Below are 288,358 nucleotides of genomic sequence, written 5' to 3' on the forward strand. Positions count from 1 at the left end.
ATGCCATTAGTATACATGATGGCTGGCCTTTTTAGGTCTTCATTGAGCGCATGCAGTTGTTGAAACTAGGGACACTGCGCACTGATGATATGGTTTGGTTTATGGTATTACAGATAATTTTGTTTACCAATTCTTCGTCACCCACCATTTTTGCATTCTAGTTGATTTGCTTTGACAGCCACACTTTTTCCGGTCACATTTTCATAGATTCACTTGATTGCTTCTTTTTTGCATGTTTCACTTCTTATGTGACTTCTTTGGTCTTGCCATGTGTACGCACATATAGGTGGCTTTGGCTCCTTTGGCCTTTTCTGAAAGTTACTGTGCTTGTACTATTATTCATTTAAGCAATAGTAATGTACTACATGATGGTTTGTTCGTCTTTTTATAGTGGCCCCTGAAGAAGGGATGAATCTAATCCCGAAATACATTGGGCTGGGCTGGGCATTTCTGCCGAAAATGTATTAGATTATCTTGTTATTTGCATGCAGCAAAGTACTTTGTATAAATATTGATGTTTGATTTATTGTTTACCAATTTTTTTGTGATGCAAATTCAATAGCAGAACAGATTCTGTTATACATTTGATTATATTGCCGTTGGTTGCAATATACATGTTCTTGTTAAAGAAATTTTTTGAAGAGCAAGGAACAAAGATGGCCGCCTGGTAGGAGCTCCTGTGAAGAGCTCCCAGTGCTTGGGATCCCATTTGGGCAATATCCCTGTTAGCACCCACCAGCACCCACCAGCACGACGGAACGAAAGTATAAAGAGTAACTGGATTGCCTACTGACCCGATTAACGGAGGCTGGAGCCTGAAGAGCGATGGGACCTTCGCCTCAGACACCGGGAGCCTGCTGAGCCGACACTACGGACCATCCTGCCACCAGCCCATCATTGGATTCAAGGCGGCATAAGAGGGCACCCCCGTCGCGTCGCAGGGGCGGCTGAAGCTCCGGGCTGAAGCTCCTGTTCCCGACAGCTACAAGACATCGGAGGGCTGGGAGAGGTCCCCCCCCCCCGCCCGATACACGGCGGAGAAAGTTTCAGGAGCTCGGTTGCGGAACGATCATCCCCAAAGGCATACACGGCAGCATAGGAGGGCACCCCCGGCAGCATAGGCGGGCACCCCCGTGCAGAGGCATCTAAAGCTCCGTGAGCCTGCTGAGCCGGCACCGCCCGCCCGCTCCACCGCAGTGAGTCCCGGAGGCGACGGAGGGCTGAGCAAAGCCGGTCGCGCCACAGCAAAGGAGCTACAGCGTCGCCGGAGGATTGAAAGCGGCCCCCCTCCCGTCCGCTCCACGGTGGAGGACGCCTGCTGCTTCGGGCTTGCAAAGGGACGTGGCAGTCCACCCCCCCTCCCCCCGCACTGCAGCACCGGAGACAGGACACGGGCTCAGGAGATGATGCGACAAAAGGTTATAGCGCAGACGCTACCCAGAGGAGCGACTGAAGAGAGCCCTGAGACCAACAACAAGAGCAGTAGTTGCGACAGAAGACTGGAACCTGCCCCCATCGGCTCCGTTGGATACCGGGTAATTACCTACGCTGCTTCTCACGGTAACACAGGCTTGGAGCCATGACCTAATCTATGAAGATCAAGTACACACAATTCACATATTTTTGCATATCGGAAGGGACGGAGACACTTTGTGGATTAAATCATTGCTTCTGAAAAAACTCTGCGGACAGACTCAAAAAGGCACACAGAGGCTTAAGGTATTTATTTCTCCTACCCGCCCAAAACTACCTCATTTGTTCAAAATGGCTGAGCCATAAACCTGTAACAATAAATCCCCTCCGGTACCTCTGTCCACGAGGCTCCTCAGTTCAACTCCCCCACATAGAGATAAGCATTCCTCCCAGCTAGCTGGAGCATTGCTGGCTCAGATAGAAGGTGAAATTCCTTCCCCTATGCTCAAAGCAATAGCAGCAGACAGAGGACTAATATCTCCACCCCCCCCTCGGCTTGCATGAAGGGGAAGGGAAACTGCTCTTTCATGCTAGCTAGGCAACAGCAACAAACAGAGGACTAATGTCTCTATCTCACCTATTTGGCGGCCATTTTAGACCAGTCTCTCTCGTGGGCGGCCACCCTGGACTAGTCATTGTCATCATTATCTGAACACACACTAAGAGCTCTGTCATTTTAGAGCAAAGTATTATATTCCTACCTATATTTTGAACATCTGTAGTGCACAGATTGCTACCTCATTTATGAAAGAATGTCTGCCTATTATTGTAGTGTTATACCTCTACCTGTTTTTTTTTAACATTTGTAATGCACAGATTGCTACCTCATATACCTTTTAACGCAGTATTATATTTCTACCTGTATTTTGAACACTGGTAATGCACAGGCTGCTACCTCAGATACCTTGGATGCTAACTAATGTCATTTCTGATTTTTGATCTTTTGATTCATGTACACTACTGTCTTCATCTGTGTTCTGCTCTTATATTCGATCAGCAGTATACTTGAACTTGCATTCTGCACTATTCTGCACATTTCCGCAACCTGCACCCATACCCGCTTTCCTCCCCTGTTATGCACCGATTGCTATCTCATATATCGCATACTTCTGTATTCTGCACTATTCTACACAGTTCTGCCACAATTCTACCTTAATCTATTCTCACTCCTCTCTCCTGTAATGCACCGATTGCTACCTCATATATGTCTGACTGCTCTCTAGGGTCACTTCTACCTGTATTTTGAACATTTGTAATGCACAGATTGTTACCTCATATATTTTGGTTGCTCTCTAGTGTCACTCCTACCTGTATTCTGAACATTGGTAATGCACAGCTTGCTACCTCATATTTCTTAGTTGCTAATGATTGTCACTTTGATTTGTGATTTCTGATTCATGTAAACTGCGGTTTGCATTTGTATCCTGCCCTTATATACTATCAGTATTATACCTACCCTTACACCTGGTACTTTGGTTGCTAAATAATGTCACTTTGATATGTGATTTTTGATTCATGAAAATTGTTGTTTGCATTCGTATCCTGCCCTTATATACTATCAGCATTATACCTACACTCACACCTTGTACTTTGTAATTTACCGTATGTATTTGCTCTACTGCACACTCTTATATCCTGGTTATGCTGGTTGATCACTAGTGCCACTTTTGTAATTTACAACTTATTACTGTGTAACCTATTGTATGCATTTGTTTTTCTGCACATGTGCACCACTATAGTGCATTATTAGTGCATTCCCCCATACCCACCTAATCCATCACAGCAACATGGATCCTATCGGCAATCACACATATAAAATCAACTACCCACCATCACTCACCAAAAAAGCCGCCAAGCGCTTTAAACACAACTTCCTTAGGTCACACCCTGAAACCCCCTTTGCTGATACCTACTTCTCACCGGTCAATGGATCCCTGAACACTGATATCATCTTCCACACCACACGCAGAGCTCAATGGAGAAAAGCGTTCCTCACCCTACTCACCGTCTCCTCCACCAGAAAATCCGCTCACAGCCTAACTCTCTCCATCACACCATCCCGAGTCTTTCCAGGCAGAGCCACCATCACTATTTACAATAACGGGATTGTCCTATCACAAGCCACAGACAGGAACCTGGAACTGCTAGACAACTTGTTTCCCACTTTCAAAGAACACCTCTCCAATACACGAACCAACACTCATATCTCCTCCAGTCCCACCAACCATGACCTCACAGCTACATACTCCTCAATCAGGGGCACACCTACCACCCCTGACCTCCCACCCCCCACCCACAACCCCACTAACCCAATTCAGCACTCAAGCACAGACACAGATCGCTCCCCTTCATACACCACTCACACCCCGCCCCTTCTACCAACTCGCGGACCACCACACATACCTTCAACACTCCTATCACACCTACAGCGGGCATTAACACCCCGCTCACCGCTGACAGCACAGCTCCCACCCTTAACACACCTAACTTAGTCCAGCACCAGAATAACACGCACTCCGACAACCCCCCCCTTTATCCCCCCCATTCTCAGTCCCCATTACCCTCTAACCAACTACGCAGAACATACCTCCTCTCTTAATTTAACTCCCCCTCCCCTCAACAGGATCATCTCCAATGCCGCTTCCCCTCCTACTCTCAGCCCCCACTATCCTCCCTTCACCCCCACCACGGCTATCAGTCTCCCAGACTACACCTTGACCCCCCGCCTACCACCAATGCCCTCACTCACACCACCAACGTCCTCCCTACCTCATCCACACCCCTCCCACCCAAAAGCTATTGCCTCCCTAACTCCATCCCGCACACCAACACAACGCAGACCTGCTCGAACACCATCCCTCTCCCCCACCTGGACACGAATTCCCTTGTCTGCCAATCACCCCTGACTGCCACCTCCACCCCCACCACCTCCCTCACGATGGACTACATCATGGCCACCCTCACTCAGATCAAAGAAGACATACACACCATCAAAGAACTACTCTCTACACACCCTATACACCCCTCACCCACCTCACCCACCTCAACCTTCCCTCCCAACTTGTCCCCTACTCCACCGGCTGACTCCCTCACTCAACACGCCCCACACCGGGCGTCAATCCCTGCTCATAGGCGCAGCAACTGCCCTCGGCCCCCGCATCACCCCTGCAACATCTCACGCAACTACACCTCCCCGCCCAACTTGGCCCCCACCCTTCCGACTAACTCTCTCACTCTGCTATCCCCCAATCTGACCTCAATCCCAGGTCGTAATCGCAACAACCGCCCTCATCGCACCCACAACTCTTCTTCTGACCTCGACACACTCACCCTTCTCCGCTCCTATGACCCAGCCCCCCAAAATAACACATCCACCCCACACCTCAACATTCCCACGATACACTCAAATCCCCTTAGACCGCCCACACTAAACAGCAGATTCTCCATCTCCAATAACCTTAGAAAAGTCCCTCTCTCTCTAGAACCATCTACCACCCTCAACACACCCCGTCTCAAATGCACTCTTCTCAACTGCAGATCAGCCAAGAAACATTCCGCCGCCATTGCTGACCTCCTCTTATCGCGGGACCTTGACCTAATCATCTTGACTGAAACCTGGCTAACTGAATCTTCGACACCTATAATGGACATCCTGGTTCCTCCCGACTACCACATTATCAGGCTCGACAGAACAGGCAAAATAGGTGGTGGAATCGCATGCATCTACAGGAACAACCTCTCTGTTCAGAAAGTCAATTCCACCTCCCTACCATCCCCAACAACCTGGGAATACATCTGCCTTGACATTATTAGTGAGGGCAAACCGATATGCTCGCTTCACAGCATTTACCACCCACCCAGGGACAACTTCACCTTTTCCCAAGAAATAATGGAGTTGATCTCAACCAATTCCGGACGGCAACTCACCCAAATATACCTTGGTGACTTCAACCTCCACTGGAACGATCGCAACGACGCAGTGGTAAATAGTCTTAAAAATGTCCTCGATGCACTTAACCTCACCCAAATATGCAACAGCCAGACCCACGAGAAAGGTTCTACCCTCGACCTGATCATCTCCAAAGAGGACTCTATCCAACTCGAGTCCATCCAACCCTGTGACTGGTCAGATCATCATATTGTCACATTTGTTATCAATGAAAAAGTCAAAGTTAACCCGGCTCAACTCTCCAAGCCCAAAGTCTGGAAAAGAGACTCGAAAAAGCTCAACCCAGGCTCTTTGCCCCCTAATAGTTGCAACCTCCTACTGCCACCGACAGGCGCTACAGACGTCCAAACTCTAACTGACCACTATCTCAACGCTATGACCTCTATAATTAATGAGGCTGCACCTATGGAGCTGAAAAGAGTCTCTACTAAAATCTCCAAACCATTGTACGACGGGAGTCTCAATGAGGATAGACGAGACATGCGAATGGCAGAGCGTACCTGGAGATCAGCTCCCTCTGCAATGCACCTAAAAGAGCTGAAGAAAAAGAGAAACGCCTACTTCAGGAAAATAAAACGCTCAAAATCAGACTTCTTCAGCCTCCAACTCGACCAAGCAAAAAACCGCCCGAGAAAGCTGTTTGAGCTAATCAGAACACAATCCAAGGAACAGCCCCAACCGCTCAACACTAGGCGTGAGGCACCCTCCTGTGAAGACTTCGCTGCTTTCTTTATCCAAAAAACGGACAAAATAAAAAGCGATCTCCTCATTGACGCAAGCCTCTACTCCAAACCCCAATGCCTAGCACCCACTGAACCAAAAAACAATGCTACATGGTCAACCTTCGGCACATACTCGGAAGAAGAAATTGGCAAACTGCTCAGCACCCTGAAACCATCCAATCACCTCACGGACCCCCTCCCTGCCACTGCAGTAAAAGACTTTACCCCTTTGCTTCTCCCTCTCTGGACTAAAATTATCAACAGCTCTCTCCAACAAGGAAGCATACCTGACTCCCTCAAAGTTGGTCAGGTCACACCTCTACTAAAGAAACCTACAGCCGACCCCTCTGATCTCAACAATTATCGTCCCATCACCAATATTCCTACTCTCGCCAAACTGTTGGAAAAATGCGCACAACTACAATTGACTAAACACATTGAGCAATTTGATCTCCTCAACACCCACCAGTCAGGCTTCCGAGCAGGACACAGCACAGAAACTGCTATGACTCACATAATTGACGACGCACTTCAAATGCTAGACCAAAGCGACACCTGCCTCCTCATCCTTCTAGATCTCTCTTCAGCATTCGACACCGTTAAACATGAGAATCTACTAGAACTACTAAACACAAGAATGGGCTTATCTGGTACTGTTCTCAAGTGGTTCACTTCCTTTCTTCACAACAGGTCGCAGAAATTTAAGAGCAACAACCTGATGTCCTCGCCAATACCTGTAACGCTAGGCGTCCCCCAAGGATCCTCTCTATCCCCAACTTTGTTCAACCTAGTCATGGAACCTCTCACCTCCTTGCTACAATCATCCAACGTAAACTTTCACATGTACGCCGATGACACTCAGCTATATCTCAAGCTACAATCCCCCAAAGACATCTTGCGTCTGAACTCAACGATCAGAAGCACCCAATCTTGGCTGGCTGATAACCACCTCAAACTCAACGCTATGAAGACTGAGTTCCTTCTGATCTCACCTCCCACGAAAATATCTACCACACAAACATGGCTTAAGCACCTAACAGCACTCAATGTCCAACCGACCATAGTGGATTCAGCAAAATCTTTAGGCATAACACTTGACACCAACCTCAACATGCAGCAACATATCAGCAAGGCAACAAAGGGAGCGAACTTCCAGATCAATACCCTGAGGAAACTTAAACCCTACCTCCCAGCCAAAGACTTCCAAACAGCAGTACAAGCGCTAGTCATCCCACATATTGAATACGGCAGCACCGCCCTCTGCGGACTCCCCCTAACTACTACCGCACCACTAAGAGCTTCTCTGAATGCTGCAGCGAGACTCATCACTGGGTCAAAAAAGCACTCCCATATTACCCCTGACTTGAAATCCCTGAATTGGCTGCCTTTTGAAGCAAGAATACATCTGAAAATCGCCTGCATGACACACAAGGCGGTACACCTAAACTCACCCGGCTACCTCGCTCATAAACTGACAATCTCTGGGGGAATTAGAAACACGAGAGGCACAAACAATCTTCTGCTGAAACCTCGAAGATTCCGGAAGGAAAAAACATACAAGCGCTCCTTCTCAGGATTGGCGCCTAGGATTTGGAACTCACTCCCTCCCGAAACCAGGCTTATCTCTTCCACTACACTCTTTAAAAAAGAAGTAAAAGCTATCCTCATGGCTAAATACACTTGATCTATTATCTCGAACTCTGTTAACACCCTGCACCGATCTGTACTACATGCTTGACCCATTTACTTATTTGTATGAGTTATCTTATTACTCACGTGATGGGCTTTGCAGCCACCTATTTGTACTGTGTGATCTATTGATTTATTGTTGGACTATGTTCCCTCATGTACCCCTCTATGTAAAGCGCTCTGATATCTGTGAAGATCATGTCTTATTACTTACGTGATGGGCTTTGCAGCCACCTATTTGTACTGTGTGATCTATTGATTCATTGTTTGACTATGTTCCCACATGTACCCCTCTATGTAAAGCGCTCTGATATCTGTGAAGATCTTGTTCGCGCTATATAAAACTTTGAAGATAAATAAATAAATAAGAGTCTGCTTTTTTGACCAATTTTGTGAAGAGTCTGATTCTATTCATTACGCTGTGCACCCAGTACACCGGTGAACACTCACCTGCTGGGAATCACAAACTGGGATACATCTGTGTTAAACGTTTTAGAAATCTCATCCAAACAGATGATTTAAACGAGAACAACTAGTCCGCAGATGCATAAAAGGCTGAACGGGCCAACAAAGAATCTTTAAAGATGCCAACTACAATTCCTTTCTGGGCCAAAAACAAAACAAGCAATAAGACAACTGACAATCTACACTCATGGTGGTGTATATTGTGCAGGGCTGAGTGCAGAACCCTGCCCTGCTGCTGCGACAGAAGATCTTCCCGAAGCAGACGCTTGATCGGGGGACAGATGTGCATGCCAGAAATCCGAGTACTACACTCTCCTAGCCCAATCTGGAGCAACCAGGGTGACTTGTATCTTGGGCCCCTAGCAGCCTTCTGATCTCCTTTAGAACTCAGCTTAGGAGAAGGAGAGGCAGACAGGTGTATAGGAGCCCCATGTTTCACTCTTGCTGGAATCCGTCTCCCATACTTATTGGGAGCTCTAACCTATGCCACCCAGCTTGTTGCAGTGCCACATGGTGGTGATGGTGTACGTGAGGACCTTTACCAGCCTCCCTTTGATGGGCAGTAGGTAGGCCTTCAGTGGAAGGCAAAGGGCCTGCTACTCTAACAGGTTGATGTAAAAATGATGTTCTGCAGAAGACAAGAGTTATCTGATCGCCACCTCTCCCAGATGCCCTTCCCATTCCAGCAGCGACGCTTCCGTCAACACTTCAGGGGAAGGGAGAGGGCCCTGCCACTAGTCAAGCAGCCACCACTGTTGATTTGTTGCAGTCTCCTCTGAAACCTGGATGGAAACACACAGGTTCCCTTAATTTTAGACCCCTTTAGACTTCAGGTTCCAGGGAAAAGATTGCACATGCCACCTGGCACAGTCAAGAAGCAGGATACAGGTTACCAAGAGGCAGGAGGCCAAGCAGCCCCAAAGTCACTCTCACTGAGACGCCAAACAGAGGCTGAAACATCGGGTTCATAGCCTGAATGTCCTGGACTTGTGATAGAGGGATTGCCTCGAACTTCACCGCTCCAAAATGGCTCCAATGAAAGGGAGCCTCTGTGAAAGAGTTAGGGGTGACTGCAGCACGTTGATTGTGAATCCCCACCAATTACAGGAGGTTTGCCAATGTCCGGAGGTGGTCTACGACTGGCTGTGGTGAGCTTGGCTTTAACAGCCAGTCATCAAGTTATGGGAAGACTGGTATCCTGGACTTCTGAAGGTGTGCCATGACCACCACCATCACTTTTGTGAACACCAGAGGGGCACAGGTGTGGCTAAATGGGAGCACAGCAAATTTAAAATACTCCTGTCCTACCTTGAACAGCAGGCAATGTCTGTGGGACTGCTGGATGGGTATATGAAAATATGCGCCCTGCAGGTCAAAGGCTACCATCCAACCAACCGGATCCCGGGCAGACAGAACTTGAGCCAGTGTGAACATCTGGAATCTCTTCATCTTCAGGAAGGCGTTCAGAGAGCAGTGATCTAAATAGGACGAAGGCCTCCATCTTTCTTCGGCACAAGGAACTAGCAGGAGGAACAGCCAGCCCCCAAGTCAGAGCTTCAAATTGTCTATATGGGCTTCTGTACAAGAGAGACTGCACCTCTTGCAACAAAGTGGCCAAGTGCTCCTCTGGAAGCCACTGTGATGTGAGTGGAAGATGCGGCGGGTCAGAAAGAAATGGAAGGGCATAGCCCAGCTGAATGATCTGGAAGACCCATCAGTCGGACATGATCCTTTGTAACCCTTGGAGAAAGTATTGCATCCTGCCTCCTTCAGAATGGCCATGTGCCACTGAGTGGAAGCTACAGTAGCTAGGAGTCTGACGGTTCCAGGATGGGGGATTGATATGATTGCCATTCCTAGTCTGCCCAGTCCATACCCGACCCCGAGAGGACTGGGTTGACTGTTGCGGAAAAGAGGGGCCTGGCTCTGCCTGTATGCCAGTCCACTGGAGTTACCCTCAAAGGGATGAAATTGCTAGGGAAGCTGCCAAGCAGGTATCAAAAGGCCCAAAGAACGTGGTGTAGCTCAGCTCTCCTTAAAGTGTTCCAGGAACGAATTTGCCTTCTCGCCAAATGGGTTAGATCTTTCAAAAGGCATATCATAAGAGATGCCAGGACATCTTCAGAGAAGCCAGTAGATCTTAACCAAGCTAGGCAACGAAGAACTACACTGGTGCAGACTGCCTGACCCAAGCAATTGGTAGTATACAGGCCAGACCTAATAACGGATTTGGCTGCATCTTGACCATACTTAATGGTATGAGCCAGGAAGGCCAACAACTTCAGGGGCTGCCGGCAAGATCCCGCTGACAATGTCCCAGAGGGCATGAGTATATTGGCCAATTGGGCAACTGGGCAAGGCTAGGCAATAGGATGAGCACCCTCTGTTTCCCTGAATGCCTCAAATCTCTTTGACTCACTGTTGCCTTGGTAGTGGTGTTGTGTAGCTCCTATAAATCTATATAGGATCTGCGTGTTTAGACAACATAAACTGTGGGAGTGTTGTCCACACTGATTCCAGACACCCCAACCGGATATATTTGCCTGTATACCAGCTAGCTTACAGTGCTACTATGAACCCCTCTTCCCAAGGAGAGAATAGTTTCTGGCGACTCTCGAACATGAAAACCCAGTCCCCTCAGGGATCGTGGAAACAGTACAGTACTTTTCGCTCAGTTCCTCGTGCTCACTGTCTCAGAGAGATACACAGAATAAACGGTGGGGACATTTTCAATAAGCATTTGTTAAACCAGCATCATTCTAGTGTAAAATACGTGTGCTCCAACAACCATAAGGCAGAAACAGATATATGCTGTTATAAGTAAAAATAGAGTAAATAGATGGTAGAGTTCTACCATTGTGCTAACACAATGTATATTTGCAGGCATATGGATGCATGACAGTAATAATGCATACTCCTACGATGCTAGCCCTAACTAGATGTACCTAAATGTACCTACCATGTATGTAGGTGTAGAGCCAAGAATCCCCCTAGGAAAAACCAACCCCATAACCTGATAAGAGAACCTGAAGAGGAATAATGTCCAAGGCAATTTGGACATCAGACCAGGCAAAGCGACCTGAGTGTTATCACTTGCAAAACAAAACCTACACTGCAACACAAACTGTTAAACTTCTTTGTCCATACCTGGCCACCAAAACAACTCTCTTACCCTTCTCTTTATTGCTCAAATGCCAAAATGTCCCTCATGGGCAATTTCACTACCTTTAATCTCAAGGAAACTGGAATGACTAAGAGGTCAGACTTGCAAAGCAAACCATCAATAACAGAAAATTCAAACTCAATCTTACGAAAAGAATCCACCAAATAATCACCAAGTATGCCTTTCGGCTAACCTTCATTAGTATACTTCATTACTTTGGTCAAAGTTAGATCTTGATTCAGAGCTGCTAACCATTCTAACTCTGAAATGGCATTGCTAGTGGCACATTACAATTCACTTACTACAATGTCTTCTTCTTCCGTAATACTTATTTCCTGATTCTCATCTTTGGGAACCAAAAGCAACCTCGATAATCAATCCGCCATGGCGTTTTTTATACCTGGAATATACGCAGTATGGTAACAGAACTCCTGTAACCTATCTTACCACTTGGCTATTCTAGGTGTTGGTGTTTCAACACCTTTAGTGGTGGACATAGTCAATCAAAGGCTTATGATCCACCCTAACCACAAACTCAATACCCCATAAATAATGATGAAAATAATTGACATCCCACCAGCAATCTAAAGCCTCACGTTTTACAACAGAATATGATACCTTTGCCCCTTTAAGACTACAACTGGCAAACATCACTCCCATTCCTCCTTTGCATCAACACAGCACCCAAACCATATTGACTGGCATCAGTAATCACAATACCAGGATCCCTAGTATAAAAAAGGTTTGAGGATAATCGTTTTGGCTATACTTTTTTATTGTCTTCAAACTCTTGCGCAAATGCATCACTCCACACAAAAACCTCTTTTTTTTCTTTAATAACTGGCGCATAGCATACGATCTTTCTGCACAGCGTGGCATAAAACTGGAATAAAATCCCATCAGTCCCATAAATGATTGCAACTCATCTCTACCTTGTGGAACAGTTGCTTCAACAATAGCTTTGACCAAACTTTCCTTTGGTTCCACACCACACTCAGACAATTTATGGCCCAAATAATCAACTATAGATACACTAAACTCGCATTTATCCACCTTAAGAACAACTCCTTTTTTTCTAAAACAGTTATGTACTGGATGGACTTTGTTAGGATTGAACTGTTATTTTGCTCTAAATATGGATATTAATATAACGTCCCCAGTGATTATTTTGGTAGCGCTCCCTATTGCAAATTTCTTTTAAAGTACAAGTCTTTTGAGCAGTTGGGCCTTTTTTGGGTGCAGTGTTTAATAGGAACATTTGAATATTAACACTGGTGCGATCATAGACTGCCCATAACCACTGTTCTTGGTTTGTGTAGTTAATACATGTGCTAATCTCCTGCCATGTCAAGTTTTGTCATTCCCATACACCAACAAATCGTCCTGAAAACAAATGACACCCGCCACATCCTTGAATAACAATTCCATGAGCAGTTGGAACACCGCCAATGCAGAAGCGAATCCAAAGGCATAACTTTGAAATGAAAAACTGACCAACAAGGTCAAATGACTGAAATCCTCATGCAAAACTATTTGGTGGTATGCAGTTACCATATCGAGTGTGGTAAACTTTGCACCCTTATTCAAAGACAACGTTTCTGTTATATCAGGAAGGAGTGGCAGCCCACCCAAATTCTTGCCGTAGGTTTGCGTGCCAAAACAATGGGAGAAAACCATTCTGAGCTCTCTATGGGTTCAATATCTTGTCATTGTAATTTGTTTAGTTGCTTCTGTAACTCTGCTCTCACTTAAAGCGCTACCTTTCTCATTTTATGGATTACAGGTCGTGCCCCTGACTTGAGCTGAATTTTGTGTGTAAGTTCTAGTTTCCCAGGCTCCTCAGTAAAAACTTTTGGGAATTTCTCCCACTCAGCAAAGTTGCATCGCCCATGCACCCAAAAATTATTTTTCAAGCAAAACGTTCTCATGATTATTCGGATACAAGATAATCTCCAGATTCTGTTGTTCCAACAATCTCAACAGTGATGAACCATGTTTTGCCACATACACCACAGAAGGTGTGGAATTACCTTTAAAGGATACAACAGTATTAAATTCTTCAGGTACCTCAATGGGTTTTTCTCCATACGCTACTGTCTAATTACTGATTTCCTCAATTCAATACTGAAAAACGTTTCAAGTTCTCTACACCAATAAGAGTGAAGAGAAACACGGAATCCGCCATCATGCTGACATCACAAACCAGTATTTGACAGTATGGCCTCTTGATGGTGGTAATGTCCATTTGCACTATTTTAACTTTGTCAACATGTGAATTCTCAACACGCCAAACAACAATTTCATCACTTGACTCTGAACACTTTTGTTCAACTTCTTGTTCACCGACACTAAATACCATTTTGGATTTGCCTTTTTTTTTATTTTTTAGACTTGCATACTTTTACAAAATGTCCTTTCTTCCTACAACCCACACATATTTTATCAAATGCAGGGCAATCTATGAATTTCCCAAATGATTACAAATTCCACACCTATAACACAGTTACTTTGTACCCTTATTTTCAACTTTCTTCTTTTTAGGTCGAGCGTCAGCGAAAGACCTATTGCTTTCACTTTCCTGGGAATCTGAGACAGCATTCGGCCACGCGCCTCTGCTGTCTCAGATTTGTCCTCGAGGGCGCGCACACGGCGCCGTGCACATCCCCTGCCTCCCATTCATAGCCTCTCTCAATCACACACAGCCACACTCACGCATGCGCACATACACAGCCACACGCATACACAGGCACACACACACTGCATACACACACGCACCCCCCTTAAACAGACCCACGCGCACACAGACACACGCGCGTACACCCCCCCTCCCCCTCCACTCACCGGGCTCTTTCCGCGTTTCCCTCGGCAGCCAGCATTCAGCGTGCAGGGTTCCAGGACGTTCTCCCGGCAGTTCCTTCCTGTTTCTTTGCAGGCCCCGGCCACGTCCCAACGAAGGCTGCCTGACTTCCGCTAGTTGTAGTGTGGTTTTACATCGGAAGTCGGAATGACGTGGTAAAGGCAAGAAGGAATGCATCAAATATCTAGTCCTTGTCTTCCTGACAGGCCGAATGCTACCCTGTTTGTTCTACCAACGAGACACCAATTAGCCTATCTTTTTCACCGAGAGACAGATGAATAAATATTGAAATAGTTTGAGTTTCATCGAAATCTTCCCTGTGAAAAAGTGACGCTTTCCTACATATGTAAATTAGCTCTTCCGGTATAATTGGTCTGAGCGGCGTGTTTTCGTTAATTGCAGTGCTTTAAATGAATAGGTGAATTTAGGTAACCGCATTTCTTTCATTTGAGAGGGGTGCACGCGCACTTATAAGCAGGGGTGCAGCACTTTCAGCGGGAGAGTTGTCCGCACGTCATTAGCAGACAGGTGCTCTGGGATGGTGAGTACCCGGGCTACTATTTGTGCGTTTCAAGCATTGGGTGATAAATACTTCGGAAGAACAGAAGAGGGAAACGAAAGGGGTCCTAAGTGACACGCACCTGTCAAAAGCGAACCCCCCTTTCTGCGTCTTGGCAGTGTCTGCTATCTTTGGCAGCCGTGTTCCTTTGTCCCCAAGAACCACGGTACCTACTATTTCGATGTGTCCCTAGATTCACGGCTGAGCTTGGGTTCGTCAGAATCTAGGTACTCAGATAAGGGCGTGAGCTCACTATGGAAAGGAGTACGTCCACGCTGATCAAGGGCCGATCTGCCTTTTCTTGTACCCGCTCTTTGAGGACTGAACCACCTGTATAGATGCAATTAGAGAATGGATTTCCATACCCAGAACATTGCAGCATGTAAGTCCTCCACACCACAGAAGTACATTACCTCCTCCAGGGCCGGACTGGGAACTTAAAACAGCCCTGGCACAAAAATAATTCAGCCCCCATTTGCACCGAGTGAGTGACCCCGACACATTGCTCGGTATGATTTTCCCAGGATAATTTTGGGAAAATAAAACTGAAAGGTGCATGCTAACTGCTCAATTCTTCAATAATATACGCTAGTTTTGTTGGTTGTTCAGAAGGGGATTTAATTAAATATTCAACTACATAAGAGTTTAGCTCAGTATCTCGTAGCAATATTTCTACACAGTTTCACACGCAGTAATGTATGTACAACTCTTACATATACACTTTCTTATACACTCTTTCTCTCTCTCACACACACACTCTCTGTCACACACACACACTCTCTCTCACACACACTCTCTCTCACACACACACACTCTCTCTCTCACACACAGTACAGCCTTCTACCACCAACATTCTACCACTCTATCCGCCACCACCCTATCCACCACTCTATGCACCACCACTCTAGTGCACACACTCTAGCGCAAACACTCCAGCGCCACCACTCGATCCGTCCACCGCTCGATCCACCCACCGCTCGATACGCCCACCACTCGATCCAACTCCACCCTCCAACTCCAAAACTACCCTCCAACACCACCCTACAACTCCACCATCCAAACCCACCCTCCAAACCCACCCTCCAAACCCACCCTCCTAATCCACCCTCCTAATCCACCCTCCGAAACGACCCTCCAACTCCACACTCCAACTCCACCCTTCAAATCCACCCTCCAAATCCACCCTCGAAATCCAACTCCACCCTCCAAATCCAAAACCACCCTTCAACTCCACCTTACAACTCCAAATCCACCTTCCAACTCCACCCTACAACTCCACCCTCAAAATCCACCCTCTAACTCCACCCTCTAACTCCACCCTCTAAATCCACCCTCCAAATCCAAACTCCAACTCCACCCTCCAAATCCACCCTCTAACTCCACCCTCTAACTCCACCCTTCAAATCCACCCACCAAATCCACCCTCCAAATCCATCCTCCAAATCCAACTCCACCCTCCAAATCCAACTCCACCCTCCAAAACCAACTCCACCCTCCAAATCCAAATCCACCCTCAAAATCCACCCTCCAACTCCACTCTCCAACTCCACCCTCCAACTCCACCCTCCAACTCCACCCTCCAACTCCACCCTCCAACTCCACCCTCCAACTCCACCCTCCAACTCCACCCTCCAACTCCAACTCCAACCTCCAAATCAAACTCCACCCTCCAAATCCAACTCCACCCTCCAAATCTAACTCCACCCTCCAAATCTAACTCCACCCTCCAAATCTAACTCCACCCTCCAAATCCAAATCCACCCTCCAACTCAGTATGAATTATTTTTTTTAAAAAACATTGTTATTTGTAAAATCAATACTTCTAAGTCACGTAAATACAAAACATGTTGCATTAAAAATGCTATAGGTGTCACATTGTCAAAAAATAAAAGTATTACCATTGTAAATGACAAAGCTATTAATTTCACAATTTTCAAAAATAATACATAAAGAACAAATTTGCCATGTACAGGACAAATAACTCCAAATTTCCTAATGCAAGACCTATTGCATTGCAAATGCTTGTTTTTATTAGTGCATACATCAACAATATATTATTTGGCTAATGTTGATTCTCAAACAATAGACATCTGAGCCATGAAAGATGCAGCACTTTCAATGCCTGAAGCTAATTCCACAGCTTTGTTCAAAGTAATATCGGGAGCAGTCAGTTAAACCTCTTGAATTTTTTTGGTACTGGTATATTCTAGTGTTTGGTCTCGAATTAACTCATCCTGAAATTCGTTGTATTCAAAAGTGTAAGCTAAAGTTCTTAATGCACACTCAAAACTCTCTATTTGTTCTCCAGGGAGTTAATGTTGTCTATAAAATGTATGCCTTGCCAATACAACATTTTTGTGCAGTTTAATCAGTGTGTCTAATATCCTTACTGCACAGACATACTCACCTACTACATCATTTTCACCTAAGATAGACTGTTGGAGTAAATGTTTTACAATGTTTCTCCCTTCAGAACCTACACAGTGTCTTAACACATACTTTTTCTTGTGGGTGAAATCTTCACCATTTATAGCATCCAAAAACTCCTCAAAACTCTCTTTCTACTGTTCCCAATCAATACTGGGAATACCACTTCTTGGCAACAATGACACTGGCAGTACTATGGTTTGATGCATTTTGTGATATGAATAAATGTACTTGCTCGTGTGTCCCTGCTTACCACCCCTAACATATTTATCACAATAAACAAAAACAGACATCAATGAAGTAATATTTCTAGACATGTGAAGTACAAGGTGTGTGTGTCACTGCTTCCTGAGACACTTAAATTGCAAAAGTGTATGTATGTACAATGGTATGAAGTCGAAATGACACACAGATGTCACCAGGTGTGTGTATCCACCTGTTTGAAGTGAAGAAGTACGTGCCACCAAACACAAACCAAAAGCAGACTCTAATAAGGCAAATTTACCAAATATGTAAAGTACAAGATGTGATTGTCACCTCTCATAGACACAATAAGATACAGAGGTCGCAAAGGTCTGTGTGTCACCACTCCTTGACACACAAGAAACACAAAACAATGTAGCTACTTTATCCCAAACAAAGATGGCAGCTGAAAAGGTGGGAATTAATGTACAAGGTCTACAAGGACAAAGTTGAAGCCTTCTCAATTAAATGATGGTTGCTGAGGAACAATGCAATGCGAGCAGCATCTATAATTATTGCAAACCGTCTTAAAGTGGGCGCCAAGGCACTGGCATGTATGCAGAGACATACTGCCCTGTGCCACCTGACGTGCATCTGAAGGTCATAAGGGAAACCGTGGCGCACATAATACAAACATGCAGCCTGCTTGAGAAAAAAATGCCTGAGCAGGCAGCATTAACGTGATAAACGTGCTTGAGCTAGACATTAACTGTTTGCCGCAAAATATTCCAGCCCAGGAAAGGTGACGGGTCCAGTGTAGAAATCACACCATACCAGCAGCAATAACCAGGTGCCCCGTGGTCTCCAAAACCCACAAAAGTTGGAGAAAGGAGAATCATTTTCTTTCCCATTATGTTCAGCTGTGGGGATTTAAAGATGCACACTGGCTCTAATGGTCAGCACTAGTCATCTCATCACCAATGAAAGGATGTCAAAATGCAGGTAAGGTATGATCCAGGTTAGGTTTAATGAGCACCTAAGTATATGACAGGCAGTAGTGGCAGGAACACAGCAACTGCTTCCAATCAAGAAGAAACATTCCACCCACTTCTACATTTCAATTCCACTGCAAGCACAGAAATGTCCATAAAGGAAACCAAACAGTGCGTACACTAGTTTAGCCGAAGTCAGCTACAGGCAGGTGAAAGATGGTGGGTGGCAGCTGGGACATAGGCCAACTAGGTGACTGGGAATTCTCCCTGACAATGGTCCAGGCTACATATTTTAAGGTTAGAAAACCATCCCTTATGTTTGCATACCCTCAATAGTACTTTCACACGGTTATCACATATACTTTTTAAAATGGCTTTTCCTGCTATAGAAGTCTATTGTCATGATTCGGTAGCCCACATTTTTTAGATCCCAACTCCAAGCACTTCATGACTTCCTGTGCAAGCTCTATGATTCATAAAAACAAAACAAAAAATTAAACAATGTATTTCATATTTCTATTCTATTGTTCCATAAATTATAATTCCTTCCTTTAATGGTACTGTTATCTAAAGTGACCTTGGCATTAGGCCTAGAGATAGATATTCTTTATTAGCATTTGATGTAGAGGACATTTTCGCATATACATACATAGCATATCTCCAGTGCGCCTGCTCGGTGCGGGCAGCAACCTCATGGTACATATCAATTCACCCAAAGGTCTGTGCATAGGTGTTATACAATTTACATGTTAACAGCGATAATCTCAACCTTAAATCATCAAGTAGTTCTCTGTAGGCACTTATCCAGTGAACAGTGCTTCATTTCAGGTGTAGCGTGTTAACTCATGGTTCTATGCCTATTTTTGATACAAACAAAATAATATAGAACTTTCCGCAGTCTTTGGCAGTAGAGGCACAATACAGTGTAATCTCTTTTTTAAATTTTTTATAAAACATTTAGACAGGCTCATATATATGCGAGCAGCTCTCCTCTCCCCCAAGATGTGACCCCGCAAGGTCTGGGCAGAGGGGTACAACGCTGTGAGGGTCTACATTAAATAATCAGAGCCAGGCAACCGAGAGCCAATTCAGTCAATATAAGCAGGCATGGGATCCACAGCTACCTCAGTTGTGCCCCACCGAGGACCCACCCCCACTCTGCCAATCCGTCTGATCATCTATGACCATGGTCATTATCTGACAGAGGGGGGAGTTTCTGGCAGCAGCCCCCGCTGTAAGGGGGGTCGCCATATGGGGCATGCCTGACGTGTTCCCACTTTGGTTGATCCGTCGCCTGACCTACAGATATATATTACATAAATATGTACAATAAAATGAAATGAGGAATAAATAGATGTATTGAAAATGAATGGGCTTCCTTTGTACGTCAATCATGGAGATTGGTCTAATTTCACACAGGTCTAATACAGGTCAACAAAAAACATAACCGGTAAAAATATTAAGAGTATAACTTTTTCTTTATTTTTGCTACATACATTGGACCCCATGGCTTATCTCTAGTGGGAACCACCAAGAGTCCATGCTGCATACCTGCAGCAAAAGAAAACTCGTGTGAAACTGCACCGGCAATTTCACTCAGATCAACAGGCAAAATGCTGCTGAAGGTGCTCAGAAGTTCTGCAATAACATCACAGTTTTCAGCCCTTGAAAGAGTGCACGTCGAATAGACCAGTGACCCTCCTGGTCGCAATGCCTCAATAGCTGAGCTGTAAAAAAAAAAAGACAAAATAAATTATTAGATATATTTAAACAAATACCAAGGTTGAAGACAATGTTACCAAATGCTAGATAGCGATGGTTTAAAGTTGAACATGTACAAGGAAAGAAAGGAAATGAATGACAACAACTGAGACGTGAGTACACTCACTTACCTGTAAGTTAAAATGTTAACGAGGCAACACTAGAAAAAAACTCAAATGATTTTCAGTTTACAATAAAAGAGGTCCTTAGAAGTTTGTGGTAACTTTAGTACATTAAATAAAAATGTAGACAGCAATGTAAAGAAAACTACTAGAAATTACCAGACTGACATACTTCTTGGGCAGAACCAAATGTAGAAGTAATCTGATACTAATCCAGAACATCTGCATAGAATTAAAAAACAAAAATCAGAGTTCTAGACTGTAACGCCGAGAAGCTATGCATCCACAGGACTTGCAACTCAAAATGGAAAATGCAAACCACAATGAAATTCACACAATTTTCTGATGCTGTACCCTTTCCAATATAAGGGAATTACAAGTTAGTCAAAAAATTAGGAAATTGCCACACACTAAGACTATTTTTATTTTATTGGAATTATTGTCTTTTTTTAGGCTATCAGCCCTCTTGGACTATCCAGTGATTCCAATGTTTCAATCCATTGTTTCAATCTATTGTAGACTGATTTATAGGGATGACAAACTAGATGAGGATCTGATGGATTGGTAGATGTGTTCACATGACCAATACCTACTATGAGTGGTCAGCGTCATAAATCTGAAAGTGACCTTCAATAGGTAATGTTTGTAGAAGGAGCATACAAGAGGTGGGGATGATGGGATTAATAGCTGCTGTTTATAGTTTGGTCTATTTAAAAATCATATTAAAGTGAGGTAAAAGGGAAGCCATATGACATGTGGTAGACTGGTTTGATAGACACAACACATGAATGGAATGTCATTTTGCAGTTAGCTATTGTTTAATATGTGAAAAACAATACGGATTGATCACAACAAAAAAGACTTGTAGGAGGAGTGGATTGAGACTGAAAATAGATGCTGAGACCGAAAAACAAACCACACACTTTCCAAAATCCTTTTATAGTGTATGTCAAGCGTTGTCTATTGGCCGACACCACGGCAAGGCTACAGAAATATGGGAGCTTGGGGAAAATAATAATTTTTGATACAGAATGTTAATTATGTTTGTATGTAATACATATAAATCCAATAAAATGTTTTATAAAAGTGAATCCACTGTTACCATGCAAATGCATTTTTATTCCCAAAATATTTCATACCTTAAAATGGAAACGCCCTGCTCATTTTTCAGTACGCTTCATGCGAACAAAACAATGGGTACACCTCCAATTTTTTTCCAGATTGATAAAGTTAGATAGGGTCTGGAATCTTTTTTACAGGAATCAAATAATGCCACTTTGCATAGGAAATAAGTATACAGAGTGCTCGAAAATATTTATGACACAAAGTAGAAAATGAAATAATAAGACAACTTCTGGAGCTGATCTATGATTGGGAGGGTCTCAGAAAAAACAAATGTTACAATATTTATTAAAGAAAAATCATTGTCATGGTTTGGTCATGTCGGGTCTAGGTACCCGACATGACCACACCATGACAATGGTTTTACATTAATAAAATGTATATCATTTGTTTTTCTGAGAGACCATCCCAATCATGGATCAGCTCCAGAAGTTGACTCCCAAAAAGTGGAGGATTTGAATTGTAGGTCTAGATACAATTCAAACCCTCCATTATTTGGGAGCCTTTTTGTCTCAATAAAGTATGTAATTGTTCGAAAATAAGACGCATTGATGTGTGGGGCTCAAACTAACTAGAGCTTCAAACTCTAGCCTTGAAGAAAGCTAAACGTCGTATGTCCTTCCTCTCTTTGAAATAAGCTCTAGATCGTGCAAAAACAATAATCCATTACCAAGGTGAGGTTGGAGGTGTTTAAACACAACAGAGCTGCTCCCAGTGAGGGGGATCTAGGTGCAAATGTTTCCTAGTTCGTGAGTGCAGGCATCTCACAAAAAGTGAAGGGCTGGTCTCACACACCACCTGGTGTCATCATGCTTCATCATAGACCAGTCCTTGCCCTCTAAAGACTTGGTTTGATAGAGGGCGGGCATACACCTGACGACAGGTTGGAGGTGTGGCATGATCTTCAAACAGATTCGCACTGGGAGGAAAGTAAACCTCAGAATTCTAACAAAATTATTAATGCCCTGGACAGATTTGTTATGGTGAGCAGGTTTTGGAGGCAAATGCGGTTCCACTTGATGGTGACAACTCTTGGCGTCTATTAAACTGGCAATACTGTCTAGTTAAGCCTGACCTTATTCATATACCTACATAGACTTTACTTCACACATGAGCACCTCTGGAAAATTGGGAAATGATCCTCCCTGAACTGTTTCAGATGCCAGATCATAGGGAAAATATCTTTGTGATATGGAAAAGCAGGGTTATCTATAAATATTGGAAATAAATGAACCAATTCTTTCAGGTCTATGTTGATTTGTACCCCAGATTAGCACTGCCGTAAATCGTAGAAGAGACTGGATTCCTCCACCGTGCCCGAATGTTTCTATGCTTAGGTTTTCACTTAGCTAAGAGGGAGATTGCTAAACGCGGGAATTCTAATAATTCCCCAATGACTGCAGGAGCTAGACGTATGTGTTGTATTGAAATTAAACTATTTATCAGGCTGGGGAGGGTCTACGGAAACCACTGGTGTAACGAAAATTGAGGGGGCCTCCCTGCAAGGTATGTAGAGGGGCCCCCTCCGGGTTCAATTAGGAGCTCTCCGGACAGAGTGCAGTGCCGAGGGGGCCCCCTGGAGCTTCGGGCCCCCCGCACTGCGTGGGCTGCGGGGGCCTGTGTTACGCCCCTGTCGGAAACATGTTGAGCTTTGCGAACCTTACCTGACACACTTTGGAATTTTTTTTATTTGATTACTGAGATTCGTATTTCCTCCAGCTGTCTTAACTTTCCCATGGCAAACGTCGACCATTTAGTCACTTGGTACTTGATAATGTGTCTCCGATTAATTTTAAGGATGTCAATTAAGAAACACCCAAAAAAAAAAGACTTATTTGAAAAAAGTCTATTGAAAACAATATAGATAAATAACACACATAAATAGTTTCCTAAGGACTTTTAATGTACCACACAACTCCCTACCATTAGGTTTCTGTGGAGATTCCCAGGATAACTCCTCACTTTGTAAACTCCCACTGTCTACCTCCTTTGTGTTACTGTATGAAGGAGTCTGTGAAGCCTGTAGGGCATAGCCTAGCACAGCATTCATTGTAACTTGCTGCAAGCCATTACGCACTCCCAGCCCCTAAGCAGGCTTTCAGGAGCCTAAGACAAGAATGCACAGATCAGACAAGGACCCTGCTTCCCTACAAACACAACCATAGTGAGGCTACAGGAATGAATAGCTCTTGTATGTAAGGGTTTTGGGGACTCACAGAGGAGCAAATCAAGAGGGGACACTCGGGCAATATGGACACAAGTCCTTAATCATTGTATAGATTCAACTTTAGCAGTATACCACATGAATATATTCAAGAATTATTCCAGCAGTAATATGTGCTTATTTGTACTAGACCTTGGGGCTGCAAGTTCAAGAGGAAGCAGATTGGTCAGGAGATTTAAGGATAGTAGCTGAAAAACATTGTAGTTGTTATTCTAACAGTAAAAACTCCTATATAAAGGGATGCCAAGAAGGGAAATGGAAAACAACTGTGAAGGTGTTCACGCTGGTAGAGAGAGCCGAGTACAACCTAAAAGACATCCGAATGGTCAACAAGACAGGGCCATGCCAGGTAACACCCCTAAGACAGAACTCACATTAAACAGGGCTGTGCCAGAATGCTCCTGCAACGAAAATCATCCAGGGGCAAATCAGGGCCCGCAGATTGTGGATGCGATCTTACATTGGGAAACATGCTGCTCCCTACCATCTTTAAATGGGTAAGATACCTCCCCCAGAACACCTCAATCCAGACATATGTTTCTGTGGCGCTGGAACCTTCTAGTCCATATAGATAGCCAGATGGAAAATGGCGCCAACTTTATGACAAATCGTGATATAGGGCATGCTGGCTTCTTTGTGGGCTATACAATTGTTACTCGATTGTGGGATTGACAGCATCCTTTTGATGAATTTATCTTCTTGTACTTGAAGAAGTGTTATGTCACTGATACCCCAGATTACTGCCCCGTATGTGGCCATTGGAACCGTTTTTACCAAATAAATTTTAAACATTTCAGGTATTGGCTTTTGGCCTAATTTTTTAGCACATCTAAATACGACAGCAATACTTTGAATCATTAGATTGGCTCTGCTTTGCAGCATCTCCTTCCAAGTTTGCTTATTATCAAAGACAACCTATTGATAGGTACAAAAGGTACTTACTCTATTGTTTCCCCATCTAGTTTCATGATCATTATCTGCTTTTTGTCACTGCCCATTGCCATGACACATGATTTAGCTTTGTTTACTTGCAGGTCTAAATTATGCATAAAATCTGAGTAACGTGATCAGATTTTGTAATGCCATGGGTTTCCTTGCCAATAAGACGGCATTGTCTGCGTAGAGGAGAATAGGAAGGGGGGAGGAGTTGATGAGACTAACAGGGTATATTTCGCAGTCTCAGTCAGGACATTGTTTAGCTCATTTGTGTAGAGGGCAAATAGGAAGGGGGCCAGGATGCAACCCTGCCTGCTACCCCTTTCGATATTAAACGGTTTAGTTCATTCACTTTTTCGCCCATAGTGTACTGTAGCAGTAGCATCTAAGTATAGCGCTGTGATAAAGTTAATAACTGCATCGTCTACCCCCATCTCCTTTAACGTGATCAATAATTTACTATGGACCATGCGTCGAAGGTCTTAGATAAATCCCTAAAGGCCAGATGGATTTGAGCGTTTTTCGCTCTGGTGTATTTCCCAATTATGAGAGTCAAATTGAGACACTGGTCTAGGGTTCCCCTGTCCAGTCTGAACCTGTATTGAACTTCCGTAAGGATGTCCCTTTCATCAGCCCATATTTCCAGTTTATTTAACAATAATCACACCATTAGTTTGGCTGAACTATTGAGCAAAGAAATGGGATGATAACGGGCAGGGGTAGAAGCATCCCCTTTCTTACATATCGGAATGATTACTGGCTATTTCCAGGAGGGAGGAAGACGAGTCTCTGCAATAGAGTTAACGACCACAATTAAAAGAGGGGACCAGAAAGAGATGTCAGCTAGAAAGACATCCATAGGAACCCCATCAGGCCCTGGTTTCTTCCCTGAGGGTGATTGGGTCATTGCAAGTTTGATTTCGTCGAGTTCAAAGGAAAGGCGTATAGAGGGGTCAGTATTGAAACTTACATTTGCATCCGTGGGATCCCCTACCTTATGGAAAATGTCCTGTAAGTGTGCTACCCAAGAATCTTCATCGATATGGGTCCTACTGATGGGCCATTGTTGTCTTTCGGGAAGGGGGTATTAATAACTTTCCAGAAAGCACTCTATCACAGAGGGATGACGTTTTCTTTAGTTTGTCCCATGCTTCTGATTTCAGCTGGCTTAATCTAAGTGCCCTGGCTAGTTTACAGGTTTTCCTCGGCGTGCAAACCTGCTCTATATTTCTAGGTACTAATTTAAGCGCCTTGCGCAGGTTTAGTGAGGCAGTGGAGCAATTCTTATCAAACCACCGATGTGGGGTAGGATCGCTTGCGGGGAACGGGCTTATCAGCTGTAATTTTAGATACATTAGTAGTTTGTTAAAAGCCTCGCAAATGCAGAGCTGATCTAGGTATGGGTCCAAGCAAATTTCTATACCATTCTGGGCAGCCAAAACAAAGCTCTTAAATAGTGTGTCCACCACTACCTTCTCCCATTTAAAAAAAGCTGTTATTTCTGGCTAAGATTGTTTTGGGTAGTTTGGGGCCATTGTGGGGTTTTGATGCCTGCCATGATAGGGCGCTAAACAGCGTGGCATGATCGCTGAATTCACTGAAGGTAATCTTTGGCTTTGAAAGCAATGAACTAAGCGTCACTGGAAGAGATAATGTAATCTAAAGTAGATAGGTATTCCCCTCTTTGAAAAGTTGGAAGTAATGCCCCTGTATGTAGATCTGTAGCATTAAGAACCACAAGTTGCCACTTCATCAAGATGGTATTGAGGGCATTCCCCTGGATAATATGATGAAGATGGTGGATGCAAGCATTCCTGTGGTCAAATATTCCACATGACTCAGCAGAATTTTGAGAGCATGGTTTCAGATTGTCACCCATCCAGATTACATAGAGGGGTTTTGGACTCTATGTAATCTGGATGGGTGACAATCTGAAACCAAGACTAGTCCCAATAAGTCTTCTAGCAAAAATGTCCAGAGACTGGCATACCACCACAGGGTCCAGAAAGTTGCTATTGTAATAATTTAGCAATAGTAGATCCCAAGCATCAAGCCCTTTTATAACCAAGATATGAAAATAGGGGGATATATTTATAAAGGACAAGACTTTTAAAGTAACCACGTTGGAAACCAGTGTTAGCAAGCCCCCCCTAGGCCTACCGCCTGTGGATGGCAAGGCCAGAGATTGAAAGGAGGAACTGTACTCATCAATATATATTGGGTCAATCTCCCAAGTTTCCTGAAAGAGGATAACCTGATAGTTGTTCAAAATGGATAAACATTCCTCATTTTTGTGCTAGTTACTGTAGCCAGTTATATTCCAACTCACAAGGGGGTACACTAGGTTCTGGGGCATCCCGGGTGAGAACTGTGTTAACCTGTTGGGCATGGACTAAAGATTGTGAGTCAATACAGCTCTGGTGTACAATTTCCCCTCGAGAGAGCTGACTAGCATCCTTTACCTCCGACCCTTCAATCTGTGTTTGGGGGGGAGTCATCTGAGTGTAGACCGTATGTCAATCGCATGAATCCAGGCCTGACAATGGTGTAAATCTATTGGTAGTGACATTATACGCCAGGATATTCATCAGTGACCTGTTTGTCTGTGGAAAGCGATCTGGGTGTATGAGTGGGGCCCCTCCCAGGTGCAATGTATGTGGTTTATAAAAGAAACCCAGAGATACTGACAGAATCTTAGTTGATATATTAGGGTTAAGTACGGGTTGTGAGAGTAGGTCTCTTACCAATTGGGGGTTATCGAAGTTAAAAACAACTAAATCACCCTCTTGAGTTTTTGGGAACAGACCAACCAAAGGGGTTCTCTGCGCCCTTAGCAGATGATTATATATTAGGGGCCCTGGCCTTGTATGACTGGTTAACCAGTGGCGCGCTTTTGCCATGAGTTGGGTGGTGGACTCTTTTTGTAAGGGTCTGAGTACAGGGACACTTATCAAAGCAAAAACAAATAGGCAAGCAGCGGGTGGGAGAACAAGATTTTGAAGTCTGGGACCCCTGTGGCTCTGCATGGATTCGGACTTAAATAGATTGCCATGAGTTTCGGTAGTGTCTCTGTAGCCTTCAGTGGGCTTAAAGATAGCTATTCTTATTCTTAGGTGTTGGGAGGGGGAATATTAAAGGCGATGGGACAGCAGACAGTAGTTATGATCGGGTTTTCCGACAGTATCTGAGTGCCCCCACCTGATTGTGGCCCAGATGTCGGGACAATACCGTCATTACTCATAAATGGAGACCGACCTAACTAGGGTGTACTAGCAGTGATGGGATTGTTGACAGCGATGAATGATTGTTAAGTAACATTGAGTGAGTAGGAGCTCTACTTAGACTAATTCAATATTGTCCAAATGTGATAATAGCGGAGTGATCATAAGAGAATGCTTTGCACAAAAGTCTTCCAGAGGGGCCAGCGGCCACGACAGTTCGGGGACAACAGCACCAGACTCAGCTCTGGGTTGGGAATGGGAATGGGACGATTTCCTGAGTTTCTTTGCTTTGATAGGGGGGGCAATCCTTATTGTGACCCTTCTTCCGTTTGCCATTTGTCGTCAGTGAGGAAGGGGTCTTAGCTGCAATGGGATTATTGAGAAGAGGAGGAATATCAAGGGTAGATGTGGTAGCGATTGATGAGCAAAGTTCAATACCCTGAGTGGTAGAGCATGCGTTGGGCTCTGCGGATACGGGTGCGATGTTAGGGAGCTTATTAGGGAGATCACTGGACCCATTGTTAGTGTCATGTGCCCCGTCCCCCACTGAAAGTCTGCGCTCCATCAGGGCAATCTACCTAAAAATTGCATTAGCCACTTTGGTTAAAAAAGAGTCAATAGTGGACATGGTTAGTCCAGGGGTAGAAATAATAGCTTGCTTTATCTTACCCATTCTGATGCCTGCTCCAGGCCGTGAAAAGGTCAAAAGTTAGTGGGGTGGCCCAGCCCAGCCACCTCCTGGCTCCGACGGGCGCGTCCGGTGCCGCGCTTTTAGCATCAGAGAGGCGGAAACAGGAACCGGTGGCTTGCGGAGATGGGAGTTGTAGTCCACTCCTCGGCAGAGCTCCGCGATGCACAGCTCTTCCCACAGCTTCCGTGGGCACAGCAGGTAATGCGGGTAAAGCGCAACTCTGCCCGCGGGCCCCCTCAACACAGCAGCAGATGACTGAACAAGCTAGCACAGGGACTCGGTGCGTGACGCGCTTTTAGCATCAGAAAGGAGGAAACAGGAAACCGGAACCGGTGGCTGGGCGAGATGAGAGTTGTAGTCCACTCCCCGATGGTGCTCCGCGAGGCACTGTGGGTAATGCGCAGCTCTCCCCGTAGGTCCCCTCAGCACAGCAGCAGATGACTGGACAGGCCAGTAGAAAAGCTCAAACCTTTCCATTTAATTTTTAAGTGTCTTTCTGAATTAAATTAAATATTTCATAATCTGTGTATTAGTTTGATGGATGCTGGTTTCAGCATTTTTTGTACGCTGATTTGCGGTTAAAATCACCGTAAACGCTTAGGCCAGGAAGCCCTGACCCTGGCTCTCCTGCCCTTGGTAATTTCCCGCATTGACTATGCCAACTCACTTTATGTTGGCATCCCCGCCTACCAGCTCCGTCGTCTGCAACTGTTTCAAAACCAGGCAGCGAGGTTCATCTTACATCAACCCAGACACCACCATGTTCGCCCTCTGATGAAGAGCCTTTATGGCTCCCAGTGGCCAAACGCTGTGAATTTAAACTGGGCTGTATTATCTTTAAAGCCTTGGCCGGTCTTAGTCCAGCTTTCATCTCCTCCCTGATCCATCGCTACCTCCCCTCTCGTGATCTCCTCTCCTCTCACTTGTTCTTGCGTACCACCCCCAGCTTCAAATGAAAGAAAACACAGTGGTCTCAGATTCTCTGTTCTTGCGCCTCACTTGTGGAATTCTCTCCCCTTGGAACTCAGATTAACAACATCTTACACCCATTTCAGATCCCTTCTGAAAACTCTGTTGTTCTCTCAGGCATATGAGTAAGGCTCTGCCCACCATTCATTCATTCATTCACCTGCTGCCCCTCCGTTCACAGCGCCATGAAAGCGTCTGGTGAAAGTGCGCTCTATAAATAATTTTAACATAACATAACAGGATCACAGTCTTCCAGTAATTATTCAGTGGGGGGTCCATAGATTCCAATAATGATTCCCTAGGGGTCCCCAGTTTCCAATAATGATTAAGTGGGGGTCCACAGAAGTCAAAAGGTTAAGAACCACTGGCCTAGAAGATGGCAGATGTGGCTTGTGTTTCCTCAGTTAGGGATTCTCTTGCACCCAACCCCTGAGCCACAATTAGAGCAAAGAAGCCCGTTGTAGGTTTTGTGTATGTCTGCACTTTAGTCTGTTGTTATGAACCTGTATGCTTGGGCTTCACCATGTCTTCAGCAACTAGAACAGGAGGAGGCCCTGTGACTTGTTTGGGTGACTCTTCCCAATTATACAGCTATAATCAGCATATTTATCTCTGGCCAACCCCACTGCCTCATTTATCATTCAGGACCCCATATCACATCCTGCTCGATATACAAATACAAAGCCTGAAACCTCTCTACAGCTCCTCAGGAATGGAGAAAATAACTTCTAAAATGAAAATTCCACTTACAGACCATGTTAGAGTTGCCCTGCTTTTTAACATTAAAGAATCCTTATTAAATGCTTCAAATAATATATTAATTACTCATATGTACATATAGGGGAAAGTGTGTATAAAAAAAGTGCAATGAAAATTATATAGACTTGTTTTTGTACCTGACTAGCATTCTTGAATGTGCCCCTTTAGTTAGACCTAAAAGACTTTTTTCTTTTGACTCTGGCTCACTGCTTAACAGACGCTTCTTTAGAACATTTTGCCTAGCACCAGCAACTTGCTAAAGAATGTGCTGACTTCGAGCTTGTGTTTCTTTAGCCTCATCACATCATATTAGATCACCAACCTTAATACAATGAGCTTTGTTGTGACTGCTTGAATAAATAATGATTTAGATATATTTTATGAATGCTTCAAAGAATATTATTGCTAGTTTGCCCCATCATATCCGACTTGCTTTGTATTCACAATGGACATTGAACACATTGTTTAGCTTAGGTAAGAAAGCTCTCATGAGAACTTTCCTTCATGTAACAAATTCCTGAAACAATGTATTACACTATATCAGTGTGAATGTTTACCTTGGGAATCAGGAGAAGAAGCATTGGAAGTTGACAACGCCATCGGATGAGCGTTTTCCATTGGATGACAGGAGCTAACGTCTCACTAGTTTCGATACATTTTAGTGTGATTTTATATTAATGAGTGTTCCTAGCTAGTTAGGAAGGGAACTCTCAGACTCTAATCCAGATCTCTCTTCCCTTCCTTGCGACTCTTCTACCGGACAGTTGATCCTTTTGCTTCTGTTGCCGACAGCTACTGCTAAAGGTGACTTTATTCTTTCTTTATCCAAAGACCCTTTTCTGAGCAGTGCTACTGCAAAAATCATTCTATTATTGACGGTTGCAACTGCAGCTTTAAGGAACTCGGCTGAGTTTCCAGACTGACTCTTTAAGGGAAGTTCTACTTATATTCTGAATCTTGCTCTTTTCCAAAAAGAACTCTTCATGGGTTCGATTTAGGGTAGATTAGGTTCCTCAACTAGCTTAGTGACAATTTTCCTTTATGGAACACCTTATAATGATTTATGCTTTCACTAATCAATCTTTTATTGATATTTCTGTAAACTGACTAATCTGAATAAAGACAATCAAAAATAAATTTCCTTTAAGATAAATAAACGTGTTGAAAACTTCAACAACCTCTCATTATTGACTGAACCTCTCATCATTGACTGAGCATTAATTATTTGACTGTTGCTGTTTCTGTTCTAGTTACATTCTAAAACAGTGGCAAAGGTCTATTGTCCTTTCAAGAGCCATCAGGATTTCCCAAAGGAAGAAATCTGTAAGTTGGGTGTTTTGTCTTAAATACCATACTTGGCTAATGCTCAGGCTCCCGCAGGAACATTTGGAGCAGCAGCTCCCTCTGCAGCCATCTCAGCTTAAGGCTCCAGAATACCTTTGGGTTCCACTTGCTGCTTTGTCTGCCTGATTTTCTCTCCTTCTGACCAGTATTACAGTCAAGATCTTTGGTTCCTGTGGATCCAGCCCCTGGGAAACAACTAGGTGGCAAGCGTGCATATGGCTACCTCACTATTGATGGGGTGTACCTTCTTACTCATGCAGTGCAGGTGCCATCAACTTGTGCTGCCCCGCCTCTAACCTCAAGCAACCACCACCCGGTGGGCCCTTCCGTTATCAGGAAGACACAGAGGACACGACCATCCGATTCAAAGAAACAGTGTAGATCAGCCAGTCAGGGGCGTTATCAATGGAGTGGGGGGTGGGTGGGGTGGTGGGTGGTAGCTCATGCTCAGGCTGTGGGAGGGTCCCCCTTCCAACCCACCATGGTGCCTCCCAGCAACTTCCAGTCAGTCAATGTGGCAGCTGAGAACAGTCTTCTCAACTCTCCAATTAGGCCTACCAGTGACTTTCGCTGGTGATGAAGTGATGTCTCGGGCTTAGGCCGCACTTTGTGGCTATCCTCAGCGGGCCTGCATCTCCTGTGCTTTCTCTAGGCAGTGGTGGCCCAAACCCCTTGGCATCTGCAGTCCTCTCAAACACTACTGCAACACTAAGCACAAGCAGTCAAGGTGGCAGCCAGGTAAGTTCTCGCGGTCCCTGGGAACAGAGGATGCAGAAATAGCTGATTCCAATGCTGCTCAGCTTCGAGTCACACTATGCTGAAGGATTTATAGGGGGAGAGGCCGAAACTCCTTAGATCACACCCGCCATGTTTGCTCGCTTAGCGCTACCCTCTTCTATGGACTTATCACACCATTGGTCGTATGTCATATATTTCTACTTTCACTGTATTGAATTATTTGCTATATGTGGAATATATGTTAAGTGACCATAGGTCGTTAATAAAACAACTTTTATACAGTATCCATGTAGAAACCAATGCTTTTTGTGGCTCCTAATCCAGTTTATTCGGGATGAAAAAGGGTATGGAACGAAAATAGCAGTGAAAACAAACTTCTATGTAATTACCCACATCCCACAGGATTCAACTGGGGCAGACACGCTTGATAACATCAGTGAAGTGTTCAGTATACGGACTCCTATAACAACACCAGCATGTAAACTTCATGAGCAATATTATCACTTGATGCTTATAAGCTGAACACGTTGACTAATGCTGTCTTTCTAAGGGTTTGAATCATTTAGGGGTCGGGTGTAACATGAAAAAGTGAATTCTAGTTATCAGGGAAGGAGATTTTTGCCCAAATAAAATGTGCTAGGGCTACCCCTTACTCCTAATAATGTTCGCCCAGGCCGCGGTACCGGTGTTCTCGAGGAATAATAACGTGAACGCAGAATGAGCTAAGCAAACCCTCTCGGAATGTTTTATTTGTGGGCCGGAGGAGTTGGATGCTATACACCTTGTAGAAGGTTTTAAAATAAAAGTGACAAATATTCTACCCTTAAAATGTTATACAAAAATCGTCCAAGTACCTTTTAATTTAAGATATCTGGTGGTATTTATCATGAAAATGCATCACTCCCTGTACCAACACAAGACCTAAGTGCCAGTTCTCGATAGGAATGAAGAAGTCTCGCTATTTAAAAGAAATATTACTATAAAAGATAATGTTATGGCGTTTCCTTTGGTAAACAGCGTTTACAACGCAACTTTTACCACTCACTACCTTTACCACGACTTGCGCTGGGGGGTGCTGTAGGATAGGGAACAGTTTAATTTACTATCCAAAACCTTCCCTACTATCCACGGGGACTGGAGTTGGAATAGTAAATTAAATTATTCACTAACCAGTGCCCCCCAACGCAAGTCGTTGTAACGACTTGCGTTGTAAAAGTTGCGTGGTAAAGGCATGCGTTGTAAAAGCATGCTTAGTAACTACATACATCCGTTTCCTTTATGCTGTCAGGGCTGTGCCAATTAATATAAATACATCCATTCTTTCCCATTTCAGGACAGCATAGACTTGCAAACACACAGCAGTGACCTACCAGCACCAAATGCCGATCATTATGTGGCAGCATCACAGATCGCCCCAGCATTAGACAGAATTTCAAGTAAAACAGAGAAGGCTTGGTGCCTACTTGAGTGTAAAATAGCAAAGATTGTGCCTGACCAGCTGTTATGGCTTTTATTATTTAGACTGTATTATGAAAATAGCCAAGGTCACAGCATATCCATTTTCCCTTCTACCCATACCAACATTGCCAAGAATAAAACAATACTGGGAAGGTTCAAGGGGCAACAGCACATCAAATTCGGTGTTAACTTGCATTTGGCCAAACATCAGAACCTCTGGTTGTATCACACAACAAGCGATTACAATGTACAGTAAATGAGAAAAGGAAAAGCATATACTGCCTCATACGTACTGCACCATATGAAAATACGGCCATAATATAGCTAGCATAAACAACACAATGTTTATACATGTTGCTATAGGTACTAACATACCCCCCTTTTAGTTCCTCGTCAAATTTAATTTTATGAAGTAGTGAGAAAATTTTCTATATTTGGAGAACTTTTTTGGAAGGAGATTTTGGCAATAATACAAGCTATTGCTTACCTTATTGCCTCTCTGGACCCATAAGTGATTCTTTTGACAGTCTAAAACGAAAGGTTCAGGATTTTATGTAACTCAACCATAGGATAGTTGATTATACATACATGTGCTGATGCAAGGTTATCCCCAGTGTTGAAATCGAAGTTTCTGCATGTAACTTTTGGGGAACAGAATAGTTAATACTTCAGTGACAAGGCAAAGTAGGTACAGCAACTTTCTCATCATCTGAAAACCGCAATACGGCCCAGCTGAGAGGAGTAACAATGGTTTTCCAAAGATGCCCACACAAACTGGGAACATTTATTTTTAATCTTGAGATTGGCGTTTTCGTGTTATAACCGAAAACACGATACACTGTCAGACTATGATAACGTGATAGCTTCCCTGACACAATCAGACCATATTTAAATACACTTCAACTTAAGTGTATCTTGAAAGGAAATGTGCCTCTGATGGAACAGCCCAAATTCCACGCCATGTTCTAAATGTCTGGAGACGTTTTTATCATGGTTTGAGTCCCAAACACTCAAACAGATGCTCTTTTTCTTGCTATAGATTTAAAAGAGCATGAACTGTGGAGACTGTGGAACATGGTTAAAAATATAAAACCCTTAAAAAGATCCCTGAGACCAGCTATCTCCAAGAACCAAATCTGTTTTTTTAATGTTTACAAATTTCATTTAATGAAGATAAGTAACCACAAAAAACAACATATAGAATTAGAAGCAAGGTAGCAGGTAATGCAAAAGTTTCATGTTAACATGGCTAACGGTATCTTAAGTAGCATTAATGCTAAGAAAAGTGCACGCTGCTCTGGATACAGCTAGCAGTGGGTTCTTCATGTAAATGAAAAAAAATGCAGAAATGGTATAACTAGATAACCATTCCTACAACGAAAATACTCTGTAATAATGGGTTAAGAATTAACCCTAGGCGTAGTTCGCGAAGTAGCGCTACGCGAAGTGGACTTCGCACTACGTGAGCTACGCGTAGTACTACGCAAACTGCGTAGTGCGCTGTTCGCGATGATTGCACAGTGCCGGATGCTTGTCCGCACTGTGCAATCATTGAAAACGGCATCTTGCACAGTGCGAGCTGTCGTTTTCTACCGTTCAAGTAGATTTTTACTCGAGCAGCAGCTTTCTCAACGCGGACTGGTAGTTTCTCATGGCGAGCATACGTGACCACTCACAATGAGAAACCTGACCGTACCGCGTTGAGAATCTCGCCGGGAGGTTTATTTTCCACGCTCGCGATCGGCAACTTGATTTGCTGATCGCGAACGAGGAAAAAGTCTCGCCAGGATGGCATTTTGCTTGCTTGCAGTCGACAACTTGACGTTGAGGACCGCGAGCAAGCAAAAAATTTGCGCTACTCTACATGTGTTAGCACTGTGCTATGTGAAATTCGCGTAGTGCGAAGTAGCGCAAACTTTGCGAACTACGGGAGCATAGTGTAGTGCTTTGCCCAGGCTTATTAAGAATGTGAAATTCCAGATGCAGGATATTACAATGCAACTGGAGCTCTTGAAATAAAAAATACGTCATACCACACATAACGTAAAGTTAGATGGGTCCCTAGTGAAGCTGCTTACACATTTCTACTCCAGGTCATCAGACATAGATGGATAGACAGTGCTCCTATCCAGTTCCATTCCTAGCTCTCCTGGAGCTAAGCCACCATACCATTGGGAATAAAGACCTCTGCATGGCTTTATGAAAGCTGTGCCACCCTTAGCTTCCACAATCCTGAGCCCAAGGGAGGGTTTTTCCATAATGCTATTTATGTTAATAACACGTTTCCCGAGCATATAGTTAATGTTATTCAGTACATCAGTTAATATGTCACATGTTTCTTGTATTTTTCTTGATCTTTAATTTTCTTTCTTTCGATTTGCCAAGCCAGCCAACGTGTGTTTCGTTGCCTAGGTTGTTCCTCACAACTTCCTCTGGGCTGTGTCTCGAAACTGAAATACTCATACCCATAATTTGTGAGCACCAGAGCAACCCGGTATATCATCACCCATCATAGTAGGACCAAATCTATTAATATTGACATCAGAACCCCGCGTGTGTTGCACACTACTGATCCGGTCCTCACCACACGGCCCGCTGTAAAGGAAAGCTAATGGTCCAACCTCAGGGCTGAAAAGAAATACAGTCCACGCTGCTTATCTGTGCTGTTTCGTGAGCAGCGCATCCTGTGTTGGTGACGCAGGCCTGACTGTAGAGGGTTGCTCGGACCAACGCTCACATTGACTCTCCCTCACCAGGTCTACCGGGTGTTTTTGCCGCTTACTGCTCCTGCTGCCGTTTCCCCCCGCCGCCGCCGCCATCAGACATCAGGCGCGGCCGCCGAGAGGGGGAAACAGAAAACTACACTACCCAGGAGCCCTTACCTCACCCACGCCCATAACGCGCCCGGAGGCGCTTGAAAAAGACGTTTCAACTGCGGCGGAGCGGGTTGCTCGGACCAACGCTCACATTGACTCTCCCTCACCAGGTCTACCGGGTGTTTTTGCCGCTTGCTGCTCCTGCTGCCGTTTCCCCCCGCCGCCGCTGCCATCAGACATCAGGCGCGGCCGCCGAGAGGGGAAACAGAAAACTACACTACCCAGGAGCCCTTACCTCGCCCACGCCCATAACGCGCCCGGAGGCGCTTGAAAAAGACGTTTCAACTCCCGCCTCGCGGGACGAGCCGGGCGAAGCCCGGGCAAAGGGCGGGCCGTCTGTGGCCATCCGGGCTGGCCTAGACTGGGCTGGGCTGGGCCACCCCTCTTGTATTGGCTATCCGGGACACTGGATATTATAGTAAGAGCATACATCTATTGTCCACTATATGCGTTACCACACTTTACAATATGAATACCCGGCTTAGTACAGGCAGAAAGTCCCTGGTGGGTGGGTCTGTCGAAGGGACCTTTAGACCAGTTTATTACAAGGGCTGCCTCAGGGCTAGAACGCGAAATCGCATTCACTGAGTGGCGCCTATCTTCCGAATTGCAGAATAAATGCTCTTCCCTGGGGCGCATCCAGTTAGCGATTACACCATCCCATCATGGTACTGGTATAGAACAACTAAGCGATATTGGTATTCCCCCCGCAGCTTCAAGACCTATCAGAATCACCAGCGAGAAGTAGGGAACCTAACCCTATAGATATTAGCATAGGATCACAAACTGAAATTTCTTCTGAGGAACAAATATTAGTGATATCTAGTAAGTCTCCCACTAAGAAGATTACTCCAACTAAAATACCAGGGTTAGGATCGCCAATTAAAAGAAAGCGAGGGAGGAATAGACAAAAAGGAAGACGAGCAAAAACATCTAAATTGGTAATGAGCCCCTCGAATAATAAAGGTCCCGCAGAAAGTAAACTTGACCAAGAGCACTTGTGCATACACTCTCAGTGTTATCAAGAGCTTATGAGAAATATAGAGCAATTGGTTAAATCCTTATTATTACCACTTGTAGGGAGGGTAAAGAGAATGGCAGAGCAAGTGGGGTCCATTTAAGAATCAAGTATTGTTAACACAGCCCTACTCAAGGAACTGTCAGTTAACAGATGTGATCCAATCCGCCCTGTGCCAGTGACAGTGCCGAAATCAACTAATCTTGCGATGAGCGCCGATCCGTTACCCCTTGTCGGTGATAACACTACGGCCACCTTAACCACAAACATAGTTCCTGAGCCTACGAAAACCAGGGAAGTAAGAGAGAGAGGGCAAGCAAGTAAGCAAGGTTATGAGCATGGAAATACTGTAAGTAGATCTCATCTGGATAAAAATCTAAAAGGAGAAGCTCAGCAAATAGATCTCCCTCCGGAGGCGGTACCTTACGTTATAGTACTTACTGGGGTACCAGAGCTGATAGCGGGGAAATTTGAAGTATACCAGGATCTTAAGAATAAGGTAGTGTACTGGCTGAGAAAGAACAGGCCATTACCTCCCAACATAGATGGTGAAATTTTACACATCAGAAGACTAGGTTGGGTGGGAAAAAGACCGAAGGACGTGCAGGGGGATATCATCATTATCAACTTCAGGGATCGTAGGGCGACTAATCACATCAGAGACTGGTACCCTGAGAGCTATGGGGGAGGTATATCTACCCGCGATCTAAGTTATTTTTATCCACAGGCTCTGGTAAGAAACCACTCCAGACCACGGTACCTGAATAACCGGTCTATGGCGGGTCCTATTTTTAACGTTTCCACCTTCAATCGATTCGCCTCTCTTTCTGGAATGGAGGGGGTAGACTGACTCCTAAGCGGGACTGTAGAGATTGTGAGGGAACACGAGCCACCTGCATATATTGCTGATGATGTAACAAATAGGGAAGATGGCTCACCTGATATAATATCTAAGATGAGAAGGGTTGACACTATTGATAAGAATATCCTTAAAGGTCATGCTCTCTGGAATGATAGTATCCCAGCTGAAAAGCCATTGTTAGGGGTCAATCTGGAGCCTAAGTGTACCCTGGATACATTGGTTAGTCAAATGAATAAGGAAACATGGTATTTTGTGAGCTGGGACATCGCAGGTTTACGATCAAAATTGGGAAATGAAAATTGGGTAAACCTTGTGAATAATTATGATGTTGTTAGCCTCCAAGAAACCTGGACTACGGCCCCTGATCATGTCACTGGTTTTAAAACGTATTTCTCCCCAGCTATTAGCTCAGTCCAAGGTAGAGCTAAGGGGGGTTTATGCACTTACGTGTCCAATATGTTATTATGCACTAAAGTAGAAATTGTTTTTAACAATATGTATTATCATATTCTCAGGATTGTTATTGATAACGTGTTTTCTTTGGTTTTGGTGAATTTTTATAATAACGTCCCGCGTGAGGACGTGGATAACATTTTTAAGTCATTAGGGGGTAATATAAAATCTATGATGGAAGGAAGATCTAGAGAGGTCTGTGTTATATGGGCAGGAGATTTAATTGTTCCTTGTGTGTAAGAGCAGAGAGAGGAACATGTGGTGTTATGCTTGATAAAGACACTAGTTTGAGCCATTTTAATCTCACCAAGACTGGGGACTATCTAAATGAGGTCATCTTCGGATGTGACATGGGTTTTGCGAATAGACTGGTCAGCCCTGAATGTCCATTTCTTCCCACCTTTAGTGGTAGAGGGGTTACTTCAACTATTGATTTTATAATCATGACTGCGAGACATGGGGGTATGATCCAGATATTTAACACCCTTGATAATTCATTAAGTGATCACTTTCCCCTTAGTTTAGTTCTTCAAGGCAGACCTAGGGCATTACGTGGAAGAGATATGACTAAAACACGAATAAATAACATCTCTTTGGCGAGGAAAAATGGTTACTCTTTAAAGTGGACAAAAATAGTCCCAGAAGATTTTCTTCAAAAACTAGTAAGGAGCACCATGCCCCAGTTTTATGCCTGCACGGATGCGAACACCGAAGATACCAATATTATAAAAAACTTCTTATTAATTATCTCACAAATTAAGAAGCTACTATGGGTCGAAACAAAAGGTGTTAAGAAGACTCAAAAGAGATGGTTTGATACGGCCTGTACCAAGGCATATTCAAACCTAAAACATGCTTTTCAATGCCCCTGTCAAAGATAGTACCTTAATTAAGGAGCGTAGTAATATCTATAAGCAGACCCTAAAAAAGAGAAAAGACATCTTAAAAAAGGATTCATGGGTTACTCTGTGCGAAGCATTATTAAGTCGAGATACAGCAGCTTTTTGGAAAGTTGTTAACGCCCCTTTTTTGAATTATAATGCCTCAGCCACAATAGAAGTAGCAATAGCTGAAATAGAGTGGGTGAAGCACTTTTCAGAATTATATTCTAATGAAAGACAAGTGGGAGATTGTTTAATCCAGGAAAAAATAATTGGAGATTCTTGCAATTTAAAGAACAATTTGGTATTTGATATCTCTGTAGCAGAAGTGAATGCTAGCATTGATGCAAGCCTGGGGGGCAAGGCACCTGGCCCTGATGGGGTCCCGGTGGATCTTTATAAAGATAACATAGATCTCTCGGCCCGATCCTGACCCAACTTTTCAATGCTACGCTCCGAAATGGCCTTCTATCTTCCTGGTGCGAATCGCTGATAGTTCCTATATTTAAAAAAGGGGACAGAGCTAGCTGTCATTGCTATCACCCGATATCACTTCTCGACTCCACTATCAAAGTTTTTGGGCGGGTGATTATAAATAGGCTTCAGACTTGGGCTGATGAAAATATGATAATCAGTGATTTACAATATGGTTTCAGGAAAGGGCTTAGTACAATTGACCAGTGTTTAAACCTGCATATTTTAATAGAAAAATACACAACAGCCAAGAAGGGTCGAATGTTCTTAACTTTTATAGATTTAACTTCGGCATTCGACTGTGTTTCACACAGTAAACTCTGGCTGGTTATGGATAAACTGGGGGTAGATACATCAATTATTAATTTCCTGTGGGAACTTTACTTAGGTGCATCCGCTAGAGTTAGATTTGGAAAAAATGGTGAATGTACAGAATCCTTTGGCATTGCTAGGGGTGTACGACAAGGCTGCGTCCTGGCCCCATTCCTTTTCACACTTTATATCAACGATGTGAAGAATACACTTGTGAAGGAGTGTAGGGATATGCCAATGGTGGGGGAAAGATCAATCCCAGCATTGTTGTATCACGATGACGCAGTCTTGATGTCCAGAACTCCACTGGCCATGCAGAGCTTAGTTACCTCCTTTGTAGACTTTATGTCAGGTTTAGACCTAAAGATAAATTGTTCAAAGAATTTCACCATGACCTGTGGCTTGGGTGCACACAAAAAGAGAAAGGTAGTTTTTATTGGTTCTTCCCCAGTTGATTTTACCTTAACTTTTTCTTACTTAGGTGTTCTCTTCGATCGCACTGGTCTATGGAACACCACAATTAAGACAAGAAAGTTATTATACTGCAAATCCATAACGGCCTTAAAAAATTTTAGTCAAAAAATTGGCAGGAAACCTATCGGGGAAATGTTAACAGTGTATAAAGCTACTTGCAATTGTGACTTATGGTGCAGGATTGCGGGGACACGCAAATGTATCATCATTACAGGTAGTGGAAAACCTTTTTATGAAATATATTTTAGCCGTTCCAAAAGGTGTTTCCACATATGTCTGCCATGCAGAACTTGGGGAACCATATTTGGAAGACATTATAAAGACAGCCCCGGTACTGCTATGGCATAGAGTTTTGACGACTAATGAATGTGGGTTAAACCGCTTGATTATGAATAACGTGGTAGGCCTAGAAAAGAGTGGCAACATTGGATGGCTGTCCTACGTGAAGAGGTTCTTCACGGATCTGGGCATTGCAAATTATTTTAATGAACCATCCTCTCTGTGCAACATTTCTAGGAAAGTTTTGAAGGAAAAGTGTATGACCTACCTGTATGAGTGCAGAACATCAACAGAAATGAAAACAATTACGGTGGTCGCCCATGAGCAAATTGTGATCTCTAGGAAAATGCAGCCATATGTTAAATTACAATTGAGTGACTATGAGAGGTTCTTATTAACCTGTTTTAGATTTAATTTATTGTTTAGGTCACTTAGTTTCCCCGCTATGAATGACTGGTCGAAAGCTTTGATTAAGTGTCCTTGTGACGATGTGTCAGAACAAACACATATGCACATTCTTTTCTTTTGCAAATTTTACACAAAACCTAGGCGAATGTGGGTTGTTCCTTTACTGAAGACCATGGAAATAAATCGCTGTCGCTCTGCCTTTTTAGCTGTACAGAAACTTGATAATATTTTAACTATTGTATTTATTTCTTAATTTTTAAAAAATGTTTTTAAATCACATAAATCGATTGTAGCCTGAAATATGATGAACTGACTTTGGTGCTTTGGATGAATTTGTTAATTGTGATTTTATTTGAACTTTTATGGTTATTTTGTTTCAATAACCGAATAAAGAATTGATGATGATGATGACATCAGAACTTTTCTAGGATGTCAGAGGGCCACCCAAAGTGTACCCCCTTTTGGGAGAGTCTACAGCCCAGCTAGTTGCAGAGTGATGGGGTAAAGTGCTTTTTACTTGCTACCCCTATAGGGGACTGCCTACTTGCACCCTCTGTAAAAGATCCACTGAAATCCCCATAACTGAGGTCCTTTGCCTTCAACATGTCAGGGACTTATTGAAGACCAATGAGGATGTATGGAGGATAGAGTATAACACATGCAGTCTGTGGATGCGTGTGGGTGCCTCTGACCCATGAGTGCACGGATAACATAATATCTTAACAAAGACTGGTGGGTTTTAAGATCTCAACCCCCTTTACAAAACCTAATTTCTCCTTTTACTCCTTAAAATCCAAATCTTTTTTTGATAACCAAATGATTTATTACTTTCGTAGTAATAACAGTAAACAACAAGGCCAACAACTTCATATCAAAACAATAGGTACAGTGGAAAAGTGCAAGGATTACATTTTCACACCCAGTCTATGATAGCCCCACCACCTGACCCGGATCTTAAAATGTTTGCGGGGGTAGTCCCTACCTAGATAGGTCACTTCAACTGATCACACCAATCCACCCCCTTCTCCACTCTGTTATTTATGGGGGATCTGGGGCCTTCCAACTGCAAGGTATATCACGCTTGTCCACCACTGTTACCACTCCAACAAAGGTGCGCTCCATCCTAGGTCCTCCTATCTCCTCCAAAAGTCTCAACAGAGCAACCCTGGGGGAGAGGTCAGTCCAACAACCTTGAACCTCAGAGATCTTCTCTTCAATCTCCATCCAAAAGGCAATTTGTTGTGGAGATGCCCAAACCATATGAAAAAAATTCACCTCAGCTGCGGGCTCAGTGGAGATGCTGCAGAGTCATATACGGGAATTGTAAGTAATTAGGTTGAACCATAACGCAAGCTCGCAGAAATGGGCAGTTCCCTGGGGGCCAGTCTGGCCTCAACCCAGATGTCATCATAGAGTTTGCCCGCCCAGGCCTCCCACAGTTTGTGCAAACCAGAGAAGAATTCTGAAGTATTCATAATGAGGGACTGGTAAATTCAAGAAACAGCATCCATGCCCAGCTTCCCCATCAAGAGTTTGGGCTCAAGGGAATTGAATTCCAGAACTTGTGTAGCTAGCCAGCAGGGTGTAGCACAATTGCAGGTATTGGTGGAACTGCTTGCAAGAAACCTTTTATTGCTCATACACTTTCTGGAATTAATGTAAACCGTCACTGTGCCACACATCTCGTAGATGAATTTTTCCTTTTCTGTCTCATCTCAAAAATCCCTGAATCCCTGAGGTATGATGTAGCCAAGTCCCATGTCACAGTTGGGTCAACCTGGTGAGCATTAGCTCCCAGCTAATGAATCAGAGTGCTGCCCTCCAACACAGCAGCATTACCTGAGTACAGTCAGGGAGGGTCTGTGGTATCGGGGTCCCGTAAGCAAGCCCTGCAGCTCATCAAGGCTCAGCAAGGTCAGTACTACCCGAAAAGCCGGGTCATCCCATTCCCCACTGAACCAGTTGTTGATCATAGGCAGCTGCACAGCTACATAACAGCCATAAAGATATGCTATTTCCATTAACCCATCATATGTGGACTGACCAGCATTAACAGAGGCCACACGCAAGAGGCCTCGCACCCAAAGATTTCTTGCGATCCAACAGTACAGCAGCGGCATACAGAACTGCAAGGCGGTCTGTCTTGGGTCATTATATTGCCAATTAAGGGTGCCGACGTGCTGATAGCTCATTTGAAATATTGCTTTATCCACCTACACAAGACCTTGTGTCTTCTGAAGAGAGCCTAATGTAGATGCTTCTCACCCTTGAAGGGCCTCAGAAGGAGACTGTAGCCCCAAATTATTTTATCTCAGATATTCATCGTTCAAGAATAACTATTCTTGCTACATCTTAGTGGTTCCTTCCCCCCTACAGATCGGGCCTCAACTACCTCAGCCAAACCCAGGCAATTTCAGTCCTGATGAGACCCTTTTATTCTTCCAAGGGTCGAAACACCATCAACATATGTACACAGACAGACTGATTCTTACCATTGTGATACAATGATTAATTCCCTGTGTCTCTAACTTTATTGAATATAAAACTGCTGTATTTTTATGTAAAGCAACCAATATATTGTGCTTGTTCACATTGTACTTCACTTTCTCGTCTTCAAATTCGGTTTTGGTTTGTCTTTTCAACTGGGGTACACTCCGTCTTCCGTTTTCCTTTGAGAAACACTCACATCTGTTTAATTAAAAAAAAATCTTTGTCCAATATATTCGGTTCACATGGACATACGGGGTGCTCTTGTTCTTGTCTAAAAATAAAATTTCATCCAAAGGGAGGTGGCAACTTTCGAAGCTAGCATCTGAAACCATTCCCTGGGGATCGGGTGTGGGAAATTTGAAAAGAAATTAAGGATGTGTGGCAGTACCTTCATTTTAAACAGGGCTACTGGCCCTAGGGTATTAAGTGGCAGAGTACCCCACAATTGCAGATCTCTATTCATTCTGGCAACCAACGGGGTCAAGTTTAAGCTCCAGGCCAAGTCTTGGAGTTGGGAAACATAGATACATACATATTTAAAGGACAGATAGTGTATTGGGATAGTGGCTCGCGAGGAGCAGCAACTCACATCTCCACCTATAGGCAAAAATAGGGATTTGGGTTCACTAACCTAGGGTCCTGAGGTCTCCCTGTATGAACGTAGGATTTCCAAACAGCACGGTCCTGATGTTTGCGGGTTTCTCAGAAACACCAGAATGACCTCAGCATACAGTTCTATGTGCTCCTCCTGTCCCCCATTCCAGGACCAACCCTGTATCCGCGTGTCGCATCGAATAACAGGGTGGAGAGGGGTCAGTCGTGGGGCATGCCTCTACGAATCTGGAAGGGGTAAAAGGCCCCCTCAATTCGGACCTAGGCAGATGGGTTGGCGTAAGGGAGACCAACAAACTTACAAAAGTGAGGTCTTAGTCCCGCCCTTCACAGCACCGCCTCTAAGAAGGGCCAGTCAACAGTTTCGAAGGCCTTCTCAAAATCAATTAGCAGCCAGATCCGTAGAGCTCGAAGGCTGTGGGCTTGAGAGATGGCCACCTGGACTCTCCAGATACAATGCTAAGTGCTCCTGTGTGGCATAAATCTACACTGGTCTGGGTGAATTTAGTAGGGCAGGGCATGACTAAGCAGAGCAGTCAAGATCTTTGCGAATACCTTAACGTCTGCGTTAATGAGGGAGATGGGCCTGTGTGAGGAACATCGGTCCAGTGGCTAACCCGGTTTGGGCATTACAACAATAGCTGTCATGTCTAACTATGGTGGAAACGCCCCCCGCTTTGCCACCTCTGCATAGAGCGCCAGGAGATGGGGAGTAGGAGAGGGCAAAATCGCTTAAGGAACTCAATCGCAAATCCCTCAGGACCTGGGGTTTTCCCGGAGCTCATGGCAAACAATGCCTCTCCGATCTCCTCAACTCCAATCGGTCAATCAAGCTCCCCTGCCATGGGCTGGGGGGTCAAGGGCAAAAGGTTATCCTGCAGAACTGGTATGCGATATCCCAGGGGGGCCTGAGTTGCACCTGCATAAGTACCCAATAGTAGTCCACAAAGACTTGTGCACCCTCCGAAGCCCGCTCATGGAGGCAGACCCTGGCATCTCGAATCAAGGGCACTACACTAGAAGCAGCATCCCTTGTGGCCAGCCAGTACAGGAGTTTCCCGGATTTGTGCCCTCGCACATGTTGCGTCAATGCCCTCCAACACCGTCTGGCCTCTTCCAGCGAAATCTGATGCAGATTAGATCTCGTCAATGCCAATTTACGGTCTAGGTTAGCTGCGGGCCACCAGCTTATCTGCTGTTCCAGGGAAAGAATCTGGTCTCTACGTAAGTCATGTGCAAAAGTTTATGTGCCTCTGCACCCCGGCCATACCCCTAAACCAGTCCTCAGAGTAGGTTTACTGGCTGTCCAGAGAGTCTCACCGAGGCCATTGTATCTCGATTTAATTTCAAAATACAAGCACATTTCAGTTTCCACAAAGTCAGAACAATCCAGGTCAGTGAAGTACCAGGCATTGTTATCTCACATGAGTCGCTGGGGCCCCTGTGGGGGATCAAAACTTAAGCAGCAGGGGGGCATGATCTGATATTCTCCTAGGAAGGATTCCAATATCTGTGATCTGAAGGATATCTGATGCCAGGAGCCAGACCTGATCAATGCGCTACTGGGTCTTGTGGGCCGCCGATGTGTGTGTATTCATGCTCATCGGGGGCGCCATGCATCGCAATGTCCCATCAAGTCTGCCTAGAGGGTAAGCTGCCCAGTGTGCTTGTTTGCCGCCCCAGTAGGTGTTGGTCAGCGGGTCATAGGCCGGGTTCTGAACAGCATTTAAATCACCCTCCTGTGCGAGCCGCCCTGAGGATGGGTCAGCAGAAGGGCTCGTAGTGTCTGCAGAGTGGATTGGAGCTGCTGCTGGGGGATATAGACTGATAGGAAATTATATCTACTTTGTAGTCGACCTTCAATACCCACATATCGACCCTGCAGATCTTCATGAGAGGCCCCAACTACCAATGGGAACCCCTTGTGTAGTAGGATGGCAACTCCTCTGGAGCCCCGGGGAAACCCAGCGTGGAACACTCTATTGTAGCCGCAGTGACCCAGGAGGGGACAGTGGGTACCCTCAAGTGTTTTTTTTTAAGTATAAGCACCTCAGGACAAACTCTTTTCAAATATCTAAGAACGGCCGATCGCTTAAAGCGGTCCAGTAGGCCGTAAACTTTCCAAGAAATAACTTTAACCACCATTGGCAGGGGGAAAAGACAATGAGGGTGTCAACCTCACATGGAGCCACCTAGGGGTCCAGTGAGGATCAACAATAGTACAAGCGTATGAGACCGTGTACATAGACTCGTGTGTGTGGTGTGTAAGAGACTTGTTGGCGAGAGTAGTGGTCAAACCTAAAGGAAAAAAGAAAACACCAAAACAGTTTCAACCCCCATAACTACCCCCACCCCATACTTCCACCTTTGAAGCATCTGTTGCCCTACCGCCAGACGTGTTATGTTATATGGTTTGTAAAGTGTGCTGATGCCCTAAGGGGTCTTGGCGCTAGTATCAACAATCAACATGTTCTAAAGCAGCCCAAAAGCTTCTAGTAGCATCCTCAATAAGGATTCTACCGCCTGACAGCACAAATTTACACATCATGACTGTATGTCAATAACAAAATAGCCAGAACAAAACTGAAACATATACAAAGAACAAATAAGGAAAAGGGAAGATCAGTCATGGGTCAATTCCGTTCCCTATCGCGAGAGTAGCAATTCTCAGGGTAGCGCTTGCAGTGTCAGGAAGACCTAGTGGCGCCCTCCTCTCTGGATCTGAAAAAGTCTGGTGTGTCTGAGAGTGGAGTATCTGGGACAGCGGTGACAGTGACAATTTTGCTTCGGTCCGGCCTCAACGAGGTTTGTCTCATCCGTGGGCAGAAGCGACTCTTCTGGGAGCGAGTGAGCTTCCTCCTGGGCATTTAGGGGGCGGGGGAGTTCTCCCTCGAGTTGGGAGATGACCCCTGAGGAGGTTCCAGGCCGTCACGGTGCCTGCTGCTCTGTTGCTCACTTCCAGGCTTGCTCTGAAGTGGCAAAGATATAGGTATGGGGGGGTCAGCTGCCCTAAGGGCGCAAGCAACGGGTTTGGTGTATTGATCAGTCTTTGTCTGCACCGGAATTGGTAGGGAAGGCTTGTCCTGTCACATCTCTAACTGGCAATCTATTGACGGGTCCAGGGTGGTAACGGAGACCACTCCTCTTTGGCTTGATTACCCCAGTGGGCCCACATGAGCAACCAGGACAGCTGAGAGTCGGTAGAGTGAGGAGAATACTTGGGCAAGGCCTGGCACCAACAGTGTAGTTCCTCTTCAATGCATCCACCCCAATGGCAGGCAGGGCCCCCAACAAGGCATAGGTGGCACAATGTGGCACAATGGGCAGCTTTAGGCCCCCCCCAACACCAGACAGGAGGGGAGCGACAAATAGTGCTGTCACAGGGCCCAATATGGACAATGTTTTTTGTCCAGAAGAGGGCAAGAACATCCAGTGCAGCCCTTCATTCCACAAGCCCAGCAATAATGAGGAGGGGCAGCCCCAATCCTCAAACATCTCCCTCCTCCACCAGCCCGCATGGAGACCGCAATATATGCCCGGCATCCACCAAATGGAATGCAGGGAGGAGCTAGGGTGTAAGGCCCAACCCAGTCATAAGTGGCAGCTCCAGTGGGCAATGCGACCCCCAGCCAGCTCCAGGGGGGCAATGGTGTAGTCACGTGGGAGAGGGGCCCCAGCAGAGGGCCAAAGGCCAGGACCTCCCATAGTGCCAAGCACAGGCAAGGGGAGAGGAAAGGGAGGGCTCCCAAAACTCTGCAGAGCCGGCAGTCTTATGTCGCAGCTTGTCCACCGCTAGTCTGGGTGTGACACCCTCTGGGGGGGGGGCTGCTTCGGCCCCCCCATGCACTCCTCACACCGCAACAGCTGCCACTGCCAGCACTACACATCAGCGGGCCTGGGTCTCCTTCTGGACCTGGAACAGGCCAGCGCACAGTGGCTGCAAGGTCGCCTCTCCCCGCAGGTACACCGCTCAGCTGTGGTCTGCCATCTTGTGCGTGGCTCGGAGCGGTCGGCGCATCTTGGTCGCAGAGAGCATCTCCGCAGCTCCCGGTGACTGAAATCCAGTCCTCCAACCTCCCCCCCCCACCAAGCTTGGCAGGAGGGGCACAAACTTCGCTGTCGGGGGGCAATGGCAAAGGATAGTCAGGGAGTTTGCCGGAGCAGCTCTAGATTGCAGCCGCTATTTTGGCGGACAACACTCAAATATTACACAATCTAGCATCTGTCATATTGGTAGCAGTTCAACAGCGATTCTTGGCCCTATCCATTCATCCTTGAAGCAATATTAAACCCATTAGTGCAGGTGAAATGATGTAGACGTCCCCTGCACTACCTTTGTGGTGCAGAGAACATGAACATTGTGCACGGACACACCCATATGTAAAACTAAAAGCAGAAGGAGGCTAACAATCTTCCAATTCTCAATAGTTTTGCAACATGAGGTCTTTCATTTTTCTTATTATACAGCGTGCATATGAATCCCAATATAATAATCCTTCTACTGTCACACACACACAGGCCAACCATCAGATTCTGCATGGGTACCTTATTAAATTAATGGTATAGTCGTCTCCGGACAGACGAGTATCAAACTTGCCAACTTCTTCTTTGAAAGAGCATTTATCTATGTTAGAGGTCAATATCTGAAATATGTAACTCTGATCTTAGCTTAATTCATGCCTTCCACCTACTGAACTACATTAAGAACCAAACCAAGAATTGGTGGCTGGGCAGACGGAGCTGAGATGCCCTTGTTTACGACAAATCACCACTGTGAAAGAGATATATGAGCCATCTTTTGATTCCTTTGAGTACCTCCTATCCACATTTGTCACTTCACTAACCAATTCACATTGGTGATGTAACACCTGGGAGGGGGACTTTTGCAGTTCATACATCCTAAATATTGAAGATATGGCACACTATTGTGCACCTAACACGACAATGTCACATATTCAACACAAGCAGAAGGATGCTCTATATGTCCTGAAAACTATCTTAATGATTCCAAACACTAACCTGATATGAGCATAGTTACACCAACTTCTTCACTGAAAGTGAGCTGTGTAAAAACATACACGCTCCTCCAAACTAGGTGAAGGCATTCTGAGTGAAATTTAAATTGTCTTTAGCATGAAGACTTTGCTCAATTCCGTCTTGATCCACCGAACCTTCTTTCCGACACCACTGAGAAAAAGCCTGAACATTTTCATAAAATGTTGACCATAGTGTGAGATATACTTGACTCCTTTCCCACCTACAATTTAAATGAAATGAAGAGAATAAAATGCTCACAGCTCTCCTCAGCCAATTAAAATGGCACATCAGAGCACATGAAAGACACAAGAATAGATGAAAACTGTCATCTGATTTTACTGCATACTGAGTTTATTCTTGAGGTTACAAATTAGCTTGTAGTGCAGGCAAAAGAGGCATACTTCTAGAACTTCATCAAAGAGTCCACTAATTCAATCAAATAACTATTTTGTATCTATAGGGCGATTGTGACCCAAGCCTAGCATCAAGCCTTCTGGTGGCCTAAAATAATCTTTGAAATAATCTCTGATCCTTCTTCATCAACAAAAGTGCATCTTTCACAGACTGCAAGCTTTTTTCAACCTGCTTGTGAAAGAATAGTTTCTCAGACCAACAGCTCTTTAGGCAGAGGGCTAAAGACGCCTTGTCCCAAAGGCATATATTTGAGAACATTCCACAAGAGTCACTGTTTCTGTTTTCAGCAATGTCATCCAAAATGGACTTCCTTTTCTTTTTGTTAAGTAAAATGTGTATAATTCTATATAAAAAAGGCTGTCTGACCAGCGTGTCAAAAACCAGTTCACAGTGGGTATGTAACTTGCTTGATGTGAAAACTGAAATTCAGGATAAAAACGTCTTCTGCCATGTCCGTCAACTTGTTAGGTAAATTAAAAAGCTTGAAACACTATGGCAAACTGAAAAACTGACTACATTCATAATGCTGTGAAACTGTTAAAACAAGGTGCTCGGCAAGAATGTTGAGATAATTTTTTAAACATGCCCACCAGAAAACACTTAGGAATAATATACCACAAAGCCAGATTGTTTCTGTTTTATAACAAGAAAAACAAAAATTCCCTCAACAAAATACATGATCTACTGGGATATCAAACTCAAATAGGCTGCTTAGCCTTCAAATCCTCATCAGAGAGAAAAACTTTAGTGACCCATTGACATTTTTGCACCCAAACTCTTGCTTTGTCTCAGATTTAATATTCAAGGCAAAATACCTGGCCGAGGCATCAGGGTAAGAGTTGTAATGTTTAGATAAAAGCTAGTGTACAAAAACGTCATACTAGCCAGTCCAAATGCGCTATTGTTGAACTTAAGACAAACTATACTTTGAAAGGACTTCTTGTAGAAAAAAAAAGTAAAAAAAAGAAAAAAGCGCCCAAGTCATGAGAAATCTCAAAATAAAATTCAAAACATAAAATCCAATTAAGAAGCAAGTAGAAAGAAAAACAGCTGCAAATAATGGAAAATAAATGAAGAAAGAACACGAGGAGAGGTTTAATATAGATGATCAAAAACGTGAACGGGGGCAAAAATGTCAAATGTAAAATAAAATCTTCCGTTTCTGGGATCCTCCTTTCATGAGAGAAGAAGTGAGAGGAAGGTGGCAATGGAGAACCTCCCGTTACACAGACTCGACATTGAAAAAACACAACAATTATGACAATCCTTAATTATGTTGATGGGTTTTTGAATATCTGAAGGTGATTTTTCTAAAAGGTTTTGAGGCGGCTGTTATACACGTGACAGCTCTATTAAAGTCCGTTCAAGAATAACTGTTTGAAAAGATGGGATTTGAATGTTTCACCAACAACCTTGATTGCATGCCTCACCTGAGCAGCTGTATTTGGACAACTGGAAGAGCCTTCCTTCCAGCTATTCGAAGTGCAGCTTGCTGGACGTCAGAGGAAAATAACCAGCTTCTATCATTTGAACATGGTGCATCCACTAACACCTATGAAAAAAACAAAGAAGGGCATTAGATTTTTAACTGATTCGCATCACTGACAGGAATTTCAATAATAGTTATATAACTGGTATACACTTTTTCTAAAAATAATGTGATAATCATACTTAGGGTCTTTGGTCCACAATGATGAATAAGATGTTATAGAAATTCAAACGTTTTTTATCATGGCATATATTTTACAGAATGATACAGAAAGGATACAAAGCACATCAGAAATAAATCAACACATGTTTTTTAATTTGCACCTCTAGTGGTTATACGTTTTGTAAATGGTATTGTCATGCAGGCATGCATTGCATATCATCAAATAGCATTTTGTAGGTTGTTTGTCTTTGTGTCTTTAATATGTATATATATCTACATACAAATAAATATATATACGTGTGTGTGTGTGTGTGTAGAGAGAGGGAAAGTGATGAATAAAGTACAATAAAGTATAATAAAAAACAAAATAAATTTGCAAGATGTTAAGGAAGGTCAATACTTAAATACAAAAAGAAGTTGTATAGGTTTTATTAAAATAATTAATTACATAGAAAAAATATGTTAATATGTCAATGTAAAAGATGTTCTGGAAAAGTTATTTCAACAAAGGATGTTTTGAAAAACATGGAACCCAAAAGCCCAGTCTGGTATACCTTACGAAGAATGGGAAGCACTAGCATATAAAGGCGAATGCAACGAATCCAGAAACAAAGTGCCAGAGGTCAAAAATAGACAGAGGAAACTTGTCAGTAGGTAGAATGATTAAGACCACCATGCCCTATCCCTGTCACATGAAAATAGCCTAAGTCAGATGTCTACTTGCATTCTCAAAATTCAGAGCCAACCATTCTGTAAATAGAGTAGAAAATGTAACTGGAAGGACAATAACTCAAGGTAAATCTTCAGCTGACCAACCAAGCCCCCACAAATTGACAAATACAAAAATACTTAGAGCCTGATTTAGATCTTGGCGGATCGGTTACTCCGTCATAACAGTGACGGATATCCCATCCACCGGAATATAAATCCCATTATATCACATGGGATTTACATTTTGGTGGATAGGATATCCTTCACCGTTGTAAAGGAGTAACCTATCCGCCAAGATCTAAATCAGGCCCTTAGTGTTATGGCCCCCATTTTAATCAAATCCTAAATCCAAACTAAATACTATTCAAAATTGCAATGCTTAATTTAGGTTTTTCCCTTCATTACAGGAATGGAGAATGCAGATTCATTCTGAAGCATAATTTCTCCACTCTGGATTTATACACGATTTCCACAGAACCACCACCCTTGTATTGTAAATAGTTACATGCCTGTTTCTTGTCCTTTTGTCTTTTCTGTATTCTACTTTTTGTTTTATATATTACTGTCATAATGGCTGAATTGTGTGGCATAAAAACTAAAAACAATGGAGCTGGAAGTCAGAGATGTCTTGACAACAAGCATGGTCTTGCTTGTCAGCAAATACTAAAGTGGAACACTGCTTCCCTGAAGAAGGATATCCTTTCCAGAGAGGGAAAGATTTGACTTATCTTTGTAACTAATGTTACCCATTGAAGGAGACCCTCTCGGATTAGTTCACTGAGCAATATCAAAGTCTGGGTATACGTGTCCTCACTGGCATTGAAGTAAGGCCCAATTCAGCACTTAGGAAAGCATCTTGTACTGGATGTAACTTTCTCCTACCACAACCACCAGCACAAAGGTATTAAATATTGTCCAGTAACTACTTGTGATATTTTAAAACATTTCCATTTTATCTGTGCTTATCCAGTGAGTGTCATCTGTAGCAACCTCTCTATTTGCCGTTTGATAATTATGTGATCTTATGGCAGTCATTGTTACTGAAAGTGATGTAAATTGACGTACCTTAACATTTGCAAGACTGCCCTCCGGTATCACATTATATCTGTGTGACCATAGTTACACAGAATATATGTATTTCATTGACCATGCATAAGGCATGTGGCAAACTGTCTACTCTTTGGGCAGTTACACAGCCCACTCTAAGATGTTAAATGGTATGATTTGTTTAATTCTCCATACAAATTTGTTCCAGATCTATAAAGGAATATGTGTTCAATAATGTAGGATAGCTGTGGGTATCAGGCTTGCTACTCCTTATGCAACATATTCATGAGTTTGTATAGGAATGACCAAGCCTGGTCAGAAGTAGCCAATAGATGCATACAACAGACATTTATTTATTTATTTATTTATAAAGTTTTCTATAGTGGAGAAGTGTGGCTCACTGGTTAGAGCAGGCAGACCCTGAAGCAGAGGTCAGACCCGGGACCAGGGTTCAATTCCCGACGCGGCAGGGTCTCGAGCTCAAATGTCCACGGACCTGATAATTCTCGCTTCGGCACCTGACCTAATCATGGGTTCACACTCTGCAACTCTGGGCATTAAGCTTGCTTAATCTCCACAACGGCCCCCCGCGGCGGGATGCCTGGCTTTCACCTTGGGGATGCCCTGTAGGGGCTATCTCACAGGGAAAAGCCAGGACGGGTTCCCAAGGCAAAGCGCTTAGAGACCCCTGGGTTATAAGCGCTATATAAATCCAAACATACATACATACATACATACATAGCGCAAACTTGACCCGAGTGGGTATCAGAGCACTTTACATTTAGGATCGTTCCGTTACAAGTTACATCAGATACACGAGCATAGTAAGGTACAGTACACAAAAACAATGTTTCAATAAATCGTAGAAGGGAGGAAGGAGTAATAGCGGGGAGACGAGGAGGAACTATGCCCATAGTCTGGCTGGGTAGGTGATGGTCAAGGGGTAAACCAGGGCCAATCTCCTCATTAGCTGTCAAGCAGCTCCACCGGTCATCAGCCATGTTGCTCAGGTCTCAGCGTTCAGGAAAAAACAGTTTTTAGTTTATTTGATTTGCAATGGTTATATAGCGCTATCTAGACCCGGAGGTATCAGAGCACTTAACCAGGGGAATGTTGCATTAGAAGGTACATCAAAATGATTAGAAGGCGCTGGCTAGACCTGTAGGTATCAGAGCGCTATAACAGAGGAACATTACGTTACAAATTGCATCAGTTGCAATAGCGTAATAATGTACAGTAAACAAACGACGAGGTTGAGAGGAATTATAGGAAGGGTGGGGAGGAAGGAGCCGTAGCAAGGAGACGAGGAAGAACTGTGTCCAATGTCCGACTGGGTAGGTGATGGTCGGTTCCAAGAAGGCCAGGCTCCCTAGAGGGGCCGGGAGGGAGATCCAGGCTCTTTGGAGGGCAAATCCAGTAAGGATTCGGCTGACTTACCGAGGGACACCCCAAGACAGAATCGGCTGTCTCTTAGGGTGATCAGAATTTTAAAGTAAAAAACCGGGACATTTCACGAAAATAGAAGAAGGACTACAATTTTACTTCAAGCGATGAGAGCGCTCCTCAGCAGAAAATTACAGAACAGGCAGTAAGAACATACATAAAATGCAATTTTTAAGCCCAGTAGCTTGCCTGTTAGTTAAATTGCTTTCTTGAAACAACTGCTAACTATCCCTGCTTTGTAGAACATTATAAACACCTCCCACCGTTTTCAGTCGACCCTCTCCAAAAACGGGGACATGAGCTAAATTTCTTGAAATTTGCTGGGACAGCTGGTTAAAAACAGGGACCGTCCTGGCAAAACGGGGACACCTGGTCACCCTACAGTGTCTCTTCATGCAGTCTCGAAGGGGCCTTAGAGGAAAAGGACGCCTCAGGTCTGTGCCGGCAAGAACAGCGGAATATTCAGACGGCCGGACCCTGTGCGCGCTCGATGGGTCTTCGGAGGTCACAGAAACAGTAAGAAATTATATCCGTTGTTAATAAGTCACATGCAGTTACATTGGGGTCAGATGGCAGGGTAAACCAAGGGATAATTACCGATTTGGTAATCCCCAACCCAGAAGCTCTTGGGGAGAGCTCCTATTCAGCGGCCATCTTCGGGTGTGAATTCAAGCTAGCCTGGCTGATGAGGGCTGTGGATGAGAATCTTTGATGATGCTTTAATGATATGGGAAGTCATTAATCAAAGAATATTTTGAATACTTGTAAAACAACTATCTCAATATCTGCTCCATCACAGGAAATGACACGGTGAGGTAGCTTTCCTGGATATTGAGGTTTCCATTATTTACATAAACAAATTGCATACTCCATGAAGAAAGTTGTCAACCTGGGCATCAGACACACATAACCAGAAGTGTGATATTATATTCATCAAATGCATCTGGTATTGTTCAATTAATTGTGAAGAAGAAGCTCAGACAAGCACTCAATTGCAACTACACTTTATAAATAGGGCTCCCGGTTTTCCGTTTAAACGGATTTTTACATATAAATACAGACGGAAAACAAGTTTTCCTTTATCTGTATTTATATATAAAAACGGGAAAATACAAGTATATTTTGTCATTGACTTCACATCCCCCAACCATCTGGTGTCTCCCCCTCCTTAGAGGGTTAAGAGGTGTCAGCCCGGTTGAGACAGCTTCCCGGCGCTCGCACACACAGCCGCACCCAAGTACTTCACAGGTCTTTGAAAGACCATTAATGAGGCTTTATTGTTCACCCCCCAGCCCCTGCCTCTTCACTCCGTCGATTGCTCCAGCACCCGTCTTTTCCTTGCAGACTGGGTTTTACAAGAGCAGATTCTGTGTTAGAGTGCCCGGTTTGCACCTAACTTGTAAATGTGTGTAGGATTCTGTATAAGTAGGAATTGTGAGGATTGTGGTGTATAACGAGGGAGAAACAGTAAGGCAGTGCCTTGCAATCACCACAACGAACATATATAGCCCTGGCGGGAACAGCATACCACATGTCCTGTTTGTCAAAAAAGTTGGACAGAACACAGCCACAAACACATATGCAGTAAAAGTGTTTCTTCTTTTTTTGGATCCATTTCATTGTGGTGCTTCAACCTCTTGTCTCATCTCTCAGTTCACGCACAATAAAGCGACCTGTATGTTTCTCGTTTTTAAAAAAAATCTTATGTTGAAAACTTCTCTTAATCCCCTGCATTCCTGGGGGTAGGGGGCTTTTCACCCCTTTTGGGCTACAAAAGAGCTGCCCCTCCATGTTCCGGCCGGGAACGTGAGACCCAGCGTACTGGTTGTACTGTGCTGATCTCAATAAATACTTTATTACAATATTAAAGCGTCGACTTTACACAAAGTCCTTTGCACTCTGCTTGGTTAAGGCTTCTTGAGTTTGGCTGAAATTATATTTTTGACAAGCTCAAGTGAGCCAGTTTAAATTGCTCTAGTCTCTCCCCTGCACCTTTACACTTCACAATACCCAGCAATGCAAGGAGGGATGCTGGTTCAGGGGTTCCCACATTTAAAGCTTTTAAATCTGAAGAGATGGACTTTAAGGACTCTTTCAGAGGAAATTTGAATTGAATTGCTTTCAGGTATTTATAGCGGGGCACAATTGGGTTGCAGCTGAAGGCAGTGTGAGTTTCTCTCAGTGGGGCAGTAAGGTGTTCAGTGGGGGAGAGGATGTGGCACTCTGCCGATGGCAGAAACTGCAAGACTCTGAGACAAATGGCTTGTGATAGCACTTTTAAGCATATCTGGGACATTATGCAAATGGCAACGTTTTCAGATAAATGTATAGTGTTGACCAATAACAACCGAGCGCATGTGTGCATTCACAATTTAAATGAATGTGGAAAAATACTAGCTGTAGCGTCGTCTTTTGCTTGTGACAAAAATAAATGTGGATAAATACAGAAAAAATGCCCCAAAAATAAATATGGATAAATACAGACGGAAATGGCAAAAAAATAAATACCATAAAACCGGGAGCCCTATTTATAAATAAATAAGGGAGCAGGACTACTTTTGAGAATGCCACTTTTAAAGAGGTATCCGAATAAGGATTACCATTAAAAACAATGGAGGAAACAGACAGATCAGTCAAATACAAGAAGGTAACGTGTGATTAATTAACACAATACTCAGCTAAGTAACACAAGATTTATGAAACAGTGTATATGCATTGATGCACATTTGGAAATATGATCTATCTAAAAAATTAGACAAACCAAGCCTTACTTTCTAAGTAGCTCATCTACTACATCCTAGTTTGAACGCAACATCAACATCTAGTTGCCGTTGCACCACAAAAGTTTTTGATTTATAACATTGATTCAGTATGTAACTCAGAAGAAGCAATTTGAGGAAGTAACATATCTTCTAACATTTGATGACTTGTAATACAATTTTATGTTGGCAGTATTATTCATCCACTTCGAGAACAAAAATGTGTGGGACATCAAAATAGGGATTCTAGATTCATCCTAGCTTGTTAAAAATAGCAGTGTCATTAGAAAATATTTGGTTTCAAAATCACCTGAACTGATATGTGTTAGTGACTAAACAGGAGATAGCAGAGTTTTCAGATTAAGATAAATGCTGCTGGAGCATATACCTTCAAGCAGTGGAAAGAAATTCAAGAATCTCTAAAAATGATCAGTTTTTATAAAAAAAATATATTTATTGTTTACTAACAGCCACAATCGTAAATATAACATATATATATATATATATATATATATATATATATATATATATATATATATATATATATATATATTACCTACTGGCGGCGCCAGTAGGTAGTTATAGTTAGGATTGTTTTCCATAGGGAAATCGCAACATTCTATTGGGAATAACTTTGGTGCCGGTTGAGGAATCTGCCTGACATTTTCCTCAAATTTGCCTCGCAGCTCTCCGCCCCGTCCCTGAAAGTTTGGGGGGGGATTCGTCAATCGGGGGCCGAGATAAAAGGGAAGTCCCAAAACGTGTTTTCCCCATGTTAATTTCCATAGGGCGGTCAGACTCACTTTTAGCTCGAACGGCTGAATGGATTTTCACCAAACTTGGCAAAATTGTAGGGACTGGTAGCCCGATGTGCCTTTGCTATGTCTCAAGATATGTGCTCCAGAGGATTTTGAGTAATTTGGGTTTAAACAAAAATATATATCTATAAGCGCGCCCCTGTACGCGCACCGGGGAGCGCACCGGGCTAACTACGCGACTTGCGCACGGAAAGCTGATTGGCTCTCGGGTGTCTGTAAACATTCGAAACAGTCCGCAGCGGCCGCCATCTTGTGTGTCGGTAGGATCGAGACACTAGAGGTGGCAAAAAACAAAAGGGAAAATGACCAAAAGGGGGCAGGGTTCACCCCCCCCCCCCCCTGACCCCTTAGGTTTGATGTGGGGGCCATAAAAGGGTCCCGCGGGACAAAAAAAATTATATCTTTTTTTCGATTTTCGCGGGGGGAGCGCCCGTTACGCGCACCGGGGAACGTACCACAGGGAAAACCCAGTGAAACAGTAAAATAATAATTTAAAGTGCTTAGAGGTAGGGTAGCTCTGAATAGAGTTGTTATGTTGTTTGGGTGTTTTAAGTACCAACATGTAGGTACCAATGCCGAGTCTTAAATTTAATGTACACCGTTTCCTCTGTAGATATCTTGCATGTTGTTACAGAAGTTATTGTGGTATATGGAATCCATATCATAGTCTGTCAGGAAAGCAGAAACAACATGGAGGCAGGAGATGAAAAAGAGATGTGAAATACACATTGGAGATAATAAAGTGGGAGAAAGGAAGTAACTATGAGCAAAATTACTATGTAACACAAATAAGTTGCACAGTATACTATAAGTCTGACTATATATTATAATCAATTTGGTACTAGTTTATGAATTACATATAAAAATGAATAATGTCTCGAACAATTTTTGATTATTAAATATAAATTTATTTTTGTGATTGTTTTTCAAAATTTAATAGAACTTCTAATAACACATTGTCGGAAATGTCCTCATTTTCAATCAGTGAATCTACTGCTTCTACACACTGAACTAATTCATGGTTCAGTGATTCATCCATAAAATCAAAGTCATCATTGTCTTCAATAATTTCTTCAGCGGGAGGAGCCAAGCTCGCGAGCGTAATGGTCGCCTTTTAGCTCGGCTCCCGCAGCCCTCCGGCCTGATTGCCTATCCTGTCTTCTATCCTGTCCGGAGACGACACATTATCGGGGAATTGGAAACAGAACACTTTGTTTGTACTTACCATTTGGCCCAGAGATCTCAATGTGCAGCGGCTCCGAAGTTGTGCCCTCCGCAGGATCGGGGCCTCCGGTGAACCTAGACCGGGACCTAGCCTGTGGGATCCGACGGCTCTCGGCCCCGGCCGAGAGCGTGAACCAATAATGAGAGCCGTTGTGCGAAAATCCCGGCGATCCTGATCCGGGCCTGCCCTGGTGACCGCGCGGCTGATGTGGGTGAGATGCACCGGGGACTGACTCTGTGAAGGGGTCCTCCCCCCGCCGCTGCTTTGTCCGGTGGCCCTGGTCCTCTGCGCCCGGACTCTGCTTGTTGGGGGCGCCGGTGCTGGTGTAGGCGGGGACCCGTATTGGGCGGACATCCTTTCGGCACCAAGGCTGCCATTGCTGGGACCCCCGGAGCTCTGTGAAGTCCTACATTTTTGAACTGTTTTTCCGGGGGTCGTGGAGGGCGGCGACTGGGCTGACTTCACGAAATGGCGGCCGACCCTCTGGAACAAGAATCACCCTGTGGCGGCGGGCTTGGGTTGCCTAATTGCGCGGGGATCTGGTCTGGTGAGCGTGAGCTTACGGTCAGAGATATCCTGGAAGCTCTGAGATCCCTGCGCGCATCCCTGGACCCCGATGTCCCTGTGGGTCCGCCACGATCTGCCGCCATTTTGGGCAGCCGTTTCTTCTTGCCGCCCTCTTGTTTCAGTGACTCCATTGCCTCGCCCCCCTCGATTGCTGCAAGTGTTGCTGCCGCTGATCGAAGATCGTTTTGTGTGCCGGTGACTTTGGAGCTCCCTGTTTTTCTAGGTTCTGACCCTGGGGACTTGGACATTGTGCCGCGGCCCTGTCCGACATGGAACTATTGGTGGACTGCCGCCTGCACCTGCTCCGATGGCTTTGCCTTTGTCTATCATAGAGACCCCCTCGCCCTCCCCAGCGGCGAAACTGAACTCCTGTTTTTCATCATCCGTGCTGCGATTGCTGATACATCTAAACTCTCTGTTTGGACTTCTGCTCCCTTGCGGACCGATTTACCCCCCATGTTGTTATGGTAGTCGCCATTTTTCTCGATTGTATGCTTTTCTTGTATTTAGTATCTCATTTTACACTGTCATGTGGTGGGTGGGATTTGTGGTTCGGAAGGGATGGGGGTGATATGCACGACTCTTGGTTGATTCTTGGTATACGACTTAGTGGCGCAATTGTTTCTATCCGTGGAGAGGTGGGAGGTCCCCTTCTCTGTACGTTTTATGGCGCTTGATGGGGTGTCGTCCTGGTCTGTTTTTGCTGTGATTGTTTGGTTGGGCGGAGGGCGGCGGCCGGCCATTTTGATTGCTGTTCTTATGCTCCTCCCTCCTGTTTTCTTCTTTCCGTTTTTGTTCCCTTTTTGTCTCGTTCTTCTCTCTTCTTTCTCGCTATATTTCGGGTTCTGGTTTAGGGCGACAGGCACGCTGTTTGAAGGGTAGGCCATAGCCTTCTACAGGGGTGCAGGGTGGGATGGGTGGGTTGGGTTCTATCTGTTGTTTGTTTTCTGGTTCTATGGCCCTTTTGTATCTCTTTTTCGTAAAGCCGCGTCTGTCCCGGCCTCCCGTGGTGTGTTCGGGGTGGGGTGTGTGGCGTCGTTAACCCTCCTTTTATGATTCGGTTGCTTTTCTTCTCGATCGCTGTACCCTCACTGGTGCTGATACTCCTGTTGTCTCCTGTATTCCCGCCACGGGACGCCTGTGTCGACGTGTCTTCTTCCTTTCGTTTTTATATTTCATTTTTTTTTATTTTTTCATTGTTCCACCTTGTCCTCCTCCCCTCCCCCTCCTTCCCCCCCTCTTCCCCCTCTTTTCCTCGTCCCCGCGCCCCTCCCTCCTTTTTCCTAGAGGTCACTATGACGGGCTGGTTTTGATGTGCTGTTTCTCCGATCCCTCTGTCCTGGCTTAGCTGTGGTTTGGGTGGTGGGCATGTGACGATGATAATGCTCAGGTGTCGATTATGTCTTAATTATCCTGATCTTTTTGTGTGCTTTGTGTTGTCTCTCCTGTACTGCGGCCCCTTACCCCCTTATTGACGCTGAGGCTGGTTCTGGGACATCGGACGTCTCTATATTGACAGTGAGCCTGTCGTACGCCTCATCCCCATATTATAAAATTAACCTTTTTTGCTCCTGTGTTTTGGCCCTCTGGTTCCTAAGTCTCTTCTCCCCTTTTAACGATTGTACTGCCTCTGCTTCGTGCTGATTGATTCTGTAATGTTTGCCTTGGAACCTCTGATTGCTTTACACATTGCGGCCGGCCGGTTTGGTTGTAGGCCTAGACTTGTATATCCTTTTGATGCCAATAAAGGTTTAAAAAAAAAAAAAAAAAAGAATTTCTTCAGCGTTGTTCTCCAGAACAATTTTGAAGGAAATATTCTGCTCTCCTTCCATTTTCTTGCTGTAAATTGCATAAAAAATAAATATATCAGTAGAGATAGGGCACTGTTGGGTTTAAGTTCAGACAGGTAGTTTTGACTTTTTAACAGTGAAGTTATCTTTGGGCAGTGTATGGTATCAGGCTGGAAGTAGAAATATAAAAAAGTGTATGTCATAAAGCCTAAGTAAATTCATAAATATACAAGACAAGCCTAACTCCATCCATAACTATAACAGAGAAGCCTATCTCAATCTATAACTATTACAGAGGGATAGTATATAACTATCAGAAAATGTTTTCCAAATTAATTTAAAGTGCACAACATACTTCAGTTTCCAAAATAACATCTTACCTTTGAAAAAGCAGTTTAAGTTCTCAGTGAAAATCCTTTTGAAATGTACTTCAGGAAGTAGTAGTCAAAATGGCTGTGTTTCCCTCTCTTTCTTTATATATTTATGTACATAAACCAATCAAATGTCATGGATTAATAGTAGAAAATGAAAGTAACATTTTAATTGGTTGTAAATTCTAACACTTCAGATGTGTTTTTGTCATGTAATTTACCGCAGGATATTTAGAGAGGGCTAAATGGCTCAATGTAATTCAACCAAATTTTGGAAAATGGTAAGGAACGGTATGTAGTATGGCCTATTCTATATTTGGTGAAAGTGTCTCCAGTAGTTTTTTATGTAAATTAACTTTTAAAAAATTTTGGGAGCGCTTCCCGGTGCGCGCCCCGGTACGCGTACTGGCAGCGCTACGGGAGTCCTCCATCTTGTGTTTCGGTAGATTTGAGACACAAGATGGAGGACAAACAACGTTGGGAATGTGTATAAGGGGGCACAGTAGGCACCCCCTGACCCCCTAGGTTTTCTGAGGGGAGTTTAAGAGGTACATATATGCCAAAGAAAAAAGAACATTTTTAATTTTTCGCGGGGTGAGCCCCCGGTACGCGCATCGGGGAGCGTACCGGGGAGCGTACTTTGGTGAAAAATAGTGAAAAAAGTTAGAAAAAGATAATCCAATTCCAATTCCAAAAATTCTTTATTTCGGCCACATGGGCCATAAAAGATGCAGTAAAAATACATATAGATAAAACACAATATATACAATAAAAACCAACTGGACCTGCAATGTTAGAAAATACAAGGTAATATGAATTAACCAGACATTTTCTTCCTTATTATCCATGCTGCCATTAAAAATTTGGAAACCGCAAACACAATGTGGCCCAGGGTATTAGTTTTCATAACCCTGTAGGCCTGTAAATAGTTCCTGAAGCCCAGGTTCCGACATAGAGGAGCTAACCAGCGCCTCCTCGGGCTCCGATAGGCATGGCAACAGAACAATATGTGCAAATCGTCTTCATCATTAGCTTTACAGCAAGAGCAGAGCTTGTCACCCCCTAACGACCATTTATAGGTAAAAACTTTAGTAGGGAGCGTGCCAAACCTCCATTGCAGGAACAATTTCCTCGCCAAAAGAGGATAGATAAAATCCATAAAAGGTTCAAAGACATAAGAATTTTTGGATACTATAAAACGTCCCGTCAAGGTGCCACTATCATAAGCATTGTCCATATCAGCAAGACTTTTGTTCTTGTAGAGCTGTGCGAGGGTTTTACGCGAAATCTTTCTACAGCCCTGAGCTGGATCATCCCATAGATCTGGCAATTTCAGGCTAGACAGTTCCGACTTGATGAATGCCAGCCAAGGGATCTTGCCATTAACATCCAGCCTCATGACGTGTATAAGGTCCTGCCTGTAGTGATACAGTTCCTCGGTGGTCCATATCCGGTGCCAGAACTTCACAGGTTTCGACCGTAGGTCCTCTACAATTGACGGAAGGCCCAGGTCGAGTCTTAGGGGGAGGAGTGGTGTGCCTTGCGGGAGAGCAAGTAAGCGTCTGAGGAAACAATTTTCCACCCCTACCATGACCTTCCCAGCTTTATGTCCCCACAGCTCACTGCCGTAGGAGGCAGCTGCCTTCGCCTGGGTCCTGTACGTTTCCAGGGCCGGACTAACAGGCTTGAAGGTGGACTTGTTGGACACCCTCAAGAGTGCGCCCGAAAGCTGGGAAAGTTTCAACCTAGATCTTGCTACCTGGGAGTCCCATGTCAGATTTTCTTGGAGTGATACCCCCAGATATATAAAGGTCGAGACCCTTTCAAGGTTAGTTTCCCCCAGTTTTGGATTGGGTCTGGTTTTGGTGGGGGGGTTGAAGATCATGAACTTGGTTTTTTCCGTGTTCACCTCCAACCCATGTTGTTGACAGAAATGGCCAAAACCGTCCACAATCCTCTGGATCCCCATAGGGGATTTGGAAAGAAGGAGGGTATCATCGGCAAACATTATTGCCGGAACCCTCCTTCCTGCCAAAACCGGGGCGTCATTGTCCCCAACAGCGTCAAGATGTTGAATGACGCTGTTAATGTACAGACAGAACAGTGTCGGAGCCAAAACACAGCCCTGTCTGACCCCTCGGCGGACCGGGAATTTGCCCGAGGGCTTACCATCCCTCCCACACCTCACTTGCGCAAAGTTGTTCTCATGCAGGCTAATGATGATTCTGAGGAGGTGGGGGGGAACTCCTAGCTTCTGCAGAACCTCCCATAACTTCCCCCTCGGGACCAGGTCAAAGGCTGACCTCAGGTCCACGAAGACCATGTACAATCGACCTCCCTCTAGCGTGACCGTCTTCCAATACAGGAGAAGGAGGCGAAAAATTTGGTCCATGGTCGACGTGTTCTTCCTGAAGCCAGCCTGGAGGGGGCTCATGATGTCATTGTCCTCGACCCAGTCTAGGAGGTGGTCCAAGATGAGGCGCGCAAAGAGCTTTTGGGGCACATCTATAAGGCTTATAGGCCTGTAATTGGAGGGGAGCAGAGTAGAACCCTTCTTATGGATGGGTACAATCTCTGCCCCCAACCACGACCCAGGGATCGCCATACCTCCAAGAATGGCATTGAAGAGAATGAGAAGGTATGGACCCCAGATATCCGGGTGGTGCCTAAATAGATCCCCGGGTAACCTATCCAGGCCTGGTGCCTTCCCCACTGCTAAGCGTTCTAGGGCAAGCTCCACTTCCCCCAGGGATAGTTCCATTCCAAACTCCTGAGTACCCAAGGGCAGTTGCAGCTCTGCGTCCGGGCAGGAACTAGAATCTTGGTAAAGAGCCCCAAAGTGGGCCTCCCAGACCGCGGGGGCTATATTGGGCTCGATCGCTTTACTGAATTCCCCTGACCCATTGTTTACTAGGGCCCAGAATTTCCGGGAGTCCCTGACTTTTAGGGCATCATGAAGATCCTGCCAGTGATTCCAGTCCCACTCGGTCCTTGCAGTCGCCAGCACTGATTTATAGTGCTTCCTAAGGTCACGTACATTGGCCTTATCTGACCCCTCTTTTATTGCTGCAATGAGCTCAGATTTTGCTGCCCTGCAGTCTGAGGTGTACCAGGAGGGAACAAGGGTCCTTTTCTTTCGGATTGGGACCTCCGGATGGAATACCTCGGCCAAATCCCTCACTAAATCCTGGTGAATATTTCCCAGTTTCTCATAGTAATCTGGGGTTCTTGGTTCATTCAGGAGAGCATCCACCTCCATGAAGCTGGGGAGTGCCAGCTCATATAATTTCTTGATGGACTCTTCCGAGCTCACCAACTTTCCCCACTTGACCCGGCGCCTGTTTGTGGTGAGGGACAAAACCCCCAGATCTTCCCCTTGGCCAACTGGGGATGGGTCCGTCATGGGCAGGGGGCACAGGATATTTAGGCAAAGGGCATTATGATCGCTGTCTGACCTCTTAATTACCCTGAAGTCAAGCACTTTAGGCCAGAGTGTAATGTCCACCATGATGTAATCTAGCCTCGACTCATGGCCCCTCCTGTTGAAAGTACACACTGAGGGGGTATCGGAAGGGGTACGACCATTACACGCCCTCAGTGCGCAATTCAGGGTAAGGGACATGAGTTGTAACGCTAGAGGGGACCAGGCTTTAGGGTGAGGAGAAGATGAGGGTGGAACCCCCCAGTGGTCATCCTCAGCCGCAAGGACACCATCCAGTAGACCTTCCAGAGGTTCAAAGTGGCAATTGAAGTCTCCTCCAAGCACCACCTTGAGGTCACCCGGAAGTTGGCCCAAGAAGGAGGCCAAGTCATTTAAGGTTGATGATTCGTTTGGCGAGGCCACTGGACGCGAGTAGACGTTGACAATGGCCCACGGAGTTTTGCCAGGCCATGTGAGCCGCACACACTGGATGTCCTGCGAACACGTGTAAACCTGCTCCGCCTGGCACCCAGTGTGACTCGCAATCCAGATTGCCAAGCCACCTGATGGCCTCCCCCTCCCAGCCCATTTGGCAGGGATTTCGAATACTTCAAACCCTCTCCTGGACTGAGTGGCCCTCGCCCAAGTCTCCTGAAAGAGGAGTATATCACATCCACCTACCAGGCAATCCCATTCAGGAGAGCCTTCCTTGTTCGCGATTCCTGCCACATTCCAGGAGAGGATTCTCAAACCTGGATCAGGTGGCAGGGTGCCCTGGGCTCCAGTAGGAGGTTGCGGGGTGACCATGGGTGAACCAGCGTCTAGGGAACCATTTCCGCTGACCGCGATGGCGGCAGGCCCGGCCCGCTCCGCTGCCCCTGTTTGCAGAATATGGGCAGACCCGATGTTAGGTGAGGGTCCCAGTTGGCACAGATTGTCGTCCGTGTCAGCCCCTCGCTCATTAGCGGTGTGCAGCCGGGTTAGTTCCAACATAGGGGCTATACCCGGTCCCGCACATCTTTGCACGTCAACCACCATCTTCCCAGGACCAGACAGGACTGCCCTGGTTTGTGGTCAATCGACCTGATCCAAACAGGAAAACCTGTTGTGATGGATGAAGTTTGGCTGGGCAGTTAGTAGGGAGTGCCTCGGTCTGTAGCGGGAGCCATCTACAGCAAAGCCCACCCTAGTCCACCCCTTCTCACTCCCTCCCACCGTGTTACTATAAAAGATAATCATTTGGAGTGATCAGAGGTAGGGTAGCCCTGAAAAGAGCTTTTGGGTTCTGTGGCTGATTTAGGTACCTACAAGTAGGTTCCAATGCACAGTCTTAAATTCAGGAGGTATATTCTATTCCCCTCATCTGAAAAGTGCACACCATCTCCTCTGTAGATATCTTGCATGTTGTAACGCAAGTTATTATTGTATATTGAACCCATTCCATAGTCTCTCATGTAAGCAGAAACAGATTTATTCACATGTTTCCGTGCTTTCTCAAATTGTGGACAAAATTGGTTGGACCACTTCCATTTCTGTCTTTGGCATATATTGGAATATACCAAGTCAGTTTGAGTAAAAAGTGCTATCAATTGATCAAAGGTGTCCTTTAAAAGCATTTCCAGACCTACCCCAGTCAAAGTGCCCAAGTCATTTCCTCCACAGTGCACAATTAAGAGGTCAGGGTGTGGCAAATGCAAAAAGGTTTTCACCAATGGTATCAATTGGTGACATCTCAATCCTCTCTGGCCAATCCATTTAATGTTCACATTTGGTAAATCAAGGTTGTGAAAATTTCTGGTAGCTGCATACCTTTGAGCCCAGTGGATGTAGCTATGTCCAATAATCCAGACAGAATACATGGTGAGAGGAGGTTCTGGTGCAGTCAGATGAAGTGTGGGAATGAAATGGCAGTTGGAACAATAGGAGTTTGCAAAAAAAAACTGTGGACTTTCAGTGCTCTTGAATCACAAGCAATGATTGGTAGATTGAGATAGTTGAAAACTGTAAGTTAGGGTGCATGGTTGTGTTCTGTGTAAGAAGTAATTTGAATGGTTAAAAAAAAGTAATTTAAAGAAACATTGCACCAGATAAGCTGGTGTATTCACAGGTCAAACATCCTTGCTGAGGTGATTTGCAACATTCTAGAATAAACTTTTAAACCTGAGAGCTCAGTGAGGAGGGAGTTGCTATGGTAACAGGTAGAAAGGGCTGAGGGGGGGAAGGGTGTTGGTTTGAAAATACAGAGGGAAGAGTTTTGATTGGTTACCATGAGCAATATGTGTGTAGAATTAGAGGTTTTCTGTGCCATTAATGGTTGCAGTGCCTGGAGAACATACCTTTTGCTCTGCTAAAGAAATATTGGTGTGTGTATCTGACACTGTTCTCAATCTCCCAAAGCATTTGTAAAGGTGAGTTATGATTCATTTGATATAGATAGAAAGTTCAGATTAGGAAGCACATTGATTTTCTTTGCTGTTGGTTTGTGTGATGGTTTTTGAAAATGCATGGTTTCAATATTTGCAAGATAGAGGATTTGTATTTTGTAAAATAGTGAGGTTTCAGTAGTGCAGTTGAATGGTTGTACATAGGACCTGCGCTGTGTATCTAAAATGTTAATTAAAAAACGATTTTAGGGCAAATCAATGGGTTTCAGTAGTGAAAATGAATGCTTGTACATAGGACCTGTGTTCTGTTCGTAAAATGGTAATTGAAAAACGATTTAAGTGCCAATCAATGGGTTTCAGTAGTGAAAATGAATGCTTATACATAGGACCTATGCTCTGTTCCGAAAATGTTAATTGAAAAACGATTTTAGTGCAAATCAATGGGTTTCAGTAGTGAAAAAGAATGCTTGTACATAGGATCTGTGCTCTGTTCCTAAAATGGAAATTGAAAAACGATTTTGGGGCAAATGAATGGCTTTTACATTTTTAAGAAGGAATAAACAGTGTGTGCATGATTACATAAAAATATTTGAATCTTTTACAAACATGTTACCTGTGTTACCTCAGATTGGGAAGTAGACTGAGTTTCTTTGCTGTTGGTTTGTGTCATTTTTTGGGTAATGCTTGGTAGGAATGTTTGCAAGAGAGAGGAAATGTATTTTGTAAAATAGTGAGTTTTCAGTACTGAAATGGAATGCTTGTACATAGGATCTAAACACTGTTTGTAAAATGTTATTCAAAAAACAATTTTGGGGCAAAGCAATTGGTTTTAGATTTTTGAGAAGGAATAAATAGTGTGTGCCTGATTACAAAAAAATATTTGAACCTTTCTCAATCATGTCACCTGTGTTACTTCAGATTAGGAAGCAGACTGAGTTTCTTTGCTGTTGGTTTGTTTCATTTTTTGGGTAATGCTTGGTAGGAATGTTTGCAAGAGATAGGAAATGTATTTTGTAAAATAGTGACTTTTTAGTTCTGAAATGGAATGCTTGTACATAGGACCTGCACTGTGTTTCTAAAATGTTATTGAAAAATCGATTTTGGGGCAAATTAATAGCTTTTACATTTTTGAGAAAGAATAAATAGTGTGTGCATGATTACATAAAAAGATTTGAACCTTTCACAATCATGTCACCTGTGTTACTTCAGATTAGGAAGCACACTGAGGGCCTAATTTATGAAAACTGCGATGAGTCACTTTTCACTGTGCACTCCTTGTGACACCAATGATGCGTTATATTTAATGTATGACGCATCATGTTTCTAGGACTTACAGATAAGTCAGTATTTCTGATGTATCTGTAAGCGCAAAAGTGACGAATTGCTGGAGTGTGTCACAAAACGGACACAACTCCAGCAATGCATCCTTTCACATGGGGAAAGCCCCATGTGAAAGCGTTTGCCTCAGTCTTACGCCTGCTGTGAGGCAGGCGCAAGATTTTGACGTAACAGTGTCCTAAAAGTGACGCAGTGAAATCTCATAGATTTCACTGCGTCACTTTTACGAGGCTTTTTGCGGGGGAATGCCCCCTCTGTGTACATTACACCTGACAGAGGTATAATGTGGCGCAGAGGTTTAAAAAGTGACGCATCTACCTACATGCGTCACTTTTTAAACATGGCGCAACAAGGCACATGTTTTATGCCGCCGATGCGTCACAAAAAGTGACGCATCAGCAGTGCAAAACTGACGCAGGGCCTCATAAATGAGGCTCATCTTTTTTTGCACACTACTCCAGTTTAGTGCTGTCCACTGCACTCTTGGACACAAGCCTCACCTTTTGTGCTCCCCTGGACAGGCTTCATCTCATCTGCACTCCTGCTTAGGCCTCAGAATCTTTTTTTAGAATAACATTTGAAAAACAGAGAAAAGGTCATATGTATAAGCTTTTCATTACACTACTAAAACATTTTTGGCGCAAATCCATGACTTTCACATTTCTCTGTTCATAAAATATTAATTAAAAAACGATTTTAGGGCAAATTAATGGCTTTCAGTAGTAAAAATGAATGCTTGTACATAGGAGTTGTGTTCTGTTCCTAAAATGCTAATTGAAAAACTATTTTAGTGCAAATCAATGGCTTTTACATTTTTAAGAAGGAATAAATAGTGTGTGCATAATTACATAAAAATATTTGAATCTTTTACAAACATGTTACCTGTGTTACCTCAGATTGGGAAGTAGATTGAGTTTCTTTGCTGTTGGTTTGTGTCATTTTTTGGGTAATGCTTGGTAGGAATATTTGCAAGAGAGAGTAAATGTATTTTGTAAAATAGTGAGTTTTCAGTACTGAAATGGAATGCTTGTATATAGGATCTGCACTCTGTTTGTAAAATGTTATTCAAAAAACAATTTTGGGGCAAAGCAATTAGTTTTAGATTTTTGAGAAGGAATAAATAGTGTGTGCCTGATTACAAAAAAAAATTGAACCTTTCTCAATCATGTCACCTGTGTTACCTCAGATTAGGAAGCAGACTGAGTTTCTTTGCTGTTGGTTTGTTTCATTTTTTGGGTAATGCTTGGTAGGAATGTTTGCAAGAGATAGGAAATGTATTTTGTAAAATAGTGACTTTTCAGTACTGAAATGGAATGCTTGTATATAGGACCTGCCTTGTGTTTCTAAAATGTTATTGAAAAATCGATTTTGGAGCAAATTAATAGCTTTTACATTTTTGAGAAAGAATAAATAGTGTGTGCATGATTACATAAAAAGAATTTAAGCTTTCACAATCATGTCACCTGTGTTACCTCAGATTAGGAAGCACACTGAGGACCTTATTTATGAAAACAGCGATGCGTCACTTTTCACTGTGCACTCCTTGTAACACCAATGATGCGTTATATTTAATGTATGACGCATCATTTTTCTAGGACTTACAGATATGTCAGTATTTCTGATGTATCTGTAAACGCAAAAGTGACGAATTGCTGGAGTGTGTCACAAAAATGACACAACTCCAGCAATGCATCCTTTCACATGGGGAAAGCCCCATGTGAAAGCGTTTGCCTCAGTCTTACGCCTGCTGTGAGGCAGGTGCAAGATTTTGACGTAACAGTGTCCTAAAAGTGACGCAGAGAAATCTCATAGATTTCACTGCGTCACTATTACGAGGCTTTTTGCGGGGGAATGCCCCATCTGTGTACATTACACCTGTCAGAGGTATAATGTGGCGCAGAGGTTTAAAAAGTGATGCATCTACCTACATGCGTCACTTTTTAAATATGGCGCAACAAGGCACATGTTTTAAGCCGCCGATGCGTCACAAAAAGTGACGCATCAGCAATGCAAAACTGACGCAGGGCCTCATAAATGAGTCTCATCTTTTTTTGCACACTACTCCAGTTCAGTCCTGTCCACTGCACTCTTGGATACAAGCCTCACCTTTTGTGCTCCCCTGGACAGGCTAAATCTCATCTGCACTCTTGCTTAGGCCTCAGAATCTTTTTTTAGAATAACATTTGAAAAACAGAGAAAAGGTCATATGCATTTCAACCTTTCACAATAATGTCACCTGTGTTACCTCAGATTAGGAAGTAGATTGTGCAGTTGAGATAAGGCATGTCCAGAGGGACAGAGGAGGTGAGGCCTGTGTTCAAGACTGTAGTGGGAGAGAGGCCTTTCCTGGAGAGCGTAGGTGGTGAAGCCTGTGTGTAAGAGTGCAGTGGACTAGACTTCATGAAGCCTATCCCCTACTGCACTCTTAGACACAGGTCTCATCTTCTTTGTACCTGTGGACAGAGCTCTCTTCCACTAGACTGCTCAATACAGGCCTCACCTCTTCTGCACCCCTGGAGAATCCTCACCTGATCTGTAACCCTGAATAGACCGTTTGCTTTTTGTCATTGCTTTGTTGTTTGGTAATAGTGGTCTATAATGTGCTATTTTTTTCTTTAACACAGATTGAAATCAAGATTTCAAGAGTAAGGAAAGATGCCCTCAAGGCAAAGGAGAAGAAAACATGATAACTGCAAAAAAACAAAAACAGCAACGGAATTACAGCACTCTTCCACAACAAATACTTCAAAAAAGAGGAACAAAGCTCCTGGTAAGACAACTAAGTCTTTCTTACGGAACATATGTAGATCAAAAACAAATGTTGGACAGCATGTAGAAAAAGAGAATGAGAGAGTAAATTTGAAAAGGAAGGAGAGACCCTCAAAAAATCTTACAACTGGAGCAGGAGAGAATAATATGTATAGGAATAGAAGGCAGAATCAGTTTAGAGACATTCGTAAACGAATGTTTCGCAATAGGGTGGTTTTAAATTTGTTAAAAAACATTAAGAAAGGTAAACAGAGAGCTGATTTTTATAAGAAAAAGAAAAGTGTAGAGAAGATTGTTGATCAGGCTTTTGAAGTTAAGAAAAATGTATTTATTTTAATAATCAATCGAATTATGACACTTAAGACAATTGATGTTTTCAAATCAAACTGTAGATGGAAAAGAGTAATTAATCGGACTAATTTTTGTAAAGTTTTTTCAGGAGAATGGATGCACAGTTCAAGTTGTGAGCCATTTTTTAATGAGGAGAGTTACTTCCAGGAGAATGATTTAGTGCATGCAGTTGACACCAGTGGTCGAGCATATGAACTGAAAGACGGTTGTCCGATTGAAAAAGAGAAACTTGTGCCTAGAGAACCAGAAGAGGTGTTAACTGATGAGGTTTTAGGGAGACGTACTAAGGGTCCAGTGTACACTTGGAAGTGTAGTCGTATTTGTAGTGTGCAACAGGAATCAATTGATTTGTTTTGTAATTTCTTACGTACATATAGTAAGAAAAGTCTAAAGCAGAAAGTGAAGTTGTTGCAAGACTTAGATCCTTGCAGAGTGAGAGAAAACACAGGTTTGCAAGGGCATTCACTGGCTTGTCTTTCTAGAAAAGTCTGTCAGAGTGTTTTTCATCATTTTAGGATGTTAGCAGTGCATCATACCAAAATGAGGAAATTAGTGAGAATGTTGTATTATGCAAAAAGTCCAGCACTTAAGCTTAAACAATTAAACAGTGCTCTTTTGCATGGAACTGAATTAGATGTGAAGAAGATTTGTGAAGAAATTGAGATTTGTTATTTTGGTGAAAAAGAGGACAGTGTAGAAATTGACACAGCAATTCAAGGTAAAGTGGAAGACAATGTACAGATTTCAAGTACAGAAAAGTTTGACCAGGAAATTACCAGGTTTAAGGTGAAATCAAGTGAAAGGCCGAATTCTACTTGTGTGTGTTGTCGACAAAGTCATTATAAGCATCAAACTAGATTAGTTGATTTATACGTAAAAAGTGAAAAGATAAATAATTATGAGTGGAAGGATTTTGCAACTTGGAGAATTGTTTTGATTTGAGTTCTGATCAGCGTATTTGTAAATATTGTTATGATAAATTAAATCAAAACAGAATGCCTGCTAGAGCTGTTCATAATAATATGGAGTTGGTAGACATTTCCCGTGAATTGATGATTTAAATACATATGAGTCTATTTTGATTCAATGTGTCCATCCTTTTCAGGCAATTGTTCGCATGGAGCCTAAGATAGGGAAATTGCCTCCTACAGATTTGCAGAGAGGATTAAAGGGAAGAGTTGTTTATTTGCCACTAGATTAAAAAAAAAATATTGATACAATTGGTATAGAAAAAGTAGAAGAGGAACCTTTAGTTATTCTAGTTAATGGGGTTCCGACAAAGAGTCTGGCAAGATTTAGTGGATGTTAGGAAAGTCAAAAAGGCAACGTTGTATTTAGTCAAAAACAATGAGTTTTACAAAGATGTATGTGTTGCAGCAGAGGAAACAGCTGCAGATGAAGACAGTGATTGTTCAGGCGGCCAAATTGAAAAAGTTGATGTGTCTAGAAGTGAAGAAATATATGAACATTATACTGTTCATCCTTTGCATTCCAAAGAAGTAATGGGGAATGCAATTGAATTGTTTCAAATGAAAGCAGCAAAAGGAAGTCCCATTAGTGTATGGGGAGAAAGTTTGGAAGCTCGTTGTTTTCCACAGCTATTTCCAACAGGTCGAGGTGGACGATATGACGATCGACCACTTCAAATTCCTGCATCTGAATATCGAACTGTAAGATTATATGCTGAAGAACCATGGTTTCGTCAATGCATTCCCTATTTGTTTCATTTACTGTATGAAAGTGACTTGTCTGGGCTTTCTTATGTAAACCATATACTGAAAAGTGGAGCACATCTGCAAAATGTTTCGGCGAGGGACTTTATGGAGAAAGTGAATCTGCAAGATAATATTTTGGAATCTCATTTAATCAATCTCATGGCATGTCAGCGTGGTACAAATGAGTATTGGTACCGTCGTCATGGGGAATTGAAACTTAGGAACTCCTACATGGTTCCTCACTCTTAGCTGTGCCGAGTATGCATGGGAAGACTTACTTCAATTTCTACGAGAGGCAAATGCAAATATACAAAATATAGAATTCAAAACACCTGGAGAACTGTGTTCTTTGGATCCAGTGAATGTATGCAGATATTTCAATCATTGATTTGAAGCTATGATGTCTTTTATTACCAACAAAAAAAATCCTCCCCTTGGAGAGGTTTTGGATTTCTTTTGGAGAAAGGAGTATCAAGCGAGAGGTGCTCCTCACATACATATGTTGTTGTGGATTAAAGATGCACCCAAATTTGGAACAGATTCGGATGAGATAGTGATGAGCTTCATTGAAGAGTATTCAACATGTGCTGTTCCGAAAACTACTGAAGAAAACAGTTTAAGGCAACAAGTTTTACGCTTTCAATCCCATCGTTGTGGAAAGTACTGTCGTCGAAAATTCAGAAACAAGGACAAGTTCTACACAAAATGTCGTTTCGGCTTTCCACGACCAGTGATTTCTAAAGGAAGAGTAAATAATTTGATGTCTTCTCTGCGACATACTGTGACAAGGAAATCACCAAAAATACATACAATTTAAAAAGAAACGAAGAGTCCAAGTACATCAACGACTACAACCCAGTGATTTTGTCCATGTGGAATGCTAACATGGATATTCAATTCGTTGCTGACAACTCTATTGCTGTGGCTCGATATGTGACGTCTTACATCACAAAAAAAGAAAAGACAGAACTGAAGGAAATGTGGGAGGACATTTCACATGAAAAGAGTCTAAGCAAGAAATTATACAGTTACAGTCTGAAGATGTTGTCGCATCGAGAAATTGGAGCATATGAATGTTCTGATCGATTTTCATCAGCAAGTCTCTATGCCAAATCTAGAACCATCATTTGGGTGAGTCTAGGTCTTGCTGCAACACGAAATCGAGTTTTGAAATCTGTACAAGAAATAGAGTATTTGGCGGAGAAAGAACCAGAAAGTACAGATATTTTGAAGACAAACATGTTGGATACATACTATCCAAATAGAAGTAGTCATCTTGAGAACAGTTGTTTGTATGAAGTTCTGCAAAACTATATTTATAAGAGAACCATCAGAGAAGATATCAACAATGGAATATATGCTATCATTGGGTGTGGAGGATGTCTAGTGAGACAGAGAAAAGGCCATTTGATTAATCATCGAAAATTGAGTTGCGAAAATCCAGAGAAAAGGGAATTTTACTATTTAGCTCTTTTGCAACTCTTTAAGCCATGGCGTACAGAAGAGGAACTACTTGGAGATTTTCTCTGTTACGAAGATTCTTTTAATGCAACCAAGGATACCATAGAATGTCCTGTTTTCCCAAATTATCTGCAAATGTTGAACGAAGAAATAGAGCAAGAAGCCACAATTGCTGCAGAGATTGCTAGAGACAGTTCTCAAGACAGTCAGAGTTCTGCTTCATTGAGTCAAGATCCACTTGGAGGACCAATTATTCAAAATGAAGCTGCCACTGCCATGGATGAGGTGGAAAGAGCTATGGAACAAGCTCAAGATGATGTAGTTAACTTAGAAGATTTGGTGAAACAACTAAACCTTGAGCAGAAGCAGATATATGACGAAGTCACAGAACAGATTGAACATGGATTCACTCATGAGAAAAAAGAGTGCTCATGTACATCATTTAAACCAGCCCAACTGTACGTGAGTGGAGAAGCGGGAACTGGAAAAAGTTTTCTGATTAAAGCAATTGCAACTTATCTGCAGAAAAGGACTGAATCACCGCTATCTTGTGTTGTTACCGCTCCAACTGGGCTGGCAGCACATAATATTAAAGGGATTACTTTACATCGTTTACTGATGCTGCCAGTGGAGCATGATAACAAATTGCAATATCACAAGCTATCTGGAGATGCATGTTCCGAAGTTTCGAGAGTCCTGAAGAAAATGAAACTTCTTATCATTGATGAAGTAAGCATGGTGTCAAATATAATGCTTGCTTTTGTGCATTTGAGAATGCAAGAAATTCTTAGAACAGACTATGATGTCTTATTTGGAGGAAAACATATTATTGTTTTTGGAGATCTACTGCAGTTGACTCCAGTGAAAGGACAACCTGTGTTCAAAATGCTCACGCATGAAGATACCAGGAAATGCCTAGGAAACATTTGAAACGTTAATATATGGTTAAACTTCAAATATGCAGAACTGCTTCAAAATATGCGGCAGGCAAAGGATGAAGATTATAAAAATATTCTACAAGATGTAAGAATCGGAAAACTAAGTCAGCATGGGAAAGAAGCTTTACATGGACGATTAATTTCAAATTTGTACCCAAATGAAAACATTCTTCCAGAGAATATTTTTAAGAAAATTAACGAGAAGAAATCTGGCATATGTTTGATGCCAACTCTGAAAGAATGTTCCATGTTCAACAACAAAATGTTAAAGTTAGAAAATGAAGAGATAGTGAAACTGGAAGCTATAGATAAAATAGAACATATGGGAGCAACAATTATTTTGTCTGAAAATTTGAAATCAAAATTGGGTTCATTATAGAAGACTATATCTAAAACTGCTGGTTTTGAAAAGACTCTGAATGTGTGTTTAAATTGTCGTATCATTTTGAGAAGGAATTTAAATGTTGAAAGAGGTCTGGTAAATGGAGCAATGGGTCATGTTGTTGGTTTTGTGAATTACAAAAGTAGAGATGGAATTGAAATTTTAAAAATTTAATTTGATGGCATTGACGAAATAGAACAAATTTGTCGTTGTTCAGATTTTTGCTTGTGAAAGACTTATATGTTCGCCGAAAACAGTTTCCTATTTGTTTGGCATATGCGGTGACAATTCGTAAATCTCAAGGTTTAAGTGTAGATAGCGCTTTGGTGAACATTGGAAGTTCTGTGTTTAAAGAGGGTATGGCATATGTGGCATTATCACGAGTCAGAACTTTATCAGGATTGTACTTGATTGAGTGAGATGAAACAAAGATTTGTGCAAATCTAGATTGTGTTAAAGAATACAATAGGTTAAGAAGAGAGTATGCTCCACATTTGCCTCAATATCCTCTGTTTGAAAAACGTGTGATAGGCCGAAAAAGAAGAAATGAGAATAATTGCAGTGAGGTAGTAGCAAAAAGACAAAAAGTAGATGAAACTGTAATTGTAAGGAGAAAGAAAAAGGATTCTGTTGAAGATGTTGTTGGATTTCAATTTGAAAACAGTTCTGGTGTCAACTGCTATGCTAATGTAGTGGTTAATGTTGTTTTTTTCTTCAAAATATACAAGAACAGATTGTTGAAAATCGGGATCAAAGATTCTGTTTGTTGAATTCCGTGTTTGAGAAATGTAGCAGTGATAGAGCAAAAATAGAAAGTGTTTCAGAAATTCGAAATCTTCTAGACATATTTTCTGGTCAAAATCAATTTTCACAGAATATTCAGCAGGATTGTCAGGAATTTTTAATGTATATGTTTGATGTATTGGAAGATGAAGGTGTAGATATAAAAAATCTTTTTAGCCTTTCTTATCAATGGCAGCATGACTGCGACAACTGTACTTTATCAAGTACAACTAGAATAGACACTGAAAGATTTATATATTTGACATTACCAGACTGCAAATCAGTGTCTTTTAATAATCTAGTTAAAGTAGCGGATCACAATATGGTGTGTACCCAATGTAAGTCTGCAATGTTGTCCACATTATTTATACAAAATTATGGTCAGTATGTCATTTTAATGTTCCAACGATGTAGACCTGATGGAACTAAATTGACAACTTCTATTAAAAAATTTGTGGCTTCTCAGTTATCAATATCAGGAAAAACCTTTGCAACTGTAGCTATTATTTATCATGACGGTCCTTCTACAACATCAGGGCATTACACATGCTATTTAAAAAGTTGTAAAGGTTGGACCCTCTGTAACGACACTCATTTGACTTTCAAACAACGTTTGCCTTTTGGCTTAAAAAATTCATACCTAGTGTTTTTGGAACCAAAATTTAAGTAAAGGTAATTGGCCTATGAAGACGGGAGCAGTTAATAAAGGTTATTTTGCTGTTTAAAAATATATTGTGAGTAAAAGTGATCCAGGTAATATAAAAAATTGACTTGTCATATAGGTACTGTAAGTGGATCTCATACTAAGTGATATTAGTATTATACAAAATGATGAACATGAGTGAGTCAGAGATGGTTTTACAAATACTTAAATATTGTGAAAATGTTGTATGAGCCTTTCTTTCAGAACGTCGGAAAAAAGGTAATTTCAGAGTTTCTTAGAATTAATTTGAAAATATACTCATACATCTGACACTATTTGGCCAAAAGGAAAGGTACAGGAATGAGTAAAGAGTCATGACTGAAAAAAAGGAGTATATGAAAATAATGATAATATTTCATATGTTATTGGAGCTTTTCTTCTAGAAAGTCGATTAAATGGATTTTTTAGTGAACAGCAGAGTACTTTGCAACGAGAAAAGGACCTCCATGATATACTATTTGGCCTCAAGGAAAAGTAAGTCAATCAAAGATTAGTGTACATTTTTCATTTGTCAGTATCTAAGTTTTTTTTTAAAACGCAATCTTTTAGATTGTGGTTTTTTTCCCGCTGTCATATGATGAGTAATTTGATCTCACTGTTTTAAGTGAAATTCAATATATTCTAAGAACAGCAAAAATAAACTATGTAACATGTTGTACAAGTTATTCTATACTTTGGATTGTGTAAATTAAATTGTATTCCAATTGTCTGACACTCACTTTCCTTTTTCCATCCTCTTTCAGCTCTTTTTACTCACTTATAATGTCTTTCTCTCACTCTCTGTAACCCCCGTTCCTTTACTCCACTTCTTTGACAACCCCTCATTCTCATTTCAACTGTCTGCATCCCCTCTCTCCCTTGCATAACCTTTCAGCTTTCATTCTCTCTGCTTTACTTCCCTTTTCCGTATTTTCCTCCTTTGCTCTTTTAGTAATTCCTGTTTATTCACTCAGCAGTATTGTCGCACTCTATCACTATAAATCACCCACTCTCCCTTGCTTATCTTTGTTTGCTCCTTTCTTTTGACCTTTTCTCTCTATTTTTCGTTCACTACCTCTATGTCCTCAGTGCCTCACTCTCCTTGTGTTATGTTCACTTGTGTTTATCTACCTTCTATCATTTCTTTTACAACAACTTCACAGCTCCTCTCTCATCGTTCTTCATTTCATTTCTTTTACTCTGGTTCCATTACTATCCCTCATTTCCTTTCTTTCAATGTCCTTCTCTTTACTTTTATCACCAAATTATTTTCTCTCAGTACCACTGTTTTAGTCGTCTTCTCCTCTCTTTCCTTTTTTTGCTCCCTTACTCATTTCCTTTGCTCACTCATTGTACTCCACCTCACTTAGTTTTTCTCTTATTCTCTTAGTGTGTCTGTCTACTAACTTCCTCACTCCATTTCCCTCAATCGTTGTATATTATCCTCTCTCCCTTCATCCCTTCACTCTATGACTGTTCTTCACTTACTCTCAGTTATCTTTTATTCCTCATTCTTCTAAATGCATCCTTAATTAGACTCTTTTCTGTCTCAGTCATTATCTTTTTACTTACTACTGTTTCCTGATTTAGTTTTGCTAACTCACATTGTTTTAGTATCTTTCTTACCTTCAGTTCATTTCTCTGTTCTTCTCTTCCTCTCTGTCAGTTAATCTATATGCCTTACTCTTAGTAATTTGCTCTCCTTCTATTTCATTTTCTCTCTTTTTGTCCTTCTACCTTACTTTATTTCCCTTTCTGTGTCCTTCACTCTTACTTTATTTCTAAATACACTGTTATGATTTTTAACCTCTTCATTTGTATCTTTTAATTTAAAATACATATTTTACTAATTATAACTTATTTTTTCTTCTCTCTTTCACAAATACAAAGTGTAGTAAAAACATGTAATTAAGTTTACATTAATTATATGGTAAGTGTGACTAAAAAAATGTAGTTTGTCATCACCCTTTGCTTTAACCTCACTAATATTTTCTCAACGAACCTCACTCCTGTTTCTTTACTCTGCTTCCCTCACTTATTCTCCATGTTTACTCCCCTTTCCCTATTTCCCCTCTCATATTCAACTTCTTTCAGTTCCCATTCTTTACTTCACTTACCCTCTCTTCCCTTCCTTTACTTCTTCACTCATTCTCTTTTTCTTAATTATTTACTTCACTCCTACACATACACCTCATCCCCCTCCCAACACATACACACACCTCTGACATACACCCCACACACACACCACACACACACCTCATACACCCCCCCACACACTCTCTTCACACACATACACATTCCATACACACACATACATCCCACACACATACCCCCCACACCCACATACCCCTCACACATATCTCACACACCCTCACCTCCACCCACACCGAAACACCCCACACACCCACACCCACAGACACACCTTACACACCCACACCCCGACCTACACCCACTGACTCCCTATAAGTCACAAACACTGCATTACTTACGTTTCTTTGCTGTTTCACTCAAACCCATTCAGGCACTGTTTCCTTTACTCTCTTTGTCCTTTCTTTTTGTCACTCCCCATGTCTTATCCTAATTCAATTTTTCACCCTCTTTCACCCCTCTTTACTTACACTAACTGGTCTTTTCTCACCCTCCTTCACCGTTCTTCATTTATCCCGGTTCCGCCACTACCCTTCATTCCCCATTTTTTACTGTCCTTTCTTTTTCTTTCAACACCCACTCACATTCTCCCACTATCTCTACTTTAGTCTTCTTCCTCTCTCTTCCTTTCTTTCGCTCCTTTAGTCATTTTACTTTTCTCACTTTCACCCTATTACACCTTCTCTGTTTTTTACTATGTAATAAACAATCCCTCTGTGTTTCTCCCTGTAGCTCTCTTTCTCTTAACATTACTCTCGTTGTGTTCTTCCCTCATGCTAACTCCTTCATTAATTTTTTTTTCTTTTTTGGGGGTGCGCGCCCCGGTGCGCGTACCCTGAGGAAAAAAAATTAACAGAGATTCTTTAAAAATATAGGTTTATTTTGATAAATTAAAGGTAGTTCTAAAAAGAACAGTTTTTTTCTTCTTTTTGTTGTTTTATATTTTTTTATTTTTTTTAACATTTTGTACTTTTTTTGGCTTTTCTGAACAGTTTTATATTTTTTTGTAATTTTTATGGGGAGAAACAAAAAACAGGGAATTGAAAATGGCTCAACTGGAGCAAAAAAAAAAAACAGTAAAAATTAGGGTTTTCTCAGACACTTATGGTTATCACCAGCAACGATGATAAGTTCTATACTTTGCTCACCATAGCAAAGTGTCTTGTTACAATATTTGCACACGATTTTGTAATCGCCAAACTTAGGTTGAATAGTAGCCATTGTGTCTCTTGCCCCCGGACCCGATGGAGTGGGTTGTTTGGATGTTGAGGGTCTAGATGTTGATGGGGGTAGCTTACTGCAGAGGTCCCTTAACTCTGCATTAGAATAATTGTTTGGATGCAAACGCATCATGTGGCGAATCATGGTATGATTCCCGAAGGAATATTTTTTGTTAGGGTTCCCCCTGGACAGCTCAGCACCACAAATCAAGCAAGTCACCTTTGCAGCGTTTACTTTTTTAAAAACCCTTGGGATTTTGTAGAACTCCCATATAAAGTGCTCTTTTGGTTTGTAGGGCTGTTTATGTTCAGGCAGGAAATGCCTTGTCTGTTCCTCCTCTTCATCATCCTCCTCCTCTTCCTCTTGACCACCAATGTAATCTTCTGGTGGTCTTTTTGATGGTGGTGGTGGTGGTGGTGGGGCAGATGCTCCAGCTGCTGCTGCTAATGTAGCCATTTTATACTAGTAAAGAGTAGAGATAGAACTCCAAACAGGTCTTCCTCAGTCAAAGGACAAAGTCAGAATAAGGAAAAAAGGTGGGGGCTTTCATCATTTGGAAAACAAAACTGTTCTGGACCAATGAAAAGTGTTATTTTCAAGTCACATGATCCAGGCTTTCATCATTTGGAAACCAAAACTGATCTGCACCAATGAAAAGTGTTATTTTCAGATCACATGACCCGACGCGCTTACGCTACGCGCCCCGGGGCGCGCCCCGGGCGCGTAGCATAAGCGCGTCGAGACGTTGCGCGATCGTATGCGCTGGCGTGCTTCCGGGTGCGCTTACGCAGTGCGTCATAAGATGCATCACGCGGTTACGCAAAACATCACAATGTTGTTTTCGTTTGCGAGTACGCCCGGGTGCGCGCCCTAACATTGCGCTTACCCGTGCGTTCACCGGTACACGTCCCGGGAGCGCCCCAGGGCAAAAAATAAAAAAAATAAAAATAAAAAAGAATGTACATAATTATACAATATAAAATTCGTTATAAAATTTTTTACTTTTTATACCTATAGAGATTTGCTATTAAAAAACCATTTAAATTCACTGAAAAAACCATAGGTTTCACACCAGTTATAGTTAGCTGGAAATTTTACTCGCATAAAACCATTGAAATTCCCACGTTATAGTTAGTTGGACTCACTATAACTTGCGCGTGCAATGCACTGCTGATGACGTCACATATTACATCACTCATGACATGGTCAGTGACATCACTCATGACATCACTGATGACACCATCCTTGTGATACAGTGACAGACCTCCTTTCACTGTAATGTAACCCTTAAGCCTCCAAGTCTGAGAACCGGTTGTAATTGGAACCGGTCCCCTATTGCGTCCTATGTATATGACCTTAACTTTAACTGTAAATAACACTGAATGATTCCTAAACAATTTCATTGAGACTTTTCTTCCCGGCTGGTATTCACAAGGAGCAGCGCCCACAACTCGCGGTACCCGCTGCGCGGGTCCCGCTTCGTTAGGAGTGGGAGTTTGGAAGGCTTGATCCCCGCTGGGTGTGTGACAGGGCTGCGAGTGCTGACCGGGACTCGCTCTCCCAGGAGCCCCGGTCTTAAGGCCGAGTCAGCTGGCCCGCTCTCCCTGACCGCCCCGCCCAACCTGCTCATAAGGACGTCTCCTCTTTTTTCAACGTGGGACTTTCATTGAGACTTTTCTTCCCGGCTGGTATTCACAAGGAGCAGCGCCCACAACTCGCGGTACCCGCTGCGCGGGTCCCGCTTCGTTAGGAGTGGGAGTTTGGCAGGCTTGATCCCCGCTGGGTGTGTGACAGGGCTGCGAATGCTGACCGGGACTCGCTCTCCCAGGAGCCCCGGTCTTAAGGCCGAGTCAGCTGGCCCGCTCTCCCTGACCGCCCCGCCCAACCTGCTCATAAGGACGTCTCCTCTTTTTTCAACGTGGGACTTTCATTGAGACTTTTCTTCCCGGCTGGTATTCACAAGGAGCAGCTCCCACAACTCGCGGTACCCGCTGCGCGGGTCCCGCTTCGTTAGGAGTGGGAGTTTGGAAGGCTTGATCCCCGCTGGGTGTGTGACAGGGCTGCGAGTGCTGACCGGGACTCGCTCTCCCAGGAGCCCCGGTCTTAAGGCCGAGTCAGCTGGCCCGCTCTCCCTGACCGCCCCGCCCAACCTGCTCATAAGGACGTCTCCTCTTTTTTCAACGTGGGACTTTCATTGAGACTTTTCTTCCCGGCTGGTATTCACAAGGAGCAGCGCCCACAACTCGCGGTACCCGCTGCGCGGGTCCCGCTTCGTTAGGAGTGGGAGTTTGGAAGGCTTGATCCCCGCTGGGTGTGTGACAGGGCTGCGAGTGCTGACCGGGACTCGCTCTCCCAGGAGCCCCGGTCTTAAGGCCGAGTCAGCTGGCCCGCTCTCCCTGACCGCCCCGCCCAACCTGCTCATAAGGACGTCTCCTCTTTTTTCAACGTGGGACTTTCATTGAGACTTTTCTTCCCGGCTGGTATTCACAAGGAGCAGCGCCCACAACTCGCGGGTCCCGCTTCGTTAGGAGTGGGAGTTTGGAAGGCTTGATCCCCGCTGGGTGTGTGACAGGGCTGCGAGTGCTGACCGGGACTCGCTCTCCCAGGAGCCCCGGTCTTAAGGCCGAGTCAGCTGGCCCGCTCTCCCTGACCGCCCCGCCCAACTTGCTCTAGGCGTCCATAAGAAGTAGCGTAATACGCTGCGCGGGAGCGCCCGGGGCTAAGCCCGGGCAAAGGGCGGGCCCTCTGTGGCCCTCAGAGGCCTGAGGAGCCTGGGCTGGGCCCACTCTCTTACTGCCGCTGTCGGACTTACATCCTGACTTTGCTATTCTGCGTATCTGGGACTGTACATACTGGGAACATCCGAAATGCCTTCACCTGCGCTGGATGGGCCTACCCCTAGGGTGGGAGGTACAAAAAACAGGACATTGGATACTTACTTCGCACGAACACCAGGTGGTGGGGAAGGGGAGAAAGAGTCTACCTTAGCTGAGCGTAGGGCCGAGCGACGCCGCTCGATTGAATCATTAAAAAATAGGCCCCTGCCAGAAATGCTATTTTCTCAAGAGGGTGAGTCACTCGGTATTAGTGAGGGGCCCTCTTTAGATGAGGGCGTCCCGCTTCTGCTGAGGGATTGCATTACACCCCCTTGTCCATCTACAGACCTATTCCCTAGCGTTAACGATCTAATTACCCCTAGTAAGGCGCCCATTGACTTAACCTCCCAAATAACCACAGCGAACAAAGAACCCAAAGTTGTGAAAGGCAAGATAAAAACAGGTGTTGATGTAAAGGTTCATGCCCCCCCCCCTAATAAACGGAGAAGGAAAACTAGGGGAGGCCATGCCAAAACAAAAATCACCTTTTCTGATTTCGGCCAAGGGTGTAAATCTGCTTCAAATCGCGATAGATCGACGGTGGAAGCGCATAGTCCACCTCTTGATGGAGGCGCCAATCCCCCTATTCCTGAGGAAGTCCTCACGATTAATCCACCTAATGCTGTACCCACTGTTGCTCCTTTGAGTAATCTGGAATTTTTGCTTAGATCGCTACTTTTACCTATTAGTGAGAGTATAAAAAAAGTGGAGATCAGGCTCACCATTTTAGAAGCCACATTGACTAGTCTTAAAACCTCAGCTACTATACGAGATAGACCTCCTGAGTCCAAAACCCTCCCCAATCCACATCCCACCCCATCACTCCCAAAACGGAATGTAGAGCCCTCCTTGACAATCACCGACACCTCCCTTTCACACCCTTCCGCCCCTACCGCACTTCTTCCCACACTTAATAAAACTACAAATCCACCATTACAAATTCCACCTCCAGTCCCTCCCGCCATAATTAACCAAACACAACCCAATCCTCCTCTACCAATAACAAAATCTAATCCGTCTAGAAATTTTATACCAACTAGAGATTCAACTGAATATCTCAAAAGATTAAGACGCAGAACCGTTGATTTACCCCCGGTCTCAGCCCCATATACAATCGTTCTGACAGGAGTCCCAGAGCTAGCAGATGGAGCTAGAGAGAACTACCATGCTCTAAAAAATAAAACCATTTACTGGCTAAAGCAGAATAGACCTCTCCCAGCACATGTAAATGGAGAAATTCTGTCAGTAAGACGAGCGGTGTGGGTGGGCTCAAGGCCAAAAGATAAACGGGGAGACGTGATTATCATCAATTTTAAAGATCACAGGGTGGTGAGAACCTTAGGTGATTGGTATGAGGCCATAGGTGGAGATACCATCTCCACACACTACATTAGCTACTTCTACCCACGAGAACTGATGAACAATCCCGGACGCCTTCCTACAAGAGGGTATTGCCCGGAGTGGAGAGAAGCGGCTTATCAAACAATTCAGAACCCATTCCTCAATCAACCTCCCCGAAAATCACATCCTCAGACACAATGGGGCAACCTGAGTAATAATTACCAAATACCATTCCCAGAATTTAATATCCCAACCTTTAATCATTTCTCAACTCTCTACAACCTAGAAGGTGTGGATTGACTCAATAGTAACCCTTCCCTAATTCAAGATTCTAAAATGGCAAAGGAACCCACCCTAGCTGGTGATATCAACACAGACATCATGGGTGATACTTGCAGTAACGAAGTATGTACCGAGTCAATACAATTGGACCAACCATCTGACAGGGAGTGGGAAGACCCAATCAGGGGGAATAATATCATCATTAATTCTACTCTAGTTTATGGGGCACACAATAGCGACTTGGAAGTACCTGCTATAAACATCCCAAATAGGAATACCCTTAACAGGAAAAACGGAACACAGATCTCCGAAATTAGTGGAGATAAAGTCCACTTCATGTATTGGAACTGCGCAGGTCTTAGAGACAAAATTTTGGACGGAAGCCTCTTAGAGTTTGTCAAAGATTCCCATGTCCTAGCCCTACAGGAAACTTGGCTCATAAAGGAAATGCATCTGATAGGGTACAAAACATATTTCTCAGCAGCAATCTCAAGCGCCCACGGGAGACCTAAAGGCGGGTTGACAATTTATATATCAAACACCATACCCGGCCTGGTAGTCACCCCAGTTAGCTTAGAAACGCACTATCAGATCTTGAGATTGACCTTTAAGAAAAAGAGGTCTTTTCTCCTTGTCAACCTTTACGATAACGCACCAGAAAAAGAGAGAATAAAAATTTTGGGGGCTTTATGCAGGAAATTAACCAGCAACATGAAACTATCATTGGGGGGGAACCACCGAGTATAGTCTGGGGAGGGGACTTTAATCTTCACCCCTGTGAGAACCAAAACAGTAGTATTTGTGGCATGGGTAATGGGATGGAGGACCAAATAACCCACTTTGGTCATTCTGCGGTGGGAGATTTCCTAAACGAATCCCTGTCCAGTTTGGACCTAATAATATCGAACCAAATAAATCCTCTACTAGGGAAGCTGGATCCCACTTATCTTGGAAGGGGAAGTGAAACGACAATTGATTACATCCTCACTACAACGACCCTAGCAAATAAGATCTTGAATTTCAGAGTGAAAATTAATACACTAAGCGACCACTCAGCTTTGACTTTCGATTTAATTGTGGACCAATCTCTGTCATCACCCCATATGCTAATGTCTACCCTTTCCCAGAACAATATTCAGCTAACAAAAATAAATGGCTTTACTCTTGGCTGGGGCAAGATTGATCCAAATGATTTGACAAATAAGGTCGTAATTGAAACCCAAATAGAAATCCTGAAGTGTCTAGATATGGAGGTTTCTGACGAGGAAGTTCTGTCCAATTTCAAGACGATCCTATGCAAAGTAAATGAACATCTTACAGTGAAACAGAAAGGGAATCTGAAAAAAAGTAAAGGATGGTTTAATCACGATTGTTCAGTAGCCCATAAAAACTTAAAAAGAGCACTATCACAAACCATAAGAGATAAAGAGAAGGTTAAGACCTTGAGAATAGCATACAAGCTGGCCTGCAAAGCAAGGAAAAAAGAACTAAAAAAGGCATTGTGGGAACTGCTGCATGGAAGCTCTTTAAGCAAAGATAGTGAACTATTTTGGAAGGTGGTTAAAGCACCCTTTTTATCGGATCCTAAAGACCAGCCAAGCCTCGATGTAGCGATCGAGGGGCAAACTTGGATAGATCATTTCGCTAGGATCTTTTGTAAAACAACAGTGGCAGCTCCTGGCGAAATGACTTCTCCTAGAAATGATGATAAAACATTCCCAATTCCATTGACACTAGAATTATACGAGGTAACAGATGCACTGAAGGCAAGCAAGAGCGGAAAAGCCCCAGGCCCAGATGGGGTGCCAGTTGACTTTTTTAAATTTAGAATGGATCTCTGGGCCCCAATAATAAAACGGGTCTTTGATGCAGCTATGGCCTGCGGATTACCCACATCCTGGAGACAATCAACAATAGTACCCATCTTCAAAAAGGGAAACAGAGAGGAGGTGACCTGCTATCGTCCAATCTCCCTCCTGGACTCACTGGGGAAAGTACTGGGCAGAGTGGTTCTCCAGCGTTTACAGGAGTGGGTGGACGATACCGGGACCCTCTCGGATATTCAGTACGGTTTCCGAGAGGGCCATGGAACAACGGAACAGGCCCTGAATTTGGCCCTATTTATGGGAAAGTACGTCTCGGCAAAACGTGAGAGGTTATACATGGTATATGTTGACCTCTCCGCTGCCTTTGATTGTGTTAGCCACGCAAAACTTTGGTCAGTGTTGATTAAAATGGGCATGGACGAGGTTCTTGTGACCTTCCTCAGAGAACTTTACTCTAATGCATCCGCGAGGGTCCGTTTTGGAGTACAGGGTGAACTATCAAATTCCTTTCCTGTAGAGCGTGGTGTTAGGCAGGGATGCGTCCTCGCCCCTTTCCTCTTCTTCCTCTACACTAATGGCCTTGAGGTAGAGATGCTACAGGGGGGGTTAGACCTACCCCGGGTAAAAGAGCGATTGGTCCCTGCGCTCCTGTATGCAGACGATGCGGTGATTATAGCACGTACCCCTCGACAGCTACAAAAATCCTTGGACAACTATGCAAAGTTTATGAGTGATTTAGATCTCCTCATAAACGTAAAGAAAACCTTTGTCATGGTAGCTGGAAGGGTTAAGAGAAATGCAAACGTAATTTTTCTAAATAATGAAAAGCTAGAATCCACTCCCCAATATCCCTATTTGGGAATCACGATAGATGAGAAGCTCAATTGGAGAGCGGCCATAGAAGCTCGCAAGCACCAACTTCTGCGATCCATCGCCGCTCTTATGAAATTTGCACAGAAATTAGGTAAAAAATCCCCAGTTGAGCTACTCCGAATCTATAAAGCAAAGTGCCATTCAATCGCACTTTATGGGGCGGGCTTATGGGGCCACAAACACACAAAAAGCCTACAGGTAGCAGAGAATACCTTTATAAGATTTTTACTGTCAGTCCCTAAAAGAGCATCGACTTTTGCCTCCCATGTAGAACTGGGATTACCACATATTGAGGATCTGGCTAAAATTGAACCCGTACTCCTATGGCGCAGAATCTGGGTCTCAACAAAGAACTGCCTCACTAAAACTATTGTCGCAGATTGTATGACCTTAGATCATGCAGACAACATAGAGTGGCTAAGATATGTAAAGAACGTGCTCACTGATCTTGGAATGGCTGAGTTCTATTACCACCCAGAATCTATCAATGGAATTTCTAAGAAAGATCTTAAGGCGCTGAGTCACTTTGAGGAACTACGCATAACCGCGGAGGTTAAGAAACCGTCTGTACAGCATTCCCTGGCGGTTACAACAACAATGCAAATGGAACCATACTTAACCTATGTTGACTCGCAGTTCGAACGATTCTTACTGGTAAGATTCAGGTTGAATATTTTCCACAGGGTTGTAGCATTCCCCAATAGAAACAGCTGGGAAGAGACCTTAACTCCCTGCCCCTGTGATGAACTATCAGTGCAGTCAACGATGCACACTGTACTGTTTTGTAAATATTATTCCGCCCATCGAAGACTCTGGCTAACTCCATTATTGAGAACGTGCGGTGAGGAGGAAGGAACGAGCATGGCGGAAGGAGTATGACGCCACTGCCAAGAAAGAATATATTTCTTCCTTGTCGACGTATAAATTAGCCATCCAATCTAGGAAGGCTGTTTTCTTTGAGGAAAGAATAGTTGCGGCTAGAAATCCGCAGAAGGAAATCTTTCGGGTCCTTGCTGAGCTCAGGACAAACAAAGAGCAAAGCACTGAGTTCGCCCAGGTGGACTGTCAGAGGTTCCAGGACTTTTTTGTGAATAAGATCTCCAATATTCTGGGAGAAATTGCCGCAACTACACCCCTCGATTGTCCATGCCCACCCGATCTTTCCATCTCATCGGACACTATACCGCTGGTTGAGTTCATCCCAATGGCAAAACAGGAGCTATGCACGATCATGGATCGAGCTAAATCTGGCTCTAAGGTCGATCTTTGCCCTCCGGATGTGTTCAAACTGGCACTGCCAGGTATTGAGAATGAAGTTTTACATCTGCTGAACGCTTCTCTTCTCACAGGACAGGTGCCTCTAGCTTTTAAAGAGGCTCGCCTGATCCCTTTAATAAAGAAACCTGGATCAGACACGAAGTGTCTAAAGAATTTTCGACCCATCTCCCAGCTGCCTTTTCTGGCTAAAGTTATTGAGCAGCATGTGCTGGCGCTGCTCTCGGGACATCTGGAGAGCAATAACCTGCTGGAGCCCAATCAGGCAGGGTTCCGTGCTAATCATAGCACGGAACTTGTTATGCTCTCTATTCTGGATGAACTGAGGAGTCGCGCCGATATAAAAACACCAAGCGCCCTGGTACTATTGGATCTCTCCGCGGCATTTGATACCGTGTGTCATGAACAACTACTGTCGCGGTTGAGATCCTTTGGTATCAGGGGTACAGCGCATGCATGGCTCACATCATTCCTGCAGGGCAGGACACAGAGGGTACAGTTGGGGGATCTGCTTTCCACTTCCTCCCCTATTACCTGTGGGGTTCCACAGGGATCTGCCCTGTCATCCCTACTCTTTAATGTATATTTGCAGCCTCCAATTGCACTCCTGAACAGGATGGACTGCTTAGTGTACAACTACGCTGATGACACCCAGATAATCATCCGGCTGGATGATGGTCCGGGAGCGTCCACCAGGTTGCAGGATATACTTAAAGCCACCACTAACTGGATGTCTGAGAATTCTTTAAAAATTAACCCGGACAAGACGGAAGTGCTGCCTATCTCCATCACGGGCAACCCTTGGAGTGAGAGATTTTGGCCTGTGGAGCTGGGTGCGTCGCCGGAGCCGGCGTCTGCAGTAAAAAGCCTGGGTCTATACGTGGACGATAAACTCTCCATGAAGAAACAAGTCACCACGGTAGTGGGCACTTGTATAGGCCTGCTGCGACAATTGAGAAAGATCTCTCCTTTACTCTCTTTTTCCACCATGAGACACGTGGTCTCAGCCACAATTCTGGCTAGGCTAGACTACGGTAACTCCCTGTATATCGGCCTACCTCAACGGCTGTTGGATATGCTACAGGGGGTTATGAACGATGCAGCCCGGCTGATCTATAAAAAACCTAGAACTGCCCACTCTTCCCCACTGATGCGGGAGCTACATTGGCTCCCGATTCGGCAGAGGGTTGTTTTTAAAGGTTTGTGCATCGTACACAAGGTGTTGTATGGCAATGCACCGAGATACCTGAAATCTCGCCTGTCCCCTTATACACCGAGCAGGACTTTGCGTTCGTCGGATGCGACCCTCTTGTCCCAATCCCGTTTCAAACTGGCCACGGTGGGAGGACGTGCTTTCTCCAACACGCTTCCTGCACTATGGAATAAATTGGCCCCAGAACTAAGGAAGGAATGTAACCTGTTATCCTTTAGGAAAAAAATAAAAACCACTCTGTTTAGGCAAGCATGGTGTAGCCTGTAGGCGCTGTGGTAATATCAAGTAAAGGCCGAACCCCACTACGTAATTCTGGACAAACAGCGCTTAGAGACCCCGGTGGTTATAACGCGCTATACAAATTAAATAAATAAATAAATAAAAATAAACCCTAGGCCTCAGAAAATGTCGTCCAGCCATGTTGTGGTTACAATTTTTAACGTCAGAACACGTTTGTAAAGTCGTCAGTAACTTTTTAAAATGTATTTTTAAACTAAGGATAAATCTTTAGAATAATAATTTTTTTAATTAATGTGTACAAATCATCATACTATAAATTTTTAAATAGGTTGATAATGTGTTAGTAATGTTAAATCTTTTGCAAATGTATTGTACAAATGCTTTTATGGTAATTCATGGAAATTGAATACCGAATAAAGATTTTACTACTACTAACTCCTTCATTAATTTTTTTTTCTTTTTTGGGGGTGCGCGCCCCGGTGCGTGTACCCTGAGGAAAAAAAATTAACAGAGATTCTTTAAAAATATAGGTTTATTTTTATAAATTAAAGGTAGTTCTAAAAAGAACTGGTTTTTTTCTTCTTTTTGTTGTTTTATATATATATATTTTTTTTAACATTTTGTACTTTTTTTGGCTTTTCTGAACAGTTTTATATTTTTTTTGTAATTTTTATGGGGAGAAACAAAAAACAGGGAATTGAAAATGGCTCAACTGGAGCAAAAAAAAAAAACAGTAAAAATTAGGGTTTTCTCAGACACTTATGGTTATCACCAGCAACGATGATAAGTTCTATACTTTGCTCACCATAGCAAAGTGTCTTGTTACAATATTTGCACACGATTTTGTAATCGCCAAACTTAGGTTGAATAGTAGCCATTGTGTCTCTTGCCCCCGGACCCGATGGAGTGGGTTGTTTGGATGTTGAGGGTCTAGATGTTGATGGGGGTAGCTTACTGCAGAGGTCCCTTAACTCTGCATTAGAATAATTGTTTGGATGCAAACGCATCATGTGGCGAATCATGGTATGATTCCCGAAGGAATATTTTTTGTTAGGGTTCCCCCTGGACAGCTCAGCACCACAAATCAAGCAAGTCACCTTTGCAGCGTTTACTTTTTTTAAAACCCTTGGGATTTTGTAGAACTCCCATATAAAGTGCTCTTTTGGTTTGTAGGGCTGTTTATGTTCAGGCAGGAAATGCCTTGTCTGTTCCTCCTCTTCATCATCCTCCTCCTCTTCCTCTTGACCACCAATGTAATCTTCTGGTGGTCTTTTTGATGGTGGTGGTGGTGGTGGTGGTGGGGCAGATGCTCCAGCTGCTGCTGCTAATGTAGCCATTTTATACTAGTAAAGAGTAGAGATAGAACTCCAAACAGGTCTTCCTCAGTCAAAGGACAAAGTCAGAATAAGGAAAAAAGGTGGGGGCTTTCATCATTTGGAAAACAAAACTGTTCTGGACCAATGAAAAGTGTTATTTTCAAGTCACATGATCCAGGCTTTCATCATTTGGAAACCAAAACTGATCTGCACCAATGAAAAGTGTTATTTTCAGATCACATGACCCGACGCGCTTACGCTACGCGCCCCGGGCGCGTAGCATAAGCGCGTCGAGACGTTGCGCGATCGTATGCGCTGGCGTGCTTCCGGGTGCGCTTACGCAGTGCGTCATAAGACGCATCACGCGGTTACGCAAAATGTCACAATGTTGTTTTCGTTCGCGAGTACGCCCGGGTGCGCGCCCTAACATTGCGCTTACCCGTGCGTTCACCGGTACACGCCCCAGGGCAAAAAATAAAAAAAATTAAAATAAAAAAAATGTACATAATTATACAATATAAAATTCGTTATAACATTTTTTACTTTTTATACCTATAGAGATTTGCTATTAAAAAAACATTGAAATTCACTGAAAAAACCATAGGTTTCACACCAGTTATAGTTAGGAATTAGCATTTAAAAAACCTATTAAATTCACTGAAAAAACCATAGGTTTCACACCAGTTATAGTTAGCTGGAAATTTTACTCGCATAAAACCATTGAAATTCCCACGTTACAGTTAGTTGGACTCACTATAACTTGCGCGTGCAATGCACTGCTGATGACGTCACATATTACATCACTCATGACATGGTCAGTGACATCACTCATGACATCACTGATGACACCATCCTTGTGATACAGTGACAGACCTCCTTTCACTGTAATGTAACCCTTAAGACACATATTCAAAAACAGAAACTAAAATTTTCAAAAAAATGGAGATACCCATACCAGTTACAACAACCAATTCAATAATTCCACCATCTATATACACATCCACTCATTCACCAACAGTTCTATATAGTCACTCATACATATACTCACTCATCATATGTAGTGATACACCTATACATCCTCTTACACACCGACAGTCATCTAAAAGATACTCTGACACATACTCACACATACAAATAAACTATTAAACATCCATGTATTTGCATATACAGCTATACACACACTACCACCTTACTTCTAAGGAAACTTACACATACTTACTCTCTTAAACAATCACTTATAGAAACACATACTTATTTAAACAAGAACTCTTTCGATCTCTCACTCTCACATATACTCACTTATATACATCAATACTCACATATACTAGATTAAAACATATGTAGTTACTGATAAAGACACTAGTGAGACAGTCATTCACTCACTAACACACCCATACACACACTCATTCACCCATACAGTCCTGCACATATGCTGTCTTCAAAACACATACAAAGAGAGAGTCAGTCATTCATGCATCTATGTGCTAGGTAATACCCCCACCAAACCATACAGACACTCATACTGATACTAAAAAAAACATCTAATAACCCATATACACACACACTCACCAACCCATGCAGCCACTTATACACAAAGTGAAACACTAATACATATATTTGAATATTTAAACATTACTCTCTAATATATGTATTCACTAAGATACACTTAATAAACCAGTTAACCAATCAATTTTTTTTTTTTTAAAACATCCATGTAAACACTTATTTAAACATTTATTCTTCCATCAACTTTTACATATACATATATAACACATATTTATTTTTCAGAAAGACACACATTCACTGGATGGTGTCATCAGTGATGTCATGAGTGATGTCACTGACCATGTCATGAGTGATGTAATATGTGACGTCGTCAGCAGTGCATTGCACGCGCAAGTTATAGTGAGTCCAACTAACTATAACGTGGGAATTTCAATGGTTTTATGCGAGTAAAATGTCCAGCTAACTATAACTGGTGTGAAACCTATGGTTTTTTCAGTGAATTTAATAGGTTTTTTAAATGCTAATTCCTAACTATAACTGGTGTGAAACCTATGTTTTTTTCAGTGAATATATATATATATATATATATATATACAAAAAATTCCAAATTCCTCCACAGTCGGGATCCCCCATCCCTGCAGGGCGGCTTCGTGAAGACAGGTGTGGAGCTTCCTACCATACAAAATTCCACACAACAAGAAATATAAAAGCCCCAATCTGAGGAACACCAGCGTTTATTTAATGCAAACTGGCAACATAGATTTCTCTTCCTTGCGCGTTTCAGCTGTCCCAGCAGCCTTGATCACAGGTGAGCCAAATTGTACTGCGCAGCCCTGAAGGCCTTAAATCCAAATTAACACGTGGCGTGTAGTGCAAACATCAACTCCCAGAATGCACTTCTAGTGTAAGTACACTGTGTATAATTTATTATTCATAATCATCTTGCTTATCAGTGTCAAAAACATCACATTGAAGCATAGTCCAAGTGCACATATTTTCAATGGAAAATAGTCACGTTTAAAAACAAGGCTTCATTTCATTTATCCAGTCTTGGCTCAATAAGATGCTGCCAGTGTCACATCAACTTAAAAAACACAGTTTCTCCAGAAAGTGCCAGAGGAGACATTTCTCCTCCTGCTCTCTTTCTCCCCTCTGTGCTCGTATTACCGGAAATCCTTCATGGTGTCAGCAAGAGGAGGTGAGCGGGACATGCTCCCAAATTAGAATTCATAAAATTCCTCCACAGTCGGGAGCCCCCATCCCTGCAGGGCGGCTTCGTGAAGACAGGTGTGGGTCTTCCTGCCGTTGTATTACACGTCTCGCAGCCCTATCTCACTTCAGCCATATCATTTGGGGTAGCACGTCCGGGATGTTTCTTCCCTCAATCAGGAGCTCGCCCAACTGGTGGCTCCCCCAGTTATCCTCACCGTCCAGCCAGTGGAAAGCATGCTGGAGGTGGGCAGCCAAATAATAGAGATACCAGTCAGGGACCTGAATACCACCCATGTCCCATTCTCTCTTAAGAGAAGCTAAACCAATCCTGCACTGCTTCCCAGCCCACAAGAGATGCACTAAAAGCCTATCCAATTCACTAAAGGTCAGACGGGATCTCATACATGGCGCCTTGCAGGACGGATAAACATCTGGTCAACACCACCATTTTAATAAGGGTTATCTTACCCATTAAGAACAGCTGCAGGAAATTGACACATGATGAGTGACAATAATAAGATAATTTTTTTTTTTTAACTCTTTATTGACGACTGCAGCCAGATATTGCATTGTACATACAGGTTCTGCACATCTTATACAGTCTTTTCTGTTTTTCTCCCCCTGTCAACTTTAAACATCTGGCTCATTATCCCTCATGGTACTTAGTCTATACAAACCATCTACATCAGCGTGGACAGCTCTACATTAAGGTGTTATTTTCTTACAAGTAAATGCAAACTGTCAATGCTCGATCAGTAATCAGCGTGTATACATCAGTGGCTTCATAACTGAAGGCGTCGCCAGTCTCTATCCCTCCCAACCTCCCACCCCGTTCCGTACGTCTCCTGACATCTCTGCACAGGCTATGTTATCTCCCCGGGCCTAGTAATCGCGTAGGGCTAATAAGATACATTGTTGTTGCTCAATATTTGTCAAATCAAATAATGTTGTGTGATGGCCGCAATTGTTAACATTGCAATGAAACCTTTTTTAAAGATCCTGTTCAGGGAGTTTTTCAATCACTTCTTCTTGCATCAGGACCACTGCCGTTATACCTATGGGACAGGTCCCATTGAAGAACATCCCTTTGCTTCGGCAACAGACATTGATTCCATGCCACATTTGCTGCTGATCTCATTGATTTCAATAACTGGTTACCCAGTGAGAGAAGTTACACCACTTTTTACTCTGCAACAGCTAACGCTACGGAGGTACTATCTATCCCCTACTGATTTTACCAATCAATAAAATAAATACACTCAAATTGTTATTTTTGCTTATTGAAAGAATATTTAGACAAAGAGATTAGTTATCATATTGAACATACTGTACTGTTTGTGATATATTCTACTATTCTAACCCGTTACTGGAGTAAAAACCGTGATGCTTTAAAATAAACAACTGTCTTTGTTTATGCATAGGGGCACTGGTGAAAAACCACAGCACATACCTTGTCAAACCTTTCCGGCTGGAGCGGGCCTATTTGTCTCCCATCTAGTTGTGTGGTTGTCACGGAGTCCATCACATGCGGTGGGATGAACGATTCTAGCGTTTGCTTCAACCATCGATACCTCAGATGATCATACTCATTGCAGTGAAGGTGAGCTAAACACGCACAGCCAAAAGAAAATGTATAATAAACAGCAAATGAAAAAGGCAGGGAAGGCTAGTCAAGAAGCATGCGTTTGGGATTTAAGATAACGTGAAGAATGTTGTTACAAAATAACCAGTAACACGTCGGCAGTTTGCAGCTATTGGCACAACACTAAGGGCCAGATGTACTATTGTTCGGGTCGCAAACAGCAGTCGCAATTTGTGCCCATAAACTTTTTTTTGCGACCCGACCTAAGTACTGATAGGTTGGATTGGAAAATAAGGTGAGTCATAATCCGACGTACCCAATTAATATTCATTGGGCCAGATGTACGACCCTATTTTGCATGCGCAAACGGGTTTGCGACCCATTTGCGCGTGCAAAATACACTAGGGCCCTGTACAACCCCTATTTAGCGAGTTGCAATTTGTTTGTGACTCGTTAAAAAGGATTTGCGACTCGCTATTAGGATGGAGCGTTCCAAGGGCGTCCCTTCCTAATACCGTCTCGCTACCCTATATAAGAATGTTTTGCAACCGCAATTGCGGTCGCAAACACTCTTAATTTACCATCCTCTACAAGAGGCTGGTAACCAATTTGCAAATGGGAGGGGGTCCCCAGGGGACCCCTTCCCCTTTGTGAATGCAGGGAAAAATATTTTTTAGAGGCAGGCAGTGGCCCCAGGGACCACTACCTGCCCTTAAAAAATTAAACGAAAACGTTTCATTTTTCTTTTTTTAAATGCATCTCGTTTTCCTTTAAAGAAAACGAGCTGCATTTTTTTTTAAACTGCTTTATTTAAAAGCAGTCCCAGACATCGAGGTCTGCTGAGCCCAGCAGGCTCCCATACCCAGGAGGGCCAGTCATTCCCAATGAGGTCGCAAATTGTGGGTGCCTCATGAATATTGATGAGGCATGCAATTTGCGACCCCATTGGGAATCGCAAAAAGTGTCTCTGACACTGTTGTACATGGCATTTTGCGACTCGCAATTGAGCGCAATTTGCAAGTTGCAAAATACTATGGTCGTACATCTGGCCCATTATGTTGGTTGAAAATTGCGACTCACTCTGATTGGTCCAAATCACTGGGGTGGTGGCCTGCAAGAGTAAGTAGACCACCATGTCTGTGACTGATTTCAAAGAGAGTAAACTCTTATTTTTCAAAGAAGCCTAGTTTCTCTGACTGCTTTAAAAAAATGTTTTTTTTGTTAGCTGCCGCAAAGGTTGTCCGTGGTCTCCTAAACTTTTACCCCATTTGCCTTTGGGCCCTTTCCATTTTGAGAATAGTGATTTCACCAAATTAAGAGTCAGTAACTTTTCAATGGTTTGCGACTGAAATTCCAGTCTCAAATCATTGATGCATATAGTAGCGATTCACAAGGGGGGGTTTCAGGGGCAGCCGAGCCGCGAGGTCCGCCCCCCGGGCAGATTTGGGAGGGGGAAGGGGGAAGAGTAAATGAGCGGCCATTTTGCCGTGTTGGGCTGCCTGGGGACATCCCAAAGGCAGCCCAAAATGAAGTTTAGCAGCCCAAGGGTTTAAATAGGGAGCCCGCATTTTCCCAGCCACCATTTTGGTACTGAGACCTGGTGGCTGGGAGCGAGTTAGGCAGGAGCTTTTTTGTCTAGCGTTTAAGGTTATTGCAGCGTCTTACCTGCGTGATGGAGTCCCACGGCGATGTGCGTGTCCTTGAGGCCATCCGCCTGCTGAGCGAGGCAGGGCGGATGGACCTCCTGGTGGGCCCGCGGGAGGCGGCGTGCCCGGCGCGAGGCGCGTCCGCGGGCGTGGCGGCAGCGGTCATCGCCTGCTCGCCGCCACGGAAGACGGCGCGACTCCAGGTGGGTTTTCAGGGCCGCGACGATGCCAGGAGCGCGCCCTGGTTGTGGCAGGCGGTGCGGGGGAGGCGGAGCAGGGGGCGCGGCCGAGGCGCACTGCCAGTGGCGCCTCGGCGCGCCTTGTAATGGCATCTGCGGGTCGGGCTGGGGGCGGGGCGGTAGGCGGAGGAGGCCGAGGGCAGAGAGCGCTCCGGAAGGATCATCGCGGCCGCGCAGGTAGGTGCGCGGCCGCCCCAGCACGTCTGCGGAGGTCGGGGAGGCCCGGCCCGTGAGCAGGGCCTCTGTGGGGGCATTGAAGCGGACGGGAAAGGGGACGAGAGGTCAGGGGATGGGAGGGGCGGGGGAGAAGGCCTCGGGGGGGGGGTCATGCGGGAGGGGCCCGGAGAGAGACTGAGGTGGGAGTTGGTGAGAGTGAAGGGAGGGGGCGAAGAGGCCAGGCCTATACCAAGAGGGGATGTGGCCCGAAGCTGAGAGGGAGACCGGAGAGCCCCTCACCTGCCAGGCAGGGGGCCGCGGGTGAGGTTGGGAGGGGCAGGATAGCTGGCAGGAGGGAGGCAAAGGGGGGGCTGCAAGGGGGCGTGGGGCACGGTGGCCAGGGGGTGGGAGAGGAGGAGCTGGCCACAGGCGAGCAGGAGGGGGGGTAGGGTAGGGTGTCCCCATTATTGATAGAATCCAAGGAGAGTGAGAGGGAGTGGGAGGGGTTGGATGTGTTCGAGTCATGGGAGGAGGGGGTGCAGGAGGCGCGGAACGCGGAGGGGGGCAGGGCGGGGCGTGGGGAGGAGGAGGCAGGTCCGTCGGGGAGGGGAGGTGGAGCGTGCAGGTCAGTGTGGGGAAAGGTTTTCGGGGGGGATGGGCGAGGGGGGAGCTCGTCAGATGAGGGGGGAGCGGGCGTAGGGGGGTTAATCTGGAGTGAGGATGAGGAGGTTGAGGGTGTGGGAGGTGGGTGTGGGAGGTAGGTGGGGGGGTAGGGTGGAGGGGGCACGCAGATACGGGGGCCCAGCACACCGCAGTACCTTTTCTCTTGCAGGGGGACGGCCGGCGCGGGGCTGCGGATTTGGTAAGGCTGGGGGTGGCCCAGCGACACCAAGGAGAAGGGAGGGCGGAGCTTCCTGCGGCAAGCCCGGAGTCAGCGAGGGATCACGTCGCGGCTGGCTCATGAAGGCCCCAGGCGGCCTCGCCGGCCCCTCCACCCACAGGGCCCCAGTGGCTTGGGGATCATCGGCGGACATGGAGCACCGGCACGGAGGACTGTTATGTTTTGAGCGGGGGGAGAGAAGGGGTGTGGCCCTCCGGCAAGGTGCAGTTGGCACCGCCGCCAGCTCGCCAGAGTTATATCTGGGGTGGAGCAGTTTGGAGGATGGGGAATTGAGGGATGGCGAGGGCGGCCGGGGGTCCAGTAATGGTGTTAGTAATTTCTTGCAGGTGTCACGGGGCCTGGGTGCTGCGGTGGCCCGGACACAGTCGGGGGACAGGTCGGTGATGGATCGGAGAGGCGAAGAGCGGCGAGGGGATGCTTTGGTTCCAGGTAAAAGCAAGGCCGCGGTGCGCATGGTGTCGGTGGGGGTGGGGGGGAGGGGGAGGTGCGGGGTGATCGGCTATGCAAAGGAAAGTATGTGGTGGATCGGGGTGTGGGGCCGGATGAGGCCGCGCTGGCGCCCGGGGCGACGGGATTGGAGGGGGATCACAAGGGAGGGGAAGGAGGAATGGTGGTCCCGGGGACGCAGGGCACTGGTGGCGCGAGTTTGGAAGGACATTCGGCGGCGGGCGCTGTGGCAAAGCCGGAGAGCAAGGACGGTTGGAGCGATGCGGCCGCTGGGGGATCGCAGGAGGGGGCGGGCGGCGCGGCAAAACCAGAGAGCAAGGAGCTGAAGATTAAGCAGCTCCCGTATATGGGGGTCACGAAGCCGCTGGGGGCGCACTTAATGGCGTCTACTAAAGAGAAGATATGGAAGGGGGAGTATGTGGAATTGTTAAAGTTATTGCACCGCGCGGTCCGGTTGAAGGAGTGTACGAAGGAGGAAGAGTATGAGCTGCAGAAGAGGCCGAGAGTGCCTTTGACGATCGAAAATTGGACGACGGCGTTTTTGATATTCACAAGTGTTTTTTGTGAAAAGTTCCCAGAGCGATCGGTGTCCTTGTTTAAATACATGGACGTCATTCGGAAGGCGCAGATCATGGGGGGTGGTTATGCGTAGGCACAGTACGACGAGGAGTTCCAGGCGCGGATGGCGTGGGACCCGGAGGCAAAGCGGGGTGAGTTGGATTGCGATCTCTGGCAGCATACGATGGGGCTGGCGGGGTCGGGCAAGACCATCTTTACCGCCAGTGGCCTCACGATTATATATCAGCCCTTTCAGGGCCGCCCCACCCGAGGGGGTGTGGGGGCCGGTTTCAAGAGCCAGTCCGGAGCAGTGGGCACCTGCTGGGACTTCAATAAAGGGGCGTGTGCCCGGGAGCATTGCCATTTTCAGCATGAGTGCTCCGGTTGCGGTAAGAACGGACACCCCGTGGTCCGTTGTTGGGCCCCCACCGGGCAGCAGCACGGGGGTTCGCAGGCTTCGGTCGGGAGTGCGCGCGCCGGCACCGCTCAGCCGTCTGGCAGCGTCCGAGGCGGTAAGGGGTCTGGGCCAAAGGGCTCGTACTTCGGTTAGTTTGGAACGTTTGACAGCGGCCCTGCGTAATTACCCGGATAAAGGGGCCGCGGATCGGTTGCGGACGGGGTTTCAGGAAGGACAAGACAGTGGGGTCAGGCACGGCGCTGTCATTTTTGTGTATTGAACTGGACTCAGTGTTGATGGAGGCACGGTCGCCAGGGGACAAGCAGCAGCAGATGTTGGGGCTGCTCGAGGTGATGGTGGCAAAGCACAAGGTGACAGTGTTGGAAATTCAGGTGCTTTTTGGACACCTCAACTTCGCGTGCAGAGTGGTACGCGTTGGGCGGACGTTCTGTAGGAGGTTGGGCCGGGCCCTGGCTGGACAGACGCCTCCGCACCACCACGTGCGTTTGTCGGCGGGCGTTCGGATTTGTGGATGTGGCGGTTTTTCCTGACACAGTTCAATGGGGTGCCCATGCGGAGGGATGAGGACATGGTGTGGGACGTGCAGATTTTCTCGGACGCGGCGGGCAGCGACGGGTTTGGGCTCTACTGGAACGGGAAGTGGTGTGCGGAGCGGTGGCCCCCTGAGTGGCTGGGGGGTGGGAGGAGCATTGCCTTCCTGGATTTTTTCCCCTTGGTGGTGGCAGTATGGCTGTGGGTTGAGGTGCTGGCCCACTGACGGGTGACTTTCAACGTGGACAAATGGCTGTGGTCCAGGTGGTGAATCGCCAGTCCGCCAGGGATGAGCAGGTGTTGAAGCTGTTGCAAGTGTTTGTGTTGGGTTGCTTGCACCATGACATTGCTTTTCGCGCGGTGCATGTCCCAGGGATTGACAATGACATTGCGGATGCTTTGTCTCGTTCGCAGTGGGGGAGATTCCGTGGGTTAGCCGAGGACGCGGAGCGGGACTCGACGCCAATGCCGCAGCGGATGTGGCAACTGGTTCTAGGATCCTTAGCGGAGTCGACCAGGACAACGTATGTGGCTGCATGGGGTGGACGGGTTGGTGTTTCAACACGCGAATGGTAGAGGGGCGACGGGGTCACAGTTGTTGGCAGTGCTGCGGAAGGCTTTGGCTACGGTGGGGGTTGATGGCAGACGGTATGGCACGCACTTGTTTCGGATTGTGGCGGCGTCGGAAGCACATAGACGAGGGTGCGGGCAGGGGGACATTATGCGCCTTGGGAGATGGTCCTCTAATTGTTATCGGCGTTATGTGCGCAGCAAGGAGTTGTTTTGAACGTGCAATGGGATGTTGGGGGGACATATTTACTGACATTTGTTTCTCGTTTCAGGTTCGGTGGCGGGTCCCATGGCCCGGGACATGTTGATTTGGATTGTGGGCCATTCCTTTGTGAAGAGGGCCAAGTTGCAAGCGCAGGATAGCTATTTTGGCGATAACCTGGGTTTCAATCCTGCAATGTTTCAGGTTGTTTGGTCAGGGAGGGGGAATGAGATGGAAAGAGTTGATCCCTACGCTGAATGGTCTGGTGCAGGCGGGGGCGGTGTCCGGACGTCTTGGTTCGCCACCTAGGGGAGAATGATATGGTGCAGGAGACAGGTTTGGTGTTGATGCGAGCGATGAGGAAGGATTAAGCGGAGCTTGGGAGGACTTGGTCAGGGTGTACGGTCGTGTGGACAGAGCTGATACCGCGAAGGGTGTGGCGAGGTGCGGTGAAGACGCAGGCGGTAGACAAGGCGCGTCGGAAGCTTAATGTGGAGATGGTGCGTTTTTGTCGGCATCTGGCATAGGGACATAAAGTACGACGCGCCCAAATTGTTCAGGGGTGATGGGGTTCACCTTTCCCGTATGGGGATGGATTTGTACCTGTTGGAGCTCCGCGAAGTTTTGGCCCGTTTGTTGGGGGTGCACCGAGAGTAGGGGCCTGCACTGGTGTTTCTTTCTGCATAAAAAAGGGGGCGGGGCAGGGAAAGGGGGAGGTGGTGTAATCACCTAACCTCCACCTTTCGCTGGGTGGCGGAGTTGTTTTTGATGTTGGCCAAGTTTGGCTGGAGTTCGGTACTTTATCGTTAAGTTTGGGGAGTTGGGGAACGGGAGCGGGGAAAGGGTAACCAGTTTGGGAGTTACATTAGAGGGTAGTTAGTTACAGTGCAAGAAGGCAAATAGGACTGTAGGTCTTGGGAGGTTTTGGAGTTAGGATGTAGGGGATAAAATTGTATAGTATTATGATGTAATTGAGTTATATGTTTGTATATTGCAGGGTGGGGGATTTTATCATGTGGGGATCGTAGGGGTGGGGGAGAAAAACAACAGTGGTCAGCTAACTCGATGTTTAGAGAGGTTTTAGTTTTGTAAGGCGGTTTGCCAGTTTTTAATAAAATGTGATGTGCACCTGTTTCAATAGGGCGGCCTTTTACACACACAAAATGGTAGTCGGTGTGCTAGCCTCCCTTCTTCCCTCCCAAGGGGGGCTTGGGGGGCAGCCGAGCCGCGAGGTCTGCCCCCCGGGGAGATTTGGGAGGGGGAAGGGGGGAGAGTAAATGAGCGGCCATTTTGCCTTGTTGGGCAGCCTAGGGATAGCCCAAAGGCAGCCCAAAATGAAGTTTAGCAGCCCAAGGGTTTAAATAGGGAGCCCGCGTTTTCCCAGCCACCATTTTAGGTACTGAGACCTGGTGGCTGGGAGCGAGTTAGGCAGGAGCTTTTTTGTCACCGCCCTCCCTCCCTGGGCTTTGGGTTTTTGTGGGAGGTGTTTTAGGCCAGGTTTTGGTTTTGTTTAGGGGGGCTGTGTTGGGACAGGTTCACAGGGGGGGTTTATATGTAAGTTGTCGCTTGGAACAGGTGCTGGCGGAGTTGTTTTTGATGTTGGCCAAGTTTGGCTGGAGTTCGGTACTTTATCGTTAAGTTTGGGGAGTTGGGGAACGGGAGCGGGGAAAGGGTAACCAGTTTGGGAGTTACATTAGAGGGTAGTTAGTTACAGTTGCAAGAAGGCAAATAGGACTGTAGGTCTTGGGAGGTTTTGGAGTTAGGATGTAGGGGATACAATTGGATAGTATTATGATGTAATTGAGTTATATGTTTGTATATTGCAGGGTGGGGGATTTTATCATGTGGGGATCGTAGGGGTGGGGGGAGAAAAACAAAAGGGGCCAGGTAACTCGATGTTTAGAGAGGTTTTAGTTTTGTAAGGCGGTTTGCCAGTTTTTAATAAAATGTGATGAACACCTGTTTCAATAAAGCGGCCTTTTACACACACAAAATGGTAGTCGGTGTGCTTTCCCCCCTTCTTCCCTCCAAATCTGCATGGGGTGACCACAACATGCCCCTTCTAAATTGCGAAATATTAACTATTGGGAAACCCATTTCAGAAGTTGCTAAAAGTTTACCCTTGCTATTTCTGAACAGAAGCAGCTCAGATGCCATAAACAAATCAGCATTCATGGACTGGATAGAGCAAAACAAGAGAAAGTTACAAGGGGCGAGGTGTTTTTCTTAAGCAGCAGCAGATAAGGCCTGTCTGTCGCTGTCTGTATGTGCGGTGTCAAGCTTAACCGCATGCGTGCGGCCGTTTTTCCCGCGGTATGCGGCATTTTTTAAATTACCGCGTTACATGACGAGCTCAGCTCGTCATCAGCACACGGTAGGTAACGCTGATGACAAGCTCAGCTCGTCGTCAGCATGGAAGGGGTTAAAATAAGTCATGGGATACTGCTCTGAATAAATAGCTGTAGTTAAGAATGATTCATGCTTTGCCATCTATCACTCTTTGCTGTTGCTGCGAACAGGCGTTGTACAGTGGTTGGCGCTTAAGCCGCTTAAGTGCTCAAGCAGCACTGCCCTGTTGCGGCACAATAAGGGTACAACAACGTGAAAGGGAGTATTATTATGTTTTCATGTAGACAGCATGCAGGCTGCACTGTGGCTTTTGGTGTGCGGCAAAGTCTGATTTATATATAGTTGGCCTCTATTTGTAATGGCACAGACAGGGAAGGGACAATAAAATAGAGAGCAGCCCAGAGTAAGCACAAGTGTCCAAAACCGAGTCACTCATTTTCATCCAATGCTTTTGTTGCTAATTGTGGTATGAGTTGTTATGATTGCTTCAAGCATTTCCACACTTCACTTTCTGCTGTCTACCAAGTCTCACTTAGAGAAAGGGCTGTGCTCATTTGTGCGCCTGGACCTAGGCCAATGCCCCAAAGGTAGTTATAGTTGCATGTGTTTGCTTACAGAAGTGATGTTGCCTGCACCTGCTGTAGAGGGCCTAATTCTAATTTTGGAATTGCTGGTACAAGTCTGTAATAGTGTAAACAAGATTTTTTTTTAAACTAAGGAGTGAATGATTCTCTCGAATAAAAATAAGAATTATGCAGAAATGTAAAACCATGTTTTTTGTGTTGTCTTGGGCAACCAGTTGCTGGCTCATCATGCAAAATATTTGTTTGAGGGAAAAATGAACTACATTTAATATATATTAATTTTATGGTGAAACACCACACAATGTCTCTTGACTTGGGCAAGGCCCAGGGGTCAAATGTGACTTGTTCAGCTTGAATTTGGTTACATATGTTTGTGCATCTATTGTTAATGAATTTGTGCCTCCCGGATACATTTATCAAGCTCAAAAGGCTTTCTGGCACTGTGGGAGAAGAAGGAATACAATGTACAGGGCATTGTGTCTACGTTTTTATCTATTATTAACACAGGTATGAAACGAGAGACATTTAACAGTGGCATACTGACAGCAGCTGAAATTGAGTTCATCTTCATTGGAATATATTGCACATTACTGACCACCTATCTTTGATTACTTTGACATTAATATCTCAACAGACGATACATGCCATAGACTCTTTGATCAGAACAGTGATGTTGTTTTGGTATTTCCAAATTGTCTGACATTACTCAGGCTAACCTTTGCTTAGATCAAATTTTATCGTTTTACCCTAATTTCTTGTGTGCATAACTACAGAGGATCACTTGGCAAGCCCACAGCCAGACACTGAGATATTGGTGGCTTCTTGCATAACATTGAATTAAAAGTGTGTTTAGAAAATTTAATTGAGTCACAATTGACTCACGATTGTTATCGTTACCTCAAAAAAGATTTTAATAACTTAGGGTGACTAACTCAGGGAACTAGGAACAATTAGTCTTGCATAATGAATTGCAAAGGTTCTAGATATGACTACTCCACTGAAATTTGCCCAGGCCTTCTAATCTCACCCGTATTTTAAATAGCAACAACGAAGTCAGAGAACCTCACAGAACTAAGGGCCAGATTTAGAGTATGGCAGATGCGGATGGGCCATCCAAAACTGTCCACCGCTTTTGAAATCTATCCCATCTAGAGTATAGCAGGTTTGACGGATTCAAGTCCGTCATCTTTCCACTACATTTTCCTTAATCTGTCGATGGCAGTACACCTAAACACAGCAGAGGGAGCAACTGAAAGTCAATAATCGGTCCATCATATTTAATGTATAATTTCTGTCGAAAGAAACATGCACAGCATATCCTCCACACATACTGGAGGACAAAGAGCAGAAATCAACAGACCCTGCCCACAACCCCCACACAACCAACTCAAACAACTGTGATGTATTCCTATAGGTACTGTATCGATTCCCCTATTCCTGACCCTGGTCTGGTTAATAATTAACTAGCAGCCATCTAACGGTGCAAAAACCGTTATCTGATTAAGCCACACCACGGCACAGAAGCGCGTTATCTGATTAGGTCATAACGCATGCCATCTAATTAGACAAGCGATATTCCTCCAGCCCCTGATAAGGCATACGGAGTTCTCAAAACAAATCAAACCTACAGCGACCTGGGAAATTCCCATAGCCATTGTTTTGATTTCACAGAGAACTTCAGCAAAAGAATGTGCGAACGAGCCCGTTCATATGACATCCTTATTGACGTATATATGTCCATCCTTACGTCAATCTCGGCACCTTTCAGGTATAAATATCACCGACATTGCCTTAAGCAAACACATGCGGTGGTGACGAGATCGGAGCAGCGAGACGTGCCGAGGAGCCCAGCAGAGAGCGAAGCCTACAGGCGCTGCCCCGCCTTCCTGACGCGCTGAGAACGAGACGCTGCCTTTCTCCTGCTGAGAAATCCAGCTCCGGCGCTTCCAAGCAGCCCTCGCAGGCAGCTGGAATATCAAGACCTGGGATAAGAGATACCAGCCCTCCATCATTCTAGATCTCAGGTACAGAACTGAATAACCCCTTGCAGAGAATTCTCGAATCAGTCCCTTGGCAAACAAACTTAACTTAAACTGCTACTTATCTACTCCCGCCCACGTATTAGGCTTAGGTCAGGTACACTGGGGTAGGCGTGGTTAGAAGCACCAGTTGAGTATGATTAGTCAAATGTATATATGTATGTATCTATTTTATCCATTTTAAAGTATCATATGGCTTAGAAACCATATCAATGCTTTTACAGTATTATTTTATAATTCTGTCTTTACTGTATGCACTTTACTTAACTATAAGTATTACAATAATAGCGATTCATTTCTCTTGTATGAGAAAGGAGACTGATCAATAAATAACATCTTTTATTGAACACGCCCGTCTTTTCCTTTTCTCTACAATCTGGTGAAACTAAGAATGCACTGAACTGACTGAGTAAAATAAGTTGTCTATTGTTTTCACACGACTCTAGAGATACACTCGTGATTAGGGGAGAGCAAAGTTGTTATGTTCTATGGTTGTCAGAAACTAAATCCCTTCTTGTCTATCCAGGGAGGGTAAAATCCTCCTCGCCTATTCGAGAAAGTTTCTAGTGAACTCTGAGCTAGCTGGCAAACACAAAACTTTAAGTCTAATATCGTCGGTAGAAGACCTAGTTAACCTCTGCCCTAGGTCTATACTATTGAAGATATTATTCCAATGCGCAGAGCCTATTGGGATAATAGGAACTACACTACATGGCGCCCAACCGTTTGGATAGGCGATAAAACTAACGCAAGACATTAGAGTAACTCAGTCGTGCTTTTTTCACACAGAACCCCTTTTTTCCCATAATACTCCAAAGACGTCTGGAGTGGGTGAAAGGTCATATCCGCCAAACCTCGCAGGAGGAGACTCCTATGTATGGTTCTTGGTTAATTCAACGTTGAAGGATACACTGTTCCAAAATATTGTGCATCTAATCTTTGTTTCCATAGAAACCTGATCTGCAAACAAACAGAATAACCTTCCTGTCAGTAAAATGACAGAAAGTGAAGAAGAAAGGGAGACAGTTAGACTAGCAGCTGAACTCCTAGTAGCAGACAATACTCTGCTGGAAAATGACCCAGATGCAATACTCATCCCGGTCAACATAAGGAAATCTATAACCCTAAAACTTATAGAAAATGGACTGACACCAAGAGGTGGTACAGTCATATTCGTAATTGAGGCACACGAATATCGGCAGACAGAGGTATTCTATTCATGGATAAACTTTCCAGCAGCAAACGCTGTAACAAAGGACTTCCACTATAACAAAATAGAGGAACCTCCTAGTGAGTACACTCCTTTCGAGGAAGTGGAAATACCACTCAAATTCCAAGAGCACCTGCTCTTGTTTCATGGCGCCCTAAAACATAATAATCACATCACCAAGCTCGGTCCACTAGGTAGACCAGGAGCAACGTGGCCGGTCCTAGCCGGATATACACCACATCCAGACATTGAAGAAATGCCTGCACCAGAGCTTTTAGCACAGCTAAAACAATTAATAAAAATACATAGACAATTAGTCCAATATGTAATGCGGACTTCAACAATCCAACCAGCAATTAAAATTCCACAGCTGACCAATCATCAGGGGAACACAAATAAAATTACACCTCAGAACATACAGTCCTGTCTAGGTAAAGTACCCGCAAAACGGGAACAAATTCCTTTCTGGCTAGCACAAAAAATCACTCAAATAGAGGCGGTGTTTCCAGATACCACCCCTGTTGAGAAACATAGGATTCTGACTATCTGTCTCCCAATGGGAATCGCACCACATGTGGAGGACTGTGACACTTGGGGAACAGTCTTTGCCTCCATTTACACAAAAACACATGGTGTACCATCCATGTCAGTAATACCAGATGTGCTAAAACAGATTCAAGATGAATACGGTCCAGAACCCGCTTTAACTCTCGGTATGAAACTACTGAAAGATTTCAAGCAGGTCTCTGCAATATTATTAGCCAACATAAAGGGAGAAGCAGCAAATGTGGCGATTCGCCAGAGGTTAAAAGAGACAAATATAGCAGACCAACCATCTGAAATTGCCAGAATCATAGAAAAATCCTATGAAGAACTAGGAAGAGATAGTTTGGGTGGAATACCAGTGAAACCTCAACTAGTTGAAAGTCCTGAAAAGGTATTTATAAAAAATAATTTAAACACTCAAAAAAAGAGCTGGGATGGAAATAAACAATCCAATCCTAAAGAAAAAAGATTCCAGTCCAGAGGAAGGTCTCCTCGGCGGAGAGAAAGATCTCCTGATCAAGGATGCAAGTCTCCCCAAAGGGAGCCCTCTGTGAAAAAATACAACCTTAGAAATAGGGATAATATAAAAAAACCTGATAGATATCAAGATATTGATACACGTCCCTCTCAATCTTTTCAGACTTCCTCGCAGAAATCGGAAAGAAGAGGACGATCAGAACACAGGGAAGAGCACGTCAAGTCCAAAGACAAAGAACCTGCTCATCAGAATAAAAAATTACAATTTCCAAAAAAGAAGGTAGCCAGTATTAAAGTAATTAACAATGCCGAGAATACTGAGGACACAGCTGAAAAACGGAGAATGGGCTCAGACAATGCTAGACAGCGCAGCAGAAGTGAGCATAGCTCGCAAAGTACTTATGAATCATCTGGAGACAGTGGACACGAATGAATACATTCAGGTGGAAACTGCAGATACCAGAGTTAGCAAACCTCATAAAATATATGAAATAACATTGCGTATAGAAGGGGAAAAGACTAGAAAAATAAGGGGTCTATTTTGGGATAATCTCTCCAAGGGCTATGACATCCTTCTAGCTGAACGAGACTGGCCTCCAGAGTTTGTCAGGGAGTGCCCACATGGCGAAGAAATAATTATGCCTGCCTTCTCAAACCATATTCCAATTCATAAAAAATATACACTTGCAAGAAAGTGGGCAGTAGCTCAAGCCCCTGCCTTATATAAAAATCATGTGGGATGGGATGAGGACTCTCCTCCTCACAAAATCCAGTTAAAATCACAACCTACTGCACAGAGGCAGTACCCGATTAAGCAAGAAGCTAAAAAACAGGTAAAAGAGATCCTAGATCAACTTGAATACCAGGGGGTGATTGAAACTTGCACCTCACAAATGAACAACCCTTTGTTTCCTGTCTCCAAGCCAGACAATTCATATCGTCTTGTTTTGGACTACAGACACCTTAACTCATGTTGCAAAACATTTGCGGTACAAAACTCGCATAGTGCTGCACTAATGAATAACATAGTGCGCAAAAAATACAAAACAACCTTAGACATTTCTAATGGATTCTTTTGTCAAAATATAGCACCAGAGAGCAGATATTTGACGGCGTTCTCAATAAATGGCACGCAAAAAAAATTCTGTCGTTTGCCCCAGGGGTTCAAGAACAGCCCAGGATTATTCTCAGCGAGAGTAACTGAATTACTACAAACATATGATGACGAGGCATTATCTTATGTCGACGACATCTATCTAACAGATGATGACTTGGATACTAACTTGAAGAGAGTGAACACCATAATACTTGGGTTCGCAGCAGAGGGTTACAAATTCAACTTTAAAAAGTCAAGAATTGCCCATCTAACAGTCCTGTTTTTAGGATATGAACTATCAAGTGAAGGCAAAAGCTTGGCTGACAATTTCCTAGAGAAATGTGCTGTAATCCAAGCACCTAGAACACTGAAAAACTTACAATCAATTCTAGGCTTCCTAAATTTCGGAAGAACATACATTATAAATTATGCAGAGAGAATTAAACCTCTCTATGATCTAATGAAACCAGATTTTAAAAGAATCAATTGGACTCAAAAACACACAGAAATTTTGAGATCCTTACAAACAGATATGTTAGTTAAAACATAACTACAAACACGTGACAACACACGCAACCCTGTGATTCGAGTCATCCCAGGAAGATGCGGATTCACATACCTGACCTCTAATGAGGGAGAGAAGGTACCAATAGCATACAAATCACATTTGTACACAAAAGCTGAAATGAAATTTAGCCCAACGGAAAAAATTCTGATCGCGGTACAGACTGCTGTAGCAAAGGAGCGGGTCCTAGCACAGGGTAAACGAATAATCATCGTGACACCTATACCAGCTCTAGAGGCGGTAACCAAGGCAAGCATTCCGAATGCTAAAGCACTCCATCCAAGATGGATACAGTGGGCTAACTCTCTTGCTGCAACAGACGTGGTATACGAATTTGATCCCAATTTAAAAACACAAGAATTTCTCCAATATGAATTCGAATGTCCTCCGCCGACCGAAATTCTGCCTCTAGAACACTACGGCTGTATAATATATACAGACGGATCAGCACAACCCGCAGTGGGGGGTAAGCAAGCCTACAGTGCTGCGTGCGCGATTGTTAAAGGTCGCTGGCACGAAGGAAAATTTAAACCTGTGGTCACTAAAACGCAATCTCTAGGAGACTGTACAGCTCAAAGAGCAGAACTACTAGCATTCAAGATGGCGCTTGAAAATACCGATCGAGAATTCCCCACACTTATTGTGTGCGATTCGTATTACTGCGTCCAATCTTACAATGAATACTTGCAGATCTGGGTTCAGAATGGTTTTAAAGATGCAAAAGGTGGCACAATCAAACATAAAATGCTTTGGGAACAAGTAGTTCTTTTGCAAAAGGAACTACAAAAGACTCACGTGATACATACACTGAGTCATCAACGTGATGGCGTTCCCGTTGCAGGGAATTCATTGGCTGACGAAGCAGCGAAGGCAGCAGTGCAAACGGCTTCCGTAGCTGCTATCACCCGGTCAAAAACAAAAATAGACAGCGAAATATTACAGGCTGTCAGCGCTACAGTAAAAGATGCGATAGAAACACTCCCGAAAGGCTTTCCAGTAAAGTACTCATACATAACTGATGCAAATAATGTTCCGTTTGCTCGAATCCCTGGAGTGGGGGATAGGGCAATTCCAAACATGGAACATAGGTTAGGACTCATCATAGCGGCACACGAAGGGCTTGCTTCTGTACATGCTGGCGTTTCAGCCACAGTATCATTATTAAAACAGAGATACTGGTGGCCACAAATGAGAAGACAAACAAGGAACTATGTTCTAGAATGTGAAACATGTCAAAGAATGAAAGTATCAACAGTGAAACGACCAGCACAGACGCCCCTTCTAATCTCAGATAAACCATTAGCCTGTGTTTACCTGGGCCACTGTGGTCCCTTACAAAGGGATGGTAACTATAAATATATCTTGGTCGCAGTGGATTCATGCACGAGATTCATATGGATGTGGCCCCAGCGATCGGCTGACGCCCGAACTGTTATAAAAGATTTGCGAGTCTTTATCGGCACATACGCAATTGGCATGCTACATTCTGGCCAGGGTCCTGCTTTTAGCTCCCGGGCTTATAAGGAGGCCATGACCAGCATGGGCATTGCATTGCGGTACTCTTGTCCATTTCATCCCGAGGGAAACGGAATCGTAGAAAGAAAAAACCGTGACATAAAGCAATCTATAACAGCAAAGGTATTAGGTTCGGGTGCTGGGTGGATCAAACATTTAATAAGTGTCCAACGTACTCTAAATAACCTGCCAAGGAATTCTCTGAAAGGGTTCAGTCCGTACGAACTATTGTTCGGGACTAGAATGATGATCCAAGATCTTGATAGTCAGACTTCAGTGGTTAAAGACAAAAGCTTTGATATCAAAGATCGTTTGGCTATTTTACAGGACTTAAATGAAACAAGAAAAGACCTGAGCAACATAAAGTTGAAACAACAGCCAACAACCACTGAAGAGAAACCACCTGTCCCAGCAAGGCCTGTCTGGATTCCAAAAGTCGGGGATCTAGTCAGAGAGAAGATCGCGGTAAAGAAGGAATTTGGGCCTTCTTACAGAAAAGCAGTTCCTGTCTTGTCTGTCAACGGGACAAGATCAGTAGTACTACCGCCCCTTGCTGGTAAAAAGGAGAACCGAGTTGTATCCATCGACCTGGTTAAACCACAATCATGTGGCCGATAACAAACAGTAGGCCAAGTGGACTCCCAAGAAGTAGCAGAACACCAATGTTTGCTACGAATACAGAGGCTCAAACTGGAAGACTGATCACATTTGGAAAAACTACAGTGAATCAACAAGGACTATGCAACAAAGCAATGGAACTTGAACCTCTTAAAACCCAAATTAAAACTTTTCATCAAGAACCAACAACCTATGATGATGTAACTGCAGACTTTGCTAATGAAACAAAGCAAAATCCAAAAACAATTGGAACAATTGACAGAACAGCATCCGGCTACTTCATCAACTTCGATGATTCATCTGAAGACCTGAGTGAAGCAAAGAAACAGCCATCAACAAAAACTTTTAAAGACAAAGCTAAGGAACTTTTTCAACAGCTGAAAGAAACCTATCTGATTTCTCCATGGATTGAGTTTTGGGTGGCCTTCGGTGCATTTATCCTCATTCTTTGGCTCATCATGGTACTATGCTTGGGACATTTCATTGAAGGAAAATCTGCTAAAATGGACATAGCAAGCCAGAAAATCAACTTGGTCCTTAAACCACACACATCTTGGGGCGTGGCTTGGAGGGCGTCGATGGCGGTCGCAGCTTAGAGGAGCTCCCGCCGGCCCACACATTATCCGGATATTATCCTGGCCCCCGAGCCCCGCAAACTACCCTACCTGTGCTGGCAGTGTTCCGGGTGGCACCGAGAGCTGTCCGGTGTGCCGCCCTGCTTCTTCAGCTGCTCCGGCGACCCACACTTGCTGGCGACGAGGTGCGACCTACTGCCCACGAGTAGAGCCGGGGCCTCGATTTTCGCGACCCGAGACCGTCGGCCGGCGGTTGAGCCGGTCGGGAGAACCCTCACCCAGCAGCATCGGCACCGGAACCCGCGGGGACCGCGGAGAGTGCCTGCATCATCGGGGGCTGCCCCTGGGGTGTCCCCGGGACGGTGTGGGGACGCCGCGGCCTGTGTGGACCCCGGGAGACCGGGGCCTCGAGTTTTGCGACCCCGGGCCGGTCCGTGTCTGTGCGACCGGGGGTCGCGGAAGCTGGCTCCTGTGGTCAGTGCGGCACCTGTAGTGCGCGGTGGCCGCTGTCATCGTCCGGGGGGACCCTGAGGGACTGGGTCGCGGATCGCCCCCTACTGACCGGTGGCCTTGCAATCTCCTCGTGACGTGCGCTCTGAGGCGCTACTCCCCGGGCCTGTTCCCAGGATTGGTTGGGGCCGGTGGGACGACGGAGGGAGTCCCCGCTGGATCCTGCCTCGGATACTGGGGCGCTGGAGTGTCCTTGCTGCCTGCCTGGCTCTGGAGACGCCGGGGCCTCGAGTTTGGTGGACCCTAGCCGGATAGTGCTTTCTCTGGCTCCTGGACCGTGAGTTGGGCTCAGAACAGATAGAGTCCTAGCGATTTGCACGCCACGTCGGTCTTGGCTGGCCAGAGCTGGTGGTACCTGGAGGGACAAGCCTGCTGCCCGGATGGTGCGTGGAGGTCTCCTGCGGATAGCCCGAGACGAACTGTGAGTGCCCCCCCCCCCCCCCCTCCTCTGCATTGGCCGCTGCTTTGTGACTCGGGTGGGGTGTGGAGTGGCCGGGCGGTCGACGGGGCTGGACGTCCCCGATTCCTGGAACTTTCCTCTGCGCGTCCCGGCTCATAGGTCCGGGGTGGGGTCCAGTCTGCGATCCTGGAAGCCCTTCCCTAGTGCCGTGACTATCCTGCCAGGCGTTCTCGCTGGGGCTTGCTGCCTGGAGCTGGGCTGCGGTGTTGGTGTGCTGGGGGTGCTCATTGGAGACGGCATTTGAACCCCGACGGAGTCTCCCTGGCCCCCCTGAGTGGCCGTACCTGGTGCATTGCTGTCGACGAGGGGCCCCCCACTGGGGCAGTGTGGCCATTTTCCTTGCCGCTAACCATGACGAGAGGAGGGGGCGGCTCTGGGTCCGCCAAGCAAGGGACAATTGATAAATTCACGGGGCCCAGTGGAGGATCCGGGGCCTCCGGTGGTGGCCAGCACACGGGCCCTGATAATGCGGCCCTGATGGCCGCCATTACGCAGTCCAGAGACATGCTTGATGCCAAGATTGGGGCCGTTGGCGCCGATGTCATGCTGCTGCGTCAAGATCTCCGCAATGCTGTGGCCCGCATCACCGAAACCGAGACTCGGATTACTGGAGTGGAGGACGATGTGGTGGCCCTGAAAAAGAAGGTGGAGGACATGGCCCGGATCCAAAAAGGGCTGGCGCTCCGTGTCGAGGATGCGGAGGGGAGGGCGCGAAGGAACAATCTGCGCTTTGTGGGCTTTCCGGAGGATTGTGAGAAGGGGTCCATGGATTCATTCTTGGCGCACTGGTTGGAGAGCTGGCTTCCCCCGGACGCTTTATCGCGCTGCTTTGTGGTGGAGCGTGCCCATAGAGCCTTGGCGCAGAAACCACCGGCGGGGGAGCGACCGCGTCCGGTCATCGCTAAGATCCTCAATTTTCATGACCGGGATGTGATCCTTAGGGAAGCAAGGGCGAAGGAGGACTTGTCGTTTGAGGGTCACAGGATAATGATCTTTCCGGACTATACCAGGCTGGTGCAGCAGCAGCGCCGATCCTTCCAGGATGCGAAAGCCAAGTTACGAGGCCTGAAAATTCAGTATTCGCTGTTGTACCCTGCACGTCTGCGTGTTGTGTTTCATTCCAAGACTCACTTCTTTGACACCCCGGAGGCGGTTTTTCAATGGACAGATGAGACTGTCAGGATCCGTCCGAATGCCCAGCCGGGCCTGAACTCCGGAGCGTCGCGTGGGTCATCGCCGGAGAGGGGCGACTCTTCCAACGGGAGCAAAAGACGCCGGAAGTCCAGATCGCGACGACGCTCCCGATCCGGGGGTGACCTACTGGATGGTGCACAGTCAGATACTGCTCAGTCTGGGACTGGGACCTGAGGGGCGTAGGGCCCTCTCCTATCTCCTGCATGTCCTTCGTTTCTGGCCTGGGCTGGTGGCCATAGGGGTGACACTATTGATTGATGGGCTGGTCTGAGGTGTGGGGTGGTCTGGGTCGTGACTGGTCCCACAGGGGATGGGCGTGATGTTTATAGTAGCTCTGTCCCGCTGCGCTTAAGCGGTGGGCCACATGTGAGTAATGGGGTTCGGGGTGCTGACCTATGGGCGGCCCATTCCTCCCATGTTCGAGGGGGGCCCAAAGGGGAGGTACTGTTAGTTGGGGAGTGTGGGGGGATCCATTGGCCTGGGGGACCTTGGGCGCTCTGTTTTGGGCCCGGGGCTCTTTATGCCGCGACAGGTACTTCACTGTTTCATGAGGTATAGGGGTGGGGGAGGGGGGATAGGCGGGGGTTTGATAGTTGAGGTTGTTGGGTGGGTGTTCGGGTGGGGGGGGGTGCAGGGTGGTTGGATGGGGGTGCACGTGATTTTTGCTGCTGTGGTTTTTGTATTACTGGGTGCTTGGGCTGGGTCCGGGGATTTCCAGATGCTCTCCCACCGAGACTATGGGTGATTCTCCAGGGGCGGTGCCTGTTAGTGGCTCCATGAGGATTCTTAGCTGGAATGTCAGGGGCATGCTGGACAAGATTAAAAGGGGGGCGGTGCTGCGCTGGGGTAAGAGGGACTCGGCAGATGTCATGTTACTGCAAGAAACACATATGTTAGGAACGAAGGTGCTGAGTCTACAACGTTTTGGTTATACCCAGGTGTTCCATGCAGGTTTTACCAGGGGGTCGAGAGGGGCGGCTGTCCTCATTCATCGACGCTTATCTTATGTTCACGAGCGCCATTGGCTTGATCCCCAGGGCCGGTTTGTGTTTGTCAAGGGCATGATTGGTGTGGAACCTGTGGTGTTCGGCAGTGTGTATGCTCCCCCTCCCCTGCAGTGGTCTCTAGCGGAGCGCCTGTTTGAATTGTGGGCCGATATTCCGGACTGCCTGGCTGTCATAGGGGGTGACTGGAATGATGTGATGGATGTGAATCTAGACAGGCAGAGACTGCAAGTGGCCGCGGGGGCGCCTGCCCCTACTCGTCTGAGAGCTATGAGTGATGGGCTCGGTTGGGTGGATGCATGGCGACATCTGCATGCCAGGGCGCGTGAGTACACGTTTGTGTCGGCGGTGCATGGCTCCTTTTCCCGTTTAGACTGTGTGTTTGTATCCGGGGCCTTCCTCGATAGGGTGCAGCAGGCCGTGATCCAGCCCCGTGGATTGTCGGATCATTCCCCGGTCGCAGTGCGGATTGCACTATGTAAACCCCGTCAGCCGTTCCGTTGGCGGATGTCTTCGTGGCATCTCCAACGGGCGGAATATACGACCCACTTGCGCGGTGCGATAGCCCGATATTGGCGGGAGAATTTGACCGACGGCATGGACAGTGTGACGGTCTGGGAGGCCATGAAACCCACGCTACGGGCCGTAGACATCGCCTGGTGTGCTGCCGCCCGTCGGGGGCGTCAAGAGGCCACTGTGGCGGCTGCGGCTGCGGTGAGAACTTTGGAGGGGCAGTGTGGTGACAATGCAGGGGACGTGGCGCTTCGGCTACTTCTCCAGGCGCAGCGTTCCTATGCTTCGATCCTGCTGGACGAGGCTCGTCAGGCCTGGCTGGCCACGCGCAGTAGGGTGTATCAGTGGGGTGACAAATCGTGCTCTATGCTTCACCGCCTGTGTCAGCGAACTCTACAGCCGATCTCTCTGCCGGGCCTTACGGATAGGGAGGGGATTGCTATGACGGACCCTGCTGCGCTTGCGGCGAGTTTTGCCGACTATTATAGGGTACAATACGCTTCGCGTGAGTGTCTCCCACCGGAGGCGATCGACAAATTCATAGCTGACCTACCCCCCCGGGCATTATCGGATGAGGCCAGGACAGCCCTTGACCTTCCCCTGTCGGCGGAGGAACTGGGCGATGCGCTGGGACAGCTTAACACAGGCAAGGCGCCGGGACCGAGTGGCTTCCCTAGCGAATTTTACAAGACATTTCATTTGCAGCTGGGACCGCACTATCGGAAGGCTTTGGAGGCGGCGCGAGAGGGTGGTTGCTTGCCGGTCGACTGGCGTCAGGCTGAAATAGTGGTGTTCCTGAAACCGGGTAGGCCCCCTGACAGGCACGAGTCGTATCGCCCGATTTCTCTTCTTAATTTTGAGGCCAAATTATTGGCTAAGGCGTTGGCAAATCGCCTTCTCCCATATGTGACGGATCTGGTCCACCCGGATCAGGCGGGATTTATGCCGGGCAGGGCGACAAGACACAACATCAGACGGGCGCAGGTGGCGGTTAGTGCGATGGGGGCGACTGGGGAGCGGGCGGCGCTCTTACTGGCGGACATCGACAGGGCGTTTGATTCTGTCAGTTGGACATACCTCTTTGCTCTGTTGCCGCGCCTCAACTTAGGCCCAGTTTTTATCTCGTACGTCCGACTGCTGTACACCGACATCACAGCCTCGGTGCGTGTCTCGGGCGCCATTTCGGAGAAATTCCCGATTGCTAGGGGGACCCGGCAGGGGTGCCCCCTGTCCCCGTATCTCTTTGCGCTAGCCATGGAGCCGCTGGCGGCCTGGGTGCGCATTGATGCACAGCTTCGTGGCTTTGTGTGGGGTGCGAGCCTCACGGACAGAATCGCACTGTATGCGGATGATGTTCTTTTCTTTTTGACGGACCTGGATCGTTCAGGACCGCGTATATTGGAGATAATGCGTGTGTTCGGGGAAGTCTCGGGACTATACCTTAACCCACGCAAATCGACCCTCTGGTTGTTGGGGGGCCGGCGCGAGGTGTCTCCTTGGGCAGTGGATCTGCAGGTGGCGGTTGGTGGCCTGAAGTATCTCGGGGTCTTCCTGTCGGAGTCTGCCGCTGTTGCCTGGGAGCGTAATGTACAACCGGTGTGGGACAGGGTTCAATCCGACGTTAAGACATGGTCACGCATGCCTCTGAACATCTATGGCAGATCTGCCATTTTTAAGATGGTGGCCCTCCCTAGACTACTCTACCAACTACAGAACCATCCGTACAGAGTAGACCCGCAGTGGTTCCGGCGTGTGAACTCCCTATTAGGCCGGTTTTTGTGGGCTGGGGGTGCCTCTAGGGTGGCACTGCGGACCTGCTTTTTGTCCACGTACTGTGGAGGCCTCGCGACGTCAGACGTATTGTCCTACTATCAAGCCTCTCATTTGCTGGTCTTGAATGAGTGGTGGTACGGGGGCCGCGACGACCCGGCGTATGCCCTGGAACATTCTCTGATGGGAGGTGCCACGCTCCATACCCTCTTGTATTCTGCGGGGCGGCGGAAGTTGCTGCCGCATGCGACACAAGTGGTCTTCCTGATTTGGAGGCAGGCACTACGTCGAATGGGTTGGTGGGGACGGCTGACGGCCGAAACTCCGCTGTGGCACAACGGGCGACTCCCGGCGCTGGCTTCTTTGCAAGGGTTTGGTGGCTGGGACTCCATAGGGATCTCGTCGCTTGGTCACGTACTTACCGGGACTACCTTTAAATCCTTTGAAGTGCTCAGCGGTGAGTTTGCGATGCCCAAGACCCAGTTTTTTAAGTACCTACAGCTTCGTCATGCGCTGGCGCCGAGCCTAGTGGAGCTGGACCAGCTTCCGGACTTCAGCCCCGTTGAAGCTAAGCTGTTCATGGGAGACCTAGGGGATAAAAAAGTCTCGAAAATCTACCAATCGTTGGTCACTCACTGCTCCTCATCCCTGGTGTCGTTGAAGGCCGCTTGGGAGATGGATGTTGGACCGCTGGATGAGGATGACTGGAGAGAGGCGCTGGAATCCCCCCGGGGTGCGGCTATTGCAGTACGGTTGAGATTCATACAATTTAAATACCTACATCGGGCCTATTACACCAGGGAGAGACTGTGGAGGGCGGGCCTTATTGCTTCCCCAGATTGCCTGCGCTGTGGGGCAGAGAGGGGCACATTAGTGCATACTGTGTGGTCATGTGTGGGCCTGGTCCGGTTCTGGGGTGGGGTGTGGGACTGCCTGTCGGAAGTGCTGGGGTGGGAGCTACCTCGTACACCTAGGTTGGGTCTTCTTCATATCCTGGATCAAGTGGGTGGTAACGTCTATAAGCGCCATCTCCTGCTGTTGGGCCTTGTTGTGGCCAAGAGAGACCTGGCGAGGGCCTGGAAGAGTGACCGTGCCCCCCCTCTTGGCGCCTGGAAGGCGGGCTTGGACTTCCTCATGGGGCTGGAACAGCCGGTGTTTGAGGCCAGGGGCTGCCCTAGGAAACATTACCAGATCTGGAAGCGGTGGGCGGACTACAGAGACCTGATATTAGATCCTCCCATTGTACCGGATGATGGTCTGTCTGATGATTGAAGCCTCGGGGCCCGGATAGCTCCAAGACACTTAGTGTGTTTTCTCTTGTCTTCTGCAGCTAATTGTGATCACGTGCATCGGGTTAGGGTGGGATAAGGGGTGGGTAGTTGGTACTGTTGGGATTGTGGGGGGGATACAGGGGTGGGTGGGGGTTAATCGAAAGTTTGAGCCATACGTATATTCTACTGTACTTTGCATATTGTTGTGTTCCCCTGCTCTTGGGGTGCTGTACACTTGATCTGCTTGAACTTTTAATAAATACGGTTTTGAAAAAAAAACCACACACATCTTCACACATCGAGAAAAGAGAACTTTCTTCAGTGAACTTCACAGTCAATCCTATACCAGGCGGTGTAGCATGGGACAAAACTGATTATGAAATCTATGGTCCGGTTGAAATGCTGAAGTATCCACACCAATTCAAGATCTCATTGAGTGACTTTGTAAAACCGAGCTCATTTGCTGATGATTGGGACTTTGAAAGTATTAATGATATGATGTCTGATCTTGTGATGTCTGCTAAATTTACAGAACATGATTATTTGCAGGGTTCGTCTAATTATGATCAGATGTTCTGCTATAACCACTATGGTAACCATTATCTACATAAATCTGCTCAACCTAGAAATGTTTTAAATTATAACCAATGGGAACATTGTGCTACTCCTCCAAAAGACAGCTCAAATACATTTTATGATAAATATTCATACTTTTCAGGGTTTAACACAAGTAATGCAGAAACATTTTATTTCAAATTGTCAAATAAGACAGGTATGAAGACCATGCTTACAAACACAAAATTGATATATTCCGATTCATTCTTTGAACAAATGAATAGATTTGGGTTTGATTTCTGGAACAATAATATTGAAGCAAAAACTGTTTGGGGTACAAGAGATTGGCAAGTACAAGGTATAGAATCATTGTTTAGAGCCTGCATGATCCCAGAACAAATTATATTCTTGAATGACACTATTCAACAAACTACCTGTCTTGGCTTAGCCAAAATCAAAGATGTGAACAAACCGTCTATTCCAAAGCCAACAATGAACAGTAATAGCTCTATAGATGATGAGATAGACGTAAACCATATATTAAACCAAAACAGAACACATCCTGAATGGAAAAAATGGTTGATCTGGCCCACAGATACAAATAACTGTCAAGACAGATTCCTGAACAAAAAACAGGGGTTCACATTGACTAGGCCAGACCCTAGATATTCCCAAAGACAACATCCAGGGATAGTAACCACCTACAGCGTGGGCAAGCTCTGCCTTCAATGGCTACAAACGTCCACACTGGCTGAAATTAAGCAACACCTAACTTTACTTACAGAAGGTGCTGACTTGCGTGATTTCATATTGGGACCACGCAAACAGCGTCAAAAATGTTTCATAGCGGCCTCTATATATGCAGCTTATAACGAAGTTTGGAAAGTAACTCAAATTGAGACAGCAGAAAAAATACGGGAAATTGACGGTATTAATTTGGAAAAATCACTTTCTGTGGTGGACAATGGGTTAATGACTCTGTCCTCCAGAATATATTCTCTGGACAGCATTGTGTCTTCAGCAATCGATATAATATCGCAAGACTTACTGATGTTACAACACGGTCAGTCCCAATTGCGTTCTATTGTACAGCTTGGCTGGACGTTACAAAATCTGCGTTCTGGCTATGTGCCTTGGCGTTTAATCAACACAACGTCATTATTTAATATCTTTAACCTTACTGATAAACAAATCAGTTTGGCACAGAAGGGTGCTGACTATACAATTCTGAGCATTGAAAAACTTGAGAGATTACCATTGACAATGTCAGAACGACCTGTCATTGAATGGATAATACATGGAATAATAAATATTCCGATAACTACTTTCCAGTTTCAATTCTGCCAAAAATATATACAGGCAGGCCAGTATGAAAGGTTGGGTAAAGGGTACATTAAGTCAATATGGAACTTGCCCTATACACACGAATGTGTCAGTAATAAAGGCCAGAAAGTGTTTCTCAGTGGCAATAATTGTGCAAGATCACTAAGTGGTACACTTCTGTGTCAGGGTATTAGCTTGCATGGAGCCTGTGAAGGGACTTCAAATAACCTTTCATGTTACCAGCTAGGCACACCTGCAACACAAATAGAACCATTCTTTAGGAGACTCTCGAACGGGAGTTACATTCTAATAGTGAATCGCAGATGTTGTAGTTTGCTGCCCGGAAAACCTTATCTCATAACCGTGACTAGGAAGGTCATGTGCTGTGAACGAGTATTGTTCCCGAACGATTCCCCAGACAGGGAGGCAAGGTTATGGCCCGATTTGAAAATTGCTTCTATTCGAATAGATACTTTAAGCAGAATGAAGACTGTGCTCCTACAGACGCCGACCAGGCTCACGTCATCAAAAGAAACGTATGATCTCCAAGTTGCAAGGACAACAGAAGAGATTCATTCATTATTATCAACTAATTCCCCCATACATTTCGCAGAAATACTGAACGAAATCTTAAATATTTCTGATACCACTGGTGTCTCCAGTGTATTTAAAGCAGTGTTTTCGGGTGCTTTAACTCCATTCAAAGCCATCCTGGGTATTTTTCCAGACTTTGTCCATTCCATTTTTGGCGGACTTCCACTCCTTTTGGGACTAGTAGCGGGTATTTTATTTTTGATCCTGTTATTTCGCTATGGCAATCCATGTCACAGACAAAACACCTGCGACAAGGGAAGAAATGATCCTAGCCATTGGCTACCGGGAAACTAAAATCCTTGGACTATCCCGGCTTAGAGACCTGAACATGACTTGGTCTCTTTCATTTAGACCAATGTGGCAAAGTTGTGTTATGCCTGTATTAAGGTGCTTGCTATGCGGCGAAGAATGCGTGTTGGACACCTGTCTGGCACTACAATCGGATGTGCCAATGGACGCAGATACCTTGTTGGGTCCGGTAACGGCTCATGCATTGTGCTGTCCCCAGCGGCTACCAATCCTGATGACGGCATTCGTGGAGACTTCACCACTACGATTGAGGGGTAGTGAAGCACAAGATGAAAGCAGCATCGATCAGGTACGACCTTCAGTCAGCTATGCTGATCAAAACATCAATGGAGGCAATCATGCTCAGGCTCATGAATGCATGGTAACAACCTTTTCCGAATTAGTGGAACTTACGCAAGAAGCTGTTGACAGTTTTTTCAACAGTCTAAATGATATGATGTTTTCACCAGAGCAGCAGGAAGAACTTTGAGCAAACTAGCACTCGGAGTTCCCTACATCCTGAATTTGGCCTTCAACATTTAAAAAGCGATATGAAAAATTTTTCTCATCAGTTTTTCAGACTGCAAGAACCTTTTTTCCCAATTCAAAAATATTTACGATTTTTGGGACACTTATCTTCTGCTTAAAGTAGACATTATTCTTAGAGAACTAAATTTCTATTTTAGGTAGTCACGAGACATTCGCTATCCTCTAGCACTATTATACATAACTTTATGATTGTGATGAAATGGTCTCGCACTTTTTTTCTGTATTAAGAGCCATTTCATGTGTGGTTTTCGCATTTATTCATGCTGAATTTAGAAATATGCGTTATATGTTTAGCATTATTAGACTGCTTGTGCATATAGTACACGTGATAGTACATGTGATTATGTTTCAAAATTTTCAGAATACATATGAATGTATTTTGGGGTGGTACGATATACACAAACGCTACTGGTTTCACTATGCCTAGATTTGTAAATATGGACATAGTCTACGTGGAGTGGGTGTGATGTATTCCTATAGGTACTGTATCGATTCCCCTATTCCTGACCCTGGTCGGGTTAATAATTAACTAGCAGCCATCTAACGGTGCAAAAACCGTTATCTGATTAAGCCACACCACGGCACAGAAGCGCGTTATCTGATTAGGTCATAACACATGCCATCTAATTAGACAAGCGATATTCCTCCAGCCCCTGATAAGGCATACGGAGTTCTCAAAACAAATCAAACCTACAGCGACCTGGGAAATTCCCATAGCCATTGTTTTGATTTCACAGAGAACTTCAGCAAAAGAATGTGCGAACGAGCCCGTTCATATGACATCCTTATTGACGTATATATGTCCATCCTTACGTCAATCTCGGCACCTTTCAGGTATAAATATTACCGACATTGCCTTAAGCAAACACATGCGGTGGTGACGAGATCGGAGCAGCGAGACGTGCCGAGGAGCCCAGCAGAGAGCGAAGCCCACAGGCGCTGCCCCGCCTTCCTGACGCGCTGAGAACGAGACGCTGCCTTTCTCCTGCTGAGAAATCCAGCTCCGGCGCTTCCAAGCAGCCCTCGCAGGCAGCTGGAATATCAAGACCTGGGATAAGAGATACCAGCCCTCCATCATTCTAGATCTCAGGTACAGAACTGAATAACCCCTTGCAGAGAATTCTCGAATCAGTCCCTTGGCAAACAAACTTAACTTAAACTGCTACTTATCTACTCCCGCCCACGTATTAGGCTTAGGTCAGGTACACTGGGGTAGGCGTGGTTAGAAGCACCAGTTGAGTATGATTAGTCAAATGTATATATCTATTTTATCCATTTTAAAGTATCATATGGCTTAGAAACCATATCAATGCTTTTACAGTATTATTTTATAATTCTGTCTTTACTGTATGCACTTTACTTAACTATAAGTATTACAATAATAGCGATTCATTTCTCTTGTATGAGAAAGGAGACTGATCAATAAATAACATCTTTTATTGAACACGCCCGTCTTTTCCTTTTCTCTACAATCTGGTGAAACTAAGAATGCACTGAACTGACTGAGTAAAATAAGTTGTCTATTGTTTTCACACGACTCTAGAGATACACTCTTGATTAGGGGAGAGCAAAGTTGTCATGTTCTATGGTTGTCAGAAACTAAATCCCTTCTTGTCTATCCAGGGAGGTTAAAATCCTCCTCGCCTATTCGAGAAAGTTTCTAGTGAACTCTGAGCTAGCTGGCAAACACAAAACTTTAAGTCTAATATCGTCGGTAGAAGACCTAGTTAACCTCTGCCCTAGGTCTATACTATTGAAGATATTATTCCAATGCGCAGAGCCTATTGGGATAATAGGAACTACACTACACAACATGTTCCAGCTATTACAAGCCCTGAGACTCTAGCTACTCTATCTGGCAAAAGAACATGAACGACAAGAACAATGCACAAAAATTAGAATGTTGGTACTACCTTTGTAACATTTTTGAATGGACAGTGTTAACAAATGTCAGAAAACTTAACGTTACGTCCAACAAAGTACATCTAACAACAACTGACCCTGTTGTCTACCTGTCCACATGCCTCACACTACCTAACCATTTAAAATACTCATCTAACACAAGTTTACAGCAACCCATTGCTCATATCAGCAAGATGGTACATATGTTTTACAAAATGTCCAGTCATACAAGCTTATAATGCTAACACACTATATCTAACCTATTTATATTTTTACCATAGTTTACGTGTACTATTATTAATATCAAACAGTAGTGGTTTGATTAAATAACACAAGTATTTCTAGGCTACCCTTGATCCTCGTTTACCCACTTACCTAACACTCTCCAATCATACGAGCCAAACAAGTACCTCAAGGAGATATTACCGAAACTCACTCACTTATATACAACATTTTAAAATATTGCACTTAATGTCAAGGGCAAGATACACACCCACATGCCAGAAATTCTGCTTATACGGGCAACCTGGATGTAGGCACACTTAATGTCTGCATTTGCTTTATGTAAACCACAACACTTGAAGGTATACCTACATTTTATCATCCAAATAATAATGTTAAATGTAATCACACCCATTGCCACTCTGCACATTACACATACTATCAACTCACAACACCACTCGCTTTTCCTTTAACCAAAATGGGAAAGGGATTGAACTATGTCTCCTACAATGCAACACAAAGGGAAAACCTAGAAATTTAAGTAAGTGGTTAAAATAAACAATATATTGAAATATGCAGTCATATATGGCAAGATTTATAACATTTTCAACAACAACCAATATCTGCAAGTAAAACACAAACACAAAAGGTTTAACTTTAACATATTATAAATTCAAGAGAGGTAACAAAAGTTCTCTACCTCTAGGTAAATCAATTAATCTCTAAACAAATCAACACAAATAAAAGTCAGGAGGAATGGGGGAGTAAAGTGTACTATTACAGTTGTTTTTGTAACGCCTACAGGCGTGGTGCTTACATCCCAACATTTCCTGTAATTACCTCCTATGGGGACTATCAATCCTACTGGAGCAGATAGCAGTTCGGACACCTACATTTTGGGCCTTGGAGGGGATTTTTTGGCGGGGGGGGCCTCTGTCTTCTGGGGAAGAAAGTTTAGGGAAAGGGTGAGGTTTATGGTATGGGGCTGTGTAGAGCTATGAGGTGATTTAGGGGCAGGTGGAATAGTGGAGGAATTTGGTCAGCAGGGGTAATTGGGTCAGATTTTGGAATGGTGTCAGGTGGTGGAATGAGGTCAGAAGGAGGAAAAGTGCAGGTGTGCTGGCGGCACTGGTGTCAGAGGAGCCACTAAGAGGGACAGGATCTCTTGCAGTAGCAGACATGGCAGACGCAAGCCACCCAGGACGCCAATCACTTGAGCCACCAGGACGCCAATCACTTGAGTCAGTTGCTGACTGACACCAAGAATGGCATGCAGTAATGCTGTATGCCCCACAAAGAGGTTCTAACGAACCTTCAGTGCCTCCTCTCACACCAGTGCTGGCCGGATGAGACAAGGGGGAAAAATGCTTGTGGAGAAAGTACCTTGCTCTGGAACCAATCTACACCTGACTGAAGAGGCCCAATCAGGCCGAAACCGGTCTTTGGATTGCTTGTGTTCCGGTTCATAAAGGAACTGGCCTGGCAGAATGGACTGTTCATACTGGAGGAAGATGAAGACTAATCTGCATATAGCTTGGTCTAATCTGAGGTGGCATGGTGGGCAACCGCACAATGGGTTGGAGTGCTACATTGAACGATTTGCTGTGGTAAGACTTATGGCAAGCATTCCTTTGATTACCTTTAGTGTGTCTGAGGGGAAAGAGGATTTTTTTTGTGAACAAAACTTATTGGCACTTTAACATACCACAGCATCTGGACAGTGTAGGATAGGTAAGAGAAATACACAATTCCATGCATAGGCATCTCAGACATTTGGGACAAACCCACCGTACTCACCCCACCACATGTCTGACCCAGTACTCGGCAAGCAGGGTAGTATGCTCACATACCAGCACAGCAGGCCTAGCCCCACCTAAACATGAGGCCATCAGCTGCCAAACCATGCCAGTTCAAGGATATCAAAAGGTTGCATGGCAGGATGCAGGAAAACCTGCTACATTTTACAACTAGTATAGGACAGGAAAGTGAAACCCACCAGTTTTGACCTAATTCTGAAAATCAGTAACCCCGGAACCAGAGCCCAAACAAAGAAAGGAACCAGACTCTGCAGTCAGAGCACCACATGCCCTAAGGGGATGAGCCAGTGTCCGACTCAGAGTCCCCCCTACGAACCTCATCCAATAATCCCTCTTAAACTCTCACCACCTCTATAGAGCCACTCCCAATCTGGACTTCACTAAACAAGACACTGCTCATAACCAGCCCACTTAATGAGATCATGCTTCCAGTGATAAATCTGCGGGCCTATGGAAGTCTTCCAGTACAGAGTAATAAGGCATTCCGCTAATATCAAAACCAGATCTAAGAATCTAGAGGTGACCAAATTCTCACCAGACAGGGGAATTACCCCAATAAGCATGTCACTGATGAAAGATGGATATTGCGACCAAGGACATCATTGAAGAAATCAATAATCTCCACCCAGTAATCAGACAACTGCACACAATCCAACATCATATGCACCAATTCCACCCCCACTGTGCCACATCTAGGGCAGGCCTCGGAGGCCCCAGGGGAGATTTTATTTTCTTACCTGGCGTAATATATGCCTGGTGAACTGGGTAAAAATGAATCAGCTTGAATAGGGCATTCCATGACACCCTGGGGACCTTCTCCAGTATTCTCACCTAATCTGCATCGTTGATCGTCTCCCCAATATCTGCCACCCAACGATCCTGTTGCATTGCCAACGGAGGAATCATATCCATGCGGCGAGCCCCATACAAGCTGGGAACAGCCTTATGTGTACCCGAGGTGTTGCAAAGAACCCAGCAGCCCATATGGAAAGAGGGCCCAGACTGAACACCCAACCCCCAAAATCCCCCAACTGCTGCTTAATGGCAGCCACCAGCACCCCGTGGAGGAGAAAATGGCTCACAGGTTGCTCAAAGTCGGCCCTTAGCGCCTCAAACATCAACAACAAATCATCTCGTAAGAGGGCTCCCACTCATTCACACCCAGCTGTTGCCAATCATCTAGCCACCTCCAATCGCAAGGGTCCTCAAGGGGATGTCAGGGAAGTAAGGGGCCCAGATTCTAGACTTCTGCAACCACCTGATCTAGCAGTGTCTGGCCACTGCCAACAAGTCCCCACGCCACACCCTCAACCACTTAGGAGTAAACAACAACTGATACAGCTCCTGGTATGTCGGTAGAGTGCCATTCCCAAGCGCAACCTCCCTCTACCGAACATGCAGCCACCGAGCAACCCACTGCATCTGGGCCGCCAAGTAATATGCCTTAAAATCCGGAGTTGCCTATCCGCCCTTAGTCGTCGTTTACTGAAGCTTAGACAACGCCACCCTGCGCTGACCCCTATTCCTGGTCAATCCAGTGAGCATGGTGCCAATATCCCAGAATACGTGCGATGCACATTTAAAGACTCCAGACATCTTCTTATAGATTTTTACACAAATTTAGAGCCACCTCCACTGTGTTAGATTGCGAATCACACTGTTTATGTATAGTATCACTTTATGCATCTTTCCATCCAAGTCAGTGCCCATAAGAATGGATACGTCAGGAAATCAGAGCAAGAGGTAACATCCGCTTGTGCTCCCAAGACTGATGCCTTTGAAAAAAATATAGTTCTGTAAGACTAACCAGTTTGTCAACAGAATACCTGATATACTTATATACAATCCCTATGCCCCCAGCATGGAGCACTCATCCAATACAAATAGATATGTATCGTTTGGCAAGAGTAATTTACTCCACAGTGTTTTGCACTGCTACAGCAACAGAGGAAAACAAACTTTGTGTCCCACTGTTGCTACATCATAAAAGGAACTTCAGGCTGCTCTCACATGGCTGTCTGAGAATCTGTCAGTGCAACACCGGCTCTCTGCTTCAGTAGAGAGAAGAGAGCACAGCTTCGGGTGGAGACAGGAGGGAAGGAAGGCAGAGAGCTCAGTGGGTGATAGTAGGCAATGTATATTTTTTTAATATTTGGGACAGGGAGGCGAGGTAGGATATCTATGGCTCTCCATAACTCCTGCCCTGGCAGACAGCAGAGAGCCCATCTTTTAGCAAGGAGGAGGGAAGCCACAGAGGGTTTTTGGGCTGGGTGGCACAGGGTCAAACCACATTATGCATGGAGCCTCATTACTTCTCTGCCCCTGCTTGGCAATTGAAAACAGGGCTAGAGGATTTTGGATGGCATAGATAACATAAAAGTAGAGAGGAGTACAAAAGTGAATAAGAGGGGTGTATTTCACATCAACCAAAGTTTCAATGTCAGAAAGGAATTCCTGACTGCTTTGGCTGGGCTCTGAGAGCCTGTCAGAGCAGCGGTGGCAAGAACACCGCACAGCTTGTAGATGGGAGTTAAGGGAAGGCACAGAGAAGGGTGAGAGTGGGTTGCAGGAGGCCATTTTCTTTATAATTGAGGACAGATTGGAGAGGTCATGCATGTTATGTACGGTTCACCCATTACTCCTCGGCAACTGTGTAGCAACTTAAAGCGGGAGCAGATGACTTTTGGGGCCATACATAATAAGTGAATTATGGGAATGCTTTTCACCTCAGCCTTCTGAGTAACATCATAGACAACTCAAACTTCGTTCTCATCTATTCGCTGTCACTGAGAATCCCTTGGTGAACATATTTCTGTAATTTACTGGCACCCATCTATAATCCTACATATTGTGTATGGCTCTCACTGACAGCCACTAGTGTGAGCATCAGATTCCAAATATGGTTATTTGTTGCAAAGACATTGCAAATGTGGGAAAGAAAAGTTGTTTTCCACTCTTGATATGTCACAAAGGAATTCCAGGCTACTCTGACAGGGCTCGCCAGGATCCTGTCAGTGCAGCTCTAGTATTCTGCTTGATGAAGAGCAGAAAGCACAGCTTTGGGTATTGAGGGGAGGTGCAGCCAAGGCACAGATGGTGGTGGGGAGCGGGTAGCAGGAGGCCTGGTATTTTAGTTTATATTTGAGACAGGGAGGAGAGGTCATGTTATGCATGGCTCCCCCATTACTCCTCTGCCTCTATGTAGCAGTTAAAAACATGAGCAGATGATTCTGGGGGTTATTTATTACATAAGGTTATAGATGGGTAAAAAATGATCACTTGAGGTTCAAAGTTATATCAGAGACAATTCAATCTTCCCTCTTGGTATATGTTTGATGTCACTCAGAACCCCTTGGTGAAAAACATCTATATCTTAGCAGTAACTTAGAGGAGAATAGCATTATTAGTTGCCCTCAGAGTGCCTGGTTCAGTGAAGGCTACTTTGTTAAGTCACTGATTGTGGCACATGCCCCACCTGGTTGGCATGGGGACAATGTGAAATGCTTAACCTAATTGAGAACTATGGCTTAACAGTGAAGCCAGAGAGGTGGCAGATTGTGCAACTGGAATTTGCATGCCTCTGGCAACAAAACTGGCATAAACTAGCTGAACAGGTAAGATTCTGCCCTGAAGTTCACTAACACTAACAATGCAGCACAGTCCTAATCTGTGCTATGTAACAGAGCAAAAATGTTATCTGAGGAAAGATGTAAGCGACAAATGTGGATACAGGGCCATGTGTTTGACATGAATGCACGTGCACCTTTGGTCTTACTAAAGTCAGCTCTGTAGGCTTTCAAATACCACTCATAAAGTGTCCCTGATAAAACTGGGCGCAAGACACCTCTACGCCAAAACGTTGAAGTAATCACTCAATGTTGAATAAGTTGTTTGTGAATAAAATGAATAAACATCATTAAAACAAGTGCATAACTATAGATCTTAACAGCATAGTATAATATATTACCTGGAGAAGCATTTTGCAGGAGTGCAACGGATTTACCACCTGGTGCGGCACACATATCCAAGATGGTGTCTTCATCTCTTGCTTCCAAGGCAAACACCGGCAACAGGGACGCAGCATTTAGGAGATAGTACTCCTTGAGGTGACCAATGTGATGCCTCTGTGCCGGAAATCTCCCGGGAGCCCTTCTTATATAACACTTAACTGATCCAGGCAGGGATGGCAATGGCGTTCCTTGAAAGAGGGGGTGAAATCCATCTGATTGCAGACGCTTCTCTAGTTCACAGGTAAAGTTGAATTTATTGAGTAAAATACCATACTGCCAGCTGAGCGGCGACGTAAGCACTTCCCTGATTAAATAATGGAAACACCAAAAGATTGAATATAATTATTAATCAACCAAGTACAATGTATGATATACACTGAACTAAAAAATTTGGTATGTAAGAAACTTTACAAGGAATGCAAAAATACTTAGATCGCCTTCGTATTTCATAGCACTGTATTATGAAAACAATGGATTTGAAAGGCAAATCTCACCTAGTCTGAATTTTTGGGGAGCATAAAGAAATGCCTATGTGCGGCTGAGGGGGGAGGGATTCGGGGGCACTGATCTGATTGCAGTTTTTCGGTGGGCACGCAAAACACCAAAAACTGTGACACTCAAACTCACTAAGATTGCCACTAAAGTTACTCACATCGGCGGCAGGCATGAAATGAAACTGTATCATGGCCCTTCAAGTGTCTTAATTCCTACACTTCCCGCCACTTCACTTTTTAGGTGCTTCAAAATACACATATTCTGCTAGGACCATAGGCAAGAATTACTCTGTACTTTCTATGCTTTATTCAACAGCAGCCACATAACCATACATAACAAAATACTTCATTTCGCAGAAGCCTTTGGGAAAAAATCAAAAGTTCAATATGAAGTAATATCCAATCAACAAGGAGGGACTCCTTAATAGTTCTTCAACTTTGTTGCTGTCTCCTCTTTCTTTCCAGCTCCAGCAGCCAAGATAATTGCCTCCAGCCTCCTGGCCACTCCTTTACAATTTCTTTCCTTGTAATTGTTGTATTTTAATGCTCAATCTATGCCGCTTATTTTTTTCCGCATACAGCACCGCTGTGTGAATACTTGAAGCTCCTCCGTGGCTGCTTTTCAGTATTATTGTGCGTGCCTCAGCGCCAGGGCGCTTTCGGTGAGGTACTCAAACCTCTAGAAGGCACCACACGTCAGACATGTTTTGCGCACATCACTCACCCTCCCACACCTGGTCATATAGTCTGATACCAGTAGTATGGTTGGAGGCACGATATGGGGAGTCCTTCACCCGTGGTCGTTTGGTCCTCTCACAAAAAGTCCAAGCACATCAACTGTCTTGAACTTCTAGCGGGTTCCTTCGTGGTCTGCTGTTGAACAAAGGATCAAACAAAATGCTGAGTCCTCCTCAAGATGGGCAACGCGGCATCTGTGCGACACATAAATAATATAGGGGGCACTCACTCCAAGACCCTCTCCACTCGAGCCAGAGATTTCTGGGAATACTGCTTTAGCACATCAGGTCTCAGTGATGGTAGAACATTTCCCCGGAGAATCCAACCAAGTGGCAGACTGGCACTTGTGCCACCTGAAAGATACGAGTCGCTGGCAGTTGAACCCGCTGGTGTCCCAAGGCCTTCAAGCCAAATGGGGTCCATTTTCAGTGGATCTCTTTGCATTGCGCCTTGACCATCACCTTTCCAGGTACTTCAGTTGGTGCATGGACCCCAAAGTGGCAGCGATGGACGCCTTTCTCCAAGATTGGTTCTTTGAACAGTGATATGCCTTTCCCCATTTGCGATGATAACGCGCCTCTCGGCTTAGGTGAGAATGCAGAAGGCGAAGATGGTGCTAGTGACCTGGTTATGGAAATTGCAAGTCTGGTATCTCGTTCTACTGGAACTTTCTTGTGATTTTCCAATCCTTCTACCCTCTTTCAGGATCTCCTTGGGGATCCCAAGGGGAATCGCAAGCAACTGGTACTGTAAGGGTCCCTTCTCCTCATGGTATGGATGAATAACGGGAACGCTGAAAGATCCCAGGGCTTTCGAGCTACGCTGCATCTCTGCTCTCCAAGGCATGGACTGACAGTACTGTCAAACGGTACAGGTCTGCATGGTCTCGATGGATGGGCTGGTTTCACCAATGACACCTTGATCCAGTGGGGGTGGACGTTGTCCATGTCTCAAATGTCTTAGCATTCCTGGCCATTGAGGGCCTAGCTTATAGGTCTATCAACACTTTCAGGTAAGCAATATCGGTGAGCCATATGGTGATTGGAGATCGAATGACAGGGAAGCACCCTTTGGTAAGGAAACTCCTGAGGGACATTTGGTTATCCCTCCCTCCGGAGCCTATATGTTCAACTCTATGGGACGTTAATAAAGTCCTTAACCTTTTCTTGTCGTGGCAGTCCAATAAGTACCTTTCAAGGAAGGAACTCTCCGCTAAAGTTGTCGCCTTGTTATGTCTAATTTCATGCCAAAGGGTCTCTGATGCCAAAGCACAGGACATAACAAGTGGAGTATTCACCCTGGGTGGGGTTACCTTTAATGTCTCTGCCACACGAAATGTAATTCTCAAATTATTTCTTATTGTTCTTTCCAAATTGCCCAAAATGTTGTGTGGTGTGATGTATTAAGAGTTATGAGGCAATGGCGGCAGATATCCATTCCCATGGAGAACAGCAACTCTTGATTGCCCTGAGCAAGCCATACAAGGCAGTGTCCTTGCCTACTATTGTGAGATAGGTCTATTGGGCAATGCATGAAGCTGGCATCTATACCTCCGTATTTGGTGCTCACTCAGCTAGAGGAGCCATGGCTTCAAAAGCTTTTTCTCTTGGGTCTCCGTTTCTGAAATAAAATGAAAAATGTCCTAGCTATTGTAACGGAAAGTTTCAATTATATTAAGGACTCGGAGGCGAGGATTAGCCCACCCTATATTATGATACATACTCCCTCCCATGCAGGGAATATTTTCGATCCAGGTGGGTACTATGAGACATTCTTGATTATTTTTAACGTTGGCTGTTTTTCTGCATCAATGCATTGTATGCTGTTGTGTCTCTCCAAGGCTTTGTTTAATGCTGGTCAAGTATGGGAGTATGGAAGTTTACATCTGTTTGATCACTATTTCTTTAGGTTCTGGCGCATACAAACAGGAATGAAAGCTACATTACTCAATCTTGGTCACAGGAAGACAGCAGAGGCTGCAACAAAGTTGATGGACTAGTAAAGAGTCCCTGATTGTTGATTGGATATTACTTCACGTTGAACTCTTTCTTGACTTTTTCCCAAGGGCTTCTGGGAAACTGTATGGCTGCTGTTAAATAAAGTGTCGAAAGTACAGCATAAATAATCCTCACCTCGTTGTCCTTAATAGAATAGCTAGGAAATGTTTCATTATGCATATCAAAGGCCTACTTGAGGCTGTTTCAGTTCTCACTGGTATTTCATCCAGTAATGACAGTCAGCATCAAACTGCACATACATCTGAAGGTCCAACGCCCTTACACTTACGTTGATCACACGCTGATTGTTCATTTGTGTGTATTTAAGTAGACTGCCCCCTCAGTCTGCAGGCTGTCTGATGGCAAAGACAAGGGTCCAGTGCTCACTATTCTATTGTATTCAAGCTACCGTGGCTGATGAGGGTTTATACCCTGAAACCAGTCCCAGGATGCTTGTTTTCGGTCCGCTGAGGAACTGGCCTGGCAGTTCGGACTGGACTGTTCCCATGAGGAGCAGGGCCAAGACTGATTTGCATATGGCTGGGACCAAACTGGAATGGCATAGTGAGCAAACAAACGTTGGATTTAGGCCTAAATCTCTGTACTGGGGGTGAATGTTTGACAATGTTCAGCATTTTGTCCATCTTCTTTTTGTGTTGCTGTATGGTTGATGGAATAGGACCATAGGTTTGAATCAGATCACATCTTCTCTGAGACCAACCCTTTCACAGACAAATTACGTCTGTGGAAACGGTATATAGATGATGTGCTGGTGATATGGAGAGGGAGCGAGGCAGAACTTGCTGCTTTTCATGAATGGCTGAACGGCAGGAACCAGTTCCTAAAGTTCACCATAGAATACAATAGGACACATTTGCCCTTCCTGGATCTACTTATTACCTCCACACCCACGGGGTTGGTGTCCGAACTCTACCGCAAACCTATGGCACGGAACTCACTATTGAATTACAACAGCTGTCATCCAAAATCCTTGAAGGACAATCTGCCCTTCGGGCAATTTCTGCGGATCCAGAGGAACTGTTCCACAAGAGACAGCTTCGAACACCATGCAGGAAGTCTGGAACAAGATCTTCTGCATAAAGAATACCCTAGACATCTAGTTCGCAGATCTAAGAAACGAGCCTCAAACAATAACCGGGAGGGGCTATTAGAGATCTCACCACCTAAATCTAAACATGATCGCATGACATTTGTGAGTACTTTTACGACTCAGTCTAATAGTATTCAACGAATAGTGAAAAAACATTGGAGTATTCTGAATACGGGAACAGACGGTATCCAGATCCCTCTGTTTGCGTTTAAGAGGGGGCAAAGCCTAAAGGACAAACTTGTGCATACCCGGCCTAAAGATGATTTACCAAGGGCACTGGGTACCCTGTGGGACATGCCGGCAGCTACCGGGCATCACCCCTGTGGCAATTGCGCAGTATGTCCCAACACCACCAGATCACAGACAATAGATATTGGTACAGACCGCCCATGGGAACAACGCAGATTCACCACTTGTAATAGCTCTAATTTAATCTATCTGATCACATGCCCTTGCCAGAAAAGGTATGTGGGCATGACGACCCGTAAAGTAAAGACACGTATCACCGAACACAAAAGTTCCATCAGGTGTTCCAGACAGTCAACAAGACTCACTAATCATTTTTTGCAAGTTAAGCACACGCCGAATGATCTACACTGGACAGTGTTAGACCAACCTCTGATACCTACACATATTACTGACATTAAGATGTTCCTGTTCAGACGTGAACAAAAATGGGTACATAAGCTTGGGACGGACAAAGAAGGACTGAATGAAGACATTCCGTGGATGTCTCTATAAAGTCTGTAAGAGTCCTTATGTCCTGACCGTCTTGATAAAAAGATCTCACGATCATGAAGAATGTATCCTTATTCTATATCTAAGGCATGTAGACATATAGATCATGAGATGATCTATTTAGCCACACGTTAGAGTCATGTTGATAAGCATTCACACAATGATACAGTGTATTGATCAGACCAGATATGCGCAAATCATGTTTTTTCAAAGCTACAGTACAATGGTCTGTTCTTTGAGCTTTTTAATGTAGGACGTGGTGTCTACAGAATTGAATCTGTTTTGAGACTATGGGAGGATAGCACTGTAAACCTCGATTGTAAGTGATCGATTCGCGCTATGCGCTGGTTCTTAACCAATTATATCCCTTCGAACTACAATCCCCATGAGTATTAGGCGCACCGCGATGACGTCAGGGCGCCACTCGGAGAAACCAGGAAACACAACATTTGTAAATATCGGCACTTCCTGCCCGTTCGGCACCTCCCACAGACAGCCCAGAAGGACGTCTGGAGTACCGACGGGCAGGTAAGCGACCTGGGTGTGTGGTGATTGATTTAGAAGTATGGCGGTTCTACATAGATGCCGCGCTTGTAGCAAACCAACTGACGGTTTACGTCAAAGCCAAACCTGTTTCTGCATAGGCACTTGTAAACAATTGCTTAATCGAGCGCGATGACCCTAGAGGTTATACAGTGCTTTTAGAGTACAACCATTCAAAGAATACAATCTCGAGCTTTAATAACTGCGATGATGATTTTCCTCGAGACTGCTTGTTAAAGCCCAGTGACAACTACACAGCGGTTGCCCTCGCGTCTAGGTGCTTCCTCTGACCTTTCTGCCTTTGTTCGTTTATCCATGCATTATCTCCCACAGAGCGGGGCTCCTTGAAACCTGCGCTGATGCCGGGTGAGGTGGGGCGCTACTCTCCTAAAAAATAGGTGAGTGGACCGGACCAGAAGTCTTTCTGCTCTTGCATGACTCGCGAATGCGAGAATGTGATATGTGGTTGTTGACATTACTGTAAGGATGTGAGCCACAGCTATTAGATAAAGCTGTGAATTTTTGTAACAAGATGCGACAAAATAGCTTAATGTGTTTTCTCTCTTATTTTTTTGCATATTGGTGTGTGTGTTACTATATGAAATCCGGGAACTCTACAATCCAGGAGAGCGTAAGGTGATATTGTTTACACTTTTTATATTATTCTCACTACAAGCAGTAGAATGAATAGGTCCTGATGAAGCAGTAGGTGACCTCTGGGCCCAAGTTAACACTGCAGAAACATGTCGACCATGACCAGAACAACTGTCAAGGTAGTTATTTGTTAATGCTACCTTTTTCCACTGTTTTTAATGTTGGGAAAGGAAGGTCCCTATTAAACTGTTTTCCTTCCTCTACCCTATTTTAATGGCACCATCACCGTTTAGATTTAATTAATTTGTTTAATTTTATATTTTGCACTGCTTGTGAGCAACCCCTGATACCTACTCAGTGACAAAGCCAATCGTTTGGATATAAAGAACCACTATAGCACACTTGTGCGTGATCGCACACTGGGCCACTTCCAGTGTGCATTATGATGTCTGTCCCAAATGATGAAGGGCGGTACAGGTCGGTTGCCTGATGGGAACACTATCAGTGGTCTGAAAGTGCCCAGTGAACGACTCTTGTAGGTAACCCACTCACACCTTTATTTCATTCCCTTGGGAGACTGAGACCAAATGCTACCTTACTGTTGGTAGGAGTGAAGATAGAGGGCTGTAGCACTTTGGTCGTTAATATTCCCTCAGACCCCTTTTTGTATGTATCGTTATGAGAGTAGCTGTGAGGCTACGGGTCTTTTAGTACTTACCCTTCCCTTTTCCTTTTCTTCTCTTTTCTCATTAGTACATGGGTTTTCATGAATAACAATAACACAGGCAGCACGGGTTTGAGTTGAGGCATAATAGTAGCGGCGGGGAACCACTTTAAGGAGTTCCTAATTTTGGCATAATGGCTACCAATTTTGGCTTAGCATTTGATGAGGAAGAAATACAGAGTATTCTGTTAGAGAATCCCAGTATTGTGGATCTCCTACCTACGACATCAGTTAATACAGATGAAGGTTGGACAAAAGTCCTCGTACTAAAGAAGAACCAGGCTAGAGTATGTGTACATGGGACAATAATGGCAGAATACCTGCGTGGGAACTGTGCCCCAACAGGGCTTGTAGTGACTAATGCACCACGACTGTTTCTGGATGATAAGGATTTCCTGAGAGATTGGTATCTGATAGCGTGGAGATGCACCCGCGACTGGTTGGTGTTAATCATCAAAACAGCGAAAAAAACAGCGGATAAAATTCTCGTGGAAATTCAAACCTTAGAAGGCCAAATCAAGGCCACTATTTCAACGAGTAAGGCATTCTCCAAGAAACAAGAGGAAGGCAACAAGACGAGTAAAGAGTTCCGTGACTCGATCCTGTTCACTAAATTAGAAAAGTTTAAAAAAGATCTGGCCAACTTCAGTATGACCAGGATCTATCCATACACGAGTGACGACTACTCCCCACCAGTACTCAATAAGAGCACTCACAAAGGAGGCTCCAATTATGGCACTTCGGGTTCGGATAATGGATCAAGTGATTCGGACACTTCAAACCAAAGTGGCACCTCAGGACAACCGAGAGGTAGAGGGCGAGGGAACAATAGGAGGAACTGGAGAGGCTATGGCCAACAATTTGGGCCGCCTATCGGACCCCCACCATGGTGGCAACCGTCCCCCTGGGGACCCCCACCATTTCCCCAGTACCCCTCAATGGGACTTTACGATCCAAACCAATCTTTCCAAACCTATAATCAACAGCCTTTTTTAGGGTCTGGCCGGAGAACATGAGGCCGACAACGGACAGCCCAACAGGGCCAGGTACGTTGGAACTTACCCCCCCAAACAATGGGTCTGAGGAGCGGGAAAGTTATCGGCCAAGACCAAGTGGAGACGTCGACAGGACCAACACTGTGATCAATCTCAGTTCGTACCAACTTACTGCAATTGAAGAAGAGGTACTCAACAAGGGCCTTGGTTTTGTTTCTACAAATAAAAGTGATCCTTTTGTCACCCAGATAGAAATGGGCAAACTCTACAGAAAAATTAGGTTACACTATTTTTTCGCCCACAAACAACAAAATCCCGGAGAGACAACTACGAGAGTGGTGAACACAGGTCTTCATAGACCCTCCACTTTTAACCCTACAACCATCGGTCTCCCGGCAAAGGTACTAACCTTTGAGGAAGCGGTGGATGCTGACCTGAAAAAACTTTTCCTAAAAGAGCATAGACCTTTCCACAATCTCTCGAGAAGGGAACAAGAGGCTATTACGAGCTTGTCAAATAATCAATCAGTGGTTATTAAACCGGCGGACAAAGGCGGGGCGATTGTGCTGCTGGATGCAGATGCCTATCAGACAGAGTGCCTACGCCAACTCAATAACATTGGAGCATATCGTAAACTATCAATAGATCCCACTGAGAGACTGACCAGAGAAATCAAGCATATTGTGGAAGAAGCCCTAAGTGAGGGCTGGATAACAGCCAAAGAAGGACAATTCCTATGTACTGAGAATCCTAGAGTTCCCTATTTCTACCATTTACCCAAGATACACAAGCCACAACGACCACCCCCGGGCCGCCCTATTATCTCAGGGATCGGCTCGTTATTAGAACCATTATCAACATTCGTGGATGTATTTCTTAAACCAATGGTGAGCGAAATGCCGACTTACCTCAAGGACACCAATGATGTACTGAGGCTCCTACCTGACATCGACTTCAATGAGAACACAGACATCTTGGTGTCATTTGACGTAGAGAGTCTTTACACCTCGATCCCCCAGTTAGAAACTTTAGAGGTGGTGGAAGCACTTCTTACAGAGAGACAACTAGATTCTATCACACCTGTAAGATTGATAATGTCATTGGCTAGCTTAGCAATGACTGAAAACTTTTTCCGATATGAGGACTCACTTTATTTGCAAGTGAGCGGGACCAGCATGGGCAGTATTTTTGCCCCGTCCCTAGCAAATCTATATGTCCATAGGTTTGAATCAGATCACATCTTCTCTGAGACCAACCCTTTCACAGACAAATTACGTCTGTGGAAACGGTATATAGATGATGTGCTGGTGATATGGAGAGGGAGCAAGGCAGAACTTGCTGCTTTTCATGAATGGCTTAACGGCAGGAACCAGTTCCTAAAGTTAACCATAGAATACAATAGGACACATTTGCCCTTCCTGGATCTACTTATTACCTCCACACCCATGGGGTTGGCGTCCGAACTCTACCGCAAACCTATGGCACGGAACTCACTATTGAATTACAACAGCTGTCATCCAAAATCCTTGAAGGACAATCTGCCCTTCGGGCAATTTCTGCGGATCCAGAGGAACTGTTCCACAAGAGACAGCTTCGAACACCATGCAGGAAGTCTGGAACAAGATCTTCTGCATAAAGAATACCCTAGACATCTAGTTCGCAGATCTAAGAAACGAGCCTCAAACAATAACCGGGAGGGGCTATTAGAGATCTCACCACCTAAATCTAAACATGATCGCATGACATTTGTGAGTACTTTTACGACTCAGTCTAATAGTATTCAACGAATAGTGAAAAAACATTGGAGTATTCTGAATACGGGAACAGACGGTATCCAGATCCCTCTGTTTGCGTTTAAGAGGGGGCAAAGCCTAAAGGACAAACTTGTGCATACCCGGCCTAAAGATGATTTACCAAGGGCACTGGGTACCCTGTGGGACATGCCGGCAGCTACCGGGCATCACCCCTGTGGCAATTGCGCAGTATGTCCCAACACCACCAGATCACAAACAATAGATATTGGTACAGACCGCCCATGGGAACAACGCAGATTCACCACTTGTAATAGCTCTAATTTAATCTATCTGATCACATGCCCTTGCCAGAAAAGGTATGTGGGCATGACGACCCGTAAAGTAAAGACACGTATCACCGAACACAAAAGTTCCATCAGGTGTTCCAGACAGTCAACAAGACTCACTAATCATTTTTTGCAAGTTAAGCACACGCCGAATGATCTACACTGGACAGTGTTAGACCAACCTCTGATACCTACACATATTACTGACATTAAGATGTTCCTGTTCAGACGTGAACAAAAATGGGTACATAAGCTTGGGACGGACAAAGAAGGACTGAATGAAGACATTCCGTGGATGTCTCTATAAAGTCTGTAAGAGTCCTTATGTCCTGACCGTCTTGATAAAAAGATCTCACGATCATGAAGAATGTATCCTTATTCTATATCTAAGGCATGTAGACATATAGATCATGAGATGATCTATTTAGCCACACGTTAGAGTCATGTTGATAAGCATTCACACAATGATACAGTGTATTGATCAGACCAGATATGCGCAAATCATGTTTTTTCAAAGCTACAGTACAATGGTCTGTTCTTTGAGCTTTTTAATGTAGGACGTGGTGTCTACAGAATTGAATCTGTTTTGAGACTATGGGAGGATAGCACTGTAAACCTCGATTGTAAGTGATCGATTCGCGCTATGCGCTGGTTCTTAACCAATTATATCCCTTCGAACTACAATCCCCATGAGTATTAGGCGCACCGCGATGACGTCAGGGCGCCACTCGGAGAAACCAGGAAACACAACATTTGTAAATATCGGCACTTCCTGCCCGTTCGGCACCTCCCACAGACAGCCCAGAAGGACGTCTGGAGTACCGACGGGCAGGTAAGCGACCTGGGTGTGTGGTGATTGATTTAGAAGTATGGCGGTTCTACATAGATGCCGCGCTTGTAGCAAACCAACTGACGGTTTACGTCAAAGCCAAACCTGTTTCTGCATAGGCACTTGTAAACAATTGCTTAATCGAGCGCGATGACCCTAGAGGTTATACAGTGCTTTTAGAGTACAACCATTCAAAGAATACAATCTCGAGCTTTAATAACTGCGATGATGATTTTCCTCGAGACTGCTTGTTAAAGCCCAGTGACAACTACACAGCGGTTGCCCTCGCGTCTAGGTGCTTCCTCTGACCTTTCTGCCTTTGTTCGTTTATCCATGCATTATCTCCCACAGAGCGGGGCTCCTTGAAACCTGCGCTGATGCCGGGTGAGGTGGGGCGCTACTCTCCTAAAAAATAGGTGAGTGGACCGGACCAGAAGTCTTTCTGCTCTTGCATGACTCGCGAATGCGAGAATGTGATATGTGGTTGTTGACATTACTGTAAGGATGTGAGCCACAGCTATTAGATAAAGCTGTGAATTTTTGTAACAAGATGCGACAAAATAGCTTAATGTGTTTTCTCTCTTATTTTTTTGCATATTGGTGTGTGTGTTACTATATGAAATCCGGGAACTCTACAATCCAGGAGAGCGTAAGGTGATATTGTTTACACTTTTTATATTATTCTCACTACAAGCAGTAGAATGAATAGGTCCTGATGAAGCAGTAGGTGACCTCTGGGCCCAAGTTAACACTGCAGAAACATGTCGACCATGACCAGAACAACTGTCAAGGTAGTTATTTGTTAATGCTACCTTTTTCCACTGTTTTTAATGTTGGGAAAGGAAGGTCCCTATTAAACTGTTTTCCTTCCTCTACCCTATTTTAATGGCACCATCACCGTTTAGATTTAATTAATTTGTTTAATTTTATATTTTGCACTGCTTGTGAGCAACCCCTGATACCTACTCAGTGACAAAGCCAATCGTTTGGATATAAAGAACCACTATAGCACACTTGTGCGTGATCGCACACTGGGCCACTTCCAGTGTGCATTATGATGTCTGTCCCAAATGATGAAGGGCGGTACAGGTCGGTTGCCTGATGGGAACACTATCAGTGGTCTGAAAGTGCCCAGTGAACGACTCTTGTAGGTAACCCACTCACACCTTTATTTCATTCCCTTGGGAGACTGAGACCAAATGCTACCTTACTGTTGGTAGGAGTGAAGATAGAGGGCTGTAACACTTTGGTCGTTAATATTCCCTCAGACCCCTTTTTGTATGTATCGTTATGAGAGTAGCTGTGAGGCTACGGGTCTTTTAGTACTTACCCTTCCCTTTTCCTTTTCTTCTCTTTTCTCATTAGTACATGGGTTTTCATGAATAACAATAACACAGGCAGCACGGGTTTGAGTTGAGGCATAATAGTAGCGGCGGGGAACCACTTTAAGGAGTTCCTAATTTTGGCATAATGGCTACCAATTTTGGCTTAGCATTTGATGAGGAAGAAATACAGAGTATTCTGTTAGAGAATCCCAGTATTGTGGATCTCCTACCTACGACATCAGTTAATACAGATGAAGGTTGGACAAAAGTCCTCGTACTAAAGAAGAACCAGGCTAGAGTATGTGTACATGGGACAATAATGGCAGAATACCTGCGTGGGAACTGTGCCCCAACAGGGCTTGTAGTGACTAATGCACCACGACTGTTTCTGGATGATAAGGATTTCCTGAGAGATTGGTATCTGATAGCGTGGAGATGCACCCGCGACTGGTTGGTGTTAATCATCAAAACAGCGAAAAAAACAGCGGATAAAATTCTCGTGGAAATTCAAACCTTAGAAGGCCAAATCAAGGCCACTATTTCAACGAGTAAGGCATTCTCCAAGAAACAAGAGGAAGGCAACAAGACGAGTAAAGAGTTCCGTGACTCGATCCTGTTCACTAAATTAGAAAAGTTTAAAAAAGATCTGGCCAACTTCAGTATGACCAGGATCTATCCATACACGAGTGACGACTACTCCCCACCAGTACTCAATAAGAGCACTCACAAAGGAGGCTCCAATTATGGCACTTCGGGTTCGGATAATGGATCAAGTGATTCGGACACTTCAAACCAAAGTGGCACCTCAGGACAACCGAGAGGTAGAGGGCGAGGGAACAATAGGAGGAACTGGAGAGGCTATGGCCAACAATTTGGGCCGCCTATCGGACCCCCACCATGGTGGCAACCGTCCCCCTGGGGACCCCCACCATTTCCCCAGTACCCCTCAATGGGACTTTACGATCCAAACCAATCTTTCCAAACCTATAATCAACAGCCTTTTTTAGGGTCTGGCCGGAGAACATGAGGCCGACAACGGACAGCCCAACAGGGCCAGGTACGTTGGAACTTACCCCCCCAAACAATGGGTCTGAGGAGCGGGAAAGTTATCGGCCAAGACCAAGTGGAGACGTCGACAGGACCAACACTGTGATCAATCTCAGTTCGTACCAACTTACTGCAATTGAAGAAGAGGTACTCAACAAGGGCCTTGGTTTTGTTTCTACAAATAAAAGTGATCCTTTTGTCACCCAGATAGAAATGGGCAAACTCTACAGAAAAATTAGGTTACACTATTTTTTCGCCCACAAACAACAAAATCCCGGAGAGACAACTACGAGAGTGGTGAACACAGGTCTTCATAGACCCTCCACTTTTAACCCTACAACCATCGGTCTCCCGGCAAAGGTACTAACCTTTGAGGAAGCGGTGGATGCTGACCTGAAAAAACTTTTCCTAAAAGAGCATAGACCTTTCCACAATCTCTCGAGAAGGGAACAAGAGGCTATTACGAGCTTGTCAAATAATCAATCAGTGGTTATTAAACCGGCGGACAAAGGCGGGGCGATTGTGCTGCTGGATGCAGATGCCTATCAGACAGAGTGCCTACGCCAACTCAATAACATTGGAGCATATCGTAAACTATCAATAGATCCCACTGAGAGACTGACCAGAGAAATCAAGCATATTGTGGAAGAAGCCCTAAGTGAGGGCTGGATAACAGCCAAAGAAGGACAATTCCTATGTACTGAGAATCCTAGAGTTCCCTATTTCTACCATTTACCCAAGATACACAAGCCACAACGACCACCCCCGGGCCGCCCTATTATCTCAGGGATCGGCTCGTTATTAGAACCATTATCAACATTCGTGGATGTATTTCTTAAACCAATGGTGAGCGAAATGCCGACTTACCTCAAGGACACCAATGATGTACTGAGGCTCCTACCTGACATCGACTTCAATGAGAACACAGACATCTTGGTGTCATTTGACGTAGAGAGTCTTTACACCTCGATCCCCCAGTTAGAAACTTTAGAGGTGGTGGAAGCACTTCTTACAGAGAGACAACTAGATTCTATCACACCTGTAAGATTGATAATGTCATTGGCTAGCTTAGCAATGACTGAAAACTTTTTCCGATATGAGGACTCACTTTATTTGCAAGTGAGCGGGACCAGCATGGGCAGTATTTTTGCCCCGTCCCTAGCAAATCTATATGTCCATAGGTTTGAATCAGATCACATCTTCTCTGAGACCAACCCTTTCACAGACAAATTACGTCTGTGGAAACGGTATATAGATGATGTGCTGGTGATATGGAGAGGGAGCAAGGCAGAACTTGCTGCTTTTCATGAATGGCTTAACGGCAGGAACCAGTTCCTAAAGTTAACCATAGAATACAATAGGACACATTTGCCCTTCCTGGATCTACTTATTACCTCCACACCCATGGGGTTGGCGTCCGAACTCTACCGCAAACCTATGGCACGGAACTCACTATTGAATTACAACAGCTGTCATCCAAAATCCTTGAAGGACAATCTGCCCTTCGGGCAATTTCTGCGGATCCAGAGGAACTGTTCCACAAGAGACAGCTTCGAACACCATGCAGGAAGTCTGGAACAAGATCTTCTGCATAAAGAATACCCTAGACATCTAGTTCGCAGATCTAAGAAACGAGCCTCAAACAATAACCGGGAGGGGCTATTAGAGATCTCACCACCTAAATCTAAACATGATCGCATGACATTTGTGAGTACTTTTACGACTCAGTCTAATAGTATTCAACGAATAGTGAAAAAACATTGGAGTATTCTGAATACGGGAACAGACGGTATCCAGATCCCTCTGTTTGCGTTTAAGAGGGGGCAAAGCCTAAAGGACAAACTTGTGCATACCCGGCCTAAAGATGATTTACCAAGGGCACTGGGTACCCTGTGGGACATGCCGGCAGCTACCGGGCATCACCCCTGTGGCAATTGCGCAGTATGTCCCAACACCACCAGATCACAAACAATAGATATTGGTACAGACCGCCCATGGGAACAACGCAGATTCACCACTTGTAATAGCTCTAATTTAATCTATCTGATCACATGCCCTTGCCAGAAAAGGTATGTGGGCATGACGACCCGTAAAGTAAAGACACGTATCACCGAACACAAAAGTTCCATCAGGTGTTCCAGACAGTCAACAAGACTCACTAATCATTTTTTGCAAGTTAAGCACACGCCGAATGATCTACACTGGACAGTGTTAGACCAACCTCTGATACCTACACATATTACTGACATTAAGATGTTCCTGTTCAGACGTGAACAAAAATGGGTACATAAGCTTGGGACGGACAAAGAAGGACTGAATGAAGACATTCCGTGGATGTCTCTATAAAGTCTGTAAGAGTCCTTATGTCCTGACCGTCTTGATAAAAAGATCTCACGATCATGAAGAATGTATCCTTATTCTATATCTAAGGCATGTAGACATATAGATCATGAGATGATCTATTTAGCCACACGTTAGAGTCATGTTGATAAGCATTCACACAATGATACAGTGTATTGATCAGACCAGATATGCGCAAATCATGTTTTTTCAAAGCTACAGTACAATGGTCTGTTCTTTGAGCTTTTTAATGTAGGACGTGGTGTCTACAGAATTGAATCTGTTTTGAGACTATGGGAGGATAGCACTGTAAACCTCGATTGTAAGTGATCGATTCGCGCTATGCGCTGGTTCTTAACCAATTATATCCCTTCGAACTACAATCCCCATGAGTATTAGGCGCACCACGATGACGTCAGGGCGCCACTCGGAGAAACCAGGAAACACAACATTTGTAAATATCGGCACTTCCTGCCCGTTCGGCACCTCCCACAGACAGCCCAGAAGGACGTCTGGAGTACCGACGGGCAGGTAAGCGACCTGGGTGTGTGGTGATTGATTTAGAAGTATGGCGGTTCTACATAGATGCCGCGCTTGTAGCAAACCAACTGACGGTTTACGTCAAAGCCAAACCTGTTTCTGCATAGGCACTTGTAAACAATTGCTTAATCGAGCGCGATGACCCTAGAGGTTATACAGTGCTTTTAGAGTACAACCATTCAAAGAATACAATCTCGAGCTTTAATAACTGCGATGATGATTTTCCTCGAGACTGCTTGTTAAAGCCCAGTGACAACTACACAGCGGTTGCCCTCGCGTCTAGGTGCTTCCTCTGACCTTTCTGCCTTTGTTCGTTTATCCATGCATTATCTCCCACAGAGCGGGGCTCCTTGAAACCTGCGCTGATGCCGGGTGAGGTGGGGCGCTACTCTCCTAAAAAATAGGTGAGTGGACCGGACCAGAAGTCTTTCTGCTCTTGCATGACTCGCGAATGCGAGAATGTGATATGTGGTTGTTGACATTACTGTAAGGATGTGAGCCACAGCTATTAGATAAAGCTGTGAATTTTTGTAACAAGATGCGACAAAATAGCTTAATGTGTTTTCTCTCTTATTTTTTTGCGTATTGGTGTGTGTGTTACTATATGAAATCCGGGAACTCTACAATCCAGGAGAGCGTAAGGTGATATTGTTTACACTTTTTATATTATTCTCACTACAAGCAGTAGAATGAATAGGTCCTGATGAAGCAGTAGGTGACCTCTGGGCCCAAGTTAACACTGCAGAAACATGTCGACCATGACCAGAACAACTGTCAAGGTAGTTATTTGTTAATGCTACCTTTTTCCACTGTTTTTAATGTTGGGAAAGGAAGGTCCCTACTAAACTGTTTTCCTTCCTCTACCCTATTTTAATGGCACCATCACCGTTTAGATTTAATTAATTTGTTTAATTTAATATTTTGCACTGCTTGTGAGCAACCCCTGATACCTACTCAGTGACAAAGCCAATCGTTTGGATATAAAGAACCACTATAGCACACTTGTGCGTGATCGCACACTGGGCCACTTCCAGTGTGCATTATGATGTCTGTCCCAAATGATGAAGGGCGGTACAGGTCGGTTGCCTGATGGGAACACTATCAGTGGTCTGAAAGTGCCCAGTGAACGACTCTTGTAGGTAACCCACTCACACCTTTATTTCATTCCCTTGGGAGACTGAGACCAAATGCTACCTTACTGTTGGTAGGAGTGAAGATAGAGGGCTGTAGCACTTTGGTCGTTAATATTCCCTCAGACCCCTTTTTGTATGTATCGTGATGGAATAGGACACCAGTGGGGCTCAGGGAATCTATCTTTCCTCTTCACGCGTCTCTTTTTACTTCCTAAGGCTTCCACTGCCTTTCTCCGCGTAGGTCCATTATGCAGTCGTCGCCAGTATTTTTTAAATAAAGTTGCCTTCTTGTAAGTAGGAAATCAGGTAGCCAGTCATGTAGAATATAAGAAGTAGATTTATTGTAGAAGTTGTCTTAGGTTACATGTTATAAGATGGCAAATGCCCCACCAGGAGCAGCATCCTTGCTGCTCAGCCCCCTCTCTCCAACTGACACTCTCCCAACATTCGATTACAACACATAGACTGGCTGAGCAGCAGATAACAGTGAAAGCAGGGAAATAATGCATTACACCTAACACAGGATATAACATGCCCTTAATGCAAAAACGTAGTGTGATGCAAAACATTATCTGTCTGTGATGTCTATGGTCATCTCAGACATGGGTCCCGGGCTCTCCATGCCACTGGAATCAAGCTATCCTGGCTGATGAGGGGTGAAACCCCGAAACTGGTCTTAGGATGCTTGTTTCTAGTCCAGGGAAGACCTGGCCTTGCAGTTCGGGCTGGACTGTTTCCATTGGACGCAGGGTCAAGACTGATTTGCATATGGCTGGGCTCACACTGGAATGGCACGATGAGCAAAAAAAACGATGGATTTAGGCCCAGATCAATGTATGACATTGTTCTGCATTCTGTCCATCAATTGTTCTTTTTGCATATGGTAATCCTAATTACATAAATGTTGAGGGTGGTATCTGATTTGGGAAAATGAATGACCAAGACACACTCGTCTGTATCAACCTTCTGCATTTCGTTTGACATGTGCTAGCTGTGATCTGCCTTTTACTGACTTTAGTCCGCAGGAATTCAAAAGCCATTTACCTAATGGAATTCGAGGCAATCCACACAGCAAAGCAAACATTCTCAGAACTCAAGTTTGTCGTCTTTAGCCAATGAAGAATTGGCTTTGCAAAACAGCCCTTTATGTGGCTGCATGAATGTGCGAATTTAAGAAACTCGTTATTTCACATCATCTTCATAACATCTCTATTTTAGAAATGAATAATTATACAACCTGGCTGTAATCCATGTCTCGCCGAGTTCCCTTGCATAGTTCTGGTCAAAATGATCCAAAATAAATCGGCAAATCTGTTTTTGAAGTTTTCCCATTCGACTCAGTTCTCGTCTAAAACAAAAATAGCAACAAATATCCTGAAAAATGTCAAATATTTATCAAAGATGGGAACCGTAATGGATTTCAGAAGTATGTTTGTTCTGTGTGTCCAAAGCATGCAAGCATTTAAAAATACATTTTGGGTTTGACTGATCAGGGAATATAGTCATGTCCAATGTGATAAATTATTTATCAAAATAATTATCCATTAGTGCAGCACGTTGCACTGGTTCGGGGATCCAGAGGAGAGGAGTGGAGTGGGGTGGGGTGGGGGTGTCCCTCTGCACTCTAATTATGGCTATTTTATGCTACATAATTCAACGCTTACTTGCTTCCATTACTCATTGAACCCCTACTACGACACTGATCTCTATCACAAAAATATTAGGGCAAATCAATAATTTGGGGCAAAGAACAAATTAGTTGACCAACAGGACAAAGAATATGCAATGGCAGCCCAACCGTGTGGTTAAGGTAAAGCAACACCTCCCCCCAAAAAACTCCTACACTATAAAGACACCACGAAGCAGGAAGATTTCCTATCAGTTCAAAATATTAGTATTTGTGCTCCACTATAAGAACGTCTTTATCCAATAACCTAGTATAAACAATGTGTACATTGCAACGGACAAATCACAGTGCGCAGATGCACCAACCGAACATTGCACACCTAACAGAAACAAAAACAATTCAGGCATAACATTGCTCAGTGGCTCTCTCCCTCACAAACAATAGTTCCTCTCCACTTGGCAACAGTGGCAATAGGGATGCATACATGCCATGGCAGTGATATCTAAAGCAACATTCATCTACTACAAAGTATAAAAACGTCTTAAAAACATACATGGGAACTAATGACCAAGACGTATCCCCTAGAGGTGTTATGACATCCAAAGAAGCACAGAGAAAGTAAGCGGCATTCATTTATTTTGTGGGTTTAGATATTTGCATATTATATATTTACTGAAAAAAACAATAGTTAAAGTGGTGATACAGCTAGGTGTTGGAATTAGGAATTTGCTAATATTAAAAACCCAAAAAACAATAAAAAACCAGTTATAGTTTAATTAACTAACAACAAATTGTGCCTCCATCCTGCACTGCTTAAAACCTTACATATCACATCACTTATGACATATCAAATGGCATCATTGATGACTTCACTCGTGACAACTCAGTCATAGCCTCCAGCTAGACCCTGAATGCAATCTGCATTCCAGTAAGGACTTACACTAAACCCTCTGCAAGCAACAATCCTCCACTGGACATGGTCTTCAACAATACGTAGGACTGGCTTCACACAGTGCTTAGGCAGTGGCTAAGGTCTTCAACCACCCCTCCACAAGTGGCCAACATCCACCATGCACACTTTGGGCCATATACAGTGGAGGGTGTATGCAAGGTCTAATGTCACACCAGACTCTGCATCCAACAAGCAACAGGGGTTGGGCTGAGGGACTTTCATAATGGCTGGCCCCTACACCCAATCTTCCACATGTGACCAACCCCGCTGGTCATGGCCTTTGGCCATGCGAAGCAGAGAGTTGGCTGCAGGGCCTTGCCAACGGCTGAGCCCCAGGCCCACCCCTTTATGACCAATAAACATCCTAATTCCTCAGCCATCAGCACTTTACAGCAAAGGTTGACCAATGGGTCAATTGTTCAATGATGTTCATCAGATAACACTCCGCAAGTGACCTACCCCTGCTGCCCTCATACTTTGAGTGACAACAAGTAAAACGACAATAACAACCATCAAAAGTGCTTCACTTCTGAACTATTCAGCAGGTTGTTCCTAGCTGTGGGCTTATAGTGTGTTTTTGTTTGCGGGAGTATCTCTCCTATGGGCAATTTCAGCGGCTTAGGAGAATTTGTAGCCACTTGGAGGACTTTCGGCAACAGTTTAATGACCTAACAGCTAAACTCAAAAACCGGGGTTACCCTACAACGGTCCTGACTAAAGGCTATAAAAGAGTACGGAACCAACCGAGGGAAGCGCTTCTTGAGGAGATCCCCAAGGCCCAGAGCGAAATCCCTTTGACATGTGTCACAACTTATAGCTCAGCATCCAACGCCGTGATAAAAACCCATCAATAAACACTGGCGTATCATTAACAGTAACAATAGAAATTGGGAGAAACCATTGTTCTAATTTAAACAAGGCCGTAGTCTCTGGGACACCCTGGTTAATACGCGCCCCAAAGAGATTGTAGCGAGAGAACTCCCATCAGTTACGGATGCCTGGGGGCTGCCAAAAATAACGGGGCATTATCCTTGTTCAAACTGCAGTATCTGCCACCTCACGTCACACACAAAAACCTTGGATCTTGAACCGGATAAAGTGTGGACCCAGAGAGTTCATACAAACTGTAACTCCACAAATGTGGTATATCTAATAACTTGCCCTTGTGGGTTGCGGTATGTCGGAATGACTACACACAAAGTAAAACTACGAATATGCGAACACCGCAGTAACATCAGATGTGGCCGTGTAACTACCAAACTGAGCGAGCACTTTTTACAAAGTAACCACACTACCAATGACATGCGGTGGATGGTTATTGAGCAGGTGAACACCAAAAATAATACACAAAAACTCTGTTTGAGAAAGAACAAAGGTGGGTGTACCGCCTTGGGACACGCCTGCATGGTTTGAATAATAACCTTGGTGGAGAAGTGTGGCTCAGGGGTTAGAGGCAGCAGACCCGGAAGCTGAGATCGGTCCTGGACCAGGGTTCAATTCCCCGCCTCGGCGGGGTCTTGGGCTAAAAATTCCATGGACTCGATAATTCTCGCCCCGGTGCCTCCTCGACTCACGGGTTCACACTCTGCGACTCTGGGCAATAGCTTGCTTAATCTCCACAACGGCCCCTCGCGGCGGGATGCCTGACTTTCACCTTGTGGATACCCTGCTATCTCACAGGGGAATACCAGGAAGGGTTCCCTAAGCAAGCGCCGGGAAACCCACTGCGGGTAGCTGTGCGCTATATAAGCTCAACTACATTTACATTCTGTGTTACAGAATTAATCACCTTACATATGGGAGTCTATCATGTATGGTCCACGTCTATGTACATTTGAGTAAGCCCACCATTGTACAATGTCTTGACTTCATTACCTTATAATGGGAGCTATGTGCCATCGTTTTGGCCCTATGTCCCATGTGCATTACAATGACATTGTTTCCTGTAGATGGGCACACGCCGCCTCTACTTTTGATTCTACTTTTGATTTAACTAGTATATGTCGAAGTGGGATTTCCTTGTCCACCTCACTGAACTGACTCTGGGAGTGAGTACTTTTACATATACCGGTCTTCTGTTTCCCCTCATTGAGGCACACGCCACCTTTACCCTTTATTTAACCATTGCGCTCTAATAACGATGCACTTTTTTTTAACCTTTTTTTCATCCTGCATTATCCCATGTCTTTCTGAGTCTGATAGCAACCTACGTCCATCCCATGGCATTGATGTAACGATCCTGCCATGTTCTGAGATCGTTTACCTCTTTGCGTTGTCTTACACACCATTGACTTTGGTCTCCATAATAACGCGCGTCACATTGATGCATTGTCGACTACGACTGGCGAGTCGAATACCTAGGCTCAAACATTGTACAGGATAGGCCCAATAGTGGGTCACGTGGCCGCGTCTTCTGTGCCGCTTCCGTCGTTGGCGGCTTCAGTCACGGAGCTCGCTTCTTACTGGCTCTGGCTGTTTTTTGATGACGCCTATCGCACCAGCCACGCCCACCGCGCGCATTCTGACAATGGTGTTTTTTACTCCCTCCTGGCCTTTATGAACTCCAGTCTCTGTGAGCAGGACGTTCTTCGGGGTCCGGCAAGAGAGGGTTCATGCAGGTTCCAAGCGGGTGCCTAGCGTATAGGGCGTGAGTACAGCGAATGGCAGATGAGTACATTTGTGTATTGTCTCTGAGTTGTAAGACGCACCCCTCCAGTTTTCTACCTCTTTATATTTCCAGGGTGTGCCATTTCGCTACCACCCCCCTCCCGAGACCCATGGTGCTCTGATCCTTTACACCTACTGTAAGGACGCATTTGTTTTAAGTTGTTCTTCTGCCCAACAGCACCAGTCAGCTTGGCTGACAGTTCTCTATTTTTTGCACGTGTTAGCTAGTAGCATTAGATGGGCATATTGACACCATTTGCCTGCGTTTTGCTTTACTTTAGCCATTTGGCTTGATAAAGGACGATTGTCCTTTCTGCATCACGGGGTTACTGATAATCCTGTATGTGCACGAGTTCACTTATTCTCGCACTCGTATTTTTATTACGGTCATATGAGCACCCCAAGAGCACCCAAGCATGTTATTACCACTCTTTGACAACCGATAAGGGCATACCGTTGACTTCGGTCTCCATAACAACGCGCGCCACATTGATGCATTGTCGACTCCGACTGGTGAGTCGAATACCTAAGCTCAAACATTGTACAGGATAGGCCCAATAGTGGGTCACATGGCCGCGTCTTCTGTGCCGCTTCAGTCGTTGGCGGCTTCAGTCACGGAGCTCGCTTCTTACTGGCTCAGGCTGTTTTTTTATGACGCCTATCGCACCAGCCACGCCCACCGCGCGCATTCTGACAATGGCGATTTTCCCTCCCTCCTGGCCTTTATGAACTCCGGTCTCTGTGAGGAGGTCATTCTTCGGGGTCCGGCAAGAGAGGGCTCACGCAGATTCCAAGCGGTGCCTAGCATATAGGGCGTGAGTACGGCGACCTGCAGATGAGTTCATTTGTGTATTGTCTCTGAGTTGTAAGGCTCACCCCTCCATTTTTCTACCTCTTTATATTTTCAGGGTGTGCCATTTCGCTTTCACCCCCCACCCGAGACCCATGGTGCTCTGATATTTTGCACCTGCTGTAAGGACGCATTTGTTTTAAGTTGTTCTTCTACCCAACAGCACCAGTCAGCTTGGCTGACCGTTCTCCATTTTTTGCACGTGTTAGCTAGTAGCATTAGATGGGCATATTGACACCATTTGCCCGTGTTTTGCTTTACTTTAGCCACGCCATTTAGCTTGATAAAGGACGATTGTCCTTTCTGCATCACAGGGTTACTGATAATCCTGTATGTGCACGAGTTCACTTATTCTCACACTCGTGTTTTTGTTACGGTTATATGAGCACCCCAAGAGCACCGCAGCATGTTATTACCACTCTTTGACAACCGAACAGGGCATATTGAATTACTTTTCCTTGTCTCTCTTTGTCTCCTATGTGTTGTTTGTCAATTTATCTGTTTTTTAGAATAAACTTGGTTCCGCTCCAAAGGGAAGAAATCCAGATACAGTGTTTTAAAACTTTTTAACACTAGTAACCTCAGGCCAGGGTGGGCCTTAGTGAGCCATACCACCGGGGTTCATCACTACACTTCACTGATCCTGACGAATGCCTGACTAACTGCTCACACATAGGCAGAAACAGGTTGACCACACTTCAGGGATAAAACTGGACCTTTAATTTTGGTCCTTTATCCTACACTTTTGTTTTTATTCATGTCCAATTGTCAAAACTAATAAACTACCCTTTTGACACAACTTGGACATTTTTAACTCACTTATTTCACACTTCACCTATCACTTAACCAGCTCTGCAGTAACCTGGCGTTGCAGCACACTAGGGTGGCATTCGGCCACTCCAGGTGAGGCCCAATGATGAAGCATGTCACCAACTAGGTTGGTGAGTGAGGGCTTTCTGAAAAAACCTAATTTGGTTTTCCTCACAGGTAATCCTTACCGTGAGTGTCGCTACATGCTTGCACTTTTCTAGCCTCTACTGGTATTACGCTCCTCTGTTGATTCCCTAATTATAACTTACACATCAGCAATGCACTGCCTATGACCTCACATATTGCACCACTCATGACATGACCGGCCATAATTCAATAACGGTGGGGGGGGGATGAGGCCTCCTTCCTTTGGCTGATTGGCTCCAGGGACCCGATCCCCTGGGGCCCTGCCATAACCAAATGGGAGAGGGGGACCATACGCCCCCCTGCCCAGGCCGGTTTCAGCCCCAGGGACTCCATCCCCAGGGCCCGCCACGTCGCCTGAGTGCTTTTGGCACCTAGTATGCATGATGGGGACAGCGGGGAGAGCTTCAAGGCTCCCGCCGTCCCAGCCAGCTCCCCGTCTCCTGTGGGAGCCGGTATTGCTGTTGCACTGAGGGAGCTGCTGGAAGGTCTGCAGGCAGGGAAAGAGATGATATATCCGCTTTCAGCAGAAGGGAGTGCTTTCACAGCTCCCGCCCGCTGAAACCGGAGTGTTTGCTTTTACTCGATGGTGGCTATGACCGCACCCGCCAAGCAAAAGCTACCAGCTATGTCCCGGGGATGGACACCCCGGGAGATAGAAGGAAATGGGCCTGGTGGTTGGCAGTCCCTAGGGCCATTAATGGCTCCAGGAGGGAGGCCGCGTGGCCCCCCTCCTTTACTTTTCAGGGTGAGACCGAGGGAGGTGGTGGTCCTAGGGGCCCTATGTGGCACGGCACCTCTCCCATTCTTTAAAAAAATATTTGACCCGGAAAGGCGGGGTACCCGGGGCCTTGGGGGCGAGGAGGTCTGCAAGGCCCACCCTTTTTGTGTTATTTTGACCCGGGCGATGGTGGCCCCTTGGGTTTGAGGGGGTCCAAGCGCCCCCCAACAATGTTTGATTACGCCGGGGAGGTGGAAGTCCTCGGGGTTTATAGAGCCTGAGGAGGGGGGCCCTGTGTGCCCCCTTCCTTCTACATAAATAAAGCCCCGGGAGATGGTGGTCCTGGGATTCCAAGAGCCTCAGGAGGGTGGCCCTGTGTTCCCCCCTCATTTTTTTAAATAATGTTCCTGGGAGCTGCCCACCCCAAGGCTTTTTTCAAAACAATAATTATTGCCATATTCGCGGATCCTCTGCGATTTTGAGCAACATTTTTTTAAAAAAATGCTTTTTTTGCCCTGGTAGGGTGTCCCTCAGGCACCCCATAACCAGAGTTTAGGGGGTCACAGTATTTCTGCCCTGCCCACTTTTCTTTTATTCTTTTATGGTTTTTCTGGGAATTGGCTGAAGTCAAGTCCCAAGACTGCTCCAATCACTTCTTGGTTGAAGTATTGGCAGCCAATCAGATTTCAGCACGAGATCAGAGGGTTTGAGGAGCCTTTGCATCCCTATATATGCAAATACAGATTTCCTTTAATATCTACAAAACTACTGAACGGATTTACATCAAATAGCAAAAAAAGGGTTCTTTCTGGACTCAGAGCTACCTTTCTGCCAAATTTGGTGTAATTCAGTCCAGCGGTTCAGGCTGTAATCATGACTAAAATCTCTATGGAAATTTACCTTAGGAAAAACACCTTTTTAAGCGTCTCTCCCCACCATTTTCTCGGCCCCCCACATGACGGATCGCCCAAAACATTCCATGCACAACAAGAATCTCTGGGGCACTGTTTTTGGAAAATGTCGTGAAGATTCGTTAAATTGCGCCAAAGATATAGGCAAGTAAAAAAAAAAAATCCTTAGGAAACATGGCCCTAACTATAATTACCGACTAGATACTGCCAGTAGGTGATATATATCTATATATATATTTGCCAGGCAATACTCTTAATTAGTAATATATATAAGTTTCAGTTTATTTTTGCACTGTCACTTTAAAAATGCAAGTCAAAACTCACATGTGTATAAAAGGACCAAAATGGCGGCTTACGGTTGTTGTGAGAAAGACTGTTTCTTTTGAAGTGTGGGCTTCACTCTTTCTTTTTTCCTCATGAAAGATGTCTGTCACAGCGCACAAGACTCCGAAGCAGACTGTCCCACAACACCACTCATGGAAGTGACCAGAGTTTACGCCTAGATGTTAGCTACAGTGATATGTGCTTCAAAAGGTTAATCCCAGAACGATGACACGTAAACCCATATTCAGTAAACACACTCAGTCTGCGCAAACTGTTCAACACTGAAGCTTTACAACATTTAACCAGAGGGTGTTATTTACAAACACACACATTGCCAGAACAGTCATGATGTGCGGGCTGCACAACACTTCTCCTTTCATGTATTGTACTTCACGCAAGTATACATACACCCATCACATGCTCTCATTGCAGTTCACATTACTACATCCTACATGTTATGTATTCCCCATAGGCACACAAAGTCTGCACACACTCTAATCTCACATGTACTACACAGTACTGCCCTATCCCTAGTCTCTACTAATCACAAGATGGTTTGCTGTCACCAACGCGCTTGTGCTGCTTAACTCCAGGTGAAGGCGGTAGCCTTTCACGGCTAGGAGGGTAGCGATTTGGGCGACCCTCCCAGTACAACAGACTGCAATCCTCCGTGCGACAGGCGATAATGTCAGTGGTAAGGTGATATCTAATGTTACCAGTAATATAAGCAATAATTTCTGGTGGCATCTGCCACATCGCGCATGAGATGATGAGCAATTTATTTTGAGGGGGAGTTACGGTTTTCACAGGATGTTGTCTTTCACCTTGTGAGCCAGTGACATGAGAGGAAGAAGCAACAGATTTCCTGTAACGTTTCTGCTACAGAACAGCCAAATGACCAAATACCATCTATGTCATTCATGATTTAGTAAAATGAAGTTGCTCTTTGTCATTAAATAATGGTTAATGGACAATTGCTTCTACAATCTCTGGCAGTATTTACTTCCCCTACATGTCGTTACGAAAGATATCTAAAGGAAAATGTGGAGATCTCATTAATTTTTGTCTAATTCAATTCTTTCCATAAAAAACCTACACATTGCGTCCTATGCTCCACAGCGCACACATTACCTCTGCACTATTTTATAATGATTCTAAGCTGTAGATACTGGTACGGAGACAGTATACAGATCTCTGCAGAAAGTGCATTAACTCTGTACCTTCGTCTGAGGAAATTCATCTTTTAAAAAACTAGGAGATGACAAGATGGTGGAAGGCTTGACGGTATTGGCGGATGTAATGTCTGATTTCTCTGAGGCAATCCCACAAGATTTGCAAAGGGAAATTGACTTAGACCACTGAAATGTATAGAGATAGGTACACTCTAGATTTGTTTTTGTGTGATACAGTGATTATACATTTTGAAGAGACAGACTTTGTGGAGAACAACCATGTCCTGAGAAACATGTTACAGTAATGGTAATGGTGGGGAAGAGTGGGACTGTGCTCCAATGTCTGCAACCTGTTTGTTGCTTTTTGTGTTAAATAAAATCCGAAATATAGATTTTTTTTTTTACTTTGTTTCTTTCTTGGGAAACTGTTACCTCTCAATTCTCCCATCCATATATCTTAAAGATGTTCCCTTTTCATGTTATAGAAGGACCTGCTACAGTAAACATGTCAACGCTGAAACTCTCCACAATGTATTTTATAAACACTAGAACAAGGTCCTCGAATGTCGGTCCTAGAGGGCCGCAACCATGCGACATTTTTAAGATAACTTATCTAAACGTGGATATGCAAAAAATCTGGCATGGATCCGGCCCTCCAGGGCCGACATTGGAGAACACCACACAAACCCGGGGTGTGACCCGCTACGCTCCACTGCTACCGCTTAAGGGGACGCCCAGAGGAAGGACCAGCACCTCAGAAAGAGCACTCGCGGGCTGGCATGAGGCAGGCCTAGAAACGCTAGGCGACCTCTACGCAGACGGCTCCTTGCTCTCTTTTGAAGCGCTGACAACTGACTATGACTTACCAGCAGGACAATTTCTTCTACACAACTCCATTACACGGTCCCGGACAGCAGCATGGGGAGACATAACAGCTGAACCAGAAACATACTTGATGCAGCAGTACTTGCATATCATGGGTGCAGGCTCGCATATAGTAAATTGGCTAGTAGAGGCTCTGCTCAGACACCCATGTCGAGTTTCCGCGAGAGGTGGGAAACTGACAGAGGGCACCCATGGACAGAGAAGGAATGGGGCACAATCCTTGCCAGTCCCTCCCACATACCAAGAAGCTCGAAATTTAAACTCATGCAAACGTACATTATGCCGATGGCATACCTCTCACCTGATAACATAAATAAGTATTTTGAAATTACCACCTCCGCATGTCCACAATGTCAACAAACAAAAGCAGATCTTTTACACATGCTGCGGTCCTGCACCTCCCTTAACACCTATTGGCACGCAGTTACTGCAGCATTCACGCAATGCACCAAGGTACCATTGGTACACACGTGGGAGCCTGTAACCTGGGCCTGTATGCCAGATCCAAGAAGAACAGGGTCACCTTCAGATTCAGAGACTTGGGATTGATCGTGGTGAAGCGCCTAATTACAAAGAGATGGAAGCACAATGCCCCCCAGTAATAGACAGTTGGGAAAGGTCCCTCACGTTGTGGGCACAGGCAGAGAGGACAACATTGCATAGGGAGGAAACTGCAGGACTATGCAAGTACCAGATAGTGCAATCTCGGGACACTATCCTTACGGCATTCACACAAGGGGGCAGAAGGGACAGTGCTACCCCCTCGCTGGAAGCTATCGAGAGTAACAGAGCAGCAGATACATATATGTACTATATCTCATGCACCTGCCGTAACCAATAATACTGCTAGCACACAGCCTGAATCCACCGGCACAAGCAACGCCTAGGACATAGAATCATACGCCTGCCGAACTAGGTCCCTGACTGCGTGTACGAGCCGGCACGCCACCCCAACGAGATACAAGATCAAACATGTACAAGTCGCGCATACCCCGACTCAGCTGTGATAAGTTCTAGATGACAGTTTTAGGTAGTTAATAGATTAGTAGACTAGAATAAACATATCTTATTGCATAGCCCATAGACCCCTTGGTTGTATGTGGAGGTGACCCTTTACGAGCCACCCCCATGTGATGCACAACTGAGCATTGTATATTGTAACTGGATAAAACCAAGCTCTGAGCGATTGTGTGTCCCAAAGGCGCCACTATCTGGGACTCAGGAAGTGGCATGGAACATAAAGGACACAGTGTGCATTTGTTCCCTTTAATATGATGTATGCAGAAGAGTATTAACATGCCTCATACTTATAATAATATTGTGAACCCAACTACATGTACCATTTAGCAATGTATGTCCACATTTGTATCACTACAACTTTGAATGACTTCTGCCAGTATGTATAATAAAAAATGCAATAAGGATATATTTTTTAAAATAATAATTGGAGAACGCTGCACTAGAAGATCATAGTTTGTGACAAATATTCAGAGCACCAAAATATATAAAGAATAGTAGCCACTGATTTTCAGAAGCTGGGAAAACACTGAAGGAAATGCACTGGAATTCACCCAAAATAAACATTGAAAAAAGGAAACCATAACTTTCAGTCCAATAAAGCACCATCACCCCCTATTCCCCCAGCCGATCCAGCTAAATGATTGCATAATCAGATGAGACAAGTACCCCCTCCATGAACTGGGAGGAGTTATTCAGCTAGGCTCATTATTAGGCACAGCAGTTGAAATTCTTGAGAATTACGGGGGTCTGCAGCGCTATGCCAATGTTTAGCAGCCAATCTACGGATGTAAAAGAGACAACTGAAACAGAATGGTACTACATTCTTCATTGGTGGGTTATTACCAAATTGATCTCTATCAGGTTGTCTGGACTTGAGCCGTTTCTATCAGAATTTGGAATCTGAATTCTGATGCCCACATTTGGAATTTTGGGAGCAGCCACTATGAAGAGATATGCTGATTGATTTAACATTACATTTGTGTGATACCAGTCCAATCAGGAGTCATTAAGGCTGGAGGATAGAAATCTCGCTTCAGCTGGTAGAGCGTCAAGTTTTTAGGAATCAATTTTGAAGTCTGAAGTCCAGATACTGTGCTCTATAGGACAGCTTGTGCCATTGTTGCAAAATAGCCCTGTATATTGTGCTGTGTGAAGACCTTAGTCGTTCTTGGAAGGTGAGTAGAGCAAAGGTTGGGAAACGCAATGACTGATTGAACCTACCAATGCACTTGTCAATTAGTCATTTTCATGGACATTTTGGGAAACTGTTTTGAATTCTGAGTAAGAACTTACAGAGGTGATTATAGCATCAGTAGTAGATGAGAGGATGACAACATGAGAGGATGCCGACTGGGACTTATTATCACATCTAGCTAGATCAGAAGCATACCTAGAGTAGGAGAAATTGCACATGCCACGTCTCTATTCCATCATTCCTTTGAGGAACAGTTCCCTAGCTGTTCTTACTGACACGGAGATACAAGAGTGAATTGGTGCAACTTGAGTGGAAGTGGAGGGGCAATGGGTTGGGGCCTGTTATTCACTCTATGTCTGGTCTACAATTCTGGGGGGCTTTTCTTGAGTACCATGTATCAGGACAGAGGCAAAAACGAAGCTTAATCTTAGCACGCTATGGTATGATGCTTGTATTAAGATGTTTCAATGTTGTATATCATGATTGATACTTCTGCATAAAACAAGGAAGGAGGGTGAGTCATTTTCATTGCATGAACTGTTCTGGATTTGCGAAAGAGTTCTGAAGATCTTGTGATGGCAACTAGAGACAAATATTGTCTATATAGAAAAACCAAAGGGCCATATTTGGCTTATCTCTGAGAGAGCAATAGTGCTACTTTGAGATGAGTTTTTCAGCGTATTCAACTAATCTATGCCTGAAATTTTGCTTGGGTCACTAACAGGTTTTAAAAAGTAAAATTCAGCTTTTAAGTGTATAAGTATCTGGTAGATTTTCTTTAAAAGCAATAGCGGAAGGGGAGTCCACCTAATAGAATTGTTAGTTTAATGCGAAGGTGTGAGCTGAATAGAACAATGTTAGAATGAGAAGCACAAACTCAGACAAGGAGAATGCTATTTTTCGGAGTGATTCTGTAAAGATAAGATCTCCATCAAGTAACTTAGTATAATCACAGTGAGCAAGGGTTTCACCAAGGCAATATGACAGTAAAATCGCAGATGTTAGTTTGAAAACAGTTTGGGACATTCAGTAATTACGAGAGTCAGAGAAAACAGATTAAAAGTGATTACCAAAGAATTACGCCTACCACGTCAGGAGACGCCTGAAAGAAAAGCTTTTACTAAAGAGGTATAGATTAAAGTTCGAAGTTCGGGGTTTGAGTGGTGATCCTGCATTGGCGAGTGGAAACTGAAAAGCAATCCAGAAGGTTTCGTAATGGAAATTAAAAGGTGCATTATTCTTCAAATTCAGAGCCAGTGCCTAGAGCAAGCCTAATATTCCTGCAATGCATTCAGAACGAGCATTCTGGATAACTGGATTATTGTTTACATAATATATGCAGAGTTAAAATGTACAGTACACGAAAGGGAACACCATCTGGCTTCCTTAGGAAAGTCAGGCCATTTAGATTGTAATCATTTCCAACAACACACTTACTATAGGTCAATATTATAATCAGAAACAATATAGACCTACAAAAGTGGGAGTTGATGAAGGTGACAAAAGGTTCTAATCAGAGGCAGCGACAAATAGATATGTTGTATTATGCTGGAATTTCTGTCCTCTCTGGAGGGACATGCCAGATTATTATTTTTTGCCTTTTGCCAAAACCTACTTTTGCTGGCTATTGAACTCTGTGCACTAATCATTGGTTAACGTGCTTGTGTTCCTCCTTTCAACATGATGAAATTGGTATGCAGCTGATTGGCATAAGAAACTTAACTATAATTCCTTAGTATATGGTACCAAGGTGTACCCAGGACCTGTAGGTTAAATGCCATAAGTGGAGTGCAGCACCTATTGTGCCATTCAGTACAGCGACAATGTAGCACCATGTACATTACAGGATTTTCACCAGTAGCCTGGTTGTGCAGATTTTAAAGGCAAATTTTATTCGACCTGTAAAAATAACCCCTGACAGTCAAAAACATTCCTTTTAAATATTTATAAGTCACCCCTAAGTAGGCCCTATTGTTCATAAAGCAAGGTGCATGGCATTTAAAAGTAGGGCATGTATACTTTTAATGTTAACTACGTCCTTACAGTGACTAGACCCTCAAAGTTATTTTGGCAGTAGCAGGGTTGGCTCTTCCATATAAAAATCACAATCTCAGGAATGGGACTAGTCAAATATTTATGTAAAAACTATTATATTAGTTATGAAAAATCCAATTCAATAGTTGGTTTTTTCTACATATTATGAAAAAATAACTTTTAGAAAGTTACCTTGGCCCAGCCCGAAGTGTCTAGAAGCAAACTCTGAATTTTGCTCTACTACCTTGGCCAGATTAGCATTTAAAAGGGCATGAATGAGATGTAAACCTGCTCACAGGCGCAAACAGGCTGATCTTATGAGGCGTACATGACCTTTTTGAACCTGACAGAACATGCAAGGGAGGATCCTTTTTAACATTGAAGTGTCATGTCCTGCTTGAATGTTCCACCCTGCTTGACAGGTCTGTTGGGGTTTTTCTTGTAATATTTGGGGTGCACTCCAAATGGTGAAGGCGAAAAGCTGAGGCAATTCTTGTGTATCCCATGTCTATGTCCTGAAAACTCAGCTTTGTCCTACTAAACATCTGCTCTACTCTAACATTGCTGTGTGTCCCAGGGACTGCCACAACCTAGAATTGGAGTTAGAAATGGGAAGACGCTATGATTACCCTAGGACACACCCCACGCACACCCCCAGCCATCGAAGCCCAACCTGAGTGAGGCAAAAGACTTCAGCCATCTTGAAAATGCCCAAAGTGGATATGGTTAGCCTTGGGAACCAATATCCCATTGCTGAGAGCATCCCCAGAGGTCATTAATCACCCACTAGCTTGTGTCTGGCATAAATGTGGCATCTCCAGGCACCCATTACATAGCACTCCTGAGGAAGAACAGAAGAGGACTGAACCTGATGTCTGTAACGTGACACGAGCCCTGGAGGACTAGACCTGCTCTCTCTGTAGTACCAAGGACAAATAAGTGAACTCCAAGGGCCATATGGCTGACCTGTTCAAGCTACAAGGGACACAACAAGCTCCAAAAGACCTTTTCTTAAACTTCCCAGCGGATCACTGGCATCTGGGCTTGGACAGGACTCTTGTCTGCTTCCCTGTCAGTCTGTAAGTGACTCCGCTGAGGTCCTGGGAGGCCTTAGAAGTGAAAGACTGTGGCGCATTGGGACTTTAAGGATTTAAATCAGCAGATAAAATTTTGACCAAGTTAGCGTCAAATTACATCTGTCTTATTCAACGAAAACCATTGACTATCATTGGCACTTTGTGCTTGTTAGCACTATATCTACCTATAGCTTCACGTATTCATATCACCAGTTCCCCTTACTTAATTTGTGTCAGTTTGCTGTCATTTTGTGTAATACATTTTAGACTATTTTCGAATTTGTTCTTTGATTTTTATTGTTTTGCATTTCAACTTTATTACTGTTTTTGAAGTACATAAATACTTTACACATTGCCTCTAAATTAAGCCTGTCTGCTATGTACCGTAGCTACCAGGAGGGGAGCTCAGGTTTATTTAGTGACTTAGTGGTTCACCCTTACAAGGATTTTGAGTATTACTTAAGATAGGTACTTACAGGTCTCAACTAACAACCCAATTTCTTACAAATAGCAATTTTGCAACTACTTGAAAAACAAATGTGACACCCCCAACTATCTCGGCACCCACACAACCAAGGCACAATCAGATTGGAGATCAAGAAGTTAATGACAGCAAAATCAAGACAATAGCCCTTCTCCAGTTATGCACTTGGGATCTGGAACAAGAGCCCTATATCTACCAGGACTGCTTCAATTTAGGAAGAGCTCAAAACACATCTATTTAATGAACACTATATCACAACAAAGTAACAGTACATGTCCACTCTTAGAACCCAGCTATCTCTATAATTACTTGTTGACTGTGTTGTTAACCTGGTCCCTGTACAGCACATCAATGCCTTTCAGATAGGTTTGTGATATACAAATACTGAAAACCTACATACATAATGACAATTTACGTACCTGGCTGAAGAAGGGGAAGAAAATAAAGGGCTTTTGACAGAGAACATACCCCCAGATGCATCAAGCCCTGATTCTGCGAATTCTAATTTGCGAAAAATACCGAATCGCAAATTAGAATTCGCAGAATGGGATGCATCAATAAAAGCTAACCAAAAAAGCGATTCGCAGTCGGCCGCAATCGCCGATTGCGAATTCCGCTAAATCCTACAAAAATCACAGAATCGCCTGTTTCCCATGTTGAAATTGCGATTTTGCAATTACCGAAATCGCAAATTGCGATCTCGCTTGCGAGATCGCAAAAACGGGAAGTCGCATTTCGAGCACAATGATGACAACCAGGAAGTAGGCAGTTCCCTCACTCATTCTGAACATAGAGCTTGAGAGTGGAAGAAGCACAGCACAGAGCTCCATCAGACATACCCTGCAGCCCCACAACAGGACACACATCCAAAACTAGAATGTCCCAGGAAGCAGCAGGAGGCAGTGCACCTGGCAGAAAAAGAAAAATAACATTTTCTGAACAGAAGCTGGAGTTCCTCATCGAGGGTGTAAGCAGGGACCATGATAGACTTTTTGGGAAGCAATCCCGGAAGGTGCCTGAAGCAGACAAGAGGCGCATTTGGCAGTGCATCAGGGCTAAGGTCAACTCTGTAGGAGTGACCCAGCGCTCTATTGATGAGCTAAAGAAGAAGTGGTACGACCTCAGAGGCCGTGCCAAACAGCGCATTGCAGAGAGGCTGTGGGAGAAACATGCCACGGGAGGAGGAGACCCCACAGTTGCGCCCAACAAACCACTTGAAGACCTGATGGAGGACACCATCAACCCTGCAGCCTGCGTGGGGGTCACCCAGCTGGACACCTCCCGACCCACCCAACAATCCATAGGTAAGAGCCATGCAACTGCGACCCCGTCCCCTAACAATGCCCATGCCCCAAAAGCTAGCCATCTGATAACCCCAGTAATGCAGGCCATGCACATCAGAAACGCCATATTGCATTGTGGGACCTGTAGTGTGATAATAGTTTCCTGATAGCCACACACAGCCAGACCTGTCAAGTGAAACATGTCCCTAAAGCCAGTCAGGGAATGCAAGCCTGCATGCATGTCGCAACATCCCATGTGCAAGATTCATATCATTAATCATGCACCCATTTACATCACAGGTGCTGCACAACCACAGAGCAGAGACAGCGAGGCACTCCAAATTGAGGAGAGCACAGAGGACACCGAGGGAGAGAGCCATCCTGCCCCACGACCTGGACCTTCAGACACACCTGCACCAGTACCACCACCTCCCCATGCAAACAGGGCCACCCCTGCAGCCACAGGAGGAGAGCAACCACCCCATGCGTCACACATGGCAGTGGAACAGGCCACACCACCACCCAGGAGGCAGACACGGCGCACAGCCATTGTGCGGTCGCAGTCAAGTGGCCGGATGAGGCAGCAGCACAACGTGGCAACACGGGCTGACCGGGGTCAACATGATCAAGATCCAGGGCTTGGCATCGAAGGCCGGATGCTAGCTGTCCACCAAAAGCAGGCACGGCACATGGCAGCCATGCAGCTGCAGCTTTACAAGACAGCGCGCAACGTGAGCCAGCTCACCGAAAGCGTGCAGGTGTTAACGGCTGCAGTGAGGGAGAACAGCCAGATCATGGTGTCACAGCAGGACATCAGCCGCTGCCGCCACCGCCAGCTGCTGACCTGCCTATCGGCATACACCAGGTCAAACCACCTGATCGGGAATGCTACTTCCCAACTATCACACCGGTCCCTGGCAATGCAATGCCAGATGGTGCAATAATGCCAGGATGTTGCTAGGGCGTAGGTCACAACCGCTGTCCAGAAACAGCAGGTATGTGGCCATGCCCATGCAAGGTGGGGAGGTGATGATGCCAGTGAGGGCACATCCAGTCTGAGCAGCCTGTCCGTGCAGGTGGTACAAGAACGACGCCGCAGTACCAGGCCCACTGCAGCTTCAAGGCCCGATACTGGCGAGGTGTATGTGGAGAGGCGACAGGGCGCGTCCGGCCGGAGGCGCTAGTGATTGACTTACTATTAGCAGCAGTGCCATGCTGAAGTACCAAGCAGGCCTGCTTCCCAATCATGGGGCTGTATGACTTAATACAGTTTTCATGTTTTGTGAACAAAAAAATTTAAAAGAAAGGTCCTGTTTACATAATAATAAGAATTTATTTCAAACGCAAATCCTTCTCATGTCATTATTTTATTTGGCATGCATGAGTGCAGTGTTGTGTGAGGGGTATGGGAGCACTAAAAATAATTCAGTGTGATGTTGCGGCGCCTGTGTCCTTCAGCAGAATTCTCCCCGCGTGCATGAAGCACATGTGCAGGTGGGCGGTTGTCCCCCTCCGACTCACTGCCAGAGATCTCCACAGGTATCCGCCGCTTGATAGTAATATTGTGGAGTATGGCACACACGGCCACGATGCAGCAGCAGACCTCAGGCTGATATTTGAGGGCCCCACCAGTCTTATGTAGGATGCGGAATCGGCTCTTTAACATCCCAAATGTCAGTTCAATGACATTCCTGGTGCGAATGTGCGCTGCATTGTAACGCCGTTCCTGTGGTGAGGCAGGGTTGAGGTATGGGGTGAGGAGGTACTCACGGAGGCCATAGGCGCTGTCACCTGAAGGAAAGGAGCAGAGGGTCAGTGCCTGTCATGCGCAGCTACATGGGCTTGAAGTACTGTATGTGGGCATGTGTACTTACCTAGGAGGTGTCCTTCGCCAAAATATGCCTGAATATGAAAGAATCATGCGTGCTCCCCGGGTATTGGGCCATTATGTCGGTGATGATTGTCTTTGCATTGCAGACCATCTGGATGTTGAGTGAGTGGTAGGACTTGCGGTTCCGGTACATGTATTCTGTCTCAGCGGGTGGGCAGATGTGGATGTGGGTACAGTCAATGCATCCAATTACATGGGGGAATTGCGTAATGTTGTAGAATCAAAGCTTTGTTTGATTTAAGTCCTGTTGGGTGGTTGGGGAGGTTATGTAATGGTGTATCCGGGTCAGCATGGCGTCCAGGAAACTCTGTAGGCAGCGGGACAGTGTGCTCTGGGAGATCCCCCCTGCAACTGCAACTATCCCCTGGAAGCTTCCGGAGGCCAGGAGGTGCAGGCAGCCCAGGACCTGGACATGGGTGGGCACGGCATTGGTCCTCCTTGTTGGGTGCTGCATCAGGGGTCAAGGTCTCGGATGAGCTTGGTTATCATTGCCCCATTCAGCCTGTATTTTGAGTAGATCTCCTCTTCAGTCTGGCCCAGGAGTGTGATCCTCAGCCGGAAGATGTGCTCCTGGATCCTGGTTCGGTTCCGGGCTGCAGCCTGGAGCCTTCGCCGCCTTACCACGATGTAGAGTCCTGGCATTGTGAATGTCCTCATGCTCCTACTGTGTCTTCTTAAGTGTGTTTGTTTTGCCCCGCACCTGTATCTTGTTAGGAATTCTTTTTTTTTTTTTCTTCAATTGAACTTTATGGTTACCACCTGGTTTGAGTTCTCCTTAAATAGTGCCTCGCTAATAGCAATTTTGGGGGTTTTCGCAAATTGCGATTATTGATGAATTTGCTTTGGTAGCGCAAAGGTATTGATTTATTTCAGAATTGGAAACCTATCTCAATTGTAGTTTATGCCCCAACCACATCAATACTTAGCAAGCAATATACCATATTTTTCATTGATCAAATTAATTAAGAGCTGTTTTCTAAGAGTCAAAACAGCGGGCTTTGAACATGTTTCATTGCTGTTTTTAAAAATATGATGAAAATCCTCTATATTCAGTTCCAATACTATTTCAGTTTAATTGGAGTTTGTATCAATCAATCCATGCAATCCAAAATTCCCTTTAGTTTCACTCTTGTATTTGCCAATTCTAAGATTACATCCTTTGCAGGCAAATCATGTGGTGGCCTCTAGCACTCCCACTCCCAGAGTGTCTCCTGTGCATAATACAAGGCACAGCAGTGTGGACTGCTGCCATGTTAAGCTATTTCTAGTTGTAGGGTGCTAATATCACCTAGAAGCGTACCCTGGTTCATGTGAAGGGTGTGGTGTTGGCCTGTCTGGGGGCTTATTGGAAGAGACAGGGTTGCAATTTCTTCCGAATAATTAAGGCTGGAGCTAGCAGCTCTGATGTAGTAGGGGAGTTTCTTCCAGGCTTTAGGATGAGAAAGCTCTATTTCCGGCTCGGCCTACCGAATGTGGGGGATTTGAGTGAGGAGTAGGTTAGCCGGCAGAGGTATTTGGTCTGGGTGTGTAACAGGACAAGTTTGTTGAGGTATGCTGGACCTTGTTTGAGTAGTGCTTTATAGATGTGTGTGAGCTTGACAAAGGAGCATTTTTTTTAAGAGAGCCAGTGGAAGTCTTTGATTGTTTTGGTATTTGTGTGCAATCTGGTAGTAGTAGTGCTTTATAGATGTGTGTGAGTTTGACAAAGGAGCATTTTTTGAAAGGGAGCCAGTGGAAGTCTTTGATTGTTTTGGTATTTGTGTGCAATGTGGTAGTATGAGTGTGAGTCTTGTGACTGTGTTCTGTAACACTTGGAGTCTTTTGGTGAGTTAGGCAGTGATGCCGATGTAGTGGGTGTTGCTCTAGATGAGCCTGCTGGTGATGAGGGCCTATGTCATAGATCTGCGCATGTCCACAGGGAGCCATTTGAAGACATTTCTTGAGTGTTTTGAAAGTGTGGAAGGAGGTGGAAGAAACCGTGTTGACTTAATTGGTCATCAAGATTCGGCTATCAATTATGATGCCCAGGTTCCTGACAGTACTGGATGGGCGGATAGTTAGGCCTAGCTTGGCGGAGGACCAGCATGGGGACCAGAGAGACGTGTCTTTGCAGAACAGGACCACTTCTGTTTTGTCGCTATTGAGTTTGAGGCAGTTTCTTTTCATTCAGTCTGCTACCAAGGATGTGCAGCTGACGAAGTTAGTTAGGGTAGTGGAAGTATCTGTGTATTGTTTGCGTAGAAAATTATGATGAATCAATGGGACAGAATAATGGTGGTGAAGAAGGCATGTAGATGCTGAACAGTGAGTGGCTTAGGGCAGGAAAAGAATCACTGATTGACTACGTCTGTGCAAATGGCATCAGCAAGCTGCCGAACAAAAAACCAGACGAACTCGTGAGCTAACTATAATGACGATTTTAACATCATCTCATTACTCGAAAAATGTCTGCAACCGCTTACCAGAAAGGGTCTATCAGCTACTCGAAGTGCACGCTAGCAGCCATAATCAGGAGTGCAGCTCGGTGTACTTACAAAGCAAACCCGCAGAGGTCCGCCAACAAATAATTAGAAAAGGGACTAATCGACTCTACCCTAACTAGGCGGCCATCTTAGAATGGTCTAGATACAAACAAACCGCAATATGGAAACCTATGGAGAAAAGGAAAAAATAGAGGACAGAGTGCAAGCAACAGGAAAATGAAGAGTGACTAAAAAATATATGAGCGCTGGCACAACATTTGCGACAACATGATGACAAAAAGGAACACATCATGAAGCTATGGTATTAAAAAACATAGCGGTTACAAATTAGAGACAAGAGTTGTCTGACAATATCGGTGATACGAAAAAGCATCAGCATTGCACACAAACAACATTACAGAAAGCAAGATAGGTCAATGTTATGTTTATTAATCCTGTGCTCTGCCGGTGCATTGTGACGTCAGGGGGGTTCTACCTGACCACCGGCAGGTTGACAGTTGCTTTGAGTGGTGACGGAGTTTAGACGTACCTTGGTGTTAGGACGTTTACTTTAATAAAGGTCTTACAACTTACCTGCCTGAATGGTCATCTTTACAAGTTGGCGACGAGACGGGGATCCTGACACCATGAAGAACCCACCAGAAGTCATCTAACCTGTTGTTTGGGTACGTCTTATATCTTCAACGAGTTGCCATCTCATCTTACTTCCGCAATAAAGTAATTGCTGATAAGCGGAATCTCCAGGATACAGCTGTCCCACCACGCAGGACTTGCATGTGGTATTGGAGTCGCAAATTTACAGCGGCGCAAAAGTGTTTGTGTTCATCTTAAGAACTTTCCTGGAGACAGCATGCTGGATGTCGATCTATACACCGTTTTTAACGGGTGAGTTGGATGTGTCCAGCTGTTTGCGCTAGCCCTGCGCGCTGTCAGGGTTTCCATGGTTCACCTCTCTGGTACGAGTGAGGAAATTCTGGAGGATGTTTGACTGATCTCATGTGCTCTAGGTGATCACTACCGGGAGGTTTCGATAGTCTTTAGACATCGTCTGAGGAGTTGTTTCCTGTGTGCCCACTCATTCTCTGCTTGTTGGCGATTTCGCGTATGTGAAGAAATTGCACTCTGGTTGTGTAGAGAGCCTTCCTCCCGTGGGTGGAGCAGAATGGATGCGTGAGGGGATCTGTGAGGAGCCGACGCATGAGGGGATCGGTTTCATGAAGAAACGACTACGCGGTTAGTAACCTAAGCGTGTGCCGCCTTCCTAACGAAACCACTCGACGCATCCTGAGGAGAAGATTTTCCTGTCAGGTTTTGATTTGACGTCAGTGGAACGCAGCGTTCAACGACGTCGGGTGGCCATCTTGGAAAAGTCAGACGCGGTGTTTCGTGCTTGTCAATTGTTACGGTGACACGCACACCAAACCTTTAATAAGCAAGCGTTTGTTTCTAGCGCTACCAGGTGTTTTGAAAACATAAATAAACACTTGGAAGCTAATAGTTTGGAACTTGCGTGTTGCTCAAAGCAGTGACACGCACACCATTCAAAGCAAGTTTTGGAAAAAATAGATCTATTAGTACATAAACACTTCCAGTATCCCCTAGGTTTGGAACATTTAAACATTGGCAGGTTTACTACAGTTCAAAAATAATATTGTACTTGTGGATCGGTTTTAGGTATTTACAGAAAAAAGAAAAAAAAAGGGTATTACTTACTTAAAAATCTGTCCTCATTTGAAAGATAAAAGATATTAGCCATGGCTTCAGGTAATGTGTGGAATTTATCTCCACCTTTACCTTTCATACCCTCTACAGGTGATGATGCCCTTAAATGGGAAGAGTGGAGGGAGAACTATTTATCCACTTTTGAGGGGGATGAAGAATTGACCCCTGAGAAGAAAAAGAAAATTCTTCTTCATTGTTTAGGTGCAAAGGCAATGAAAATTTACAACTGCATCAACAAAAAAGCTAGGCCAGGCGATGTTTATACGATTGCATTAGAAGATTTGACAATGTATTTCAATCCTACTATTTCTATTTCTGTCAACAGATTCAAATTTTTTCAATGCAGGCAAGCCCCTGAAGAGTCTGTAGAAGATTACGTTGCTGCGTTGAAAAATTTAGCTCTAACTTGCAGATTTGGGGCATTACATGATGAGCTGGTTCGTGACCAGGTCGTTATGAGATCCTCAAATAAACATGTCCAGGAAAACTGTGGGCAAAGGGTGAATTACCATTAGAAGAAGTGGTAGAAATAGTTAAATGTACTGAATTAACTGGAAGGTGTGCCAAAGCTGTGTTACAGGAAGAAAAATCCTCTACAGAGGACAAATCTATGGTGGCAAAAGTCATTAGTTCTAGAAAGGCTAATAGTAAGCCTAATTCCGGTTACATACAGAAAAGAGATTCTAGCCATAAAGCTAAGCTTTCAGATGACAGGAAATCTTATAGATGTGGCAGTAGATACCATTTGGCTAACGACAGATCGTGTCCAGCTGTAAGACAAAAATGTTCAAATTGTAGCATGGTAGGACATTTCAGTGCCATGTGTCCGAAGAAACAAAAAGGGGAAAGAAATGTAAAAGCTGTAATTTATGAAGAAGATGAAAAATTTACATCTTCAGATGAAGATGATATGAACTTATTTGTGTTGAATGTGGAAGATGGTGGTAACAAAAAAAAGAAACCAGTATGTGACATGAACATCGGCGGGGTAGACATATCTATTGTTGCTGATTCAGGCTCGCCGTACACTATAGTAAATGAAGAAGTATGGTTAGAGAAATTTGTTCCTGTCATTGGTAACAAGTTAAAGAACCCAGATATTTTCCCAAAGTCATTTAATTATGAACCTATTGAAATGTTAGGTTACAGGGAACTACAGTTCCAATTTAAATCCCGCCAAACTGTTGGAAAACTGTATGTCTCCAAGGTGGGTCCATCTGTGTTAGGGTGGATTGACCAAGGAGAATTAGGTATAATTCTGGATCCTAACATTCCGGATCCTGTCCTCATCTTACAAACAGAGGAAGAATGTAATAACTTCTTCAAGAAAAGATATGCCAAGGTGTTTTCAGAGAACATTGGGAAACTTAAAGGATTTGTCCATGAAATTAAACTTAAAAGAGATGCTGTGCCTTGTGTACACAAGTCCAGAAACATACCGTTTTCCATTGTGGGTGAGGTGGAAGATGAACTTAAAAATTACAGAAGGAGGGCATCATTGAGCCGGTTGAATCAGCAGAGTGGGTTTCGCCATTGGTTATCGCAAAGAAGCCCAGCGGCAAGCTCCGTTTATGCATTGATCTACGCGATCTTAATAAAAACATTCTGGTGGATCAATTTCCTTTGCCAAAAATTAGTGAGATGCTGTCCCTTACTAATGGTGAAAAATGGTTTTCAACCATTGATCTAAGTTCTGCCTACCACCAAGTGGCTTTACATCCCAAAAGCAGGAGCCTTACCAAATTTGTAACCCCTCTGGGGTGTTTCAGGTTTAAGAGAGTACCATTTGGTCTGGCCTCCGCTGCGGCCATGTTTCAGAGGTTGATGAGTGAACTCTTTAAAGGGGAAAAAAATCTCTTAATTTTCCAAGATGACATCATGGTAACAGGCAAAAGCAGAGGTGAACATGATGCCAAACTTAACAGAGTCCTAGGGTTGCTAGAACATCATGGACTTACAGCGGATCTGCGTAAATGCAAGTTTGCTGCTAATAAAGTCACCTATTTGGGGCATGAAATTGATGGGAATGGTATAAAACCAAAAAAAGAGCTAATATCGGCAATTAGGGAAGCCCCCTCACCAAAAAATAAGGAAAAGGTCAGAGCATTCTTAGGCCTCTCAGAATTTTATGCTAAATTTGTAAAGAACTTCTCTTCAAAAACCTTACATTTAAGAGAACTTATGAAACAGAAAAGTAAATTGGAATGGAATGCTACTTGTGAAGAAGCATTTAACAAAATAAAAGAGGAAATTTGTGATGCCCCACCTCTTCAAGGGTTTAACCCCTCTTTCAAAAGCATAGTGACCACTGATGCAAGCAATAAGGGGTTGGGAGCGGTACTCTCACAGGTCAATGGAGAAGGAATAGAAGTTACCGTTGCTTTTGCCTCACGTTCAATCACTCCCACAGAAGGAAGGTATTCTGTGATTGAGAGGGAGGCACTAGCATGTGCAAGGGGTTTGAACCATTTTAGACAATACATTTGGGGTTACAAAATCACCCTTAGAAGTGATCACAAACCCTTAGTAAAAATGCTTTCTACAAAGGGACTTCAAGTTGCTTCCCCACGTTTGTCACAAATTTCAATGAAATTATTAGAATATAACTATGAGGTTGAATATCTTGCTGGTGTGAAAAACAAGGTGGCGGACTGTCTAAGCCGTTTACCTCTACCTAACAATGAAGATCAGGCTTCAGACATTGACACTTTCTGCATAGCTAATGTTGCAGAAGAAATGCCATGTATCTCTGGTGCTGAGTGGTCAGAAAATATGGAAGAGGATGATATTCTACTTGAGGTAAAGAAATACATAAGAGCGGGCTGGCCTGATAAGAAAAAAATACCTGCTCTATTGCGACCATTTTGGGAACTAAGGGACGAGTTGTCTATCGAAGGTGATCTGATTTTGAGAAATGGAAAGGTGGTTCCTCCCAAAGGTTTACGCACTAAACTCCTTGATATTTGCCACGAGGGGCACCTGGGAATTGGTAAAACCAAGAGTAGAGTCAGGAATTCATACTGTTGGCCTGGTTATGACATAGAAATTGAAAGAAGTGTCAGGAATTGTACAGCCTGCGAAAACTCTGACAAGTCAAAACACACTATTAGACCACCCCTTCAACCCCTGTCTTGTCCTAACATGCCTTGGGTCAGATTGGGTATTAACCTTTGCGGGCCCATTCGTGAACAAGGAGAACTGTTATATCTTATTGTTCTGGTAGACCATTTCTCAAAATGTCCAGAGGTTGAAGTGGTACAAGTCGCAGAAGCTAAAAATGTTGTAAGCTTTTTGCGCAAGCTATTCCTAAGGGAGGGCCTTCCAAATTGCATTGTGTCGGACAATGGCCCACAGTTCACGTCAAAAATATTCAAAGAATTTCTGAAGAAAAATGGGATAGAACACAAAACCACGTTTGTTTATCATCCTGCAGGTAATGGTGCAGTTGAAAGGTTCAATCGGGTGATCAAAGGAATCATTCAACTAGCCAATCAGAATGACATGTCATGGAGAAAACAACTAATCAAAAACCTTTGGTCATTCCGGGTTACACCATGTGTATCAACTGGTACCAGTCCCTTTGTACTCTTGAGAGGGAGGACTCCCATTACTAAGGATAACGTAGGTTGGGCTACCCCTAAAAGAGAGAATTGGTCCCCAGAGGAGATACAAGGTAATTTACGAAGGTCACAAACCATTGGAAAGAAATATTATGACAATAAGCATGCATGTAAAAAGGTTGACATCAAAGCAGGTGACAAGGTGAGAGTGAAAAATACCAGATGTACTAGCAAGGGTAAAAATCACTACTCTCAACCTATGGAGGTAAAGAAAGTGTTTTGTAATTCTGCTCTTTTGAGTGATGGAAAAACTTGGCATTTTTCTGCTTTATCATTGTGCAAGGAGGGGAAAGGAATGGTTGGTTTTCAATTCACTCCTGAAAATAATGAAGTTTCCTGTTCTCAAGACTACGATTGGATTCTGGACCGTGAGGAAATCGAAGGGTCTCGGCCAGATGGTACCAACATTGTATCTTTAGGTACAAACGAAGTATCTTCTGAGAGTGAGAACACTTCTGATGCCTCACGGGTGGAAGACAGTAGTAGTATGCAGAGCAAGGAGACATCAGAAGAGTACAGGTATCAGAGCAACAGCGATACTAATTCTGATTCAGAGGATTCTGTTTATGAAGATGTTACGTCACAGGACGTCAGTTATGAGGATGAACCTACGGTGAGCAGATATGGGAGAGTGGTCAAACCTCCAGCTAAGTTACAATATTACATATGTGATTAGCTGTGGTTTCCCCTCCTCACCCTTATGCTTCAGTCGTGCACCCACAGTCCTTCTTGTTGTTTTGGGAAGGGAGATGTGTTATGTTTATTAATCCTGTGCTCTTATCAAATGTAATGCACGCGCGCTATGTTCATTGCACGCGCGACCTGCCGGTGCATTGTGACGTCAGGGGGGTTCTACCTGACCACCGGCAGGTTGACAGTTGAGAGATGACAGTTGCTTTGAGTGGTGATGGAGTTTAGACGTACCTTGGTGTTAGGACGTTTACTTTAATAAAGGTCTTACAACTTACCTGCCTGAATGGTCATCTTTACAGTCAAATTGGTCATTGAGCCCTAAAGGGCTCATGGCAGTCGGAGGTCAGGATCGTCTTCCAATACTAATAATAGAACATCTCATCCTGGGACCTGGGCTTCTCGCCCAGCCTGTCAGCGGAGGTACTGCAAGGCGTCATCCTCAACTCTTGCCCATCGCCTGACATTCTCCCTTTCACACCCACCAGCAGTGCAGCCGATGCCTTCCAGTGCACAGGTATCACACGGCTCACCAGAGAGAGGTGTAGGAGTCTGTTTCCTGCTTTATCCATCTTAGGACAAGGAATCTGTCCCAAGAGGCATGTCTTCGGTGTATTGATGTGTTGCCTGCCTGGCAACTGTGTACGGTATGCACACCAGTCCATCCAAAAGGGGAGCAGTGTAGCGCACTGGTACATCATGTGGTAGATGTCTTCCTATTCAATTCCACACCTGGGACAGTGATGGGACAACTTAGCGAACATCTTATGGAGGCGTGCCAGGGTAAGTTATATGTGGTGCATGTAGTTAAATTGCAGTAATTTTAAACACACATTCCTCGAGACCCACCGGACATGCCCAAGGTCTAGTTCCAGTCAGAGTAATTTGTAAATTGTGACTCCATTTATCTTTCAGGTCGAGCAGCAAGGGACCCACTGCCTTGCCCATCACTGTGTACACCTTAGTTAGGCAGTAGCGCTTTGGGCTGAATGTCAGCATTACCTGCAGCTTAGGGTCAGCCTCAAACTCTTAGTCCGAGTCCCCCCAATTTGCTACTTAAACTCGCTTACGAGCTGCAAGGGTCATAAATTGCCCCGCCAGTGTATCACAGAGATCCCGGATTCTTCTAACGAGATGGAGATCCCATCCACAAACATGCCCAGTGTAAGCACCGAGGCACGCAGCCACTACGAGCGGTGTGGTGTGCCGTGAGCCCGACCTTAGTGATGGCTGGCATCACCACAGCTGTAGAGCTGGCGAATATGCCATTTCTCAAGCCATCGATGTTGGTAGTGCACCCAAAAGTACCAGCCACCTGGAGTAAAAGTGGAGTGTGCTCCACGCTCTTGGGCACCCTGATCACACCTTTAAAGGCATCCTTGGTCGTCACTCTAGCCAGAGGTAGCGTGCCTTTGCAATGCCTCTCGGGCCAACCATACATTTCAAATGAATAAGAGCAACCCAAATGTCCAGGCAAACCTGGGAATACATGCACAAACAAGCACAGAGGTTCACATGGAACTCATTCTATAGAAAATTCTTGTATACACATACAGTCCCATTTACCACAATGGCGATAAGGGTCGGAGTTGGGGCATGTTTATTGGTGTCCAATCAATTCTTTACAGTACTTGGTGATGCCGCAGGTATTCTGCAAACCAAACGATACTTACTTACCGTTGCTGAGGATGGGCATTTGCTTTTCACCCAAACCATACTTCCCATTACTTGTACTGGGTTAAACTCATCCATCACTGAATATTAATGTGCAAATTATACTTTCTGGTGAAGGGGCAACCGTTTTGCTTTTCATCCAAACCGTACTTCCCATTGCTTGTACTGGGTTAAACTCATCTATCACTGAATATTATTGTGCAAATTATACTTTCTGGTGAAGGGGCAACCGTTTTTGCGCCCAAACGGTGCATACTTTTATGTTGCTGCACATAGGCATTTACGTTGAGCGTAAACTGTACTTTACACGCATTGGGCAACTTTGAATGCACTGAGACGTTGATTTGTGATGGACTTGTGTGTTGCAACCCAGACAAATATATACTGTACAACTGCTTACTGTTGTTGGTTTAATAATGGGCAGGCGGATAGCAGCCGTAGGAACACATACATTGCACCCTTGTGAACGGGGCATAGGTGTTGCCCCCGCAGGGGCATACGTTTTGCACTTTATTATTGGGCAGGTGTATGGGTCTTGTTGGGGCACACAGATTATGTCCTTGTGAATGGGGCGTATGTATTGCACACGCAGGAACGTATGTTTCGCAGTTTATTATTAGGCAGGTGTATGGCCCCCTTTGGGGCACACGTATTGCACCCTTGTACTTTCTGAGGAGTCTGTGACTTTATTATGAGGTGTCACTTTTCTTTTGCGCCTCTATATTTTATAATCGGCGGATGTCACAATGCCTACCGAACAGGAGTCACTCTGTAATCAGGCAATAAGTATCAAGCAGTGGCTTGAATCGGCCAGCGACAGCATCACCCCCCTATAACAAAATCAAGCTTAAACGCCCCCACGATGCACAACGCTGGTTCTCCTGAAAGAAACTCGCCTTAAGGCAAGCTGAACGTAGCTGGAGACGGGACTATTCTTTAGAAAAAAAGGCCATCTATGTAACACAGCTAAAAGAATATAAAAATGTGATCCTTCAGACCAATGCAGCTTATTTCTCCTTAAAGATTATGAACTCAGATATTTCTGAGGAGTCTGTGACTTTATTATGAGGTGTCACTTTTCTTTTGCGCCTCTATATTTTATAATCGGCGGATGTCACAATGCCTACCGAACAGGAGTCACTCTGTAATCAGGCAATAAGTATCAAGCAGTGGCTTGAATCGGCCAGCGACAGCATCACCCCCCTATAACAAAATCAAGCTTAAACGCCCCCACGATGCACAACGCTGGTTCTCCTGAAAGAAACTCGCCTTAAGGCAAGCTGAACGTAGCTGGAGACGGGACTATTCTTTAGAAAAAAAGGCCATCTATGTAACACAGCTAAAAGAATATAAAAATGTGATCCTTCAGACCAATGCAGCTTATTTCTCCTTAAAGATTATGAACTCAGATATTAAGCCCAGGGACATTTTTTCTATAGTCGATGAGCTCACACAACAGCATAGAGTGATGGCGAAACCTGCTCCCTCGCAATCCTTTTGGACTCCATCAACTTACTTTATTGAGAAAATCGCCACCATTAAAGCGAGTATCCCTACCCCCATCCCCTCTTCAACCGCTCCTATCACATGTGAAAACTCACTCCTACTTGAAAAAATTCCCCTAATCTCAGGGAAGAATTCCTTGTCTTACTCAAAAAAGTTGGATCTGGCTCCCCCACAGACTGCTGTCCTCATATTTTACAGTAGGCTTTCCTCACCTGTCCAGATCCGCCCCTCTCATTTCTGAATAACTCTCTTAAACAAGGCATGGTACCCGACTCTTTCAAAAGCACAGAAATTGTCCCAATACTGAAGAAACCCAACTCTGACCCTTTGGTCCTTAGTAACTTTTGCCCCATTTCCTTACTCCCCTATTTAGGCAAAATTCTAGGGGCCCACATAGTAAACCATCTTAACTAATTTATTGACCACTCCCATGTCTTTGACCCCCACCAGGCACGATTTAGACCAGCACACTCTACAGAGTCAATTATCCTAGCAGTCATGGACGAGCTTAGGAGAGGGGCCGACAAAGACCTCACCCGGGCCCTGGTACTCCTGGACTTGTCAGTAGCTTTTGACATGGTCGATCATGGTCTGCAGATCGAATGTGTCAGCAATGCCGGTATCCAGGGTCTGGCATTGAAGTGGATCTCTTCCTCATTCTCTAACAGATTTCAAGCAGTACGCCTTGCCAATTTCTCTTCTAAGAATATGAAACTGACCTGTAGGGTCCCCCAGGGCTCTTTCCTCTTGCCACTTCTCTTAAACTTGTATTTGCTACCATTGATCTGTTCTCTGCGTAAAAGAAAGGTCGAAACCTTTAACTACGATGATGGCCATCAGCTGGTGTTTGACATCGACTCCTCCACCTCTTCAATATCCAATTTTCAATCTACCATGAGCTTTATTTGCGAATGGATGTACGCCAATCAATTGAAATTAAACCCTGACAAAACCGAGCTGATCCTTACAGGAGGAACTGCCAACACGTGGAACTCCAATTTCTGGCCTCCACTGCTAGGCTGTCCGCCACACCCAGCAGATCCACAAAGAGTTTAGGAGTCATAATTAGTAACGATCTGTCCATGAAAGCCCAGATCGGCTCATTGGTCTCCACTTGCTTTTCCCACCTATGCCGAATACGCAAAATAAGCAGATTCTTGACCACTGAGGCCTTGAATCTAGTCACCTTAACCTTGGTAATCTCCAAATTGATTATGCAAACTCTCTTTATGCTGGCATTCCTGCTTACCAAATTCATCGCTTGCAGTTGGTACAAAACCAAGTGGCTAGGCTAATCTGTCGCCAACCCAGACGCTATCATGTCAGCCCTCTCATGAAGAGTCTCCATTGGCTTCCGCTGGCCAAACGCTGTGCCTTTAAGCTGGGCTGTACCATCTTTAAAACCCTTACCGGGAACAGCCCAGCATTCATCTCTTCAATGATTCAGCGCTATATCCATTCTCGGGAACTGCGATCTTCTTATCGAAATCTGTTGACTACCCCTTCCTTCAAACGTAAAAAACATGGAGGACTTAGATTCTTAGTCTTGGCCCCGCAATTCTGGAACTAACTTCCTGAGGGACTGAGGTCTGCAACTTCGTATACTCAGTTAAACACACAACTCAAGAACATGCTATGTTCCCTGCCACACAAGTAAGCTAACTGTCCTGTTGATGCTGCCTCCCCACTTGCTCTCAGCTCCATGAATCTGCTTGGTGCATGTGCGCTTAATAAAAACTTTTAACTTAACATAACAGGGGAAAGTGTGGGTGCTTCTCCCAAGTGATGGTGTTACTCTTTCCCCTGTATCTCTTTTTAGATCGAGGGACCGTCGCACTAAGTAGCAGTGGGCGGAGCCCGAGATTTAATGATTCTTAGAGGGGGCTTGGAACCCGTCCCTCTTCTCCATTGGCTGGCCTAGTAAATGCTGGCCAGCCATTGGAGGAGAGGGGCGTCACTCGGTTCAAGACCCGTCTTTTTCGGATTCGGGATGAGGAACAAAACCCTAGAGCAGAGAGCGGCAACGTGAGAGCTTGATTACAAATTTGTCATCTATACCTCTAAGTCCAGCGGAGATCACAGCTTTGGAAAGAGGACTCAGGTTTATACCTACACCCTGCCTTGATCGGTTTAAGTTACATTGTGAACTAACCCAATTTTTTCGGAAACTTAGACTCAAGAACTTTTTTGAGCAACAGTCTTCAGAGACCCAACAAATTTCGGGTAACGACACAGACTTTAGGATAAAGTCAACTTTTACACCTCCACCGCATTTAGTACCTGCAGAAATACTTGCGTTCGAGCAAGCAGTATTCAATGAAGTGGAGGTGCTGGAGGAACACCCACCCCCTATAAAAATCTAACTGCGGATGAATATAAAGCCATTCAATCGCTTCAGAAAAATTGTGATTTAGTCATCAAGAGCGCAGACAAGGGGGGTGGCATTGTCATTCAGGATGCCAAAGAATACGATCAAGAGTGTAGACGACTTCTTGATGATACCACCAACTATGAAGTTCTCAGTGAAGATCCCTCTCCGTTTCTGAAGGATGAAATTACAGATATAGTAATGACAGCAGAACGGGATGGTCTAATAAGCAAGCAGGAAGCCGATTTCCTGACCGTCTCGGAAGGCAAGATTCCATATTTCTATACTTTGACAAAAACACATAAGAATCGCCTTCCTCCACCTGGGCGACCCATAGTTTCGGGTATTGGTTCTTTGTTGGAACCTTTATCCAAGTACTGTGATTTCTTTTTAAAACCTTTGGTCCAGGCAACAAGTACTTGCATTAAAGACACCAAAAGTCTCCTAGCTATGCTTCTAACGGTAAAAATGCCAGAAGAACCTTGCTTTCTTGTCTCCTTAGATATCGAAAACTTGTACACCTGCATTCCACAGGACGCGACCATTAAAGTTCTAGCCGACGTCCTCGATAGAGCAACTTGGGACTATACCACCTCTCGTGCTTTCGTAATCGAATGTGCTACACTGGCACTCAAACGCAATTTTTTTGAGTACCAGGATAAAATCTATCTGCAAAAGAAGGGCACATCGATGGGCAGCACATTTGCCCCAAGCATAGCGTGATTGTGCGTCTAAAATTTTGAATGTACGCACATCCTTTCTGCTACCAACCCCTACACATCCAATGTTATCCTTTGGCAAAGGTACATTGATGATGTGCTGCTTATCTGGAAAGGTCCAGAAGACAGCCTCCTTGCTTTCTTTGATTGGGTGAATACCTGTGATCCACATCTCAAATTCACTTATGAACACAATGCAGACTCCATTGTTTTTTTGGATGTCACTATCACTAGGGATGCGGACCACTTGTCTACCAAAACATACTATAAACCCACTAGCAAGAATAATCTCCTACATTTCTCAAGTTTTCACCCTCGCGCCCTTAGGGAAAATCTTCTCTTCGGCCAATATCTGCGTATTCGCAGAAATTGTAGCGAGTTATCTGACTTCAAAACACAATTTAAGGACTTGACAATCAAGTTGCAGAAGAGAGGTTTTCCCAATAATATTCTAAACAAGAGCTGGAAGAGGGCGAAAAACCAGCATAGAGAGGCCCTACTGGAGGAATACCCAAAGGATTCTGAAGCTAATGTGCCCTGACGTGTGTAACTACTTACAGTAATATCTCCAATGCTGTGAGTCGCTGCATAGGGAAACACTGGAAAATCTTAACTAGCAATAAACATGACTGGCAGAAACCTTTATTCTCATACAAACGAGAAAGGAGCCTTCAAGATTCCCTAGTCCATACCCGTCCAAAAAAGAATGACACAAGACGGGATCAGGATGTTTTGACGGCCTAGGGTCTTCCGCCAGTGACCGGTCATTTTCCATGCGGGGGGTGCAGTGTTTGCCATTTAACAACAAATACCAAGACACTGGATCTTGAGCCTGGCAAACTTTGGCATCAAAGGAGCCACACAAATTGCAATTCTAGTAATGTAATTTACTTGATCACATGCCCTTGTGATTTGAAATATGTGGGCATGACCACTAGAAAAATTAAGCAACACATCTGCGAACATCGCAGTAATATCAGATGTCGCAAAAGTACCACCAAGCTGACCACACATTTTCTACAGACAAATCATAGCCCCAATGACATCAAATGGGCCATTATTGAGCAGCTTAGACAAGGTACTGAAGGCAGCATTTTTGAGAAGGAACAGCGGTGGATCTACCGCCTTTCCACTCATGTATTTGGTTTAAATGATGCTATTCCTTGGTGCTCGGTCATGAGACGCTGATTTTTGATTGCGGTATTCAGTAAACAATTTCCTGGCGGCTTCAGACTGCCTGGTAAAAAATTGTCGGAATCCCTAGAATAATACTACTCGATATCATCAAGGGGTAGGTTATTAATTTCTGCATTGTATTTTTCATGTCCTGCTGAGTCACAAAGCCTTATTTGCCCTCCAATATTGCTTACAGCATGGGCCTTGCTGTTTGCTCAATAGTACTTGCCCTTCGGCATTTAAGGCAATGGACTCTAGCCATAGACACCGATCTGTAAGGTGCGATCAAACATAGTAGTGTGGGTTTGTCAATAAAGTTCCTATTGAAAAAATTAAAAAAAGAAAGAAACGGACATCCCTTTCTCTATAAAATTTGAGAATGACGATAAGTAGCAATTTAAGTTTACATCTGAGCATGGTTTTTAGTTTCTTATTCCTTTTTAACATATTCGGGATTTGTTGAGTAACCTTACTCCCTTTTTTTGAAAATATTGTCATTCATGTATGGAGATCTCCGTGTGCTCTAAACCACTTCTGGGGTGTGTTGTCCTTTAAGAGCCGAGTTCCGTCTTGGTCACGTGGAGTACGCTGACGCCTTAGAATACACACCCAGTCCCGAACTCTAGTTGTGTGCGGGCCGTGGATGTGATTGCAGTAGGTTACGCTGCGGGCTGTCGCCTGGATAGAAGTAAGTGGCTTTCCCAAATGAGACACTTTAAGCCGTATTTCTGGTCCAACAAAATGCACAATTTGATTTGACAATTTGTATTGAGTATGTGTTGCACAAGTAATGATAGTGAGCCGTCTGTTTTATTTTACTCAGAGACTCCGGGCGTGAAGGTTTCCCCTGCCACGAGCCCATGTTGAAATTTCAACGTGCACAAATAGTGAGTTTCTTGCCCTTCCTTTTCCCCTGCCCCCCCCCACCCCACTCGTTCTTTTTAACAGTTATATCTTCCATTGCATATGGTGTGGTTTATTTCTTGCGGGCAATTATAATTTCAAACTTCTGTTAGCCGTATACCAGAATGGGTGGCGGCTGCTAAACACAGAAGACTAATAATGTTGGAACATTAAAAAACAGCTAGTTATATATTAAAGATATAATTGGCGGATCGACATACTTAATAGTGTGTTGCGGCCCCGAACAGGGAGCATGTTTGTTTGGGATTTGAATGTCTCTACAGAAAAAAACTCAGTGAGGGTTATAAAGAGTGTTTGCCCTCTTACACGATCAATGTATGGGTTATCTGGTGGAATTAGCTGTGTTACACTGTATCACCAAGTCTTTTTTCTGAAACAATTGACTGGTAACATAACATCGATACTCTGTGATGGCTATGTGTTGAAGTTTTATAAATGAACTACAATAATGGCGATATTGGATTAACCTTTGTATCTTGCAGATTGACGAACCCTTGTCTGAAGGAGTGTTTCTCCACGGGAATTCCGTGAGTTTGTTGTAATACTTTGTCTTCCCCGACTCGGAGTTTGTGCTACAGGGTGCACGGACCCGAGCTGGGGTGTGTATGGTCCTGACGAATGCGGAGCGGAACGAGCTCGTGAAAGCAGAAACATGTTGACCATGTTATTATTCTTATAGGACACTTTGGTTCAAATTGACTTAACCATCATTTGTCCGCTTTTCACTTTGTTTTTAGTGAAGGTGAACTGTCCCTTTATTAAACGTCTAGTGAGGGAACAGTCTCATCTTCTTTTAAATCACTTATTTCACAATTGGGCACTAACTTACTTGCCTATAAAAAGAACCCAATGATGAAATTGGTCACCGACTTTGTTGGTGCCTGAGGGTTCATTTTCACAGTGTTTCTGACTAATTTCACCTGTTTTTCATTTGGTTGTGGTGACAAAACTTTTACCTAAGCCATTAGTCTACCTGGTTACTGTTTTGTTGTTTGATATATTTGACCTAAGGGGTGTACGAGTGACTATCTGACCCTTCCCTCTCCTGTTGTTTAGTATATAAAAGTAAAGTGCGCATACTTCGATTGCTTCAATAGTTAAATGTGGATGCGTTAACAATTGATGTGTGCACTGATGGCTGGTGTGTGTGCCTGTAGAAATTGTGCACTGATGGTTGGTGGTATGTGTGCCTGGTGGAAGTGTGCACTGCCGGCTGGTGGTGTGTGTGCCTGGTGGAAGCGTGCACTGATGGCTGGTGGTGTGTGTACCTGATGAAAGCGTGCACTGTTGGCTGGTGGCGTGTGCCTGGTGAAAGCGTGCACTGACGGCTGGTGGTGTGTGTGTGCCTGGTGAAAGCGTGCACTGACGTCTGGTGGTGTGTGCCTGGTGGAAGCGTGTACTGATGGCTGGTCGCGTTTGTGCCCGGTGAAAGCGTGCACTGACGGCTGGTGGTGTTTGTGTCCGGTGAAAGCGTGCACTGATGACTGATGGTGTCTGTGCTTGGTGAAAGTGGGCACTGACTGTGTGGTTGGTTGTGTGTGTGTGTGGGTTTGTGTGTGTGTGTGGGTGGGTGTGTGGTTTTATGTGTGCTTGTGTGTGTGGTTGTGGTTGGTTGTGTGTGTGTGTGTGGTTGTGTGTGTGTGTGTGGTTGTGAGTGTGTGGTTGTGAGTGTGTGTGGTTAAATGTGTGGCTGAGTGTGTGGTTGAGTGTGTTTATGTGTGTGTTGTGGGTGTGGCTGTGTGTGGTTGTGGGCGTGGTTGTGTGTGTGGTTAAGTGCAGCGAAGGGGACAGAAGGAGAAAAAAGGCACAGAATCACGGGGCAACTAAGGGGACAGATGGAGAAAGGCACAGAATCAAGGGGGCAGCGAAGGGGACAGAAGAAGAAAGGCACAGATTCATAATCTCAATGTGATCAACAGGATGCTGTCCTAACTATACTGAAGGAGGAACTTGCCAGACTCTCCTAAAAAAAGCACGATCCGGAGTTTCTGACAGTTGAGATCTTGATCTCGATCCCATAAGATATTATAATAGCCTTTTACCTTAACTGCCGCATTTGCTTTGAGCACACATTCTAAATATACTTCTCTTTCCCAAGACGACTGGTTCTGCATCTAAGGGGCAGTGTCGGAGGCATAAGTATTGGGAAACAAGAAAATGGTCAGCAACACACATGCTAGGAATCAATTTTGCCTAGATTTCAGTGATGTTCTGTTGATTTGTCAAACATCAGAAAAGACACGATCATCGTTAAAGATGTATGTAAAATGAGAAAGTTAATAAATGAATAGACGGGAGCCAGCATCAAAGGGCATGGTTTTCACTGGTGTTAATTTTTACTGCTCCTGAATTCTCACCACCTCCTGTTGTGCATCTGTGATGTGACCAATTATAGCCTGCAGGACACACAGTGTAACAGCCCCTATAGAATGTTTGGTGCCACAGAACAAGTCGCTGACTTCCTAATGAGGCCATGGTGAATTTGACCTTGCAGAAGCTTTCCATCAATCCATGCTAAACAGTAAAGGTGTACACTTCCCTTCTCCCACCGCCCCTTGCGCATACCAGTCAGAAACATACAGCCAACACAAACAATAAGATATCAAAACTCACCTGGCAACTGTAGCTGAGTTTTCAAATATCCTAAACTAGCATATACTGTTTTATTTCTGTTATGGTTTTCATGTGCACAGCGAAAGGGAATGTTTGTTTACTTTTTCAACAAGCTCCACTCCCTCGAGCTATCAAACTGCTGTGTTCCAATAACAAAGCTGATCCAGACGGTAGGCCGTATCAACTCACTTTTTAGACACTTTGGTGCTTTAAAGAGTGGTCATGCGCACTTTGAAGACACAGTAGCTCGAAAGTTAATGACATCAAAGCTTCCGTTCGAAAGTGCCGCAAGAGACTGCTGCATATGTATATACATTTACTGCGACGGCAACCAGCGCTTTATCATAAGGGACGCATTACATACATAAAAGTGCCGCAGAACTGGCAGCATTAATGGAATTTTGGTGAATGGAAAGAAAACGATAATCGAAATACACAGAAAGGCCCTACAGTAATCCATCAAGCATGAACGAAATTGCTTGGTAAAACTGCTGACTCGTGTCTGAACACAGTTATTCACTGGAAATAAGTTATGGTGCAAGGAGGAGGGGGGGCAGGTACAACCGGCGGGGTGGGGGGGGCAGGTTAGGAGCACAGTGAGGGGAGGCGATGGAGAGGGAGCAAAGGTGGAGCAGGCACAGGGGAGAGAGAGAGAGATAGAGGCAAGCACAAAATCACCTTTGCGGGCGGGGGCGAAATCAGGAAGTCAGGCATCCTTGCCCGTGACATGGGCGGGGCCTGTGACGCGGCCGGAAGAGGTCGGTGTTGCTCGTTGATGCGGGGCTCTCTTGAGGGAGGGAGAACCCTGCGTTAGCGGTGGAAATCCCGAGAAGTCCCGGGTCCCAGGAGGGGGCCCGGGTGAAGTGGAGAGGCGAGGTGTGTTTCGGTGTCGCATTGCCCAGCAGCCCGGTGAGTGGGGCGCGCCAGTGCGCTGACACGTCTTGGGCATGGAAAGTGAAAGTGCCTTGCTTCTCAAGGGGGACAGGAGATGCGCACGGCGCGTGCGTCCACATTTCCAGTCCGGCTTGCGCGTGCCCATCTCCTGTCTCCCTTGAGAGCCCTTGAAAGCCAAGTCGATGACAATAGGTCTCGCTGAAGACCGCGCTTCGCACTGCGTCGCCAGGTGCGAGACCTAAACACTGTTCAAATGAAGCACACATGAAGTATGTGTCCTGCTGGGCTTGTGCAGATCTTAAAAAGAAAAAAATGTTGTAACGCATTCTCTTACCTACTCCATAAAACAAACTTTGTGTCACAGCCTGATGAGATAAGCAGCTGCAGGGGTCAGGAAAGGTGAATAGGAATAAACAAACCTATTTTCTTCTGCACTGCATAGAAAAAGAAATATCCACACAGCAGAACAGTAGGCAAAGGTGACTGTTGTCAAAGAAAGGATTTGTCGCCTTTCGCCATGTGGAGATGAAGGGGTGAAAAAATAAACAATGCCTCATTAACATATCAATGGTCTTTTAAAGACCTGTGAAATACTCGGGTGCGGCTGCGATAATCTGAAAAACTGTCTGTGTGTGTGTGCCCGGGAAGCTGTCTCAGCCCGGGCACACACACACAGACATCCCTTTGAGCACAATGCCGTTGCGTGCCAGCCTTCAAGCCCTCACTGCGAGGGCCGAGGCTCTTGTTTGGGTGGGCCAGGCTCATGTTTGGGTAGGCCTGGCCTGCTTTCAAAGCTGCTCACAATATAATCATGCCATATTGTTGTATTTCATCAGTCAGGCTGGAATTTAATCACTTTGAGCTGCGCAGTTTCCTGCTGTTAGGCGGTGTGTGCACCGGATAGAGTACTGGTGGCACACAGACCCGTTGGTTGTGTCCAATGCAAGCGGTGACACGCACACCTTGAAAGGGTAAAGGGTTAATTGCCTCCTTTGTTGTGTGTTGAGAAAAAAGCGAGGAGGACTTTGTAGCGCGGCGGGGCCTGGGCAACACTAGGCCGCAGCAGCGCTAATCAAATACACACGAGACAACTACTTTCCCTCTCTGTGCCGGAAGACCCAGGGCGGTCTCCAGCCGTTTAGTTATCCCCTTGGGACGAGCCCGCCCCGAGGGGTGGATGGATGCATGTGAACTAGATACAATGTTGTAGTGGGCCCGGGTGGCTCTCTACAGACTTTTTACTTTTATGGCACATTAGCACTAAAAAATGTTGTAAAGCACTATTGTGAAGTGTTTAGCTTTCGTAGTGACAGACATTGTTTAAACCTTTTGTAGTCATGTGAGCCCAAACATTTTCACTTACTCCTTCCCTACCCTTTTTGCCGTGCCCAGGTGAACCCCAAATGAAATGGCCATAATGGAAGGAGTACTATCAGATGGAAAAAAAGGTCAGGTCTGGAGGGGGAACAGGGTCTCTTCTAAGATGTGTTAGAGGACTATGATGATTGCTATCAACCTGCTGTATGTGCGGCGATTGATAGGTTCCATTTCTCCCAGTTGAAACAAGGGAAATCTGAACCTGTTGAAGATTACGTATCTGCTCTTAAAAAATAAGCAATCTCTTGTAAGTTTGACACGTTGCATGGTGAATTCATATGTGACCAAATTATCATGCACACTAACGATTCAAACTTAAAAGACAGGCTTTGGGGTAGTGGCGATTCCCCTCTTAAGGATATAATTTATTTGGTCAAAAAGAGTGAACTATCTAAAAGATGTGCTAAGGCGGCTAGGAATAGTGCTTGGACCTCATCTGAGCTTAAAGAGAAAGAAGCGGTCTGTAAAGTCTCTAATGTAGCAGCAATAAAGTTAAGGAAGGTGATGTGGTGGTGAACTGTCATTTACAGATAGCATATTTTCCATTGAAATGGCCACAAAACCTTCCCACTAACGTAGTTTTACTGATAAAACTATATAGCGCATAGACAATGTTTAGAAATTGGGTTTTAGCAAAAATATTTAACATTTGCAAATCACCAAGTAAATAGTTTGGATTTGTTTTGATCATATAAGAATCTTTTTTATTCACCACAGAATTACAAAAATGTGTCTTCATAGCTAGTGAAATATATTAGAAATGGTTGAACAGTTCACTTATTAGCTTTTTCAGTGTTATGTTAGGGAAAAAAAGCCTGAAATCTAACGCCCATTCATTTCACATGCCTTGCACAGCATGATTGTCACACAGTTCACTTTACGAAACCCTCTAACTTCAGTCACAGAAAAATAAATATAGGAAGACAAACTGACTTTTGACCTCGGTCTCTGAAAGCCAAGCAAATGTGACCAGATTTTTTGCTCATTCACTCTGTGAGCAAGCAGAACATCAGTTGTCAACTCGCCAGAATAGGCAAGTAGGCTCTAAAAGTAGCTCATCCTGATTAAATCTGGCTCGTCATACCAAGTGAATCTTTTGAGCCCTGCACATGGTACCTGAAGAACAAACCAAAATGTAATATGACCACAGGTGAGGTTAGTATCGCTATTGTAGCTGATTCTGGTTCACCTTAGGCAATCATTAATACGAAAATGTGGGAGGAAAATGTCTTTTGAGGTATTAGGTGAACACCTAAGAGAGACAGACATTTATCCAGTCACGTTTATGGGTGAGAAAATTCAGATGTTCGGGTACTGTGTGTTAACTTTAGAAATTAAGGGCAGAAAAACCATTAGAAAATTATATGTCCCTAAGGTAGGACCATCTGTTTTAGGATGGATGGACCAAACAACCTAAACATAGTAATGAATCCCAACAGTGTGGATCAAGTGTTTTTGTTGGAAGAATCTGAATAGGCTCTTGTGGTGAAACTAAAGAGAGATTTTTCTGATGTGTTTTCGGGCCAGTTTGGAAGATTGAAGCATTCCGTGCACAAAACAGTGGTGAAGAAAGGTGTGGTACCTGTTTGTCATAAGATCAGGAACATACCATTAAGTGTCAGGGATGAGGTGGCTGAGAGTTGGAAACTCTAAAAGAGAAAGGCATTATTGAACCTACAGAGTGTGCAAAGTGGCTTGCATCACTGGTTGTTGCCAGGAAGGCGAATAGGAAGTTAAGAGTATGCATTGATCTGTGAGAGTGAAATAAAAACATAGTGGCAAATTTCCTTTGCCTAAGATTTCTGAATTACTGGCCTAGACTAAGGGAGCCACACGGTTTTCCGCAACTGACTTAACTTCAGCCTACTACATGCTGAGAGTAAAAAATTGACCGCTTTCAGCACACTGGAATATTTTTGATTTATCTGCATGTTGTTTGGGTTGCATGGGCTGCTGCGGTCTTCCAAAGGTTAATGCACAAACTCTTGACCGATTTTCCTGGAGTAGTTTACTTTCAGGATGATATCTCGATCATGGGGAAAAGTAAAGATGATTAAGATTGTAATTTATACAGGGTGCTAGGGACACACAAAGAATATGGGTTAATGGCAGAATTAGACAAGTGCAAGTTTTGTAGACAGTCTGTGAAATACGTGGGACATGAGATCAGTGAAAAGGGGTGCTCTCCTTTGAGGAATATCAGTCATAAGAGATGCCCCACCCTACATGCAAGGATAAAGTAAGGTTATTTATAGGAATCACCAAATTTTATACAAAATTTGGAACAATTTTTGCAGATAAAGCATACAACATTTGACAATTGTTAAAAGATCAGCAGAGTTTTGAATGGAATGAAATGATGCAAATAGAATTTGAAAGAATCAAGGATGACATCTGTGGCACTATTCCTATACATGGGTTCAATACTACGGCTCACACAGTTTTGACTACTGATGCCAGCAGAAAAGGGTTGGGTGCTGTGTTGTCCCGAATTTAAAAGAATGGGGTAGAAAGTACAGTATCCTTTGCTTCTCGATCCCTGATATCACAGAAGAGGCGTACTCCATCATTGAACGGGTAATGCTAGCATGCATGTGAGCAACTGGGAAATTTAGGCAGTTCCTATGGGGCACTGAATTCACATTACGAATATATCATAAACCATTGCTAAAGGTTTTAGCTACTGATGGCTCAGCCAAAGCCACACCATGTATAGCCATAATGTCTCTTCGGTTACTGGAGCCATTTTCCGAGTGTATAAAAAGCTGGGTATGAGAAGACAACGTTTTGGTCAAGGTGATTGAGAATGTGTTACAGGTGTGGCCAGATAAAGTAAAAAAGTTTTGGAGGAATGTAAGACATTTTGGGAGCTTAAGGTGGAATTAGCTATCTCTGACTCAGGATTAATTTTCAAGGGTGGCAAAGTTATTCCTCTGCACAAACTCTGTCAAAGAATTCTGGGGTTAATGCATGAAGGGCATTTAGGAATTGTTAAGTCAAAACTGAGTTAAGGATTCCTACTGGTAATCCAGAATTGATTCAGGTATGGAGAACTTTGTTAGGAATTGCGAACATTATGTGAATGCTGATAAGACTCGTAATGTTTTTACACCGCCTCATGGCCTCAATGAGATACCTTCGAACCCTTGGGAAGTTTTAACAATTGATATTTTAGGTCTAATTTTGGAATGGAATGGAGTTTCCAAGAGCATTATTGTGTTACACAACACATATTCCAAGCGCCCTGATTTGAAGATATGTGGATGCAGCATATATACTCACATTCTTGGTGAATATATTCCTGAGAGAAAGAATTCCCAGGTCACTTTTGAGTGATAACGGTCCAAATATTTTGCGGTGAGAAGTCTACTAAATATCTTTCAAGAAATTGCATTAAAGAGAAAGACACTGGTGAATATCCTACCAGCGATGGTTCTATTGAAAGATTCAACAGGGTGATCATGGGCTGTATTCAAGCTGCCATAAAAGAGGGAAAACTGGGAACAAGAACTTGACAAATTGGTGTGGCCATGCCGCATAACTCCTACAGTAATGAGTTATAGCCTCTTTAAAGATTTTGAAAGGACTCGATCCGTTTGGTAAAGACAATTTGTGTGGATGTCTCATGGAAATCAGAGTACGTGGTCCCCGGAAGTGGTCAAAGCAAATTTGGAAAATGCACGCAGGACTTATAGAAAGTATTATGATAAGAAACATATTGTGAAGGATGTCACTCTGAAAAAGGGTGATTGATTTCGGGTTAAGCAAGATTGCGAGTAAAGCAGAATAGAGACATGAAGAAAGGTGGTAGTCACTTTTTTGAACCATTACAAGTGTGAAGAGTGTCTTTGTGGTCAGCTAAGCAATGGTAAAGTCTGGCATTTAAGCAAGCTTTCTAAATGTAATAAGATTTCTTCATGGAGTTGTTGAGGCTCGAGAGCTACTGAAGCATTGTTGTGGGATGAAGGGGACAATGGAGTGCCCAGTTACAGTGCTGTTCGAGTTCAACAAAGTGATTCTACAGTTAATCTTATGACTCTGCCTCTGGATGCTGGAAATTCGTTTTTTCCTCGAGATGTGAGTGAATTAACTAGTAATGTAAAAGAATGGTGACATGCTTCTTCTCAGATGTTATATCCTTACATCAAAGGGGTGAGGGTGACAAGTTCAGGCAGAGCTATATCACTGCTCACTAAGTAAAAAGATGTTGTGGTGGGGTGATGGTTCTAATATGTATGCATCATTTCCTTGTATTAATTATGCATCATTTTGTGTGTATGCATAATGGTATTGTGATTATAGGCATATATACTTAACAGCATTAAGACTCATACACTTATTTTCCTAAGTAATAATTCCAGTGTTCCTTTTATCCTTTGTGATTATAAATTGTTGTATGTATCATGAATTATTTTTATTATAAAATGAGGAAATGGTGGTGCTGCTATACGGTAAGTCATAGTGAATGAGCTACTAGGATTATTTACTGGACTGTCAGGTAGCAAATGTTGGAGGAGACAACTGGTGCGGACTTCGTTTGGGAAGAACGTAATAGCCTACTCTCCCTCTCATACAAATAAACTCCCTTTTAATCGACTACAATTTGTGTGCCTCATCACAGCACGCTTCACATCTCTGCCAAGTACCACACATCAGGCATTAGACTAACATATTTCAGTGTGGTTGTCCACATCACTGCAATGAAATGCAAAGTCATGCATAATAGCTCGTCTGCTGTCAAGGAGGAGCGCTAGTAATCATAAACCATAAACACAAAACTAAAGCTGGAATTGCAGATTAGGTGAGCATTGCTCCCGTGGTAGGAGGGGGCTAGCTCAGTCTGCAGCTCTAGTTAACAAATTAACAATGTAACAATTATACTAGAATTCACCCGACAAGGCAGACCACACAGCATACTTGATACATCAGTGACGGGTGTGAGAGTAAGTGCCTAATGAGAGACCTGGGGTGAGGTCAGGATGAGTTTTTTGAAGCACTCTAGGAGGGACATCCTACTACAGCCTGTGATGGCACCAGGGTGGGCGGGTGCAGTTCATGAAATTTTGGCAGGCTGCAGTGGAAATGGTAGCAAAGCTCGCACCATCTTGTGCTGTGGTATTATTGATCGGAGCCAACCCACCTCACCACCGGTGGCTGAGTGAAACCCACGCCCTGTGCAGCCAGGCCTCGGAGCAAAGTGAGTGAGTGCCTGGAGTGAACTCTCACTCTGCTTGTTGACCTTTAATTTGTTTTAAATTAGCGCTAGCCGCAGCATACGTCACAGGGGACACGTGGATCCAGTCCAACAAATGGCTTTCAGCTAAGCCGATAGCGGCATTACATAAATCAGCAGAGCGGGAGCTTGGTGTCGCAGCACTAGCTCTGTGACAGCCTGTTGATGTGATCTCTGGTTGTGCCTCGGTCTGTGAGGTTGGGCAGCTGAACTAATTTTCAGGCTGGGTTACTGAATACACAAATTAAGCTTAGGCTACAAATAATTATGAGATAGTGTCCAATGCTGCAGCGGTTCACTACTTTACAAGAAACCCCAGGCAGATAAGCATGATAAAAACAATGAGAAGTAAAAGAGTAAAACTACAATGAAACCTTGAAACAAATAAAGTGAAATAAACTGAATGGTGCAGGGCTTTAAGTGGGATGGAAAAACTGTGGTGGGGGGTGTCACTTAAAGTGCCGTGCAAACCTGTGAAAGGGCCTTGCTTAGCCTAAACCAAGTTAACTACATAATCATGTGCTTAACAAATTAATTAAATCGTATTTAACAATAGATAGCAAAAATATATTACCGTATTTTCCGGCGTATAAGACGACTGGCCGTATAAGACGACCCCCTACATTTCTTGATAAAATGTAGGTTTCGTGCTATACTCGCCGTATAAGACTACCCCCACTTCCAACGCAGTCCTGCATAGCCATTTTGAGAATTTATTTTGGGCTTATTAGTGATTCTAGTCCTCCTCCGTGTGGGTGAGCAGTAAGGCTTTATCAGAGGACAGTGTTAAGCGTTTATTGTACACACTCAAGGACTGAACTCAAACCAATTGGTTGTATAAACAATATTGCTTTAGTCACAATATTTTTATTTAGAACCATATGAAAAACAGTTACTTGTAAACATAAGGCTGTGTGTCATCAAACATGTACGATAAACATAAAACAGTGCAAGTGGATTAAACTTTCATAACTCCAAGCGATTTTTACAGGATTTGCTGGCATTCCCTTTAAAAGCCTTCAAAATCCTCCTTTTCGTCATCTGATCTCATAAGTAAATCAATGAGATCTTGTGGTACATCTGTAAAGCAATTAGAGAAAGTGGCCGTGCACTGCATTAAGTTCTCCTTTATGTTAAGGCGTGAGTCGTGCTCCTATGGATACTCCCCGCTCGGGAGTATTAAAATGTCATGAAATAGCGCTGGCACTGACTAGTGCGAGTGTCTCCTAGGGCACTGACTGTTATGTGCTGAATTTATCAGCTAAGATATAATCAATAAAGTTTTTCACCAAATCATTTTTCTTTCTGAAGTTTCTTGAGTATTTTATTCATACTTGTAAAGTTTTTCATTTGTAAATATGGTTTCTTTCATCTGAAATTACATATATTCAGTATACGTGTTTTACATCCAATTTGTTTTTCGAATAAACAAAAAACTGCATTCCAATGCATTTCGGCCTGGGGCCTTCATCAGGGAAATCTGTGAAACAAGAATTGTATCCATCACGAAGTGTTTCAATATGCAACATGAAGTTAACAAAGCAGTTGACTAACATGGTGAAAATACATACTTCTTAAGTTACAAACCCTCCATAATTGTGTTACTAACTTTCATTGTCATTGAACATAAACACAATGTTACCCTTCGCTTTACGCGTTTACTGTGTGTTTGGTGTGTGTGAGGAAAATAACGTAAATGGCTTTTAAACTAAGCGCTTTAGCCAGTGATGTAACGTGAGTATTTCATAAGTTGCTTTTGTGTGGTAGCTTAATACGGCAACAATGAAATGCGGGTAAATATACTAGAACGCGATAGCGTCTTACCTAAGCGGGTAGATATACTAGAACGCGGTAGCGTCTTACCTAAAGTTATGTGGACTGTTTTTAAACCAACATAACATCACGCGCTTTTGATTAAGCACGCGTGGAGATTCAGTAAGCAGCCTACGCATAACAGTGAAAGCGCGATATTGCATTAGATACGGCTAAGGTTCTTACCGGAATACGCTGTAACAAAGTATCAAGTCTGAATTAGGAGCCGCCGTTCTCTCAACTGCAAAGTCGGCGTGTGACGTATGTGGGATGGGTTAAGCCTTAAAATAGCACGCAATCCAAATAATAAGAAAAATGCAGTATGATGAGATCACCAAGCTCACGGAAACTAAAGCCGACACATTTGCATATACCAATGAAGAATCTTCCAAAATATATTCACTTATTCAAGATGAACATATTGAATATACCACAACGAAATCAAAAGATCAACAAGTGAAACAACTTCTGTATTTATCACGTAAAATTATTAACCAACGTCTACATGCCAGCACAATGATCAGATATCATAAAGCGTCTAGAATCCCAAGGGGACTGAGAATACTACTAAAACCATCTTTGTGTAAGAACTCCAAAAAATTCACTGATAAATGGTATGCAATCCTTAACAAGTGCTCTTTAGATCTTATTCTGTTGATCATTGAAGAATTGTCCCAAATACTTGAAGAATTGGAGAAAGATATAACTATAGTGAAAGAAGATTTAAACAAAATGATGACATCTGAGGAACTTAACAAAACATTAGAGGATATCAAGACACAATTGGCAAAACATTCCGAAGAAGTTAATGAAAGAAAATTACGAAAATACCGGCGTGATACCATTGACTATAAATTAGATGAAGTATATAATTGGGCAGAGGTATACGCAAGAAGAAGACAAAACCGCCCCTATACACAACAGACGGATACTTCCTCCTCAGACACTGATGGTACATCAGACACATCTAGAAAAAGACCTACTGCACCAACACCTACAGCGAGTGCTTCCACATCCGGTCAGCCTTTTTTAGGAGTAAGCCCCCACGAAAGAGACGACCCAGGAGGTCAAGAAGAAAACCCAGAACAAGTGAAGGAGAAAGATCTCCCCCAAACCCGGAATGCAACTACCAGGAAAGACAGAAAAAAGAATCGATAGACAGTTTGGTAATCAACATTTCAGACGTCAATCTTACAAAACTCCAAATGAAAATTCTTCAAAAAGGCACGTCATTCGTACCTACGGCACATACAAATCATCTGGAAGTCAATATTAGCTTGTTCAAGCTTATGAGAAAACTTAGACTTCGACACTTTTTCTCTAACATTGTAGGAGAACAACAGGACAACAAAGAAGACTCGTTAAAAGGCTTAACAACCACAAGTACATACATGGCACCTATAAGCCATAAGACCTTGGATCTATTTGAGCAACTGATCAAACAGGATTTAAACAAAATCAATTACCGAAGAAAAAGCAAAACCAAAAACTTGACTCAAAAAGAATATGCCATTCTTAAAAACATAGCGGATAATCCCAGAATTATCTGTCAGAGAGCGGACAAGGGTGGCGCCCTGGTCATAATGAACATGGACTACTACCAATCGCAAGCTGTGGAGCATCTACAGGACGAGAATACGTACATGGAACTCAACACTAATCCTACGAAGGAAATACAAGCGGTTCTTCAAACCATAATCTCAGAGGGCATCTCAAAAGGATGTGTGGATGACAAAATGAAAAAATATCTCACTACAGATTATCCGAAAACACCGAAATTTTATTTAACACCTAAAATCCACAAAGATCCTGTCAAACCTCCATGTCGCCCAATAGTATCCACTTGTGGAAGCATCCAAGAACCAGTGGGAAAACTGATTGACAAATATCTTCAACCATATGTCATTACCATGAGCTCTTATGTCAAAGACACCACGGACTTCTTAATCAAGCTAGACAACATAAAATTGGTACAGAATGAGGTCATAACTATGTGTACTATCGATGTCCAAGCGTTGTACACTTCAATTCCTCACTTGTTGGGGATAGAAGCTGTAGAAGAAGCACTACTTCACATGGAACATGAAGAAAATATGAAAGTATTTTTGTTGGAACTACTCAATTTCACCTTAATGCATAGTTTTTTCAAGTGGGAAGACAAATGGTACCTACAGAAGTCAGGAACTGCCATAGGAAATCCGGCAGCTCCTTCATACGCTAATATCTTTATGCACCAATATGAAAACAATCATATTTTACAGAAAGAACAATGGCAACAAGGACTACGCCTATATCTGCGATATATTGATGACATTTTCATCTTGTGGAATGACACCAAAGAACGCTTAATTTCCAATATCCAACAACTGAACCTTGTTGATCAAAGGATACAATTCACCTACACCATACATGACAGTGAAATCAACTATTTGGATGTAACCGTCAAGACAATAGGTGATAAAATTGAAACGACCCTGTACACCAAAACGACTGATCGGAACAATCTATTAGCTTACCAGAGCTTCCACCCCATGCCCCTCAAACAACACCTTCCATACTCTCAACTCCTTCGAGTAAAAAGAATTGTCTCAGACCCGGAAGATTCGAAGACGCACACACAAATCATGTTAAACAAATTCAAAAAAAGAGGCTATCCAGATGAAGTACTACAGGGAGCGCTGGAAAGAACTAGCACCAAAGACAGAAAAACTTTATTGACAGCACAAACAAGCAAAAAGGCTAACAGAACCACTTGTGTTAGTAAATATTCCACAGCTAGCCCACAGTTCAAGAAAATTATTAAAAGACACTGGCGCATTTTACAGACTGAACCTGATTTTAACGATGTATTTAGCGAAGAACCCATATTTGCGTTCACCAGAGCCAAAAACATAGGAGAAATCATCAAGAAACCATCAGTGGAAAAACTGCACAATATATACAAAGGAACATCACCTTGTAGAAATTGCAGCAATTGCCATAACATTATGGAAGGCAACACGATCACCCATCCTATGAGAGGCAATAAAATCAGGTTACAGGTTAACGGTACATGTGACACAAAAAACATCATATACATGATAAAATGCCCCTGCAGTCATGCTTATGTCGGACAAACAGAACGTAAACTCAAAATCCGATTAACAGAGCACAAAAGTAACATAAGAACCAAAGTGTTAAAATCAGCGTTGGCCACCCATTTTATTGAACATAACCACCAAATCAACCAAATGAAGGCTTGCATCCTAGAAATAGTGGAAAAAAATGAGGAGACGGACAATAAAAAAGCTTTGCTAAAACGAGAAAACCACTGGATATACTATTTACAGACTCTACGCCCACATGGAATTAATGAACGGACAGAATTTAGCTGTTATTTATAATTAAGTTGGTTTTTGATATAAGAGTGTCAGTACAGTGCTGTGCATGTATTTGTGAGTTTCATGCAATGACCGCTTTTTGAGATTAATGTACCCACACGGTTTACTTCCTTTTTGTACACTGGCCCTTCAATAGTAGTGCGCGTTATTTTAAGGCTTAACCCATCCCACATACGTCACACGCCGACTTTGCAGTTGAGAGAACGGCGGCTCCTAATTCAGACTTGATACTTTGTTACAGCGTATTCCGGTAAGAACCTTAGCCGTATCTAATGCAATATCGCGCTTTCACTGTTATGCGTAGGCTGCTTACTGAATCTCCACGCGTGCTTAATCAAAAGCGCGTGATGTTATGTTGGTTTAAAAACAGTCCACATAACTTTAGGTAAGACGCTACCGCGTTCTAGTATATCTACCCGCTTAGGTAAGACGCTATCGCGTTCTAGTATATTTACCCGCATTTCATTGTTGCCGTATTAAGCTACCACACAAAAGCAACTTATGAAATACTCACGTTACATCACTGGCTAAAGCGCTTAGTTTAAAAGCCATTTACGTTATTTTCCTCACACACACCAAACACACAGTAAACGCGTAAAGCGAAGGGTAACATTGTGTTTATGTTCAATGACAATGAAAGTTAGTAACACAATTATGGAGGGTTTGTAACTTAAGAAGTATGTATTTTCACCATGTTAGTCAACTGCTTTGTTAACTTCATGTTGCATATTGAAACACTTCGTGATGGATACAATTCTTGTTTCACAGATTTCCCTGATGAAGGCCCCAGGCCGAAATGCATTGGAATGCAGTTTTTTGTTTATTCGAAAAACAAATTGGATGTAAAACACGTATACTGAATATATGTAATTTCAGATGAAAGAAACCATATTTACAAATGAAAAACTTTACAAGTATGAATAAAATACTCAAGAAACTTCAGAAAGAAAAATGATTTGGTGAAAAACTTTATTGATTATATCTTAGCTGATAAATTCATCACATAACAGTCAGTGCCCTAGGAGACACTCGCACTAGTCAGTGCCAGCGCTATTTCATGACATCTGTAAAGCAGTCATCGTATGGATCTGGTAATTCCGTATCAGATAGTGTGGTCTCTGCTTCGGCTTCCTCTTCATCTTGCCACAAGTAGTCGTCCTCCATACCATCTAATGAATTTGATATGCCACACTTCTTGAAAGACTTTATGACTGTTTCTGCATCGATATCATTCCAGGCTTTTATGACAAACTTGCACAAAACATCCAACTGTGGAGCACGCATGTTTCCTCTTTTTGTGAATGACTTTTCGCCGCTAACCATCCACTCATTCCACTGTTCTCGAATGCGATCTTTAAATGGCTTGTTTAGGCACACTTCCAGTGGCTGTACCAATGATGTCAATCCTCCAGGAATAACTGCAGCATCTGTTTTTATTCTTGCCAGCCTTTGCTTGGTGCTGGGAGTTAAATGAGCCCTGAACATATCCCACACCAGTAGACAACGTTTTTGAAGAAGTCCACCTGGTCGCCTGCTCCATACATTATCAAGCCATAGCTTTACCCCTTCTTCATCCATCCAGCCTTTTTCATTCACATGTACAAAACAACCAACAGGAAACTTGAGTTTCGGCATTGTTTTTCTTTTAAAAATAACCATTGGTCTCAGTTTGGCGCCATCAGCTGTGCATGCTAGTACCACTGTAAAACTGGACTTCTCATGTCCTGTTGTTTTTATTAAAATTGTTTTTTCACCTTTTGGATGGACAGTTTTGTTTGCAAGTAACAATGAAGGAGGCCCCCTACTGGTAATGATTATGGACCAGGGGAGAACAGAGAGCAAAAGAAATGGGGTCCTATGGGGAGCCACAAAGAGTGGTATCCGTGAAAAAACTACCCGTACTTAATCGCACCTTAGTCAATGATACCAATCACACAATGGACAAAGAAACCTCAAAATGTTCAGTTGTGTTTACCTTCTAGTGGTCAAAGTAAAACATTTGGTTGGACCTGTTATATAATATTCAAAGTGATGCATGCAGCAGACTTAGTAAAAATTAAGTACATAAGTAACAGTAAAAACGACAAAAATATTTATCCGGCAAGAATATTTTTTAACCCCTTTAGAGCTTGTAAACAAACCTCCCCAGTGCTGCGCTGTCCATTATCCAGTGCTGAACTGGACGTCCAACGGTCGTGCGCAGCACTGGGGAGGTAGTGGCCGTGACGACCGTTGGCCGACGGCAGCAATTAAGGGGTTAATCATAAAGGGTTGATTCATTTATACAAAAAAGTACACAGTAGAAAAATCAAACACAAGGCATCATATTTAAAACGGATGAAATAATGTAAAATACTCAAGATGCACACTACAGAAAGAGAAAATGATAAAAATGTTCAAGAGGAACAGTTCCTCTTGAACATTTTTATCATTTTCTCTTTCTGTAGTGTGCATCTTGAGTATTTTACATTATTTCATCCGTTTTAAATATGATGCCTTGTGTTTGATTTTTCTACTGTGTACTTTTTTGTATAAATGAATCAACCCTTTATGATTAAAAAATATTCTTGCCGGATAAATATTTTTGTCGTTTTTACTGTTACTTATGTACTTAATTTTTACTAAGTCTGCTGCATGCATCACTTTGAATATTATATAACAGGTCCAACCAAATGTTTTACTTTGACCACTAGAAGGTAAACACAACTGAACATTTTGAGGTTTCTTTGTCCATTGTGTGATTGGTATCATTGACTAAGGTGCGATTAAGTACGGGTAGTTTTTTCACAGTTTTGTTTGCAACCATATCAAAATTCATTGGAGTTTCATCCATATTTCCGATACTACTTAGCGCATAGCCATGTTCATTACGCAGCTTAATAACGTAGCGATGGAAACTATGTATTTTGGCATCAAGATCTGTAGGTAATTTTTGTGCAATTTTAGTCTTTTGCCTAAATACCAGATTATGCCTTCCCAAGAATCTAGTACACCAGGATACAGTGGCCTTAAATCTGTTGCTGAGATCTGGGTTAGATTTGGCCCACTGAAGTGCAAACAAACGTATTTTATTTCGTGTCACTACATAACCGCTTTGGCGATGCTCATTCACCATGTCTGCTACATGTTTTTCGAGTTCTGGCCAATGTGGGGTGCCTCTTCTTAATGCACACTTACCCCTTGGCATACTCCTTAATGCTTTTTCATTTGCTTTCCAGTCCCGAACCATCTTTTCTGTTACTCCATATTGTCTTGCAGCAGCACAGTTATTATGTTCCATGGCAAAATGTACAACTTTAAGTTTGTAACTGGCTTCATATTTCTTTCTTCTTGCTGCTGCTGGAGCCATGATGGGTTCTTGACTGTTAGCCATTTGCATACTGTACTGTATGTACTGGTGCTGTACTGTATGAACTGGTACAGAGACTGATGCTATACTGTCTTCACCACCACATGTATATCTGCTCACCAGACTGCCTTTCCTGTTTACAACAACCAACCAATCACAGCAAGCGATCTACTGGTACTGGTACCGGTATTTCCTGTGCACACTGCATACAAACTCTGCTTGGATTTGGAGGTTTGTAGTTCCTCTCATGTTCTAAAACGTGTTGTTAGTGCCATCTTTACTACTATGTGCTCACACTACAGACCCTCTCCAAGCATCTCCTTTCTTTATTAAACAGTATAGTGCATTTCAGGTGTGTATCAAAAGAAGGTACCTTATGTAAGAATTCAACATAATAAGAAGATTGTATAGCTCAGTCAGTCATATAAAAACCTTTAAAAAAAATGCAGTGTGTTTTGTACCGTAATTCATTAGGAATGTACCATACTGAAATAACTGCTGCAAAACTGCCATTGGGAACATTCTACAGTCCCCTTTCTATGACCATGGACTGAGGAGATCAGCACATGTGGAGGAGCGCGTGTCAGACGCGCAACACAGTGGGGGCCGCCATCTTAGGTGCTTCAGCGCTGCCCGATATGTTTTCGGACATCCTGCTGCCTCGTCTGCCTTAATTGGGGAAGTACGGTATGCATCGCAAGCGGTTGGAGGCGCGTGTGCAGCTGAAGTCTAGGTAGGATTCACAGCGCCATTTGTTCGGTTTGCTACCTCTTACGGTACTTTTTGTTTGCTTTCGATACTTGCACAGTGACACCATTGCCTCATGTAACGTTTGTTCTTGTGTTTGAGTGCCCTCCATTTATTGCAATATTACCGTATACTTCTACGGCGCCATTTGTTAGAGTGTCCCTTTTGTCGCATGTAATGTAATGTACCGTACGGTACCGGTAACGTTTTGCGGCTCAGTGTTGGGTCTAGGTAGGATTCACGGCGCCATTTGTTCTGTTTGCTACCTCTTACGGTACTTTTTGTTTGCTTTCGATACTTGCACAGTGACACCATTGCCTCATGTAACGTTTGTTCTTGTGTTTGAGTGCCCTCCATTTATTGCAATATTACCGTATACCTCTACGGCGCCATTTGTTCGATTGTCACTTTTGCCTCATGTAATGTACCGTACGCCACCAGTAACGTTTTGCAGCTCAGTGTTGGGTCTAGGTAGGATTCACGGCGCCATTTGTTGTTTGCTACCTCTTACGGTACTTTTTGTTTGCTTTCGATACTTGCACAGTGACACCATTGCCTCATGTAACGTTTGTTCTTGTGTTTGAGTGCCCTCCATTTATTGCAATATTACCTTATACCTCTACGGCGCCATTTGTTCGTTTGTCAGTTTTGCCTCATGTAAGGTACCGTACAGTACCGGTAACGTTTTGCAGCTCAGTGTTGGGTCACGGCGCCATAATATGCCTAACCAACCGGAGTATGTTCACTTTTTCATCCTGTAATGCACCATTTCCTATTGTGAAGCGGTCTGACACCTTCGGGTAAAGTCCGCGCTATAGAAAAACGCAAGAATAAATACCGTAAAATTTGGCACCCGGCGTATAAGACGACCCCCGACTTTCGACAACATTTTAAAGGGTTAAAAAGTCGTCTTATACGCCGGAAAATACGGTATATGCAATAAACACTTAGCTTAAAAGGTTAAGAAGACTCTTCTGGGATTCAAACTTGACCTTGAGGCAAAAGATGGATTCGTGATGTAAATGCAATATTCTACTGAGACACCAAATCCTGCTTATGCAACATGCTTACTTTAATAGAGGGTTTGTCTGAGAGAACAAGTGTGGTAATGTAATATCACCTGGTGACCTCACCCTACAGCAACAAATAGTAGCTAATGTTGCAAGAATGGACTCTCATTTGGAGGCCTACATTGATGCACACCGCAACATTCAGCAGCTGCAAAAGCAGCCTAAATTATTTAGAAATAATTATTAAAGTACGCAGAGACGTAAGTGTATTACAGAATAAAAACAACAAAAACATTTTTTTCACCAACCATCTCTTGACTCTTTTGGAACAAAAAAATGTAACCAAATGGCTTGTATTTTGTTCTAGTTGCAATCCTACTACTAAGTAGCTGCATTATTAGGTTAGATGTCAGTCTTAACTGTTTGGCCTACAAAATATTGCATTCTGGGACTTGTAGTTTCTCTTTCTAGATTAACATTATAGACGAAAACCCATAGCAAGAAAATGCTGTAGCGGGTAATAAGCAAAGCCTGACCGGTTTGTGGACACAAGAGTTGAAAGGAGACATCAGGAGTGCAATAACAACTAATTTGCACAGATGTGATACTTCCGACGGCAGCTCAAGTTTTACTTTACACAGCAGTCAGTGAATACTGTTACAGACAAAGTTGAACAAGGCAGTTGATCTTCGTTGAGTTTCTCGTTGCTCAAATGGGTGTAATTCCTGATATTTATGTTTCCCCTCGCCTTCCTTACTCATAATTACACTGAAATTATGAAAATGTCGCACGTAAACAATACGAAACATTGGCAGCTATACCGTCACCGGACGACATGCGCACGTCCTTCTACAGCTCACTTAACCCTTTATAAAACAACGTTTCATCAGATAACATGTTATGTTCACATGCAAGCAAAAAATACAAAAGCAGTAGCAGATGCAATAAAAAGAAGTATGTCTCGAACTCGAACGAACCGACCAGCATAGAAAGTTGGTGAGTAAAAAATGCCAAGTACCTGAGCCGTCTTAAAGTTCAGGCGGTCACATTTATCCCATTCGCACACCTCCATGAAGGAAACCCCGATTGGCTGCCTGGGACTTGGTTGACCAATCATAGGGCTTCGTAAAATACACCGGAAATGGGAGTCAACCAACCAATTAGGAGCCAGTTCTCAATATACATTTTATCGGCTTGGATTTTCAGCGTCTGTAAACTCGTTGTATTGGATAAGGACACGGTTGTTGCTGATTTTATGTTTATTGCCTCTGTACTTTAGTAGTTAAAGAACCAGATTTTTATTTTGGTTTTGTCTTGTGAAAAAACGTAAAATCTCGTTTGATGAGATGTAAATGTTATTCTCTCTCTTCAGTTCTAGCATCGTTTCTCATTGTCGTTCTGACACTAAATCCGAGCCTTAAAAGACATTCTTAGCCAGGGTTCAATGAAACTAGGTCACTCCGGTTGGTTGGTGCAGTGTGTTGCAATAAGTTTAACCAAGAGACATTAGAGCAGTGGTCTTCAAACTTTTTTGTACGGAGCCCCCCCCCCCCCCCCCCCCCTTCAAAGGAAAATGTTTTTAAGTCGGGGACCCCTGCAAAAATGTATGGCAAGGATAGGGAAACGGGAGCAGTGGCGGCTGGTGACATATGAAAGTGGTGAGGCGTAAAATGAATTCCATACTGCACCGTAGCGAGCGTAGGGAGCGAGCCCGAACAACCTAAGGGGTTTTTTGAAAAAAGATTGGACAAATGGTGCATTTTTAAGCAAATCTGAGACAGCAGGAAGGTTAATCAATACTGAGCACATCTTGCAGTTGCCACGTAGTAGCTGCTAATTCTATGTCAGGACAGGAGGCGAGGATTATGCTTTTCTCATTTCTTTAATGAAATGCTCAGCAGCCAATGAATGAACAAAAAACTACATCTCCCATGACCACTAGGGAGTAACCATAGAGTACAGCGTATAAAAGGTCAACACATTAGTCTGTCTTCCTCTTTCTTTGCTGCTCCGCAGCCAGTTAAGTGCATTATATTTACTCTCTTGCATATTGTTACTGTTTATTGACTTGGCGCATTGTTGCTTACTATTTGCTTTGTGCTTTGCCTTAGCGCTTTGTGGTCGCGCGTCTGGGGCTCTGTCTCCGTTCTATTGTCGCGCGTGTTGTGTCCGCTGCCGGCGTGCAGTTTGCTTTGTTGTCGGAGCGTGTGCCTCACCTCCGTTTTTCCTTGCACGAGCGCTTCCTAGCTGCTCGCGCGCTGTTAGTGGAGCGGGAGCAGGGGTTCCGTTTTGCTTTGGAGCGCGAGCGCTCTTGCGGCGGTCTTCGGTGGCAGGCGACAGTCGCGCATGCGCGCTGTCCCATTTCCGGTTGTTGGTGTTTCCTCAGCTGGTTGAGTGACGGCGTTTGACGTCTTGCCCACGGCCTTTTCACCGGAGTTAACCCCGTCAGACACCGAGGTCTTTGAGGACTTGGGTTGTTTTTTCGAAGCATAGGCTCTGCCTAGAGTGTTCTATTTGGTGCAGGCTTTGGCTCCCTCCACATTTTAATTCTTTGTCGAGTCAGGTTTATTCCTGCTTCTTCCAAGCCTGCTTTGGGGTCTCAACACTCCCCCTTGACTTGTGTTTTTTGTCAACACTCCATATTGTTCTAGTCGTCTTGTGGGCATTTTATCTCTACCTTGGTGTAGAATGGCTGACTATTTTGATGACGCTGAAGACGACTACTATTATGCTGATGAGGAGGAAGGCTCCTTGGAACAGGATTTAGTTGAACAATTAGACAAGGGTGTTCAACTGTCTGTTAACAAAGCACTAGTACGTGCTATCAATCCTTTGAAGCGTCATCTCAACCTTTATGCACAGCAGCAGGGCTGGTTGCCTGCTTCCAAGAAGACGGCGAAGTCGCCTGTTAACCCTCACAAGTCTGACTTTCAGCGTCTGGCGAAAAGTTTGGCATCTGCGCCATCCTCAACTGCTTGTCTTCACGATGCTGATTCGGACAATGTGCTATCTTCCGCATCTTCAGACCATGTTTCTCCTCCACCTAAAAAACGGGTCTGTAAAGAACATTTTGTAGACGCTCCCGAGCGTCCTCCGGTGCTCAATTTCGAGCCTGCAGACATCTTGCACCCGAACTCTTCCTCTTGGGTGCCTTCTCCAGCTGTAGCTGCCTACATTGAGGCGCATATCCGCCAGCCTTTTGAGGCTTCAGTTCGTGCCCAGTTGCGCTCAGAGTGCCCGAGGCCGGATTTGTCTGCCCATTTGGCTGAGACACCGGACGTTGACCCTATGATGGTCACGTATTTGAAAAAATATGCCAAGGACCCGAAGAAGGGCCTTGATAGATCTTGGCGGTCTTGCCAAGACAAGTTGTTAGACCTGCTTGGGCCTCTCACTAAGATTTTGGACCTAGGTTACAGAGCACAAGAAGCTTCTGCCCTTGTGAACCCCAAGGAGATGATCGAATGGGCGCAACGGGCGATTTGCCACTTGGGTAATGCAAATTGTGCAATGTCTGCGGAACGTCGCAGGTCCATCTTGTTGAAGCTTGACCCTAGACTCTCTGAATTAGCCACTTCTGAGTCGGGCCCTGAGGCGGACGGCCTCCTGTTTGGTCAGCCATTCCTTAAGGAACTCACGCGCTTTGTATCCACCTTCAGTGGCATCGACAAGGCGCAGGCCTCCTTGCGGCGAGCCATGCGCCCGGTTTTTGGAAAGGCCGGACGAGGTAGGGGACGCTCGTTCGGCCGTGGTTCTGCCAATCAGTCCCAGAGAGGCAATTCCTCTCAGCACAGAGGCTCCTACGACGCAGGCTATTCATCGAGAGCCAACTTTTATCCTTCCAGAAAAGGAAAAGGCCAGTACGGCAAAGGACGTTCCGGTGGTCATCAGGGACAATACCAGGATTCCCACTCTACAGGTGAGCCTGATTCGTGCATGCGATGTGATGTTGGGGGGTCGCATTCAGTTTTTCCTGCAGAATTGGCGCATGCTCTCCGGCGATGCTTGGGTGCTACAAACTGTTCAAGGGTTCAGAATAGAATTCTATCACCCGATGCATCAGACTTGTCCCCCTCCTTGTCTACGTTTTTCTCTTCAGGATCAGGTTTGTCTCTCCGAGGAGATAGACTCTCTCCTCAAGAAGGGGGCGGTTGTTCCAACCACCCGTCATCCAAAGGGTTTTGCCAGCTCTGTCTTTCTGGTCGAGAAAAAAGGGGGCGGTGCTCGCCTTGTTCTCAACCTGAAAGACTTCAACGGCGGCGTCGTCTATCGCCATTTCAAGATGGAGGGAATCCATCTCTTGAGGGATCTCCTTCGAGAAGGGGATTGGATGGTCCGACTGGACCTCAAAGATGCGTACCTCTCGGTTCCAATTTACAAACCACATCGCCGTTTTCTCCAGTTTCTTTGGCAGGGAGTCTGGTACGAGTATCAGGTTCTCCCGTTCGGTCTTTCGTCGGCACCATGGTGCTTCACAAAGCTGTTGAGACCGGTTGTGGAACATCTTCGGTCGCTGGGTGTCAGGTTGATTATTTATCTGGACGATATCCTCCTTATGGCGGATTGTCCACGCAAACTTCTTCAACATCTGGAATTGTCCATCACTCTTTTGCAGTCTCTGGGTTTTCTAATCAATGTTCAGAAATCGGTTTTGGTTCCAGCTCAACGTATCGATTTCCTGGGTTTCCAGATCGACTCGGTAGCTTGTCAACTTCTCTTGCCCAACCAAAAGATGCGTTATATCAAGAGAGAGTTGACATCTGTTATTTCCAGACCGACTGTGTCGTTGAGGTCGTTGGCACGTGTGGTAGGTCTGCTGGCGTCGTCCATTCAGGCGATATTTCCTGGTCCCCTACATTACAGGGCAATGCAGCGCCTGAAAATTCTTCATCTCCGGAAAGGCCTCGGATATTCCGATCAGATTCCTCTTACGGAGGAGGTCCGGTGGGAGATGCAGTGGTGGTTGGACCACATGGAGGCCTGGAACGGCCGAGCCCTCTTCGGTGTGTCCCCGGATCTAGTGATAGAATCCGATGCCAGTCGGTGGGGCTGGGGAGCCCGTTGCGGCTCGGTCTCGACCGGGGGTCGTTGGTCCCCTCAGGAATTGACACTACATATCAACTGTCTGGAACTTCTAGCGGGTTCCTTTGCGATCAAATGTTTTTCTCCCCTGCAGACCAGTTGTTGTGTCCTTCTCCGGATGGACAATATATCAGCAGTCCGCTATGTAAACAAACTGGGCGGGACAAGGTCCAAAGTCCTGGCGGAGATCGCCAAAGATTTTTGGCACTTCTGTCTGCAGAAGAAGATCACTGTTATTGCGGAGTATCTTCCGGGATGCCACAATCAGGTAGCGGACTGGCACTCCAGGCATCTCCGGGATTACAGCGATTGGAGGCTGCATCCTCGGGTCTTCCGTGCTCTCCATCGGCGTTGGGGTCCTTGCCACCTAGATCTCTTTGCCTCACGCCTCAATGCGCAGCTTCCGCATTTTTACAGTTGGAGGCCGGACCCGCAGGCTCTGGCCACGGATGCCTTTCTCCAGCAGTGGCCATCGACCCTCTGCTATGCCTTCCCTCCATTTCTAATGATTCCCAGGGTATTGGCCTACTCCAAACGATTTCAGACGGATCTGATTCTGATTGCCCCTCTCTGGAGGGCTCAAGCGTGGTTTCCGGTCCTTCTAGAAATGTGTTCGGCTCCACCGTTTCTCCTTCCCCCATTGTGGAATCTCCTGTTGGACCCTCTCGGAGATCCCCATCCCCTGATCCTCTCAGGCTCCCTCCCCCTTCTCGCGTGGAGGATCTCGGGGATCGCTGGTCGCTCCCAGGCCTTTCAAGCGACGCTTCCAAACTCCTTAGTGAGGCATGGGCTCCCAATACTCACAAACGGTATAAGGGATCTTGGAAGCGTTGGTGCGATTGGTGTTCACAACAACAAGTTGATCCCGTTTCAGCAGATATCAGCATGATTGTTAATTTCTTGGCCTCCTTAGCCACCTCTGGTCTGGCTTATTCGACCATCAACGGTTTCAGGTCAGCTATCTCGGCGGGTCATGCCCACATAGATGGGAAACCCGCGGGTGAACATCCTTTTGTTTCCAGATTACTTAAAGGAGTTCGTTTTGCGAAACCTCCCACTCCTAAGTATGTTACCTTGTGGGATGTTTCAGTTGTCCTCAGATTCTTGGAGGCCTGGCCTTCCAATGCTTCCTTATCTCGCAAGCAACTATCGGCAAAACTGACTATGTTGCTATGCTTGGTCTCCTGTAAGCGCGTGTCGGACGTACACGCTTTGGATCTGGCGGGTCGCAGCTTCACTCCTGAAGGAGTTTCCTTTCGTCTCTCCAGACGTACCAAATCTAATACGCCTTCTATTTCTTATCCTTCTTTTCCTTCTCACCCCAACCTTTGTGTGGTTCAATGCCTGAAAGATTATGAGGTGAGTACCGCTTCTTTGCGCTCAGACATGCAGGGTCAGCTTCTGATTGCATTACAAAAGCCTTTTCGTCCTGTCTCTCCAGCTACCTTGGCGCGCTGGGTGCGGGGGCTTATGTCTGAAGCAGGAATTGATGTTTCTGTGTTTGGCGCACATTCTGCGCGTGGAGCGATGGCGTCCAAAGCATATTCCATGGGTGTTACTCTGTTTGATATCATGAAGGCTGCAGACTGGTCATCTGCTTCTGTGTTTAAGACGTTTTATTTTAAGCCTATTGATAGTGTGGCTTCTGTGGTGGTGGATCAGCTTTAAAAAAGCATAATCGGAGCCTCCTGTCCTGACATAGAATTAAAAATTTGCAAACATTCGTGACAAGAATTTTCAATTCTATTAAGGACTAGGAGGCGAGGATTATCCCACCCGTGTTTCATATTTGTATGCTACTGTATTATGACTGTATATACGCAGTTACAAATATTTCATTCCTTGTTCTCCCTCCCTGACTTGTGGTTCAGTATATTACTTTGGATATTATGGCTTCGTATCTTTTTTCCAGGTTCAGACCAGAAGTGATGATGTTTGTTCCTCAGCGGAATCGGTTGCTCCTCCTGGTTTCTGGACCCATGGTTCTTCGGCTGCCTTTTTCAAGATCCTCTGGATGACAGCGGCCTGTTTGGAATTGTTGTTCCTGTTGTATTTAGGATTTTATTTTACCTTGGACATTTTCCCACAAAGAAAGAGGAAGACAGACTAATGTGTTGACCTTTTATACGCTGTACTCTATGGTTACTCCCTAGTGGTCATGGGAGATGTAGTTTTTTGTTCATTCATTGGCTGCTGAGCATTTCATTAAAGAAATGAGAAAAGCATAATCCTCGCCTCCTAGTCCTTAATAGAATTGAAAATTCTTGTCACGAATGTTTGCAAATTTTTAATTGTACTTCGCCTTCAACCATTACACTGCACATTCATTGGTCTTAGCCTCATCTGTCTTGCTGTAATGGTAATAGAGTAAAATTGTTGGTGCCCATGTGTCAACTTGTGCATTTACAAAAGTGAAGCCCACATTTTAAAAATAATAACAAAAATGTATTTAAGAATGGTGACAATTTAAACTGCGAGCCAGCCGGTCTCGCAAGAAATCTAATAATCAGATACATGTAATGGGTTGAAAATAATTATATACATGTTAATCCCACGCAGAGGGTCACAACCATCTCCTTACCAAAACATACTAATTTCCAAGTGCGATGGCTCACATCCAGCAACTGTGCCTGCCACAGTTAATCGCTTTAGCTGAATTAATTGGTGCACCTACTGTATACACAGACAATGGGAATACTTTCTCTGATAACTCCTCTGCCAGTGTGTGTGTGTGTGTCAGGCAAGGTGGCAGCAGCTGACCCACAGCAGGGCCTGTGTGGCAGCTAAATGAGTATGGGTAAAACACATTGATTAGCAGTATATGACAGCATTTATCTGGAAAATTAACTGGCAAATAGTACATATTACAGCACAATATGCCTCACAGGGATGCAATTTAAATAAAATGTATATAGGGGGAGCGGGCTGTTTTCAAGGAAATATTTCAAAAATAGTGAATAAAAGCATGTAAGACCACAAAAATTGGAAAACCTCTTATTATTTAAACACCATTTTACAGGAGTATGTCTGTGGGTTCTCCCGAACATGTCTGGTGACAACTGTCCGATTAAAGCACATTAGCGATCACAGAGCAGAGCACCATTCTTAATCTCATGGGCATTCTGACTGTGTCTGCACTGTTGTGCGTGCTTCTGCTCTGTATGCCATGAAGGACATGATGCATGGCCTTAAATTAATCAGATAGCTAAATAAAAACGTGGGCTACGCTTGGGGATCTTAGCCTGCAAAAGGGTTACAGCAGAGCCTAAAGAGGAATGAGGGAAGCAAAAACAAGAAACTACTCAAACTTTGCCTCCATATTGGAGCCCATAAAAATGATGGATTTATCCCAGAAGGGTGACTGGGTTGAATGCAGTGGTGGCTGGTGGAATTTGAAAGTGGTGAGGCTAAGACCAAGTCATTTATGCATAAGAGAGCCCGACGTTTCATAGGGTCCCCCAGAAGGTTTGTAAAAATTGTCATATGTAGATTCAAGTTTCAGGACTATTTCTTTGATAAATTATCCAAAAATATTGTTCTTATATTCATTTTTAAAGGAAAACTCATAGAAAGTTGTTTTTTTGCTCGTTGTTTGTTTAGCATATTACTCTTGTACAGTGTATGCTTTAAACCGAATCGCTTGCATACCACAATTGAGAGCTAAGCCCTGGAGTTGAGGCTGAGGGCGGTGCCTGTCACTGAGTCAAAAAGGTGTGCAGAATGCATGGTCATCCAATTGTTGGCCTCTCTGCAGAGGCACAGAGCAATGATCACGCATTCTTGTGTGTTTCTTTGACAATGCACATGATTGAAGTATAATGTTGCCAAATTATTAGTACCAATATCGGCCCCTCCTGCGCACCTCCACTTGACCTGCTTGTCATTACTACGTGGCCTGGCCTGCAATTTATCACAGACATAGCATTGTTTTGTATTTGACAGATAACCCATACTGGTGCCAGGTTAGTATCATGTATGTTTGCTGCTGTTTCAATTCTTTGCCGCTAAGCAGTTAAATAACCCTGCAGAATTGATGTCTTCTCCTATAAAAGAACGAGACTGGCCTGCATTCACTTCTACTAAGCCATACTGCCTTTTTCGACTCTTTCGCTCCTCCCCTGCCACACCTGATTTTTTCGCCTGAGCACCGTGAAACAATGGTACTCTCGCCAGCTGTGCATTAATTAAACAATATCACCATTTCACAAATAACATTAAATTGCACAGTGTGACACATAACAGAGCAGGCAACAATCCACCACATCTCTCTAGAGCAGTACTTCGCAACGTGGCCAAACTTTAACCGTTAGCACTGCGTTTTATTTTCTATACCTGACATACGCTGGTCTTTTCTTGGCAGGGTGGCAGATAAAGATGATTCGGGTTAGGTCACATACAACTCTGACTATCTGCTGTTAATTATGCAGTTATGAACTCTAAATGTGACCTGCATATGGAATCTCAGTCTGGATTTGCTATTATGGGGACTGTGCTTTGCAGTCGCGGCCGGCATTACGGGTGGGGGGAGAGGAAATGGGGTTGTCGCCGCGGAGAGAATGGGGGGGGATAAATAACTTACCTTGGCTTCCCGCTTTTCTTAAGTCCCGAGGCACCAGACTCCCGACTCCCGCCGTCGCTGCATTTGAATTCTTCTGGGCTCGTCGTCATCAGGAAGGCTGCAGGCAGCCTCCCTCCGCTCCACCGCCTCGTTGTTGATTGGTGCGGCCGCTGCCCCACCCGCGTCATTTTCTCTCTGTATGCTGCAGCATACAGAGAGAAGAGGGAGAGTGGGCAGTGTTACTCGAGGGCAGGGGGGAGTGACTTGCCCACTGTTGTTAATACTGTCTGTTTGGGCGGCCTCAGGCTGCCCAAACAGACAGTATTAACAACAGTGGGCAAGTCACTCCCCCCCTGCCCTCGAGTAACACCGCCCACCCCCAACCAGGAACTTCTGCTTTCTCGCCCTGCGAGAAGGCAGAAGCAAATGGTAGTTATTTTGGTAATAACTACCATTTGTTTCTGCCTTCTCGCACGGCGAGAAACGAGGGGGGCGGTGCCCAAACGCCCCCATAGAGGAGCCGCCACTGCAGGGGAGGCAGGGCTGAGCGCAAAGGCAGAGCTTTTGAGATCATATCATGGATACTTTTTTGTAGCTCATAATTCACAGTAAATGTGAAGCATATAATCGGGAAAATCATCAAACAATAACAGAAACTGACTAAAAAACTGTTCTCTACATAATTTGGATCTTGGGAGCCCCTCACACTCCTGGGCCCCAATGCAATTGCACTTTCTGCACTAATGATAGCCTGTGCTTTAAATGGGCCGGTACTCACCAGTACTGAGTACCGGCACTTCTTTTTTACCCCCCTAAGAGTACCGGCACTTCTCCGTTACCAAATAGAGTACCGGTACTCAGTCACACATAGTCGTGAGCATGCATCGCATTTCTACACTGCGGCGCATGCGCACATATTGGTGATTTCACAAGGAGGGCAGTAACGCCATGGCGCCAAGGCAGAGCAACGTGTGACCCAGGCGCGCAATGCCCTTTGGACTTCAGTGCAAAAGCCCCCGCCGTGTGTGGAAGCCCGGGTGAGACAGGTTGCCGGGCGACACACAGCCGCACCGAGTACTTCACAGGTTTTTGAAAGACTTTTTTGCTTCTTAATGAGGTTTTGAAGTGTTTAACAACTTCTTAGAGAGCCCCCGCAGCTCCACTCTGACTTTTGCTTGAAGAATGAAATGAAACTGTGCACAGCCATTGGACGAGAGAAAAAGGTGGGGTGCAAGGAGGGGAGGAAAAAATAGTCTGCACTCATTTGTGCATGCCGGTATCTATGTGCGTTAGCATCTTAAAGGCTAGACCGCTACTTTTTTGGGGAAAATGCGCAGCGTCCCCATGGAATTCACCCTATATGACTTGCCTAGTGGTATCTCACAAGACTCAAAGGAAGCCCCCGGCATCTGGTGGAAATCCTACCACACCTTAGGGCAGAGCATGTAGCTGCTCTTGAGGGGCTCTCCCCTCTACCACATTACAGTACATCCGCTGTGGAGCACGGGCTTGTAAAGAGAAGCACACTGTACCCTCTGTAGGGGGCAGCATTTCATCCTCTATTTGTGTACTTTTACCTCCTAAACAAACACCCGGTAGGGTTGTAAACAAGTAAATCCTCCCCCAGGTTATGCTGTCTAACAAGTGTTGTGTTGGGCTGCCAGACGTTCTCTGTGTGACGCATTCATCAAGGCTGTTAGAGATGCGACTCTTGGCCAAGCCCTGGACCTGTCCTGTGGAACCTGTTGATTTTACTTATGTCTCGGGCAGTGGGACCCTAATGTCCTCAGCAAAAGCAACAACGAATACAAGCATTGGCAAAGTCAGTAGGCTTCACTTTTGTGACCTGTTGAGTTTGCCAGTGTTTTTTAACTGTGTGGGAGCAAAAGAAACACGGGTTGGGGAAAAGCAACATGGAGTGCACAGGTCAGGAGATGTGAAAAAGCAGATGTGTGAGCACAGCAAAAGTGAGGGGCTGGGAGCAGCTGTCAGTCAACACAGAACAACACTGAGTGCAGAGAAAAGACATACACATGGGAGGTGGCTTGAAAACACACTCTCTAATGGAGTACTTCAAACAAAAGAAAAAAAGTGTTATGACCCATCAAATGTTTTTCATTAGACCCACACTTAGTCCCGCCTCTAGCCCCGCCCCCGGCTCATTCTGATGAGTACCTGCACTTTTTTCCCCCATTTAAAGCACTGATGATAGCTGAGGCCCTAAGTAGCACTCTACCTCCTCTGCCTCTTTCACAACTTACCGACCATGGCTATCATTCCAATCTTGAAACAGGTTATCCATCCCTTTTTTGGTTTTATGTAGGGGGAAACCGGCCCAAGGGCATTGGGAAACTTTAAATAAGCACCCTTTACATTACACAAACACAAGTTCATATTTATTTATTATATATTTTTTTATTTTAGGCAATGGACTATTAAGTGATTTGAGTTGAGCTGACAGGAGGACCTGAACTCGGTTCCAAAGTAGGAAGCTCTTGCCATTAGGACACAACTCCTCCCTTTTAGAAATAATGATCTCCAACGTGCTGCCCCCACCTTTTTGCAGTAAAGTGCACTCATCTCTTTGTGAAAGGCTCTTCGCAAATCTTGACTGGTCACCTTTCTTTTTCATTTTGCTACATTTGGGTATTAAACCAGCATTAATGAGGTAAAACCAATGCCCAGATAGTTTTTACCAAATGTAAAAATGACAAAATAACAAAGTAGATGTATGACAAAATGTTCTGTATAACGCCACATAATTTTCCTTTTCTTGCCACATAATTTAGTCTACCCTGGCACATGATTTGGTCCTCCCCTGCTGCATAATCCCAATGACCCTGGCTTTAATAGGCCTCTCATGACGCTGGACCCTAAGCAACTGTTTAAGCAATACACATAAAAGCAGCTGAGGAGCTAATATATGCTATATCTGATGCCAGAATGCTTTTTACTTGTTGTTATTGTTGTTGTTATTGTTATTGTTATTGTTATGTTAGATTTATATCGCGCCAAATCACCTACAGGTCTCTAGGCGCTCGGAAATCGATGGAATTTATACAATAACTTCATGCAACACAAAGAGGTAGTGCAGCAGCCAACTTACATTGCACCCAGAACCTTCCCAAACAGTAATGTTTTTACGGTTTTTCACATGAGGAAACATCGATAATGATAGAGATTGATTACAGAGGACTTTGGTATTGAAGATAATAATGGAGAGGTTACACTTTACCTCCTGAATACTGTGCTCCAACAAATACGTTGATTTTGGGAACTTTTTCCATCGCTATATATGATTTGCTCGCTTTTTGTTAGATACAGAGTCTCATTTCTTATTGGCCCTGACGAAGTCTGTGGTTGACACCAAGAAAGACGAAACACGTGTTAGCTAGGACCAAGTTTGGAATATAACTGTGAAGAATAAATGAAGGACTGAAAAGAAGATCGTCTGTTTTGTTCTGATTTAACAAGGACATTTATTTGTGCGGATTAAAGCTCAGGATATATTTGTTTTTTGTCTATAAGGTAGAGAATTTTCCCTACTGGTTGGTTAATGGTGGATGACCATTACCTTATCATTTGAGCTATTTTTTTGGGAGTGCTATCTTACTGTTTTTCAACTCAGCGCAATTGTCACCCAGTCATCTAGCCATTATTGTATTGCCCTATTTTATTTGTTTAGTTTTCCCCATACATTTCCTTCAAGTGTGTGTTCTTCACCTTGTATTTTTAAAATAAATTATGCCCCTTTATACACCTGCCAACCTAAAAAAAAAATCTCACTGTGTGTGTGGCGCGGGGGCAGGCCTGGTGCAAGAAGGGGCTTAGAGGCACTTTTGCCCCCATCGCACCACCAAGGCCACTCCTTGGAAAAAAAAGCTTGCTGAGGCTTGTGCCAATATCCTGAGGTGTTTTCACACCCCTTAATGGACAACAGCAGTTCAAAGCCTCAGAAAACGAGCTGAAATCCACTATTTACTGTGTTTTCCAGCTCGAATTCCCTGCCACCGTGTGATATCGGCTCCTCATTGGGTGAGCGTGTGATGGGAGCAGATATCGTATGTTACACAGTGGCATCATGTGAGTTGGCAGGTCTGTTAAATACACATTTCTATTGCTTTTTATAGCTGTTTCTTTATAATCTCAATCCCGTGTTCCTGACATGACCTGGTGGTGTTGTTTGCCCCGTCTCTCCCATGTTTTGTTGCTGTTTCCCACAAAGGCCATCGTCAAAAGCGTGTTTATAAGTAAGGCCATATTTGTTTTTTGGCCATCTTATCTGAATTTATCCATGTTTATTTTGTATTTTGTGGATAAATGAAGTTTTAAGATAGTATATTTCCACATTTATTTAGCTGATAAAAGTGCACGCATTAACGCAAACATTAATGCCGGTCATGTTTTAGAAAAACGAGGTAGCCAAGACAGCAAATCAGTACACCAACAGGCTATGATCCCTCTAGGGTGCGCATGTGTACCTTGCTTTCTTTTTTTTGAAAACTTTTTATTGATTTTATAACACAAACACAAACAACTTGCAAGTAAGAAGAAAAAGAGACATCAATATATACAACGTTGCATTACATGGGGTTGGGGCGGGAAGGACAATCCAATGAGCGTTCGTTCTATCGAGAAAGAGTTACACAGTGGGGGGGGGGGCCAGAAGAAACAAATTTCAATCAGTATACATTAGTGTGTGGAGGAACCCTCGGGTTACGGGGACATAGGTGCAACATCAGGGTCAGGGAGAGGAGAGGCACATATATCACCACGATAAGTGTTCCACTGAGTCCATATCTTTCCCCATTTCCGAGGGTACCACGAGAAATATACACAGTTTTTTCACTGAACATGCACCAGTCCATGTTTTGTTTCCATGTCTGAAGTCTGGGCGGGCCCTGAGCGCCCCACAATTGCGCAATGTCTCTTTTGGCAATCATGTTGCCCAAGGTCACCCACCGAAGCTGCGACACGGAGTAATCATTCGGTTCCCATACGTTCAGCAGGCATCTCCTAGCTTCCGGCATCGATCGCACCCCGGTAACCTCACTCATCACCTCGTGCACATGGGTCCAGAATCGCACTATCTCAGGGCACTCCCAGATGATATGTAAAAAGGTGCCCAGGAGACCACAGCCACGCCGACACAACCCATCCACAGAGAAGCCCATATGCACCAAACGGGGACCAGTGACATACACTCTATGTAGGATTTTAAGTTGCACAAATCTAAGGCGCGTCTGGATGGCCACCTCTTTAGGGGAGGAGATCGCCGCCTGCCAGTCCTCATCGTCCATATATTGTAAATAGAGGGGTTCGACCCATGTAGTCAGTGGGACCTGGGTAATAAATTGAAGTGTATGAAGGGGTCCCAGACCAAAAACACAAAGAATATATAAAATCAACTGGATTTTCACACAATTGGATAAGATCAAACACAAAAAGTAACGGTTGACAGTGTTTTTATTTTCACTGAACCCACAAGACCATATAGTGGTTGTATATTCACTAGTATTTATACACAAATATCAAGTGCGCCCACACAGGGGAGGGGAAAGGGGTGCAAGGGGAGGGGAAGTGCTTCAGTTAGTTAACATCACTAATCAGAAAAATCGTTAAGCACAAATCCACAAATGAAAACATCATTGTCATTGATCCATGAATCGGAGATCAAGGGAAACACATGTTTTACAAAGCATTCCACATAACAGAGACTCCTGTAATGATTTTTATTATCAATCTTGGGGTGAGGAGTTCGTGTGAGTAGAAGACGGTCTACGTTTCGACCCAGGGGTGTAGGATAATGGATCCTTACTCGCGGGTCTTCATCAGGACGTAGGGGGGGTGTGGTGAAGGAAGCGGTGGGGCTGAGTCCTAAATATAATAGTGAAGAAATGCGCAATTACTGTTACGGTCTCAAAAGAGTCCCGACATACATAGATTAAAAAAGCCCGGAGGCCAGTCAACAAGATACTAAGCGTAGGAGGGAAGTTAAGAGGAGTTAAAAAAGGAGGGTAGGTGAACTGAGGGCAGGACAGAAAATGATTACCTGGCACGCAGGTAGACAAGGCCACAGGCCTGCTGGGCGTGTTATGTCTCCAGGTGAAGCCCAGTCCGGATTAATAATAGCGGTGTCTGAAAAAAGGCATATGGAGACAGTTCGGTACATTACCACCAAACACATAGGGGCACACGTTACAAAGCAAAACGTGGAGCAAGGGCGTCAAGCGCCTACCTTGTATTCAATAGCTCACCCGTTCTAGGAGGCACGGCGGGTGGTGTCCATCAAATACGAAAAATTATTGGAATAAACCAGGCGCTCGTCTACAAAACATCAAATGGAGAAGGGGTGTCAAAAAACGGAGCGCTGAATATGCAGGCAAAGCTAGCCTCGCATTGCCAAAGGACTGTGACTCACCCAAAAGGATAACGAATTACTCTCAGGAAGGAGCAGCGTGTCTCCTTGTAGGCGGCGGAGGCCTCCGTGGCCTAAGCGTCCCCAGAGTGGATCAGGTACATTTAGATAGCCATCTACAAGGATGAATTACGAAGGAATTGTAAGGCGGCGATTTGGGCTCTAAACAGTAAAAGATAACAAACGCGGCTACTTTGCAGGGACTCACCCGTGATGGGTCAAGAGCGGAGCCAGCGTCAGCGCGTGTCTGCCTAGAACCAGGAAGTGTTTCCATGGCTACCAGGATCAATTTTATAGACTCCTAAAAGAAAGACTCGTTGCTGGGTAACATGGTAGCAGCCCTTGGAGGAAAGACTGATACACACGGAATATTAAGGGGTTTCACACATCATAAGATGACAGAGTTGCTAAAAACAATATGCATGGTGAAACGATCATAGGGGCCCCAGATAGCAATTATTGGGAACAGAAGTGAAGGATGGTATTCGATAAAAGAACAGAAATCAGAAAAGCGCGGACCTGCCACACAAGGCGGTCTGGCGCTCACTTTCCCAGAACAAAATAGATAAAACAATCCGAAGAACATGAAGGGTCATATAAACATTTTGTGAAAAAATTGATGTGAAAAAACCACATTCAGGAAAAGTGGCCATTCGTATGTCTTGAATGGACTCCAAATGCGCGGACCAAACCACCATGGTAGTCAAGGCGCAAAATGGGTCAAAGGGATATTTACATCCATAAAATAAAACTGCACATTACCCCGGTATAGTCATGAGTATACAACATTGGTACTTCGTAGGCGCGGACCAACCATGCAAGGTAGTCAAACGCCTATGGGTCATACTTAGTTGGCAAACCACACGCATGATAATATTGGTGTGCACTGCAGATGCTGAAACAGCGTGGACCCACCAAACAGGGTAGTCAGACTCAGAAAAGGATCAAAGGGCGAATGAGTGTCAGCATATTAGTACGTATAAGCACCCAGGAGCGTGGGACCAGGACCTAAATCACAAGGTGGCCATTTGAGCAAAACTACTTTCTGATTCATTCAGACCCCTGGACACTGAGTCAAAGAGACGAATCCATTTAATCTCCCTAACATTGAGGACGGGTTCGATGCTGCCGCCCCTAGGGCCCAGTCGGACCTGTTCCAGAATTGTCCACTTTAGGCTTTCAGGGAGGTGATTGTGTGTGTTACAGTGTTCAACCAATGGGGCTCCTGCGACCTTACATCTCACGCGGCTGCAGTGCTGCAGAAAACGTACCTTCGCACGTTGCTGTGTCTGACCCACATATATCTGGTCACAGGGGCATATTATGCAGTACACCACATTGGTGGAGTTGCAGTTGGTGTGTGACTTGAGGGGAACTTGATGTTGTTTATGGATGAAGATCTTCGTCTGAATGGTCGAAGGGCAAGCTTTGCAGGACCCACATCGATAATGTCCCACAATAGGAGGAAGGTTCCACATGGTAGTGATCGACGGTTCTGCTGGACTTGATAGAAAGGAGCGCACCACATGGTCTCGGATATTCCTTGCTTTTTTGAAAGCGTGGAGGGGCGGGCACTTCGTATTCAGGTCTTCGGATATCAGATTCCAGTACTTATTAATAGTTTGTTTTATCCTGTTGCTTTACGTGGAAAAAGTTGTAACACAGATCATACGATCCTCATTCTTATTCTGTTTGGCTCCTGGTTCTAGTAAGGTCTCCCTGGGGTTGAACCATGCTCTCTTCATGGCTTTCTTTACCAACCGCCTGGGGTATCCACGTTCCAGTAGTCTGCCCATTAGGATTGAGGATTGATCCATGTAATCCTCCTTCTTGCTGCAGTTGCGGCGAATCCGCAAAAACTGGCCGAAGGGGAGGTTGTCACGGAGGCCCCTAGGATGGTGGCTGGAGTACAGAAGGAGGGAATTCCTCTCCGTGGGTTTCCTGAACAAGTTGGTTTGAAGGATCTCATTCTCCACAAAAATGGTTAGGTCCAGGAAATCGATGGATTTTTTATCAAATTTAATCGTGAATTTGATATCTGGTGATCTATCATTGAGCCAGTTGAAGAAGTTGGTGATATCGTCCTCGGTACCGGACGAAACACAGACAACGTCATCTATGTATCTCATCCAAAGTTGTATCTGAGATCTGAAAGGATTAGCGTTAGTGAGTACAAAAGTATCTTCATACATAGCCATGAAGATTATTGCAAATTTGTCGATTGCTCTTGACAAACGGGAGGCACCCGTCCAGGTACCAACCACATTCATCATCCTATTGCTCAAAATTGCAATGATGAGGAATTTCTTCATTTTCCGCAATTGCTTCTATCTTCAGACCAAGGGCGTGGCGATGGGGGCGGCCTTTGCTCCCGACCTGGCCATAATCTTCATGGCTATGTATGAAGATACTTTTGTACTCACTAACGCTAATCCTTTCAGATCTCAGATACAACTTTGGATGAGATACATAGATGACGTTGTCTGTGTTTGGTCCGGTACCGAGGACGATATCACCAACTTCTTCAACTGGCTCAATGATAGATCACCAGATATCAAATTCACGATTAAATTTGATAAAAAATCCATCGATTTCCTGGACCTAACCATTTTTGTGGAGAATGAGATCCTTCAAACCAACTTGTTCAGGAAACCCACGGAGAGGAATTCCCTCCTTCTGTACTCCAGCCACCATCCTAGGGGCCTCCGTGACAACCTCCCCTTCGGCCAGTTTTTGCGGATTCGCCGCAACTGCAGCAAGAAGGAGGATTACATGGATCAATCCTCAATCCTAATGGGCAGACTACTGGAACGTGGATACCCCAGGCGGTTGGTAAAGAAAGCCATGAAGAGAGCATGGTTCAACCCCAGGGAGACCTTACTAGAACCAGGAGCCAAACAGAATAAGAATGAGGATCGTATGATCTGTGTTACAACTTTTTCCACGAAAAGCAACAGGATAAAACAAACTATTAATAAGTACTGGAATCTGATATCCGAAGACCTGAATACGAAGTGCCCGCCCCTCCACGCTTTCAAAAAAGCAAGGAATATCCGAGACCATGTGGTGCGCTCCTTTCTATCAAGTCCAGCAGAACCGTCGATCACTACCATGTGGAACCTTCCTCCTATTGTGGGACATTATCGATGTGGGTCCTGCAAAGCTTGCCCTTCGACCATTCAGACGAAGATCTTCATCCATAAACAACATCAAGTTCCCCTCAAGTCACACACCAACTGCAACTCCACCAATGTGGTGTACTGCATAATATGCCCCTGTGACCAGATATATGTGGGTCAGACACAGCAACGTGCGAAGGTACGTTTTCTGCAGCACTGCAGCCGCGTGAGATGTAAGGTCGCAGGAGCCCCATTGGTTGAACACTGTAACACACACAATCACCTCCCTGAAAGCCTAAAGTGGACAATTCTGGAACAGGTCCGACTGGGCCCTAGGGGCGGCAGCATCGAACCCGTCCTCAATGTTAGGGAGATTAAATGGATTCGTCTCTTTGACTCAGTGTCCAGGGGTCTGAATGAATCAGAAAGTAGTTTTGCTCAAATGGCCACCTTGTGATTTAGGTCCTGGTCCCACGCTCCTGGGTGCTTATACGTACTAATATGCTGACACTCATTCGCCCTTTGATCCTTTTCTGAGTCTGACTACCCTGTTTGGTGGGTCCACGCTGTTTCAGCATCTGCAGTGCACACCAATATTATCATGCGTGTGGTTTGCCAACTAAGTATGACCCATAGGCGTTTGACTACCTTGCATGGTTGGTCCGCGCCTACGAAGTACCAATGTTGTATACTCATGACTATACCGGGGTAATGTGCAGTTTTATTTTATGGATGTAAATATCCCTTTGACCCATTTTGCGCCTTGACTACCATGGTGGTTTGGTCCGCGCATTTGGAGTCCATTCAAGACATACGAATGGCCACTTTTCCTGAATGTGGTTTTTTCACATCAATTTTTTCACAAAATGTTTATATGACCCTTCATGTTCTTCGGATTGTTTGATCTATTTTGTTCTGGGAAAGTGAGCGCCAGACCGCCTTGTGTGGCAGGTCCGCGCTTTTCTGATTTCTGTTCTTTTATCGAATACCATCCTTCACTTCTGTTCCCAATAATTGCTATCTGGGGCCCCTATGATCGTTTCACCATGCATATTGTTTTTAGCAACTCTGTCATCTTATGATGTGTGAAACCCCTTAATATTCCGTGTGTATCAGTCTTTCCTCCAAGGGCTGCTACCATGTTACCCAGCAACGAGTCTTTCTTTTAGGAGTCTATAAAATTGATCCTGGTAGCCATGGAAACACTTCCTGGTTCCAGGCAGACACGCGCTGACGCTGGCTCCGCTCTTGACCCATCACGGGTGAGTCCCTGCAAAGTAGCCGCGTTTGTTATCTTTTACTGTTTAGAGCCCAAATCGCCTCCTTACAATTCCTTCGTAATTCATCCTTGTAGATGGCTATCTAAATGTACCTGATCCACTCTGGGGACGCTTAGGCCACGGAGGCCTCCGCCGCCTACAAGGAGACACGCTGCTCCTTCCTGAGAGTAATTCGTTATCCTTTTGGGTGAGTCACAGTCCTTTGGCAATGCGAGGCTAGCTTTGCCTGCATATTCAGCGCTCCGTTTTTTGACACCCCTTCTCCATTTGATGTTTTGTAGACGAGCGCCTGGTTTATTCCAATAATTTTTCGTATTTGATGGACACCACCCGCCGTGCCTCCTAGAACGGGTGAGCTATTGAATACAAGGTAGGCGCTTGACGCCCTTGCTCCACGTTTTGCTTTGTAACGTGTGCCCCTATGTGTTTGGTGGTAATGTACCGAACTGTCTCCATATGCCTTTTTTCAGACACCGCTATTATTAATCCGGACTGGGCTTCACCTGGAGACATAACACGCCCAGCAGGCCTGTGGCCTTGTCTACCTGCGTGCCAGGTAATCATTTTCTGTCCTGCCCTCAGTTCACCTACCCTCCTTTTTTAACTCCTCTTAACTTCCCTCCTACGCTTAGTATCTTGTTGACTGGCCTCCGGGCTTTTTTAATCTATGTATGTCGGGACTCTTTTGAGACCGTAACAGTAATTGCGCATTTCTTCACTATTATATTTAGGACTCAGCCCCACCGCTTCCTTCACCACACCCCCCCTACGTCCTGATGAAGACCCGCGAGTAAGGATCCATTATCCTACACCCCTGGGTCGAAACGTAGACCGTCTTCTACTCACACGAACTCCTCACCCCAAGATTGATAATAAGAATCATTACAGGAGTCTCTGTTATGTGGAATGCTTTGTAAAACATGTGTTTCCCTTGATCTCCGATTCATGGATCAATGACAATGATGTTTTCATTTGTGGATTTGTGCTTAACGATTTTTCTGATTAGTGATGTTAACTAACTGAAGCACTTCCCCTCCCCTTGCACCCCTTTCCCCTCCCCTGTGTGGGCGCACTTGATATTTGTGTATAAATACTAGTGAATATACAACCACTATATGGTCTTGTGGGTTCAGTGAAAATAAAAACACTGTCAACCGTTACTTTTTGTGTTTGATCTTATCCAATTGTGTGAAAATCCAGTTGATTTTATATATTCTTTGTGTTTTTGGTCTGGGACCCCTTCATAGTCCTCATCGTCCAGCACCAGCCCATCACCAGTCCAGACCTCTCTAAGTCGAGACAGGAGGTCAGACCTGGAGTTGATTAACTTTTTATAAATAAGCGAAATCGTACTATCAGGAACATGTCCGTCCAGTACCCTGTCCTCAAGCGGGGACGACTCCGGAATCTCCACACCCGAAGGGAAGACCGAGAGCACCGCGTGGCGGATCTGTGCATAGCGAAAGAATTCGCGATCGCTCAAAGCGTACTCGGTTTTCAATTCCTCAAACGTCTTCATTCTCCCTTTAGTCCAAACATCATCAATCCTGCTGATACCAATCAAGTCCCACCCATCAAACCCCCGGGACTGCCAAAGTGAGCCAAGTCTATCAGAGGCGTACAGGGGGGTGGCACGAGTCAATTTATCAGTCCACCCAAGCGCCATGGAAGCATGTCGCCATACCTGGACGGCCGTCCTGGTGGGGCCCGTCACGTTGCGAGGGGTGAGTTTCGAGTAGAGGGCTCTATTGTAGTCACCCCCCGGTAGCAACCATTTGTCCATCGCGAAGGCCGGATTCGGCAAAGGGCCATACATGCAATGATTTATTGCCCCCAGTTGAGACGCCCAATAATAGCGACGAATATCAGGCAAAGCAATTCCACCGTCGTACCACGGGAGCGACAATTTAGCAATGGCAATCCGGGGCCTACCCCCCCACACCAGTCGTCTCTGTAAACTCTCGACCTCACGGAAATACGTAGCCGGGACAACGTCAAGCGTGTTTTGCAATGCGTAGAGGAATCGGGGCAGTGACATCATCTTAAACAATGCCGCTCTACCCAGGGGAGAGAGAGGGAGTTTCCCCCAAGCGACCATATCTGCCCGAAGGCGCTGAAGAGGGGGCAGTAAGTTACGGTCAAACCGCAGTGCAGGGCTCAGCGAGATAAAAATGCCTAGGTATTTAAAGCCATCTTTCACAATCGCGATAGGACAACCACTTGGCAGAAGGGGGGCGGCACCCGACAGGACGTATACACAGGACTTCGACCAGTTGATGACAAGACCCGAGTTTTTGCGGAAAGACGTTAAGACATCAAACAACACAATGAGGGATTTACGGGGTGATGTAAGATAAAGCAGAATATCATCAGCGTAGAGCGAGACACGGTCCTCAAACTCCGAATTCCATCTAATGCCCTTCAGGGACGGTTCCCACCGCAACCAGGCCGCCAGCGGTTCCAAGGCAAGAGCAAACAACAAGGGGGACAGGGGACAGCCCTGTCGCGTCCCTCTGCTCAGTGCAAAGGGCGCAGAGACCCGACCATTGACCACCACCTGGGCCATGGGACCGGCGTAGAGCAATTTGACCCATCGAACGAAGTCTGAGCCGAAACCAAACTTAGCAAGAACCGCCCACAAATACGGCCATTCAATTGTATCAAACGCCATCGTAGCGTCCAAGGACGCCAAGATGGCGGGCTCACGCAGCGTCTCAGGAAATCAAAAAGGGGGGAGTGAAGAGGTGGTGCCGATGGGCACCGAGGTGGGCACGTCCTCCTCTTAACAGGGATTCAGGTCAATCAAACAAGGTCCACCTCCTATTGGGTGGGTGTATGTCCGGATGTCAATGGAATACACCTTCTTTGTTAAAATACCCCTCACACACCAAAAGGGCCCTTGGTGTCATGCTTCATCATCGGGGTCTTCCCGTCCCGCTGCGGGGCGGGGCAGTGCTGCGACAAGCGGATACGCCGGAGCACCTTTAGATGGAAGTGCTATGTGTATGGAGTGAGTGTCAGTGGGGTCAGGAGTGAAATATTAGTGAGATAATAAAAAATACCTGGCCTAGTGGAAAAAAGAACTTTATTAAACACTGGCTGGTATTATTAAAAGAAAAGTGAAGCGGAGAGATGGAGCTAGTTAATGGGCTCTCTCTCCTGTGTGGGTCAACATGTTTCGAGGCGCGGGGCCTCTTCGTCAGGACCAAAGGGGAGATCCCCCTGTCACTCACTAGTGTTTTCTCCACAAAGGTAGAAAAAGTGTATGTACAAAAAGTGAAAAAAAGAGACTATGTGTGTAAATACCATTAATAATTACGACACTTTTATGCTACCACACTGATAATGTAGTATGCCTGCAAGATAAGAAAATCTGGTTAATAATAGCGCCGATCCCAGTATGCGCTTAACTCTAAGTCACCTGTAAAGGAAGAAGAGACATACACACACAGATATACCGGTATGCAAATAGGGATCTAGCATGAATAGTGAAAAATTATGAAGAATATCTTCAGACATACATAGTCACACACTCAAAGTAAGTAATGGGGGATGTGAATAGCCAGGGAAAAAAAAAAGAATTCAAATACATACTTTTCAATGGAGGAAATAATGCCTCATGAGTCAGCTTTAGACAGAAGGGTATAGTGGGGTCCCAACTGTAGAAGGGAAAAAGAGGGGGGGTAGATTGTAAGTACTATCCCATTAGTAGTATCTCTAAGTGCAGGTATTGCTGGGATATAGTTCGTCCCCTTGGAACCGGCTATGCCGTACTTACTGAGCCCCTTGCACGCTTGTGCTTCCTCCTTCGTCTGCTGCTTCCGTGGTTATGAGGAAGGGTGGGAGCAGCAAGTATTTATATACTCCCAAGATTGGATAATTGATCAATTAGCTCTGTGGAAGCCCGCCGAAAAAACAATAGCCAAAAGGAATGGTAAGGCGGGCGGCCATGTTGGAAGGTCCGCCACCCGCTCGTTAGTATGCACAACCGATCCTGAGTATGGTCGTAGCGGAGATCGGTGTATGATTATGGACTGGAGACCAATGCAGTTACATGTTTGGAGCACTCAGGGAAGGTTTTGCCTCGCTAAGCGCTGAGCGGAGATGATCGACGAGTGTGCTGTGTTCAGTGCGCATGCGCCGGTCTCCTCGCGTCGCGCTCATGCGCGTTGTAAAAGACACTAACGCCTTGCTTGTGCGCATGCGCACATGTACCCATATGATAGTGGTTGTTGCTGGCATGCAAACTAATGCTTAATAATAGGCAAACACATAGACTGGAGACTGATAGAGCGCGCGAGGTCACCCAGCCAATGATTTCGCCGTTTCCGGCTTCAGGGCCCATATACTTTCAATTCACACTATTCATTGACCAGGCGACTTCACGGGCTGCTACCAATTGTGTGTGTGTTCCCTACTGTTTTTACTCAGTGTACCCGACTTACCATCCACCGACACGGGTACCTATGACTTCAATGGATCAGGGGCCTAGCTGTAAAAGGAAAGGCAGCAAATGCAATTTCAAAATGACATTCAATACTGTTGTAAATGACCACGGACAACTGGAAGTTTTAAAATGTTTATCTAAAGTTCGTTATCCTCAAGCATTAGGCTTACAAGAATAAGGCAATCAATAACCAAGATAATGAAAAGTACATAACTATAGAGAAATAAAGTCAGTGTAACCATTTAAATGCAATAATGAGATGGCAAAGGAAATATGCTATACATTCAAGGCAAGAAATCTTTAAAATTATTTGAGCAAGGCCGTTCGAGACCATATCAGAAAATGACAAACTGCAATGCAAAATATGATTTCCAAAAGGTAGGATAGCATAGGAACAATTTAAGAGTATATGCACTTGACTTTATGATTCAATAGTTTGCGGCAAAAGCATGGAAAAATCAACGTGTGCAAAGGAGTGTCTTTATTGAAGCAAAAGACTGAAATATAGAAAGGTGCAAGTTTAAGAAACTTAGAGCAGTATTTACCTAGACTGGTGTGGAAACCAAACCCTGGCCACGGGTCAGTTAAGGACAGGAAACCCTCAAGGAAGGATACCCCTCAAAGGACAGCAGGTGCAGAATGGACACCCAGGACAGGACAGGATACCCTCAGATTAGGAATCAGGACAGGACCTCAGGACAGGACAGCAAACCCTCAGGACAGGACCGCTCAGGACAGGACCGCACCCGCAGTTTGGAAGCAACGCCTGCGTTCCACCCTCTCTGCAGCTATCGATCAAGACCCCGATTGGGTCAGCGAACTCCCAGCAAAGTGCTTCGCCAGCACTTTAAGGTTTAGTAAAACCTTAGTCTATGGTCAATTTCGGACAGAGTGCTCCGCAGCGCTCTGTATTTTCAGTCACCTATTGAGTACGATGGGTCAGTGACAGGTCAGCTAAACCAGACAAGTCGGACAATTCCCTAGGTGAACCCAGGGTAGATATACTCTTTTGGGTCAGTGTACCACCCCCCAATGTTGCAAAGTGTCAGAATCCCTCAATTTGGATTGGTCCTAAGGTAGGATTTGGGTAACACACCAATCAGAATACACGATTTATATGCCTACTTTACATATTTGGGTACCGCCTAGCAAAATTGGGGTTCCCATGAGAAACCGTGCAGAAATACGAGTGACAAATTAACAATGTAACACATGAGGAGCAACATTCTCCGTTCTCATAGCGCAGAGGTGGCTTTCCCAGGCGCATCTTGACTGTGGCTGCCAGCTGGCTAAGTTCCACTGTCCAAAGTGGCCACCTTTCAGTGCTCCCTGGTCATGCGCAGAAGAGACCGTCAATATGGCTCCCAATCAGTTCGGACCCCCATTCCCCGCGGTACATGAAAAGTAAGCGAGAACAAATTAATACACAAACATAACGTTATGAAATCACATCACAGGGTTGTACTTTCAACTTATCATCATAAAATATACTTATGCCGTCTAAATGTTAGCTACATAGAAACGGTGACAAGAGCAGTGGCACGAGCAGTACCACATTATGGGTCAAGCTATGTATTACGCATGCGCATAATTTTCCCTCCAACTCTGCAGACGCGTCAGGACACGTGAGTGTAACTGACGCATGCGCAGTAACTAAATACAAGCGGCAGACATTTTAAATGACTCGAGTAAATTATTTTAGTAAAACACATAGGCAAGCGTCTGGAAACCTCGTTTAACATAAAATGAACATTAGTAAGACGTACACTTATTACCTTGTTACACATAAACGAGGTTCATGTCTTCGGCAAGGTCGCAAAATATGCGAAGCTTTGCTTCATCACATGTACCCATATGATAGTGGTTGTTGCTGGCATGCAAACTAATGCTTAATAATAGGCAAACACATAGACTGGAGACCAGTGCAGTTACCAGTTGAGAGCACTCATGGAAGGTTTTACCTCGCTAAGCGCTGAGCGGAGATGATCGACGAGTGCGCTGTGTTCAGTGCGCACGCGCCGGTCTCCTCGCGTGGCGCTCATGCGCGTTGTGAAAGACACTACCGCCTTGCTGGTGCGCATGCGCACATGTACCCAGATGATAGTGGTTATTGCTGGCACGCAAACTAATGCTTAACAATAGGAAAACACAGGTGCATGCACGCAAACTAATGCTTAGGAATAGGCAAAAAACGGGTGCATACACTGGCATAGATATAATGACTTAATGAGGGATGGATTATAAGTTATTAAGCTACATCTATAATCTGGAGGTTTTTCAATAGGAAATTCACTGTCAGTTCATTCAAGGCTAGGGAGAGGCTGATAGTCAGACAGTGGGGCTACTTGCTACTAGTTGTTATTACATACAGAGTGCAGTTCCGTGTAGCCCCCAAATTAGAAAGGATGAAACAGTAGGGGAAGGGGGGCCGTGGAACCACGGAGCTGTTTGTCATGGACTTTTTACGAGGATTCTGGTTGTCAGTGGCTAAGTCCCACATAAACGGCCCTAGGTATTCAGTTGTGCCCACGGAATATCGTCATTCAAGCCTGTGCGATGTGTCCCCGAACGGTACACCCATCGTTGCTCTTTCGATAGAAGGTCTCTATCGTTGGGAAAGGCTTCTATGACGGTCCATTTTAGGTCATGGACACTGTGTCCAACAGTTGCAAAATGAGTGGACATTTTTGTGGTAGTCTTCTGGCAGAGGACGTTGCTACGGTGTTCGCCCATTCGGATTTTTACGGGTCTGCTGGTCATTCCCACATACTCCATGTGGCAGGGACATGTGATAAGGTACACCACATTGCGGCTGTTGCAATTGGTGAAGGCTCGCTGTTCCCATGTGGACTTGTTAGAAAACGTGATGTTTCTGCTCTTTTGCGTATATTGGCAAGATACACAGGTGCCACAGGGGTGGTGTCCGCTGACACCTGCTATCCTGGAGGGTTCAATAGCACCGGTAGCTTTCGGTCTGGTATGGACAAGAAGGTCCTTCAGGTTCATTCCTCTCCTATGTGAAAACATAGGTTTGGGAAAGTTCAATTTCCCACAGGACAACACTCTCCAATGTTTGTTCACGATCTTCGTGATCTGGTTGGAGTTAGTGTTGTAAGTCGTTACGCAGATGGGGCGTGGGTCGGGTTCCTTCCCTTCGGTGTCCTCCAAAAGTGCTTCCCTGTTGTTATTACGTGCACGTTTGAGGCCTTTCCGAACAATGTTCTTGGGGTACTGCCTGTTCTGGAGTTTGTACTCCAGACCTGCCGCCTGTGTCTTGAAATCTTCAATATTGCTACAGTTTCGACGTAAGCGGAGGAACTGTCCATACGGGAGATTTTCCCGCAGGTGGCGTGGATGGAAACTGCTGTACAGGAGTAGACTGTTCTTTGCTGTCGGTTTAAAGTGAGTGCTTGTCGCTAGTTTCCCTTCTTTTGGGTAGATGTTTAAATCTAGAAACACAAGATTTTCATTGGAAGCCGTATGTGTAAATTTCAGGAACTGATCTTGTTGGTTCAGCCAGTTCATGAACCGAATAACAGAGTCTTGGTTACCCCTCCAGATGACAAAAATGTAATCTATGTACCTTTTCCATGTCAGTACATGATGTCTGTAGGGATTGCTCTCTTCCAGGATTTTTGTGGACTCCAGGTGGTGTACGTATAGACCCGCCAGGCTGGGGGCACAAGTGCTCCCCATGCTGGTACCATGTCTTTGGAGGTAGTAAGTGTCCTCGTATTGGAAGAAATTTTTCGTGAGGGACAGAGAGATACATTCCAAGACTACTTGTCTAGGGGTGTGGTAATCCCATGTTGTAGAGAAAAGTACTTCCTCTATTATCTCTAACGTTTCTTTGTGTGGGAGGCTTGTATATAGGCTCTCCACGTCGAGTCCCAATAGGAGATCATGTTCTGGTTCAAAAGGAACGTCTTTTATCAATTGGAGGACTGCCTTAGTGTCCCTGAGATAGGTGTCAGTTTTTTGGACAATAGGCCGAAGGAAAGCGTCAGCAAACTTTGATAATGGTTCCAAAAGTGAGTTAATACCAGACACTATCGGGCGCCCAGGTGGATAAGGGGCGTCTTTGTGGATCTTGGGTATAGTGTAAAAGTATGGTACTTTTGGTTTATCTTGGACTAGAAACTCACTCTCTTTCCTAGTCAGCCAATCATTAGCTCTGGCTTCTTCAATCATAATCTGGATCGCTATCCTTACTTCCTCAGATGGATCATCTCTTAGTTCTTGATAATTATGTTCATCTTCCAGCAGTTTCCTGCATTCTCTATCATAGTTACAGTACGATTGTACAACCGTGGCCCCTCCCTTGTCGGCTGGTTTGATCACTATGGTCTGGTTGTTCGCAAGTTCTTGTAGTGCAACTTGTTCTTGTCTACACGTGTTCCAGAAGGAGATCTTGTCGCCGGTTGGCAACTTCTCAAGATCATCCATTACCGCTTTTTCAAAGGTCAGCAGTTCGACAGGGATAGTTGAGTCTAATGGGGTAAAGGTCGACTTCTTTTTTAACCCTGTATCTGACTGTTCAGTGTCCACTTTGGTGGAGTCCTGAAAAAAAGCTCGGAGTTTGAGTTTCCGCATGAACTCCTTCATTTCCAGACAGATTTTAAATGTGTCCATTTTGTTGGTAGGGACAAAACCTAGACCTTTTGACAAAACGTTTGTCTGGGCCTCTGTTAATTCTTGATCTGATAGGTTCACTACTAAGTGCCCCGACTGGTGGAGGCTGTTTGGCTCCGAGTCGATACACCGGGTGTGGTCTCCGGTGGTTGGTTCCAATGGACCTGGGTTCCCTTTCGATTTCTTCCCCTTCTGGGGCCTCGGCGCTGGCCTAAAAAAGGCTGCTGCCCATAATAATTGAATTGGGGAGGTTGTGGGTCCCAAGATTGGAATGGGTGACCCATGAAGGGTGGTACTGGTTGGTATTGCATATACCCTGGGGGGGCCTGGTATGGCATCCATCCTCTTCCGCCCCTTGGGAATTGTCCTCTGAAAGAGGGTTTTCCTCTATTGGCACCTTGATTGCTATTCCTACTGGAGTTAGAACTATTTGAGCTGGTATCAGAAAAGGTAGTGTCGTGATCAGTGTTTTGATTCTTTGACACATAGTCTTTTTTGATGTACGGGTAGATCCGCTCATGTGTGAACTCCTCTGTGTCTTTTTTGTGTTTCTTAGTTTTACTTTTCTTCAGAGTGAGTTCGAACTCGGTCATTTCCTGATTAAGTTCCTCCAGTCGTTTTTTCAGGGCCGTAGGGGATAGGTAACTCTTGATTTTGACTTCTAGTTTGGAAATTTCAATTTTGAGTTCTTGGGTCAATTTGGTTGCCGTCTTCACAATTAGAACCAACCAATCCCTGGTACATCGCCAGCTGATCAGGGACCAGTCTCTTTTAAATTCGAGGTCATGGGTAAAAATGAAGGGTTCGTTTTTGACTATTAACCCAGGTGGGGCTGTCTTGGATTTCAGATACTCAGACATGAATAGACCGTGTAGGGCCGTTTTGATCTGTGTCCTCCTGAGCACAGCCAATTCATCCCAGTCACTGTCATTTCCGCAAGGTTCGGTGTTGCTTAATCCCTCGAAAGGGCGGAGCGTGGCTAGAATTCTATCGACTTCCTCATCGTCAAAGGTAAGGCCTCCTGCATCCTCCATGGTGGATGGCTACTTGGAACGAGTGTGTGGTGACTATGTGCGAGTGTTAGCTGTGATGTGCGTGAAATAGAGAAAACGAAACACAAGGCAGCCTAATGCGGTGCTATGTGTAGGTCCAGAACTACTGGTGTCTCGATAAATACGAGAGAAAAAAGGACTCCCACAGCTGCACGCTGTCTATAGACTAAGGAAATCAAAAAGGGGGGAGTGAAGAGGTGGTGCCGATTGGCACCGAGGTGGGCACGTCCTCCTCTTAACAGGGATTCAGGTCAATCAAACAAGGTCCACCTCCTATTGGGTGGGTGTATGTCCGGATGTCAATGGAATACACCTTCTTTGTTAAAATACCCCTCACACACCAAAAGGGCCCTTGGTGTCATGCTTCATCATCGGGGTCTTCCCGTCCCGCTGCGGGGCGGGGCAGTGCTGCGACAAGCGGATACGCCGGAGCACCTTTAGATGGAAGTGCTATGTGTATGGAGTGAGTGTCAGTGGGGTCAGGAGTGAAATATTAGTGAGATAATAAAAAATACCTGGCCTAGTGGAAAAAAGAACTTTATTAAACACTGGCTGGTATTATTAAAAGAAAAGTGAAGCGGAGAGATGGAGCTAGTTAATGGGCTCTCTCTCCTGTGTGGGTCAACATGTTTCGAGGCGCGGGGCCTCTTCGTCAGGACCAAAGGGGAGATCCCCCTGTCACTCACTAGTGTTTTCTCCACAAAGGTAGAAAAAGTGTATGTACAAAAAGTGAAAAAAAGGAGACTATGTGTGTAAATACCATTAATAATTACAACACTTTTATGCTACCACACTGATAATGTAGTATGCCTGCAAGATAAGAAAATCTGGTTAATAATAGCGCCGATCCCAGTATGCGCTTAACTCTAAGTCACCTGTAAAGGAAGAAGAGACATACACACACAGATATACCGGTATGCAAATAGGGATCTAGCATGAATAGTGAAAAATTATGAAGAATATCTTCAGACATACATAGTCACACACTCAAAGTAAGTAATGGGGGATGTGAATAGCCAGGGGAAAAAAAAAGAATTCAAATACATACTTTTCAATGGAGGAAATAATGCCTCATGAGTCAGCTTTAGACAGAAGGGTATAGTGGGGTCCCAACTGTAGAAGGGAAAAAGAGGGGGGGTAGATTGTAAGTACTATCCCATTAGTAGTATCTCTAAGTGCAGGTATTGCTGGGATATAGTTCGTCCCCTTGGAACCGGCTATGCCGTACTTACTGAGCCCCTTGCACGCTTGTGCTTCCTCCTTCGTCTGCTGCTTCCGTGGTTATGAGGAAGGGTGGGAGCAGCAAGTATTTATATACTCCCAAGATTGGATAATTGATCAATTAGCTCTGTGGAAGCCCGCCGAAAAAACAATAGCCAAAAGGAATGGTAAGGCGGGCGGCCATGTTGGAAGGTCCGCCACCCGCTCGTTAGTATGCACAACCGATCCTGAGTATGGTCGTAGCGGAGATCGGTGTATGATTATGGACTGGAGACCAATGCAGTTACATGTTTGGAGCACTCAGGGAAGGTTTTGCCTCGCTAAGCGCTGAGCGGAGATGATCGACGAGTGTGCTGTGTTCAGTGCGCACGCGCCGGTCTCCTCGCGTCGCGCTCATGCGCGTTGTAAAAGACACTAACGCCTTGCTTGTGCGCATGCGCACATGTGATAGAGCGCGCGAGGTCACCCAGCCAATGATTTCGCCGTTTCCGGCTTCAGGGCCCATATACTTTCAATTCACACTATTCATTGACCAGGCGACTTCACGGGCTGCTACCAATTGTGTGTGTGTTCCCTACTGTTTTTACTCAGTGTACCCGACTTACCATCCACCGACACGGGTACCTATGACTTCAATGGATCAGGGGCCTAGCTGTAAAAGGAAAGGCAGCAAATGCAATTTCAAAATGACATTCAATACTGTTGTAAATGACCACGGACAACTGGAAGTTTTAAAATGTTTATCTAAAGTTCGTTATCCTCAAGCATTAGGCTTACAAGAATAAGGCAATCAATAACCAAGATAATGAAAAGTACATAACTATAGAGAAATAAAGTCAGTGTAACCATTTAAATGCAATAATGAGATGGCAAAGGAAATATGCTATACATTCAAGGCAAGAAATCTTTAAAATTATTTGAGCAAGGCCGTTCGAGACCATATCAGAAAATGACAAACTGCAATGCAAAATATGATTTCCAAAAGGTAGGATAGCATAGGAACAATTTAAGAGTATATGCACTTGACTTTATGATTCAATAGTTTGCGGCAAAAGCATGGAAAAATCAACGTGTGCAAAGGAGTGTCTTTATTGAAGCAAAAGACTGAAATATAGAAAGGTGCAAGTTTAAGAAACTTAGAGCAGTATTTACCTAGACTGGTGTGGAAACCAAACCCTGGCCACGGGTCAGTTAAGGACAGGAAACCCTCAAGGAAGGATACTCCTCAAAGGACAGCAGGTGCAGAATGGACACCCAGGACAGGACAGGATACCCTCAGATTAGGAATCAGGACAGGACCTCAGGACAGGACAGCAAACCCTCAGGACAGGACCGCTCAGGACAGGACCGCACCCGCAGTTTGGAAGCAACGCCTGCGTTCCACCCTCTCTGCAGCTATCGATCAAGACCCCGATTGGGTCAGCGAACTCCCAGCAAAGTGCTTCGCCAGCACTTTAAGGTTTAGTAAAACCTTAGTCTATGGTCAATTTCGGACAGAGTGCTCCGCAGCGCTCTGTATCTTCAGTCACCTATTGAGTACGATGGGTCAGTGACAGGTCAGCTAAACCAGACAAGTCGGACAATTCCCTAGGTGAACCCAGGGTAGATATACTCTTTTGGGTCAGTGTACCACCCCCCAATGTTGCAAAGTGTCAGAATCCCTCAATTTGGATTGGTCCTAAGGTAGGATTTGGGTAACACACCAATCAGAATACACGATTTATATGCCTACTTTACATATTTGGGTACCGCCTAGCAAAATTGGGGTTCCCATGAGAAACCGTGCAGAAATACGAGTGACAAATTAACAATGTAACACATGAGGAGCAACATTCTCCGTTCTCATAGCGCAGAGGTGGCTTTCCCAGGCGCATCTTGACTGTGGCTGCCAGCTGGCTGAGTTCCACTGTCCAAAGTGGCCACCTTTCAGTGCTCCCTGGTCATGCGCAGAAGAGACCGTCAATATGGCTCCCAATCAGTTCGGACCCCCATTCCCCGCGGTACATGAAAAGTAAGCGAGAACAAATTAATACACAAACATAACGTTATGAAATCACATCACAGGGTTGTACTTTCAACTTATCATCATAAAATATACTTATGCCGTCTAAATGTTAGCTACATAGAAACGGTGACAAGAGCAGTGGCACGAGCAGTACCACATTATGGGTCAAGCTATGTATTACGCATGCGCATAATTTTCCCTCCAACTCTGCAGACGCGTCAGGACACGTGAGTGTAACTGACGCATGCGCAGTAACTAAATACAAGCGGCAGACATTTTAAATGACTCGAGTAAATTATTTTAGTAAAACACATAGGCAAGCGTCTGGAAACCTCGTTTAACATAAAATGAACATTAGTAAGACGTACACTTATTACCTTGTTACACATAAACAAGGTTCATGACTTCGGCAAGGTCGCAAAATATGCAAAGCTTTGCTTCATCAATCCCCTCTTTGATGATATTTACTATCATCACAAAATATAATGGAACCAGATGCCAACTTTTCTTTCACACTTTATACAGTTCTATCTCTTCTAGCAATCGTTCCAACTTTTCTCTCTCAGTTTTAGTAGGGTTAGAAGTCTTCACCTTTTTGTATATCTGATCATTCACTTCCTCCAATTCAATCTCATCCACACTTCGTTTCACCCCTCTTGCATTCACTTCATGCTTCTTTGTGTGTTTGCGGCATTTGCAACAGACAAATATAAAAAATAGGATGAGACCTATAATTCCAATTGGCATCAGTACTTTGAGCAATAAGCCTTTACCTATACTAGCGAACCAATGACCTACATTTGAGAGACCATCTACCAGTCTCTTCCAGGCACTATCAACCTCGAGTGGTCTGAGTTCCTTTGCCAAATTAGTAATGTTTCTCACATATCTTTTGAGCTGCACACTTTTATCCGGAATATAAGTGCAACAATGTTGCGCCTTCAACATCCGGCAGACTCCGCCCTCTTTCGCTAATAAGGTGTCAAGAGCAAGTCGATTCTGCAAAACCATTGACCTGATCGCAACCATTTCGGTATTGACCAGCAGAAATCCATGAGCTGTCTCAGTAGACAATACATCCACTATAGTAGACAATTTGCAAATTCTGTGAGTGTTCAGAACCACTCCCACTCCAGGTATCAGTGCACTGAAAATACTACCCATAATTTCACCTATACTTTCTCTTTTACTACGCACTAAGCCATTAGTATTTTCACTGCTTCCAGCAACTCCATTCACATGGTATATTTTCGGGAAGACAATGCCAAAATAGCAACTTCCATACCAGTGATCCGGCAATTTGAAATAAGCCTTGTCCCCACAAATATAATAAATTCCAGGAAACACAGGCTCTGACCCATTTTTGAACCCCCAACCTCCAATTACCTTGTAATTATGTTCGCATTCACTGGAACCAATGAAAATGTTATTATAATAGCTAGTCTTCTCGCGGTGAAGACATAGCTTGCCTTTCTTTTCAAAATCCAGCAACAGAGCAGGACCTGCCCCACCAGTTGAGGTGCCTTCCATGTTCTCTGCCCACTTTGGCTTTTTCTGACTTTCGTCATTAGCCTTCTTTTGTATTTTAATTCTCCTTTTCTCTGCCATGTTTAGGAACATCTTTTCCTGCTCATGCAAAGAACAAGTCAAGTTATCTCTGTGTGCGTCCGCTATGTCAATGTTACCTATAGTCAGGAAATAATCCCCCATGTATCGTATTGCGTCACTTTTGGTATGTACAGGATTCAAGTTCCCACGTATAGGAAGCTCAGAAAAGATCACGTCATTGTTAGAGTAATAGTACTGTAACGGTCCTCTTTTGTAAAATAAACTAGCTAAAATGCTACAGGAAATTCCGTATGTCAGCGGTAAGTGATGGTATGTCACGCCTTCAGCCACAGAAGTAGGTAGCTTCATGCAGACATAGCAATCTTCAATTTCCATAGTCTCTACATAGTGTATTAACAAGTTTGCGAAAACATTTAAGCGTGTCCTGTTTTTGATTCTATGATAATGTAGTTCTTCCTCATCTGATGCTTCTAAGTCTTGTTTTGTTTGTCTCAGTGCTCTCTCATGTCTAGCTACACTCTGTGTTGTCAGGTCTTCACTGTCAGTATTTACAATTTCAGTAGGGACAATATTAGTGTCTTTGCTTACAGCAAAGGGAATGAAAATTGTTAGTCCTATCCAGAGTAATATCAGGACAACTATACTACAGACACATACCTTGCAGCATGTTTTGCAACAGCTGCGACTAGGTCTACCATTCACGTTTGAATCAGACATTTTGGCTTCAGAAGAAGTTTCTCAACCCCTCTTTGTGTCTCTACACAAGTATCTTACTTTGTGCAAATTCACGGTGGCTCTTCTTCCTCTTCGTCAGAGTACTCAGGGACGGGCTCTCCGTCGCTTACGTCAGTGATATCGAGATCTTCAAGTTCTTCTAACACAAGTGTCCATTCAGGTGACTTGTACTTTTTGTTTTGTCTCTTTATCCGATCACTCCTTCTTTTGGAAGTGTCTTCTGGTTGTTCTGCTATGCGAGCACTTCTCCTTTCTTCTGCACGTTTTTCTTCTACTGTTTTTATTCTCAATCTCAATTTCTTTATGTATTTAGGCTCAAGATGCTTTCTTTTCTTAAGTCTTTTGGTTGGTACTTGGACTTCGTTTTCTTCTCTTGCCCTCTTATTTTCATTAGCTTGTGGCAATTCTGCTTCAGTTTCTTCTTCTTCTATCTGACTAATTCCAGGGCTAGCATCTGTTTCTTCTGCCTGGGTACTAATCTGGCCTTGTTCAGGTAATTTGTGTGTTTGCACTTCAAGTGTCTCTGACTCTATTTCCTGAACACGTTCTTCTAATCCTATCTGATCCTGTTCAAGCACTTCGATCTCTGGACTTTCTTCTGCTCGAACTATTACACTATGTCTAGTCTGTCCCTTCCCGATATCAGGTGTCAGTGGAGGAGTATCAATCACTTGTTCTGTATTCCTCTCTTGTTCAAGATCCTTCACTTGTTCAGTATCGGGCACTTGTTCAGTCTTATTCACTTGTTCTGTATCAATCACGTGCTCTATCCCTGTCTGACCTTCTCCTTCCTCAGTTTTGATGTGAATCTCAAGAGTCTGAGGCTCTTCGCCTGTGCCTTGCTTTTCCTCTCTAGTCCACTCTCTACCTTCCCACAGTCGTTCACTTGTTCGAATGGGGTCTTCGGTGAGATCAATCAAGGGAATCCACTCTTCTGGCCATATGCTCGGCAGCTCGTCTTCAGCTACTTCTGGCTCAGCTTCTTGGACCCCTTCAGCAGGCTGGGCTCCTGGTAGTTCGTTATCAACTATTCTTGGGCCAACATCTGCTGATTCTGCAGCTCGACTGGTACTGGGCTGTACGTCGTCAGCTACTTCCGGTCTGGCTCCTGCAGAGTCCTCTGCTGGTCGCCCTTCTTCTTCAGGCTCTTCGTCTGGTAATACCTTCTGGGTGTGGCTGGCGTGTACCCAGCGTGGAACTCCTGCACACTTTACTGCTGTGGTAGTTACCAAGATCACCTGACGTTTTTCTCCCCACCTTGGCTCCAGGCAGCTCTTCCGAGTATGCTTCTTTATCTTCACCCAGTCCCCCGGGACCAGTTTGTGGAGAGGAGTCGTTGGATTGAGGATGGCGTCTTCTCCGATCTGGCGAGAGATAGAACGCACTTGGTCACCCAATCTCTTGCAGTATTCAAGCACCAAATCATCAGTAATACTCAACAGTTTGCTTCCTGGTACCCATGCTTGTCTCATCACTCTTCCCATAATGATTTCATGGGGACTTAGGCCTGTTTTGCGATCAGGAATACTTCTGAGTCCCATCAGGACCAAGGGCAGGGCCTTCACCCAGGTCAATTTAGTTGCATCACACAGTTTTGCTAGTCTGTTTTTGATAGTTCCATTTATTTGTTCCACTACTCCAGAAGCCTCTGGACGGTAGGCACAGTGAAGCTTCTGTGAAATTCCAAAGGCCTTACAGAGTTCGTCGATCACTTCATTATGAAAATGTGAGCCTTGGTCTGATTCAATAGTGACTGGAACCCCGAACCTAGGTATCAGTTCTTTTAATAAACACTTAGCTACTGTTTTTGCGTCATTTTGGGGAGTAGGGAAAGCTTCCACCCACTTTGAAAATAAACAGACCATGACAAGGACATATCGTTTCCCTTCACAACGGGGCATGGTGATGAAATCAACCTGTATCCTTACAAAGGGACCCCCGGACCTCCCAATTTTCCCCAGTTCCACTACAGTCTTTTTCCCTGGGTTCATCTTTTGACATGTCAGGCACCTCTGGCAGAGGGACTCTGCTACTTTCCTGAACTTTTTACTGTACCAAGTCTGTTGGAACACTAGAATCATGGCGTCCCTACCAATGTGTGATCCTTCATGTATCAACCTTGCCATTGTGCTAAGTAGGTGTCTAGGTAACACAGGCATACCAGTTGGACCTATAATGACACCATCCACACGTCTTGGTCTACACCCATCGTCCTTCCACTTCTCTCTTTCTTGCCAAGGTGCCGCCTGCTGCCACTCTTTCACTTCATCCCATGTAGGCACTTCTTCAAACACTTGAAGTTGGCAGCTGGTTCCTGGCCCCCCTCGTTTTGGATTTACGATATACCGATCTCTTGCGCACCATTGGGCCACACGATCAGCATAATCGTTTCCCAGTGATACCTTGTCCATGCTCTTCTTATGAGCAGCACATTTTACCACTGCCAGTTCCTTTGGTAACTGGATTGCCTCTAAAAGGTCCTGAACAACCTTTCCATTTCGAATGGGGGTACCTGATGAAGTCAGGAACTCCCTCTGTAGCCACAACTGGCCAAAGTCATGCACAACCCCATAACAGTACTGACTGTCAGTATACACTGTTATGCGTATGTTCTTCCCAATTTGGCAAGCTTTTATCATAGCAATCAATTCGGCTACTTGTGCAGACTTGATATGATATAGGTAACCTGCTTCCTCGATTTTCTCTAAGGATACTACCGCATAGGCAGCACTCAGGCCTCCTCGTTCATGCCTTAGACATGAACCATCTACAAATAATTCTTTGTCATGCTCAGGCAATGGCGTTTCCTTTATGTCTGGGCGTGGCTTAGTGTTGAATTCTGTTAAGTCTATGCAATCATGTTCATCATCCACCCCCCCTTCCATATCCTTTGGGTCGGGGAGTAAGGTGGCTGGGTTCAGAATACTGCACCTAACAATGTTTACATTTGCAGCACCCACAAGAATCCTCTCATATTTAGTCAGCCGACTAGGGGTGAGATACTGAGTTTTGGTTCTGGTCAACAAAATTACCACTCCATGCGGAACATACACAGTTACCGGATGTCCCATGACAATTGACTCACTCTGCTCTAAACTGGCACAGGTAGCAGCTACTGCTTTCAGACAACCTGGTAATCCAGCAGCCACTGGATCTAAAGTGGCAGAGAAATATGCCACAGGCCTTCTCGTCGTGCCATGTTCTTGAGTTAGGACTGACAATGCGCAATTATCGCGAGTGTCACAGAATAGGGCAAACTCTTTGGAATAGTCTGGCATCCCCAATGCAGGAGCAGTACACAGACAATCTCGTAGTTTGGTGAAGGCTGTTAAGCTTTCATCATCCCATTCTACAATCTCGGGTGTTCCTCTCTTAGTCATTTTTATCAAGGGCCTGGCTAGGACTGCAAATCCCAGAATCCACTGCCTGCAGTATCCTATCACACCCAGGAACATTCTTATTTCTTTCTGAGTACGGGGCAACTGCATCTTTTGAATTATTCTCACTCTTTCCGATGTCACTTTTCTGACACCTTTTTCTATCTGGTGCCCCAGATATTTCACCGATTTTGCACAAAACTGTAACTTGTCAGGGGACACTTTATGTCCCTTTTCACACAGGTGATTCAGTAGGGCAATGGTGTCAATCACACAATCCTTATGACTTTTAGACGCCACCAAGAGGTCGTCTATATATTGCACTAAGACAGAGTTCCCAGGTAGGACTAAAGTTTCCAAACATTTTTTCAAGATCTGATTAAAGATAGAGGGGCTCTCTGTATACCCTTGAGGGACCCGGTTCCAGCAATACACGTGACCTTCGAAGGCAAATGAGAAAAGAAATTTGCTATCTGGATGCAAAGGAATGGAAAAGAATGCATGACACAAGTCTATCACGGTGAACCACTCAGCATCCCAGGGAATCTGATACAGAATCACTGCTGGGTTCGGGACAATAGGGCAACAGGGAACTACTATTTTGTTGACTTTTCGTAGATCCTGTACTACTCTGTACTTGCCACTAGGCTTCTTGATACCCATAATCGGAGAGTTACATGGACTACTCATTACCTCCTGTATGATATTTCCTTCTAACAATTTCTTTATTTCCACAGCAACACCAGCTTTCACTTCTGCATTCATTCTGTAGGGTTTAGTATTGGGGTATACTGCATTGTCCTTTATTGCTATCTGTATGGGGTCCCCATTTTTCATTAACCCTACATCTTTCCCGGTAAAGTCCCACACCTCTGGCTTTACTGCTTCTTGGAGTTCTTTGGGCAAATCCTGCATGGTCATTCGTTTAATTTCCGAGTCAGGTCTGACTAACATTAATTTATAAATGCCGTCTTCATCTGGGGTCTGAATTTCCACCCCCTTTGGTGTGCAAAAGATGGTACAGTTCATTTTGCACAGCAAATCACGTCCCAGTAAGTTCACTGGACTGGTGTCACAAACGACAAATCTATGCATTTCCCTAAAATTTCCAATTGAGATCTCCATGGGCTTGGTAACAGGAGTACTAATCAATTGATTAGATATACCCACTACTTGGATGGCTTCTCCCGAGAGGGGTAGGTTTGGAACGTCCACTGTTCTCACAGTAGAACGTGTAGCGCCAGTGTCCAACAGAAAGGTGACATCGTTTCCGTCAACCTTTCCTTCAATGTATGGTCCGGACTGGTCTACCGGCAAGGAGGCGCCAAGTACGCACTCCTCGTCCTCCCCTCTCAGGCCCCGTCAGTACTGGTCATCACAAAGGAAGGTATCATTTAGAAGATACTGCGAAGTTGCTGCATTTCTGTTCTCATTGCTTTCCCAGACTTCTATCTCATCTCCCTCTGCCTGTTTTCCCCTGTATACTTGCTTTGGTGCTCGGGGCACCTGAACTGTTTTTACCTGTGGTTGAGTCTTTCTTGGTCTCTCTTTCTGCGTCTGTGGAGTTAAATCAGGAGTTTTGGGGTTATCTTCGGGCAAGTAAGGACACTCGTTACGCCAGTGTCCAATTTCGCCGCACTGATGGCAGGGAAATTTCTTCATAGCCTCTTCCCTGCTCATTTTGGGCCGGGGCTTGCCTCCTCCCCCTCCCCCAGGGCCTTCGTTCTTTGCATTTTTGACCATGTTACTCAACTGCTTTTCCTGCTGTTCTGCGAGCTTCACCTGAGCACACATCACCTTTTCCTTGAGAGCCTTTTTCTTTTCTGCCATCTCGTCCTCGCAATACTTTGCGTACCGCAGGACCTCGTCTACCTTTTTGGAGTGCCAACAGATTTTGTTATCTTTTATCCACTGACAAATTTCAGGTCTTAAACCGTTTACAAACCTGTAGATGAAGTGCGTCATGTCCTTCATCTCGATGTTATCTATACCACTGTATGTTTTAAACACCTGCAACAGCCTTTCATAATAGGAGTGCACTGTCTCCTCTCTTTCCTGCGTTGTTCTATCTATCCTGGTCCAATCAGTTTCCTTAGCTGGCACCTTTAGTTTCAAGTGCTGAATTACTTGTTCATACTTTCTCATGACTTCCTTCGAAGGTTCCCCTGTTTCTTTATCCCTTGCATACTCCTCACTAGGCCAGGCTATGGCTATTTTACACTCGGTCCATAGATCGACCGGGACCACAATATCGAAAAACCCATCCAGGTCTTTCCACAGGCATTTCTGCACCTTTATGAACCTTTCCACTTGCCGGTACCATTCCACTGGTTTCTCGCGCAGCTTCGGGAAATCGTTAGTAAAGGACACAATATCCTGTCTGGACCATGGAACGTGCACATACCTCCCACCTGGTACTTCACGCATGGGGCATAATGTTTCGGGCTTGTCTACTTCTCTCAGAGGGAACTCAGGGGTAGCTTGTCTTGATCGGGCCTCATCTTTCTTACGTGCCCACCTCGTTTTCCACCTTTCCACATCTCCCCATTTTTGCAAAACTGCAAGCAACTCTTTAATCTGCAACTTCCTTCCTGACACATTTAAATTCTCTAAATCCTTGTCTGAGAACTCAGCTCGGTATGGTTTCTGTAAGGGCTTTGATCTGGATATATCTATTCCCATACTAGCTGCAGTGTCGGTCAGTTTTTCGTGGAGCACCCTAGTACTTCGGGTAAGACTTTTACACATAAACAGCAACTCTTCTTCAGAATAGGTATTCAATCTGTCTAACCCCACATTTCCTGCCATTAATTCTTCTATTTCTACTCTCAGTTTGTAGAGGTCTAAAGGTTTCGTTTGCGGAGCCTGTTTTTCCAACTCACGACTCCAATTTTCAATTTCTTCCGGCGTTACCAAAGAGACACTCCTGGTACCCGTTGCTGATTCTAATTTGATTTCTTTTGTATCAAAAGGATTATGCCTCTTCTGCACTCCCTTCCCTGCTTGTTTGTTTGGCAGATCCAAGAACACAACTTCGGACTCGCACTCACTGGACTGGTCGTCTATCAGTAGGGGCTCTTGCCTCGGCGGGGCCATTATCGGGTTCATAACTGGAGGGTTCAGACCTCCTTGATTACTCCCGTACAACGGAACCACTGGTCCGATTGTTACCGGAATAGTCAAAGCTTCAGGACTGGTATTTAACTGGGTGATTTTCTGAATTATTTCTGTCCTCTGTCTAGCTAGGGCCTCTTGCTCCCTTTCCTCTAGTACTCTTCCTAATGTCTGGTCAGGTATCATCTGTGGGGTCAGGTGAGGGGTAAGACTCGGGGCAGTAGGATGCGTTTCACTTGGACCCCCACCATAATTTGGTTTCGGGAACAAAGTTCCTGTGCCAAATGACCTGCGCTCTTCCCCATATGGAGGTTGCAAAAAGGGTACTCCTGAACCTACTGGCTTTTCTTCGTTTTCATACAGAGGTCTGGGGAAAAATGTTCTTTCACGGGAATATTTTTCCTCTGAGCTCTCGGGCATTCTAGGATATATATTTCGTACCTCCGGGGGCTCGGGCTTCTCGAAATAGGGCACTACCTGGCCCCCTCCCCCCCTACATAGGGATCTGTCCTCCTCCTTAATAGATGGACGCTGGGGATTCTCTCCTGCACTGGAAGGTCGGGCTCCCTCATTATAAGGGGGCGGACTTCTCGTAAAGATGTCATCTAATAATTCATCATCTGATTCTCCAAGAGCTCCCCAATGCTTACACTTTTCTGTCCTTTTTTCTTCCCCCGACGGGGTACATGCTGGCATCATAGGAAACAGACCCTCAACAATCATGCTCTGCCTCCACTGTTTCATCCTCTTGTCCCTTGTCTCTTGTTTCAGCCTGGGGTACCACTTAGTCAGACCTTTGTCCATTCGGGGTTTCTCTCTTTCAAAAGCCTCAATTTCCCATTCCTCTAATGCCTCATACTGCGTTAGTCTCGGTCTGGGATGTAATTCATTCATGCGGGTTCTCAAATTAAATAAAATTCTGCCATTAAAAGTACCGTCTAACGGAAAAGCCAATACTCCGTCATCTTTTGTGTACTTTACCCAATTCTCCAACCACACACAGGTGTTGTACCCTCGGTCAAACATCATAAATGAGGCAGGAGTATTCGGTGGCGGGATAGTAACGCCCTCTCTAGACTTAATCGGGTTGTCCGTTTTGAAGAAATTCTTTACCCTGCTTACAAGGGACATCTTTCTCTTAGCTCCGTACATAATATCGTATCTATTAGCTTTCCACTGATCCCTTTCAAACCCTTGGTTTCTTGGATCGGGTCTAGTCTCTGGACAATACGAGTGCCACATACAATTTTTACGCTTAACTCTGTTTACAAAGTCACCTCCAATCAGAACGCGTCTTGCAATTCCGTGCGACCAATGAGGTGCACGCGTTCAAATAATTTTGGCCAATGGGTGCGCGGCCCCTTCGTGAGACAGTTCTCACTCCTCGGCGCTTCACCCCTCCTTTACAATTCCAGCCCCGCTACCCGCCCGCTGCTTCTACCAATCCCAGCGCGGCACGGAGTGACGTCAGAGACGCTTCGCGACTGACTCCCTCCTTTCACAAGGTAACGGAAACTTTCTTTCTTTCTAAAGTGCTCAATGCTTGGTTATTTAACAACGAATACACATTCGCCACAGTGCTCAAGTGTCTAGACAGAAAGATTTCTTTTACTGCAAGTAAACTACTTCCATTTACTTTTCACGCGCTGCGGGTAGATCCCTTCCGCCTACCCTTCACTCTAGCATTGGTGAACCTGTTATTCCCCTAAACTCATCCACTTCTTTCCGGGATATATCCGAGTCTAAGGTTTCCCAGCGAACCCCTTTGCTTTCACCCAAGCTCCGAGGAACCTGCTACTCTTCCGATGTGACCCTTACTAGGTTACGCCACTATAGGAATTTTGCCAATGAACTTCGTTACTGACATTTATTCACACATGTATTCAGAAACCCCTAGTTAGTGCTTCCCGGTTATCCTAACCTGCACCTAACTTTCCTCAAGCCTGTGAGCTCAGGACAATGGATTCTATTCACCACTTGCCCTTTCAATTCCCCGGGGAGTTCGGACAACAAGAAACAATACGGTTTACAAATGCATGGATTAATACATATAACAATATAAGAACAAGAATAATAACAACACAACAATTCATGAATTTCAGCAGCGTATTCACAAGAGAGTGATCAGTCCCCTCGAAACAGCCGCTCTTATAGCAGCATTAATGTACTAGCAGCTTCCGACTTAACTAGTCTAACTAATCCTGCCTAACCTTTAGCTAGTCCCTAACCATCCTCTGATCTACCAGAAAACTGATAGAGCGCGCGAGGTCACCCAGCCAATGATTTCGCCGTTTCCGGCTTCAGGGCCCATATACTTTCAATTCACACTATTCATTGACCAGGCGACTTCACGGGCTGCTACCAATTGTGTGTGTGTTCCCTACTGTTTTTACTCAGTGTACCCGACTTACCATCCACCGACACGGGTACCTATGACTTCAATGGATCAGGGGCCTAGCTGTAAAAGGAAAGGCAGCAAATGCAATTTCAAAATGACATTCAATACTGTTGTAAATGACCACGGACAACTGGAAGTTTTAAAATGTTTATCTAAAGTTCGTTATCCTCAAGCATTAGGCTTACAAGAATAAGGCAATCAATAACCAAGATAATGAAAAGTACATAACTATAGAGAAATAAAGTCAGTGTAACCATTTAAATGCAATAATGAGATGGCAAAGGAAATATGCTATACATTCAAGGCAAGAAATCTTTAAAATTATTTGAGCAAGGCCGTTCGAGACCATATCAGAAAATGACAAACTGCAATGCAAAATATGATTTCCAAAAGGTAGGATAGCATAGGAACAATTTAAGAGTATATGCACTTGACTTTATGATTCAATAGTTTGCGGCAAAAGCATGGAAAAATCAACGTGTGCAAAGGAGTGTCTTTATTGAAGCAAAAGACTGAAATATAGAAAGGTGCAAGTTTAAGAAACTTAGAGCAGTATTTACCTAGACTGGTGTGGAAACCAAACCCTGGCCACGGGTCAGTTAAGGACAGGAAACCCTCAAGGAAGGATACCCCTCAAAGGACAGCAGGTGCAGAATGGACACCCAGGACAGGACAGGATACCCTCAGATTAGGAATCAGGACAGGACCTCAGGACAGGACAGCAAACCCTCAGGACAGGACCGCTCAGGACAGGACCGCACCCGCAGTTTGGAAGCAACGCCTGCGTTCCACCCTCTCTGCAGCTATCGATCAAGACCCCGATTGGGTCAGCGAACTCCCAGCAAAGTGCTTCGCCAGCACTTTAAGGTTTAGTAAAACCTTAGTCTATGGTCAATTTCGGACAGAGTGCTCCGCAGCGCTCTGTATTTTCAGTCACCTATTGAGTACGATGGGTCAGTGACAGGTCAGCTAAACCAGACAAGTCGGACAATTCCCTAGGTGAACCCAGGGTAGATATACTTTTTTGGGTCAGTGTACCACCCCCCAATGTTGCAAAGTGTCAGAATCCCTCAATTTGGATTGGTCCTAAGGTAGGATTTGGGTAACACACCAATCAGAATACACGATTTATATGCCTACTTTACATATTTGGGTACCGCCTAGCAAAATTGGGGTTCCCATGAGAAACCGTGCAGAAATACGAGTGACAAATTAACAATGTAACACATGAGGAGCAACATTCTCCGTTCTCATAGCGCAGAGGTGGCTTTCCCAGGCGCATCTTGACTGTGGCTGCCAGCTGGCTGAGTTCCACTGTCCAAAGTGGCCACCTTTCAGTGCTCCCTGGTCATGCGCAGAAGAGACCGTCAATATGGCTCCCAATCAGTTCGGACCCCCATTCCCCGCGGTACATGAAAAGTAAGCGAGAACAAATTAATACACAAACATAACGTTATGAAATCACATCACAGGGTTGTACTTTCAACTTATCATCATAAAATATACTTATGCCGTCTAAATGTTAGCTACATAGAAACGGTGACAAGAGCAGTGGCACGAGCAGTACCACATTATGGGTCAAGCTATGTATTACGCATGCGCATAATTTTCCCTCCAACTCTGCAGACGCGTCAGGACACGTGAGTGTAACTGACGCATGCGCAGTAACTAAATACAAGCGGCAGACATTTTAAATGACTCGAGTAAATTATTTTAGTAAAACACATAGGCAAGCGTCTGGAAACCTCGTTTAACATAAAATGAACAATAGTAAGACGTACACTTATTACATTGTTACACATAAACGAGGTTCATGACTTCGGCAAGGTCGCAAAATATGCGAAGCTTTGCTTCATCACATGTACCCATATGATAGTGGTTGTTGCTGGCATGCAAACTAATGCTTAATAATAGGCAAACACATAGACTGGAGACCAGTGCAGTTACCAGTTGAGAGCACTCATGGAAGGTTTTACCTCGCTAAGCGCTGAGCGGAGATGATCGACGAGTGCGCTGTGTTCAGTGCGCACGCGCCGGTCTCCTTGCGTGGCGCTCATGCGCGTTGTGAAAGACACTACCGCCTTGCTGGTGCGCATGCGCACATGTACCCAGATGATAGTGGTTATTGCTGGCACGCAAACTAATGCTTAACAATAGGAAAACACAGGTGCATGCACGCAAACTAATGCTTAGGAATAGGCAAAAAACTGGTGCATACACTGGCATAGATATAATGACTTAATGAGGGATGGATTATAAGTTATTAAGCTACATCTATAATCTGGAGGTTTTTCAATAGGAAATTCACTGTCAGTTCATTCAAGGCTAGGGAGAGGCTGATAGTCAGACAGTGGGGCTACTTGCTACTAGTTGTTATTACATACAGAGTGCAGTCCCGTGTAGCCCCCAAATTAGAAAGGATGAAACAGTAGGGGAAGGGGGGCCGTGGAACCACGGAGCTGTTTGTCATGGACTTTTTACGAGGATTCTGGTTGTCAGTGGCTAAGTCCCACATAAACGGCCCTAGGTATTCAATTGTGCCCACGGAATATCGTCATTCAAGCCTGTGCGATGTGTCCCCAAACGGTACACCCATCGTTGCTCTTTCGATAGAAGGTCTCTATCGTTGGGAAAGGCTTCTATGACGGTCCATTTTAGGTCATGGACACTGTGTCCAACAGTTGCAAAATGAGTGGACATTTTTGTGGTAGCCATTGGCAGCGGACGTTGCTACGGTGTTCGCCCTTTCGGATTTTTACGGGTCTGCTGGTCATTCCCACATACTCCATGTGGCAGGGACATGTGATAAGGTACACCACATTGCGGCTGTTGCAATTGGTGAAGGCTCGCTGTTCCCATGTGGACTTGTTAGAAAACGTGATGTTTCTGCTCTTTTGCGTATATTGGCAAGATACACAGGTGCCACAGGGGTGGTGTCCGCTGACACCTGCTATCCTGGAGGGTTCAATAGCACCGGTAGCTTTCGGTCTGGTATGGACAAGAAGGTCCTTCAGGTTCATTCCTCTCCTATGTGAAAACATAGGTTTGGGAAAGTTCAATTTCCCACAGGACAACACTCTCCAATGTTTGTTCACGATCTTCGTGATCTGGTTGGAGTTAGTGTTGTAAGTCGTTACGCAGATGGGGCGTGGGTCGGGTTCCTTCCCTTCGGTGTCCTCCAAAAGTGCTTCCCTGTTGTTATTACGTGCACGTTTGAGGCCTTTCCGAACAATGTTCTTGGGGTACTGCCTGTTCTGGAGTTTGTACTCCAGACCTGCCGCCTGTGTCTTGAAATCTTCAATATTGCTACAGTTTCGACGTAAGCGGAGGAACTGTCCATACAGGAGATTTTCCCGCAGGTGGCGTGGATGGAAACTGCTGTACAGGAGTAGACTGTTCTTTGCTGTCGGTTTAAAGTGAGTGCTTGTCGCTAGTTTCCCTTCTTTTGGAGCCTGGCGGGTCTATACGTACACCACCTGGAGTCCACAAAAATCCTGAAGAGAGCAATCCCTACAGACATCATGTACTGACATGGAAAAGGTACATAGATTACATTTTTGTCATCTGGAGGGGTAACCAAGACTCTGTTATTCGGTTCATGAACTGGCTGAACCAACAAGATCAGTTCCTGAAATTTACACATACGGCTTCCAATGAAAATCTTGTGTTTCTAGATTTAAACATCTACCCAAAAGAAGGGAAACTAGCGACAAGCACTCACTTTAAACCGACAGCAAAGAACAGTCTACTCCTGTACAGCAGTTTCCATCCACGCCACCTGCGGGAAAATCTCCCGTATGGACAGTTCCTCCGCTTACGTCGAAACTGGAGCAATATTGAAGATTTCAAGACACAGGCGGGAGGTCTGGAGTACAAACTCCAGAACAGGCAGTACCCCAAGAACATTGTTCGGAAAGGCCTCAAACGTGCACGTAATAACAACAGGGAAGCACTTTTGGAGGACACCGAAGGGAAGGAACCCGACCCACGCCCCATCTGCGTAACGACTTACAACACTAACTCCAACCAGATCACGAAGATCGTGAACAAACATTGGAGAGTGTTGTCCTGTGGGAAATTGAACTTTCCCAAACCTATGTTTTCACATAGGAGAGGAATGAACCTGAAGGACCTTCGTGTCCATACCAGACCGAAAGCTACAGGTGCTATTGAACCCTCCAGGATAGCAGGTGTCAGCGGACACCACCCCTGTGGCACCTGTGTATCTTGCCAATATACGCAAAAGAGCAGAAACATCACGTTTTCTAACAAGTCCACATGGGAACAGCGAGCCTTCACCAATTGCAACAGCCGCAATGTGGTGTACCTTATCACATGTCCCTGCCACATGGAGTATGTGGGAATGACCAGCAGACCCGTAAAAATCCGAATGGGCGAACACCGTAGCAACGTCCGCTGCCAGAAGACTACCACAAAAATGTCCACTCATTTTGCAACTGTTGGACACAGTGTCCATGACCTAAACTGGACCGTCATAGAAGCCTTTCCCAACGATAGAGACCTTCTATCGAAAGAGCAACGATGGGTGTACCGTTTGGGGACACATCGCACAGGCTTGAATGACGATATTCCGTGGGCACAATTGAATACCTAGGGCCGTTTATGTGGGACTTAGCCACTGACAACCAGAATCCTCGTAAAAAGTCCATGACAAACAGCTCCGTGGTTCCACGGCCCCCCTTCCCCTACTGTTTCATCCTTTCTAATTTGGGGGCTACACGGGACTGCACTCTGTATGTAATAACAACTAGTAGCAAGTAGCCCCACTGTCTGACTATCAGCCTCTCCCTAGCCTTGAATGAACTGACAGTGAATTTCCTATTGAAAAACCTCCAGATTATAGATGTAGCTTAATAACTTATAATCCATCCCTCATTAAGTCATTATATCTATGCCAGTGTATGCACCCGTTTTTTGCCTATTCCTAAGCATTAGTTTGCGTGCATGCACCTGTGTTTTCCTATTGTTAAGCATTAGTTTGCGTGCCAGCAATAACCACTATCATCTGGGTACATGTGCGCATGCGCACCAGCAAGGCGGTAGTGTCTTTCACAACGCGCATGAGCGCCACGCGAGGAGACCGGCGCGTGCGCACTGAACACAGCGCACTCGTCGATCATCTCCGCTCAGCGCTTAGCGAGGTAAAACCTTCCATGAGTGCTCTCAACTGGTAACTGCACTGGTCTCCAGTCTATGTGTTTGCCTATTATTAAGCATTAGTTTGCATGCCAGCAACAACCACTATCATATGGGTACATGTGCGCATGCGCACAAGCAAGGCGTTAGTGTCTTTTACAACGCGCATGAGCGCGACGCGAGGAGACCGGCGCGTGCGCACTGAACACAGCACACTCGTCGATCATCTCCGCTCAGCGCTTAGCGAGGCAAAACCTTCCCTGAGTGCTCCAAACATGTAACTGCATTGGTTTCCAGTCCATAATCATACACCGATCTCCGCTACGACCATACTCAGGATCGGTTGTGCATACTAACGAGCGGGTGGCGGACCTTCCAACATGGCCGCCCGCCTTACCATTCCTTTTGGCTATTGTTTTTTCGGCGGGCTTCCACAGAGCTAATTGATCAATTATCCAATCTTGGGAGTATATAAATACTTGCTGCTCCCACCCTTCCTCATAACCACGGAAGCAGCAGACGAAGGAGGAAGCACAAGCGTGCAAGGGGCTCAGTAAGTACGGCATAGCCGGTTCCAAGGGGACGAACTATATCCCAGCAATACCTGCACTTAGAGATACTACTAATGGGATAGTACTTACAATCTACCCCCCCTCTTTTTCCCTTCTACAGTTGGGACCCCACTATACCCTTCTGTCTAAAGCTGACTCATGAGGCATTATTTCCTCCATTGAAAAGTATGTATTTGAATTCTTTTTTTTTTCCCTGGCTATTCACATCCCCCATTACTTACTTTGAGTGTGTGACTATGTATGTCTGAAGATATTCTTCATAATTTTTCACTATTCATGCTAGATCCCTATTTGCATACCGGTATATCTGTGTGTGTATGTCTCTTCTTCCTTTACAGGTGACTTAGAGTTAAGCGCATACTGGGATCGGCGCTATTATTAACCAGATTTTCTTATCTTGCAGGCATACTACATTTATCAGTGTGGTAGCATAAAAGTGTTGTAATTATTAATGGTATTTACACACATAGTCTCTTTTTTTCACTTTTTGTACATACACTTTTTCTACCTTTGTGGAGAAAACACTAGTGAGTGACAGGGGGATCTCCCCTTTGGTCCTGACGAAGAGGCCCCGCGCCTCGAAACATGTTGACCCACACAGGAGAGAGAGCCCATTAACTAGCTCCATCTCTCCGCTTCACTTTTCTTTTAATAATACCAGCCAGTGTTTAATAAAGTTCTTTTTTCCACTAGGCCAGGTATTTTTTATTATCTCACTAATATTTCACTCCTGACCCCACTGACACTCACTCCATACACATAGCACTTCCATCTAAAGGTGCTCCGGCGTATCCGCTTGTCGCAGCACTGCCCCGCCCCGCAGCGGGACGGGAAGACCCCGATGATGAAGCATGACACCAAGGGCCCTTTTGGTGTGTGAGGGGTATTTTAACAAAGAAGGTGTATTCCATTAACATCCGGACATACATCCACCCAATAGGAGGTGGACCTTGTTTGATTGACCTGAATCCCTGTTAAGAGGAGGACGTGCCCACCTCGGTGCCCATCGGCACCACCTCTTCACTCCCCCCTTTTTGATTTCCTTAGTCTATAGACAGCGTGCAGCTGTGGGAGTCCTTTTTTCTCTCGTATTTATCGAGACACCAGTAGTTCTGGACCTACACATAGCACCGCATTAGGCTGCCTTGTGTTTCGTTTTCTCTATTTCACGCACATCACAGCTAACACTCGCACATAGTCACCACACACTCGTTCCAAGTAGCCATCCACCATGGAGGATGCAGGAGGCCTTACCTTTGACGATGAGGAAGTCGATAGAATTCTAGCCACGCTCCGCCCTTTCGAGGGATTAAGCAACACCGAACCTTGCGGAAATGACAGTGACTGGGATGAATTGGCTGTGCTCAGGAGGACACAGATCAAAACGGCCCTACACGGTCTATTCATGTCTGAGTATCTGAAATCCAAGACAGCCCCACCTGGGTTAATAGTCAAAAACGAACCCTTCATTTTTACCCATGACCTCGAATTTAAAAGAGACTGGTCCCTGATCAGCTGGCGATGTACCAGGGATTGGTTGGTTCTAATTGTGAAGACGGCAACCAAATTGACCCAAGAACTCAAAATTGAAATTTCCAAACTAGAAGTCAAAATCAAGAGTTACCTATCCCCTACGGCCCTGAAAAAATGACTGGAGGAACTTAATCAGGAAATGACCGAGTTCGAACTCACTCTGAAGAAAAGTAAAACTAAGAAACACAAAAAAGACACAGAGGAGTTCACACATGAGCGGATCTACCCGTACATCAAAAAAGACTATGTGTCAAAGAATCAAAACACTGATCACGACACTACCTTTTCTGATACCAGCTCAAATAGTTCTAACTCCAGTAGGAATAGCAATCAAGGTGCCAATAGAGGAAAACCCTCTTTCAGAGGAAAATTCCCAAGGGGCGGAAGAGGATGGATGCCATACCAGGCCCCCCCAGGGTATATGCAATACCAACCAGTACCACCCTTCATGGGTCACCCATTCCAATCTTGGGACCCACAACCTCCCCAATTCAATTATTATGGGCAGCAGCCTTTTTTAGGCCAGCGCCGAGGCCCCAGAAGGGGAAGAAATCGATAGGGAACCCAGGTCCATTGGAACCAACCACCGGAGACCACACCCGGTGTATCGACTCGGAGCCAAACAGCCTCCACCAGTCGGGGCACTTATTAGTGAACCTATCAGATCAAGAATTAACAGAGGCCCAGACAAACGTTTTGTCAAAAGGTCTAGGTTTTGTCCCTACCAACAAAATGGACAAATTTAAAATCTGTCTGAAAATGAAGGAGTTCATGCGGAAACTCAAACTCCGAGCTTTTTTTCAGGACTCCACCAAAGTGGACACTGAACAGTCAGATACAGGGTTAAAAAAGAAGTCGACCTTTACCCCATTAGACTCAACTATCCCTGTCGAACTGCTGACCTTTGAAAAAGCGGTAATGGATGATCTTGAGAAGTTGCCAACCGGCGACAAGATCTCCTTCTGGAACACGTCTAGACAAGAACAAGTTGCACTACAAGAACTTGCGAACAACCAGACCATAGTGATCAAACCAGCCGACAAGGGAGGGGCCACGGTTGTACAATCGTACTGTAACTATGATAGAGAATGCAGGAAACTGCTGGAAGATGAACGTAATTATCAAGAACTAAGAGATGATCCATCTGAGGAAGTAAGGATAGCGATCCAGATTATGATTGAAGAAGCCAGAGCTAATGATTGGCTGACTAGGAAAGAGAGTGAGTTTCTAGTCCAAGATAAACCAAAAGTACCATACTTTTACACTATACCCAAGATCCACAAAGACGCCCCTTATCCACCTGGGCGCCCGATAGTGTCTGGTATTAACTCACTTTTGGAACCATTATCAAAGTTTGCTGACGCTTTCCTTCGGCCTATTGTCCAAAAAACTGACACCTATCTCAGGGACACTAAGGCAGTCCTCCAATTGATAAAAGACGTTCCTTTTGAACCAGAACATGATCTCCTATTGGGACTCGACGTGGAGAGCCTATATACAAGCCTCCCACACAAAGAAACGTTAGAGATAATAGAGGAAGTACTTTTCTCTACAACATGGGATTACCACACCCCTAGACAAGTAGTCTTGGAATGTATCTCTCTGTCCCTCACGAAAAATTTCTTCCAATACGAGGACACTTACTACCTCCAAAGACATGGTACCAGCATGGGGAGCACTTGTGCCCCCAGCCTGGCGGGTCTATACGTACACCACCTGGAGTCCACAAAAATCCTGGAAGAGAGCAATCCCTACAGACATCATGTACTGACATGGAAAAGGTACATAGATGACATTTTTGTCATCTGGAGGGGTAACCAAGACTCTGTTATTCGGTTCATGAACTGGCTGAACCAACAAGATCAGTTCCTGAAATTTACACATACGGCTTCCAATGAAAATCTTGTGTTTCTAGATTTAAACATCTACCCAAAAGAAGGGAAACTAGCGACAAGCACTCACTTTAAACCGACAGCAAAGAACAGTCTACTCCTGTACAGCAGTTTCCATCCACGCCACCTGCGGGAAAATCTCCCGTATGGACAGTTCCTCCGCTTACGTCGAAACTGTAGCAATATTGAAGATTTCAAGACACAGGCGGCAGGTCTGGAGTACAAACTCCAGAACAGGCAGTACCCCAAGAACATTGTTCGGAAAGGCCTCAAACGTGCACGTAATAACAACAGGGAAGCACTTTTGGAGAACACCGAAGGGAAGGAACCCGACCCACGCCCCATCTGCGTAACGACTTACAACACTAACTCCAACCAGATCACGAAGATCGTGAACAAACATTGGAGAGTGTTGTCCTGTGGGAAATTGAACTTTCCCAAACCTATGTTTTCACATAGGAGAGGAATGAACCTGAAGGACCTTCTTGTCCATACCAGACCGAAAGCTACCGGTGCTATTGAACCCTCCAGGATAGCAGGTGTCAACGGACACCACCCCTGTGGCACCTGTGTATCTTGCCAATATACGCAAAAGAGCAGAAACATCACGTTTTCTAACAAGTCCACATGGGAACAGCGAGCCTTCACCAATTGCAACAGCCGCAATGTGGTGTACCTTATCACATGTCCCTGCCACATGGAGTATGTGGGAATGACCAGCAGACCCGTAAAAATCCGAATGGGCGAACACCGTAGCAACGTCCGCTGCCAGAAGACTACCACAAAAATGTCCACTCATTTTGCAACTGTTGGACACAGTGTCCATGACCTAAAATGGACCGTCATAGAAGCCTTTCCCAACGATAGAGACCTTCTATCGAAAGAGCAACGATGGGTGTACCGTTTGGGGACACATCGCACAGGCTTGAATGACGATATTTCGTGGGCACAATTGAATACCTAGGGCCGTTTATGTGGGACTTAGCCACTGACAACCAGAATCCTCGTAAAAAGTCCATGACAAACAGCTCCGTGGTTCCACGGCCCCCCTTCCCCTACTGTTTCATCCTTTCTAATTTGGGGGCTACACGGGACTGCACTCTGTATGTAATAACAACTAGTAGCAAGTAGCCCCACTGTCTGACTATCAGCCTCTCCCTAGCCTTGAATGAACTGACAGTGAATTTCCTATTGAAAAACCTCCAGATTATAGATGTAGCTTAATAACTTATAATCCATCCCTCATTAAGTCATTATATCTATGCCAGTGTATGCACCCGTTTTTTGCCTATTCCTTAGCATTAGTTTGCGTGCATGCACCTGTGTTTTCCTATTGTTAAGCATTAGTTTGCGTGCCAGCAATAACCACTATCATCTGGGTACATGTGCGCATGCGCACCAGCAAGGCGGTAGTGTCTTTCACAACGCGCATGAGCGCCACGCGAGGAGACCGGCGCGTGCGCACTGAACACAGCGCACTCGTCGATCATCTCCGCTCAGCGCTTAGCGAGGTAAAACCTTCCATGAGTGCTCTCAACTGGTAACTGCACTGGTCTCCAGTCTATGTGTTTGCCTATTATTAAGCATTAGTTTGCATGCCAGCAACAACCACTATCATATGGGTACATGTGCGCATGCGCACAAGCAAGGCGTTAGTGTCTTTTACAACGCGCATGAGCGCGACGCGAGGAGACCGGCGCGTGCGCACTGAACACAGCACACTCGTCGATCATCTCCGCTCAGCGCTTAGCGAGGCAAAACCTTCCCTGAGTGCTCCAAACATGTAACTGCATTGGTCTCCAGTCCATAATCATACACCGATCTCCGCTACGACCATACTCAGGATCGGTTGTGCATACTAACGAGCGGGTGGCGGACCTTCCAACATGGCCGCCCGCCGTACCATTCCTTTTGGCTATTGTTTTTTCGGCGGGCTTCCACAGAGCTAATTGATCAATTATCCAATCTTGGGAGTACATAAATACTTGCTGCTCCCACCCTTCCTCATAACCACGGAAGCAGCAGACGAAGGAGGAAGCACAAGCGTGCAAGGGGCTCAGTAAGTACGGCATAGCCGGTTCCAAGGGGACGAACTATATCCCAGCAATACCTGCACTTAGAGATACTACTAATGGGATAGTACTTACAATCTACCCCCCCTCTTTTTCCCTTCTACAGTTGGGACCCCACTATACCCTTCTGTCTAAAGCTGACTCATGAGGCATTATTTCCTCCATTGAAAAGTATGTATTTGAATTCTTTTTTTTTTCCCTGGCTATTCACATCCCCCATTACTTACTTTGAGTGTGTGACTATGTATGTCTGAAGATATTCTTCATAATTTTTCACTATTCATGCTAGATCCCTATTTGCATACCGGTATATCTGTGTGTGTATGTCTCTTCTTCCTTTACAGGTGACTTAGAGTTAAGCGCATACTGGGATCGGCGCTATTATTAACCAGATTTTCTTATCTTGCAGGCATACTACATTATCAGTGTGGTAGCATAAAAGTGTTGTAATTATTAATGGTATTTACACACATAGTCTCTTTTTTTCACTTTTTGTACATACACTTTTTCTACCTTTGTGGAGAAAACACTAGTGAGTGACAGGGGGATCTCCCCTTTGGTCCTGACGAAGAGGCCCCGCGCCTCGAAACATGTTGACCCACACAGGAGAGAGAGCCCATTAACTAGCTCCATCTCTCCGCTTCACTTTTCTTTTAATAATACCAGCCAGTGTTTAATAAAGTTCTTTTTTCCACTAGGCCAGGTATTTTTTATTATCTCACTAATATTTCACTCCTGACCCCACTGACACTCACTCCATACACATAGCACTTCCATCTAAAGGTGCTCCGGCGTATCCGCTTGTCGCAGCACTGCCCCGCCCCGCAGCGGGACGGGAAGACCCCGATGATGAAGCATGACACCAAGGGCCCTTTTGGTGTGTGAGGGGTATTTTAACAAAGAAGGTGTATTCCATTGACATCCGGACATACACCCACCCAATAGGAGGTGGACCTTGTTTGATTGACCTGAATCACGCAGCGTCTCAGCCTGTGCCAGAACTCCATGCAACCTTCGGAGGTTAAGCGCCGTGTTACGATGCGGTATAAAGCCGGATTGATCAGGGTGAACCAGGTCCCCAATAACGGACGCCAAACGTGTCGCCAGCAGCTTGGCCAGGATTTTAGGTTCCGAATTAATCAACGAAATGGGTCGAAAAGAGGCGCAGCGATCCCGAGGTTTACCATCCTTGTGGATGACAACAATAGTGGCCAGCCTCTGGTCTGGCGGGAGAAACCCCACCTCCAAAGACTCAAGAAACATAGAGCGCAAATGAGGAGCTAGCGAATCCGGGCGCAATTTATATAGCTCAATGGGGAGCCCATTAGGGCCCGAGGCCTTGCCGGATCGGACCGAACGGACAGCAGCGGCAATCTCGTCCACAGTAGGCGGAGCATCCAGAGCATCCCTATCAATATCAGACAATCGGGGAAGTGCAATATCACGCAATAACAGGTGGGAGTCCTGCTCCGATCGATCAGACACCTGGGAGTACACCTCGCGGAAATAATCGTCAAAACATGCGACAATATCAACAGGGTCCGTACAACACTCTCCATTCTCCGCAACAATCACAGGGACGACACGACTCGCACTTTCCCTCTTATCCAGCCAAGCAAGCAGTTTCCCAGCCTTATCACCCACATCATACAGGCGTCCCTGCTGTTCCCGCCCCATTTCCTTAGCAGCTTCAGTGACCAGAGCTCTGTATTCATGTTGTTTCAACTCCAGTAGATGTAACCCCTCAGCGGTAACCCCAGATTCCAAGCCCTCCTCCAGGGCCGTGACCTCCCCCTCAAGTCGAACCGTCTCGGCACGGTTGGCCAACTTCACGCTACCAATCAATGAGAGGGCCTGGCCACGAATGACAGTCTTGTAAGCTTCCCAAAGTACACTAGGGGAGGAAACAGAGCCCACATTTTCCTCAAAATAACAATCGTGTGCTTTAACCAGCTCATCCCTGACCCTGGGGTCCTTCAAATACCAGGGGTTGATCGGGGCCACTCGGCCCGCCGAGCCCTGCCGTGCATCCACCACCAGCCAAAGCGGAGAATGGTCCGAGATACCCCGTGCCAGATGTTTAACTTCCCGTATGAGGGATGCATGGGCCGAGGGCAGTAAAACGTGATCTAGCCTCGAGAGACTACCATGAGCACCAGAATGATAGGTATATTGCAACTGTCCCGGGTGAAGCAACCGCCAGCAATCAGTGAGCCCCAACGTCTCCAGGAAGTCGCTCAACCAAATCTGGGCCCTCGGCAGTTCCCTGGGAGGGTGACGATCAAGCATTCCCGAGACCACCGCATTAAAGTCACCCCCAACCAAAAGCAAACCCTCGGGGAGGCCCAGGATAAGTCCACTCAGATCAGCAAAGGTGGTGGCCTGGAGGCCCGGGGGCACGTAGACAGAAATCAGAATAAGAACCTTCCCCTCCCAGCGCCCCACAATGGCGGCATAGCGTCCCTTATCATCCAATATGACATCATCAATGGCCAAGGGGAGGGAGGCCCGAACCAGAATGCACGCCCCCCTAGAGCCCGAAGTGAAACCCGAGTGCGCCACAAGGCGATAACCACGCCTATTCAAAGCGTAGCACTTGTTGCCGAGCAAATGAGTCTCCTGCAGTAAGACAACATCTGGAGTCAAACGTTTCAGCAATTGTAACACCACCCTCCTCTTAATCCCATCCCCCAACCCGTTCACGTTCCAACACAATAACCGAAGTCCCCTACCCCCCATCCCCGTGCCCAGCCCCTCCCCGGCCCCACACCCAGAGCAACTGCAAAAAACAGGAGAGCACCTTTCCTTCGCCTTGCAAGTAACAAGAAAATTCAAACAAACAACCCAGCCCCCCCAACAATGTCAAAACAACTATACCCTCCACCCCGCACCCCTGCTGAAGACCAAAGAGCCCCATAAACTCGCAGTGTGCCTGTCGCCCAACCACCCAACTAATCTACGAAAAGAAAACCCAGGAGGAGAAAGGACCCGTCCACCCCCCACCCACCCCCAAAAAAGAGACTATTACTTGCAAACATTAAGAACACAGCATAGCACAGTTCAAAGCCAACGGGAAGGGTACGGGGTCAAAGTCAACAGTTACTCTTGCTCCGTCGGGCCACCTTCCGCCCGATCCGACTTGCCAGAGTCCTCAAAAGGTTCATGATCCATAGGCAGCGTGTCAAGCCAGTCACTCACAACCCCAGGATGGTCGAAGAAAAAAGTACGATCCTTATGTACCACCCGCAGACGGGCCGGAAAGAGCATGGCATACTTCATTGACCTTTCCCGGAGTCTCTTCTTGACCCCCTGAAACCCCAGCCTCTGTTTCTGGACCTGTTGTGTAAAGTCCGGATAGAAGCTGACAGTAGAGTTCTCAAAGGCAATGGGACCTGACTGCCGCGAAGCCTGCAGGATAGCGTCTCTGTCCCGGAAATGAAAAATCCTCGCAATGATAGGTCGAGGGTTAGCACCCGATTTAGGTGTGCCGCCGGGGATCCTATGTGCACGTTCGACAGCGAAAAACTTGCTGAGACCCTTGGGCGCTAGGTGGTTCAGCACCAGGTCCTCCACCAATAGGTCCGTCGAGGCAGCAGTCGATGATTCCGGGACCCCAATCAGGCGAATGTTATTGCGCCTGGCACGGCTGTCATAGTCCTCTAGGCGCCCAGAGTAATAATCATTGGCTTTCCTCAGATTCTCAACTTCAGCCTGCAAATCAGAGACGTCGGTGACCAGGCTAGAGGTCATAAGATCCAAGGATTTGACCTTTTCATTTGTCTTCACCAAGTCCGCCCTGATCAGATTGACGTCAATCGCCACCGTATCCAGTTTGAGAGTCAAGGCCTCATATTGTTGCCCCAATGAGGCCTTCATACCAGTGATGGCGCCCATGAGATCTTGCAGCGAGGGCTCGTCCTCAATCGATGAGTCCTCCGGCATTGTCGTCGAGGTTTTAGCTGCTGCTCCCGGCGATCCCTTAGCTTGGGTGTACCGGTCCATAATGTTCGTTTGCAGAGCACTCCCTCGAACGCCTGGTTTAGGCCCGCGCTTCCCACCCTCAGGCTTGGTGGCCATCTTGGATCCTGGACCCGCACGGGTCGCCCGTTGACGGGTAAAAATGGTGACTGCGGTGGCAAATGTAGGACCAAAAGGGCGAAGGTGGTGCCAGTCTGAGACCTGGAAACCGCTACAGATCGGCAGTAGGAACGGAGAGACCAAGGGTGCAGGAGTGTCCGGCCGCCCACGGAGCCGACAAAGTCAGGTGAAGCTCCGGACAGAAATCGAAACCGAAAGCAATCGCCAGCCCACGCAAGTCTGGCAGTCCGTTGTTGTTCACTTACTGAACGGCAAGGGAGACAAGAGAGCGCGGGGCGTCGCCATGGAGCAGGCCTGAAAACTGCGACAGTCTGTAGCTCTGGACCCCGAAGTCCAAAAAAGTTCGTTGAAACAAATAAATGAGCAGTAGAACTGTGCCAATAAACACCCGTCGTCTGAACCAGGATAAAGGACAGGATAGTCGATGGAGGTGGCGAGGGTCCGGGAGCCCTGTGCTCACGCGACCATCTTGGGTGCGCGCGAAGCTCCTCCTCCCGTACCTTGCTTTCTTGAAGTGCCCAGAGTCTTTTGCAGAGAGAGCTGGCCCATTCACAAACATTAAAGAGCATTCGGTATCTAAATTGTTAAATGCACATCTGTTAAAAAGGCGCACGTTTTAAAGGTAGTATGCTAGTTGGCACATCAAGGAAGATAAAGGAACCCAGCTTTGAACGGGACCAGATGTCCTGCATTTTGATGCGAGCAAGCTGTACGATTGATGAACATGTAGAAGGCAGGGGAGGTCTTCTGAGTGAATTGAAAGGCTGCTCTGCCTTAGTTCCACGATTGGAGGTGCAAAAGTGAATACATTAATAAGTAGAGCCAAGACAAGTTGATGATCTCACTTAATTGCCTGGAAAAAGTTAAAGGGAATGTAAAATATGCAATGAACACCATGTAGAAATATGATAAAGCCATTTAAAAATTCAAAAAAGCGTATTTTTTACCATTTCACCAAAATGCCTCACTGAGAGACATTCATTAAAAGAGAATAGTCTTTTGAAATGAACGTGGATGTGTTCAGACCTCTCACTATGACAACAGATGAAGAGGCCAGTCAGTTGTTTTGTGCACCCACTAAGTAACCTAGATTCTTATTATACCTGGAGCGACATTATATTCTATTAAATAAACACTCAAGAGGATTTTGTGCAGCTCACATACTGAACTCATTTATTTGAAGGTTTTTTCATATGTGATAAAGTCAGTGATTCAAATGGGAAAAAAGAAGTGCGGTACTCATCAAATTGAGGGAGGCGAGGTTTAGGGAGAGCATTTAATGAAATACAGATTTTCTTGGTATGCATTAATATAGTGATCTTGGAGTGTGGGGCCTCACACTATTTAACTTATGTTTAGTGCTTCCTCACCCTAGAAATACTATAACAAAATTGGGCAAAACAGCACATGTAACAATGCATTGCTTTTTTATAGATTTGTAGAAAAGGCTTAGGTTCTGAAAGGGAATAGGCAGTCTCAAGTTGAGACCAAGCGAACTCCAAACATTCTCCACAATTTGAAGACTGGGCTATAATCTGCTAGCGCTTCATCAAGGAGAATGATTTTCAGGGTGTTTCTATGCTAATTTTGAGAACCCTATCATTAAAGCAAGCCTTGCACCTTCAGTATATTTTTGAAAAAGGCAAAGGCTACAGGTCACACTCTTAGAAAGTTCTACATTGACTACTATTAACTCTTGATTTATGGTTGGTCCTTAATTGCTAATCAACCTGCTTAATCTAGAGCAGGGTTCTCCAAAGTTGGTCCTGGAGGGCTGGATCCATACCAGGTTTTTATGATAACTACATTTATCTAAATGTAGATCTGCTAAAAATCTGGCATGGATCCAGCCCTCCAGGCCCGACTTTGGAGAACCCTGATCTAGAGCACACACTTTGCTGCTTCAATAATGAGAAATTTTATTTTGCCTAATGTTCCTTTTTCCATTCTATACCAAGAAGTAGGTGATTACAGGTGTCTAACATAGCCCATGATGGACATGTGCAGTTCATATTATAAAATAACATGCCCTCCGTGGTCCTTACACTTTTTTAGAACATTTTCGGCCTCAACACGTGCATCCTTCCTTCTCCTTTAACACCAGCCAATATACTTTCTAAAAATTAGGTTTGTTTCTGATATGACTCCTTTACATTAACCCAAGTACATTTATAATCTTTTACACACATTCAAAGCTTCCATGCATGTGTCATTTAGGCTCTCTTTTCGAATCATCCCCATCTATTCCTCCGTACTTTGTTTAACTGCCTTCGCACACCTACTTTCACATCCTTCCCAATAACACTGACTACATTTTACTTAACATAAAATGGCTTTGCATTCTACCATTTATTCTCAAGAGCAAAACAATTTTCTACAATTAACTGAAAAGAAAACAATTTCTACGTTTTTAAAACAAGACAGATTTTGTCCGTCTCCCTCTCCTCTGCAGGGCACACAGCATTCCTCATCTGATACCTCTCGCGTACTCCTTCTCTATACTCATTCTCTATCGCTATTAGGAGGGTAGATAGGGACAAGGTAATACCTTCACTTTCTTTAGGTCATGGGTGTCCAACATTGGGCCACGAAACCCATCATCAAAAGCATAATTAAAAGCCAACTACATGTGGTCGCCATAATATTTAGATTTCAATTTATACAACCATATTCAGTCTCTTTCTCTTTATTTATCCTCTTTTTCTTTATTAGTTCTCTATTTGGTCCCAGGACACCTGCTTCCATCCTCAAGCTTTGGCACATGGCCATGCACTTTCTCAAGATCATGTTATGTTTGTGTAGTAACGATGACACACTTGTACATTGTAATTCAAGTAGGTTTATTCACAGGTAGTATCAGTACGTCCTTATCTAAAGGTAGGTCATCATTAACAAGTATTTAAAGTCCTGTAGGGCAGCCCCACCAGGAGCAGCCTGCTAGCTGCTTAGCCCCATCCACCAACTGTCACTCCTCATCCAGTCACCCAAGCATTCTACTCAACGTCCATTCACCAACATTCCATACATAAGACACACACACAGGTTGAGCAGCTGGGACAGAGAAACATAGTTAATAAAACGTCATGCAAGAATACTACATCTCTTCCATATTGAATAGAAGAATTAACGAAACCAATGCATAAAACTATAAACATAAAAATACAGCAATAGTAAATGGTCCACAACCCAAAGATAAAGGAAACAACGCCCACATCATGAAGTGGAAATGAACTATTTAAAACAGAGTCAAAAGCCCAGACCCATGGATGACGGGAACACCGCATCACGAGAGGGAAAGGAACCAAAGACAAGAAGGAAAGATGGATACAGAATACCCATCCCCCTCCTCAAATAAGGAAAATAAATAAACGTCAAAATGTATTCTCTCCATGTAATGAGACAAGTCATGTGGACTAAAGGGACTAAAACCCAATATCCTGCCCCAACAAAACAGGGGACAACAAATTTAAGAGGAGAAAATGTGTGAACAAAAGGGACTAACACCTAATGTCCTGCCCCCACAATTAACAAGGGACAACCTGTAACGTATGTGCTCTTCGTGTGAGGAGACATGCCGTGTGGACTAAGGGGACTAAAACACAACATCTTTCCCCCACCATAAACAAGGAACAACCTGAAAAAAACATATATGCTCTCCATGTGAGGAGGCACACAAGGATAAAACCCTGCAACAACAAACAAAAAACGTCCGGCACAAGGTGTCTTACGCACGCAGGGAACACACCCCTGCAACAAACAAATAACGTGCAGCACAAGGTGTCTTACTTATGCAAGGAAAGTGATTCATTGCAACAGGACAAAAATGGGACCAGAACCCCTAACCAATGTAATGGGAAAAAAACCCATGCAAACCAACCGTGTGTAAGGGTAAAACAAAATGTAAAGCCCATGAAGCTAATGCAGATGTCCCTTACAGTACACCTCTCTCCTTAATGAATACAAAAAGGCTATCCTTCATGCTAAAACCCAATATTTCTCTTCCAAAATTCTTCTTGCTGAAAATAAACCTAAGGAAATCTTCTCCACAGTTCATGAGTTGGCCTCCTCAGACAGAGTCACTCTCAAACCTACCCCTTCTCAATCTCTCTGCGATTCTCTCAATGACTACTTTATTGAGAAAATCGTCATCATTAAATCGAATATTTCATTGCCTTCCCCTTCCTTCTCTAATCCCCAACCTCCCCCCCAATCCGCTCTCTTTTGATCATATACCTATGATCACCAAGGAAACCTTTTTGACTCTGCTAAATCAGGATCTCCGTCTGATATCTGCCCTGCACATATTTTGAGAGAGATCTTTTTTGCTTGTCCCTCGCCTCCTCTAATCTTCCTCAATGATTCTCTCACGCAGGGTATTGCCCCCGACCTACATAAATCAGCTGCCATAATTCCCATTCTGAAGAAGCATGGTGCTGATCCTACCTCCCTCCCCAACTATCGCCCTATCTCTCTTCTTCCTTTCCTGGGTAAGGTCCTGGGATGTCATGTCACTAAAGTCCTTAGTGCCTTTGTTGAGGAGAGTTGTTTCTTAGCCCCTTGCCAGGCTGGCTTCCGTCCATCACATTCCACCGAATCAATGGTTCTTTCCATTCTTGGCGAGCTCAGAGTGGGGCGGATGTCAACTTGCCCCAGGCGCTGGTTCACCTTGATTTGTCCACCGCCTTCGACACGGTTGATCATTCCATTCTTCTCACCCATGTCGAGGCGGCCGGCATTAAGGGACCCGCCCTGGCTTGGCTCACCTCCTTTCTGAGGAATCGTACTCAGGCCGTTCACCTGGCCGACTTCTCCGCGCCCTCATACAGTGTTCAATGTTGGGTTCCACAGGGCTCTTCCCTCTCCCCTCTTTTGCTTTACAGCAAATGGAGGTCACGGTATTCAATTATGCCGATGATCTCCAGCTGGTCTTTAATCTCTCTCCCTCCCCGGTGTCCATTCATAAATTTCAATCCGTTATGATTTTTATCAGGGACTGGATGAACTGCAATCACCTTAAGCTAAACCCTCATAAGACCGAATTGGTACTTACAGGTGGCAGTTCCAGTCCCTGGACCCCTCTTTTTTGGCCTCCTTCCCTTGGCACTTCCCCTTCACCTTCTTTTTCTGTCAAAAAACTAGGGATTAAACTTAATAGCAACCTCACTATGCACTCCCAGATCAGCACTGTGGTTTCATCCTGTTTTTTGACTCTTCGTATATTATGCAAGATCTCACGGTTCTTTTCTTTTTCTGCTCTTAAACTCATCCTTATGGCCATGGTCTTGTCACGCCTTTACTATGGCAACATTCTGTACACTGGTGCTCCTGCCTACGACCTTCGGCGCCTCCAACTTATTCAAAATCAAGCAGTCCGACTGACCTATAAACTCCCCAAGTCCTATCATGTTACACCCTTATTAAAAACCCTGCACTGGCTTCCCATTCGGGAACGTGCCGTCTTTAAGATGGGCTGCTTGACCTTCCAGGCCCTGGCAGGAACTGCACCAGCTTTTATTAATTCCCAAATCAAAGCATACATCCCTAGCAGAGATTTGCGTTCCTCAACCCAATTCTTTCTTTCCGTTCCCCGCTTCAGGAAGAAGAAATCGGGGGGCTTGAAGTTTTCCACCTTGGCTCCCATTTTTTGGAATACTCTTCCCTTTACCATTAGGTCCTCTTCCTCCTATCTTGACTTTCGTAAAGCTCTCAAGACCCTTCTTTTTTCACAAGCCTTCTCGCCCTAGCTGACTTTATTTACTCCTCCGGGTCTGTGTCCTTAGCGCCAAGAAACCGCCTGGTGGCCGAGCGCTTTACAAGTCTTTTAACTTCAACTTCCTTACGTAAGGAGACCTAAACTGTGGCATAACTAGGACAAATATCCCATCCTCGTCGCCAAAATGAATGTAGTTATGATGACATGCTGGTACGTTGTAATCCAAGTAGGTTTATTCACAGGTAGTATCAGTAAGTCCTTATCAACAGATAGGTCATCATTAACAGGTATATAAATTCTGTAGGGCAGCCCCACCAGGAGAAGCCTGCTAGCTACTCAGCCCCATCCACCAACTGTCACTCCTCATCCAGTCACCCAGGCATCCTACTCAAGGTCCATTCACCAACATTCCATACAAAAGACACACACACAGGCTGAGTAGCTAGGACAGAGAAACATAGGGAATAAAACATCATGCAAGAATACTACAGTATGAATATGATTTATCTTTTAGACACCAAGTCCATTGATGCCTGTGTCATTTCAGCTACATTTTAAAATCATCCCCATTTACGCCCACATCCTTTGTCTTCCTTATGATATCCATAGTATCGATGCCGCTCTTTTATTTTGATCATTTTCAAACATGCACCTTCTCCCACAACATGACCTACATCTTGCTGTTCACGTAATATGGGTTTGCATTACGCTATTCAATCTCAAAATAAAAACAAATACCACATTTTGTTTTCAATGCAGACTAGACTGTCTGTTCTCCCCGCCTCTACGTTGCTCATAGAATTTCTCATCTAATACCTTTGGCCCTAAAACTTCACTACACAACAATCTCTATGGCACTTAGGAGACTAGACGGGGAGACGGTGATACCTTCAGTTCCTTTACGTCATGGGTGCTAACATTGGCCCATAAGGGCCATCGTCATAGCGTATTTATAAGATAACCACATTTGCTTGCCGTGCGCCTTAGACTTAATTTTTTGACAAGCTTATTTGGTCTCTTTCTTTTCTTTATTTGTCCTCGCTCACAAAGGGCCTGATTTCAATGTCGGGCGGTCAGAGTGCCGGCCGCTATTGTGAGGGTCAGGAGTTCACCCCATGAGCATGCGGCTGTCCCACCGCTGTATTTCTATTTGACCGGTGGGCTAGTGGTCGTACAATTATTGGTACCATGATGGGGGGGATGCTGCAGCCATGGCCACAGCACATGCCAGGGCTGTGCAGCACGTCTGTGCACCGGGTGCACACGGTGACAGGAGCTGAGTGCGGGTTCTACATGTGCCCCCAGGGACACTTTTCAGTGGCCTACTACGGCCCTGTTGGGGGCTCCCCAGTCCCTTTTTTTGCAAGGGTTCCTGCCTTGAAAAGGCTGTCGGAAAGGGACATCGTAATCCCAGCGGCAGTGCCTGCCTTGGCACAGCCGCCATCCTGGGACGATCTTCCCACCGCCACACCATCAGGATCTATGAGGTGGTGGTGTTGCATCTGACATCTGTGGTTCTGACCCCAAGTATCATAATAATCCTTCCCCCGGAACATGAACTGTTTACTTCACAATATATGGTTTGAATTACTCTATTCAATTGCAAGCACAAACACAATTTTTGCTAAGGAAAAATCTAAGAAAAAACATACATTTTGTGATGAATGCCGATAGTAATTTATCTACAGCCACTGCGTAGCACACAGCTTTCCTCTTTGAATTACATAGCCTTCTTCACTACACTCAGAGCACTGAGACCTTTAGTTCCTTTGTTTCATTGGTATCCAACATTGTCTCACAAGGGCCGTCCTAAAAAATTATAAATATAAGTGAGTCACAAGTGGTCTCTGTGCTCCTTATGGCTTCTGTTCTTTAAAAATATTTTCAGCCTGTTTTTCTCACTTAGCACTTCTATTTCTTCCCTCGGTGCATGCTTCTTTCCTCTTGCTTAACACACAACCAGGCAGTTTCTCTGTATATTCTATTAGCATATTGCTCCATTACATTGGGACGAATACTTCTGTTTATCTTTGTCATACACAGGCTGTCCTTTCAGATAGATTTTCAAAACATCCTCATTCATATGTTAATGTTAATGGGTGTCTTATATAGCGCTCGGCTACTCCGGCGCTTTCAAAAAGAACCCCCAGCAGACTCAGAGGGCAGGCAGAAAAGTAGAGAAGAAGCAAGCGGATCACTGTCCATAGAGCCACGTCTTCAGACCCTTTCTGAAGGCCAACAAGTTCGGAGTACAGCGGAGCGACAGAGGGAGGGTGTTCCAGAGCTGGGGAGCCAGGCATGTAAAAGAGCGTCCCCCGACCCTTGCTTTCCTAACAGCAGGGACAATGGCCAGACCAAGAGATTCCGATCTAAGGGATCTAGTTGGTTTGTAGAAAGCAAGACGTTTCTGAATATATTTAGCTCCCACTGCATGGAGAGCCTTATGCGCCAGCGTTAGTGTTTTAAAAACAATCCGCTTCCGAATAGGGAGCCAATGGAGGGAGTGTAGTAGATCCGAGGCTCTCGCTCGAAGGGGTAGGCCAAAAATCGCCCGAGCCGCCGAGTTTTGGACCACCTGAAGTTTTTGTAGTAGGTAGTCCGGAAGACCTAGGTATAAGACATTAGAATAATCCAGCCTAGAACAAATAAGGGCCTGGACCATAGTTTTCCTATGCGCCAACGGGAGCAGGGGAAGGAACTTGCGTAACATCTTGAGGAGACCATAGCAAGTGCCAGTCAGACCAAGGATCTGAGACTTAAGCGATAGGCTGTTGTCAATTTTGACACCCAGGTTCTTAGCAGCCAAAGAGGAAGACGCAGGAGGGAACATGTTCACGGGCCACCACTCCCGCCAACTAGGGTCGGCCTGACATCCGAAGAAAAGCACCTCTGATTTATCAGGGTTGCATTTGAGGCTGTTTCGCTGAAACCATTCGAAAACAGCCCCAAGACACCCGCGGATGCTCTCTCCATCAAACTCGGCCCCCTTATCACAAGTGAAAAGGAGTTGGGTGTCATCGGCGTATGATATGATCTGAGCCCCAAAAGACTCCACCAGCACCGCCAAAGGGGTCATAAAGATATTAAAGAGAGTCGGGCTCAGCACCGACCCCTGAGGGACTCCAACCTCCAAAGGCGGTACTTCGGCAGAGTAAGGGGGGCCCAGACCACCTGCCGGCAACCAGCTAAGTAAGATCTAAACCAGCTCAACACCGTCCCTCTCAGACCGATCTCATGGAGTCTGCTGAGGAGACCCTCATGAGGGACGGTGTCGAAAGCCGCCGACAGATCTAACATTACCAACATGGCCCTTCCTCCTGCGTCAACTACTTCCTTAATGGCCTCATTGATCTCCAAAAGTGCCGTCTCGGTGCTTAGGTTGGATCGAAAACCCGATTGGGTGGAGTGCAGCAAGCTATGGGTTTCAAGAAATGTGGAGAGCACAGTATGAACATGCTTTTCCACTATCTTTGCGAGAGCAGGCAGGAGGGAAATCGGCCTATAATTGGCATGGATCTCGGGGTCAAGGCCAGACTTTTTAAGGAGTGGGACGACCATCGCCTGTTTCCACATCAGAGGAACCACACCACTAGTCAATGACAAATTCAGAATGGGATTAATCAGCGGGTTCAGAGCCTCCGCTGCCCTAGCCAGAAAACTAGCAGGGCAGGGATCCGAGGGAGAGCCTGACTTAAGTTTGAACAGGAAGTCCTGAGAGATAGAGTCAGAGAGAAATGGAAACTCAGAAAGAAAGGGTCCATGGCTCGCTGTCACATTCAACTGGTCCCTCGGGATGGTAACAGCACTAGGGCCCAAGGAGGAGAAAGAGTCTTGAATCCGCTTGATTTTGGTGGTGAAAAAGCTGGCTAATGAGATCACCCATGGCTCCGAGAACTTATGATGCGACGCATTAGCCTTAGGGGTTAAGAACTCTTTCACAATAGTGAAGATTTCCCTGCAGGAGCTTGAAGCAGTCTCAATTCTTGCAGAGAAATAGTTCTTCTTTTCGGCCACAATGTCAGCATGGTAGCCCTTGATAGTAGCCTTATAAGCAGCCTTGGCCCCAGGATCATACTGCTGGCGCCAGAGCCTCTCGGCTACCTTGCAATTACGCCGGGACAGTGCAAGAGCCTCCGTAAACCACGGAGCAGAGGTCCGCCTTGCGGTTGCTCGGGGCACGATCAGCGGAGCTAGTTCATCTAACCGCTCCACTATCTAACATATCTATGTTCTTTATGCTGCTTTTTCTCTCAGTTGCCTCAATGCCCCATCATTTGTTTTCATTACTTTGCTCAAGTACATTTGGAGCTTTCTTTCAAAAAATAGCCTACATGCTTACTTTACATAATGTGTTTGCATTCAACAACTCCTTCTCAAGTGCAAACCCAATTTTTCCCTATAAAACACAAAAATAAACCAGACTTTCGGTTCTCTCCCTCCTCTACGTAACACACAGCTTTCCTCATCAAATACCTCTGGGCTGCTTCTTTACTACAGCCAGAACGGAAAACAGTGTTTACAACGCTGTTTCCACAACGCATGGCTTTACAATGACCGCTTTGTTACCATGCGTGCCATTACATCGCAAGTTGTATCAAAGACTTTCTGTAGGGGGCGTGTAACACCAGGGAATGTGTGGTGAATGTATGCGTTGAAACGTCACACATTCGTCAGAACACTCTGGTCCTTAAGGCTACTAGGAGTGTAGATGGGGACAAGTTAATACCTTACCTATATAGACCCACAATGGACATGAGTAGTTCATATTTAAAAGATAAGAACACATGTGCTGTCCATGCTCCATAGTCTTACTTTTTTTTTTTACATTTTGTGCCGATTTCTCTACTTTAATCTTTCTCAAATTCAACCCTCAACCTCTGCATCCTTCCACCTCCTTTAACACCGACCAATGTACTTTCTCAGGATTATGTTTGTTTTTCAAATTACTCCTTCACATTAACCCACAAACGTAGGCCGACTAAAGACTTGAACATTTCATAATTATAAGCTAAGAACACAAGATCTCTGTGCTTCTTGCCCTTTAATTTTTTTAGAACATTTTGGGCCTGTTCCTCTTCTTTTATCTTTCTCCAATTCGACCCTCAATACCAGTGTCCTTCCTGATCTTTAACATTGCCAATGTACTTTCTTATGATTATGATCTTTTTGTGATATTACTTGTATACATTAAACCACATAGTTTTAGCACCATCGTAGCCAGAGGGTATAAATACAAAGAAACCCTTTAACAAGACAAAGAAGCTGTCAGTCATTATTTTAAAGAAAAACAAATCCTTTGCTTTTTACCTGGAGACTACTCAGCTGCATTACAATACATTCCCTTCACTATATCTCCAATACCCTTAGTAAAGTTACCACTTTCATGTATCATTTTGCGATGTTACTTTAAATAATTTTGCCAAAGAATTGTTTTATTGATATTTTTAACAGGTGTACCTTTTATACATATGTTATAAAAATTACATTGACCAAAGTTACATCTGTTTTATCTTCAATATCACTAATTGCAAGTTCAGCTTAGAGGTTGCCATTATACATGTATCGTATTAAATCTTAGAATGCAATAGAGCAAAATCCAAGGATAGCTTGTGCCCAATTTATTGACACATTTCATATTCACATTTAAGAACACATTTCTTTTCTGGTTTTAAATGTAAAAAATGTATTTCACAAATAAATTCAAATATTTTGGTGGGCTCATTTCTCATATCTACAACTTTCAAATAATTATAAATACATACACTTATTATTAATAACATTTATACAGAATACAGAAAAGCATTACAATTGATACAAATTAACAGATACAAGTAAGTATATCGTAAACAATGAAACTATATGTGAACCCATAATAACATTAAGAATTCATGTTCACAGCAACATACAAATAATCACACACACATTCTAATATTTGAAGGATTTCACAGTTCAAAATCTTTCTACATATTTCTTTCTCTAATTTAAAAATATTATATTTTTGGTACAATTAAAATGTAAGTTCTTCTCGCAGCATTTTTAAAATGATAGGACTGTAATCAGGCCCATTGAACTTATGCAACATCATAGAACACAAATAAATTGCACAGTTGCCAAAATATGCACCTATAAATGGAAAATTAAGGAACAAAATGCTGCATTTTATGAAACTCTTTACTAGAATTCCTTCTCACTGTCTCGGCAAAAGTTGCGCAACATTACAATCACTTTAACAACTACATATAGCTAAAATCAAGATATAAACACTAAAGCTTTGTGAAAAAAGTTTCAATGCTAAACACCATGTGCTCCAGCATTTCCACAACATTTCCATCCTTTCAACTACAAACATAATAACTGTAATATTATATATATATATATATATATATATATATATATATATATATATATATATATATATATATATATATATATATATATATATATATATATATATATATATATATATATATATATATTAAGGTTAAAGTGATGTTCTACTTCGGTAGAAATGGCAGTTTGAATATACAATTTCAAACTTACCAAAAACACTAAAATTCACCAGTTAGACTTATCTCAAGTACTTATAACTCATACCCCAAAATAATTATAACTCCGCCCTCGCCATGCACAATGTTGCCCTCAATGATGTAATTTCAGATGTTGCAGTCATGTCATCAATAATGTTGTGGAAGACGGTCATGAGTGATTTAATATGGAAGGTCATTAGCAGTGCATGGTGAGGGCACAAGTGGTTTTGTTAGTTTGAAACGGTGTGTTTAAACTGTCATTTTTACCTAACTATAACATCACTTTAAGCTATGATTTTTTTAATGAATTTCTAAGGTTTAACAAGTTTTCAAGATAAGATACAATTACAATTCCTAACTATAATATCACTTTAACCTCTGTTTTTTTAAGTGAATTTCAATTTTATTTTTAACGTGAAGTAAGATGTCAATCACCGTGTGTAGTGTGGGGATGGCCACAGCGTGGCCTGAGGTCAGACCATGCGCTCCGCCTCCCCGGGCATGCATGGCTGACTGTATGACTGTGTGATGTAAAAATATACAGGGTGTTATTGAGAATGTAAAAATATGAAGAGTTTAATTTTTGGTAAAGCAGACCTTTTGGATTTTTCAACAGCTCAGCTGGCCTATGGACTTTTTGATGAAGTCAGCACTTCAACATATGCAAAGCGTAGCTATTATTTTTGTTATAAGATAACCAATAACTATAATCAAATGTATATTGTATTAATTGTTACACTGGAATGTTTTTAAAAAGTTATTGTCCGAAAAATGTATTAATAAGACTTTAATTAAAAAAATCAACATATCTTTGATTCTTTTTTACAACATTTTCCAGCCACAAAATGCTGAGGTAAAAAGAGCACATTTTTGGGAAGTTTTGTGAAGAGTCATCAAACGGCGCCAAAGAATACCAAACAAGCCATTTTTTATGGAAACATAGCCCTAACTATAATCAGTCAGTGGCCCCCGCCACTGGGTAAATTAAACAGTGATACATAGATATATAAAGAAAAAGAGACTTAGAAATATGTGTGTGTGTATATATATATATACATATGCAACGAAAATCCCCTCAACAAGAAAGGCGGAGGCCACGACAGGGGAGCACTTTGGAGTCTTTTATTCTCAATTTTAGGCACAAAGGGGCGGATGCAGCATTTCGGCTGTGTGGCCTCGTCAGCGCCCAGGAGTAAACAGGAGGTGAGTAAGTTGCCACGGAATCCATAGTCCAGCCCCACTTAAGCAACTGTGGTTTGCTCCGCCCAATGTGATGATCTGTGTCACCTGCAGCCGTTCCTGGATGGTCAATGGACTGCAATTCCCAGCATGCATTGGTTTGCCGGGAAAGGGCCGCCGAGTGTTGGCGCAAACAGCGGGGAGTCGTGTAACCCATCACCAATGTCCTGCAGTGCCCGTTGAAATATCGAGGCTCCTTGGGTCCCCCAACTGCACCACCTCCGCTAGCAGGCATTTGATCCGCGGGGGCAAGTGCGGGGATGCGCCTCGCCCAGAGCAGAGTGCAGTGACTCTGACACCGCTTCCATTCCGCCCGCAGTCGAAGGTGGACCTGGTCCTTTCCGATAGCTCGGAATTGAAAAATACTTCGCCGGAGCAAAGACAAGCCAGTGATGACCAGGCCACTTATGTGCAGGGGCCTCCGTAGCACGCCGCTGGCTGGCGTGGTAAAATGCAACGAAAATCCCCTCAACAAGAAAGGCGGAGGCCATGACAGGGGAGCACTTTGGAGTCTTTTATTCTCAATTTTAGGCACAAAGGGGCGGATGCAGCATTTCGGCTGTGTAGCCTCGTCAGCGCCCAGGAGTAAACAGGAGGTGAGTAAGTTGCCATGGAATCCATAGTCCAGCCCCACTTAAGCAACTGTGGTTTGCTCCGCCCAATGTGATGATCTGTGTCACCTGCAGCCGTTCCTGGATGGTCAATGGACTGCAATTCCCAGCATGCATTGGTTTGCTGGGAAAGGGCCACCGAGTGTTGGCGCAAACAGCGGGGAGTCGTGTAACATTGATACATAGCTATATAAAGAAAAAGAGACATAGAAATATGTGTGTGTATATATATATTCACTGAAAAAACCATAGGTTATAGACCATATATAGTTAGGAATTAGCATTTACAAAACCTTGAAAATTCACTGAAAAAACCATAGGTTATAGACCATATATAGTTAGGAATTAGCATTTAGAAAACCTTATTTTACTCACACAAAACCATTGAAATTCCATATATAGTTAGTTGCACTAACTATATATCGCGCACCCGCAATCCACTGCTGATGATGTCACATATTACATCATTCATGACATGGTCAGTGACATCACTGATGACATCACTGATGACATCATCTAGTGTCTGTGTGTTTTTGTAAAGTTTAAATACGTTTTACATATTGAAGAATGACTGGATGGATGGAAGACTGAGTGTGTGTGTGGCTGGCATGGAGGTGTGTGACGCTGTGCATATCAATGTGTACTTGTATCAGTGATTGTATAAGAGAGTAAGTATGTGTTAGTATATGTGTGAAAAGTATGGTGTTCTGTGTTTAACTATAGATGAGGAAATCGAAGTGTGATTGATTCTTCACAGGACTGACTAGGTGTATGAGTGCATATGATAGTGTTCTAATAATAACTGACTGTATGTATGAGTAATTGTATGGGTGAATGAGTGAATGTGTGTGTAGACGTACGAATCAGTGAGTGCGTATGTAGTAACTGGTATTGGTGTGTCATGATGTCATCAGTGATGTCATTTGAGATGTCATCAGTGATGTCATTTCAGATGTCATTAGTGATGTCATCAGTGATGTCACTGAAGTATGGTGTTCTGTGTTTAACTGTATAGATGAAGAAATGGAAGTGTGATTGATTCTTTACAGGACTGACTTGGTGTGTGAGTAACTCCATGGATGAGTGGCAGTGTGTGACTGTCTGCATAGGTGTATGAGTGCATATGATAGTGTTGTAATAATGAGTGACTGTATGTATGAGTGATTGTATGGGTGAATGAGTGAATGTGTGTGTAGACGTAGGAATCAGTGAGTGCGTATGTAGTAACTGGTATTGGTGTGTCATGATGTCATCAGTGATGTCATTTGAGATGTCATCAGTGATGTCATCAGTGATGTCATTTGAGATGTCATCAGTGATGTCATCAGTGATGTCACTGACCATGTCATGAATGATGTAATATGTGACATCATCAGCAGTGGATTGCGGGTGCGCGATATATAGTTAGTGCAACTAACTATATATGGAATTTCAATGGTTTTGTGTGAGTAAAATAAGGTTTTCTAAATGCTAATTCCTAACTATATATGGTCTATAACCTATGGTTTTTTCAGTGAATTTTCAAGGTTTTGTAAATGCTAATTCCTAACTATATATGGTCTATAACCTATGGTTTTTTCAGTGAATTTCATTGGTTTTTTAACAGCTAATATCTGTAGCTGTAAAATGTATTCTTCTTTAAATCCAAAAATATATTTTATATGTTTATTAATAATTTTTTTTTTAAATTTTTTTTTTTCTTCGTTCCCGCTTCGCGAATCGGGAAGCTTCCCGTTAGCTGACCTTGATGCCGCGAAATAGACCGCGAGCCGGTAAACGTTTCTTTACCGCAACTGCCACGTTAGAAAACAACATCGTGACGCCTCCCGTCCGCATGACGTTTCGCGTTGTCGCGTGATACGTCATATGACGTGCTACGTTAGCGAACTGGTACGCTTACCGAGTCGCAAAGCACAGGTTTCTGGAAGCAAACCGGGAGGCCCTGCAAAGCGCTTAACGTAAACACAGCAGGTCATGTGACTTGGTAATAACACTTTTCATTGGTTCATTTCACTTTTGGTTTCCTAATGATGTAAGACTAGGTCATATAATCTAAAATGAACACTTTTCATTGGTTGAGAACTATTGTTTTTCCCAAATGATGAAAATCCCTCCTTCTTTCCTCACTCTGACTTTCATCATTGTGAGAGAAAGACCCTTTGTTACCAGTGAGCAATGGCTTCTTTAGTAGCTTCAGCTGGTGCTTCACCACCACCTCCACCACATCCAAGGAAGAGTGGACCACCTGCTCAAGTTATAATTCAGCAAGAAGAGGAAGAAGAGGAACAGGACGACGAGCACGAAGAGAGGCACTTTTTGCCTGAGGAGCCCAGGACGTCTCACCGGAAAGAAAACTTCATTTGGCAATTTTTTTAAATTCCCAAAGGTCAGAAAAAAGTAAATGCAAGATACGTAACTTGCCTTATATGTCAAGATAGACTGTCCAGAGGGACCGACAAAAAATACAGTTTCGGAAACTACACAATGCATCGCCATATGACTAGGTGGCATCCTAACAACTACAGTGCTGCACAGTTTCGTAACGACCTAGATAATCTCCCTATTATGGCCAGAAGATCTGTTGTACCGGAAGTAACGGGACCAGAGGGCAGGGAGATGGTGCCAAATATACAAACGAGATTTCATGAAGTAAAACAAGTCTGCGTATATTGCAGTGGATTCATTTGCTACGGAGAAAGAAGCATCACTCTGATCAACAGAGCTATTGACTATCATATGCAAGTTTGTACGAAACGCCCCAAATAATAAATACTTTTTTTTTGTTTTGCTGCTCCTGTTGAGCCCTTTACAATGAATCGTTTTCATTGCCCCCTCCAAGAAAAACCCAAAAAAATATAAAACTGTTCAGAAAAATTCAAAAAAAGTAAAAAAATGTTCAGAAAAATAATAAAAAAAATATAAAACAACAAAAACAATAAAAAAAAAGTTCTTTTCAGAACTACCTCCCCGTTATTAAAAAATTGGTACAATATTTGGAACTGTGCCAACCTCTATTTCTCGTAGTTCGCTTCCCAGTTCGCTCGCCGGTACGCGAACCGGAAGTGAACCAAAATTTTTTTTAAAAAAAAAGAACAGTAAGTATAAGGGAAGGAAACAGACACTTATGTTAAAAGAAAGACAGCTATAGGGGAGTAAACTAGAGATACTATTACCCGTAATCCACTGCTGATGATGTCACATATTACATCATTCATGACATGCTCAGTGACATCATCAGCAGAGGATTGCGGGTTTTTTGGCAACGTGCCTTATCCACGGTTTAATAACGCTGCCTTTTGCTTTATATAACTTTTCAAATTGTATGAAATATATACCAATAGGTCGTTATGAACCTTTAGGTAGTGCTTTTCTTCATGAGGTCTGGTCGCTTCCATACACATACAGATGTTTCAAAGATGATCAAGAAGTTTATCTGAATGGAGAGGAATGCACTGAGACGCCAGATCATTCACTAATGTGTAGGCACATACAGTTACACGGTTCATGCAACAAACACCGACCAAATATGGCTTGCGTGTTGCAAGGCACGCCAGTTCCTGCTATCATCCCCACGTTCAAGTTGTTGGAAAATGGTAGTTATTTGATGCTCAATAATGAAGATTGTTCTGGGTTAATTAAAAGTATTCCTTTTATCGTAACAGTAAGTGAACGGGTTATTTGCTGCAGAAATGTTCTATTTCCTCCCACACATGAACATAGGGAGTTTTCAATCTGGCCACAAATACCAACCTTGGGAGCAGATTTCAACGGCATGGCAAGAATAAGAGCTCTTTTGTCTCAGAGAGAGGTGGCCTTGAGTTCGGCCCGTGAAACTTTCGTGCTTCACATAGCGAACACCCGTACAGAGGTGCAGACCCTTTTCAATACTGATTCGCCTTTCCATTTCAGCAAGATGGTTCGGACTATCTTTAACGCGTCCTCCACAAAGGCCCTGGCGCACTTTTTTAAAGTTGTTACCAGTGGTCTCGTGACTTCATTTGAGAAAATCTTTGGAGTCATCCCTGCTTTCTTTCATTCTATTTTTTCCACTGTGCTTCGTGGATTCCCATTTTTACTTGCATTACCAGCGGACGCTCTTGTGCTTTTTTACATTTTTAAATATGGATGTCCCTCCTGTGCAAGCTCCCGCCCTGCAGCTGCTGACACTGTTCCGCAATCGCATGCTAGAATATTATGGCACAATGCCGTTGGCGATATTAAGCACGGCATATGGATTATCTTTTCGATTCTCCTACTTCACCTGTGTCCAGCCTGTATTTCACTGCCTGACCTGTGATTTCGATTGGGCCATTGATTTGTGTCTCTGCGGACCGGTTTCTCCTGACGTCGACTTTAATCAGCTGATGAGTCCTATCATTACTCACGAGTTGGTTTGTCCTGGCGAAAGGATTATGGCTGTGGCATTGATGCATGGACTAATTGGTCCCTGGAATTTACTGGCGGCAACACAGTCTTTCTTGGAACAGAGCTTTCTTGAAAACCCACCGAGCTGTCCTCTGATGGTGATAGAGGATCCGGTGCTGGGAGAGCACGTATGTTCTTTTCCGCTTTTAAATTGGATGGCTGAACTCTTTTCGGATGAAGACGGTGACTTCCTATTGGAGGCTGTTGCAGCTTATTTTGCATACACAGTTATGTCATAGACCTTTTTCATGTTTGATATGCTGAGTACTAGCATTTCATTGACAATTCATTGACTTATTTGTCAAGTTTTTATTATTTAGCTTGCCTATTGGCTTAAGACTCGATAAAGTACTTGGCTGTTTTATTTTTCTTTAGCATTAAATTTTCCTAGTTTTTAATGTTTTACCTTGCAGACCGTCCACATATAAAGTTGCAATCTGCTCTCATGAGATGGCACTTCTATTATCTTATTCAGTTCGTTTCCGGATCATGGGGAGGTGTCATCTAGGTCCTGAATATCTTTACACCGTGTTAAGTTAGCAGGTGCTCATTACCGGTTTAAACGCCATTTTTCCTTTTTTACAACTTCTGCACACGACACTTAGTTGTTGCTTTAGCTTTCAACCTAGTAGTTCATCGTGGTTTACATGAGAATAATATGTTATTGCTCTACTATCTGCTTTGCTTGTTAAACTATATCTGTACAGCGAGTGCTGAAGTTTCAAGAACAACACGATACAGAATTGTTATGAGGTCTGATCTCCACGACTTCATACTCATAACATAAGTGCAGCTTCTGCCAATTCTGGGCATGAGGCGGGTTTTATATTGCTTTGCCGAACACACATATACAACAGTTGATGCGGTTCACATGAAGAGAGAGCTGGTGTATGCTGATGTGATTCCTTCAAATCTAAGACACTAAAGTATGGGCACGCCCTAAACCAACACAAACAGACCTTCTTAGCAAATAATATAATATGTGTATTAGGGAGGGTGAGATATAAGCAGCCGCGGGCCGTGGAGGGAGTTACGGTGGGGCAGGGAGGCGGGGAGGGGGAGGGGCAGGGTGGAGCCCTCTCCACCCTGCCCCTCCCCCTCCCCGCCTCCCTGCCCCACCGTAACTCCCTCCACGGCCCGTGGCTGCTTATAAGTGTTGCTCACTCTTATTCATTTACAGCATGTTAACATACTGTCACCATTCGCTTTTTATGTACTAGTAACTATGCTGGTAATTTTGCTACTGATAATATGTGTACTTGTATTATCTAAGATACTACGCCTGAGAAGACGGCATTAGTAAATAAACATTTCAAATACACATGTGTTCTTCTTAACTCCATGTTCTGGTTTCTAAGAAATATATAACGACCGACTGTTCATGAGTTCCACGTATCCTGAGGTACTATAAGTTCATATTCTGGATTGTCTAAACATTGAGAGTTTGTTATATCCAATGTGACACTGTACCTAGCTTGCTAAGGGGTTTTTGATTACTAAGGTGAGTTTTGGGGCACCCTAATTCGCCGAGGTTCCAATCCTCTGTCCACAGTTCTGTGTGAGAACAGAAACCCTGCGACAGGGGCACCCCGACCCTTGCTGGAGCTTCATCACACTTGCGATACAACTCCAGCAATGCGCCACCTTTACGGCACAGATACATCACGCATCTGTGCTGTTTTTGCCCCATGATGCGCCGCATTGTAAATGCAGCACACCATAGGTGACGGAACAGCGGCACAGAATGACTAACACATCCCTGGTGATGCGCCAGTCATCATAAATC

At 44.7% G+C, this 288,358-nt stretch overlaps 1 protein-coding gene across 2 annotated transcripts; it reads right to left on the minus strand.

Moving 5' to 3' along the window:
• Nucleotides 1–18,505: 18,505 nt before the first annotated feature.
• NSUN3 (NOP2/Sun RNA methyltransferase 3) lies at nt 18,506–208,842 on the minus strand. Of its 2 annotated transcripts, XR_013599891.1 has the most exons (7): nt 208,745–208,842; nt 151,621–151,731; nt 133,113–133,459; nt 97,800–97,954; nt 51,845–51,966; nt 49,983–50,220; nt 20,075–20,206 (listed from the first exon to the last, which is right to left on the minus strand). XR_013599891.1 is itself a non-coding variant. In XM_078657710.1 (6 exons), the coding sequence occupies exons 2-6, from the start codon at nt 151,713–151,715 to the stop codon at nt 19,939–19,941; spliced, it is 987 nt and encodes a 328-aa protein (XP_078513836.1). In that variant the 5' UTR covers nt 151,716–151,731; nt 208,745–208,842; the 3' UTR covers nt 18,506–19,938. The 2 variants fall into 2 exon arrangements, 1 of the variants encoding a protein (XP_078513836.1); XM_078657710.1 differs by lacking the exon at nt 49,983–50,220 and having other exon boundaries at nt 18,506–20,206.
• Nucleotides 208,843–288,358: the final 79,516 nt, after the last annotated feature.

The sequence above is a fragment of the Lissotriton helveticus genome, chromosome 8 (genome assembly GCF_964261635.1).
Source record: "Lissotriton helveticus chromosome 8, aLisHel1.1, whole genome shotgun sequence".
NCBI classification, from domain to species: domain Eukaryota; kingdom Metazoa; phylum Chordata; class Amphibia; order Caudata; family Salamandridae; genus Lissotriton; species Lissotriton helveticus.

Bases quoted from the DNA above. Each gene is read 5' to 3' on its own strand.
- NSUN3 (XM_078657710.1), bottom strand. From the start codon at position 151,715: ATGGGAAAACTTCAAAAACAGATTTGCCGATTTATTTTGGATCATTTT. The intron at 133,460-151,620 runs GTTGTATAATTA...TTATTTAATCAG, and splicing joins GAGACATGGATTACAGCCAG to GGAAGTGCTTACGTCGCCGC. The intron at 97,955-133,112 runs GTAATATATTAT...GTGCGTGTTTAG, and splicing joins CCTGCAAAATGCTTCTCCAG to CTCACCTTCACTGCAATGAG.